At 50.8% G+C, this 280,928-nt stretch overlaps 7 protein-coding genes, 3 long non-coding RNA genes and 1 pseudogene across 28 annotated transcripts; 5 read left to right on the top strand and 6 right to left on the bottom strand.

Moving 5' to 3' along the window:
- Positions 1 to 4,907: 4,907 nt before the first annotated feature.
- LOC100357165 (olfactory receptor 4D1) lies at positions 4,908 to 5,843 on the bottom strand. Its single transcript, XM_070060032.1, has one exon. It carries the CDS (start codon positions 5,841 to 5,843, stop codon positions 4,908 to 4,910), a length of 936 nt encoding a protein of 311 aa, XP_069916133.1.
- Positions 5,844 to 31,608: 25,765 nt separating this feature from the next.
- Positions 31,609 to 33,628, bottom strand: LOC100341206 (large ribosomal subunit protein uL1). The gene is given in 3 exon segments (XM_070060902.1): positions 31,609 to 32,229; positions 32,232 to 32,285; positions 33,499 to 33,628. Coding segments are annotated over 3 exon segments (678 nt in total). The 3' UTR covers positions 31,609 to 31,735.
- Positions 33,629 to 54,533: 20,905 nt separating this feature from the next.
- DYNLL2 (dynein light chain LC8-type 2) lies at positions 54,534 to 64,949 on the bottom strand. Of its 2 annotated transcripts, XM_070060931.1 has the most exons (4): positions 64,056 to 64,949; positions 62,426 to 63,664; positions 58,334 to 58,472; positions 54,534 to 56,550 (listed from the first exon to the last, which is right to left on the bottom strand). In XM_070060931.1, exons 3-4 carry the CDS (start codon positions 58,463 to 58,465, stop codon positions 56,413 to 56,415), a joined length of 270 nt encoding a protein of 89 aa, XP_069917032.1. In that variant the 5' UTR covers positions 58,466 to 58,472; positions 62,426 to 63,664; positions 64,056 to 64,949; the 3' UTR covers positions 54,534 to 56,412. The 2 variants fall into 2 exon arrangements, with proteins under 2 accessions (XP_069917032.1, XP_008269469.1); XM_008271247.3 differs by lacking the exons at positions 62,426 to 63,664; positions 64,056 to 64,949 and adding an exon at positions 61,192 to 61,338.
- A 53,923-nt stretch (positions 64,950 to 118,872) lies between these two features.
- On the top strand, positions 118,873 to 119,606 carry LOC138846136 (ADP-ribosylation factor 4 pseudogene; annotated as a pseudogene).
- Positions 119,607 to 129,004: 9,398 nt separating this feature from the next.
- Positions 129,005 to 135,079, bottom strand: LOC127484384 (uncharacterized). Its single transcript, XR_007911301.2, has 2 exons — positions 134,942 to 135,079; positions 129,005 to 130,204 (listed from the first exon to the last, which is right to left on the bottom strand). It is a non-coding gene; the product is annotated as an uncharacterized lncRNA (long non-coding RNA).
- SRSF1 (serine and arginine rich splicing factor 1) lies at positions 133,032 to 152,857 on the top strand. 7 transcript variants are annotated; one of them, XR_011383534.1, is made up of 6 exons: positions 133,032 to 136,073; positions 136,485 to 136,669; positions 137,035 to 137,207; positions 137,973 to 138,091; positions 152,133 to 152,279; positions 152,619 to 152,857. XR_011383534.1 is itself a non-coding variant. In XM_070060930.1 (4 exons), exons 1-4 carry the CDS (start codon positions 135,319 to 135,321, stop codon positions 138,009 to 138,011), a joined length of 1,152 nt encoding a protein of 383 aa, XP_069917031.1. In that variant the 5' UTR covers positions 133,032 to 135,318; the 3' UTR covers positions 138,012 to 141,493. The 7 variants fall into 7 exon arrangements, 3 of the variants coding, with proteins under 3 accessions (XP_069917031.1, XP_008269470.3, XP_069917030.1); XR_011383533.1 differs by having other exon boundaries at positions 152,133 to 152,857; XR_011383532.1 differs by lacking the exons at positions 152,133 to 152,279; positions 152,619 to 152,857 and adding an exon at positions 139,003 to 141,493.
- Positions 152,858 to 153,517: 660 nt separating this feature from the next.
- VEZF1 (vascular endothelial zinc finger 1) lies at positions 153,518 to 171,343 on the top strand. Of its 6 annotated transcripts, none has more exons than XM_070060928.1 (7): positions 153,644 to 153,825; positions 158,404 to 159,098; positions 159,835 to 159,898; positions 160,964 to 161,147; positions 162,574 to 162,726; positions 166,635 to 166,690; positions 167,957 to 170,319. In XM_070060928.1, the coding sequence occupies exons 1-6, from the start codon at positions 153,793 to 153,795 to the stop codon at positions 166,679 to 166,681; spliced, it is 1,176 nt and encodes a 391-aa protein (XP_069917029.1). In that variant the 5' UTR covers positions 153,644 to 153,792; the 3' UTR covers positions 166,682 to 166,690; positions 167,957 to 170,319. The 6 variants fall into 6 exon arrangements, with proteins under 6 accessions (XP_051680778.1, XP_051680777.1, XP_069917029.1 ...); XM_070060927.1 differs by having other exon boundaries at positions 160,946 to 161,147; XM_070060926.1 differs by lacking the exon at positions 166,635 to 166,690 and adding an exon at positions 156,398 to 156,586 and having other exon boundaries at positions 153,649 to 153,825; positions 167,957 to 171,343.
- Positions 171,344 to 184,443: 13,100 nt separating this feature from the next.
- CUEDC1 (CUE domain containing 1) lies at positions 184,444 to 273,291 on the top strand. Of its 5 annotated transcripts, none has more exons than XM_070060924.1 (11): positions 184,444 to 184,594; positions 245,317 to 245,941; positions 250,875 to 251,002; positions 255,750 to 255,876; positions 256,452 to 256,644; positions 257,475 to 257,558; positions 259,002 to 259,073; positions 259,807 to 259,900; positions 260,788 to 260,846; positions 261,632 to 261,702; positions 273,155 to 273,291. In XM_070060924.1, exons 2-10 carry the CDS (start codon positions 245,603 to 245,605, stop codon positions 261,697 to 261,699), a joined length of 1,164 nt encoding a protein of 387 aa, XP_069917025.1. In that variant the 5' UTR covers positions 184,444 to 184,594; positions 245,317 to 245,602; the 3' UTR covers positions 261,700 to 261,702; positions 273,155 to 273,291. The 5 variants fall into 5 exon arrangements, with proteins under 5 accessions (XP_069917025.1, XP_051680785.1, XP_051680784.1 ...); XM_051824825.2 differs by lacking the exon at positions 273,155 to 273,291 and adding an exon at positions 264,149 to 265,479; XM_051824824.2 differs by lacking the exon at positions 273,155 to 273,291 and adding an exon at positions 264,146 to 265,479.
- Positions 212,623 to 216,472, bottom strand: LOC138846145 (uncharacterized). Its single transcript, XR_011383529.1, has 2 exons — positions 216,172 to 216,472; positions 212,623 to 212,960 (listed from the first exon to the last, which is right to left on the bottom strand). It is a non-coding gene; the product is annotated as an uncharacterized lncRNA (long non-coding RNA).
- On the bottom strand, positions 266,443 to 272,471 carry LOC138846144 (uncharacterized). 2 transcript variants are annotated; one of them, XR_011383528.1, is made up of 3 exons: positions 272,368 to 272,471; positions 267,647 to 267,879; positions 266,443 to 267,505 (listed from the first exon to the last, which is right to left on the bottom strand). It is a non-coding gene; the product is annotated as an uncharacterized lncRNA (long non-coding RNA). The 2 variants fall into 2 exon arrangements; XR_011383527.1 differs by lacking the exon at positions 272,368 to 272,471 and having other exon boundaries at positions 267,647 to 267,907.
- Positions 272,474 to 279,132, top strand: MRPS23 (mitochondrial ribosomal protein S23). 2 transcript variants are annotated; one of them, XM_051824847.2, is made up of 5 exons: positions 272,474 to 272,739; positions 273,155 to 273,325; positions 276,958 to 277,035; positions 277,250 to 277,376; positions 278,757 to 279,132. In XM_051824847.2, exons 1-5 carry the CDS (start codon positions 272,696 to 272,698, stop codon positions 278,901 to 278,903), a joined length of 567 nt encoding a protein of 188 aa, XP_051680807.2. In that variant the 5' UTR covers positions 272,474 to 272,695; the 3' UTR covers positions 278,904 to 279,132. The 2 variants fall into 2 exon arrangements, with proteins under 2 accessions (XP_051680807.2, XP_008269477.3); XM_008271255.4 differs by having other exon boundaries at positions 272,534 to 272,739; positions 278,751 to 279,132.
- Positions 279,133 to 280,928: the final 1,796 nt, after the last annotated feature.

Genomic DNA, 280,928 nt, shown 5'->3' with positions numbered 1-280,928 from the left:
AATTCTGGCCAATAGAATACAACAACACATCAGGAAAATCATCCACCCAGACCAAGTGGGATTCATCCCTGGTATGCAGGGATGGTTCAACATTCGCAAATCAATCAATGTGATTCACCACATTAACAGACTGCAGAAGAAAAACCATATGGTTATCTCAATTGATGCAGAGAAAGCATTTGATAAAATTCAACACCCTTTCATGATGAAAACTCTAAGCAAATTGGGTGTAGAAGGAACATTCCTCAATATAATCAAAGCAATTTATAAAAAACCCACAGCCAGCATCCTATTGAATGGGGAAAAGTTGGAATCATTTCCACTGAAATCTGGCACCAGGCAGGGATGCCCACTCTCACCACTGCTATTTAACATAGTTCTGGAAGTTTTAGCCAGAGCCATCAGACAAGAAAAAGAAATCAAAGGAATACAAATCAAGAAGGAAGAAGTCAAACTATCCCTCTTTGCAGACGATATGATTCTGTACTTAGAGGATCCAAAGAGCTCTACTAAGAGACTATTGGAACTCATAGAGGAGTTTGGCAAAGTGGCAGGATATAAAATCAATGCACAAAAATCAACAGCCTTTGTATACACAAGCAATGCCATGACTGAGAAAGAACTGCTAAGATCAATCCCATTCACAATAGCTACAAAAACAATCAAATACCTTGGAATAAACTTAACCAAGGACGTTAAAGATCTCTACGATGAAAATTACAAAACCTTAAAGAAAGAAATAGAAGAGGATACCAAAAAATGGAAAAATCTTCCATGCTCATGGATTGGAAGAATCAACATCATCAAAATGTCCATTCTCCCAAAAGCAATTTATAGATTCAATGCAATCCCAATCAAGATACCAAAGACATTCTTCGCAGATCTAGAAAAAATGATGCTGAAATTCATATGGAGGCACAAGAGACCTCGAATAGCTAAAGCAATCTTGTACAACAAAAACAAAGCCGGAGGCATCACAATACCAGACTTCGGGACATACTACAGGGCAGTTGTAATCAAAACAGCATGGTACTGGTACAGAAACAGATGGATAGACCAATGGAACAGAATTGAAACACCAGAAATCAATCCAAACATCTACAGCCAACTTATATTTGATCAAGGATCTAAAACTAATTCCTAGAGCAAGGACAGTCTATTCAATAAATGGTGCTGGGAAAACTGGATTTCCACGTGCAGAAGCATGAAGCAAGACCCCTACCTTACACCTTACACAAAAATCCACTCAACGTGGATTAAAGACCTAAATCTACGTCCTGACACCATTAAGTTATTAGAGAACATTGGAGAAACCCTTCAAGATATTGGCACAGGCAAAGAATTTCTGGAAAAGACCCGGGAGGCACAGACAGTCAAAGCCAAAATCAACTATTGGGATTGCATCAAATTGAGAAGTTTCTGTACTGCAAAAGAAACAGTCAGGAGAGTGAAGAGACAACCGACAGAATGGGAAAAAATATTTGCAAACTATGCAACAGATAAAGGGTTAATAACCAGAATCTACAAAGAGATCAAGAAACTCCACAAAAACAAAACCAACAACCCACTTAAGAGATGGGCCAAGGACCTCAATAGACATTTTTCAAAAGAGGAAATCCAAATGGCCAACAGGCACATGAAAAAATGTTCAAGGTCACTAGCAATCAGGGAAATGCAAATCAAAAGCACAATGAGGTTTCACCTCACCCCGGTTAGAATGGCTCACATACAGAAATCTACCAACAACAGATGCTGGCGAGGATGTGGAGAAAAAGGGACACTAACCCACTGTTGGTGGGAATGCAAACTGGTCAAGCCACTATGGAAATCAGTCTGGAGATTCCTCAGAAACCTGAATATAACCCTACCGTTCGACCCAGCCATCCCACTCCTTGGAATTTACCCAAAGGAGTTTAAATTGATAAAGAAAAAAGCGGTCTGCACCCTAATGTTTATTGCAGCACAATTCACAATAGCCAAGACCTGGAACCAACCTAAATGCCCATCAATGGTAGACTGGATAAAGAAATTATGGGATATGTATTCTTTAGAATACTATACTGCAGTAAGAAACAACGAAATCCAGTCATTTGCAACAAAATGGAGGAATCTGGAACACATCATGCTGAGTGAAGTAAGCCAGTCCCAAAGGGACAAATACCATATGTTCTCCCTGATCGGTGACAACTGACTGAACACCAAAAAGGAAACCTCCTGAAGTGAAATGGACACTATGGGAAATGGTGACTTGATCAGCATAGCCCTGACTGCTAATGGACAACTTAATATATTATCCCTCATAGTATTTTTTTTGTCTGTTCTACTTAATATGACTGGTTTAATTCTGTAATTATCACACAGTTATTCTTAAGTGTTGAAAATTAACTGAAATGTGATACCTGTTAAACATAAAAGTGGGAATAAGAGAGGGAAGAGATGTATAATTTGGGGCATGCTCGGGCTGACTTGCCCCAATTGGTAGAGTTGAAAACATACCAGGGGATTCCAATTCAATCCCATCAAGGTGGCATGTGCCAATGCCATCTCACTATTCCAAGTGATCAATTTCAGTTCACAATTGATCATAATGAAAGGACTAAGAGTCAAAGGGAGCACATAAACAAGTCTAGTATCTGCTAACACTAACCGATAGAATAAATAAAGGGGAGAGTGATCCAACATGGGAAGTGAGATACTCAGCAGACTCATAGAATGGCGGATGTCCTAAATAGCACTCTGGCCTCAGAATCAGCCCTAAAGGCACTCGGATCTGGCTGAAAAGCCCATGAGAGTATTTCAGGCATGGAAAGCCAAGGCACTCTGGCAAAAAGATCTCTGTGAGTGAGATCCCAGTGGAAAGAACAGGTCTTCAAAGAGGGAGGTGCCTTTCTCTGAAGGGAGGAGAGAACCTCCACTTTGACTATGACCTTGTCTAAACAAGATAAGAGTTGGAGAACTCAAGGGGCTTCCATAGCCTTGGAAACTCATGACTGGTGCATAGGGAGATTATTGATGCCATAAACAGGAGTGTCAATTTGTAAAGTCAACAACAGGAGTCACTGTGCACTTACTCCTCATGTAGGATCTCTGTCCTTAATGTGCTGTACACTGAGGCTTAATGCTATAACGAGTACTCAAACAGTATATTTCACTTTGTGTTTCTATGGGGGTGCAAACGATTGAAATCTTTACTTAATGTACACTAAACTGATCTTCTGTAAAAAAAAAAAAAAAGAAATTATCAATTCCCAACTTGACTCTCACTGGGATTAAACATGACAATAGGTCTGATCTGATTTCATCATGATTTAAAAAAAAATCATCTATTATTTTTCACTTTATGTTTCTGTGTGGGAACAAACTGTTGAAATCCTTACTTAAGGTATACTAAGCTGATCTTCTGTATATTAAGATAATCGAAAATGAATCTTGATGTGAATGGAAGGGGAGAGGGAGTGGGAAAGGGGAGGGTTGTGGGTGGGAGGGACGGTATGGGGGGGAAAGCCATTGTAACCCATGAGTCGTACTTTGGAAATTTATATTCATTAAATAAAAGATAAAAAAAAAAAAAGACCTCCCTGTTAGTACTAGCACAGTGGCATTGTCTTACACCATTTTACTGCCTTAACAGCATACTTGAAGACTGGAAAAATCATAATGTAAGTAAATGTATGTCTCATGTTTCTCAGAGCTGGGAAGCCCATATTGAAGGTGCCAGAACTGTCTGGCAGGAGACAGGAAGCTTGTCAGCTCAGATCTCCCGACCTGCTCTTCTAAAGCCGTTAATCCCATTATGACAGCCACAGCTCCATGATCTCTTCTTCTTTTTCAAGATTGATTGATTGATTTGAAAGAGTTACACAGAGAGGAGAGGCAGAGAGAGAGAGAGAGAGAGAGAGAGAGAGAGAGAGAGAGGTCTTCCATCTGCTGGTACACAATTGGCTGCAACGGCCAGAGCTGTGCTGATCTGAAGCCAGGAGCCAGGAGCCAGGAGCCAGGAGCTTCCTCCAGGTCTCTCACATGCGTACAGGGGCCTAAGGATTTGGGCCATCTTCTACTGCTTTCCCAGGCCATAGCAGAGAGCTGGATCGGAAGAGGGACTGCTGGGACTCCAACCAGCATACATATGGGATGCTCTCACTGCAGGAGGCAGAGACAGCTTTACCTGCTATACCACAGCTCTGGCCCCTAAACTATATACTTTTATAAAATTTATTTAATTAATTTTTTATTTGAAAAGCAGAACAGAATAAATTTTGGAGAGAGAGAGAGAGACAGAGAGAGAGAGAGAGAGAGAGAGAACTTCTTTCACTCCATAAATGGCTACAACAGCTGTGGATGGGCCAAGCCAAAGAAAGGAGCCTGGAATTCCATTTTGGTCTCCCATAAGGGGCCATGTTCTTGGGCCATCCTCTACTTCCTTCCCAGGCACATTAGCGGAAAGCTGTATTGGAAACAGTATATCTAAGACTCAACCCAGTGCTCCAATACAAATGCTGGAGTCACAAGTGGTAGCTATGTCCACTGACCACAACAATGGTCCCTAAAGCCAAATTATTTTTTAAAAATATTTATTTTATTCATTTGAAAGAGTTTAGAAAGAGGTAGAGACAAAAAGAGAAAGAGGTCTTCCATCCACTGGTTCACTCCCCAAATGGCCACAGTAGCTGGAACTGAGCCAATCCGAAGCCAGGAGCCAGGAGCTTCTTCCTTGTCTGCCATGTGGGTGCAGGGGCCCAAGGATTTGGACTACCCTCTGCTGCTTTCCCAGGCACACTAACAGGGAGCTGGATCAGAAGGAGAGCAGCTGGTACTCAAACTGGCACCTATATGGGATGTCGGCATTGCAGCCAGAGCTTTAACCTGATGTGCTACAACACTGGTCCCTAAATCAACTTATTAAAAGTTCACTCCTTGTGGCACATCACTAGGCTCTTTCCTAATCTCCTCATAGCTTCCTGCATCTCCTGGTTTCTCAGGGTGTAGATCATGGGGTTGAGCATGGGGGTCAATACCGTGTAGCTGACAGACACAGCCTTGTCCAAAGGGAAGGGCGTGAAGGGCCGTGAGTAGATATAGATACAGGGGATGAAGATCATAGACACCACGATGATGTGTGTGGTGCAGGTGGAAGCTGCCTTCCTCCGTGCTTGCCCCGAGTGGGAGCGCAGCATCACCAGGATGGCGGCGTAGGAGGTCAGGAGGAGGAGGAACCAGATGAGCACCAGCAACCCACTGTTGGAGATCATGAGGAACTCCAGGAGGGCAGTGTCCGTGCAGGCCAGTCTCAGCACTTGGGGGACGTCACAGTAGAAGTTGTCCAGGATGTTGGGGCCACAATAAGGCAAGGGGAGCATCAGAGACAGCTGGACAATGGAGTGGACAAAGCCCCCTACCCAGGCAGCCACCACCAGTGTCACACACAGGCGAGTGTTCATGATGGTGACATAGTGGAGGGGCCGGGAGATGGCTATGTAGCGGTCATAAGCCATCACTGAGAGAAAGAAGACAGTCCCGCCTCCCAAGAGGTGGAAGAAGAAGATTTGGGCCATGCAGCCCTGGTAGGAGATGGTCTTGGTCTCACAAAAGAAGTCTGCCAGCATCTTTGGGCAGGTGACTGTGGAATAGCAGAGGTCTATGACAGCCAGGTTGCGGAGAAGAAAATACATGGGCATGTTGAGTCGGGGGTCCAAAGTTACTGTGACCATGATAAGAAGATTTCCCACCACCGTGGTGACGTAAACCAATAAGAACAGCATGAACAGGAGTTTCTGGAGACCTTGATTATGTGTGAACCCTAAGAGGATAAACTCGGACACTCGTGTGAGGTTCTGGGTCTCCATGAGTTCTTCCCCTCATGCCTAGAGAGAAAACCATGCAAAACAAAGTCACAGAGATGCAATCATTTTCTCTTGGAGGATCAGGATTGAGTTGATCAATGTCACTTTTGGGTATTATTCAAAGAGGTAACTGCGGAGCCTCCAATGAGGATATATGTTTTCAAACTCCCATAGACTTACCTCCCTAACCACAGCCTATGTCACATTACTGACATTTATGGGTATGACTTCTCCCCCTTTGCACCATGCTGTCCTTGTCCACGGGTTTCATATTTCTTTTCACACCTGCTGTGCCCAATATGATGACTTGTGAACTAGAGGCTCCATAAATCTAGTCTATGAATCTAACAAATGAATGAATGAATGAATAAAAGGATATGTCAGCAAGTACCTCTGACCACAGACATAACCTACCTGGTGCATAAATTTTAGGAGGTGTAAAGGCAAGACTATCAGCAGAAGTTTGAGAGGCCACAAATGGCTCCCTGTTAAAAGAGAAGTGTGTGTAGAAAAACTGTTATCACAAAGTCAGAAGAAAAGCAAGCAGATGGTCTTGGCTGTAGCAAAGCTGGGTGGTTAGTTGTGTTCTCAAACTTTTCTGCGTAAATACTTCTGCAACATCATATGTTGTCATGGGCCATCTGCAGGGATAACTCAAAGAAGCTCAGGACAAATGCAGCATTTCCTAGAACTCTCCTCTTTAACATTTAAAATTTCATATGAATTTTCTATTATATCCCTAAATAATCTTTTTGAATATTTTTAAAATTTAAGTATTGTTGAGTAAGATTTTGGCTGGCAAGATGATGATCGTGTAGAAAGTAGAGGATGTGGAGAGATGTGAAGTCCACTATACCTCTCTCTCTACTTCGTGGGTGTGTGAATGTTTCCATGAGAAAACATAAAGAAGAAAAGTCTCAGATATACTCTAGTTTTGATCCTGATGTGTTTGTGTTATTTGTGTATTTTTCTTTGCATAAATTGTGATAAAAGGAAGGAATTTGAAAATAAAATAACACATGAAGGAATTATATCATGTAGAACACAGGCAAGTTATTTTTTAATTCTCATTGCTGTGTATAAAATTTGTTTGTAACATGCCAGATACAAAATCCTACAAAAAATTATTCAGAAATGAAAAAGCGTATGACCATGACCTAACACGCCACTCCCAGGTGCAGGCAGCACTCCCGCTGCTGTCAGTGATTTACCTGGAAGTCTCAGCCTTTCCTGAGAGCCAATTGTGACTGTGAGAAATTGAGAGGCACCAAGCCCTGGTGGAAGAGGATGCCACCGAACTTCTAGAATGTTGAATGATTCAAAATTTCTCCCCAAAAAGTGTTCATTGCTTTTTATTATCTGTGGAAAAAGTAATTCAAATTTATTTCTAGAATTCATCAATCATCTAATAAAATTAAAATATAATAAGGGTAAATTTGCTTTTTAAATGATCACATTGACAAACTTTTTTTTTTTTTTTTGACAGGCAGAGTGGACAGTGAGAGAGAGAAAGGTCTTCCTTTTGCCGTTGGTTCACCCTCCAATGGCCGCCGCGGCCGGCGCGCTGCGGCCGGCGCACCGCGCTGATCCGATGGCAGGAGCCAGGAGCCAGGCGCTTCTCCTGGTCTCCCATGGGGTGCAGGGCCCAAGCACCTGGGCCATCCTCCACTGCACTCCCTGGCCACAGCAGAGGGCTGGCCTGGAAGAGGGGCAACCGGGACAGAATCCGGCGCCCCGACCGGGACTAGAATCCGGTGTGCCGGCGCCGCTAGGCTGAGGATTAGCCTAGTGAGCCGCGGCGCCGGCCTGACAAACTTTTTTTAAAACTTATAATACTCAGCACTATTGAGAGTTTAGGAAAATAGGTAAATCTAAAAACTGATTTGAAAATACGAGCAAATCCTTGAATTATACTGTCTGACCCAACATCTTCTTTTAGGTATTTAAGGAAATAAAGACTAGTTTTTAAAATTTATGTTCAAGAGTATCCAACACAGCATTATCATAATATTGACAAACCAGAAGTGATATAGATATACAACTATAAGATATTACTTAAATAAAATATAGTACCTCCATGTAATGAAATACTAGTTAGTAATAAAATACTTATCCTAGTGATTAACTGTATTGTTTTTTTTTTTTTTTTTTTTGGACAGGCAGAGTGGACAGTGAGAGAGAGACAGAGAGAAAGGTTTTCCTTTGCCGTTGGTTCACCCTCCAATGGCTGCCGCGGCCGGCGTACTTCTCCTGGTCTCCCATGGGGTGCAGGGCCCAAGCACTTGGGCCATCCTCCACTGCCTTCCCGGGCCATAGCAGAGAGCTGGATTGGAAGAGGGGCAACCGGGACAGAATCCAGCACCCCGACCGGGACTAGAACCCGGTGTGCCGGCTCTGCAAGGCAGAGGATTAGCCTAGTGAGCTGCGGCACCGGCACTGTATTGGGTTTTGTCTTACCATGTAGTGTTATTGTTTCATAGAGTTAAAAAAATGTTTTTAAATATGTTATAAAGGCCAAGGAAAAAGATGGAAATGAAAGATCAAAGTGTCAAGACAGTTACTGGCAGTGGTTATAGCTGGTTGGTGAGATTGTTAGATATATTTTTCCTCCTTTACAAATTTTACTTCTCATATTTCACAAATAGTCAAAATTTTTAGTTTAAAAAAGCAAAAGAAATATTACAATGAGACCAACAAAGGAAAAAAGAGAAGACCTGGAAAACTCAGTGCTGCACAGCAGTGCCGTCAAGCGTTCGAGACGACATCAGGTGTGTTGAGGAAGACATCTGGGAAGGAGAAACCTCAGAACTCTGAGGAGGGGAGACATGCAAGTGTGGGAAGAGGGAGTGCTCCCTTGTGAACAAGAGGAGAGGAGATGTCCATTCCCAGGACCACTGCAGATCCACCTGCCTCCTCCCCTCCTTCACAGTGCCCAGCATCATTTACATGGTCAGTCAACAACCATGGGCTTCTCCACATCCCTGCTCTACCTGGCACCATAAGCTGTGGTCTATACTATTCCATAATCACTCTGGCACCTTCTTAACTCTGAACTGGCTCTCCAATTTCTGTTTATTGTCTCCTCACCTGGCTGGACTTCTCCTTCACAACATGGATTGTCACCAAGGCATATTCGTTCTTCCTTTGAAATTAACCAAATTGTTCCTCCTGGCTGAGTTATTACCATGGGTTTTCAAGAGGGTTTATGCCTCCAGGTTCTGCTGCATTTTATCCACCCTGCAACATAGCACACACCTTCACTTCCTAGAAGACATCATCTGCCTCTAGTTCAAAACATTTTCCGGGGCCGGCGCTATTGCGTAGCAGGTAAAGCCGCTGCCTGCAGTGCCGTCATCCCATATGGGTGCCAGTTCGAGTCCTGGATGCTCCACTTCCCATCTGGCTCTCTGCTATAGCCTGGGAAAGCAGTAGAAGATGGCCCAAGTCCTTGGGCCCCTGCACCCATGTGGGATACCCAGAAGAAGCTCTTGGCTCCTGGCTTTGGATGGGCACAACTCCAGCTGTTGTGTGGCCATCTGGGGAGTGAACCAGTGGATGGGAGACTTCTCTCTCTCTCTCTCTGTTTTCCTCTCTGTCTCTCTCTGCCTCTGCCTCTCTGTAACTCTGCCTTTCAAATAAATAAATAAATCCTTTAAAAAGCATTTTCCATGCTTCATTATTGGCAGAAAAGAATATACATTTAGATGGGCTTCCACACAAACTGGCTCCTACCTTTGCAGACCCATCTGCTACTTAGGAGTGATCATTTCGGATTTTAATAGTATTAAATATCACTATCCCATTAAATGTTTGCATTTTTACTAGGTGCTAGTCACTGTGCTAAACACTTTAATTCTCATGTTATTCACATGCTTCTAAAATACTGTACTATGAATTTTCCCCACCATGTAGCCAAGTAAAACAGACTTCACCTTAAAGAAGTGAAGTCATTTGCTTCAGATCACACAGAGAATGAGCAGCAGAGCTGGAATTCCACCAGGTCTGATTCCAGAATCTGATCTCTAAGAACTCTTGGCTTCAACCTTGCTTCCTCAGGTCTCAGTGCCTTTCTTCTGCTAACTGCCCCCACCTAGATTGCCCTTCTGTCCTGTTTAGAATTCTAACCATCCCTTTTTCAAGGTTCAGTAATAATTAGCTCTTGCCATGCATTGGTATTTTCCCACCATGACAGCCCGATACAATGAGTACTACACAGTCTTGCTCATAGATGCCTGGTTGCTTGATCATGGATGGAGGGCCGGAATGGGACAGACCACTGTGTGAGTAGCCATTGGATGAAGGAGCACAGTTTGAGGACCGTTGAAGAGAATCCAAGAATCCTAATTCCTAGAATCATCAGATGTACAAACTTAGAGGCATCATCTTAGTGTGGGCACCTTTCTTTCCACCAACCTTTCTTAGCATGGGCATCTTTCTTTCCAAACCTTGCTTGGAAGTGCTTCTTCTACCTACATGCATACAGAATAGATAGTAGGTAATCTAGACAGGAAAGAAAATAAAGAGATATAAGGAAGGGCATAAATATGTAGGGGGGAAATGGGTGGATTCCAGACCCCTTTCTGTTACTCAATCTTGTCTCCCATCTGTTTTTGCTCCTGGCAAATTAGTCCACACAGGATTAATACATACATATATGTATATGTATATATACATAGATAGATAGATAGATAGATAGATAGATAGATAGATAGATAGATAGATTTTGGCAAGGCCAAGGCAACTTTGGCTGGCTGACAAGGTCACAGCGAGGTGTGAGAAGGACAGCTGTGGTCCTCTTGGTGGTTTTAGGTTTGTTGGGAACTACACTCTGCATAAGAAAGCCAGAGCTTCCTGGTGGTCCCGCTGATGATTGCTGCATTCCTAATTTTAGGGAAGAACGCTTAGTCTCATAATCCCCAAAATGTCCATTGCCTTGTAGAATTTTAGTCAAGCAGAATGCTAGTGTAGGAGAAGGCGTGATGCTTTATGCAAGGTTGAGCTGTTTATGGAAAAGAATTAAAAGGCAACAGGCTCCCTGGTATATACTTCCCACTAGAATAAAGATAAATGTTATTAAAGCTTTAATTCGATATACACTACAAATACAATCCTAACAATGGTTAGGATATCAAAACTGTAGAATAGATCTAGTGAACATTTAAATAAGTACAATAAAGAAATTAGAATTACAGAAAGAACTGCAAAGAGGGGATACATTTTAAAAAGGGCCTGCTTTAAACATTGGGGCTTCTCATAAAGATTAGCTTAGGAAGGAAATATTCTAGCTTGTGTAGCCAATTTCTGCATAGCTCGACCACACTCCAGGCCTTGGCTTGTGTGGGAAGCCCGTGATCTAGCGCCTGTCTGTGATTGTAACCCATGCTCTGAATATGCCCTTGAAAATCAAAGAAATTGTAATTTAAAAAAATGGACAACAGACTTGTTATTGTGAGAAAAAAGAATCATTATCTGACTTATGATATGAAAATAAATTTTGGTGCTCGAGAACCAGAGCCATGCCATCAGCCTTGCTGTGAGTGTGTCTCTCATTTCTTCGAGTGCTGACACCTCTCACACCTTGGGGCCCCTGGACTGGCTGGAGCTGGTCTCCGGCAATATTTCTTATTTTGAATTGTGTCAAAAGTTGAAAGCTAAAAAAGAGGGGAGGAGAAAAGGAGTAAGTGGGTTCCAAAAAATTAGAGTGAATTTAATAGGTCATCCTGGGAGCAATAGAAGGTTTCTATTGAACACAGGATTAAGAAATGGAAGGATATGGAGGAGGGATAGCAACAGAGAGGGAATGGAGAGTTAGAGTCTGAGAAACAGTAGACAGGAGAGAGAAAGGCAGAGGAAGAGAAGGGGACTAAAAAGGAACACTGGAGGTGGGAAGTGTGAGAGTAAGACCTGGTTGTATTTTCTCCTAGGTATAGGACGAAGCTGCAGTATGTGTGTGGGAGGTAGGGGAGAGAACAGTGTGTGACTATATTCTGCTCTCCCTCCCACCTCTGTCCTAAATTCCACCCAACACAAAAGCCAGCACAGACAAAAGGCTTTGGTCTGGATGAAGCCAACTGCTCGCCAGATCCCATTCCTATAGCATGCTTGCCCTGCGACTTCCCTATACCTTTCCTCCACCCCATGCTTGTCTCACAATTGGCTTTGACAGGAACCTTCTCAGTGTTGACTGTGGGGGGACACGGAGGCCAACACATACCTCTAGGCCAAGGTGGTCAAGGAGACTTAGAGGCCCCCATCTTCCAGGCCACCTTTCTCTTGCAGCTCTACTTTTCTGCTGGCCTCTCTCAGACCAGGAATACATATAGGATTGGCCTTCAGAGAAAGGACATTCCCCCAGGGGATTAAACTTGTTTAATTTTTGAAATGAAGCTGGGCTCAGGCTGTTGAGGGCACAGGAGCAATGGGAGTTATTAAAAAGTCTGTGAACTGTTGCATCAGATCCACATAATCGTTGAGACTGTCCTGGGGCCAACACGTCAGGGGTATTGATCATAGGACCACAATGAAGTAAGATAAATCTCTGAAGGGAAGTGAATTTCCATGGAGGGTTACAGGAACCCAAACCCTTGATGTCAGCACCATGGACAGTGTACTGTCTCTGCACCCCCCCCCCCACTGTAGTTGGAAAAGTAAGCTATGCCCTCACAATCCAGGTTGCCCCTGCTATAATGTAAACTCTGAAGCCTTTTCCCATGGACAGTCACTAAGACACCTCTTGTTCCAACTTTTGATCAGCTCTCCTCACAACCAGTCTATCTCAATATAATTTGACTAAGTTTACCCTCCATATATAATTCACATACCATAAGAATCACCATTTTAAAATGTTCAGTTCAGTAAGTTTTGTAGTCACAAGCTTGTGTAATCATCAGCACTCCCCAACTAGCCCCAAAAGAAACCTTGTATCCTTAGCAGTCTCTACCCATTCTGCTCCTACCCCAGCCCCTGGCAAACACTAACTTGGTTTTTGTCTCTGTAAAAGTGTTTTGAACATTTTATGTAAATGGGATCAGACAATATGTGCCTTTTTGTGTCTTGCTTCTTTCACTTATGTTTTCACATTTTATCCACATATTAGTACTTTATTCCTTTTTTGACTAATATTTCATTGTATGGATAAAGCTATCAGAGTAATGCTGACCCCATAGAGTATGTTGGAAAGTGTGTCTTTTTTGGAAGAGTTTGAGTAGTATTAGTGTTAACTCTCTTTTAAATGTTTGGCAGAATTTACCAGTGAAGCCATCTGGTCTGGACTTTTCTTGGTTGGAAGTTTTTTAAATACTGATTAAATATTTACTTATTATAAGTCCATTAAGATTTTCTGTTTCTTCTAGAGTTATTTATAGTAATTTGTTTGTCTCTAGGATTTTCTTCATTTAATGAGGATTACCCAGTTTGTTAGCATATAATGTCCCAAGTACTCTTAATTTTTGTAAGGTTGGTAAAATGTCTGCTTTCATTTCTGGCTTATTCACCAGAATTCTTGTTTTTTCTTAATAAACTTAGCTAAAGGTTTGTAAATTTTGCTGAATTTCCTGATGAAGAAACTTTTGGTTATATGATTATTTCTATTATTTTTCTACTATTTCATTTGTCTCTGTTATAACCTTTAATATTTCTTTCTGCTTGCTTTGGTTTTAGTTTGCTCTTCTTTTTTAGTTCCTTCAATTGTAAAGTTAGATAGTTGATTTAACATCTTTCTTCTTTTTAATGTAGTCTCTTACAACTATACATGGTCCTCTAAATACAGCTTTCACTGCATCCTATAAATATTGGTGTGTTGACTTTTTGTCTGCATTCATCTCAAAGTATTTTCTAATTTCATCAGTGATTTCTTCTTTGACAAATTTGTTGTTGAAGAGTGTGTTGTTTAATTTTTACATGTTTGTGAAATTTCCAGCTTTCCATTTGCTATGGATTTCCAACTGTACTTCATTATGGTTGGAGAATATACTGTGTATGACTTCAATTTTTTACTATTTATTGAGAATAGATTTATGCCCTAACATGGGGTCTATCCTGAGATTGTCCCTGCACACTTGAAAATAATGCACATTATGCTGATATGACAAGTTCTGTGTGTGTCTTTTAGGTCTATTTGGTTTATAGTATTGTTCAAGTTCTCTATTGCTTTATTGATCTTACTACAGCTCTGTTTTGATTATTGTCTTCCTGAAATAACAATTTTTTTATTTGACAGGTAGAGTTAGACAGTGAGAAGGAGAGACAAAGAGAAAGGTCTTCCTTCTATTGGTTCACCCCCCAAAATGGCCGCTACGGCCGGCACACTGTGCTGATCCGAAGGCAGGAGCCAGGTGCCTCCTCCTGGTCTCCCATGCAGGTGCAGGGCCCAAAAACTTGGGCCATCCTCCACTGCCTTCCTGGGCCACAGCAGAGAGCTGGACTGGAAGAGGAGCCACTGGGACTCGAACCCAGCACCCATATGGGATGCCGGTGCCTCAGGCAGAGGATTAAACAAGTGAACCACTGTGCCAGCCCCAAAATAACATTTTCTATCCTATTCCTTTAAGCTCAGTTTTGTCTTTGGATTTAAAGTGAGTCTCCACTTAGTAGCATGTAGGGATTATATTATTTGATCTATTCTTCTAATTTCTGCCTTTTATTTGATAGGTTGAATGTACTAAATATTTAAAGTGATTGCTGACAGTAAAGGACTTCCTCCTGTCACTGTGCTATTCGATTTTGTATATCTTACATTATTTTCTCTCCATTCAGTACTTCTAATATAACCTCCTTTTGTGTTTGGTTGAGGTGTTTTCTTGTAAGTGTGCCATTTAGGTTTCCCCTTTATTTTCTTTTCCCTGTATGTTGAAGTTATTGTCTTAGTGGTTACCATGGGGATTATAATTAGCATCCTAAATTTAAAATAATCTCATTAGAATTAGTCCAAATCTGTCTAATAGAAACTTGGCTTCAATAATGCACATCCATGTGGTTTTTAGCCTGCTTCCTCCTTTCACCTTTATGTTATTTTCATAAATGACTCTTTACACCTATGTCTGTTAACAGATTTATAATGATTAATTTATGCATTTGTCCTTTAGCTATAGGAAACAAAAAGAAGGCTTAGCAGAACACAACATTAATTTCTATTTTACCTACTGTGATGGATTGAACAAGACTTGATTCCCCAAACTCACGCAAGGTATTTAGACCTCAAAGTCTTATATTAAGGGTTGATGGATAAAAGGTAAGAGACCTCATTGGCCGGCGCCACGGCTCAATAGGCTATTCCTCGGCCTGCGGCGCCGGCACACCGGGTTCTAGTCCTGGTCGGGGTGCCAGATTCTGTCCCGGTTGCCCCTCTTCCAGGCCAGTTCTCTGCTGTGGCCCGGGAGTGCAGTGGAGGATGGCCCAAGAGCTTGAGTCCTGCACCCCATGGGAGACCAGGAGAAGCACCTGGCTCCTGGCTTCGGATCAGTGTGGTGCACCGGCCACGGCAGCCATTGGAGGGTGAACCAACGGCAAAGGAAGACCTTTCTCTCTGTCTCTCTCTCTCTCTCACTGTCCACTCTGCCTGTCAAAAGAGAGAGAGAGAGAGAGAGAGAGAGAGAGAGAGACCTCATCTACTTATGGTGTCTGAGAGGTAGGACTGGTGGGAGGTCGGTAGGTCACTGGAGGTCGCCAGTGGCCAGTTCTCTGGAGAGGCTGGTTGTTTGAGCTGAGCGTGCTTCCTGTGTCTCTCTCTGCTTCCTGATCTCTCATGTGGCTACTCCTCCACACCTGCTCCACCATTGCCAGCCTCCACCAAATGCCAGACCAATGGGGCCCTGCAATCTTGGGCTGGGTGTGAGCCCCCAGACTGGATGCTGAGATCAATCTTTGCTTCCTGAGTTGCTCCTTTCAGGTGTTTGAGTGAAAGTAGTTCCTCCTTGTAGTTACCTTTATCACTGATCTTTATTTTGTTACATAACTTTGAGTCGCCACCTGGAGTCCTTATGTCTCCGTCTGAAGGGCTCGCTTCAGCATCTGTCATAGAGCAGCTTTACTGGCAGTGACCTCCCTTGGCTTTCGTCTATCTGAGCATGTCTCTGTTATGCTTTCATTTTGGAAAGATGGAATTCTTGGCTGACAGTTGTTTTTTTCAGTCCTGTAAACATATCATCCCACTGTGTTCTGGCCTCCATGATCTGTTATGAGAAACTGGATGTTAATTCTGCTGTGAATTTTTTAAATATGAGTCACTTCTCTCTTACTGCTTTCAAGATTTTCTCTTCATCTTTTGATGGTTTGGTTATAGTGAACTACAGTGTGGACCTCTTTGGGTTTACCTGCTCATTCATTGGTCTTCTTGGATATGTGGATTCATGTCTTTCATCAAACATGGGATGTTTCTCATCATTATTTCTTCAAGCATCTCTTCTCTCTTTTCCTTCTGAGACTCCCAGAATGCATAAGCTAATCTGTTGATGGGTTTTCATAGGTCACTTAAGGTCTTACCACTTTTATTCATTCTTTTTTCTTTCTGCTCCACAGACTGGATGATTTTGTTTGCCCTATCATCTTTTTAAAGATTTATTTGTTGGGACTAGCGTTTTGGTGCAGTGGGTTAAACCACTGCTTGCAGTGCTGACATCTCATATCAGAGCACCAGTTTGAGTTGAAACTTGGATTCAATTACTCAAGTCACTTGCTAGTCAAATAGTAGGTCTTAGACTCAAGTATTCTTAATTTTTTTTAAAAGATTATTTTACTTATTTGAAAGACAGAGTTACAGAGAGAGGTAGAGACAGAGAGAGAGGTCTTCCATTTGCTGGTTCACTCCCCAGATGGCCGCAACAGCCAGAGCTGTGCCTATCTGAAGCCAGGAGCCAGGAGCTTCTTCCGGGTCTCCCACATGGGTGCAGGGACCCAAGGACTTGGGCCATCCTCCACTGCCTTCCCAGGCCATAGCAGAGAGCTGGATTGCAAGAGGAGCAGCCAGGACTAGAACTGGCACCCATAAGGGATGCTGGTGCTTCAGGCCAGGGCTTTAACCCACTGCACCACAGCGCCAGCCCCAAGTAGTCTTGAATTTAATAAAATTAATCAATTACCTGACTCTCCATACTCTTAGCTCTGATGCACATTACAGATTTCATTCTAGAGTGGGATTTTTTTCCACTGTGGATATTTTCTGCTAGGCCTTCATTGTAGAGGGCTGTCCGGTGTGTTTTAGCATGTTCAGCCACAGCTGTGAGGCTGGCGGCTTCAACTACAGACAGCAGCACTTTTTTCTTCCCTCCCCCAGACTGCAAAAAAACAAACATGACTTTTGGTGGGCAGGTGCCCTGTTCCTACCTCTCTTGAGAATTACTTTGGTACATTAGGGGCCAGCGCTGTGGTGCAGTGGGATAAGCCCTGCCCTGCAGCACCTGCAGCCCATATGGGTGATGATTTGAGTCTCGGCTGCTCCACTTCCAATCCAGCTCCCTGCTAATTTGCCTGGGAAAGAAGTGGAGGATAGCCAAAGTCCTTGGGCCTCTGCGCCCACATGGAAGACCCAGAAGAAGCTCCTGGCTCCTGGCTCCTGGCTCCTGGTTCCTGGCTCTGGATCAGCTCAGCTCCATCCATTGCAGCCATTTGGGGAGTGAACCAGCAGATGGAAGACCTCTCTTTCTGTCTCGACCTCTCTCTGTAATTCTGTCATTCAAATAAATGAAATAAATCTTTTAAAAAGAAGTTTATGATCAATTGTGAACAGAAATGGATCACTTGGACTAGTGAGATGGCATTGGTACATGCAAACTTGATGGGATTGTATTGGAATCCCCTGGCACATTTCTAACTCCACCACTTGGGGCAAGTCAGCTTGAGCATGTCCCAAATTGTACATCACCTCCCTCTCTTATTCCCACTCTTATATTTAACGGAGATCACTTTTCAGTTAACTTTAAACACCTAAGAATAATTGTGTGTTAATTACATAGCTCAACCAATAGTATTAAGTAGAACAAAAAATACTAAAAGGGATAAAGTATTAAATTGTACATCAACAGTGATGACGGGGCTGATCAAGTCACTGTTTCTCATGGTGTCCATTTCACTTCACCAGGTTTCCTTTTTGATGCTCAGTTAGTTGTCACCGATCAGGGAGAACATATGATATTTGTCCCTCTGGGACTGGCTTATTTCACTCAGCATGGTGTTTTCCAGATTCCTCCATTTTATTGCAAATGACTGGATTTCATTGTTTTTTACTGCTGTATAGTATTCTATAGAGTACATGTCCCATAATTTCTTTATCCAGTCTACAGCTGATGGGCATTTGGGTTGATTCCAGGTCTTAGCTATTGTGAATTGAGCTGCAATAAACATTAAGGTGCAGACAGCTTCTCTGTCCTTAATGTGTAGTTCAGTGTGAATTAATGATATGACTAGTGCTCAAACAGTATTTTGCACTTTGTGTTCTGTGTGGGGGCAAACTGATGAAATCTTTACTTAATATATATTAAATTTATCTTCTGTTTATAAAGATAATTGAAAATGAATCTTGATGTGAATGGAATGGGAGAAGGAGCGGGAGATGGGAGGGTTGCAGGTGAGAGGGAAGTTATGGAGGGGAAAAAGCCACTGTAATCCATAACTGTATTTTGGAAATTTATATCTACTAAATAAAAGTTAAAAAAAAAAAAAGAAAACAACATGGTGGAGAATATCGGGGTATGGATAATGGAAAGTAAGTTAGGTTCATTTATTTAAAAATAAACTTTCCCGGCTGGTGCTGCGGCTCAATAGGCTAATCCTCCACCTTGTGGCGCCAGCACACCGGGTTCTAGTCCCGATCGGGGCGCCAGATTCTGTCCCGGTTGCCCCTCTTCCAGTCCAGCTCTCTGCTGTGGCCCAGGAGTGCAGTGGAGGATGGCCAAGTCCTTGGGCCCTGCACCTGCATGGGAGACCAGGAGAAGCACCTGGCTCCTGGCTTCGGATCAGCGCGATGTGCTAGCCGCAGCGCACCGGCCGCGGTGGCCATTGGAGGGTGAACCAATGGTAAAGGAAGACCTTTCTCTCTGTCTCTGTCTTTCTCTCTCTCACTGTCCATTCTGCCTGTCAAAAACTAATAAAAATAAAAATAAATTAAAAAAAATAAACTTTCCTAAAAGAAATTAAAAAAAAGTTTAACATTATATCAAATGCAGTGGCCAGAATTAAGTAATTGAAAAAACAATAAACAGTTCCAAATGAAAATGACATACAGAGAGAGAGAAGGAAACATAGAAACAAAAAGAGAGGGGCCTGTGCTGTGATATAGCAGGTAAAGCCACCACCTGCAATGCTGGCACCCCATATGGGCGCTGGTTTGAGTCCCAGCTGCTCCACTTCCAATCCAGCTCTGCTGTGGCCTGGGAAAGCAGTGGAGGATGACTCAAGTCCTTGGGCCCCTGCACCTGCATGGGAGATCAGGAAGAAGCACCTGCTCCTGGCTTCGGATTGGCGCAGTTCTGGCCGTGGCGGCCATTTGGGGGGTGAACCAACGGAAGGAAGATCTTTCTTTCTCTCTCTCTCTCTTGTTAAATTAAAAAAAAAAAAAGATTAAATGCAAAGGAACAAGACACAGTCCTTCCCTGCCAGAACTGCACCAAGTGACATGGCCACTTTTCTCCAAGATTTCCATCACTTACACCCTGAGTTCACTGCTTCCTGTGACTTAGGCTTACGTACAAAATGCTTCAAGAGTATCGTTTGCTTTCATCCAGTTTCCCATCTCACCCAGACATCACCCTATTCCTTCTCTCCAACCAAGTCTTTCTGTTCCAGCAAAGGTTAGGGAAAGAAGAGGTAGAAGCCACAGCGTCCACTCATCCTGGAGGAAAGAATTACCTTGGAGGAACTCACAGATTACTGGTGGGGTGGAGTTTGGCCAGGGGCCAAAACACCTGGGTTCTTCCCACAGTTCTGCCACAAACAAGCCATGCAACCTTGAATGGACATAAAATCATGATTTCTGGAAGCTCTATGGAGACTTCAGAGGTCATCTAATCCAATTTTCCACTTTTTATATGCAGAAATTGAGGCCTGAAGACGTGACATGCTACATGTCATGTGATTGGTTGGTTGCATAGCTGGATCTTACCCATAGGGTCATCATTTCCATTCTCTTTCAGTCAATGTGCTGGAAGTCTCCATTTCCTCATCTGCTCAGTGGGCACAGGAAAGATGATAGATGAGGTCAAGTGTGCTAATGTTGGTGGAAGAGTTTGGAAATCAGAAAACATTCAAATGAGAAGCTTTTTTAAAATTTTATTTGACAGACAGAGTTAGACAGTGAGAGAGAGACAGAGAGAAAGGTCTTCCTTCCATTGGTTCAGCCCCCAAATGGCCACCACGGCCAGTGTGCTGCACTGATCCGAAGCCAGGAGCCAGCTGCTTCCTCCTGGTCTCCCATGCAGGTGCAGGGCCCAAGCACTTGGGCCATCCTCCACTGCCCTCCCGGGCCACAGCAGAGAGCTGGACTGGAAGAGAAGCAATGGGACTAGAACCCGGCGCCCATATGGGATGCCAGCGCCACAGGTGGAGGATCAACCAAGTGAGCCATGGCACCGGCCCCCAAATGAGAAGCTATTAATTTCACTGAGAACACCCACTGGAAATTGACTCACTGCTATGCCCCATTGGAAGGTCAGAGCCCAAGGGAGAGCTGAGTTGGCTCGTCCGCCTCTCCTGGGGCCTGGGAACATTTAATGGTAACACTGAGTAGAAAGTCCCGGCCGCTGGAGCTAATAAGGCTCACTGGAACCACTTTAAAGTTGTTTTGCTCAAAAATACTGTGTATATGTACTCAGATCTCAACAAAAAGTGTGTTCAGAGATATGGGACTAGAGATTATCATCTCTACCCCCTCTCTTTTACAAATAGATTCCAGTGTGATTCATGGTTCCGACAAGTCACACCTGGCCTCTTAGGACGTTTAGGAAATGGTTGTTAAAGATGTAATGAGGCATTTGAAATAAAATTTCTTGAAGAGTAAGACAGCAGCAAGAGAGAGTGGTCCAGTTGTGGCCCAGTGGCTCAATGACATCAAGACCCTGGTACAGGAAATCTGTGATGCTCTTGACCTTTCCCTCATGAGACAAGGTGGTTTCCACTGCCTTTAATCATGTTTATCCTCACAGTCTCATTCAAAGGCTGGAAGTGAGGAAAGGGGGTGGGGGATTTCTTTTTCCTCCTACCTCTTTTATCTTTAACTGGAGGGAAAATCTTTCCCCAAAACCCTCTAGCAAACACCCCAATGTCCCATGGGTCATTGTTGAATTTATCACATGACAACTCTTGAATGATTTGGAACAGGAATAGTTGGCCTTTTGGTGGAAACTGGACAAGGGAGAAGAAATTGGGAGTGCTTGTTGGGGAGACAGCTTGCAGTGGTTCTCTTGTGAAGTCCTTGGCAACAGGAATGAATGTGATGAAACACAAGAATCTTGAGAATGTAGCATCAGGGGTCCCAGACCCAAATGCAAAAAAGACTGGGTCTCATGCCCCTCATCAATCCAGTCCAGAACTCCGGCAGTTGACTTAAAGGCAGGAAACCAAGGTTTTTCTTTGGATAAATAACAACCCCAGAAAAATAGGCCTCAACAAATTGGCACTGGGGAGCCTTTGGTGAATTACTTACTTCCCACCTGATCCATCAGTATGAAAGCCATGCCTACACAAAGAGGTTCTAATCAACTTTTTAGTGCCTTCCTCCTAAATGGACATAGACAACAAGGATCACCAGGCATTTAAGGAAGTCTCCAACATGAAAAAGCAAAAACAAAGAAGTTGAAAAGTGACTGGAGGGGCTGGCATTGTAGTGCAGTAGGTTAATCCTCCACCTGCAGCGCCGGCACCCCATATGAGCACTGGTTCTAGTCCCAGCTGCTCCACTTCCAATCCAGCTCTCTGCTATGGCCTGGGAAAGCAGTGGAGGATGGCCCAAGTGCTCGAGCCCCTGCACCCACATGGGAGACCAGGAAGAGGCACCTGACTCCTGGCTTCAGATCGGCACAGCTCCAGCAGTAGTGGCCATTTGGGGAGTGAACCAATGGAAGGAAGATCTCTCTCTCTGTCTCTCCCTCTCACTGTCTGTAACTCTACCTCTCAAATAAATAAATAAAATCTCTTTTTAAAAAAATGTGACTGGAAAGAAAACAAAAATGATGCAGGGATCATAAAAACCTTTTTAAAAAGAGAGAGAGAGGGAGAGAGAGAGAGGGGCACTGTGGCCCAGCAGGTTAAGCTACCACTTGGGTTGTCCGCATCCCATATCAGAGGGCCTGGGATGGAATACCAACTGTACCACTTATGATCCAGATTCCTGTTAATGCACGTAGGAGGCAGCAGGTGATGGCTTGAATACTTGGGTCCTTGCCACCCACATGGAGGACTCAGATAGAGTTTCTGGTTTCTGCCTTTGGCCTGGTCCAACCTCAACTGTTGCAGGCATCTGGGGAGTAAACCAATAGATAGAAGATACCTTTCTCTCTTTCTCTCTTTCTCCCTCCCTCCCTCTGTCTCTGCTTTTCAAATAAATAAAAATAATAAATGTTTTAAAAATCTTCTAGTGCCTATTAGAGGCAAGAGGATGTTAATATCTATAAAATAAAAATAGAGTTATATGAAAGACTAAGCAAAAATGAGTTCTTGGAAATCCAAATATGTTTACAGAAATCAAAATTTCAACATAGAGCTGGAAAGTAAAATATAAAATATAGAATAAAATTTTTAAAATTAAAAACAATTAGAAATAATACAAAAGAGGTTTAGAAATTATTTCAGTAGGAATTTACAGAAGAATGGCAAATACAAAGGTAATAAAAAGGGGCAGCATTGTGGCTTGATGGGTTTCATAATAATGGAAAAAGAACAGCCCCACTCTGTTTCTTTTCTGGTCCTTACTGATTTTTATCATGATTATTACTGAGAACAAAGTTGTCATTTAGAGTTGGGAACATGAAAAAACGAATGCAGTCCAGGAGTCGTACGCACTGGTATGGCTCTACACTGGACGTCGAGACAAGGAAGAATGGTGCTAACTCTACGTAGAGGAAGAGAGGCAGCTGAGTGTGTGTGTGTGTGTGTGTGTGTGTGTGTATGCTAGGGAGGCGACCAGTCAGTTATCCAGAGACTCAACTGCCGGAGCAGGAATGGCTGCTCCAGGGGTGTGAGTGTGACAGGAGATCACTGCAGGAGCCAGACTCCTCCTCACAGCCCTGAGGGGATGGAGCAGAGAAACATTATTTTTCATTTATAATGGTTATAATGGTAACTTGAATGTTTATGTGCAGTACAAGTGACTTCAAAAACAAATAATTACAAAGCCAAAAGAAGTTAGGAATGGGGAAGCCGGTGTGAGAGGCTGGGCAGTTTTAGACAACAGTTACATAATCTGAGGATCATGATTACAGAACAGAATGATAGTAGAATAAACCCTGGTAAAGGAAAATAAGCGTTAAGTTTCCAGATCGGAAGATGGATGAAGGAGGAAGAGTAATGTGCCAACTGCCTCAATTGCCATAGCAGGGAATCAATCAGTACTGTCTGAAGCTGACAAAACAGACTTTAGGCCAAAAGCTGCAAAAAAGAGAACAAAGCTCATTATATAGTATAAAGGGACCAATTCACCAAGAGGATCTAACATCTGGAAACAAACATGCCAACATAAGACCACATAAATGTTTACAGCAAATGAAGAGATCTGATCAGAGACACAGACTGTAAGACAATAATAATAGGGGACTTTAATACTTTGCTTGCAACAAAGGACAGATAATCCTGAAAGAAAAGCCAGCAAGGAAACATTCGACTTGGGTTGTACTTCAGACCAAATGGACCTGACGGACGACACACAGAACATTCCACCCGACAGCAACAGAATGCACATCTTCCCAAGTACACACAGAATATTCTCCACGATAGATCATATGTTAGGCCAACAGGGAAAGTTACAGCAATAAATGCCTACATCAGAAAAGAAAAAATATCTTAAACAACCTAGAAAAAGAAGAAAAAACTAAATTCAAATTTATTAGAAGGAAGAAAATAATAAAAATCAGAGCAGAAATAAATTAGAGATGAGAAAAAAGACTTAATATTATTAAAATACCAACTACCCAAAGCTATCTACAGATTCAGTGCAATCTCTAACAAAATTCAAATATCACTCTTCACAGAAATAGGAAAAAATCCAAAGTTTGTAAGACTCCAAATGGTCAAAGTAATCTTGATCAAAATTAACAAAGCTGGGAGCATCACAATAGTGGGTTGCGAATACATTACAGAGCTATAATAACCAAAACAGCATGGAATGGCTGTGAAAATAGACCCATCAACTAATGGAATATGATAGAGCCCAGAAATAAATACACACATTTATAATCAATTTATTTTCAACAAAGGTGTCAGTAATACACATAGGGGAAATGACAGCCTCTTCAATAGCTGGTGTTAGGAAAACTAGATATTCACATGCAGAAGAATTAAAATGGACCTTTATACCACTCTATACATATGTGAGTATATCTATGAATAAGGATATATATAGGTATCTATATATATATGAGTGTATCAATGATTATATGTATAATAAATATGTGTATATATGAGTATCTATACATGTATAGTCATAAAAAGCTACATATTTAAGTGTAATACTTGAAACTACAATTACTAAAAATTACTAGAAGAAAACAAATGGGAAAAGCTCCATGACATTGGTCTGGGCAGTGATTTGTTGGAAATTAACTCAAAAGCATAGACAAAAAAACCAAAAATAGACAAATGGGATTTCATCAAGCTAAAACTCTTCTTCATAGCAAAGAAAACAATAGAATGAACAGACAATCCACAGTCTGAAAGAAAATGTTTGCCAGTTCTAAGTCAAAAAGGGCGTTAATATCCAAAATACAGAAGGAACTCAAACTACGCAATAACAAAGAAGCAAATAACCCCATTTTTAAAATGGGCAAAGGACTTGAATAGACATTTCTCCAAAGAAGTAACCAACAGCTGTATGAAAAACACTCAACATCTCTAATCATAAGAGAAATGTAAATTAAAACCACAACGAGAAGGCAAACATTGCACTCTACCGAGGAGCATCAGTTCAGTGTCACTGCTTCCAAGGGTGTTTTGTGGAACCAAAGACTATTGGTGGCCCATGTCAAGTCATAGTTCACAAGTGGGCGGCTCATCTGCAACCACATTCAATAACCTCCTTAGTGAAATTCTTGCTGCCAGTGGATAGTTTGGGATCTACAATGGGGCTGAAACTGAATTCTGGACAGCTAATGTGTCAAGCTGAAATAATTTGCATTATTCTGAAAAACCTCCCTTCTCAATAACCAATGATTTTTTATTTTTATTTTATTTATTTGACAGAGTTATAGACAGAGAGAGAGAGATAGAGAGAAAGGTCTTCCTTCCACTGGTTCACTCCCCAAATGGCCACTATGGCCGGTGCTGCACTGATCCGAAGCCAGGAGCCAGGTGCTTCCTCCTGGTCTCCCATACGAGTGCAGGAGCCCTCCTGGGCCACAGCAGAGAGCTGGACTGGAAGAGGAGCAACCGGGACTAGAACCCGGCACCTATATGGGATGGCAGCGCCACAGATGGAGGATTAACCAAGTGAGCCACAGCACCGGCCCCACCAATGATTTTTTTTTTTTTTTTGACAGGCAGAGTGGACAGTGAGAGAGAGAGAGAGACAGAAAGAAAGGTCTTCCTTTGCCGTTGGTTCACCCTCCAATGGCCGCCGTGGCCAGCACGCTGCAGCCGGCGCACCGCGCTGATCCGATGACAGGAGCCAGGTACTTATCCTGGTCTCCCATGGGGTGCAGGGTCCAAGGACTTGGCCATCCTCCACTGCACTCCCTGGCCACAGCAGAGAGCTGGCCTGGAAGAGGGGCAACCGGGATAGAATCCGGCGCCCCGACCGGAACTAGAACCCGGTGTGCCGGCACCGCAAGGCGGAGGATTAGCCTAGTGAGCCATGGCGCTGGCCCCCACCAATGATTTTTAAAAACATAGATTTAGGGTAAAGTTGACACTAGAGGGTCTGGGAGAAGATAATGACAGGATATCTCCCACTGTTCTTCACACAATGTCCAATAGCCTGGAGAATTTTTTTTTTTTTTGAGAGGTAGAGTTATAGACAGTGAGAGGGAGAAACAGAGTAAAAGATTTTTTTTTTTTTTTGACAGGCAGAGTGGACAGTGAGAGAGAGAGACAGAGAGAAAGGTCCTCCCTTGCCGCTGGCTCACCCTCCAATGGCCACTCTGGCCGGCGCACTGCACTGATCCAAAGCCAGGAGCCAGGTGCTTATCCTGGTCTCCCATGGGGTACAGGGCCCAAGCACCTGGGCCATCCTCCACTGCACTCCCGGGCCACAGCAGAGAGCTGGACTGGAAGAGGGGCAACCGGGACAGAATCCCGTGCCCGGACGGGGACTAGAACCTGGTGTGCCGGCACCGCAGGTGGAGGATTAGCCTATTGAGCTGCGGCGCCGGCCGAGAGAAAGATCTTCCTTCCATTGGTTCACTCCCCAAGTGGCCACAATGGCTGGAGCTGCACCTATCCGAAACCAGGAGCCAGGTGCTTCCTCCCAGTCTCCCATGCAGGTGCAGGGGTCCAAGGACTTGGGCCATCTTCTACTGCTTTCCCAGGCCACAGCAGAGAGCTGGATTGGAAGAGCAGCAGCTGGGACTAGAACCTGGTGCCCATATGGGATGCCAGTGCTTCAGGCGGAAGATTAACCTACTGTACCACAGCGCTGGCCCCATGGAGATATTTTTAATAAGTGCCAAGGAGTTCAAGTGCAGACATTCACAGCTAAAACACGGCCTATGGCTTACAGCCAGGAGGTTAGAGTACAGCATACAGACCATGGAACCAGAAAACCTGGAAGAAATCTTGATTTTTTTGCGTGTGTGTGGAAGAAGGCCTCAATGGACACGTGGTTCAGGGTGATGCCCTTCCTGGGCATTTGGGTACAGCATGCCTCTCACCATACACACCATCCACCATTGATTGCCAAGAGTGGGGAAAGTGCTAGAATCCTTTCTCATCCCATCATGAGCAGAAATTTCAGGAAAACAATAGGCAAAGTGAGAGCTTTTTAAAAAAATTTTTTTTTAATTTTTTTTTTGACAGGCAGAGTGGACAGTGAGAGAGAGAGAGAGACAGAAAGAAAGGTCTTCCTTTTTGCCGTTGGTTCACCCTCCAATGGCCGCCGCGGCCAGCACGCTGCGGCCAGCGCACCACGCTGATCCGATGGCAGGAGCCAGGTGCTTCTCCTGGTCTCCCATGGGGTGCAGGGCCCAAGCACTTGGGTCATCCTCCACTGCACTCCCTGGCCACAGCAGAGAGCTGGCCTGGAAGAGGGGCAACCGGGATAGAATCCGGTGCCCCGACCGTGACTAGAACCCGGTGTGCCGGCGCCGCTAGGCGGAGGATTAGCCTAGTGAGCCGCGGTGCCGGCCGAGAGCTGACTTTAAAATTATTAAGCCATTATCAGGATGCAATTGTGACAGGAAATCTTCACTTTCTAAGTGTTGGCAGCCAAGATTACCATTGGATGTTGGGCATCTAGGTGCTGGGAACTCTACAGCAACTACCCAATTTTTTTTTTCTTTAAGCTTCATTTATTTATTTGAAAGGCAGAGTTACAGAAAGGCAGAGAAAGAGAGAGAAAGTCTTCCATCTGCTGGTTCGCTCCCCAGATGGCTGTAATGGCTGGAGCTGTTCTGATCCAAAGCCAGGAGCCAGGATCTTCTTCAGGTCTCCCATGCCGGTGCAGGGGCCCAAGGACTTGGGCCATCTTCTACTGCTTTCCCAGGCCATAGCAGAGAGCTGGATTGGAAGTAGAGTAGCCAGGACTCAAACCTGCGCCCATATGGGATGCTGGTGCTTCAGACTGGGGCTTTAACTCACTGCATCAAAGCGCCAGCCCCTGCCCAACTTGTTTTATGTCAAAAAAAAAAAAATACTATTGCTTCTTTAAGACATGTCGCTCGTCATATTGCAGGCTTCGCAGAATTTGAGATGCACCTTTCTAAGGACTTTGTGCCTGCAGTATATTTTGATCTCAGCTGTTGCTTGACTATGAAAAAAAAAATTTGATGCTGATCCTGTTGAATTGCTTGAAATTCCAGTAGTGGATTAACATTCGACCAACTGTAGTTACTAAAGCTTCCTCAGATAACTGCACCACAATCTAAAAATCAGAAAGAATCTGTGTTTGGAGAGGGAAATTCCTGCAATATCCTTCCGAGTTCAGGATCAATGGTAACGTCACCCCAGGAGAAGAATAGTCCCTTAGGTTTGCCTGCTGAATAGAGGGTGGTTCTTGAGCAGGTCTTCGGATGTGCATCCCTGTGCAAGGCTCAGGTTTCTGAAAATTGTCCATTTCCTTCTCTCAAAATGACTTTAGAGTCTTTGCCAGAAGGTATAGGTTTTAACAGAAATAAAATGGATCTGCCAACAAAGTGATGGAGTGTGGGATAGTACCTATGAATGTATTTTTTAAAGATTTATTTATTTATTTGAGGCTGGCGCCGCGGCTCAATAGGCTAATCCTCCACCTGCGGTGCCGGCACCCTGGGTTCTAGTCCCGGTCGGGGCGCTGGATTCTGTCCCGGTTGCTCCTCTTCCAGTCCAGCTCTCTGCTGTGGCCCGAGAGTGCAGTGGAGGATGGCCCAAGTCCTTGGGTCCTGCACCTGCATGGAAGACCAGGAGAAGCACCTGGCTCCTGGCTTTGGATCAGTGTGGTGTGCCGGCTGCAGCGGCCATTGGGGGAGTGAACCAACGGAAAAAGGAAGACCTTTCTCTCTGTCTCTCTCTCACTGTCCAATCTGCCTGTCAAAAAAATTTTATTTATTTATTTGAAAGTCAGAGCTACACAGAGAGAGAGAGAGGTCTTCCATCCAGTGGTTCATTCCCCAGTTGCCGAAATGGCTGGAGCTGCGCCAATCCAAAGCCAGGAGCCAGGAGCTTCCTCCAGGTCTCCCACGAAGGTGCAGGGGCCCAAGGACTCGGGCCATCTTCTACTGCTTTCCCAGGCCATAGCAGAGATGCTGGATTGAAAGTGGAGCAGCTAGGTCTTGAACCGGAGCCTATATGGGATGCTGGCGTTTCAGGCCAGGGCATTAACCTGCTGTGCCACAGCACCAGCCCCTGATCAACAAATTTTAATATGAAGTGTTTTTGAACATAATTTTTAAAACTATTTAGAAAACTCTGGGAAGAGGAAATAGCATTTTCTTCATTTGATAGATTTTTTTTTTTTTTGGACAGGCAGAGTGGACAGTGAGAGAGAGAGACAGAGAGAAATGTCTTCCTCTGCCGTTGGTTCACCCTCCAATGGCTGCCGCGGCCGGTGTGCTGCGGCCGGTGCACCGCACTGATCTGAAGCCAGGAGCCAGGTGCTTCTCCTGGTCTCCCATGGGGTGCAGGGCTCAAGGACTTGGGCCATCCTCCACTGCACTCCCTGGCCACAGCAGAGAGCTGGCCTGGAGGAAGGGCAACCGGGACAGAATCCAGCGCCCCAACCGGAACTAGAACCCGGTGTGCCGGCGCCACTAGGTAGAAGATTAGCCTAGTGAGCCACGGCGCCGACCCATTTGATAGATATTTGCACAATGACTTGGCAAAAGCAAAAGAAATACCCCCTAGCATTTTTGACTCAAGGAAAATCTGATATGGGCTGTATCTGTATGAATATCAGATCTCAGGCGACACACACTGCAATGATTTTGGCACAGTCTGAAATCTTCTAGGGATAAACATACACACTGAGGACCTCCAGGAAACCCACCCTCTACCAAGAGGCAAAGACTAAGGGACCAGTCACCCTGAACCGGCGTAATGTTACCAGTGGTCCTGAAAATAGAAGAAAATTGAAGGAATCTGAGCGGGTTCATGGTCTGATTTAAGATAGGTATCTGATGCTGGCGCTGCGGCTCACTAGGCTAATCCTCCGCCTTGCAGCGCCGGCACCCGGGGTTCTAGTCCCAGTCGGGGCGCCGGATTCTGTCCCGGTTGCCCCTCTTCCGGTCCAGCTCTCTGCTATGGCCCAGGAGTGCAGTGGAGGATGGCCCAAGTGCTTGGGCCCTGCACCCCATGGGAGACCAGGAGAAGCACCTGGCTCCTGGCTTCAGATCAGTGCGGTGCACCGGCCGCAGCACACCGGCCGCGGCAGCCATTGGAGGGTGAACCAACAGCAAAAAGGAAGACCTTTCTCTCTGTCTCTCTCTCTCACTGTCCACTCTGCCTGTCCAAAAATAAATAAATAAATAAATAAATAAATAAGATAGGTATTTGCTTTTCATGGAAAATTTCCATGGGATGTTAAAAAGTATAGTTTCCATATTATAAAATTATAAATAAGATTAAACTTAGTTAAGTTGATATCACCTCACACCTACTAGATTGACTACTATGAACAAGACAACAACAAGTGTTGGTGAGGACACGGAGAAGAGGAACCCTTAGGGACCACTGGTGGTATTATAGATTAGTGCAGCCTTTTTGGGAAAGCAATGTGGAGTTTCCTTGAAACTAAAATTAGAATTACCTTGTGATTCAGCAATCCCACTGGGATTCAAAGGAACTGAAATCAGTACATTGAAGAGATGTCTGTACTACTGTGTTCACTGCAGCATTATCCACAAAGCCACAATATGGAGGAAACCAACAAATGAATGGGTTTCTTAAATGTGAGATATATATATAATATGTATATATTTACACATATATGCATATACATACATACACATAACACAATGGAGTACTATCCACCCTTTAAAGAATACAGGAGATTATGTCATTTGTGACAACATGGGTGAACCTAGGGGAAGTTATGTTAAGAGAAACAAGTCAGGCATGGAGAGACACATGCCATATGACCTCATGGATATGTGGAATCTTAAAGAGTCTGGCAAAACTGGCAGAAGTAGAGAGTAGACTGGGACTCCCAAGCGCTTGGGGGTTGAGGAGCCAGGGTGGGTAGGGAAAGGGCCGTCAGCGGTCAGTGGGTACAGTTAAGCAGAAGTGAGTTCTGGTGTTCTGCACAGCATGACCACAAAGGTTAATAACGTATATTTCAAAACAGCTGTAGGCCAGGATGTTAAATGTTCTCACCACAAAGAAATGATAAGTAATCAAGGTGATAAGCCTGCGAATGTAGAGTAGGCATCAATTTTTACAAAATCAAGCCATTACTTTTTGTACATAACCAGAGAGAGATACTTGGAATAATGTTTGCTCAACTTCCTGTTTTCATCCATTCTAAAATGTTTTTTTCTTTTTCCCCCACAGATGAGCGATTCAAATCTTGTGGCAGACCACAGGGTGGCTGTTGGCCAGGTGCCAACTGTGAAGTAGTTGTCACTGCTGACACCTTCCGGTAAGATAAAGAAAGTGCCAGCATCTAAACGCAGGGCGTAGTACCTTGGGAGAACTGTCCAGAGACAATAACTGAACTCTGCTTCAAGATCAGCAGCATCAATGCTTTTGATGTGTAAAGGATATTTTATTCACACACACAAAATGAGTAAGTCAAACAGTGAATCAGAAGTGTTGAACTCTAAATGTTCAAAAATCTTTTAAAAGATTTATTTGAAAGGCAGAGTTACAGAGAGGCAGAGGCGGGGGGGGGGGGGTGGTCTTCTGCTGGTTCAGTCCCCAGATGGCTGAAACAACTGGAGCTGAGCTGATCCAAAGCCAGGAGCCAGGAGCTTCTTTCTGGTCTCCTATGCGAGTGCAGGAGCCAAGGACTTGGGTCATCTTCCACTGCTTTCCCAGGCTGTAGCAGAGAGCTGGATCATAAGTAGAACAGCCGGGACTTGAACCAGTGCCTATTTGGGATGCCGGCGCTGCAGGTGGAGGGTTAACCTGGTGCGTCACGGTGCCAGCCCCTGCCGATTCTTCTTGAGCAGTGACACCAGGAAGTTGACAGCCAGGTGGATGTTGTACACAAGCTCATTGTCTGTCATCTTCACGTGGCCGACTGCCACGGCCAGACACAGCGTCTTCCTCATCTGGAACTGGATTGTGGACTTCGCCTCATCGACTTTGGCCACCATGTCCTCCTTGTGTGTCAGCAGGAAGCGGAACTTGCCGGCTGGGCCCAGGATTCGTGGGGTCTGCTTAATCAGAGACTCTGAGGCCAAAAAGGCACCATACGTCTCAGCCAGCTTCTTGTTCTTGGTGAGCTTCTTCAGCACCTCGGTGTCCACGTGGGGGATGTCCGCAGCCTTGGCCTTGTGGCAGTGCTGCTGGCCGCCCAGGACACACACGGAGAACTTGGGGCAGGGAGTGGGCTTCAGCCTGACAGTGCGCGAGAAGCGTCTGTCTTTCTGGGGGTCATAACTCTTCAAGCTGCTCTGCAGCTCCACGTCTCCAGCAGCTCCCGGCGCTTGCGCTGGTTCCCGTGCCGGACTTCCCGCACACCTTGTGCAGACTTTGCTGCTCACGGCTCCCTGCACCACGGTAACCAGGAAAGTCAACTTACAATGGAACTCGGTGCTAACGAAATGTGGTATTTCTGAAAGATAAAGTAAAACTCGATAGTTTGTTGCTTTATTCCTTAAATGTTTGGACATGGTTTAATTCTATAATTAATATGTTATAAGGAATATTGTGTATATTTAATCTTCTATTATAGTTGTATAATATATGACATATAAAATATATACTATACATAGACATATAATGATTGTGTAAACTTTTCTAAATGAGTTAATGTATTATGGGCTTTTTAGTAAAACAAATGATTTCACTAGAACCATTGATACCAATCCACATTTGGTTAACTTGGTACACAAATTTTTTCATATTTTTCAGCTTTTCAGTATTTTTGCCATGGTCTAGGTCTACAGTGGTTTCTTTTATGGTAGACATGAACATTTAAAATCGGTGGGCACTGTCTTGGGAATGTACCTTCTAACAGCTTCTAGGTGTTCTTCCTCCTTCCCACCTCTCCCTTCTCTCCATCCCTTGCTCCTTCTAATTTCCTGTGCCTTCTTCCTTACCTGTTTCAGGATCTCTGGAAAACACTGGACATGAGTCACCAATGTCCCTGGGTTAAAAGGAACAGTCATTGGGGCCCAGCGCTGTGGTGCAGCGGGTTAAAGCCCTGGCCTGAAGCACCGGCATCCCATATGGGCGCTGGTTCTAGTCCTGGCTGCTCCCCTTCTTATCCAGCTCTCTGCTATGGCCTGGGAAAACAGTAGAAGATGGCCCAAGTCCTTGGGCCCCTGCACCCACAAGGGAGACTCAGAAGAAGCTTCTGGCTCCTGGCTTTGGATCAGAACAGCTCCGGCCGTTGCAGCCAGTTGGGGAGTGAACCAGCGGATGGAAAACTTCTCTCTCTGTCTATACCTCTCTCTGTAACTCTGCCTTTCAAATCAATAAAATAAATCTTTAAAAAAAAAAAAAAAAAGGAACAGTCGTGTCCTGGGGAATGGCGTTGGTAGTTCAGGACCACGGACAGTGACACCTGCCTGTGGATGCCCAAACAAGCTCTGGATTGGCACCCCTTAAGAGGCAACTTTTGGGTCAAATCTGTACTCTGCTTCCAAGTCAAGCGCAGAAGACCCTCCCCAACAAGATCTCACGTAGTAGGTACTCAGTAAATTCTTGTTGGGTGAAATAATAAATTGACCTCCGTGCTCGTTGACACACATGACACTTTCAGAGGGAGGACGTTTTGTGGCCGAGGCCGGCTCCCGGAGCGCGTCTTGTGTCTCGTGAGTAGCACGGTGGGCCTGCATGGGGCTGCTTCCTGCCTGCATGTCCAGTAGGAAGTGACGGTGAGGGCAGCTTTCCTGTCCTGTTCTGTTGCAATCCTGGACCTTGTTGGTGCACTGACAGTTTGTCCTCTTCCCTGATTCCCATCACTGCCCCTCAAGACCAAGACATGCAGACAAGTTCTTCAGCACAGCCCAGCACTTAGGTTTCGGGTTCTGTGCTATGCATATGGAACTTATCCCTGCCCCTACTCCTTCACCCCACTCCTTAAACAAGCACAGGTGTCTTGAGGGAGGAGAGTGGTTTCTGTCTTTGTCAGTTCTAGACACCCAGCGTAGTGCCGGGCTCATACCAGAGTCTCCCTACCTGCATGAACCAATGAGATGATAAGGTTCATAAGGGCAGGGATTTTTGATTGTTTTGTCACCAATCAGACACTCAAAAAATATACGAATGAATGAATTACTTAATAAATTAACCAGTGTATTATAGCAGCGTGGCCCAGTTGCACCCAGGGTGCCTGTCAACCACCAGCAAACATTGGGGAGGCAGAGCTGCCTCGGCTCACTACAGATGAGGGTGTGAGCCCAGCGTGGACAGCAGAACCGCTCCACCCAAACCACCACTCTCCAAGTCATGAGTGAGGAAATAGTTGTAGCTGAAATGGTTGGTGTGGTAAAGCCTAAGTGACAGGTGTAGGCTTCTGATGTAACAGAGCCTCCCCGATGTCCAGCAAGAATCGGGGCAGTGGGTGGTAGCAAGGACTACCATCCCGAGTGACAGGCAAGCAGCCCCGTGAACACTGCCTGCCCCAGCTGGCTGCCTGCAAGCTCCCGGCTGCCTTGAGGAGCTGCCGACTCCTGAGTCAGCACACAGGACCTGACAGGAGAGAGCAGCGCGAAGAGGGGCGTCCCCCTCCCCGCGGAATACAGGGGATCCCCTCAACTAGTCGGCAGAGGACCCAACAGTGCATGCATGGGAGGGAACCCCTTGATGAGAACCTGGTGCCCACTGCTCACACGGGGCCAGAGACAGTGCCCACCGCCACCACCCATACGGAAACACTCAGAACTCACAGGGCTGGAGCAGAATCTGGACGGGGCACTCCTCCTGACCAGCCTGACAAAAGTGAGGCTTAACAGAGCAGCCTGTACCCGAATGAGCTCAGCCCCGAAAACACAACTGACAGCGCTCACTTCCCGCAGCGACTCTCCGGCAGCAAGCATTTCACGTCTGCGCTGCCTTCCTGTCACACGTTGGGCGTCCCTAACTCCCCATCCAGAATGCTCCACACGCTGAAACGCTCGGAGCCTGGACATGCTGCCACCTGTGAACTCCACAAGCGACCTCATGGGAGAGGTCGCAATGAAAACGCAGGCACACTAAAAATACTGTGTAAAAAACACCTTCGCAGGTGAGGAAACTTACAAGCCTTTCACGTCTGGACTTCGGTCCCATCCCCGACATGTCTCATTGTGGATATGCAAATATTCCAAAGAAAAAAATCTTACATCCAAAACACTTCTGGTCCCAAGCAGATACGGGCTACCCAGCCTGTGCTTTATTAACAATGACCCTTTGAAAGTGCTGCTGTTTTGAGCTCCGCTGTGTAGAAGAATGTTTAAGACAACATCTAGCATGCCTAACACATTAGCATGCTCAGGAAATGATGTTTATCTCCACTCCCCACCCTTGCTGCTCACCTCCAACCATCAACAATGAAATGACTTTTCCCACTGCCAAGACATAATGGCTTTTTTTTTCCTTTTTTTTCCACCAAGAAAATGCTTATTGAACGTGATTAGTTTTTGTTGTCCCTTTTAAGTCCCTCCTGCGGGAAGGAACTGGGGAGCAATGTGATGCCACCTTTTAATCTTTTGTAAGAGTGAAAAGGCAGAAAAGGAACGCTCGAGCTAACTGAGCTGCACACGTGACCAAAACTTGCAGGAGAGGCTGCTGCTGCCTGGCGGAAGCACCGCTAGGCGTGAGTGTAAGAACAGAGAGGAGAGTCAATGGAATGTGACAACGTATGTGCATCAAAGGCAGGAGCAGGGACAGAACAATGAACAAGGGAAAGGCAGCGAGGAGAGAGGGAGAGATGGAGAGAGAGAGGGAGGGAGAGAGGGAGAGAGGGAGACAGAGAAGGAGAGGGAGAGAGGGAGACAGAGAAGGGAGAGAGAGAGGACAGAGGAAAGATCCAGATGATGGCTTTTAAAAGCCCCAAACTTGAGCCCGTGTCCTGGAGTCCGGTGTGCCTGGAGTCCATTGCCTTGCAGGCTGACCTGGAGCCTGCTTTCACCTCTCTGATTCACCCATCTGCAAAGTGGTGGGCATGAGGGAGTGATTCAGTTCAGAGTCCCCCAAAGCAGCCCCTCGCTCCAGAGCCCAGAGTGTTCCTGCTGGAGGATGGCAAAGTTGGAAAAGTAGAGTGAATTTGCCAACTTGGAATACACATGCATGAATGCGTGTACACACTCACACACACACACACACACACACACACACACACTGCTCTGGGGAGCCTCTAGCTGACATTCTTTGACCAGTGCACTTCTCACTTTGGCCAGAAGATGGTGCTGCTTCTCCGTGCGCCTTCAACTACAGCATTCACTCAATGTGTAACGGGAAGGATGCCCCGAACACCTACTGTGCCCAGAAGATCCTGTGAGGCTCAGAGCAAGCACAAAGGGACCACAACGTGCATCTAGCTCTTCAGCACCTTACACCTTAGTCACAAACAACCAAAAATGATAAGAGATTAGATGAGGGGCCGGCGCCGTGGCTCACGTGGTTAGTCCTCCGCCTGTGGCGCCCAGTTCTAGTCCTGTTGCTCCTCTTCCAGGCCAGCTCTCTGCTGTGGCCCGGGAGGGCAGTGGAGGATGGCCCAAGTGCTTGGGCCCTGCACCCGCATGGGAGATCAGGAGGAAGCACCTGGCTCCTGGCTTCGGATCAGCGCAGCGCCAGCCGTGGTGGCCATTTGGGGAGTGAACCAATGGAAGGAAGACCTTTCTCTCTCTCTCCCTCACTGTCTAACTCTATCTGTCAAGTAAATTTAAAAAAATAAAATAAAAAAAGAAATTAGATGAGAATTGGAGTTTGCTGGGAAGAAACAAACTACTGAAAAGTTCTAGGCACTATGCTGGTTGCTTTACCACCCTTCTTTTTAAAATCAGGGACTTCTGGGCCTGTGGCACCAGCGTTCCATATCGGAGTGCCAGTTCAAGTCCCGGCTGCTCCACTTCCAATCCAGCTCCCTGTTAATGTGCCTGGGGAAGCAGCAGAAGATGGCCCAAGTGCTTGAGCCCCTGCACCCCTGTGGGAGACCTGGATGGGGTTCCTGGATCCTGGCTTCCATCTGGCCCAGTCTGCCATTGTGACCATTTGAGGAATGAACCAGCAGACAGAAGAGAACTCTCGCTCTCTCTCTCTCCCTTTCAAATAAGTAATATAAACCTCAAAACAAAATTTTGATGAAAAATTAAAACTAGGGCTCCTGTTCATGATAATTTCATGTATCAAAGCATCACACTGTACACTGTAAGTCTGTACAATTTCATTTGTCAATTAAAAGAAGAAATATAAAAATACATACATACCCGGGCTGTGATGCTCAGAGATCATAAAAGTACATAGTTGGCAAATATCGATTTGCTTCTTGCTAGCCTGCACAGCACAGGGCACTAGGAGATGATCAATAAGTTTATGTAGATTGATTGATTGAATTGTGACTTCAGACAGAGACCTAAACGCTTGGTCAGAGATGGGGAGCAGATCTGCGTGCCTGGCCCACGGCAAGCAGCCCCAGTACTGCAAAACCGACAAATGTGCTTTTGCCTACATCAGCGCTTCCTCCTCGAGGTCATAGTTCTTACTCCCCCTTTACAGATGAGGAAAACCGAGGCTGCCACAAGGGGCCTGGCCAAGTAACCGCATGACTTGGAAGCGCCTTGATCCTGCCTTCAGGGACAGATGGGAAGGGGGGCCGCAGCTCTTCCCCACACCGGGGCAGCTTGAACTCCCGTTCTCGTGGGGGTACAAGAACCACTAAGAGAACTGTGTTGTGCTTTCAACTGAAAGCCTTTTTAATGAACTCAGGCTGGTGACCTTAGACCAGCAATTACAGCACCTCTGTGTGTGTTTACTGCTGGCTTTGACTGCTTTAATTATTCAGAGCTAGAGCAAGGGGAAACCGAGAGGCCGAGGCTTAAATGATGCATTCACACCGCGTGACAACCAAGTGACCCCAAGAGGCACTGTCGGAAGGGAAGACTTGTAGGGCTTCAGCTTGTGGGAAAGCAGAGTGAGGGAGAAGGGAGGGACCCTCTTGCTTCGGCCAGCACGGCACTGGGAAGGCGAGGAACCTGGGCCAGCTGCGCCAGGGCTGAGGCTGGTGGCCCACCTTTCCGGCTGGAGGTGGGGTTTCATTACAGAAAGGAGGGGGGAAAGCACCTTCGTGTGGCTCACTTGAATTGTACAGGTTTTGCAGTTCTGTTTGTGTTTAGTGTGTAGATTTGCTTTTAGTCTGATAGCTGTACGCATCTATTTGTACCTGGTTTTACCACATGCTTAAATAGTACTATAAGCAAATTGACTTAGCAACGCCAGGAGTCCCGAGCAATTTTCCTTCTTTGCACCAACAGACCAGAGAGGCACTGCTAGAATTTCCTTACCCCAGAAAGGGGCGGTGACCCCGGCCCTGGGAAATTTTCCCTCTGGGTGGGAAGGGGTGGGGCCCTCTCCCTGTGCAGCAGGGAGGGGGGTCCCTCCCGGGCCAGAAGCAGGGCAGGAGAAAGCTAATCCCTCTTTTTACACCCAGACCTTCCCTGCAGGCAGGGGTGCGGTCCGATGGCTTTGAGGGAAGGAGGGATTCCCTGCGGGAAGTGGACTGCGGCCACCTGGTTTACTCAAGAGGGCAGGAGGCTGGTGGGGGGTCCGCCTTCCCCTTCCCTGACTCACCCACAGAATATCCAGTGTGCGTGACCAGACAGCTACGGGTGGCAACAATTAGGCATAAGGTCCTACAGCTGGTTTCCTTGGGAATTTTACTCAACTCTTCCAAAACAATCACAAAGTCGCCTATGCTCATTGCATCCTGTATAGGAGACAACCCTATAGGAAGGATAGACGATGACTCTCCCCGCCCCTCCGTGCGCTCCCTTTGCCCTCACACAGTCACGGCCAGGCACCCACACTGGATTTAGAGGGCGCTTTGGTCATTCCCATGCACATGTCTCTGCCACTTGCTAATCTCAATCTTAACCTTTCAGGTCGGTGGGTAGGGACTTCCAGGTCATTCTTTTTGAGGAGCTGCACGCTATTCCAGGGTGTGACTCGTCCTCTCCTTGAGGACTGGCTCGAGAGGTGTGGCTCTCCCACGTCCTCCCTTCAGGTGGACTCCTAGAAGTGAGCTCTTTCCATATACGTGGGTCACTGATTTTGCATTTAATAGCTATTTCTCAGGTTCTCATTCATCCGTCCTTTTCACAGATGTGCACTGAGTACCTGCTGCGGGTAGAGGGCACTGTGTTAGAAGTATCGAAGTAATTAAGACAAGGCTTTCTGAACAGGTCTTCAAAGAAGGAGGTACCTTTCTCTGAAGGGAGGAGAGAACCTCCACTTTGACTATGACCTTGTCTAAACAAGATAAGAGTCGGAGAACTCAGAGGGCTTCCATAGCCTTGGAAACTCATGACTGGAGCATAGGGAGATTACTGATGCCATAGACAGGAGTGTCAATTTGTAAAGTCAACAACAGGAGTCACTGTGCACTTACTCCTCATGTAGGATCTCTGTCCTTAATGTGCTGTGCATTGAGACTTAATGCTATAACGAGTACTCAAACAGTATATTTCACTTTGTGTTTCTGTGTGGGAGCAAACTGTTGAAATCTTTACTTAATGTATACTAAACTGATCTTCTGTAAAAAAAAAAAAAAAAGAAGAAGAAGAAATTATCAATTCCCAACTTGACTCTCACTGGGATTAAACATGACAATAGGTCTGATCTGATTTCATCATCATTTAAAAAATCATCTATTATTTTTCACTTTATGTTTCTGTGTGGGAGCAAACTGTTAAAATCTTTACTTAATGTATACTAAACTGATCTTCTGTAGATAAAGAGAATCGAAAATGAATCTTGATGTGATTGGAAGGGGAGAGGGAGTGGGAAAGGGGAGGGTTGTGGGTGGGAGGCACGTTATGGGGGGGAAGCCATTGTAATCCATAAGCTGTACTTTGGAAATTTATATTCATTAAATAAAAGTTAAAAAAAAAAAGACAAGGCTTTCTAATAACTACCAGATGCTAGTTATAGAGTGACTAAATACTAGTTACAGAGTGTATTGCTAATATTTATATAACTCCACACAGTGGACAAAGTGGTAGTATCTTAAGGAAGATAGATGTAAATTAAAGGACAATGGAAAGTGTGTGTGTGGTATGGCATATGTGTGGTGGATGTGTGATGTGGTATATGTGTAGTGTGTGTGTGGTGTGGTGTGTGTAGTATGTGTGGTATATGTGTGGTGTGTGTGGTGTGTAGTGTATGTGTGGTGTGGATGTGTGACATGTGGTGTGTGTGTGTGATATGGAGTGTGTGTGATATGTGTGGTGTGCATGTGTGGTGTGGTATGTAGTGTGTGGTGTATGGTGTGTATGTGTGGTATAGTATATGTGTAGTGTGTGTGGCGTATAGTGTATGTGTGTGGTGTGTGTGGTGTGTGTGTGAGATGTGGTATGTGTGTGTGTGGTATATAGTGTATATGTGGTATGGTATATGTGTGGCATGGTGTGTATGGTTTGTGTGTGAGGTGTGGTGTGTGTATGTGGCGTGTGGTGTGGTGTGATGTGATGTGTGGTGTATGTGGTGTGTGATGTGTGGTGTGGTGTGGTGTGGTGTGGTGTGATGTGATACGGTGTGTAGTATGGTGTGTGGTATATGTGTGGTGTGATATGTGATGTGTGGTGTATGTGGTGTGTGATGTGATGTGATGTGATGTGATGTGATGTGATGTGATGCGTAGTGTGGTGTGTGGTGTATGTGTGGTGTGTGAGTGTGTGTATGTATCCTTTTCCTCCGGAGCACCTCTGTCTAGCTGGGGCAGGTGCTAGGGCTCTGCCCTGTTCCCCTCTCCTTGGCCCTTCTTTCCCTAAGAGTCTCTGTAACTGGAGCACGCTGTTCCCACTCAGACTAGCTGTTGTTTAATTTTTTTTCTTCATTTTATTTGAAAGGCAGAGAGAGAAAAACAAAGAGTCTGAGAGACAGACAGAGGTCTTGCATCCACTGGTTTGCTCCCTGACTGCATACGACAGCTAGGGCCGGGCCAAGTTGAAGCCAAGTTGAAGCAGCCTGGAACTCAGTCTGGTTCCCCATGTGGGTGGCAGGGACCCAAGTCCTTGAGCCGTCACCTGCTGCCCAGGGTTGGCACTGGCGGGAAGGGGGAGCCAGGACTTGAAGCAGGCACTGTGATGTGGGAAGCAGGGGTCCTGACAGCGTCCTCACCACTGTGCCAGCGCCTGTGCCCCTGCTACTATTGATCATGCTGTGCAGCTACGTGCCAGGCAGGCCACAAACGTTCCCTCAGTCACACAAATCCTTACAAACTGAGCGTGTTGTCTATTGCTGTGTGACAAGCTACCAACATTTAGTAGCTTAAGACAACAAGCATTCATTTCCTCGAAGGCCTTATAGGGCCTTTTCCGTCTGGCTTCTTCCGTTCAGCATGGTCTCGGTGCTCAGCCCCAGCACAAGCGTGAATCAGTCCTCCACTCCTCACGGCTGAACGATACCCATCGCAGGAAACACTGCTTCCGTTTCTCTGTACATTCAGTTGGGGGCATTCTCTTAACACTGGCGCAGCAGTGTTATTTTTCCATCCTTTTCCAAAACGTAGTGCTTCAGAGTGATAACAAGTACTTCCCACTTGACACCGTGTCTGGGTCAGGGATTCTACAGCGGTCTGGGTGGGTGGCCCTGGCTCAGGCTGTCTCTCAAGGTTGTAGTCAAGATGTGCGCAAGGGCTGCAGTCATTCGGCCAGTCGACTGGGACTTCCCCAGTATCTCACTCATGTGGGTGAGGAGTTGGAGCCAGCTGCGGGCAGGACTCACTTCTGTGTTTCTCAGGCTGCCATTCGGCCAGTCGACTGGGACTTCCCCAGTATCTCACTCATGTGGGTGAGGAGTTGGAGCCAGCTGCGGGCAGGACTCACTTCTGTGTTTCTCAGGCTGCCATGTTTAGCAAATACAAATACAGAATGCCTTGTTAGCTTTGCATTTCAGATAAACACCAAATAATCTGTTAGCGTAAGTATGACCCAAATGTTGCATGGGCATATTCTTTATCCTAAAGCAGTTACTCACTGCTTCTCTGAAATGCAAATTGAACTGGGTGTCTTGTGTTATCTGCTGCTTCTTTCTCTGGGAACTTCTCCATATGGCTGCTTGAGTGTACTCACAGTGCGGTAGCTGGCTTCTGCCAGAACAAGTGGTTCAAGAAAGCATGGCAGACGCCAGCGCGTTTTAGCTTTGGAAGTGAAGCGCGAGCATGTCTTCAATACGCCTTTGGTTCCACGGGTCAGCCCTAATTACTGTGAAAGAGAACTATACATACATGTGGTCCACCAACTTAGGGTGGTTCAGCATGGCATTATTTTCTTTTTAAAAATGTATTTATTAAAAAAAAAAAAAAGTATTTATTGCCGGCGCCGCGGCTCACTAGGCTAATCCTCTGCCTTGCGGCGCCGGCACACCGGGTTCTAGTCCCGGTCGGGGCGCCGGATTCTGTCCTGGTTGCCCCTCTTCCAGGCCAGCTCTCTGCTGTGGCCAGGGAGTGCAGTGGAGGATGGCCCAAGTGCTTGGGCCCTGCACCCCATGGGAGACCAGGAAAAACACCTGGCTCCTGGCTCCTGCCATCGGATCAGCGCGGTGCGCCGGCCGCAACGCGCTGGCTGCGGCGGCCATTGGAGGGTGAACCAACGGCAAAAGGAAGACCTTTCTCTCTGTCTCTCTCTCTCACTGTCCACTCTGCCTGTCAAAAAAAAATGTATTTATTGGAAAGGCAGAGCGGGGTGGCAGGAGAGAGCGAGCGAGTGAGCGAGCGAGAGGGAGGGAGGGAGGGAGAGAGAGAGCCCAATCTTCCATCTGTTAAGTCACTCCCCAAATGCCCACAACAACCAGGGCTGAGCCAGGCTGAAGCCAGAAGAGTCCCGCAAATGGATGGCAAAGGCCCCAGCGCTTGGGCCATTTCCCACTGCTGTGCCAGGTGCGTTAGCAGGAAGTTGGGTAGGAAGTGGAAGAGCCGGGACTAGAGCTGGCACTCTAATGTGGGATGCCGGCATAACAAACAGACGCTTAACTTGCTGCGCCACAACGCCAGCCCCTCAAGATAGGATTGTTCAGTCTTACAATGGTACCAACGTTACATGACTTCGATGGCAACAGACTTCCAGTTTGCTGTCCGGTCTTGTCTTAGGCTAGCAACATGCAGTACGACATCTCGGGTGCTGCTGAGCATCAGCGGGGACAAAGGTGGACGGCCACACTTCACAGCCTGCTGGTGGGAAGCAGGGTTTTGGTAGGTCGGGTGGACCAGGCGCATCTTGACGCACCATATTTTCAGCTTACATTGTGTTTGTCGGGACATTGCACAAAGGCATGAACACCAGGCTGTGCGTGTCACTGGGATTCATCAGAGCCCGTCCACCTCAGCGCCCGTGGACAGCGAAGTCCCTTGTTTTTTGCATGCATGCATTATGTTGTGTCTTTTAAAGTACCAGAATAATTCTGTATCTGTTCCGCAACATGTGTTCTCTTAGCAAACCTCTCAGAGCCCGGCTTTATCCCTTACACTTGCTGCATGTTGGCCTGCGAATCTACCAAAGGTAGCCCTTCCTCTACTGGTTGACTACATCTGATGCTGTACCAGTCGGCCGTCTGCACCACCTTCTCCCGCTGCACACTGGCAGGTGTCTTTAGAGCAGAGCCCAAGAGGTGAAATTGCTGGATGCCAAGGTACATACATTTATCATTTTAATCTATACTGTTACACAAACTTACCAGTTGTACCCTTACTAGCAGCATAGGAGAGAATCCGTTTCCCCACACTCACACATTTCAAACTTGGCAATATAACTTATTTTTGAACACATATCTCATCCACATATCTCATCTTTTTCTTAAAAGCATACTATATTACATTTGCCTGTCTTCTAGTGAGGATGAGTTTATAGTCTTGTGCATCAAATAGTAGCTAAAAGTGCAGGCTCTGTAGCCGGACTTGCTGGCTTCACATTCAGGCTTTGCCATTTACTAGCTGTGTGGCAATCTGTGGACAAATCGGTAATTGTTATGTGCCAGAGTTTCCTCGCCTACAGAATTAGTATAACAGGTTTTTTTTTTTTTTTACCTCCTTTGTTTAGGTGAGGATTCAATGAAATAATAGATGTGAAGTGCTTTGATTTGCCTGGCAGTGTATAAACTCTGAATATACAAGAGCTATCGTCGTCATCATCATCATTATTGCTGTTACTGTGTTTGCTTTTCTGTTCTAGGAATTGCCCGTTTATATCCTCTGCTTATGTTTTCATTGAGAAATTTGTCTTTTTCTAATATTCACACCAAGTGTTTACCAGCCAGCTCTACTTGCCTTTGAACTGTTCTTGTCTGTCCTGTGATCAGCTTTAAATGTTGATGAAATCAAATGTATCAATTGTTTCTTTCATGGTGGCTTTTCTTTTTCTGTGTTGTTTAAAGAATCCTTTGTTTAGGGCTGGTGTTGTGGCACAGCAGGCTAAGCTGCCACCTGCAATGCTGGCATCCCGTATCAGAGCACTGGTTCAAGTTCCAGCTTCCCCACTTCTTTTTTTTTTTTTTAAGATTTATTTTATTTATTTGAATGACAGAGTTACAGAGAGAGGTAGAGACAGAGAGAGAGGTCTTCCATCCGCTGGTTCACTCCCCAGATGGCCGCAATGGCCGGAGCTGCTCTGATCCAAAGCCAGGAGCCAGAAGCTTCTTCCGGGTCTCCCATGTGGGTGCAGGGGCTCAAGAACTTGGGTCATCTTCTACTGCTTTCCTAAGCCATAGCAGAGAGCCAGATCGGAAGAGGAGCAGCCAGGACTAGAATTGGTGCCCATATGGGATGCCGGTGCTTCAGGCCAGGGCTTTAACCTGCCGTGCCACAGTGCCTGCCCCTTGCCCCACTTCTGATCCAGTTTCCTGCTAATGTGCCTGGGAAGTGTTTTGGGACCCTGTCACCTATGTGGGAGACCTGGATGTATTGCTAGCCTCCTGGCTTCAGCATGGACCAGCCCCTGCCATTGCTGCCATCTGGGGTGGAACATTCTCTCTCTCTCTCTCTCTCTCTCTCTCTCTCTCTCTCTTCCTTCCAAATAAATAAATAAATATTTTTAAAAAGTCCTTTTTTAAACAAAAGTCATAAAATACTATATCATATAAAGTTCAAAAATATTTACAGGCAAGCAAAAAACATCCATTACCTAACCAGGTAAAATTCAAGATGTCTGCCATTTAGTCAAAAATTACCAAGCATATAAAGCAGAATGCAAACCACAATAATAAGAAACTCAATCAACTGAAACCAATCCTCAGAATGAAGGCAGTGGAAGAGTATCTTTTTTTAAAAGACTTATTCATTTATTTGAAAGTCAGAGTTAAACAGAGAGAGGAGAGGCAGAGAGAGAGAGAGAGAGAGAGAGAGAGAGAGAGAGGTCTTCCATCTGCTGGTACACAGTTGGCTGCAACAGCCGGAGCTGTGCTGATCTGAAGCCAGGAGCCAGGAGCCAGGAGCTTCCTCCGGGTCTCCCATGTGGGTGCAGGGGCCCAAGCACTTGGGCCATCTTCTACTGCTTTCCCAGGCCATAGCAGGGAGCTAGATCAGAAGAGGAGCAGCCAGGACTAGAACTGGCACCCATATGGGATGCCGGTGCTTCAGGCCAGGGCTTTAACCCACTGGGCCATGGCGCTGGCAAGGAAGAGTATCTTTAAAGCTGCCAACCTTTGTTTCTACACCCAGAAAATAAATCTTGCAAAATAGAAGGTGAAAGGAGCACTTTCCAGACATTCAGAACTTGGAATCAGTCATCAGTAGTTGACAGTCACTGTAAGAAATGTTGAATGACATCCTCTGGGTGAAAGGAAAATAGCGCCTGACTGACACGGGGATAGACACAGAAGAAACAGAAAACGGCAAATGGTAACCGCGTGGCTAAGTGAGTACAAGAGACTTTTTAACTATTACTTCAATACATTTAAAAGATAATTGGCCAGTAAAAACCAACAAAATAATCGTGCATGTATATGTATGTGGAGCTTATAATACATGTAGAACTAACGTGTGACATCAATGGCAGAAAGACTGGAAGGGTGTTATAGGCACACGGGGCAGTATATAACGGGGGCACAGTTAAGTAGAACTGTGATAAGTTAAAGTTGTTCTAAATCCTAAAGCAATCACTGAAATAAAAAAGGTTATAGGGATCGGTGTTGTGGCTCAGTGGATTAAAACTGCCACCTGCAGCACTGGCATCCCATACTGGAGTGCTGGTTCGAGTCCCAGCTACTTTGCTTCTGACCTAGCTCCCTGCTAGAAAGCAGGGAAGGAAAGCAGCAGAAGACGGCCCAAGTGCTTGGGTCCCTGCACCCCCACCGAAGACCAGGATGGCATTCCAGGCTCCTGGCTTCAGCTAGGCCTGGGGAGTGAACCAACAGATGGAAGATCTCCCTTTCTCTGTATCTTCCTCTTGGCCACTCTGCCTTTCAAATAAATAAAATCAATCTTTTTTTTTTTTTTTTTTTTTGACAGGCAGAGTGGACAGTGAGAGAGAGAGACAGAGAGAAAGGTCTTCCTTTGCCGTTGGTTCACCCTCCAATGGCCGACACGGCTGGCGCGCTGCGTCCGGCGCACCGCGCTGATCCAATGGCAGGAGCCAGGTACTTCTCCTGGTCTCCCATGGGGTGCAGGGCCCAAGCACTTGGGCCATCCTCCACTGCACTCCCTGGCCACAGCAGAGAGCTGGCCTGGAAGAGGGGCAACCGGGACAGAATCCGGCGCCCCGACCGGGACTAGAACCCGGTGTGCCGGCGCCGCAAGGCAGAGGATTAGCCTAGGGAGCCGTGGCGCCGGCTTTTTTTTTTTTAAAGTTACAGCTAATATGCCAACACAGTATATAAAATGGAATCATTAAAAAATTACTCATTAGGGGTGAGTGTTTAGCCTAATAATTAGGACATCTGCATCTCTCATCTAAGTGCATGGTTGGATTCCCTACTCCAGCTCCTGATTCCAGCTTCCTGCTAATGCAGATCTTGGGAGGCAGTGGTGATGGCTCAAGTAGTTGGATTCTTGCCACTCATGTGGGAGTCCTGGATTGAGTTTCTAGCTTCAGTCCAATACCAGCTATTGCAGGCATTTAGGGAATGAAACAGCAGATGGGATCTCTCTCTCTCTCTCTCTCATAAATAACTAAAAAATTCTTAAGATTCTAATTAATCCAAAATAAGGTAGAAAAGATGGAAAGAAGAATCAAAGACACAGAACAAATATAAAGCAAATAGGAAAATGGCAGATTTAATTGTACTCATCTCAATAATCGCATTGAATGGCAATGCTGTAAGCACGATTTAAAGGAAGATACTGTGGGGAGCAATTCGGACTAGACTAAGTTACTGGAATTAAGATTTATTCTGTGCATCTGCTCTCCCACAATATGGCGCTGGGAGAGAAGAAAACAGCTTTTACACAGCTGCCTCCAGTTCAACCAATAAACTGTAGGACTTGCTACTGATTGGAGGAGAGCAGCGTACTCGGCGTGTGGGCAGCCGAGTTGGGATTGGCAGAGGAGGACTATAAAGGAGGAGAGAGACGGCATGCACCAGGAACATTTAAGGGGAACATCTAAGGGAACACCTGTGCAGCCCCCGAGAGAACCGGCCGGCGGTGTGCCGCTCCCCTGCGGAAGTGGGGAAAGCGGCCAGGGGGAACCGCCCTTCCATGGAGGTGGAAGGGATAGTAGCCAACCCGGGAAGAACCAGCAGCAAACCCGGGGAGGGCCGAGCAGACGAAAGAACAGCGCAGGGTCCTGTGTCGTTCCTCCACGAAGAGGGGGAGCGACATAATGGTGCCGTGACTCGGATATGAAGCCTAGGCAGGGTTCAGTGTCGTTCCTCCGTGAAGAGGGGGAGCGACATAATGGTGCCGTGACTCGGATATGAAGCCTAGCCAGGGTTTAGTGTCGTTCCTCCGTGAAGAGGGGGAGCGACATAATGGTGCCGTGACTCGGATATGAAGCCTAGGCAGGGTTCTGTGTTGCTCCTCCACGAAGAGGGGGAGCGACATAATGGTGCCGTGACTCGGATAGGAAACCTAGGACGGATAGCAAACTTAGGAGGGAAGAAACGGGAAGAACTGGGAAAGTATCGGAGAGAGAGACTAGCAAACAGCCTAGGGAAAAGCCGGACGAAAAAGGTGCCGGAAAAAGCTATTGAAAGCCTAGGCATAGACTCAGATACAGACTACGGGGGGAAGCTGGGAGAAATCTCTAAGGTCGAAAGCGAAAGTGAAAGCTAGAACAAACAGACTCGGATGCGGACTGTGGGGAGAGGCCAGGAGAAATGAGGGAGGAGTATTGTTGGAGGAAAGCTTGGGGAAACATACCGGGTAGAGAAAAATGTTAGGGAAATTGAAGCCGCGGGGGGCAGGCCAAGGCAGAAACGAAAGCCACTTTGGGATTCTCAAGTTAGCCCGGGAATAGGGGGCGAAAAGTTAAAACCAGAAGCGGAAACGTAAGCTGGATTGGGATCCGTCTGATTAGCCCGGGGAGCAAAGGACGGGAAGCCAAACCGTGGGGCGGAGACGTAAGCTGGGTTGAATTCGCCAGGCTAGCCCGGGGAACTTGGATTGAATGCTAATGGCGGAAACGTAAGCTACGCCAGCTACAGAGCGCGCGGGGCTCAAGTAGATAGGGAACGCTGGGCTAAGTGCGAGACCGCGGAGTGTGCGCGCAAAGCCGAGCCACGCAGATGAGAGAGGCGCGGGCTGAAGCGGCTCAGAGCCAGAAAGCTGCCGAGAAGCAGCCTCGGGGCGGGCGCCGCCGGGAAGCCGCAGGGATAAGAGAAACAGAAGTTTAGAAGTAAAATGAGAGAAATAGGAATGCTGGAAGATAGAAGTAAAATGGGAGAAATAGGAATGCCCGGAGATAGAGAAATAGAGAAATAGAAAGGCCTCCCCTCAACATGGCAATGAGAAAGCTTGGATTCGGTCTGCCCGATTAGTGAGGCGATGAGCACCTGCGGCGGCTAGCAGCTTATGCGCCGCAGGTCACTGAAGACAGGCACGAATTAACATCAGAAAGGCCTCCCCACAATACTGCAATTAGAAGGCTTGGATTCGGTCTGCCTGATTAGGGAGGCGGTGAGCACCTGCGGGCGGCTAGCAGCTTATGCGCCGCAGGTCACCGAAAACAGGCACGTTATCAACACCAATAAGTCACCCCACAACATGGCAATGAGAGAGCTTGGATTCGGTCTGCCTGATTAGTAAGGCGGTAAGCGCCAGCAGGCGGCTCGACCAAAGTATGAGCCGCAGGTCACCGAACACAGGCACGCATCAGCGCCTAAAAACCTCCTCACAGCATGGCGAGGAGAGGACCCGGATTCGGTTTGCCTGATTGATAGGACTTGTAAGAACCTGTGGCAACTCTAGCAAGTAGAGCAGAGTGTGTGCCGCGGGACACCGAAGACAGGCGCGTATCAACGCCAAAAATAAAAAGAAAGGGGGATCTGTGGGGAGCAATTCGGACTAGACTAAGTTACTGGAATTAAGATTTATTCTGTGCATCTGCTCTCCCACAATATGGCGCTGGGAGAGGAGAAAACAGCTTTTACACAGCTGCCTCCAGTTCAACCAATAAACTGTAGGACTTGCTACTGATTGGAGAGCAGCGTACTCGGCGTGTGGGCAGCCGAGTTGGGATTGGCAGAGGAGGACTATAAAGGAGGAGAGAGACGGCATGCACCAGGAACATTTAAGGGGAACATCTAAGGGAACACCTGTGCAGCCCCCGAGAGAACCGGCTGGCGGTGTGCCGCTCCCCTGCGGAAGTGGGGAAAGCGGCCAGGGGGAACCGCCCTTCCACGGAGGTGGAAGGGATAGTAGCCAACCCGGGAAGAACCAGCAGCAAACCCGGGGAGGGCCGAGCAGACGAAAGAACAGCGCAGGGTCCTGTGTCGTTCCTCCACGAAGAGGGGGAGCGACATAATGGTGCCGTGACTCGGATATGAAGCCTAGCCAGGGTTTAGTGTCATTCCTCCGTGAAGAGGGGGAGCGACAGATACTGCTATGTGGGCCATTTCCACAGGTGTATTAGCAGGGAGCTGGATCTGAAGTGGAACATCTGGGAATCGAACCAGTGCTCTGATATGGGATGCCTGTGTTGCAGGCAGCAGCCACACCACCAGCCTGGTTATTCGGTCAAACACGAATCTAGGTGTTTCTGTGAAGATGTTCCGTAGATGAGGTTAACATTCACCGACAGTTGATTTTATGGAAAGGAGGTTATCCTGCAGAATAGGGGTGGGCTTGGTGTCATCAGGGGAAAGGGGTTCAGCGCAGAACTGAGGCGGAAGAAACTGCAGGATGTGCTGCACTGATCACATTTGCTGATGGGACTAGGGAGTGTGAAGTAGCTACCACTCTAGACACATCGGTAAGACATTTGCATGGAAGAGAGCAGCAAATAATATTTGCCAAAAATTCAGGAGTTTTCTGTGAGATTTTAGGGATGCAATGGTGCGGGGTATCTCATGAGTTCCTGTTTAAGGAAAGGATAAGTATGTTAATCTGACCCCTCCATGACTCACAGAGAAGCGTAACACCCAGCCAATAGGCCTCTGAAGTTTGGAGACATCACACTCACCACTTCAGGGTGCTGCTAAGTGTGCGGCACATTTGCCGGGCGGCCTGACAAGCTGTGGCTTTGAGGGTGGCCCAGAAGAGAAGGCTGTGCGACAGGTGCAGGCTGCTGTACACGCTGCTCTGCCACGTGGGTCAGGCTGTCCAGCAGCTCCCGCAGGGCTTGGAGCGTCGCTGTGCAGACCCAGAGGCTGTGGGACAAAACCCTCCCATCCTCTGTGGGTAACTCCTTTCTTTTTTTTTAAAGAATTATTTTACTTATTTGAAAGACAGAATTACAGAGAAGTAGAGCCAGAGAGAGAGGTCTTCCATTCCGGTGGTTCACTTCCCAAATGACTGCAATGGCCAGAGCTGAGCTGATCCGAAGCCAGGAGCTTCTTCCAGGTCTCCCATGCGGATGAAGGGCCCCAAGGACTTGGGCCAGTCTCCACTGCTTTCCCAGGCCATAATAGAGAACTGGATCAGAAGTGGGGCAGCATCGCTTCTCAGCCTTTTGGCTAAGATCAAGTGCAGAAGTGGGGCAGCTGGGACTCAAACCGGTGCCCATATGGGATGCTGGCGCTGCAGGCTGGGGCTTTAACCCGCTGTACCACAGCACCGGCCCCTACTCTGCTTTCACAAAAAGCTTTTGACTCGGCAGAGACTAAATGCTTAACCGGGGGCCCCAGATTACCATGGAACCTGGGCTGGTCATCGTGCCATTAGGCTGGGCATGCACTGTGTTATTAAATGAAAGACGACACCTGAGATCAGAGTCAGGCACGAGTAACTTACATGATGAAGTAGCCCAAGTGCCCAGGGTGCCTATTCCTGCCACATTAACCTCTCGTCCAGCCTGCACCTGTGACCTCATGGGCAGTTCTGTATGGCCAAAGGACTGAGGAAAACAAAACTTGTGCCTAGGGGTGGGCCTTTGACACAGCAGTCAAGGTGCCGCTGGAGACCCTGCATCCCTTATCAAAGTGCCTGCCTCAAGTCCCAGCCTCTCAGCTTCCTGCTACTGTGCCTGAAAGGCAACAGGTGGTGGTTCGAGGACTTTGATCCCTGCCACCCACATGAAGACTCAGGATGGGTTCCGGACTCCTGGTGCTGGCCATGACCAGCCTGGCTATTGTGAGCATTTGAAGTCAGCAGACAGAAGATCTGTGTGTGTGTGTGTGTGTTTCTGCCCTTACAATAAAGTGAATATACATTTTTTAAAAAGTGAAATAAAAACAGGAAAGGCATTGTGGTGCAGTGGGTTAAGATGCCACTGGGGGGACCGGCACTGTGGCGGAGTGGTCTTCCATCCGCTGGCCCACTCCCCAGTTGGCCGCAACGGCTGGAGATGCACCAATCTGAAGCCAGGAGCCTCGAGCCTCTTCCAGGTCTCCCATGTGGGTGCAGGGGCCCAAGGACTTGGGCCATCTTCCACTGCTATCCCAGGCCATAGCAGAGAGCTGGATGGGAAGAGGAGCAGCCGAGACAAGAACCAGTGCCTATTTGGGATGCCGGCACTTCAGGCCAGGGCGTTAAACCCACTGCACCACAGCGCCGGCCCCAATTGATTACATTTGACTACTTCCATCGTGAAAGGAGCAGAATTTTGTTTGCCCTGAAACAGACATTCATTCTAGATTTGGATTTGTTTTCTCTGCATATAATGCTTTTGCCAAAACTGCCATCTGCAGACATCCAGAATAGCTTATCCACCACCATGTTCTCACACAGCATTGCTCCTGATGAATGAACTCACCTTACAGCAAATAAAGCCGAGCAACGGCCCACACTCATGGGATTTACTGGTTTTACTATGTTCCCCCACCATCCTGAAGAAGCAGGCTAACGGAAAGCAGACTGCCCACTTAGAGAACCAGTGACAGCCCAGCGTGGTGGCAGTGCCGTGCAGGGCTGGGGCAGTGGCTTTCAGGAGGCTGCGTATGCCCTTGGTCAGCACCCCAGGGATGGTGCTCTGTCTCCCAGTGTGAGGACTCACTGTTCCAGGAAGTGGGGGAAATGGAACGGAAATGGAAACTGTTACCCTCAGTGATCCTTTGGCTTCCTGTCCCCGCGACTTTATGCTCTGCTGGCCTGGAAGTCTTCATTCCAAGGGGAAGCATGTTTTCACCAGGAGACAATGATTCCATCACACTGGAAGTTAAAGCTTCCACCTGTCATTTTTAGCTCCTTGTGCCCCTGACCCAACAGGCAAAGAAGGGAGTTACCCCACTGCCTGGGGTGACTAATCCTGGCTATCAAAGGGATTTTGGGCTGATACTACTCAAAGAAGGAAAGTTGTGTCCAGAATACAGGAGATCCCTTTGGGCATCTTTTAGTACAACCGTGTCCTGTAATTAAAGGGAAAACTAACAACCCAATGCACCTGACACTGTATGTCTGCACTACCCATTCAAATGCACATTAGCAGCACAGAACTTGCCAGTATCCTTTATGGTTAGGCCCAAGAACATAAAAACTTGCTTTTATTTATTTATTTATTTATTTATTTATTTATTTATTTTATTTTACAGGCAGAGTGGACAGTGAGAGAGAGAGAGAGACAGAGAGAAAGGTCTTCCTTTGCCATTGGTTCACCCCCTAATGGCCGCCGCGCTACGGCCGGCGCTCCGCGCTGATCCGAAGGCAGGAGCCAGGTGCTTCTCCTGGTCTCCCATGGGGTGCAGGGCCCAAGCACTTGGGCCACCCTCCACTGCACTCCCGGGCCACAGCAGAGAGCTGGCCTGGAAGAGGGGCAACCAGGACAGAATCCGGCGCCCCGACCGGGACTAGAACCTGGTGTGCCGGCGCCACTAGGCGGAGGATTATCCTATTAAGCCGCGGCGCTGGCAAACTTGCTAAATTTTTTTAACCTTTATTTTACTTATTTGAAAGGCAGAGTGACAAAAAGGTGGACACAGATCTCCTATGGGCTGGTTCTCCCCTCAAATGGCTGCAACACAGGAACTGGCTAGGCTGAACTATCTGGGTCTCCCACGTGGGTGGCAGGGGCCCCCATACTCGGGGCTGTCCTCTGCTGCCTTCCCAGTCATATTAGCAGGGAGCTGGATCAGAAGCTGAATAACTTGAACTCAAACCAGCACTGACATAGATGCCAGCATTACCACCTGCTATACAATGCTGGTCCCAGTGTCCTTAAGCAAATAAACTGGAGCAGAGAGATGAAAACCTAACACCGACAGCTTAGGGTTGGGGTGGACTGGCACTGCTGACTTCTCCAGTGTGTTGGGGCAGGAGTCAGAGAATCACTCTGATCCTAACTTTCTGAAGATCCTGCTTTTCCATTTCTGAGAAGTTAGAGCAGGGCTTAGCTAACAGCTTCCAGACTCAGGGAAGCCTAGAAAGGGGAACAGAAGAGCTCTCTTTGGCCAAGGTTCCAAGAAGCCAAGGCAGGTCCAGGATGGCTGCTGGGAAGGCAACCATCTCCTGTACCAATCTGAAAACATGTCTCCCCTCGCTGACCCTCTCCAAAGCAGAACCCAGGCATCACTGTGGGTGGGTGCTGCCACTTAGCTCTCCTCCTCTTAAGGGGCATAAGCCAGGGGCCTAGAATAAGACCTGATTCAGGCAATCGACTGCTCTTGCCTGTTTTTTTGTTTTTTTCCTTTTGACAGAGTGGACAGTGAGAGACAAAAGGTCTTCCTTTTGCCGTTGGTTTACCCTCCAATGGCCGGCGCGCTGCAGCCGGTGTACCACGCCAATCGGAAGGCAGGAGCCAGGTGCTTCTCCTGGTCTCCCATGGGGTGCAGGGCCCAAGCACTTGGGCCATCCTCCACTGCACTCCCTGGCCACAGCAGAGAGCTGGCCTGGAAGAGGGGCAACCGGGATAGAATCCGGTGCCCCGACCGCGACTAGAACCCGGTGTGCCGACGCCGCAAGGTGGAGGATTAGCCTACTGAGCCGCGGCGCCGGCCTTCTTGCCTGGTTTTATCTTTGGTCCCAACTCTTCTCCCCCCTAGACATCTTCCAGCCCCACCCACTGTGTGACACCATTGCCCAAAGAAACCCAAACAGCTCAGAGGTGCATCAATCGACCTTTAATGTCCAAAAGAGGCGTGGATGCAGAGCAGAGGAGATGTGGCAGGGTCTCAGCCCTGCTCCAGAAATGAGGGAGATGAACACAAACCAGACACTTCCAAACACAGATTTGGACATTCATAAAAAAATAAAACCTAAAATCAAGCACTCGATCTGTGCCCACTGAAGGGTTTCATACCAGCACTGAGTCGCCAGCCCAGGTCCTACCCTCCCCTGCCAGCATCAAAAGGAAAGCTCAGCATAAACTAAGTTAGGGGAGGGGCTGTTCTCCTCCTTTCCCTCCAGCCCCAAGAATGAACTTGGAAAAAAAAAAATGAGCTGGATCCCCCACCCCCCAATGTCAACCTGACACATGAGTTTTGAATATCTTTCATGAGAATCAGCAGCTCAATCAGCAATAACTACCCCCAACCCCACCCCATTCCTATGTCATCAACAGCCAGGATTTCTGCTGCATCCTGCTTGGAGTCTCCTCCCATGCATGGCCCTGTCCTACTGTCTGGCTTCACCACGGCAAGACTGACCTCCTCCAGAGTTCCCCGAAGCCCCCCTAAGCCCTTATGTGTATCAATTCCATCCTCCATCCCCACGTCCCCAGAGGCTGCAGCCACCCACTAAGTCATTTTCCCTCTCCACTGAGACCAGCTCCAGGGCAGATGGCAGCATGGCCACCTTCCTCTGGGTGGTCCCCAGAAGCCTCCCAGGAAGCAGACGCTCTCGGGGCTAAGTGTCTAGGCTGGATGACTGAGGGAGTGACACTTATTCACCCCCAGAGGTTCTAAACATAAAGGCCTATCAGAACTAACTGTGCCCCTCACCTTCCCATATGCCTTTGAGATTCCACACTGTCTGGCCCCCCCCTCCCCTCTACCCCAAACCCACGCACACATGTGCACACGTATACAATCACACACACAAACACATATACACAAAGGAGAATCAAGGGAATCACTGATTTGGTTTGACTGCTAAGAGCTAACTAAGAACTACAGTCACCAGAAATTCCCCAGGCAGCCAACTAACAACAAGGGCTGCTCCAGGAGAACTCCAGAGGAATGAAAAAACCGAGGGCTAAGCAGGGAGCAGACAGAAGGCGAGAAGAAAGAATGCAAAGAAAAACAAAACCAAGCTAATCAGACCCCCAGCAAGTTCCTAGCATGATCTCTGGCAGGAAGAATTACAGACAATCCACAAAGACACACAGCCCTTACTTAGAAATTCTGACAAAGACAGCAAGACAAGTCTGCTCCCCACTCCCACACGCCACAAACACATCTCGGGGCCCCTTAAAGAGTCCAACCCCCACCCTCCCCCACCCTCTGCCCCAAGCTGTAGAATCACAGTTCAGTGGAATATTCTCCCTGGTACTAGAGCACTCCCCCACCCCCCTCTAGTCCCTCTCCTCGCCAGTCCTAGCACTGTCCCCCTGCAGACTCCCCGGCCTCCAAAGCAGCCGCCGCCACCAGGAAGAGGCAGTGCACAGTTTTAGTTCCACCTCCAGAGACCTAGTTCCTTTCCTCAGTCCTCCTAGTCTTTCGGGCTTTGTTAAGGGCTTTTTGTTTTGTGTAGGGAGAGAGAGAAAAGGGAGGCAGGGAGAGATTTCCTAGTGCAACACAACCAAAAAAAAATTTTTTTAAAGTCTTGAAAAATGAACATAAAGCAGCCTTCTTCCCCAGGCAACTAAACAGAAAGAAGTTTGGTTTTGTTTACTGCGACATACACATGAAATCGAGTATACAGTCCATGCAGTAGCACAGCCATTGGAGAGGACATCCTGATGCTGGCCCCAGTGCAAAAACAGTCCCAGCAACGCCGCCTGCTTGCCATCGCTGCCGCCGCCACCGACACCTTCACCACAGCCACCTAGCCGGACTTGAAGAGGAGGATTGCAACTTGACCCAAGTAAAAATAGATGAAGTGCTTTGTCTCATGTGTGACGTAGCTGCCAAAATTTCGGCCCACGATACAATGCCAGGTAGGATTATATTTCTTGTCAAATTCCTAAAAAAATAAAAGGAGAGAAGAAAGGTGAGTAGGGTAACCGAGGATGAGAAATCAGTGGGAGCCTCCCTCAAGCCCAGCACGGCCGAGTTCCCCTGTCACCCCACCGCAGGCCCGCGGCCTTCAGAAGCTCAGGTTCTAGGCCTGGCGAGGCCACTCTTCCCCTCATCAATAATGGACACCACAGAGGCTCCTTATTCCTCTCTGCAGAGTCTCTCGCTCTACACCCTCATCAGCTCTCCTCCCTCTCGCTACCCCACCCCACAGCACCACCAGCCCAGTTACCATGATACAGACAGGGACCCACATGACTAACCCAGCATTTCCAAACGCTAAACACCACGACACTGTCCACACTGAGGACTAAGTGTCAGGAGTACCAGTAGCAGTAGGGGCTGCACGTACCAGGAAAAGAACCCAGCCGCGAGACCAAGGCCACTCCCTCACTTCTCTCAGGGGCACACATCCAGCACTGACACTCCCAGGAAACCTGTGTGAGCCTCTCTGGCAGCTCCCTGCCAGTCTGTGGCTCATCCTGCAGGCCCAGCAGTAGAGACAGCCTGCCATGACCATGAAAGGACAGCAGCCAACTGTAGGCCCACAATGCTGCCAGCCTTGGGGCTCTCTGGGCCCCCAGATGCTCCCATGCTACAGAGAGTAACTCCAAGAGGTGCGAAGAACAGTAGGAACCAAATTAAGCTTCAATTCTGGCCTGAGCCTGGTAATGTAGAACCCAGTCACCTCCTCGGGTCTCATCTTCTGTATCATCAAAACAAGAAAGCTGGACCAGATAATCTAAGGATTCTTCTGGCTCTCAGAGTCCATGATTCTGAATTCTCTACTCAGACAGCTAGGCCTTCACTCAGCAAGGAGGCAGCACCTCCAGCTGGCTCTGCATTCCTTGGCTACACACACACACACACACACACACACACACACACACACACAGTCTATCACGACTCCAGAGCTGCTTCTCATTCCATCTGGGTAGGGAACCACAACGGGACCCTAATACCACTTCCACAGATATTCTCTCTCTCTCTCTCTCTCTCTCTCTCTCTCTCTCACACACACACACACACACACACACTTCTAAGGGATCCTGGAGCTGAGAATATTAAAGGTTGAGATTCTGCTTCCAATGCACACGGGTCTTGAGTGGGAGTCAGGAGGCCCCAGCAATCCTCTCTCTTCTGGCTTAGCTGCTTTCTCACATCCACTTGGGAATTTTTCAGGGCCAGAACCTGAATATACTCATCTATTTGTGTGTGTATATATATATATATATTTCCCCCCTAGCCCATGCTTTTCTCCAGAATGTAGGGAGAGGGGATGATACAGTACCCGAGTCTGTGGATAACAGGAAATCCCTGCATGAGGAGGATTATAAGGCTACCCCATTTTAAATGCTAAGTTCCCTGAAACTGTTTATGTGATTTTTATCCCACTCATCCCATATCCTTGATCTTCATTGTTAATAGTTCTGATTTGGGCCAGTAATATTCAATTCTTAACCTTCTCTGCAGTCTTATCCTTCACCGATGCTTTATAGTCAAAACATTTTCTGTAAACATCAACAACCCCTCACCTCCCATAGCAGAGTTCCTATTAAGAACACCTAAAGTGAACACTTCAGCAATTCAAAATCGCTCCCTAATTTGCTTTCAACGTTACTAGGGTTCTGCTTGCTTTCTGATGTCCCTAGCTCTAGTCCTCACTGGAGCACGGTCAGCTGCCAATCCCCAGCCCTGGCCGTTAGCCACAGCTCTCCGGGTGCACGCACCTTCTTGATATAGGCAGCAATGTCCTTCTCTATGTTGTACTTCTCCATGGCCTGCGTGGCGCAGTCAACAGCATCCTGTTGCATGTCCTCGGACATGTCTGCGTTCTTGATCACTGCCTTTCGGTCTGACATCGTGACACTGCAGAAGAAGCAGAGAGGTGAGGCTGACAACTCCATGCTCTGGGCGATGAGGATCAGGTGCTGGCTGTGGGCCTCAGCAGGAGATGGACATACACACAGCGAGGGAACAGAAAATGGACATAAGGCATCAGGGTGGGGAGCACCTAAGCTTTTAGCAGATTTGGTCCCTACTCTGGGAAATAGGGGATAAAAGGGAGTAAGATGAAATAAGCCATCAGTTTCTATCATATATACAATCAGGTTTTCCCAATTCTAAAATTTATCTATTTCTGACATTCTAAAGAGCACAGGGAGCCAAGATGGCATCTCGTACTAGCTGTGTCCTTGGGCCAATTACTCAATCTTTGTCCTTTCACATGATCCTCTGTAAAATGGGGAATACCAGGTTGTCCTGAGAAAAAACCAGGCGGTGAACATCTGAACAGAATAAGCCCTTAATTTAATGACCATCGTTACTCTGAACACTGGTGGCTTTGGGCAAGTCTCTCGGCTTCTCTGTGTTAGCTTTCTTGCATTTCAGCAATGAGGACGGCTGCTGAAAGGATTCACTAGTTAAGAGATATGTACAAGAAGCTGTCCATAGGCAGGAATCAGCCCACTACCTGCTTTTATAAAACAAAGTTTTATGGGAACACGCTACAATGGCAGAGTAGAGTAGCTGCAGGAGACTACCTGGCCCTCCCAAGAAGAATGTACCAAGTTCATGTACCAAGTTCTGTTCCACGCAAAAAGGAGAAGCACCCAGTCCAGACCACTGAGGTACTAGTTAGGGGAGCAGAGATACTAGTTAGGGTAGCAACGCGGGACGGGGTGCTGCAGGGTGGTGGCATCGCACTTGGCCAGTCACGCACGCCATCACGTCTCAGTCCCGTCCTTCCCTCTGCCTCCCCACTCTCCCCACAGCATTCGTTCTTTGAAGCTCAATGTAACTTCTGAAAGCTCCAGATTTTAAACCCAGCTCCAACACTGTCATCTCCCTGGAACAGTACCAACCTACTAGGTGAAGTGAAAGATACTATGGTGGGGAGGAACACTTTATTTTCCTCAGGAATGCTGAAGCCTTTCCCCTAAATAGACATAGGAACGGGGGGAACATAGAGGGCTTTTTAAAAAGCGCCCAGGCACTGTAGCAGTCCTGTTTCACACCCCTGCTGTCTGGCCCAGGGCATTCATCCTTTAGCAACCAGCAGTTCCCATCATATGGGATGAGAGGATCCCCAAGAGGGCGGCCAGGCTCTGCACTGCCACCATGGCCCAGGAAACACTGTGGAGGAGCAGGGGTGAGCTGCAGAGATGTTCCTGGCCACAGGCCCATCACGTGGAGCAGTCACAATCCCCCTCCCGTCTCCTGAAGTGGCCAGCCCAGTGGCCAAACACAGAGGTTCCAGGGAGATCCCTTGTTGTTCCAGGCCACCTGATCTGAGTCCACATTAGCCTGCGGGCTGCATGGGCGGACAGGGCGTGTGCAGACGCGCACCCCCTGCCCCACGCCCTCAGGGGGTGTGTGAGCACGCTGGTGCTGAGCAAAGGTCAGGGAACGTTACTGTAGGCCAGCCTGCGCGTGACCTTGGGCAAATAACCACCTTCATTGTAAAACCAGTGCCTAGAACGAGATACATGTGCCAGCCTCCAAGGGTTTTGAACAAAGGTACAGAGCAACACAAGCAGCATGCTGTGAAATGACAAGGCTCTGTGTCACCTGGCGGCCTACTGCAGGTTACCTCTCGGAAGGGGGCACTGTTTACAAGCCCAGGGTGGGGGTGGGGCCTGGTCACAGCCAGCCAAGCACTGGCACCATTTTGCCAGCAAGCTCCCCAGCTCCAGTGCCTCAGCCTTAAAGTCCAAAGGAACAAGTTTGTCACGGCGATGAAAAGCCACCTTACCCCGCAGGAAAGAGCCCGCGGTTACATAATGTTGGTCTTGTGACTACAATGCCACGATTCTTCACCCCTGGCCCCCAGGCTTCTGAGAGGTGAGGCCCAGCCCCGATCACCCCTGTCCAAGGTGCCAGCGAGAACAGGATAGGGAGATGCCCAGCCCAGCCCCTCCCTCCCGGGGAAAAAGCAAGGGACCTGGGCCTCCAGAAAGAACGACGGCCAGAGGGCCCGGGGCCAGCCGCCCAGTCACGAGCCAGGGGCTCCTTTCCCCAGCGACAGGGGCACTGCGGGATAGCTCCCGTCCTCGACGCCCGGGTTTTTGCGACCAAAGAAAAAGAAAAGGCTAAACCTGGGAATGCCAGGGACCGCCCTCAACACACGCACAAATGCCGCCATGCCCTCCCCTCGGATCCCCGTGGGGGTCACATCCCACCCTCCGACAGCCGCGGACCCGAAGGGCAGCACCTGAGAAAGCATCCTGCCCCCACCTGGCGCCCTCGCCGCGCGGCCCGGCCGCCCTCCCCCGCCCGGCCTGGAGCCGCGCCGGAATGACTGGGCGTCCTCGCCGCAGGAGCCGCCGCGTCACGCCCGAGCCCTCTCCACCCCTCTGCCCCGGCCCCGCACCGAAAGCCTCCAAGCGGCAACTCGGCCGCCCGGGGCCTCCAGCCGCGCCGCGAGGGGCGCCGGGGGCCACCGACACTGAGGGTCCAGGCGTCGGGCGCCAGGCCCGGCGTGGGGCAAGAAGGCGACAGGAGCGCCAGGGCGAAGCCCGGGGCGCGCGGGGCCGCACGCGACCGACGCAGCCCCGGCGGCCCCCGGGCGTCCCCACCCACTGCTCACCTTCACCGAGGTCCGTCCGGGCCCCTGGGGAGCAGCGATGGCCTGAAGCAGAGCGCGGACAGGGGCGGTGTCCCCTGGGCTTTTCCAGCCGCAGCCGCCGCCGCCGCCGCGGTCTTCCGCTCCCGCAGCCCGGGCCGCGCGCTCGCCGCCGCCGTCCGCCCCTCGAGCTTCCCCGGCCGCCCGCGCTCCCCCTCGCGCCGTCGGCCCGCCCGCCTGCCTGCTCCGCGTCGGCGCCTCGCCGCTCCGCTCCGCTCTGCCGCTGAGCGCGGCCGACGCGCGGCCCCCGCTGAAATAGCGCCCCGCCCCCGCCCCCCCGCTGCGCGCGCCGCCGTCTGCTCTCCCCATTGGCTGCGCCCGCCCGGCCCCGCACTGCGGGCTTCTCCCCGCGCCGCTCTCGCCCCACATCTTGTTTCCTCCCACAATGCCTCGGGGCTGAGGGAGGGGGTGGGGAGCGGAGATCTGGAGGGGGTGGGGGAGGGAGCTGTGGTCTGAAGGGAGAAGGGAGGAATACAGACCCCTCGCCCAGGGCCGGAGGGGCCGAGCCTGAGAAGGAATAAAGAGGCCGGGCTCCAGAGGAGAGTAGGGAGGGGCGGGAGACCCCAATCCCAAAGAGAAAACTGCAGAAGGGGATGGAGAGTGCAGGCCCAAGGCGGAGCTGGGAAAGGCGCAGAGAGCCCAGCCTTAGGGCAAGGAGGGCGAGGAGACAGCAGCCTCAGAGGACCCAACCCCCGATTCCGTCCAAGTGCCACTCTATGACGGCATCCACAGCCCCAGGCCTCCCCTCCCCCTCCCGCCCGGCCTTTGTCCCAGTCTGAAGGCTGCAGGACCTTAACTCCCAGCTGGGGCCCCAGAGCAGGGGCGGCAGACCCTGAGCAAAACGGTGAGGGGGCAGGGCACACAGGCCTTCCGCTGCCCGGGAGGGAGCCCTGTCCCCTAAGTTGGTCTACCTGTCCAGGTAGGCCTAGAGGGGCCAATGGAAGCCCCAGAGATGGGAGCCAAAGCCTGTTAGAGCTTCAAGGAGCCTTAAACAATGCCCCGTGTCCAAGGCCCTCACTCTGTAGAGGAGAGAGCACGGCGGAGCAGCCCAGATCTGGCCTCTAGGCTGCAGAGGCGTGCACCCAGGCAGCAGACCCTCTGCAGGGCCGCGGTGTGTGCAGGCCCTCCGCTCCACCCCCACGCCTCCCAGGAAGTGGATGCTCGCCTTCCCAGACTGTGTCATACAGGAAGGGTCTACCTGAAGGACTGCCCAGGGTCTTTATTGGAAGCCAGGCATTTTGATGACACAGTGGGGCTTAGATGCTGCCAGGGTTAGCTCCTCTCCCGGCTTTTTCCCTTCACTGCTCCATACCATGGTCAGGAAGTCAGATTTGCTTTGGCCCTGGCCTGCTCTGGTTTAGAGCAAATTAATTAGCGTGCACCAGGTGTTGGGAGAAACCTGGAAAATCTTCCCTCCGGCTTCTGCTTTCCACAGCTCTGTCCTCTCCAGACCTCAACCCAGCATTCCGGAGACCCAGGCAAGGCCTGGGGTACCCCCTCATATCAAGGGTATTCTGATGTCAGCCTCTGGGTTCATGAATGGGGGGTGGGGCACATGTAGGGAGAGGAGGGACCAGATGAGGAGGACTGGCCTGTCTGCTTAGGGCTTTTGTGAAGTTCATCTCATGGGCTGCTAACAGACGATAGCTAGTACCTTCTTTCTCTCCAACAGTCATTAGCTTTCTACCCCTTGCAGGCTCTAAAGGAGGTAACTGCCATGTACGGTTGTGCAGGGTATTCACTGCACAAAGGTATCCAACTGAGGGAGGAAGTGAGGGCTACAGTACAGCCTGCGCTTGCTAATCTGGGTGCTCTGGCATCAGCCAGTGTCCAACCAGTGTGTACAAAGGTGACTGTAAGCTGGGGGGAGGCATGAACTCTTCCTTGGTTTGCTCTCCTTCCCTGAAATAGCTACTGGGGCACAAAGAACTTCAACTAACAGAAGCCAAGACTTTGGACTTCTAAGAAATGTGAGTATGAGCACATGTGTGTTGTGTGTGTGTGACAAGGACTAAACTCTATGGGATGGCAGGGAGACTTGTTAATAATAGTATGGTTTAATAATAACTCATCTTAGGGCAGACTATGGCACAGCGGGTTAAGCGGCTGCTTGGGATGCCCACATCCCATATCAAGAGTGCAGGTTCCAGTCCCAGCTATTCCTCTTCCAATCCAGCTTCCTGCTAGTGCCTCCTGGGAAGCAGCAGATGATGTCTCAAGTGCTTGTGCCCCTGCACACATGTAGAAGACCCAGCTGTAGTGTCCAGGCCCAGCCTTGGCTGTTGTGGGCATTTGGGGAGTGAATCAGTGAATAGACGATCTCTCTTTCTCCCTCTGTAGCTCTCCCTTTCAAGAAGATAAAAATAAACATTTAAATAATAATAATATAAGAAGTCATCTTTATGGAGGTCTCATACAAAACAAGGCTCTGTCCTACCTGTTTTATTTTTTTTTTTTTAAGGAAGATCTTTTTTTTTTTTTTTTATTTTATTTTTGACAGGCAGAGTGGACAGTGAGAGAGAGAGACAGAGAGAGAAAGGTCTTCCTTTGCCGTTGGTTCACCCTCCAATGGCCGCCGCTGCAGCCGGCGCACCGCACTGATCCGATGGCAGGAGCCAGGATCCAGGTGCTTTTCCTGGTCTCCCATGGGGTGCAGGGCCCAAGCACCTGGGCCATCCTCCACTGCACTCCCTGGCCATAGCAGAGAGCTGGCCTGGAAGAGGGGCAACCGGGACAGAATCCGGCGCCCCAACCGGGACTAGAACCCGGTGTGCCGGCGCCGCAAGGTGGAGGATTAGCCTATTGAGCCACGGCGCCGGCTATCCTACCTGTTTTAAATGAAATGCATTCCATTTAATCCTAGGAACTGTGTTTTGAAGTGAGTCTATATTATCTCCCTATAAAGGCCAGCTAACTCTTTTTTAGAGAAGTTCAGTATCCTGCCCGATTACCCAGCTTGTCAGTCGTAGGATTCAAGTGCGGGCTGATTCTGGTGCCTACAATGTCAGCAGTATGCCACGCTGCCTCCTAACAGAAAGAAAAAAGGTGTAAACAGGGGGTGTGGCTCTCTAATGATGCCAGCTTTCCTAAGTGTGTCTTGACTCCAAAGCACTTTTTTATCTAAACATTTATTAACATCTCCAGGGACTATTATTCCACAGGACGCAGTTTGGGAAGCATGCTATACTAATTACTCTATTTATGTAGAATGCTTACTGTTTGGAATAGTTATTATGCAGCATGGTAACTGTTATATTGAATGTGTTGGATTCACTTCTGGAAGTTTTGGGTACTGCTGCACTGTGATTGCCCGGGGAGCCAGGTTGGGTCTTCTGATTTAAAACTCAGAGGGAGCGATTGTTTCTGTCCCATCTGTTGTGGGCCCCTAACACTCTGGCTACTTTAATTTCAGGGTTCCCCAAGTCATTGTGATTTGGCCACTGCTCAACTTAGTAGTTTTATTCACATTCATGAGGCTTTTTGTTTTGTTTTTACCGTGATCTGCCCCTGGTGACCCCCACTCCTAGTGTCCTGACCTCTGCACTGTGCATGTCTCACATCTTCTTCTGACTCTTACGTACACAAAGCCTGGTGGTTAGGGGCATTGTCCCTGAAGCCGCAATGCCTCGGTCTAGCCTCATTCCCACCACTCCACTGCTGAGTGGATCTGGCCAAGCTATTCAAATCTCAGGGTTTCATTCTCTCATCTACAAACTGAAGATGCTATCTATTTCACAGAGTTAAAGGAAAATGCATGGCACAGTGCCTGGTCCATGTAAGTGACTAATAAAAGGTAGCAGCACCACCATTTCTCTCTCAGACTTGTTTCCCTTCCTTGGATTTCGTATCTCACTTCACGCCCGTCACCCACGCCCAAGTCCAAGCTCCAGGGGAGCCTCCCCTTACTTCCCACGGTGCTGTCATCCATCTCCTGGCTGCGTTAACAAACCGTGCCTTTCATTCTCACAGAGCCCTTGCAGGCTCTCATCATCTCTTCCAGTTGGATCCCGGTCTGTTCTTGGCTCTTCTAAATCTACACTACAGTGATATATTGTAAATGAGGTCTCCCCTAGCACTTCCCTTCATTTTGCTCAGAGCAGAGACTAGGCCCTTTGCTGTAACTTATCCACCCCTCCCCCACACACATATACCTCACTGCCCTTCCTTCCCATCTCACGCTTCCTACTCTAGGAACACCGTCGACTGCTGTTCCCCTGTACCCAGCTTCCACCCCTTTGCGCATGTGCTTCTCTTGCCTGTTGAGGCTTGTCGATTTCTTTCCTAACACCTTGGCTTGAGTGTCCCCTGCAAAGCCTTCCCTGAAGCCCAAGGGGATGCATATCCCTGTCCTGCGCCCTATGAGACCCGGGCTTATCACTGACCACTTCCTATTACATGCATCAGCCTTGTGTGAACGCAGCCAGGAGATGGATGACGACAGCACCGTGGGAAGTAAGGGGAGGCTCCCCTGGAGCTTGGACTTGGGCGTGGGTGACGGGCCGTGAAGTGAGATACGAAATCCAAGGAAGGGAAACAAGTCTGAGAGAGAAATGGTGGTGCTGCTACCTTTTATTAGTCACTTACATGGACCAGTCACTGTGCCAGGAGTTTTTCATGCATTTTCATTTAACTCTGTGTTTGCCTGCAGTTCCTTGCTGGCCAGGATCATGTGGGCTGCTGGGCCTAGCACTGTTACTGAAACATGAGCAGGTCTATGTATATTTTGGTTAAACTGGTTGTGCCCATTCATGGCTGAAATAGAGCTTGGTAGAACACTCCTTGTCTTCTTCCACCCACAAGAACAATGTCCAGGTCCCCCCGACACACACACACTCCCTGCAATGCCTGCTATTTACACTGGGCCCTTCCTGCCCCCAACAAGTTTCCAGCTAAAATAAATCATTGTCAGCCCTGGGGAAAGTCCAGCCCTGATTTCTGAACTGACTTCCTCCTCACGTTCCGCTTAGGGTATCTGACCGATATCCTTATAGGTGAAAACAATCTAACTCCAGCTGACTGGATTACCTGCGGGAAAGAGACCATAGAAGTGGCAGAGGTCATTTTGCCAAGCCCTTTAGCTACTGACCTGCTTCAAGGAATCCAAGAAATTGGAGAAGGCTGGGACATACACACACTGAATGCAAAATCTAGGAAAACCCAAGGTACAGAACAAGTGACTAAAACCACTGGAATCTGCCCCAATTCTTTGCTGATTTCTCAGGTGGCCTTGTAGGACATATTTCCCTAGGCAACTATTTACCAAGGCCCGACTATTGTCCCTCCTCCTCCCCATACTCCCTGAAACCTGGTGGGGCTAGCCTGGGGCAGCCATGTGACTACAAACTAGTGAAATGACTGAACTGGGAATGAGGAAGAAGCCTGGAGCCCAATTTGGCTGCTCATCAATTTTGGCTTTATCGCTCAGAATCTGAATTTCTTCATCAGCAAAGATAGGACTGGGTAATCTATTTTTTTTTTTTTTTTGACGGGCAGAGTGGACAGTGAGAGAGAGAGACAGAGAGAAAGGTCTTCCTTTGCCGTTGGTTCACCCTCCAATGGCCACCGCGGCCAGCATGCTGCAGCCGGCGCACCGCGCTGATCCGATGGCAGGAGCCAGGAGCCAGGTGCTTTTCCTGGTCTCCCATGGGGTGCAGGGCCCAAGCACTTGGGCCATCCTCCACTGCACTCCCTGGCCACAGCAGAGAGCTGGCCTGGAAGAGGGGCAACCGGGACAGAATACGGCGCCCCGACCGGGACTAGAACCCAGTGTGGCGGCGCCGCTAGGCGGAGGATTAGCCTAGTGAGCCGCGGCGCTGGCCTGGGTAATCTATTTCAATGCCTGTCACAAAGGATACATTCTGGGCCAGAGAAATTTCTCCAGCTGGGAGTCTCTACCTCTAGGCAGGTTTAAATGTCCTCTTTTGCTGCTCCTTTTCTCTGATCCACTCCAAGTTCACACCAAATGAGTTTCTTAGAATGGCGATATGAATTTTTTCATGTTTGTATTTCCCCAAGAAACTGTGTGCCTGGATTTAGTTGAGGTTCAATGGATCATTTAAAACAAATGATCACCAAGAAGGAACCAAAGAGATGCACCCATGGAAGTACTTTGTTCATGCCATGACCTGGTAAGTTAGGAGTCTCCTTCCTCCATGTTCTGAAAACCCTGAGGAAGCTTGTCTCTGCTGTGAGAGAATCAAGACAATGATACGGAATTGTTCAGCCCTTGTATATCTGAAAAGACCAAGTTAGGGTTCTTGGATAGAAGAAACAAAACGAAAACAAAACAACAAGACCAGAATGACTAACTCTCCTGATCCAGCTAACAGCAACCATGGAACAACTTCCTTGGGGCATCCCAAGAAGGCCAATCATCTGCCTTTTCCTTGAATCTTCCACTCTCAACTCAAATTCCTGGTGAAGGGGATCTGATTGCACAAACTGAGACATATGTCCATCCACCTTTCAGCCCTGGAAAGATCGACAGACCTGAGGGTGAGGGAGGAGCAGCTGACAGAAGGAGAACCCACAAGCAAACAAGGAGAATTGGCGCTGGGCAGGCAGGAGCTGCAAATAAATATATTCCAAAGCAGGAGACAAAAATCATGTAAGAGAAAGGTCCTGGTCCCCACTGTCACAAAATGTAGACCAGGTTCTCCCCCCTCGGTCTCTCAGAGGGAAGTGGGGAATGGTGGGGGAGCCTGAACATATGAAATCTGTACAATTTTGCCTCCCTTTGTGAGGATAATTTTGAAGGAAAACTTTATCAGGTAGAATGTGGTTTATTCATCATGCTAACAAGGAACTTTTTTGTTTGTTTGTTTTTTGGACAGCCAGAGTGGACAGTGAGAGAGAGAGAGACAGAGAGAAAGGTCTTCCTTTTGCCGTTGGTTCACCCTCCAATGGCCGCCGCGGCTGGTGCGCTGCGGCCGGCGCATCGCACTGATCCGATGGCAGGAGCCAGGTGCTTCTCCTGGTCTCCCATGGGGTGCAGGGCCCAAGCACTTGGGCCATCCTCCACTGCACTCCCGGGCCACAGCAGAGAGCTGGCCTGGAAGAGGGGCAACCGGGACAGAATCCGGCGCCCCGACCGGGACTAGAACCCGGTGTGCCGGCGCCGCTAGGCGGAGGATTAGCCTAGTGAGCCGCGGCGCCGGCCTACAAGGAACGTTTTGAATCTTCTCACTAGGAAAATGGACACCCATGTCGCATTTCAACGTAATAAAGTAGCTGTATTTTTATATTTACAACTTTACTGAGATATAGTTCACATATCATAAAATTCACCTTTTTGAAGTACACAATTCAGTGGGTTTTTGTATGTTTGCAGAGCTGTGAATATCTACTTTGAGAACACTTCATTGTCCTAGAGAGAAACCCCATACCCATTTGCAGTCACTCTCACTTCCATCCCTGATTCCCACTAATTTACTTTCTGTCTCTGTAGATTTTCCTATTCTGGATATTTCATAAAACTATATCATATAGGCCGGCGCTGCGGCTCACTAGGCTAATCCTCCGCCTAGCGGCGCCGGCACACCAGGTTCTAGTCCCGGTCGGGGCGCCGTATTCTGTCCCGGTTGCCCCTCTTCCAGGCCAGCTCTCTGCTGTGGCCCAGGAAGGCAGTGGAGGATGGCCCAAGTGCTTGGGCCCTGCACCCCATGGGAGACCAGGAGAAGCACCTGGCTCCTGCCTTCGGATCAGTGCAGTGCGCCGGCCGCAGCGCGCCAGTTGTGGCGGCCATTGGAGGGTGAGCCAATGGCAAAAAGGAAGACGTTTCTATCTGTCTCTCTCACTGTCCACTCTGCCTGTCAAAACAACAACAACAACAACAACAACAACAAAAACCAAAACCTATACCATACAATAAAATATATGGTATTTTATGATTGACTTATTTCACTTGGTATAATATTTTCAAGACTCATTCATGTAATAGCACGAATCAGGACTTCAGCCTGATCCTGACTTTTAACAGCCAATTGATATTCTATTGCATGAGTTTTACAACATTTTATTTATCCATCAGTTGATGGACACTGGGGTTGTTTCTACTTTTTAGCTATTATGAAAACTCCTGCTAGGAGCATGCATAAACAAGACTTTGTGGGGATATATGATTTCGTTTCTCTTGGGTATATACTTAGGTGTGGAACTGTTGGGTTTTATGGCAACTCTATGCCAACCTTTCATGAAATTGCCACACCATTTTATTAGGCTTACAATTTCCCCATATCCTTGCCAATGCTTATTATTGTTGGTCAGTTTCATTATACTTATCCTAAGCAGCTGTGAAGTGATATCTCATTGTGGTTTTCATTTGCATTTTCTTAATAATTTATGTTGAGCATCTTTTCTTATGCATTTATTGTCTGTTTGCAAGTCTTCTTTAGAAAACTGTCTATTCAGACCCTTTGCCTTTTTTAAATTGTTATTTGCCTTTTTATTAGTTGTGGGTTTTTTTTTTTAAAGGTTTTTATCCACTACCCCACAGCTCTGGCCCCTTAATATCTTAAAATTTTTGGTATGCATGTCTTGTCCGTCTTCTAATAAATATATTCCCAAGTATTTAATTCTTTTTGATACTATCATAGATTGAAATGTTTTAATTTCATGTTCAAATCTGAACATGATTCATTGCTAGGGCATAAAAATACATTTGATTTTTGTATAGTGTTTCATATTTTGTATCCAGTAACCTTGCTGAATTTGTTCATTAATTCCTAGCGGTGCACATGTATTCTTAGAATTTTCTCTATACAAGGTCATGTAATCCATGCAGAGAGTGGGTTTTACTTCTTCCTTCCCAATATGGGTACCTTTTATTCCTTTTTCTTTCCCGATTGTCCTAGCTAGAACTTCAGAATAGTGTTGAACAGCAGAAATGGGAGCAGTCATCTTTTTCTGATTCCTGATCTTAGGAGAAAGCTTTTAGTCTTCCACCAAAAATGTAGACTGTTAGATGTTGAGTTTTTATCAAGTTGAGGAAGTTCAATTCTATTGCTAGCTTACTGAGTGTTTTTAATCATTAATGTGTTGGATTTGTCAGTTGCTTGTTTTGCACCTGTTGAGATGGTCATGTGGTTTTTGTCCTTTATTAATATGGTATATTACATTGATTTTAAGCATTAAATCAATCTTGCATTCCTGAGATAAATCCTGCTTGGTTACGATGTATAATCCTTTTTGTATATTGCTCTGTTGATATTGCTAGTATTTTGTTGGGGTTTTTGCTTCTATACTCATAAACAATGTTGATGCATAGTTTTCTTGTGATGTTTTTGACTGATTTTGGTATCTGAGCTATTGAACTCAAGAAATTAATTTGAAAGTGTTTCTTCATATTCTTTTTTTTTTTTTGAAAGAGTGTAGAGGATTGGTTTTCATTTAATAATTTAGTAGAATTCACTAATAAAGGCATCTGGGCCTGGAACTAACTTTGTGGTAGTTTAAAAAAATACTAATACAACTACTTTACTTGTTGTAGGTCTGTTCATATTTTATGTTTCTTGAGGTAGTTCTAGTAGTTTGTGTCTTTCACAGAATTTGTTTTTATCTAGGTTACCTAATTCTTGGGCATTTAGTTATTTTTTTTTAAAGATTTACTTATTTACTTGAAAGTCAGAGTTACACAGAGAGAGAAGGAGAGGCAGAAAGAGAGAGCGGTCTTCTATCTGCTGGTTCACTCCTCAAATGGCCGCAACAGCTGGAGCTGTGCTCATCTGAAACCGGGAGCAAGGAGCTTCTTCCAGGTCTCCCACGCGGGTGCAGGGGCCCAAGGACTTGGGCCATCTTCTACTGCTATCCCAGGCCATAGCAGAGAGCTGGATCGGAAGTGGAGCAGCCAGGACTCGAACCGGTGCCCATATGGGATGCTGGCATTGCAGGCGGCGGTTTACCTGCTATGCCACAGTGCTGGCCCCGGGCATTTAGTTATTTATAGTATTATAATCATTTTTACTTCCTTAAAGTTTGTAGTAACATCCTCTCATTCCTGATTTTAGTAACTGGAGTCTTTTCTCTCTTTTTCTTGGTCAGTTTAGCTAAAGATTTGTCAATTTGTTCATCTCTTTAACAAACCAAGCTTCAGTTTCATTCCTTTTTTTCTGTTGCTTTTCCATTCATAAGGTGGTTCTTGGAGTGTTCGGATGATAAAACTTGCTTGGATCAGGGGAAACTCAGACTGGGGTTATTTCCTTGAGCATCTGGATTCAAATTCAATGCCTTATCTGTTTTCCTGTAAGCAAGATTCTCTATTTTGGTGGCATCCTCCATCACCTAAACAAAAAAAGGCAAAGACCACTATTACTTGGGGACTGTGGAGGGACAACAATTCCATGAATCCATAAGCATTTCATAACCTTCTGTAACAAGCTCGGTGGAAGGCACCGAGGGAGACAGGGATGTGTGGCCCGCAGCAGCCTCGGGCTTCTGCACACTACAGCGTACCTGGGGAGGCACACGTGTACACAGCCAGCTCTAACGAGGGCTGTGATCGAGACCGAACAGAACGCTCTGGGAGCTCAGGGTGAGGGCAATTAGTCTGTTGGGGAGAATCTGGGAGCAGAAGAGCTGGTGCATGACGTAGATCTTGAAGAGTGGGCTGGATTTTGAAAAACAAAAGCAAAAGGACAAAGGGGGAGGCTTCTTCAGTGAGAGAGCAGCACAGGAGCCAAGGCTGGGAAGGGTGGGAAGCCAGGGCTGGCAGGGACACCGCGTGCTGGGGAGGGACAGGCTGGACGGAAGAGCCAGGGCCAGGCGTTGGAGGAGCCCGAAGCATGGGCTAAGGAGCTAGGACTTTACCAAGAAATGATCCACTGAAGGGCTCCGAGTGGGAGGGTGGTCAGGAGAGCCTTTGCTGCGATTCAGGGCAGCAGTAGGACTCTAAGTTGGTTTTTCAGGCTCTAGGTGCCATCCATACGCACAGAGCAGGTGGAGATGGCTGTCCTCAACTGCTGAGCGCACCTCCTGGGGCTCTCACCTCCCGGGGCTCCCGTGCACAGCCCCTCCTGCTTCCTTTGCTGCTCTCTGACTGCTCGGCCTCCTTGCCTGGCTCCTCTTCCCCTGCTCCTGCTCTCAGTGTTGGTGTTCCCGAGAGTTCTTTTTTTTTTTTTTTTTTTTTTTTTTGACAGGCAGAGTGGACAGTGAGAGAGAGAGACAGAGAGAGAAAGGTCTTCCTTTGCCGTTGGTTCACCCTCCAATGGCCGCCGCTGCAGCCGGCGCACCGCGCTGATCCTGGCAGGAGCCAGGAGCCAGGTGCTTTTTCCTGGTCTCCCATGGGGTGCAGGGCCCAAGCACCTGGGCCATCCTCCACTGCACTCCCTGGCCACAGCAGAGAGCTGGCCTGGAAGAGGGGCAACCGGGACAGAATCCGGCGCCCCAACCGGGACTAGAACCCGGTGTGCCGGCGCCGCAAGGTGGAGGATTAGCCTATTGAGCCACGGCGCCGGCTTATGTTCCCGAGAGTTCTGTTCTAGATCCTTTTCTCTGCTCCCATAGTGATCTCGTCTGTTGCTATGGCTTCCGTGAGCAAGCATGGACTGGTAACTTCCAAATCCAAACACAGCTGGCCAGGCTCTCTCCCCTCCACTTTGGACGCATCAGATCTAACTGCCCAGTGGACGTCTCCATTCAGTTACTATGCTCACTAGAATTATTTCCAGCTAGGAGTAAAGGGAATCCTCAAGTAAAGTGGCTTAGAGAAGATGAAGTTTGTTTTAGACAACAGAGTCCAGAGGCATGAAGTGACGACCACTGTGTCAGGGGCTGGGGACCCTGTTATTCGCCACACCCCTCTTTCTCCTCGGGATCCAAGAGGGCTGCTTAGGCTGCTTAGGGCCATATGTGATGGTAAGAGAGACTGACTACTAAGGTCTTCCTTCTGAGTGGCCACGTGTCCAGTCAAAACACTGGAAGGGAGAACAAGGTGTTGAACTGCAGCTGTTGGCCGGCGCCGCGGCTCAATAGGCTAATCCTCCGCCTAGCGGCGCCGGCACACCGGGTTCTAGTCCCGGTCGGGGCGCCGGATTCTGTCCCGGTTGCCCCTCTTCCAGGCCAGCTCTCTGCTGTGGCCCGGGAGTGCAGTGGAGGATGGCCCAGGTGCTTGGGCCCTGCACCCCATGGGAGACCAGGAAAAGCACCTGGCTCCTGGCTCCTGCCATCGGATCAGCGCGGTGCGCCGGCCGCGGCGGCCATTGGAGGGTGAACCAACGGCAAAGGAAGACCTTTCTCTCTGACCTTTCTCTCTGTCTCTCTCTCTCACTGTCCACTCTGCCTGTAAAAAAAAAAAAAAAAAAAAAAAAAAAAAAAGAACTGCAGCTGTTCCCTGGATGCCTCGTGAGCACCCCAAATGCAGCATGTTCAAAACAACTCATTCCTGACCCTTCCAGGTCCACTCCAGGCTGCTTCTCTTCCTGACGCCGCCATCCGAAAGCGGCCCCAAGGTCCAGCTCTTTGCTTAAGGCAGAAGCCTGGCAGTCATGTCTCTGAAATGGGTCTGTCTTGTTTTGTTTTGTTTTTGACAGGCAGAGTTAGACAGTGAGAGAGAGACAGAGAGAAAGGTCTTCTTTCTGTTGGTTCACCCCCCAAATGGCCGCCACGGCTGGCACCCTGCACCGATCCGAAGCCAGGAGCCAGGTGCTTCCTTCTGATCTCCCATGCAGGTGCAGGGCCCAAGCACTTGGGCCATCCTCCACTGCACTCCCGGGCCACAGCAGAGAGCTGGACTGGAAGAGGAACAACCAGGACAGAATCCGGTGCCCCAACCGGGACTAGAACCCGGTGTGCCGGTGCCGCAGGCGGAGGATTAGCCTAGTGAGTTGCGGCGCCGGCCCATGGGTCTGTCTTTATCCCAAACCATCATCCTGCAGGTGACCTACAACAGCTCCACCACAGGTCCCCTAACCACCATTATTGCTCCCCTCAAATGCATTCTGTATCCCTGCATCAGCCAGCACATTAACCATGAGCCACATGTGGCTCATTTTTTTTTTTAAGGTTTTTATTTATTTTCACTTTGTTTGAAAGGGAGAGAGACAGACAGAGATCTTTCTTCTGCTGGTTTACTCTCCAAATGCCTACAACAGCCAGGACTATGCTAGACCATGGTCAGGAGCCCAGAACTCAGTCTGGGTCTCCCATGTGGATAGCAGGGACTCGAGTATTTGGGCCGCCATCTGCCACCTCTCAGGATGTGCATTAGCAAGAAGCTGGATCAGAAGCAAAATAACTGGGCCTCAAATCAGACACTCCGATATGGGATGCAGGTGTCCCCGATGGCAGTTTAACTGCTATGCCAAATGCCTGTCCCCACATGTGGCTATTGAGCACTTGAAAGATGTTGGATCTAATTGGAAATGTGTTGTAAGTATAAAAAAAGCACACCAGATTTTGAAGGCTTACTATTTTTTAAGTATCTTTTTTTTTTTTGTATTTAAAAGCAAGATTTATTTAAGTCAGAGACCTCCAGCCACATGGCCTGGAGGAGGCTCCAAGAGGCAAAACCCAAGGGGGCTGGTGATAGTGGGGTTGTTAAGCACAATTTTGGGGAAGAAACTGTCAATCAGTACAAACAGGGACAAACTCATCAAAAGACCTGATTCGTAATCTTTTTACCATTTCTTAAATATCTTAATGTTTATTGATCATATGTTGTGATATTTTAATATATTGGGTTAAATAAAATATATAATCAAAATGAATTTCAGGGGCCGGCACTGTGGCTCACTTGGTTAATCCTCTGCCTGCGGCGCTGGCATCCATATGGGCACTGGGTTCTAGTCCCTGTTGCTCCTCTTCCAGTCCAGCTTTCTGCTGTGGCCCGGGAAGGCAGTGGAGGATGGCCCAAGTGCTTGGTGCAGCACCGGCCGTGGCGGCCATTGGGGAGTGAACCAATGGAAGGAAGACCTTTCTCTCTGTCTCTCTCTCTCACTGTCTATAACTCTACCTGTCAAATAAATTTAGAAAATGAATTTCATTTGTTTATAAATTTTTAAATAAATTATATTTAATTTAGAGATAGGTAGATAGAGATAAAAGAAAAAACTCCCATCTTCTGGTTCACTCCTCAAATGTCCACAAAAATAGGGGCTAGGCTGGGCCAAAGCCAGAAGCCAGGAACTCAGTCCAGGGCTCCCACGTGGGTGGCAGGGACCCACGTACTTGAATGTCACTGCCACCTCCCAGGATGTGCATTAGGGGAAGCTGGAGTCAGCAGCAAGAGCCAGGTCTCAAACCCAAGAATCCCGATGTAGGACACGGGCATCTTAACTACTAGGCTAAAAGCCTGTGCCTCTTTTACATTTTTTATATGACTAATAGAAAATGGCTCCCATTTGTAGCTCTCCTTGTGTCCCTATTGCACGGTACCACTCCACACAAAGCAGAACATACCTTTCTCACACCCCGATCTGAGCGTGTCATGTGGCCTATCACTGTCTTTAGGACAAAATGCTCTCTACTCACCATGGTTCTCAAGCCTTCCATGACTCAGGGCAGCCTCATCCCTCGCCGCCTCCCACCTCCTCTGCCCCTTGCAGGCCGCACTCCAGCTGTGCACACTTCTTCAGTTCCTTCCTTGTGTCTCTAGCCCCCGGGCCTTCACACATGCTGTTCCCTGTGCCTGGAACACTCCTTCTCCTCTTGGCCTGCTTACTACTCTCTCATCTTTGCAGCCTCAACTTAGATGCGTCTCTTCTCTGGGAGGTCTTTCCAGCCACCCTCCTCCTCTGAGCTGCTGTTTCTTCTCTATCCTGCCGTACCCCACTGCACCCCAAAAACACTGCATGCTTTTCCAGACTGATTGAAAACTTGCCTGTCATGTTCCTCATGGTTTCTCTAGCACCTCAAGCAAAGGATACATAGTCATCCATCAACAGGTGTTTGTTCAATAAATGAATCAATGTCTGACACCTTCAAGCCAGATAGACAAAATTCCAGGTGGAGGGTAGGGCCAAACTAGATGCATGCAAGGAGAGGGCCACCCAGCACCATTAGGTTCCAGGCTGGGAGATGAGCAAAGGGAAACGTGTAACCTACTGCTCTGTTTTCAGCCCTACTCCCGGTCTGCACAGGCCACTTCCGGGGACCTTCCTGCTTCCTGGAGAGTGCAAATAGCACTGGCTGCCCTCCCAGGATTGCACCCATTTACCCCAACATTTCCAGAAAGAGCTGTCTTGAGGACTCTTGCTGGAAGTGAGCTTCTTCCTGGTGGTGGTGGTGGTGAGGAGGAGGAGGAGAGGAGGAGAGAGTAAGGAGAAGCTGATATGAGTTCTTGCTTGCCCAGCACCGGGAGCATCAGTGAGCCTGCTACTGGTGAAGTGTGAGCTTCTCTGTGGAGGTTTCCTTAGAGGAGATGGGGGTGGGGTGCACAGAGAAACCTGCAACTAGAGAAGGGAAAGAACTTGGGGTCAGAGGGCTAGAGCGGGGTCCTTAAGGCTCCATTGGTAAGGTGCTGTGTGACCCAAAACAACTCATACGGTCTCTCCGGGCTTCTGTTCCTCATCCCTGGTAACAGGACTCTGGGACTGGCAAGTGGTGCAGCAGTCAAGATGCTGCATAGATGCTTGCATCCCGCATTGGAGCGCCTGGGACGAGTCAGGGTGGCTGCTACCCACGTAGGTGACTAATCCAAGTTCCAGGTTTCTGGCTTTGGCCTGGCCCAGCCCTGGCAATTATGGGCATTAGGGGAGTAAACCAGCAGATGGAAGATCTCTCTCCCCCCACCTCTTCCTCTCTCTCTCTCTTTCTCTCTCCCTCTCTCTCTCCCCCATCTCTCCCTCTCTCTCTCTCTGTCTCCCTCTCCCTCTCTCTCTTATTCTCTCTTCTCCTCTCCCTCTCCCCCTCTCTCTTTCTGTCACTCTGCCTTTCAAATAAATGAAAATAAATTAACATTACTTTAAAAAGAATGGGAGAAAATGAGGTAACCAGTGTGAATGGCTTTGAATATGTAAGGGTCTGAGTAAAATACCATATAGTGGCAAACGTTCGGGCTGCTGCTCTGTTCGGGTAGGAGAGAAGATGCAGTTGTGGGCAGCAGTTAGTGGCTGGGTGGGAGTCGGCCTTCTCTCAGCAGAGCTGGGTCTGCATCAAGGCAGAGCTGCAGCCTCCTTCCCCGTCATGACCCCGGGAGCTGTGCTAAACTTGGACCAGAGAAACCGAATCTTGGACAGGACTGTGGATGCAGTGGGTTCACCAGGCATTTCAGGGCCCTGGAAGGAGCAGAGTCCCATTTAGGGCCCTCTCGCTGCTGCTGATACACTCAAGTGAGTGTGAATGTGGGCGCACATGCACACACACACACACACACACACCCCTCGCTGAGGAGGCCCCACTTCAGGTCCTCTGCTCGGTGCCTTCCACCTCAGGAGTCCTATTCCTCCTACTCCCTCCCAACTTGGAAAGGCTCCTGGTGGGTTCACACTGTCCTTAACCCACTCCGAGACCACCCTGCCACGGGCTGCTCTGTGTGTGTGTGGGGGGGGGTCTGCGCACACGCAGTGGCTGGATTCCCCTCTGCTCCTCTAAAGGTGTGCCTGTGTCTTGATGCTTAGATCCATGCTGGGGGCCCTGCTCTTGGGCCAGGCCCTGCACTGCTCAGAGGTTAATAACCCTCCTCTCTGTTTTCCTTTCACAAGCATGTCAGAGCATACAAAGTGCACAGTAATACCTGTAGCTCTCAACCTGGAGGGTTGAAAACACGGTCCCCAGCATGCAGCCGGCACGAAGAGACTCTGTAATTACTGACCCGGAGGGGCTTGCGTTCCCGTTCGCGCTCATCTGTGAACCACTTCCATTCACTGCGTCTCCCGGGGCGTGCTGACAAAGGAAATGGGAGGCTGCGGGCATTCAGAGAAGCAAGTTCCAACTCCCTGTCCCACTGTGGGCGGACTTCAGGCCTGCCACGATTCAAACCCATTCACTCGTGTGCTTATTCCTTCTTTCAAAACCCATTTGATGGATCCCTGCCTGTGCTGGCACTGGGCCTGGTGCTGGGGACAGAGTATGACCTGGCCCATACATTTGAAGAGCCCATAGTCTAGTAAGGAAGTTAAGGGGTTGGATTTAAGTAGTTACAGTAAAAATCACAAAGGATTCAAATCCTAGGGAAGACAGACGTCATGCTGGAAAAGGCAGCTGTTTGATGAGAAGCAATATAGTACAGTGGCTTGTGAGAGAGGTTCCAGGGACCACGCTTGGGTTCAAATCTGTCTTTGCAACTTACCAGTTGTGTAACCCTCAGGGGGAGAGTTCTGAGGTTACTTGGAAGAATAAGCAGAGTCTGGCATTTAGTAGGTGCTCAGCAAACATGAGCTTCTGTGACAGGGTCTTCAAAAAGTTCATGAAAATGCATATTCTGGAAAAGCATGGGCTTCAAACCTTTTTGCATCAAAACAAACTTGCCTTTTTACAAAAAAAAAAAAAACTATTTATTTGAAAAAGTTACACACAGAGACAGAGAGAGAGATCCATCCTCCATCTGCTGGTTTTCTCCCCAGATGGCCACAATGGCTGGGGCTGGGCCTGGCTTCTTCCAGGTCTCCCATGTGGGCGCAGGGGCCCAGGTAGTTGTGCCATCTTGCACTGCTTGTCCCAGGCCATTAGCAGGGAGCTGGATCTAAAGCGGAGCATCCGGGATACAAACTGGAGCCCATATGAGAGACTGGTGTCACAGGCAGTGGCTTTAACCACTATGCCACAACACTGGCCCCAAACTTGTATTTTTTTTTTAAAGATTTATTTATTTATTTGAAGGCAGAGTTACAGAAAGGCAAAGGGAGAGAGAGAGACAGGTCTTCCATCCACTGGTTCACTCCCCAGTTGGTTGCAATGGCCAGAGCTGTGCCAATCCAAAGCCAGGAGCCAGGAGCTTTTTCCGGATCTTACATGTGGGTGCAGGGACCCAAGGACTTGGGCCATCTTCTACTGCTTTTCCAAGTCATAGCAGAGAGCTGGATCGGAAATGGAGCAGCTGGAACTCGAACTGGCGTCCACATGGGATGCCGGCATTGCAGGCAGCAGCCTTACCCATTATGCCACAGTGCTGGCCCCGAAACTTGCCTTTTTTAAAAAACAAAAAGTTTAGTTATTTATTTTCATCCACTTGAAAGGCAGAGTGACAAAAAGAAAGAGAAGAAGAGAGAGATCTTCCATCCACTGTTTCATGCCCTAGATGCCTGCAACAGCCAACACTGATCCATGCTGAAGCCAGGAGCCAGGAACTCCCTCCAGGTCTCCCATGTGGGTGGCAGGGGTGCAAGTACTTGCTCAAACCAGGCAATCTGACATGGCACACGGACGTCCCAAAAAGCAGCTTAACCTACCGCACCACAACAAGAAGGACTCTTGTATGATCAGGGTGGGTAGCAAATAACAGGAATTTTCTACTTGTGTTGGGCAGGAAGGCAGGATGTTGTAGAACAACAGGGGCAAAGGGAGAAGATGCAGCACTTGTAGGGGATTCTCTTTGGCTGCAGCTTAGCCTGTGATAGAGAAGGAAAGAGGAGAGAAAGTTGGGGTTAAATCTCAGAGCACTGAATGTCCAAAGCACACAAGGAGAGGTAGAGTGACACAGGAAATCTGGATAGGGAAAAGGGCCTGCATAGCCCCAGGCGATGACCTCTGCCTTTAGAGCCACGTGCTGGTAGGCCACATTTCAGGGTCTCTGAAGTTGAGAAGCCAGTCCTTGGAGCTTGGTGCAGTGCTGGCCTGCATCCTAGCTCCTGCCCATCTGTTAAGGACTATTTCTGCTTCCTCCCGGAATTAGGGCCAAGGGAGAAGAGCCATTTCCTTTCACAAGGCCTCATGGACATGGCCTCTCTGCTCACCAGAAGGCTGGTGTTGGGGCACGACAGCTGGGAGAGGCCCCAGGAAAGGCGGCTGACGGGAGTGTTGGAGGAGAGAGGGGACGAAGGGCAAGGCTGATCGGGCTCATGGTCATGATCTCTCTTCCTATGGGGCAGATGGAACCTCTTCCATGTTCTTTGGGAGTGGGACACACTGAGAGCAAAGAATTCATCAGGCAAAAGACCAAACTGAGAAAGACCGTGCTGGGAGAACACAAACAGAGAGCAACGGTCCCCGGGGGTGACTCCTAGTTCAGGCGCACCCCAGGCCCGCGTGAGGAGGAGGAGTGGGCAGCACGGCACAGTGGCAAGGCTCACCTGTCACCTGGAGGAATCAGGAGCCCCCATTCTTGTCCAGGTGGGGCCTCGCACTGTGTGCGACTTGGCCTCCATTCCTCCTCAGAGAAACAAAAGAGCCTTGCTAGGAAAATCTGAGGGGCCCTTCCGGTTCAGAAACCTGTCGTCTGTGCTCAGGTTAGGCACCGCCTGGGCCCTCAGCATCTGGGTGTTAGAATGTGCCCTAAATACCAGAAGAAACCTGAAACAGCCAGACCTGAGAAAAGAGGAAACCAGGGGGGCTCCTGGAGTCCTGGAGCCCTGCACCCACACCGAGCACAGAAGGAAGGCCTGCAGAAGGGACAGGGAGAGGAGAGAATGGGCCGGGAGGCGGCCTCGCTGAGTGCCTGACGTCTCCAGGGCAAAACAAGTGAACTGGTAGGCGGCTTCTGCTCCCAGCTCGAGCCACCTCCGATCCTGTGGAAAAGCTGCATTATAATCGATAGCCTCATAAATAAATAAAGAGTCAATGCATCTGCCTCCAGCTCAGGGCTTCTTCAGGAAAATCGAACCTCGACCCACTTCTGCTGGCCCATTCTGGCTTCCTTCAGAGGCCTCCAGAGAGACGGAGCTCTTGCAGGTCATCTCGGGCACACCCCTGCCTCTGTGCTGGCCTGCCGTATGCCCTATCCAAGGAGGTCCAGGGCCGGGGAGCCTACCCTCTTCTGCCACCCCGCCCAGGCAGCCCTCCTGTCCTGGCAGCCCCCTTCCCCCTGGTGCCATGGGTTTCTCTCACAGGCAGACTGGTGCCTGCACCCTTCAACTGTTGCCCTTGCCTTTCCTCTCTCACCCTCTGAGGATGGGCCTGACCTCTGGCCCTTTGCTTGTCTCCTAAATGCGTGTCCTCCTGATGGTACTTGGCACCAAGCAGAATCAGCAGTGGGAGGAAGGCAGTTGTGTCCCATGCTTTGGGGTCTCCCCATTATCCCCACCCACCAGACACCTTCTCATCACTAAGTGGCCCCTCACAGTCTGGTAAATACCTTTGTGGGTGCAAGGAACGAGGACCCTCGTGCATTACCCTAAGGACAGACATGTGCCAGTAGGTCGACTGGAAGAGGACCTGGGTGGTGATGGCACCGCCTCTGGATGTGCCCTGCAACACCAAGGGAATTCTCCTTTGCTTTGCTGCCTCAGTTTCCCCTCCAGCTGCCTGAGCCAGGCGGAGAGTGCACCCATGCCTAAGAGGTCTCAAGTGCTGGTTGGGTAGTCAGCATGGGGCAAAGGAGTTGTTGGGTCTAGACAGGCCTCCCTGTTCATAACGACTGACCCCTGCTATGGCTGGGACATGATTCCAGTGTCCTCTAAGTCTTCATGCATCGAATTGTAACCCCCACTGTGAGGTATTCAGAAGGTAGAAAGTAAATTCAGCATGGTGTTTAGAAGTGAGGCCTTGGGGCCAGCGCTGTGGCATCATGGGTAAAGCCTTCACCTGCTGTGCCAGCATTCTGGCTTCGAATCGATACAGCTCTGACCATTGCAGCCAATTGAAGAGTGAACCAGCGGATAGAAGACCTCTCTCTCTCTCTCTCTCTCTCTTTCTGCCTCTCTTCTCTCTGTGAAACCCCGACTTTCAAATAAATAAATAAATCTTTTAAAAAAAAGTTGGGGCCGGCGCTGTGGCACAGCGGGTTAACACCCTGGCCTGAAGCACTGGCATCCCATATGGGCGCCAGTTCAAGACCTAGCTGCTCCACTTCCAATCCAGCTCTCTGCTGTGGCCTGGGAAAGCAGTAGAAGATGGCCCAAGTCCTTGGGCCCCTGCACCTGCATGGGAGACCTAGAAGAAGCTCCTGGCTCCTGGCTTTGGATCGGCGGAGCTCTGGCATTTGCAGCCAATTGAGGAGTGCACCATTGAATGGAAGACTTCTCTCTCTCTCTCTCTCTCTCTCTCTCTCTCTCTCTCTCTGCCTCTCCTCTCTCTGTGTAACTCTGACTTTCGAATAAATAAATAAATCTTTAAAAAAAAGTGAGGCCTTTCTAATTCAGACTGTTAGAGTATAGCTCCCATGATGGAATCCTGATGGCTTTATAGCAGAGGGAGAGACACACAGACACAGAAACACCTGTGCTGTGTCTTGTCATGTGATGTCCTGTGCTGCTTTGGGACATCACCAGATGAGGACCCTGGACCTTGCACCTCCAAAACCGTGAGGCAAAGTAAACCTCTTTTCTTTATAAAGTAACCTGCCTCCAGTAGTTTATCACAGCAATGAAAAAGCAGACTACTATGGCCACCATGTTCCAGCTAATGCCTGGGGACTGAATATTCCTTTGTGTTTTTAAAATATTTTTATTTATTCATTTCAAAGGCAGAATTACAGAGAGAGAGGGAGAGACAGAGATCTTCCATCTGCTGGTTCACTTTCCAAATGGCCACAACGGCCAGGGCTGAGCCAGGAGCCAGGAGCTTTCTCCAAGTGGGTACAGGAATCCAAGCCTTTGGACCATCTGCTGCTGCTTTTCACAGGTGCATTAGCAGGGAGCTGGATCAGAAGTGGAGCACCTGGAACTTGAACCGGCGTCCATATGGGATGCCGATATTGTAGGCCATTATGCCACAGTGCCAGCCCCTGAATATTACTTTATTTTTTTAAAAGATTTATTTTTATTTGAGAGGCAGAGTTACACACAGAAAGAGAGGCAGAAAGAGAAAGAGATCTTCCATCCTTTGGTTTACTCACCAAATGGCTGCAACGGTCAGAGCTGGGCTGATCTGAAGCCAGGAGCCAGGAGCTTCTTCTGGGGCTCCCACGTGGGTGCAGGGGTCCAAGCACTTGGGCCATCTCCTACTGCTTTCCCAGGCCTTTAGCGGAAAGTTAGACTGGAAGGGAGCAACCAGGACTTGAACCAGAACCCAAATGGGATGCCAGTGCCGCAGGCAGAGGCTTAGCCCATTATGCCACAGTGCTGAATATTACTTTAATTAAAAGTCTCTGGGGGCTGTCATTGTGCCACAGTGAGTTAAGATGCCACCTGCAATGCCAACATACCATATGATCTCTGACTGGAGTCCCAGCTGTTCTGCTTCCAATGCAGCTCCCTGCTAATGCTCCTGGGAAAGCAGAGGAAGATGGCCCCAATGCCTGGACCCCTGCCACCTACGTGAAGACCCAGCTGGAGTTCCAGGCTCCTGGCTTTGGTCTGAGCTCAGTCCCGGCCATTGTGATCATTTGGGGAGTGATCTAGTGGATGGAAGATCTCTCTCTGTGTTTCTCCCTCTTTCTCTGTAACTGTGCCTTTCAAATGAACACATTTGAAATATACATTTCTGATTAGGAGACATTGTATCCCTGCTTTCTGTGTCTCTAAGCATAGTATTTAGCATATTCCATTTCCTTCTGAGTTATCCACGCAGGGTTTCCATCCCAGCTCCCAACCCCACCTGATATGCCACACCACAATGCCTTTCCCCCAGCACTAAAGGATGATGCTGACCCATCCTGGGGAGGAACTCGGGCCTGGGAAGCAGTCAGAAATCCAGGTTCCTGGATTTGGCTTTCTCCTGGCTGACAGCAGGCAGCTCTGGCCACCCAAGAAGCGGCCTGGCACTGTGCAAGCGGCAAAGGTGGCCAGTAGCAGTTTAATGGGCTTATAAAGCTGGTTACTAACTTGCAAGCCTGTGTTAATGGAGCCCTTAAATATGGGAACATGTCAATACAATAGATTTTCCACCCTAGAAAGAGCCTACAAATGTGACAAACCAACCTTCAATTACAGTTCTTACAGCCAAAAGGGTCAAGAAACCAGCTGAGCTGGGCCTTGCACTTTGAGTGGCCCCAAGGCCTAGACTTGAGGTGGCTGGCCCAGGTCCTCCAACAGGGCACTGGGGTCCAGCCCAGGCTCCCAGCTCTACTCACAGTCCAGGCTGGGGCTGGCGCTAGGCAAATGGGTTGTGGCTGTCACCAGAGAGGAACTGGCAGCGACACAGCAGGCAATGTTTTCTTTGCAGGCTGAGGTTCACTGGAGGAAGCTGAGAATTCCTCGGCTCCACCCTGGGAAGGAGGGGCTGGAAGGAGCAAAGAAGCAGGGAAGGCCAAGCACGCCTGCTCTGAGGGGCGTTTCCCCAGCCACTGTGCTGGACCAAGTAGTGGAAGGGAAGACGTTGGGGCCCCACGCAGTCCCTGGGGTCCCTGTCAGGAGCCTAGGACGCCTGTCTCGAACTGCTCAGGGGACGTCTTGGCAGCAGCTAGCATTTGTTAAACATTTGTTCTAGGGGCAGGTGTCTGCAGCAGTTCACGCACACTGTGCAATGCCCACAGCCATCTCAGAGCACCTGCACTCAAGCCCCTGCTCCGCTTCAGATTCCAGCTTCCTGCTGATTCGCACTCTGGGGGGCAGCAGGTGATGGCTCAGGTGCTTGGGTCCCAGCCACCCGTGTGGGAGACCTGGGTTGAGTTCCTGGCTCCTGGCTTCAGCCTTACCCAGTCCCGGTTGCAGGATTTGGACTGAACCAGCAGACGGGAGATATTCCCTCTCTCTCCCTTTCAAATAAAAATAAGTTAATTAATTTACCCTTGAAGGCAGTTTGTGCCAGGGCTGAGAACAACGGCTTAGGCACGACATGACTGGATTCCAACCTGACCTTTGCTACTCACTAGCACTGTGACCTTGGGTAAGTGACTTAACCTCGCTATGCTTTAGTTATTTCATTTATAAAATGGGAATACTGAGGCCTGAACTCACAGGGGTAAGAAGCTCTGATCGCAGTGTCAGCCATGTGGGAAGCGCACGCAGTCGGCTGCGAGTTCCCTCTTGAATCCTCACACGAAGCTCGGAAGCAGGCCCACTGATGATCATCTGAAGCTCCAGGAAGTGGAAGCCTTGCCCGGGGGGCCCAGGTGCAGTCCACTGACATCTGGGCGCCCTCCCTGATGCCCCCGGAGGTCCCTTGCATTGAGAAGAAGCCGCTTCAGAACTCCAGAATGCCTTACTCCAGGTCCATTCTAGCGTGGAGACTCCCCTGCCATCTCATTAACAGCAGGCGCAAAAGAGACTCTCCAGCCTGCTCGGAGGCCACAGGAGCTGGTGGCTTCAGGCCCAACCAAAAGGTCCCCCGCACCAACCGGGTGCCTCCCAGGTGCCTCATCCTGCATCCCCTGCCCCAAGCATCCGAGTCCTCCACCCCCTAGCCCTATCCACGTCAAGATAACCAGACTGGGCCCAGCCCCCAGGCGGCTCACGGCGCCCCGCCCCCTCCGTGCGCAGTGCACAGGCGCTCGGCGCTCCTGCCAACTTGGCAGCGTCTCGCCGCTGTTACTATCAACACCTCCGAGGGAGCAGGGAGACTGTCGGCTGTGATCGGCCGCCCGGCGCACTGAGCAGCACACTCAGAGTCAGAGCCAGCCCTGGAATGTCTCCCGGGCTCGCGAGGCTCCCGGTGCGGAGAGAGGCGGGGCCCGGGCTGCCTAGGAGAGACGCGGGTGGGGAGCAGCGCTGGGCCCCGGGTTGCAGAGCCACAGTGGGAGCCTAAGCAAGCCCATAGGAACAGGCAGGGCTGATAGGAGGCGCTTCTGGGTGGATGTGCAGGATGAGGCTGTGGGGGCTCCGGCTCTTCCTACCTAATTCTTGCCTCGGCCCCGGGCAGAGGGGGCGCTGCATTTTCCGAGGTTGGCGGGGGTCTGTGGCCAGAGTCTTCCTGTATGCTCTGTGCTCCTGGAGGGTGTGCAGGATGCCCGCTTCCTGCTCCGTCGTTCTTGGACTCCTTGCGTGCAGGGCTCTTGTCGCCCCCCTCGGATTGGGTTGGGAGCCCCTCTGGGACTACACTTTCCCCACTGAAGGTAAATTTCTCCCTGACAGGACTTTAACATTTTCCGGTTCCTTACCTCCTTCCCCAGTCTCTTAGGCCCTAAAGCAGCTGATGCCGGCTCTGGCTCCTGCTGGGCCTCCTGCGCCCAGGTGGGAAGAAATGGAAAACCTGTACCTTCAAGGACCTGGTGCCCACCCTCCAGCAAGGCCCGCCTGCAGCCCAGGCTCTGCGGTGGGCTCAGCTCTCCCTCAGCAGGACCAAGGGCCGTGGCCACGCAGCCTGTCCTGGGGAGCCCCTCCCCAGCTTTCCCGGGGCTTGGCAGGCAAAGACCTGCGTTTCCTGCTCCTCTTCGCATCAGCAAAAGCAGTGGGGTCGGAGGAAGCATCCCCAAGCCTTACCCCACCTGCTACCTGGTCCACCTGGGCACCTGCTGCTAAGGGCCCACCCGGGCCACCAGCCTGTTCCTTCTCCCTGACAGAGAGGTAACCTTGGGCACTTCACTGGGTTCCAGCCTGTGGGGACCAAGACACGAAGATGATTCCTGGCATCCCTCGGGTTTGTCCGGCACTTGGAATCAACACGTTCCCCCTTCTCCCCTCCTTCCTTTCTGTTTTCTTGACCTCATTCCTCTCTCCACTCCCTCCAGGAGGTGAAACAGATCCTAAGACAAGCCCCCCCCCCCATTCCCCACTCCAGACATCTGGAAACTCTCCGCCAGGAGAGACACCGTCCCCTTCTTGGTAAGAACCCCAGGTCCCCAGAAGGCCAGCTGACTCTTCGGTAGCGGGGCAACTAGAAATAGCTCTCCCTCCACCGGCCAGGATGTAAATAAGCCGCTGGAGGCTGCACGGCTCTCAGCTGCACCTGCGAGCAGCCTTCGGCTGAAGCCCTGTCAGCGTTTCCATGACAAACTCAAATTTCTTGATTCTTTTATCCCAGCATGAAGAGCACGTCTCATTGCGAGACTTGACACTGAAAACGTTTGCATATGTTTTCCCTAAAAGGGTTGCATGCTCTCAAATTCCTCACATCCGATATGTGTGTTGGCTCTTCCTTCTGACACCTTAGTGTGTATCATATTTGTGCGGTCTACGGGCAGGCAGGTGGTGTGCACATGGGAAGTTCCATGGTGGAGAGGTATCACAGCAGGCGTGCGTCTATTTGCCTGTTTCAAAGTCTGAAATTCCACTAGTAAAGAGTCATTCATTACTTGTGAGCTGGATGACCCATCCCTAAGTGTGCGTCACGACAACGTACCAACCCCTAACAGCAGCTGAGTCCTTAAACCCATCAGCTCCCATCAGAAAGGGCTGGCTAAGAGAAGCACCCTGAGGCATCCGCTAGGATGTGCACTGAGTGCTCTTTATTTAGAGCGGTTGATCTGAAAGCCCAAGTGGTCTTACTGTTGCAGTGCTTCCGAAAATGCAGATACCCAGGCTCTGCTTCAGAAAGAGTCAGAGCGCCAAGGCCAGAGCTGAGCCCGGAACGCAGCATTTTCTTTGGTTTAATTTTTACATTTATCTTTAAAAATACTCATTTTAGGGGCCGGCGCCGTGGCACAATGGGTCAATCCTCCTCCCGCAGCACCAGCATCCCATATGGGTGCTGGTTCTAGTCCCGGCTGCTCCTCTCTCCCATGAGAACGATCCAGGACAGCAGCCAGCTCTCTCCTCAGAGTGAACAAAGGTGCGGCCGTGGTGGTTGCTGCTGGCAACCACATAGCAACCCTAGGGACTGAGTCTTCAGATGAGGTTGACACCACTGAGGGCAGAGTGGGGGACAGAAAGAGACCACTGCATGAAGCCCACCCCACCTGGAACTTGGTTTTGCACCGATGGATACATTCTTTTTATTGCTTAACCCGGTTTGAGTTGTGCTTTCTGTTGCAAAAGCAATCCATGCTAATTCCTTAGGACAGTGGTGACTGTCGGTTTTGCACCGACGGATACATTCTTTTTATTGCTTAACCCGGTTTGAGTTGTGCTTTCTGTTGCAAAAGCAATCCATGCTAATTCCTTAGGACAGTGGTGACTGTCCACGCTGCAGGCTCAGAACAGAAGGCCCAGTCTGGCCTGGGATTTCCTCCTGCTGCAGGCGATGCCTCGCTCTTTCTTGGACAGGCAGGGCGGGTCAGGCAAGCTCACCTTGTTGTAGGGAGAAGAATCAGTCATTGAGCAAAGGCTCAGGGCTGAAGGGATGTCTGGTGCATTGCACACAGTCCCCTGGGGGCTTAGATGGCTTGGGGTGCCAGATCCATGCCCGGGGCTGCTGGCCTCCCAGGGGAGCCACGGACAGCGATCAGGAAAGCCCCCTCTTTAAACCCACCTGCCATGGTTTCCCCTTCTTGTAAAACAGGAGTGGTTCTTCCTCTTCCTTTCTACTCTCCAGAAACGAAAGAGCATATGTCAGAGGCACGTATGCCCATTAGATTAAAAAAAAATCTTGATGGAATTATCAAGGGCTGTGCCAAGCTGTTGGGAGAGGACTCCAGGGGAGCACGCCCTGAAAACAAAGATGGCCGGGCGTGCAGGTGAAGAATGATGGAGGACGACCTCTGCTTGCTGCAGAAGTCCAGTGTGTGAGCACAGGTGCATGCCCCGTGTGTGCGCATGCCTGTGTGCATGGCATAACACTTAGCATGGTGCTGTCTGATGGTGTTCAGTGGGTGTTCCTGTAGCATGAGCCCTGGGAGCTGCAGCTCACCCCAGGTCCAAGGAGTGAAGTGCCCAGGGTTTCTTTATTTTCTTATATGAAAAAGGGGGGGGGGGCTGGCGCTGTGGCGCAACAGGTTAATGCCCTGGCCTGAAGCACTGGCATCCCATATGGGAGAGAGTGGGAGCTTCTTTCTAGAGCCCCTCAGTCAGCGTCTCCCAGTGGCCCCCGGTGGGAACATCCCCTCCCCCATCAGAGAGCGTTTCCGGCACAGGTGCCGCGTGGCTGGTAAACTCACAGCCGGACACCGCTGTGCCTTCTTGCTCGGGACTCCGGGGAAGAGGTCGTCCTAGGGCTTAGCCTCCTGCCGCTGCACAGTGTAAGCTTCTTTGGAGAAGGATGAAGACCGCAAAGAACAGCTTTGTCCACGCGCTGGTCTTGGCCCACGCAGGCCCTCGGTGAGCACTCTGGCCAAGCAGGCTTAGAGCCTTCTCTGGAGGAGAGGGGCGCGGGACTCTCCCTTCCCAGAAAGGAAAGGCAGCAGAGTCCGCCGCGGAGTGGAATTCAGGCAGCTCGGGGAGTCTGGGGACCTAGGCTAGGTCCCCTTTCTCCTTTAGGCACCTGGTTGAGTGACTGTGACCACTTTTTTTTTAAGTTGATTTTTTTTTTTTTAAGATTACTGAGAGACAGTGGCAGAAGCAAAAAGAGAGAGAATCCAAAGCCAGTAGCTAGGAGCTTCTTCCAAGTGTCCCCTGCCAGTGCAGGGGCCGAAAAAATTGTACCTTGTTCTGCTGCTTTCCTAGGCGCATTAGTAGGGAGCTGGATCGGAAGTGTAGTAGCCAAGACTTAAACTGGCACTCCCATATAGGATGTGGGTGTTGCAAGCCACAATCCTGGCCCCTAGCCTCCTTTATTTAAAAAAATATATTTTATTTATTTGAAAGTCAAGGTTACAGATAGAGGGGTCGGGGGAGATCCTCCATCTGCTGGTTCACTCCCCAAATGGCCACAATAGCCAGGGCTGGGCCAGGCTGAAGCCAGGAGCCCAGAACTCCATCTGGGTCTCCCATGTGGATGGCAGGGGTCCAGGCACCTGCGTAATCTGCTACTTTCTTAGCCACATTAGCAGGGAGCTGGATCAGAAGCAGAGCAGCTGAGATGGTATGCCAGCACTGCAGGCAGCAGCTTAACCCACTGCCCCACAACTCTGGCACCCCAGCCTCCTTTTTCCTTTTTTTTTTTTTAAAGAGTTATTTTTTAAAGATTTATTTATTTATTTGAAAGTCAGAGTTATACAAGGAGATGTAGGGGCAGAGAGAGAGAGAGAAAGATCTTCGTTCGACGGTTCACTTCCCAATTGGCCACAACGGCCGGAGCTGCGCCGATCCAAAGCCAGGAGCCAGGAGCTTCCTCCAGGTCTCCCACGTGGGTGCAGGGGCCCAAGGACTTGGGCCATCTTCCACTGCTTTCCCAGGCCACAGCCGAGAGCTGGATTGGAAGTGGAGCAGCGGGTCTCGAACCAGCACCCATATGGGATGCCAGCACTGCAGGCGGCAGCTTTACCTGCTCCGCCACAGCACGACCCCTGGATTCATTTTCTCTCTGGCAATGTTTTCATCCTATCAGGTGCCCTGGAGTGTGGACCTGGCTGTCAAGGGAGGAAAGAAAACCCACGAGAAGTGCGGAGAGACGTGCCAGAGAGCGAGGACGCTGAGAACAAAATGCATCTGTGTTCAAGCTGAGCCCGGGGAGGAGACCCTGGAGTGAAGTTACAAGAGGGAGTGTCCTGGCCCAGCAGATGTCCAAAGCCACAGGGCGGGAGGAAGGAGAGTGAGGAGAGGGGGAGGGGATCCAACAGAGGGGGACAGAAAAGGGGAGCAGAGGAAGTCAAGAACTGTGCCCGAGGGCATTCCAGGCTCAGAGGTTGTGCAAAAGGGAAGCGTGAGTGTGAAAGAGAAAATGGAAAAGGATCAGCCAGTGCAGAAGGAGGAAGAGGGGAGGACTGCGGAGGAGGCCCGGGAGCACCTGCAGCAGAACGGAGCAACCCAGTGACTGAAGATGCTGCCCAACAGCGATGGAGACTTGACCACTGAAGGAATCGGTGACTCTGGTAAGTGCGATCTTAGCATCGGAGCAGGGACAAAAGCCTGATTGGAATGCAGGAGGTGAGGAAATAGAACGGGATGGACAATTTGCTGTGCATGGTCAGGAGACAGACATGGAAGTCGCTGGAGGTGGGTGTGAGGCCAGGGTTCTTTATTCTTTGAAGATGAGCGTGATTCTGTCCCATTAGTATGCTGATGAGAATGGTTCCGTAGCACGGGAAAATTTGATGACGTGCATGAGAGAGCGGCTAGCTGCTGGAGCTGGCGTCTTTTAATCAGCAACAGGGGAAAGGATCCATTGTGCAAAGGGAGGGTCTAGCCTCAGACAGACGCAGGACGGCCCTGGTGACCCGTTCATCGCAAGAGGAGGGATGGGGGAAGGCCGGACCGTGGGCCTGACTGCTAGAGGTCGGTATTTTGGTGGTGGGAGGATGAGAAATTGTTTTTTTCTGATTTCTTCTTTTTTCTCAGTGGGAAAAAAATAATAATATCATCAGCTGGAAGTGAGAAGCCCAGAGACCTGAGACAGCAGCAGGTGTGAGGCCGGTAGCACAAGGAGAGTGGGGAAAAGGCAGGATCGCCGGGCAGCGGGATGATCCTCCCGGCTTTCCTGGCCATGAACTTCAAAGGAGCTCTTCGGTGTGTCTTCCTCCAGCTACATTCAGCAGCGGGAGTGCATGCAGGCCTGAAAGCCAGATGTGACCAGTGTTTAGGCTTTGCCAGGCCCGTAGGCTGGGGAGAAGGAAGGTCAGGATGGTCTTGTGTTTTATCTGTAGCTGAGAGACCAATTACCGCAACACTGTGGCTTAAAGCAATCAGCACTTGTTGCTTTCTTAGGTTCTGTGAGTCAGGGTTTGGAATTGGGAAGCGCATGGCTGGGCTCTAGCTCGCAGTCCATCACCAGACTGCGTCAGGTCCGATGAGGTCAGCAGCGCACAAGCGCGCGCGGGGTAGGGGGTGGGTGTTGCTGGCGAGATCCTGAGGCCAGGATCCATGCCCACCTAAGGCACGCCTCTCTGCCTTGGCTCCCTCGGTGCGCCATCAAATGCTTGAATGCTTGAGGAGTTTCTCTCCGGAGGCACCACTTGGATGTTGTTTTTTGTTGTTGTTGTTGTTGTTGTTGTTTTTTTGTTTGTTTGTTTGTTTGTTTTTACAGGCAGAGTGGACAGTGAGAGAGAGAGACAGAGAGAAAGGTCTTCCTTTGCCGTTGGTTCACCCTCCAATGGCCACCGCGGCTGGTGCACTGTGGCCAGCGCATCGCGTTGATCTGAAGCCAGGAGCCAGGTGCTTCTCTTGGTCTCCCATGGGGTGCAGGGCCCAGGCACTTGTGCCATCCTCCACTGCCTTCCCAGGCCACAGCAGAGAGCTGGCCTGGAAGAGGGGCAACCAGGACAGAATCCGGCGCCCCGACCGGGACTAGAACCCGGTGTGCCGGTGCCGCAAAGCGGAGGATTAGCCTAGTGAGCCGCGGTGCCAGCTGGATGTTGGTGTTTTATATGATCACGAGTCTTTCTGCTCGTTGTCACCACGGTTATTTAAAGGACCAAAAGTGTGTGTCGCATGAGAACATTATGCCCTTTTTCTTAGTTTAAAAACCGCCAAGGTAACCGGACTTCTAACACCTCTTTCTATTTGTCTGTTTTCTACTTGAGCAATAACTTTTTATAATCCTCTGTCTCAACAAAGTAAATAAAAGTATATTTTATTGCTGATTTTTTTAAAGATGTCAGGTGGGGCTGCAGCCATCCAGTTTGCCTGCGCTGCAGGGTCTGCTGCCAGGATGGTGCACTCGTATGGCGAGGCGACAGCCTCAGTTCCTCCCTCAGTGGCCCCTGCACAGGCTGCTGGAGTGCCCCGGCACCACAGCTCGCTTCTCCCCGGGCTAGCAAGCCGAGGGGGAGAGCCAGGCCGATACCACTCTTTCTGGTGCAGACCGAGAAGTCACTGGTTAGAAGCGAGTCCCTAAGGACAGCCCACATTCAAGGGGAGGGTTGACTGGACCCCACCTTTTGAAGGGAGGAGTGTTGCCGTGGGCTGAGAGCTTGTGTCACCCTCAGGTCCATGTACGGAGCCCTAACCCTAGTGTATCTGTATTTGGAGGTGGGGCCTCTAAGAAAGCACAGTTGTAAGTTGCTTAATAGCAGAGGCACATGCTGAGAAATGCGTTTTTAGGTGATTTTGTCATTTTGTGAACACCACAGAGTGTAGTTACACAAACAAAAATGGCTACAATGACACTAAGAAATGTAATCTTGCGGGACCACTGAGATGTCCTTGTGTAACTAAGGTTAGATGAGATCCTAAGGGTGAGGCTCTGATCCAATAGGATTAACATCTTCATAAGAAAAGACACGAGACAACTTGTTAACTCTGTGTGTGTGTATGTGTGTGCACCAAGGAAAAGCCATGAGAGGACACAAGAAGAGGTTGCGGTCTACAAGCCAGGAAGACAGTCCTCACCAGAAACCAAGTGGGCCTGAACCTTGATCTTACACTGTGATCTTACAACACAATGCATTTGTGTTGCTTAAGCCACTCAGCCTATGGTATTTTGTTGTGACAACAGAGTAGATCAATTCAAGTTTCAAAGAACTTGCAGGGGCTGGTGTTGTGGCGTAGCAGATAAAGCCACCATCTGCAGTGCTGGCATCCCATATGGGCACGATTTGAGTCCCGGCTGCTCCACTTCTGATCCAGCTCTCTGCTATGGCCTGGGAAAGCAGTGGAAGATGGCCCAAGCCCTTGGGTCCCTGAACCCACGTGGGAGACCTGGAAGAAGCTCCTGGCTCCTGGCTTTGGATTGGCACAGATCCAGCTGTTGCAGCCATTTGAGGAGTGAACCAACAGATGGAAGACTCTCTCTCTCTCTCTCTCTTTCTGCCTTACCTTCTCTCTGTGTGTAACTCTACCTTTCAAATAAATAAATAAATAAATACTAAAAACCACTTGCAGAAATAGTTGAACATCACTACAAGAGCCGAGAGTATATGTTAGGATACTGACTGGGATGGACCGTGTACTCCAAGCCAAGAAGCGAGGGAGCTGCTGGCATGGAGGAATGAATGAATGGCTGGATGATCAATGAATGGAAGGCAGCTCCCGGTGGGTGGAGAGTGCAGGAGTGGGAGCACCAGGGGAAGGGAGCTGAGCAGATAGGCAGTGGTGGTCAGAGAGCTGCTTGAGATGGAGGTTTTGGATATGGTGTCATTAACAGTGACAAGAGCCCAAATAAAATGATGGGAGTAGATGACTCCGAGGTGAGCGAGAAGGAAAAAATCACCAGTGGCAATAAAGTTAATTAGCTGAGAGGCGGAGTGTTGGAGGGGCCATCTAATAGACATTGAAGGGGCCAGAAACTGTGCCAAAGGTAGTGATGGAGAGAGAGCGAGCCAGGTGCTCAGGTCTCTAATGAATGAGGGAATGATGGGGGAAAGCAGATGACTGCCTTAGGGGGAGGACCGAGGGGGCACAGAGTGACAGCCCAGGTCCTAACGCGTGAGTTTGTGGGTCAGGGATCTCCACTGGAGTAACCTTTAAGGAGCCAGGAATGCGGCTCTGAGAAAGCCTGTTGGAGGTGGGAGCAGAGGACCGAGCACACGCACAGAAGTGGATGATGACGGCCTGCCTCTCATAGGCCTGGGCTAAAAGTTAGGGCTTGCTGGACTGAGACACATGGAGTGCTATCTGACACCTGAAGTTAGTGTCAGATCCCACAGCTTAAAGGACTCGGTCCCATAAGAATGCCTCCCTTTCCAATGCCATCTGCAGATGGGGTACCAGGCTCCCCACACTTCAGCCCAGATGACTGCAAAGTTAGGGGTTCCCCCTAAGGTTAGTAAGTTTCTAAAGTGACGTGTGTGGGGAGCAACTTGGACTAGACTAAGTTACTGGAATTAAGACTTATTCTATGCATCTGCTCTCCCACAATATGGCGCTGGGAGAGGAGGAAACAGCTTCTACACAGCTGCCTCCAGTTCGACCAATAAACAGCAGGACCTGCTCCTGATTGCAGGAGAGCAGCGTACTCGGCATGTGGGTAGCAGAGTTGGGATTGGTGGAAGAGGACTATAAAGGAGGAGAGAGCCAACATGCACCAGGAACATCTAAGGGGAACATCTATCTGAAGGAGCACCTGTGCAGCCCCCGAGAGAGCCGGCCGGCGGTATGCCGCTCCCCCGTGGAAGTGGGGAAAGTGGCTAGGGGGAACCGCCCTTCCACGGAGGTGGAAGGGTCGGTAGCCAACCCGGGAAGAACCAGCAGCAAACCCGGGGAGGGCTGAGCAGACAAAAGAACAGCGCAGGGTCCTGTGTCGTTCCTCCACGAAGACGGGGAGCGACAACGTGTTGGTTGGCCAATCAGAAAGGAAGCAAATAAACAGCCAGATGAAGAGGTACACAGGGCAAGAAAGGCACAGGCCCTGAATTGAAAGCATCTGCCCATGAAGGCTGGAGTGCTCCACCCTCCCACAGGCTAACGCAGAATCTCTTCAAATCTTTGTGTTCAACAGTTTTTGTGGGGGCCCAGCGCTGTGGCACAGTGGGTTAATCCTCCACCTGTGGCGCTGGCATCCCATATGGGCACCGGTTCTGATCCCGGCTGACCCTCTTTCAGTCCAGCTCTCTGCTATGGCCTGGGAAAGCAGTGGAGGATGGCCCAAGTCCTTGGGCCCCTGCACCCACGTGGGAGATTGGGAGGAAGCACCTGGCTCCTGGCTTCGGATCAGTGCAGCTCCAGCCGTTGCTGCCATTTGGAAAACGAACCAACGGAGGGAAGACCTTTCTCTCTGTCTCTCCCTCTCACTGTCTGTAACTCTAACTCTCAAATAAAATAAATAAAATTAAAAAAAAAAAGTTTTGTAGGGCCGACTCTGTTTCACAGCAGGTTAAAGCCCTGCCCTGCAGCACTGGCAGTCCATATGGGCGACAACTTGAGTCTCAGCTGCTCCACTTCTGATCCAGCTCCCTGCTAATGCGCCTGGGAAAGCAGCAGAGATGGCTCAAGTCCTTGGGGTCCTGCACCCATGTGAGAGACCTGGAAGAAGGTCCTGGCTCCTGGCTTCGGATCAGCTCAGCTCCAGCCATTGCGGCCATTTGGGGTGTGAACCAGCAGATGGAGGATCTCTCTCTCTCTCTCTCTCTGTAACTCTGTCTTTCAAATACATAAAATAAATCTTTAAAGAAGTTTTCGTGACTCAACCTCCAGCTCTCTGCTCTCCTTAGAGCAAGTCTGAAAGCCCCCACCCCTTTCTTCTAACAGAGGTCCCACCCTAAACTCTCTAGGGGCCTCACCCTGAGTCATCTCATTCCTGTAAACTCAGCTGTAGTTAAGAGAGGCTCTATTGGAACAACAGAGGATGGTCCTATCACTAAAAAACTCCATGGTTCTAGATATGTGTCAGGATCTAGCATAAGCATTGATTGATTGGTTGATTGATTTTAGCAGGCTTTGGCCCAGACCACACAATAGTTCTCTGAGTTCCTGCAGGACACTGGCAGACATAGGCCCGCTGCAGCCCTGTTGTAGAATCCCCTGACGTAGGTGCTCTCTCCTGATGCACAAGTCAAACACAGCCATCAGGTGGTGGAAGAAAGTAGACGCTAATTGAAAAGTGCGGATGGCCGGCGCAGCGGCTCACTAGGCTAATCCTCCGCCTGCGGCGCCAGCACTCCAGGTTCTAGTCCTGGTTGGGGCGTCGGATTCTGTCCCGGTTGCCCCTCTTCCAGGCCAGCTCTCTGCTGTGGCCCGAGAGTGCAGTGGAGGATGGCCCAAGTGCTTGGGCCCTGCACCCGCATGGGAGACCAGTAGGAAGCACCTGGCTCCTGGCTTCGGATCGGTACAGCGCACCAGCTGTAGCGGCCATTTGGGGCCATTCCAATGGAAGGAAGACCTTTCTCTCTGTCTCTCTATCTCACTGTCTAACTCTACCTGTCAAAAAAAATATTGAAAAGTGCAGTCAGGAACCAGGCAGGCATCACTCGATTCCTGGGCTCCTCAAGGGACTAGCAGGGGCTGGCGATGAAGCTGGGGCAGAGAGGCTCGTGTTCAGTGCCCGTGCAATCCCAGGCTGCTCACAGCGCTCTGGCCCTCCTTTGATTGTCAATGATCTCATGGGAAAGTTGACGATAGCAAGGTGGGCTTCAGCCAGTCAGATGGTAGACACTTCTTGCTTGTCACCTGTAATTCCTTGAGAAACACTCAAGACCAAACATCAAGATGTGATCTATAAGAGGTTGATGTTGGGGAGCAACTAATGAAGCCACCATTTGGGATGCAGACCATAGTGGAGTGCCTGGTTTGAGTTCCCCCACCCTGCACTTCTGATCCAGCTTCCCACTAATGTGTCTGGAAGGCAGAGGATGATGGCCCAAGTGCTTGGGTTCCTACCACCCATGGGGGAGACCCAGATGGAGTTCCTGTATCCTGGCTTTAGCCTAGATGTTGTGAGCATTTGGGAAGTGAACCAGGGGTGGAAGTGCTCTCTCTCTCTCCTCTCTCTCTCTCTCTTTCTCTCTCTCTTCTCTCCCTTCTCCCCCTCCCCCTTTTAGTAAACAAATAAATCTCTTTTTTTTTTTTTTTTTTTTTTTACAGGCAGAGTGGACAGTGAAAGAGAGAGACAGAGAGAAAGGTCTTCCTTTTCCATTGGTTCACACCCCAATGGCCACTGTGGCCAGCACGCTGCGGCAGGCACACCACGCTGATCCGAAGCCAGGAGCCAGGTGCTTTTCCTGGTCTCCCATGGGGTGCGGGGCCCAAGGACCTGGGCCATCCTCCACTGCCTTCCCAGGCCACAGCAGAGAGCTGTCCTGGAAGAGGGGCAACTGGGACAGAATCCGGCGCCCCGAGTGGGACTAGAACCCGGTGTGCCGGCACCGCAGGCAGAGGATTAGCCTATTGAGCCGTGGTGCTGGCCAACAAATAAATCTTTTTAAAAATAAAAAAGCTGGGGCCGGCGCTGTGACACAGTGGGTTAATGCCCTGGCCTGAAGCACCCGCATCCCATATGGGTGCCGGTTGAAGACTCGGCTGCTCCACTTCCAATCCAGCTCTGGCCGTTGCGGCCAGTTGAAGAGTGAACCATCAGATGGAAGACCTCTCTCTCTCTCTCTGCCTCTCCTCTCTCTGTGTAACTCTGACTTTCAAATGAATGAATAAATCTTTTATATATATATATATATATATATATATAAAGCTATTGGAGCAGGCATTGTGGTACAGCAGGTTAAGCCAACACTTAAGATGCCCACATCCTATATCAGAGTGCCAGTTCAAGTCCTGGCTTCTTTGCTTCAAATGCTGTTTCCTGATAATGCACCTATAAAGGCAGCAAATGATGACCCAAGTACCTGGATTCCTGACTCCTATGTGGGAGACCCAGATGGAGTTCCCGGCTCCCAGCTTCAGCCTGGCCCAGCCCAGGCTGTTGTGGGCATTTGGGAAGTGAACCAGCAAACGGAATATTTTTGTTTCTTCCTCTATCTCTGTTGCTCTGCCTTTCAAGTAAATAAATCTTTAAAATAAATAAATACTTTTCAAAAAGATGTTATCTATAGGGGAAATAAATGACATCATGAGCCTCATTTTATTTTTAAAGATTTACTTATTTATTTGAACAGCAAAGTGACAGGAAGAGAGAAGGAGAGACAGAGAGAGAAATCTTCCATCAGCTGCTTTGCTCCACAAATGGCCCCAATGGTGAAGGTTGAGCCAGGCCAAAGCCAGGAACCAGGAACTCCATCTGGGTCTCCCACCCCCGTGAGCGGCAGGGGCCCAAATACCGGGCCCACCATCTGCTGCTTTAGCAGGGACCTGGATTGGAAATGGAGCAGCTGGGACTTGGGCTGGCACCATAGGCGGCGGCTTAGCCTGCTGTGCCACCATGCCCCAGCCCTCTCAGGAGGCTTGTGGTCAGGGGCTGCCCCTACCCCCTCAATTCAGTGAGCTGATTTTGGTAAGAGGCCAGGTGGATTTGCAATCACAGAGGCAGGGCAGGGAGACTTCAGGTCAAGGGAGAGAGGCCAGGAGTCCACGGGAGACCAGGGCCTGAGAGATGCCGTCTGCACCCGAGGCACCAGTGGCTCAGCTGCAACCTCACCCGTGTTTTCAGTTGTGCCACAGCCTGCCACGGAGTGACTTCTATGTGACAAAAGCCAGGGGCATCCCTAGGTGCAGAAGAAGCCACTCAGGTAGAGAGAGTTTAAGAAACATTTCCGTGGGCACACAGCCAGTAAGGAAAAGAATTAGGAACTCAAACTCAGACTTGGATTAAAGAGAGAAAAAGAAGTTTATCCACTGAAGGGGTGGCTGACCCAGAGCTCTGAGCCCTCTCAGGCTGAACCTGGATCTCTCACGCCCAGCGATATCTGCCGCTGTTCTGTGTTGCTTCTCGGGTAGCCTGTGTCGGTTTGCGTTGTTTGCAGTGAGACGGCTCTGACCTGAGTCACTGCACCCAGGCGTGGAACAGCGCATGCCTCACGTGAGTGGTGCAGACTCAGAGGAACTAGAAAAACATTCTGAGAACCACTGGCAACACTGATGTTTGGGAGAAGATTCCTTGAATCTAAAATGTAGGCTGTGGGGCATAAACTGGAAGTTGAGGATGGAACCAAAGGAAAGTTGATTTGCTTTGTTTAAAAATGGAGAGAAATGCATTTTTTTTATTTGACCTCCCAAGAGTAAATTTTAGATTGCTTATACTTTGACTTTATTATGAAGCTGTCATGAACAAAAATGAGCATCATTACATAGTACCCAAAACTCTAATCTTATCTCAGATTATTCTCTGAAGGTCAAACTCTGAAGATGGGAATTATTTTGGTCAGAGTGCACAGCCATCTTAAAACAAACAAACAAAACTTGAAAGCAAATATCCTTTCAGAAAGATTAAATGGTTTCTATTTCTGCCAGCAAATGAATCAAAGTGCTTAGTTTCCTGGGTATATATTTTTACATCTTTGACAAAGAGCAAGCAAATTCCTTTAGTTTGTATTTGGATATCACCAGTGAATTTGCACTTTTTTCATTATTGTGTTCGTTACTGTATTTAAGAACTGCCTTCCCACAGGCCTCTGCTCTCTCCTGAATCCGGGGCTTCCTATTTTGCAGGTGGAAAAAAACCCTACGACTCCCCTTTGCCCTCTCAGCCCAGGTGGGTTTGCTCATGACAAACCCTCAGTAGGTGGCCCCTGGTCCAGTTTTTTTTTTTTTTTTTTTTTTTGACAGGCAGAGTTAGACAGTGAGAGAGAGAGACAGGGAGAAAGGTCCTCCTTCCGTTGGTTCACCCCACAAATGTCCGCTATGGCCAGCGCTGCGCCGATCCGAAGCCAGGAGCCAGGTGCTTCTCCTGGTCTCCCATGCAGGTGCAGGGCCTAAGGACTTGGGCCATCCTCCACTGCCCTCCTGGGCCACAGCAGAGAGCTGGACTGGAAGAGGGGCAACCGGGACAGAATCCGGTGCCCCAACCAGGACTAGAACCTGGGGTGCTGGCGCTGCAGGCAGAGGATTAGCCAAGTGAGGCGCGGCACCGGCCCCTGGTCCAGTTCTGAAACTGAAAGTCCCATGTCCTGGAGATGCCTCAGTCCTGGGCCAAGGCGCTGTTGGTCACTGTGCTCCTGGAACATGGGGGCCAGGCGCCCTGTCACACGGCTCCCAGCCCTCACTCAACCATCCCACAGAGGCACTCAAAAAGCCTGTGGAAAATGGAATTAAGAGATCAGATGCATTTCCTATGAGCTTTAAAAAAAGATGAAATTTATCTATTTTTATTTATTTTTTTAGGGGTAGAGTTACAGATAGAGGTGCAGAGAGAGAGAGTTCTTCCATTCGCTGGTTCACTCCCCAAATGGCCGTGACAGCCGGAGCTGCACCGATCTGAAGCCAGGAGCCAGGATCTTCTTCCCAGTCTCCCACGCAGGTGCAGGGGCCCAAGGATTTGGGCCATCCTCCACTGCTTTCCCAGGCTATAGAAGAGAGCTGGACTGGAAGAGGAGCAGCTGGGACTTGAACCTGCATTCATATGGGATGCCGGCACCACAGGCGGGGGCTTAGCCCACTGCTCCACAGCGCCGGCCTCCTATGGGCTTTTTGAAGACACCTCATGTGTGTCCTGCTCTGCTTCTCTGGGCAGGCCTTGTGCTGGGGAAGCTGTGGGGGTTCCTCAAGGAAAAGGACCCACCAGAGAGCGTCCACTCCAGCGAACCCCCGTGCCCCCGCACTGTTGATGACGGCCGATAAACAGGCAGAGACCACAGAGCGAAGGGACCAAGGACGCCCGCTGCTTAAAGCCTGGCTCCTGACCACCACGCTCCACCGGGCCTGGCGCTTCTGATTCCAATCGGGAGACTCCTGGGAAGACCAGGAACTCACTGAAGGCAAGAACAAAGACCTAGCGCAGAGCCTGCACACAGTAGGGGCTAAGTAACTACAACACTGGTTGCATCTGGCCGCCCAGGCATGAAGGAGAGGGGGTGCAAAGGGGTGGGGGCAGCTGAGCCCAGAGCTCCTGCCAGCGCCACCGCCTCCAGGCTGCTGGGAAGTCGGAATGAAAAGGCTGCCAGACCTCTAACGAGAGAGCTCACCCAGAGCTCAGCCACGGCGGCTGTGATTGCTCATTGTGTTTGGCTATAATTAGCAGCGCATTCTGCGATGGCAAAGCAGGCAGCAGGGCTGGGGAAGGGCTGCCGCCCTCACAGCCACCAGCCCCCGGCCCTGGGATGCAAGACCTGGGCTGCTGCCCGCCCTGCACCCACAGCAGGGCCTGCGGCCGGCGGATCTGGACCCCTGTCACTGGGTCAGCACCTTTTGCAGGCCAAAGGGAACCTGTCTTACTGTGACTGTGGTGAGCATGGGCTGGAGAATTAAGCAAACCTGAGTGTGAGACTAAGCTCTGTCTGCAAGGTACGAGCAGGGTGACGTCAGGCCCGTGAGCCTCTGTTGCCTCATCTATAAAATGGGGACAGCAGTACTTATTTCCTTTAACGGGTGTGGTGAGACCTGAAAGAGATAACGCATGTAAGACGCTTGGCAGAGGCCTGTGTGCTGTCGGCACTCAGTGTGAAGGGGACAGGAAGCGGGCTTCTGGCCACAGACAGGCTGCCTCCCTTTCTCCTCTCTGTCCTGGCTCCTCCCCAGCTGCCGCACAGAACTCTGCGACCCTGTTCTCCTTCCCTGAGGAACGGGCTTGCAAGGGGGCAGCTCTGAGAAGCAACTAGGAGAGGTGGTCTCAAACTTTTTAAACTGGGACCCCTAGGACAAAAGACATTTTACAGAGCGACAGAGGACGCATCTGCATATCAGGAGGGAAAACAGAAATGATAGTTTCCAAGCAATGCTCATCCCAAGCAGGTGCTGTGTTCCGTTCTCTTCCTTTCCTTCTTCTAGCATGTATGTTCTTCTATTTGCATCGTACATGTGATAATTTATAAACTACCTAGCAGCTTATATATAACATGCAGTACTTCTATATATTCTTGCATTCACATGGCATACATAATTATTTTGGGATTTTTCCAAAAGTCAGGACCCATTCAATTGATTCTATGATCTAACAGTGTGTTAGGGCCTCTCGTGTGTGGGGGTAGAGGATGGGGAGTGCCCTGGGAGGAAGAAGCCAGTGGCCTTCAACTCTCCTAATGGAATCAAAGGCTCAGTTGCCTGTTTAAGAGAATTTGTGGGGCCACCATTGTGGCACAGCTGATTGGGCTGCTGCTTGCAACTCCAGCATCCCATTTTTGAGCACCAGTTCAAGTCCCAGCTCCTCTGCTTCCATTCTGCTCTCTGCTAATGCTCCTGGGAAGGCAGCAGATGATGGCCCAGCTGCTTGGGCCCCTGCTACCAGGATGGTGTCCTGGGTTCTTAGCTTCTGCCTGGCGCTTGGTGAGTGAACCAGTGGATGAAAGATAACTCTCCCTCTTTCTCTCTCTGCCTTTCAAATAAATAAATAAATAAATATTTAAAAAGAGATAATTGTTATCAGGGACTAGTAGGAGAGGATTATGACAAATGAGAAGCAAGATTTCATTTGTTTATTTGAAAGGCAGTGTTACAAATAAAGATTTTCCACCTGCTGGTTCACTCTCCAGATGGCTCAACAACTGGAGCTGGGCCAGTCCAAAGCTAGGAACAAGGAACTTCTTCTGCGTCTCCCATGTGGGTGACAGGGGCCCAAGGACCTGGGCCATCTTCTGCTGTTTTCCCAGGTGCATTAGCAGGAAGCCTAATTGGAAGTAGAGCAGCTGGGACTCAAATCCTCACCCATATGGGATGCCAGTGGCTCAGGCATTGGCTTAACCAGCTATGTCACAGCCTTGGCCACTGGAAACTTTTCTCTCATGGCCACAGAGTGCCCTTGGAGGCATAAAGGTGGAAGCAATTCTTAGTCTTTGTTGTGAAGAGGGTAGGTTTTTGCATAAATTTTTTGGGGGCTTAAGAATCAAGTTATTCTCTGGCCTCAGAATCAGCCCTTAAAGTATTCAGATCCAGCTAAAAAGCCCAGGAGAATTTCTTAGGCATGGAAAGCCAAGACACTGTGGCAAAAAATGACCTAAATGAAAGATCTCTGAGTGAGATCCCAGTGGAAAGAAGGGGCCATCAAAGAAGGAGGTACCTTAATCTGAAGGGAGGAGAGAACTTCCACTTTGATTATGGCCTTGTCTAAATAAGGTCGGAGTTTGTGAATTCAAGAGGCTTCCATAGCTTTGGCAGCTCATTACAAGAGCCTCAGGTGATCACCGACATCATAAATAAGAGTGTCAATTGTGAAATCAACAACGGGAGGCACTGTGCACTTACTCCCCATGGAGGATCTCTGTCCTTAATGTGTTGTACTATGAGAATTAATGGTAAAACTAGTCTTCAAACAGTACTTTATTTTTTTATTATTTTTTGATAGGCAGAGTGGACAGTGAGAGAGAGAGAGAGAGAGAGAGGGAGAGAAAGGTCTTCCTTTTGCCGTTGGTTCACACCCCAACGACCGCCGCAGCAGGTGTGCTGCAGCCGGCGCATCGCACTGATCTGAAGGCAGGAGCCAGGTGCTTCTCCTGGTCTCCCATGGGGTGCAGGGCCCATGCACCTGGGCCATCCTCCACTGCACTTCCCTGGCCACAGCAGAGAGCTGGCCTGGAAGAGGGGCAACCGGGACAGAATCCGGCGCCCTGACCGGGACTAGAACCCGGTGTGCCAGCACCGCAGGCGGATTAGCCTATTGAGCCACAGTGCCAGCCCAAACCGTACTTTACACTTTGTGTGTCTGTGTGGGTGCAATCTGTTAAAATATTTACTTAGTATATACCAAGTTGATCTTCTGTATATAAAGATAATTAAAAATGAATTTTAATGAAGAATGGGATGGGAGAGGTAGAAGGAGATGGGATGGTTTGTGGGTGGGAGGGTGGTTATGGGAGGGAAACTGCTAAAACCCAGAAGTTGTACTTTCGAAATTTATATTTATTAAATAAATGTTTTCTTAAAAAATAAAAGAATCAAGCTACTCCAGAGGGAAGGTGTCTGGTGCAGCAGTTGAGATGCCCACCTAGGATGCCTGCATCCCTGGGGTGTGAATTCTGGCTCTGCCTCCGCTTCCAGTTCCAGCTTCCTGCTAATGCACCCTCTGGGAGGCAGCAGAAGATGGCTCAGGTACTTGGGTCCTCACACCCACATGGGAGATCAGTGCCCCTGGTTTGACTAGCCCAGCCTAGGCTATTGTAGACATCTGGGGAATGAACCAGCAGATGGAAGATCTCTGTCTCTGTCCCCGTCTCCATCTCCATCAGTATGTGTGCCTGTCTTTCAAATACCATGAAAATAAATTTTTTAAATTTATTTATTTTTTGACAGGCAGAGTGGACAGTGAGAGAGAGAGACAGAGAGAAAGGTCTTCCTTTTGCCGTTGGTTCACCCTCCAACGGCCGCCGCAGCCGGCGCACCGCGCTGATCCGATGGCAGGAGCCAGGTGCTTCTCCTGGTCTCCCATTGGGGTGCAGGGCCCAAGGACTTGGGCCATCCTCCACTGCACTCCCTGGCCACAGCAGAGAGCTGGCCTGGAAGAGGGGCAACCGGGACAGAATCCAGCGCCCTGACCGGGACTAGAACCCGGTGTGCTGGCGCCGCAAGGCAGAGGATTAGCCTAGTGAGCTGCGGCGCTGGTCGAAAATAAATTTTTAAGAATTTAAAGAATCAACCTATTGCAAAGAAAGCAGGGAGGTCACCATTTTTTCGCTTTTACACCTATCTGCAAGCTATCTCCCTTAGCTGAGAGTCCAGCAAATCACTCAAATGCCACTATATCGAGGTGCCAGGGAAGGGCAAGAATTATGTGGACTCAGCCGAACAGGAAGTGCTCTGAGCTAGGATTGTACTTACAGTTTTTTTCCATAATAAAATCAGAGCATGTGGCCTCACAAGTACTTATGAGGACAATAGGATAAAATATTTAAAGCTGCAACTGTCCTGGAAAGTCCCCAAGTTGGAAGATCACGTGACTACCATGAGAAATGGAGAATTTGAATGCCAAGAGAATCGGGAGGGGGAAAAAGTCCTCTCTCCCATTACCCTTCGATTTGGGGGAAGGAGCCTTGCGGTCCCAGAATATTCTGGAATGCCAGACCCTTCTCCTAATACCCTTCAGGCTGGTTGCTTATTTAATCCTTAGGTGCACCTATACAAGGACTGGATCCTAACTGGGAAGAGGAAAAGGAGAGAGGATGAAGAGAAATAGGAGGCCTCCGAAGCATTTACTAGTTTTGCTTCCAGCTGATTGGGCTCCCAGTTTCTTGCTCCCTCTGCCATGATCCTGCCCCATCCTCACCCCCGCTGCCCACATCCCCACAGTGCCCTCAGCCAACTCAGCCATTAACAACTTGACCGTGGCCAAAGGGAGCTGTCGTTTTTGCAAGATGAACTTTCAAGGTTGGCTCTTGTCTTCATGGATCAGTTCCACGTAGGGGAGCGACATAATCGTGTCCTTGTCATTTGGGGCCTCACATGCTTGGGCTCCGCCCTCCTTGCACTGAGTGCACTAAGGCTGAGCTTTGTGAAGCGTGGCTAGGAAAACAGCTCTGGGGAAGGTCTCAGGACACCCTTCTCCAATCTGCCCTACCCACCATCTCTCCTTCCAATTCTAGATACAAATCCCACCCTTGTCTGCTTTCCAGCCAATGAGAGTGCTCATCCCCAGGCCTGAGCTTTCTGTGGGAGTGGGGCCATAGAGAGGATGTTGAGCCGGCTTTGGGTCTTGGGGATGAAGCGGGATGAGACAAAGGAGAACCTCCTCTGAGAACCCTCTGGTGAGCCCTGCTCCCCAAAGGGCAGATGGAGTCACCTCTCATGACCTCTTTCAACCCCCATTGCTCTTGAACGAGTCCAGCCAGCTCACAAGATCAACACCAGGCAGACCCCAGCCTCGACGCTAGAGAATAAAACTCGAAGTTCTTTCAATCATTTGACGGCTTAGCTTGCTCCAAGCCCCCACCCTGCTCTTCCCCAGCCCTGCACCTTCTGGAAACAGAGCTGTTCATGAAAACCCCTGGCTGCAGTTGCTTTCTGTCATCTGCTTCCTTTGCCCACTTGTTTCCTCTGTCTGTGCGGCTGGGAGTCTGATTGTGACTAAATTACAGGCGAGGCTAATGGGGGCAGAGAACCCGGCTGATGGCTCACTGTTCCACTAGGCACAGTCGTAGTCATCACCAGGCTCGAGGCTCCTGTGCCTTGGCAGGAGGCTGCAGGAGCTTCCTGGCCTACACTTCCTCCACATCCCTGTCTGAGCAACTGAATGCAGTCCATAGGGCAAAGCTGTTGCAAACTCAGGGGCGAGCGAAGATGAAATGACATGACTGAAAGGGAACGGAGAAAGCGAGGAAACCCAGGAGTAAGGATTGAGTCACAGCAAAAGTAGAAGAAAAAGAATTAATTTGGTTCAATGTTCTAAAAAAAAAAAACTCAGAAACTGAAACTCTAGGAATAACAGACTATTTTTTTAAAAAAATTTTAATCCATGTAGGGTTTTTTTTTTTTTTACATATTTATTTAGTTATTTGAAAGGTAGGGTTACAGAGGCAGAGAGAGAGAGAGAATGAGAGAGAGAGAGAGAGATCTTCCATCCGCTGATTCACTCCCCAAATGGCTGCAATGGCTGGAGCTGGGACGATCCGAAGCCAGGAGACAGGACGTGCTTCTGGGTCTCCCACATGGGTGCAGGGGCCCAAGGACTTGGGCCATCCTCTGCTGCTTTCCCAGGCCATAGCAGAGAGCTGGAACAGAAGTAGAGCAGCCAGGACTTGAACTGGTGCCCATACGGGATGCCTGCACTGCAGGCAGGGGCTTTACCAACTATGCCACAGTGCCGCCACCCCCCCCCCCGCCCCCCACACACATAGACTATGAAAAGAGCTTTGACCTGGGTTTTGGCTCAGGTACTGCTGGTCCTTCCCTCACTTTGTCCAGATTCGGCCTGATGGGAGGGTAGGTGTGAGATGGATACATAGCCCTGCCGAACAAAGCCACACCCACAAACATCCCAAGCAGGCACCCACCTATAGCAGCACAAATCTATCTAATAAATTGTGCTCGCATTGGGAAGGAAGGAAAACAAGCTGGCATGGTGCGCGGCTTCGAGGATTCCCTCAGCCCAGGACTAAATGGAAGCTAACTAGCAGTGAGCGTCTGTGTCTCACACCTGCCCACCTCTCTGCCAAGCAGGAACTTCAGAGGCTCTCACTGCGAGGAAGAGACTATTATCTTCATTCTGCAGATAGAAAGGACTTAGTGACTTGCTCAAGGTCATGGACAGCGCAAGCTTCTGAATTCCTGTGGCTCTGGCCAGGAGGCAGGGGGTCCCCAACAATGTCTCAATCTGCTCCCAGAGAAGTTTGCCCTTGCCACTGCCGTAGCTGCCGTAGGGTCTCACACCGGCCCGTGGAGATGCCCTGAGACAGGAAGGAATCTCTCACCTCTCCCTGTTAGAGTGCCACACAGGCACACCCCAAGGCCCTGCAGAATGTGGCTGAACGGCTCTATTCCTTTCAAATTGGATCATCCCCGCCACCCCACATCCCCCCCGCCCCCCCCCCCCACACACCCTGAACCCAGACCCAGACTTGGACCCATGAGGGCCTGGCTGGGGAAATCAATCCAAGTGGTAGACAGTATCTAATGCTTGAAAAACTGAAGTAAATGTCATATTAATACTCGGGAACCAGAGAATAGGAGTGCTTCAGTTCAAGATGCATCATTAATCAAGTGTCATGAGACATTAAAATAGAAATTTTAGCTGCATCGCAAACAGATAACAAATTCCAAAGTGAGATGCTAGGCCGGCGCCGCGGCTCACTAGGCTAATCCTCCGCCTAGCGGCGCCGGCACACCGGGTTCTAGTCCCGGTCGGGGCGCCGGATTCTGTCCCGGTTGTCCCTCTTCCAAGCCAGCCCTCTGCTGTGGCCAGGGAGTGCAGTGGAGGATGGCCCAGGTGCTTGGGCCCTGCACCCCATGGGAGACCAGGAAAAGCACCTGGCTCCTGGCTCCTGCCATCGGATCAGCGCGGTGCGCCGGCCGCAGCGCGCCGGCCGCGGCGGCCATTGGAGGGTGAACCAACGGCAAAGGAAGACCTTTCTCTCTGTCTCTCTCTCTCACTGTCCATTCTGCCTGTCAAAAAATAAAAATAAAAAAAAAAAAAAAAACAAAGTGAGATGCTAGACCAAGATTTATCAAGGAAATGGCCAAGAATATTTAAGAAGATTTTTTTTAAAAAGACTTACTTATTTGAAAGCCACAGTTACAGAGAAGGGGAAAGATACATAGAGAGAGATCTTCCATCGACTGTTCACTCCCCAAATGGCCGCAATGGCCATGACTGGGACAAGCTGAAGCCAGGAGCCAGAAGCTTCCTCCAGGTCTCCCACATGGGTGCAGGGGCCCAAGGACTTGGCCCATCTTCCACTGCTTTCCCAAGCACATTAGCAGTTGGATGGGAAGTGGAGCAGCCAGGATTCGAACAGGCATCCATATGGGATGCCTGCATTGCAAGCGGTGGCTTAAGCTGCTACACTACAACACTTGCTTCCAAGGAAGGTTTTGAAAGCAAATTTAATTGGGGGACTGGCACTGTGGTGTGGCAAGTAAAGCTGCTGCCTGTGGTGCCAGGATCCCATATGAGTGCTGGTTCGAGTTCTGGTTGCTCCACTTCCAGTCCGGCTCTCTGCTATGGCCTGGGAAAGCAGTGGAAGATGGCCCAAGTCCTTGGGCCCCTGCACCCGTGTGGGAGACCTAGAAGAAGCTCCTGGCTCCTGGCTACAGATCAGCTCAGCTCTGGCTGCTGCTGTCATTTGGGGAGTGAAGCAGCAGAATGGAAGACCTCTCTCTGTGTCTACCTCTCTCTGTAACTCTGTCTTTCAAATAAATAAAATAATTCTTAAAAAAAAAAAAAAAGAAAGTAAATTTACTTGGAGAAAACTGTACTTGGGAGTCCCACCTTTCCCCCATCTCAATCAGAGCTGTCAAGCCCGAGAAGCCCTGTCTTTACGGATAAGCAGAGAAAGCCCAAGAGTAGCCCTAAGCCAACTGCAGGGTGAATTCAGGGAGACCATGCTAAATTGGAGACCCAAGGAAACAGGCCTAGTCATGCATGGGGAATTGTGAAGAAATTCATATTTGCTGTTTGGTTGAGCTAAGCTTTGACTGAAGTGTAGACCTGACCCCTAGACAGACAGAGCACCGGGTCATCGATCAAAGGAAGTGATGCTCTGGCTTGGACGAGAGAAAGGAAAGGAGGGGTCGGAGCCGCCCAAGGCTGCGGCATGAGCTGTGAGATGGCCCGAGAAGGAGGGACCACACACACCGCCCCTGCAGAGCCTGGCTAATGACTACAGCTGCCATGTAGCAAGCACCTGAGCGCTAGCCAAGGCTGCCCCATCCTGGGAAGTTCCTTTAAGAGTGACCAGTAGGTAGCAAGAGGGGATGGGAAAAGTCTAAAGGATATAGTATTGTGCAGTGAAACTCCTGAACCTTCACTAGTTAAGTAGTGAGAGGTAAAACTCTGACACAGGTGAAAATGTAGGAAGTCATTCAAGGCTGTTGTGGGTAGGCAAGGATGGGACAGAGGGAAGAGAGAAAGAAGTTTAAGTGGTACGCATTGGGCACGGAAGTTAAGCACCACTTGAGATGCCTGCTTGCAACATCACAGTGCCTGGTTCAAGTCCTGGCTCCTCCACTTCAGATCCAGTTTCCTACTAATGTGCACCCAGGGAGGCAGGAGGCGATGGCTCGAGTACTCGGGTCCCTGCCACCCATGTGGGAGACTCAGAAGGAGCTTGGGGCTCCTAGCTTTGGCTTGGCCCAGTCCCGGCTGTTGTGGGCATTTGGGGAGTGAACAAGCAGATAGAAGATCTCTTTGTATCTGTCACTCTGTCTGCCTCTGTCTTTCAAATTTGAGGGGAAAAAATGTAAATAAATGAAGTTTTTTAAAGGAATGAACTGGGGCCAGCACCGTGGCGCAGTGGGTTAACGCCTTGGCCTGAAGCACCGGCATCCCATATGGGCACCAGTTCAAGACCTGCCTGCTCCACTTCCAGTCCAGCTCTCTGCTGTGGCCTGTGAAAGCAGTAGAAGATGGCCTGTGCCGGCCTGTAGCACAATGAACCGGGTTTCCTGAAACAGAGAGTGGGAATGCCGGGCCAAGACAAGTCCTGATCAAGCTCATTTATTCAACAAATCCAGTGGTATTTAAACATGACCAGTTGCTTACAAGAAGGAGCACAAAAAATTTACATATCAAAAAGGCTTTTAAGGTTACAATAAAACACTTAGGTGATAAATGCAGGTTTCAGGTGTGACTGATTATCTGTATTATCTCTTGTGATAGGTTTAGCAGAAAGATAGGGTTCTTCCTGCCTCTTCCTGGAATCTCCTTAGTCTAATTGTCTCCATCCATATGTTTAAGTATAAACAAAGGGAGTGATTACCTGTGGCTGCCCACAATGGCCCAAGTCCTTGGGCCCCTGCACCCATGTGGGAGACCCGGAAGAAGCTCCTGGCTCCTGGCTTCAGACTGGCACAGCTCTGGCCGTTGTGACCAATTGGGGAGTGAACCATCGGATGGAAGACCTCTCTCTCTCTCTCTGCCTCTCCTCTCTCTGTGTAACTCTGAGATTCAAATAAATAAATAAATCTTTTAAAAAAATAAGGAATGAATTTTTATTCCAGCCTCTACCATATGTTAGGCACAGTGATAGATGGTGCATTTTTAGGATGGTTTTATTGAGATATAATTAACATGTCATGTAATTCACCCATTTAAAGTGTATGGTTTCAGAGTGGGTGTTTGCCCAAATAGTTAAGAGGACATTTAGTGTGCCCACATCCCATACCAGAGTGCCTGGACTCTCTGTCCCACTCCGGCAGCTCTGATCCCAGTTTCCTGCGAATAGGGATGCTGGGAAGATGGCGCTGGTGTTTGGGGCACGTGAGGAAGGCATACGCTGAGCACGTGGTGTTTAGGGAGAATCATCTCAGAAACAGAACCAAGAACCAGTGTCCCAGGGCAGAATACCTTACTGTGGCTCAAACCTACCCCTACACTGTGATCCTGAGCTCCAGACTAATTAAGCCTCGTTGGTTTGTTTCTCTTCAAGGAGAGATTCTGCCATCCCAAGAAGGTTTTCTAAAACATTTCAAACATCTGTTCCCTGATCCATTCCTTTTTGGGATGGCAGCAATCTCTCCTCTACGAGAAACAAACCAACCAGGCTTAGTTAGTCTGGAACCCAGGAACACAGCATAGCTACAGGTTTGAGCTAATATGATAATGCACAGGAAGGCCACAGCACAATATGTTGGAACTAGACAAGGGAACAGATGTTTGAAATGTTTTAGAAAATTCAACATATTAGAGAATTTAGAATATCAAATGGTAGTTTTCATTTGTAATGTTTAATGTCATTGGATATTTTAAACACCCCATGGTTAGAATTGTAAATGGTTTTAAAAGAGACACAAGGATTTAAGACTGATAGCAAGAAACCAGTAGTTCTCCATTAGTTCCAAGGAGCAAGCTCTTAGGTTTTTTAGCTCTGCTAGAAACTAACTCTCTATTTCCACAGTATATTGCTCTTTTTGGGCTCATCAATTGCAAATGGTATCTATGACTTCCTATTATGGTATCTGAGGGTGTTCAACTCTCTCACAGCCCCATCCAAATTGCAAACATAATTATATCACAATTTTGCTTTGATCTAGGCTTCATGTTTTAATTACCACGACTATGTAAATATTGTTCAAAGCTGAGCATATGTTTCATTTTTTTATAAACTGGTTAGTTTTCTTGGACTCAATAATTGCTTCATTTTAAAAATAAACCTTAAAATTTTGGAGCAACGTTAGCTCCCTGAATTATTGCGTAGATAAAACAGAGAGACTCCGTCTGGCTCACATGCACTCTCCATGATCACACACTAGTGGGGCATATCCGTCACAATTAATGAACCAGTAATACTAGATCATTAACTGCGGCAAATCCTTCATCCCAGCTCCCCCAGTTTTCCCTAATGTCCTTGCTACTTCATCACATTTGGGGGACCTGACTCCTTTGTCTCCCCTGGGATGTGACAGCTTCCCAGCCTTCCTTACTTTCTTTGACTGACAATTTTGGTGATTGCTGGCCAGGCAGCTTGTAGAACAACCTTCAGTTAAGATTTGTCAGATTCTTTCTCTCTCTCTCGCTATAAAGTTTTTATTTATTTGAAAGGGAGGGAGGGAGGGAGAGAGAGAGAAAGGGTGTACACTGGCAGGAAGCTGGAGTCTGGAGTGAAGCCAGGTCTTGAGCCCAGGCACTCTGATATGGGATGCAGGCACCCCAAATGACATCTAAACCATTATGCTGTGGTGGAATGAGAAGGCCATGCCAAGATGGCCGCTGGCAAGTGAGCGTCAGTTACTCAGGAATGGCTTTGGAAACCACCTGGGAAACCTCTTGGCAATGGAGCCTGCCTGGCAACAGGCTATGATTGGTTAAGGCATAAACTGCCCCTTGACCGATTGGCTGCCTTGGCTATATAAGCTGCTGTACCAACTCGTCTCAGGCCTGCTTTCACCTGACTCCTGGTGTCTGTGTGGTGATGCCACGCCTCTTGTCCCCACCGCGCTCCTCCTCTCAGAACAAATCCACAGCAACACTATGCCAAATGTCCACCCCTGCCTGACTCTTTTCTGTGTGGGGATTTTGCTCTATGTAAATTATTTAATGTTATTCCATAGGGGGCATTTGTATGTTCTCCTCATTTATTGATTCAACAATTCATTTGTGTTAGTATGGACTTATGGATACTCATTTTATACTTCAGGTTACAATGCAATGCTACCTTGTGTGGTTTTTTTTCTTTCACCTAGCTCAAATGGTTCCGGCTTTGGGGTGCCTGTATCCCATATCAGAGAGCTTGGGCTCTGTTAGTTGGCTCCTGTATTCCTTTGACATACCCTCACCATTGTGGAGGTTTCGTTTATTTTTTCCTTGATTTTTGTGTTGGGTATTTTAGTTAGCACTTTCATTCTTTATGGCTTTAGAAAATGCTCTAGGCTGATCATGTCTATTTCATTGTCCCAGTGTTAGAATCAGACACTTCTCCAAGGAACCCTGATTTCTTCTTATTAGAGAAAAGCATGAGAAACCAAGATTTGGTGCTAGGCATGCTCATTGCTACTTGGGTGTTCTGCCTGTAGGCCCTCTTGGCTTACAGAGTGAGGAGAAATACAGTGTGTCCTAAATTGTGAATGTGCCTGTGTTTATACAGAGAGAAGCTGTACCTTAAGCTAAACATTAGTTTACATTAGTGTCTCCACATCTACTCCATTGTCACACAGCTTGTTGTAGCCTCTTCCCCTTGCTCATCTGTAAGCCTCCAGGCCAACAAGGAGAACGTAGTTTCCACCATCAGCCATCCATTTACTTACTTGTTTGATTTCTGTATACATGTACAGCGACTTTAGAACTCTTTATCTGTATCCCTGGGGGGAGCAAGCAGCTTTTTATCAACTAGTGTACAGTGCTTATGGGCAATTCCTGTTGCATTTGGCCTTACAGACAGCACTTAATATTTTTCAGTTTACTTGAGAAGGGCTGGGGTGGGGAGAGGGGAGGAGGGGAAGGAGAGAGAGCGAGGGCAAGAGCAAGAGCGATGGAGAGAGAGAGATCCTGTCTACTGGTTCACTCCCCAAATGCCTGCAAGGACCAGGACTGGGCCAGCTTAAGACGGGAAGCTGGGAACTCAATCCAGGTCTCCCACATTGGTGGCAGGGACCCAACTATTTGAGCCATCGCCTGCTGCCTCCCAGGATGAGCATCAACAGAAAGCTGGAACTGTGAGCAGAGCCAGGACTTGAATCTAGGCACTCTGATACGGGATGCAGATGTCTTAACCAGCATTTAATTGTTCTTGTTTATCTGGTTTCTTGAGGTACAGTGATAAGTTGTTTACATGAGTTCTTTCGTTTGTTTTTGGCTTTTTGATGTAGGCATTGGTTGCTATAAACTTCCCTCGCAGTATTATTTTTGCTGTACCCAGTAGGTTTTGATGCATTGTTTCTTTTTCATTTGTATCAATACATTTTTTGAATTTCCACTTGTTGTTCAGGAACAAGATGTTAAATTTTCATGTATATGTATAGATGACAATATTTTTATTGTTGCTGATTTTTGTGTTTATAGTAGTGTGACCCAAAAATGCCTACAACAGTTGGTTCTGGGCCAGGCTAAAGCTGGGAGCAGGGATCTCAATGCAGGTCTTCCACGTGGGTGGCAAGGACCCAGATACTTGAGCCATCACCACTACTTCTCAGTTTGCACATTAGCAGGAAGCCAGAACTGGGAGCAGACCCAGCACTGAAATCCAGGGACTGTGATAGGAGATGGGGATCCCAGGCAGTATTTTACCACTACCTCAAATGTCCACCCCTAAGTAGAATTTTCTAATTATTGGATTGGCAGATCATGTTATATTAGGGAGTTTTTCTTTCTATTGAATCTGAATCACAGCCATGAGTGCTATGTATGGGTGCAATTTCCAACACACTGTGTGCCTAGGGTTCTGGGTATGAATTAAATTATACCAGTTAGATCTACTAGTGCTCTTGCATCTTTGGTTAAGACAACCACTACTAAACATCTATTGTCAGCAGCAAAATAGTTACATAGTAATGTCCACAATGGATGCCTCTGATTCCGATTTCTGGTAGAAGTGCCAATGGAGGTGACCAGTTATTCTGTCCAATTTCAATAGTAGTGCGTGTTTATTTGCTGATGTTTGGTGTACTGTAAATTGGGCTGAAGGGTATGGAAGATGAAGATCATCAAAATGAAGGCATCAAAATAACAGTAACAATACAGTGGATTCCCAAGCATCACATATTTACCAAATGACTTCCGTGTGCTGGAACCATGTGCTGAGAAATAGAAAGAAGTCATGACATCTCTCCTGGCAGAGGTTTCAGTTCACTGGGAAGAATCAGAATATTTACGTTAGTAACCAGCAACAGTGTGGCAAAGTCCATCCAGCTGTGCTTTGCAGCGGGTAGTGCTGGTAAGAGCTGGGGTTGCCGATGTCCGGCCTCCAGCTTCCTGGGATCTGAGAAGCAGTGCCAATGGGACAACACCGTCCCACAGCGAAGCAGTAGTGGTAGTGGCTAACTCAGCGTCCTACTTCTGGCTCTATGGCCTCTACGTCATTTTAGGCAGGGTGTCAAGAATTTTTTTATTTTAACTCAGTGGTTCGTTTCTGGCCTCCTGATGTCCACCTTTCTGACTGTGGCAGACGAAGCAATGTTCTTAACAGACCAGTTCTGCAGTGTTCGGGGAATCATGCTGGAGCGCCTCCATTTCTTCCAAAAATTTGGCAAGTGCTAATCTACTGTGTTTAAACCCTTTCTGCTCGAAAACACCTAATGTGTTTATGTTTCCTGTGCTGAACACTGACTAATGAGCCTTGTCAGGAATTTAAAATGTTTCGGGGAGTAAGATAAATTTAATTTGCAATTACTCAAAATGTTTAATCGGTTTTAATAAACTACTTATATAATATGCACAATATTTGAGGATTTATCCATTTAAGTACTAAATGAACACATAAAAATTATGAATCTTATTTTTAATGCAACATATGATTAGACTCTGAAATGTGTGATTAGGTTATAAATTGTTGGAGTGTTTTTTTTTTTAAATATTTATTTACTTGAAAGGCAGAGTTACAGCGAGGCAGAGGCAGAGAGAGAAAGAGAGAAGTCTTCTATCTGCTGGTTTACTCCCCAAATGGCCAAAACGGCTGGAGCTGAGCTGATCTTAAGCCAGGAGCCAGGAACTTCTTCTGGGTCTCCCACATGGGTGCAGGAGTCCAAGGACTTGGGCCATCTTCTACTGCTTTCCCAGGCCATAGCAGAGAGCTGGATCAGAAGTGGAACAGCCAAGACTTGAACTGGCACCCATTTGGAATGCTGGCTCTGCAGGCGGTGGCTTTACCCACTGTGCCATAGCACAGGTCTCTGAAGCTTTTGAGCTTTTAAAGGCATTTCAAAAACTAGATTGGTGGTCCATGTTGTGGTATAGCAAGTAAAGCTGCTGCCTTCAATGCCAGCATCCCAAATGAGCGCTGGTTTGAGTCCCGGCTACTCCACTTTCGATCTAGCTCCCTGCTAATGGCCTGGGAAAAGCAGCAGAAAGTGGCCCAAGTCCATGGACCCCTGTACCCATGTGGGAGACCCAGAAGAAACTCCTGGCTCCTGGCTTTAGTCTGGCCAAGCCTTGGCTGTTGTGGCCATTTGGGGAGTAAATCAGTGGGTAGAAGAGATATCTCTCTTTCTCTCTATGTAACTCTTTTAAATAAATAAATAAATCTTAAAAAAAAAACAACCTTTATTTTATGGGGCACCATGGCATAGTAGGTTAAGCCTCTGACTGTAGAGCTGGCATTCGATATGGATGCCAGTTCAAGTCCCAGCTGCTCCACTTCCAATCTAGCTCCCTGCTAATGCCTGGAAAAACAGTAGATGGCCCAGGTCCTTGGGCCACTGTACCCACATGGGAGACCTGGAAAAAGCTCTGGCTCCTGGCTTCGGATCAGCCCATCCCTGGCCATTGTAGCCATTTGAGGAATGAATCATGGATGGAAGACCTTTCTCTCTGTATTTCCCCTCTCTCTGTCTGTAACCCTACCTCTCAAATCAATCTTTTAAAAAAATAGATTTTAAAACTTAAGAGTTTTAATATATTGAATATGAATTAAACATAAGTACCTCTAAATAGTATCCTCCTCACAACAGAGTCTCCTCTTAGGGGTGGATGTCGTGGTGCACGGTAGGGACTCCTGGATCCCATGTTAGAGTTCAAGTCTTGGGTGTTCCACGATGTTTTTAGCAGTAAATATTTATTCAAGTATTTGATAGGCAGAGTGACAGAAAGTGAGAGTGAGAGTGAGAGAAGAAGAGAACCATTTCATTCACTCCCCAAATGGCTGCCAGTGAGGGCTGGGCCAGGCCAAAGCCGGGAGCCTGGAACTCCATCCTGGTCTGCCATGTGGGTGGCAGAGGCTCAAGAACTTGGGCCATCTTCCACTGCCTTCCCAGGCACATTAGCAGGGAGGTAGATTGGAAGCAAAGCAGCCAGGACTTGAACCAACACTCATATAGGATACTCATGTTGTAGGCAGTGGCTTAACCCTGCTGTGCCTCAAAACCAGCCTCTGCCCCTCGCTACTGATCCAGCACCTGCAAAGGCACTTGATGACCCAAGTACTTGAGTCTCTGCCATGGAAAACCAGAATTGAGTTCCTGGCTTCTGGCTTCAGCCTGCCCAACCCTGGCCATTGCAGCCATTTGGGGAATCAACCAGCAGATAGAAGCACTCTCTCTCTCTCTCCCCCCCTTTCCCTCTCACCATGCCTTTCAAATATATAAGTAAATAAATCTTTAAGTCTCCTCTTAGCCACTGAACTATGCAACTGTAAGCACTCAACTCTAGTCCTTTGTCAGTCTAATACTTGGGTGCTCAGTGAAATTTGTTAAGTGCATGAATGAATGATAACAGTGCTGCTTGCATGTCTGCGTCCCCTCCAACATTCATGTTGAAACTGAATTCCCAATTCAGTATTAAGAGGTGAGGCTCCTAGGAGGTGACGAGGCGATCTCTTTGCGAGGATTAGTGCTTTCGAAGGGGGCCCGTGGTGGCAGGGTTGCCACGCACCCCCCCACACACAAATCTTCCAGCAGGTATGGACACGATGTTCCTCCCATCCAGGTGCCACCCTGAAGCGCAGGCCTCACGGCACACCAAGCCTGCTGACACCTGGGTCTTGGGCTTTCCAGGCCACAATTATGAGAAATACGCTTCTCTCTCTCTACTTTGCACAGTCTGGGGTATCTTGAAAGGTGACACAAATCATGTAAGGCAAGTCCTGAGGGAAGGAGTTTATCATCACAGTCATAGTGACAAGGAAAGGGTAATCAGAAGAGCCTACCACCAGCTCAGTCATCTCGAAAACGGTGGCTGCGAGTGGCCGAGCAGGTCCTGGCCTGCTGGTTCCTGTCCCAGAGCTCCGGCCAGCGAGCCATCCCTGCGGCCCTCTTTCTTCCTTGTCCTTCTCCTTCAGTTTGCCAGGAGGGGCTTAGAAGGCCTGGTGGGCTGGCGCTGTGGCCTAGTAGGCTAAGCCTCTACCTCCAGCACCAGTGTCCCATATGGGCACTGGTTCAAGTCTTGGCTGTTCCACTTGTGATCCAGCTCCCTCCTAATGCACCTGGGAAAGCAGTGGAAGCTGGCCCAAGTCTTTGGGCCCCTGCACCCGCTTGGGAGACCCAGAAGAAGCTCCAGATTGCTACTTGGCTCAACTCTGACCACTGTGGCCAAATGGGGAGTGAACCAATAGGTGGAAGACCTTACTCTCTGTCTCTTCTTCTCTCTGTAACTCTACCTCTCAAATAAATAAATAAAATCTTTTTAAAAAAAGAAGCCCACGGACACCCCAAACCCCTTCTGCTTCTGCCCATCCCAAGTGCCACTACCGCCATAGGCCTCACCATCTCTTCTCTCTTCTCCCGCCTCTTGGGCAAGAAGCAGATGCACCGTTTGATGACTGGATGGGCTGCTGGGGGCAGGACAGCCATTCTGCATGAACCACAGTGAGGGGAGATCCTCGCCACCATAACTACCTCTGGCCTTAATGTGGCAACAGTAGGGTACAAGAACATTGATCTGCCGTGTGGGACGTCGGTGGTCAGGATAAAAGCAGGCATCTCCGGAGGCTCTGCTTCCGGAACACCCAGGGTCTTGTTTCTGTGGCAGACGGCAGTGATGGTGGAAGAATTCAGGAAGGAGCAGAGCTGTGGAAAGTCCTTCTGGAAGACAAGCTTCGCGATGCAGTGCTGCTGCTTTTTGCCAACAAACAAGCTTTGCCAAATTCTGTGGCCATCCGTGAAATGACAGGTAAATTAGGTCTGTGTCGCTGTGTAATGGAACATGGTCTGTTCGAGCGACTGGTGCTACACAAGGAACTGGTCACTTGACTGGCTGTCGAAGGCGCTCTCAAAACATTAAACTGGATAATCTAACCAAGGACATATTTGATACAATTGGCCTCAGCTTATTACAACAAAATGAGTTTGCATCTCGGTTATTACACAGTATCTGGGACTGGTCTGGACAGAATCATACAGCCTTCAACCTTATTTTGTTGCCAATTATTGCTTACCAAGTATAATATTGCTATTTAGCAAATATGCTTGGATTTAAAGAAATTCTCCTGGGGGGAGTGTCTTTTTTAAAAAATTATTTAATTAATTTATTTGAAAGGCAGAGTTACAGAAAGAGGTAGAGACAGAGACAGAGAGAGATGGTTCCATCCACTGGTTCACTCCCCAGATGGCCGCAATGGCTGGAGCTGTACCTATCTGAAGCCAGGAGCTTCCTCTGAGTCTCCTACGTGGGTGCAAAGGCCCAAGGACTTGGGTCATCTTCTACTGCTTTCCCAGGCCATAGCAGAGAGCTGGATGGGAAGAGGAGCAGCTGGGACTCGAAGTGACGTCCATATGGGATGCCGGCGCTGCAGGCCTGGGCTTTAACCCGCTGTGCCATAGCACCAGCCCGTGTCGTCTTTTAGTTTGCTTCCCTTAAGCCTAAATGCCTGCACGTAGCTATTGTGACACCTTTAAATAAATCCATTTTGAATGTTTTTTAAGCCCACAACAAATAATGCTTCAAAGTTATCCTCTTGTTAGTCTATTGATAGCTTTGTCATTCCTGGGACAATCTGCTGATTAAAAAAAATGTAGCATTCCATTTTTGTTTATTTCTATCTTTTGCCAAAAGGATTCCTAATACCACTTGTACCTGCCAGGGAAATGCTCCCAAAAGACTATTCAGCTCTCTTGCACTGAGGAACTTATTTTTTCCCCATTACTAACTGACTCCTGGCTTCCATGAGCCAAGCTGACCTTGGTGTGGTTTGGATCTGATAGCTAATTAGTTCTGTGCTGGTTGCAAACAGTTCATACTGAGATAGTTCATTTTAATACTCAGCAGAGGGGCCAGCGCTGTGGTGTAGCTGCTGCTTGCAGTGCCGGAATCCCATTTGGGTACCAGTTCAAGTCCTGGCTGCTCCAGGTCTCCCACGTGGGTGCAGGGGCCCAAGGACTTGGGCCATCTTCTACTGCTTTCCCAGGCCATAGCAGAGAGCTGGATCAGAAGTGGAGCAGCCAGGACTCAAACCAGCGCCCATATGGGATGCCAGCACTTCAGGCCAGGGCTCTAATCTGCTATGCCACAGTGCTGGCCCCAATACTGTGTTTCTTAAACAATAACTAACATATGTACACAATAGTAAGGAAGTACATGCATGTAGTGTACAAAAATGGACATAGATAGGGGTTTATGTTCAAAACTGTTTTAATGGCGGTGTGTTGAGCAGAGTTTGTAGGTCACTGTGGTTGACAAGTTGCCCTAAACAAGTGTCATGGTTCCTTTAACTTTGTACTTCTAAATCCAGTCTAGGCCTGGCATACAGAGAATGCCTGATAAATGTTCTGTTAGAATGAACATAAGACAGGATAAATCAAGGAATAAAAGGCCATTAATTTAGACATCAGAATAATAAAGGTAAGTGAAGGTGTCAGGATTCAAATTCAGATCTGCTGTTAAGTAGATTACCCCGTTATCCAATAGAGTTATCCCAAGTCTAGTCCAAGAACAGGGCTGGACAGCACACCAAACAGAAGCAAGGGGAACCCGCGTTGTTTTTCTGACTAGCTGGTTCGTTAAAACACTAGCTAAGCCCTGAGCAATAGAAGCATGGCGTTAGTCAGGAGGCTTTGCCTTCTCCTCGGTTCTTCCACAAGGGAGAGTCTTCAAGGGAGAATCTCAAGAATGCAAAGGAGCTGCACCCCACTCCTCAGTTACAGTAGCCCTCCTGTTCATGGGGATACATTTCACCCCTCCAGGGAAAGCCTGAAACCATAAATAGTACTGAGACCTATGTACACTGTATTTTTGCTTATGCATACATGCCTACAATACAGTTTAATTTATAAACTAGCCATAGGAAGAGATAAACAATAACTAATAATAAAACAGTTATAATCAAATACTCTTAGGAAAGTTATCTAAAACCTGGGTGTTAGTTCTGCAATTTTCGATCTAGTATTTTCAGGTTGTGGCAGACCAACGGGAACTGGAACCGTGGAATGTGAAATGGTGGGTGAGGGCAGACCACCGTCTACCCTGGCTATCATTAGAGGCTGTGCCCTCCGCGGCCAGGACCACTTCTCTTTCTCTGTGATTCACGAAAGTGATTTCACTTCTTTTTTTCTCCAACAAAACGAAAACCTTAATTCAGGCAGGAACTTCGACTTCCTTTCCACTGAGCTATCTATCCACAGTATCAAATGAGTCACAATACAGACCGACTTGAGTTTTGTGTCTTATTCCTTCCTCAAAGAAGGGTAAAGCTCCAAACCACAGATGTCAAGAAGCCAAGGGCATGGGTTTTGAGAGGCTGAGTAAGAATCACTGTTAATTATTCAGAACCTCTCTGCTCAGGGCACTCTGCGTGTTTAAACATTTAACCTTCATGACAGGGCTAGAAGTGCTATTATTATCCCTGGTTTGTAGATAAACAGAGGATTACCCAGGTTAAAGAAGTTATACAAGCTCACACAGCTAGTAAGTGGTACAGGAGATTTAAACCCAAATCCATCTTGTCTGAAGCTCAGCTTTTCACTGCACCACTGTGGGGAGCAACTCAGACTAGACTAAGTTACTGGAATTAAGACTTATTCTATGCATCTGCTCTCCCACAATATGGCGCTGGGAGATGAGGAAACAGCTTCTACACAGCTGCCTCTCACCTACTTGACAAGCTGCAGGACCTGCTCCTGATTGGAGGAGAGCAGCGTACTCGGCGTGTGGGTAGCAGAGTTGGGATTGGTGGAAGAGGACTATAAAGGAGGAGAGAGACAACATGCACCAGGAACATCTAAGGGGAACACCTGAGGAACACCTGAGCAGCTCCCGAGAGAGCCGGCCGGCGGTGTGCCGCTCCCCCGCGGAAGTGGGGAAAGTGGCAGGGGGGCCCGCCCCTCCACGGAGGTGGAGGGACGGCAGCCAACCTGGGAAGGACCAGCAGCAAACCCGGGAAGGGCCGAGCAGACAAAAGAACAGTGCAGGGTCTAGTGTCGTTTCTCCGTGAAGAGGGGGAGCGACACACCACGATGCCTTTTAGTGATAGATATGTAGGACTGGGGCTGGCACTGTGGCGTAGTGGGTAAAGCTGCTGCCGGCAGTGCCAGTATCCCATGTGGGCGCCGGTTTGAGTCCTGGCTGCTCCACTTCCTACCTGGCTCTCTGCTGTGGTCTGGGAAAGCAGTAGAAGATGGACTAAGTGCTTAGGCCCCTGAACCCATGTGGGAGATCCTGGAAGAAGCTCCTGGCTCCTGGCTTCGGATCAGCCCAGCTCTGGTCACTGCAGCCATTTGAGGAGTGAACCAGCGGATAGCAAACTCTCTCCTCACTTGCTCGCTTGCTCTCTCTGCCTCTGCCTCTCAAATAAACAAACAAATCTTTATTTTAAAAAAAGAGAGAGAGAGATGTAGAACCATGCCTGTGCCACCCCATGTGTAACATTAAGCCAAAAGTGAAATTTGGTTATTTGTTACTTGCCTAACAGAAGCTAGCTTATAAAAGGTATTTAGCACATGGCAGGTGGACCTGGAAAATGGCTTTAATAACTTGGTACAATGCCAATCCTGCTTGGTGAGAACCTCTACTGATTTACATTCTCCCCAAACAAGTGCTTACTTTAACCTTGACAAAGGCTCAAACATGACTGAAGCTCTGCAGGAACACAGTGAATCTGTCAGAGCATGGCTTTGACATTCAGATAGTTGAATACAAATCCTGCATAACTCTCTACAGAAATACATATTTTAGGAGCAGTTAGATACTTTGAAGACTACATTGTCAGATGGGAAATGTAACTAGAGCCCCAGGTATTCTTATGTGTACTTCCAAAGCAATTAAGAATTTATACTACACTTTTTTAAGAAAGATGTTTTATTTATTTGTTTTGAATGACAGAATTACAGAGAAAGCAGAGACAGAGAGGTCTTTCATCTACTGGTCACTCCCCAAATGGCCATAGCTGTGCCAATCCGAAGCCAGGAGCCAGGAGCTTCTTCTGGGTCTACTTGGGCCATCTTCTACTGCTTTCCCAGGCCATAGCAGAGAGCTGGATCGGAAGTGGAGCAGCTGGGACTTGAACTGGCATTGAGCCATCTTGTACTGCATTTCCCAGGCACATTAGCAGGGAGCTGGATCAGAAGTGGTGCAGCTTTATCCACTATGTCACAACGCCGGCCCCCAAAATTTATAATACACTTTCTAAAATTGTGACATCACAAAATGCTGTTAACAAATGCACAGGCAGAAATCTGATTTTTTCTAAGTTGGATTTAATTGAAGCTAGGAAAACACATTTAAAGATGGTAAGCACTCATTCTATCTATATGGGTGGAAGACCTGAATAATCCTTTAGAACAGACTGCTTCCTTTGTGTTAGGGAGTCTACCTAAGGCACTCTTTAGTTGCACAAATTTAAAGCAACACCCACTCATCTTGGGGAAAGGTATGAAAAAAAAAACAGATATTATCATGGAATTTTTTTCTGAATGTAGATATTTTAGATTGAAAAGTTCAGTCTTTACTTGGGCATGTAAACTCTTTTGAACACAAGTTTTGCTATTGCAGTTATTGTGGGAAATTAGAACTGCATAAGTACAAATTTTTTTGTTTCTGTTTCTAAGATCTATGTATTTATTTGAAAAGCAGAGTTAGAGAGAGAGAGAGAGGAGACACACAGAGAAAGTGAATCTTCCACCTGCTGGTTCACTCCCCAAATAGCCACAATGACCAGGGCTGGGCCAGGCCAAAGCCAGGAGCTTTCTCTGAGTTTCCTATGTGGGTGCAGGGGCCCAAACGCTTGGGCCATCGTCCACTGTCTTCTCAGGACAAAAGCAGAGAGCTGGATCAGAAGAGGAGCAGCTATGGCCTGCAAAACCAGTAGAAGATGGCCCAAGTCCTTGGGCCCCTGCACCCACTTGGGAGACACGGAAGAAACTCCTGGCTTCAGAACGGCTCAGCTCTGGCTGTTGTGGCCAACTGGGGAGTGAATCAGCAGATGGAATTCCCCTCTCTTTCTCTCTCTGCCTCTCCTTCTCTCTCTATGTAACTCCAACTTTCAAATAAATAAATAAATCTTTAAAAAAAAAAAAAAAAAGAGGAGCAGCCGGGACTCTGTACCCTTCAAATTACTGAGCAAGCTTCAAGAATATTTTTTTTTTTATCATCTTATTTGAGAGGCAGGGAAACAGAGTAAGATCCTCCATCTGCTAGTTCACTCTCCAGATGCTCTCAAAAGGCCAAAGCCAGTGACTGGAAATCAATCTGGGTCTCCTACATGGGTGACAGGGTCTAGGTATTTGAGCCACCATGGCTGCCTCTCGGGGTGCACATTAGCAGGAAACTGGAGCCAGAGCCTTCAAACTCAGGCACTCCAATATGGATGTGGGTGTCCCATGCAATGTCTTAATCACCATGCCAAATGTTGAGCAATTATGAATTAACTGAACTATACTAACCTGCAGTAATGGCTAATAAAGTGCTTGAAAACTGTATTATTTATGTTTGTAACTAATAACATTGTTAAGATACTGCCCATGAGGAAAAAAAAAAAATCTGCAACAGGGACAGGATATGATAAAACTATCTGAATCAGGTTAATCAAAAATGACAATCACAGGTTCTTATTTCCTCTTAGTCATGGTTTAGCAAGCTTTTCCTGTAAACGGCCAGACAGTAAATATTTCTGGTTTGTGGACCTTGTCCATATTGTAACCACTCAGCTCTGCCTTTGTTGCTGAAACCAGCCTTAGACAACATGTAAATGAGTAGGCGTGGCTGTGTTCCAAGATGTATGGATAGTGAAAATGGACTTTTTTCTTTTTTTTGAAAGTGGACTTTTTCAAAAGCTTTACTTTTTTTTTTTTTAAGATTTATTTATTTATTAGAAAGTCAGAGTTACACAGAGAGAAGAGAGGCAGAGAGAGAGAGAGAGGTCTTCCATCCGATGGTTCACTCCCCAATTGGCCACAACAGCCAGAGCTGTGCAGACCCGAAGCCAGGAGCCAGGAGCTTCCTCCAGCTCTTCCCATGTGGGTGCAGGGGCCCAAGGACTTGGGCCATCTTCTACTGCTTTCCCAGGCCATAGCAGAGAGCTGGATCGGAAATGGAGCAGCCGGGTCTCAAACCAGCACCCTTATGGGATGCTGGCACTGCAGGCGGCAGCTTTACGGGCTATGCCACAGCACCAGCCCCAAGCTTTATTTAATTTTTTGAAGGGCAAAGTGGGGCCGGCGCTGTGGTGCAGTGGGTTAAAGCCCTGGCATGACTCACGGGGGGCATTACAAGAAGAGGCCACTGGCTAGACCTGGCCACAGGGGTCTGTAGTTTGTTGATCCCAGGCTCTAGGTGGCATGAGCTCTGGAGTCTTGACAAGTCAAGTCAGAGAAGAATTCTGAGGGGCAGGCATTTGGCACAGAGGTCATGCAGCTGCTTGAGATGCCCACAAACTGTATCAAAGAGCCTTGGTCAAGTCCTCGCTCCTCTGCGTCAGATCCAGCCTCCTTGTAATGTGCGTCTTCAGAGGCAGCAGATGATGGGCTTCTGCCACTCATCTGAGACATCCAGACTGAGTTCCAGTCTCCTGGCTTTCGCCTGGTCCAGCCCTGTGAGCAACATTTGAGAAGTGAACCAGTGGATGGAAGCTCTCTGTCTCTGCCTTTAAAATAGATTTTTAAAATGTAATTTAAATAAAACAAAGAAAAGTAGTTCTGAGAGTTTTTAGCTCACTTATTCTGAGATTTTTAAATTTTTAATCTAAGATTTATTTATTTGCAATTAAGAGTTACACACAGAAAGAGAGAGAGGTCTACCATCTGATGGTTCACTCTCCAGATAGCCGCAACGGCCAGAGCTGTGCCGATCCGAAGCCAGGAGGCAGGAGCTTCTTCCAGGTCTCCCACATGGGTGCAGGGACCCAAGGGCTTGGGCCATCTTCTACTGCTATCCCAGGCCATAGCAGAGAGCTGGATTGCAAGTGGAGCAGCCGGGTCTCGAACCAGTAACCATATGGGATGCGGGTGCTTCAGGCCAGGGCTTTAACCCACTGTGTCACAGCGCCGGCCCCTAATTTTTTATTTTTTAAGATTTATTTATTTATTTGAAAGTCAGAGTTGTACAGAGAGAGAAGGAGGTAGAGAGAGGCCTTCCATCTGCTGGTTCACTCCCCAACTGGCTACAACGGCCAGAGCTGTGCTAATCTGAAGCCAGGACCCAGGACCCAGGATCCAGGAACTTCTTTCAGATCTCTCACGTGGGTGCAGGGACCCAAGCACTTGGGCCATATTCTATTGCTTACCCAGGCCATAGCAGAGAGCTGGATTGGAAGTGGAGCAGCTGGGTCTTGAACCAGTACCCATATGGGATGCCTGGTGCTTCAGGCCAGGGTGTTAACCCACTGCGCCACAACGCCGGCCCCTAATTTTTTATTTTTTAAGATTTATTTATTTATTTGAAAGTCAGAGTTGTACAGAGAGAGGAGAGGTGGAGAGACAGAGAGGTCTTCCATCCGCTAGTTCACTCCCCAATTGGCTGCAACGGCCAGAGCTGTGCTGATCTGAAGCCAGGAGCCAGGAGCCAGGAGCCAGGATCCAGGAGCTTCTTCCAGGTTTCCCATGTCGGGGCAGGGGTCCAACGACTTTAGTCATCTTGTACTTCCTTCCCAGGCCATACATAACAGAGCTGGATCAGAAGTGGGGCAACTGGGACTTGAACCGGCACCTATATGGGACACTGGCACTGTTTAGCCACTATGCCACAAAACCAGCCCCTGCTTTGATTTTTTTTTAAAAGATATTTTGTTTAGTATTTTAAGGTAATATTTGTAATTTATATTAAAGTCAAAAGCTTATGGGCTTGGTTTTTTTTTAAAAGGTTATATTTACTTATTTGAGAAGTACAATTAGAGAGAGGGAGAGACAGAGAGAAAGGTCTTCCATCACTCCCCAAATGGCCACAATAGCCACAGCTGAGCTGATCCGAAGCCAGGAGGCAGGAGCCAGGAGGGTTCAGGGGCCCAAGCACTTGGACCATCTTCTACTGCTTTCCCAGGCCATAAGCAGAGAGCTGGATCAGAAGAGGAGCAGTTGGGATATGAATTGCAGAGGTTTAGCCCACTATGCCACAGCATGGGCCTTGGCTCAGTGTTATTTTTAAGAGAAAGAACTAAGCAAGATGAGTAGTAGTAAGAGTGAAAGGGAGGGTCTGGCATTGTGGCATAGTGGGTAAAAACCCTGCCTGTGACGCTGGCAGCCCATGAGTGCCAGTTTGAGTCCTGGCTGCTCCACTTCCTATCCAGCTCCCTGCTAATGAGCCTGGGAAAGCAGTGTCTTTCCCTCTCTTTCAAATAAATAAATAAATCTTTATTTTTTGAAAGCTTTTTTATTTATTTGAAAGAGTCACAGAGAGGAGAGACAGAGAAAAACACAGATCTTACATCTGCTGGTTCACTCCCCAAACAGCCAAAATGGCCAGGGGTGGGCCAGGCCAAAGCCTGGAGCCAGGCGCTTCTTCTGGATCTCCCACATAGGTGCAGGGGCCCATGCACTTGGGCCATCTTCCACTGTTTTTCCAAGTGTATTAGCAAGGAGCTGATGAGAACTGGAGGAGCTGGGCCTTGAACTGGCATCCATATGGGATGCCAGAGTTGCAGATGGCAGCTTAATCCACTACGCCAAAACACTGGTCCTGATAAATAAATAATTTTTTTTAAAAGATTTATTTATTAACTTGAGAGGCAGAGTTAGAGAGAGGGAGAGACAGAGAGAGAGAGGTCTTCCATCTGCTGGTTCACTCCCAAAATGGCTGCAACAGTCGAGCTGAGCCGATCCAAAGCAGTAGATGGCCCTCTGGGTCTCCCACGTGGGTGCAGGGGCCCAAGCACTTGGGCATTGCTTTCTCAGGCCATCAGCAAGGAGCTGGATCAGAAGTGCAGCAACCGGGACTAGAACTGGTGCCCATATGGGATGCCAGTGCCGCAGGCAGCTGCTTAACCTACTACACCACAGCGCGGGTCCCTCCAATAAATAAACCTTAAAAAAAAAAAGGGAAAGGGAGAGGGAACCATATATCTTTGTAACACATAATTTTAAGAGCTGTTTTCTGGCAAAATTTTATCTATTGTTTTCAATAATGAAAGAAAGAGACAATAATGAAAGGAAGAATTAGCCAAAAATAAATCAAGAATCAAAGAGTGAGGGAGGCCAGACATAAGATTTCCAAAACTGCATTTCTAGATGATTTATTTGGGATTAAAAAGTGGTGATCTTTTACTACACTGCAAAATGAAAAACAAGCATTGTACCCATTGTGTCTAGCAACTGACAGCAAGATGAAGTTTCCATAGAAACAACATTCTGCTCATCTAACACCCTGTCTTTTTCAAAGAGCAGTCAGTAAATAGTCAATGATATTCATCTGAACAGAATTTATTGGTAATAAAGGGAGTTACAGCAGTAATCAGTCCTCAACCTAATTTACTAGGGAAGATGAGACATACAAGGGTCTTCGAAAAGTTCATGGAAAATGTGTATTAGGAGAAAACTAAGCATGGATTTCATAATATTTCTGCATCAAAATAAAATTTTTTAAAAGATTTATTTATTTATTTGCAAGTCAAAGTTACAAAGAGAGAGGAGAGGCAGAGAGAGAGAGGTCTTCCATCCGATGGTTCACTCTCCAGATAGCCGTAACGGCTAGAGCTGCGCCGATCCAAAGCCAGGAGCCAGGAGCTTCTTCCAGGTCTCCCACATGGGTGCAGGGGCCCAAGGACTTGGGCCATCTTCTACTGCTTTCCCAGGCCATAGCAGAGAGCTGGACAGGAAGCGGAGCAGCCGGGTCTTGAACCGGCGCCCATATGGGATGCTGGTGCTTCAGGCCAGGGTGTTAACCTGCTGCGCCACAGCGCCAGCCCCTCAAAATAAAATTTTAAAAAATGCTTACTTATTTATTTCTTTTCAAGCACTTGAAAGACAAATCAACTGACAGAGAGGGAGAGACAGAGATCAATCTTCCATCTACTGGATCACTCCCCAGATGGCTGCAATAGCCGGGCTGGGCTAGGCCAGATTGAAGGCAGGAGCCCAGAGCTCCATCAGGGTCTCCCACGTGGGTGGCAGGGGCAGCACTTGAGCCACAAGCACTGGCTCTGAGGATGCATTAGCAGGAGGTTAGATGACAAGCAGAGCAGCAGGGACTTGACTCAGCACTCAGAAACGGGACGCAGTTGTCCCAAACAGGGCTTAAACTGCTGTGCCACAACGTCCACCTCTAAATTATTCTTTAAAAACAAAACAGAAAAATATTTATTTATTTGAAAGGCAGAATGGCAGAGAAAAAGAGATCCACTATGCGCTGGTTCACTTTCCAACAGGCTGCAGAAGCCAGATCTGGGCCAGGAGCCAGAAACTCCACTCAGGTTTCCTACATGGGTGATAATGACAGAGAGACTTGGCTGTCCTTTGCCGCCTTCCCGGTGCATTACCAGGAAGCTGGAGTAGAAGCAGAGCAGCAGGGACTCGAATCAGTACTCCAATATGGGACTGGGTATCCCAAGTGGTGTCTTACTCACTGAGCCACAATTCCATTTTTTTCACAAACTTTTTGAGATATCCTATATATGAAATGAAAAGATATATATTATTTCCTTCCTTTTCAGAGAATATTTGTCACTAAAACAACTAACTGGAGTTAGGACTGGCATTGAAGAACAGTGGGTCAAGCTTCCACCTGCAATGCCAGCATCCCATATGGGCACCGGTCCGTGTTCTGGTTGTTCCACTTCAATCCAGCTCCCTGTGGATGTGCCTGGGAAAGCAGCAGTAGATGGCCCAAATGTTTGTGCTCCTGCTACCTATGTGGAAGACCCAGATGGAGTTCCAGGCTCCAGGCTTTGGCCTGGTCTGGCCACTGGCTGTTAAGGGCAGTTGGGAAGTGAATCAGTTGATGGAAGATCTCTCTGTGTCTCTCCTTTTTCTCTAACTCTGCCTTTCAAATACATAAATAAATCTTTTTAAAAAATTTTTTTAAAGATTCATTTATGTATTTGAAAGGGAGAGTTACAGAGAAGCAGAGGCAGAGAGAGAGAGTGAGAGGAAGTCTTTCATTCACTGGTTCACTTCCCAGATGGCTGCAATGATTGGAGCTGCGCAGATCTGAAGCCAGGATCCAGGAGCTTCTTCTGTGTCTCCTACGTGGGTGCAGGGGCCCAAGGACTTGGCCATCTTCTACTGCTTTCCCAGGCCACAGCAGAGAGCTGGATCAGAATTGGAGCAGCCGGGACTTGAACCAGCTCCCATTTGGGATGGCAACACTGCAGGCAGTGGCTTTACCTGCTACGCCACAGTGCTGGCCCCTTAAATAAATCTTTAAAAGAAAAAAAAAGTGGAGCAAGGGAACAGAGAACCCTGAAAGTAGCCAACTGTTCCAGAGACCAACACCTATACATGGTAGAGTCCAGTATTCCTATTCTGTAAATATCTGCCTCATAGTAAAAGTTACAGAATTATCCTCAGGGAGGACAGTAAGGACTAGCACAACAAATGCTGAAAACCGTTTCTAGATTAGGAAAGCTGAATTTCAGTGCAAGTTACTCTCAGACACCTCCCCTTTCCCTCAATATCTCCAACACATACCTTTGGAGGAATAGCAATTTTGCTAATTGTCGAGACACAGACGTTTCTTCCAGTCATTTCTTGAGTTATAACTTACATACCACATAATTACCTGCTTTAGGTATATAATTCCGTGATTTTTAGTATACTCACAGAGTTGTGAGCCTATTACCATGAGTAGAGTTTTAAGTGCTAGGGAAGTCACTACAAAACAGGGTCTTGTGATTTCAACTCTTACAACAATCAGCAATCAACTCTTTGTATTTCTTTCTTCCCTCTCCAAGTGATCAATTCCAGGGCAAAGTATGGTACTAGACTGAATTGGAAGCATTTAAAAAGTTTCTTTGGGAGAAAGCAGCTTTTCATCAACAGCAATCATGTTGAAAATAAGGTGGCTTCTGAGAAGGACCCTGGTGAGGTCCACATTGAAGACACTGGCTGCTTGTGGGAGCTATCCATAAAACTGCCCGTGAATGTCTGAGGAGCTCACATACCCCCCAATGTCATCTCAGGAGGAGAAACTGGAAGTGGGTGTAATTCCATCAGCAGAAATTGAATTGATCGCCTACTACCTGGCTAGACAAAGTCTGCGTGAAGATCAGCCTACACAGACAGAATGGCCAATCTTTATCCAGCTCACTCCAGGGAACAAAAACATAAAATCCATAATAAAATCTGTCTTGGAGAGATACACTCTGTGGGGGCAGGGATCAATGATAAGGCTCACCATGATTTGAAAAAAATTATCCCTCGAAATTCTTCACCTTGGTTCATTCTCATTCCAAAATGATTTTTTTTCCCCCTTCTGTGAAATAAAATATGATAATGCTAGGGCACTGGTAACATCACAACTTGAACTGTAATGATCACCAAGCTAATGCCATCCTGGGAGACCTAGATACAAACAGCCATTAGGCTTTTCCTCAACCCAGAAACTCATTTGGTTACATTCAAATACAAAAACAGGAGTCAGCAGAGAAACAAGAATGTACTGGTCACACGATATATTATGTTCTACCTTGTATTCCCGGGGAGGAAAAAAATCAGACATGATTGTACTAAATTAAACAAACAAGAATAAACTAAGACAATTCACAGTTTTCTTATTTTTTTCTGGAATGAAAATGTCTTGAAATGAAAAGCACCCATGTTCAAATAACTTTTGTTATCACGCACAATATTAATCAACAGAAGACGAGCCTGAATAAATCTAAATTGATGGATAAAAGAATAGAAAGAGAAGTACACGGTAAACAACTGTTGAATAAACATGATTTCAGCTTGATATGGCTGATATCTTTAGAAATTCATCTTTTTTTGTCACTGAATCGAACAGAGCTACAAAATGAAGAAAACTTGTTTAAACAGTGTCTTCTTGGTCAGTTTCTTCTCATTTTAAGTTTGTTTATTTATTTATTTATTTTAGAGGCAGAGGGACATTGAGATATCGTTCATCCACTGGTTCACTGCCCAAATGCCCCAAGAGCTGGAGCTGGGCTGGCCTAAGCAAGGTGCCTCCAACGAGACGCCGTCACTGGAACTGAAGCCAGGTCTCCCACTCACGCCATCACTCACTGCTTTCCAGGGCACGCACACTTCAAATTAAAAAAACAGGTCCTTCTCTTTCTTATAAAAAAAGTATATGCATACAAACATATAATTTTGGAAACCATTACAGAGAGCTCAAGGGATAGCGGAAGTTCTCAAGATTCGGCATCTCTGCTCAGTTCACACTGAACTCTTATCCTGGGTCACTGACATTGTAAAATACATTTAATCAGTGTTTAGAATTTTAAAAAAATCCTCCTCCTGAATAAGCTATTTTTTTTTTTTAATTTTAAAGCCACTTTGTTTTGAATATATACTTCTGATCCTATCTGCTCATAAGTCAAATTTGCTGGTCTTCTCTAGGAACTAAACAGGATCTCACTGCAGTTATTTCTTTTTTAAAGATTTGTTTATCTGAAAGGCAGAGTGACAGAGAAAAAGAGAGAGACAGAGATTTCTTCCATCTGCTGGTTCACTTCCCAAATGGCCTCAACGGCTGGGGCTGGTCTGGACCTAAGCCCGGAGCAGGAGCTCCATCAGGATGTCCTATGTGGCTGGCAGGACCTCAAGGACGTGGGCCTCATGTGCTGCTTTCTCAGGCACATTAACAAGGAGCTGGATCAGAAGTGCAGCAGCCGGAACTGGAACCAGCACTCTGATACAGGATGCATGCACCCCAGGAAGGGTTTCCACCTGCTGCACCACAATGCCAGCCCCTGCAGGAATCTGGAGTACCAAGTCCTGTACATGACTTCATCTTGGTCCCACACCATCATTTCCCTTTCTCCCTGGATTTCTTCATCCAGGTTTAATGATGTTTAGGGCATCTCTGTAGCTGCCTCCTATACTTAGGGAAAGGGGCTGCTGCAAATAAATATGTACCATGAACAAAATCACTGTTAAACTCAGGGCGGATATCTGTCTTACTTACGACTACTTTTTTTTTTTTTTTTCATTATTACTGACATTTAAATATCCCAGGATTTCACACAGAAATCTAGGTTTTATTGGTGGGTGCTTTAGGCATCGCTTGGGACACGTGTATCCCCTAGCAGAGTGCCTGGTTAGAATCCGAGCTACTGCTTCCCATCCCAGCTTCCTGCTAATGTGCCTCCTGGGAGGCAGCAGAGAACTTTGGTCCCTGTTAACCATGTGGGAGACCTGGAATGAGTTCCAGGTTCCTGGCTTTGGCCAGGCCCGGACCCAGCTGTTGCAGACATTTGAGGAGTGAACAGTGTATGGAAGGTCTCTGTCTTTGATTTTTAAATAAAATGAACACCCTACTTTTTTTTTAAATCCAGGTTTCAGGGGCTGGCGCTGTGGCACACTAGGCTAATCCTCCACCTGCGGCGCTGGCATCCCATATGGGCGCAGGGTTCTAGTCCCGGTTGCTCCTCTTCCAGTCCAGCTCTCTGCTGTGGCCTGCGATAGCAGTGGAGGATGGCCCAAGTGCTTGGGCCCCTGCACCCACGTGGGAGACTAGGAGGAAACTCCTGGCTCCTGGCTTCGGATCAGCGTAGCTCCAGCCATGGCAGCCATTTGGAGAGTGAACCAACAGAAGGAGGACCTTTCTCTCTATCTGTAAAACTCTACCTGTCAAATTAAAAAAAAAAAAAAAAATCCAGGTTTCAAATGTGTATGAAAAAAATGCAGGAAGTTCTTATCTCCCCACATTGGGGGGGGGGGGCACTGTCCTGCACACCAGCGGTGGTCTCCAGTGCTTAGGGTTCTCACACCAACTGAGCAAAACAGCCCTGTAATGAGTCAATCCCTGCATGTACACACCTTCTAGGGAAATAGGATGAATTTCAAGATTCTGCACACAGGGGGTGGCACCGTAGCTCAGAGGGTTAAGTCGCTGCGGCATGCAATGCCGGCATCTCACATGGGCGCCAGTTCCTGTCGCGGCTGCTCCTCTTCCCATCCAGCCCTCTGCTGTGGCCCGGGAAAGCAGTAGAAGCAGTCCAAGCGGTTGGGCCCCTGCACCCACGTGGGAGACCCGGAAGAGACTCCTGGCTCCTGGCTTCCAATCGGCACAGCTCTGGCCATTGCAGCCATCTGGGGAATGAACCAGTAGATGGAAGACCTTTCTCTCTGTATCTCTCCCTCTCTCTGCCTGTAACTCTGCCTTTCAAATAAATAAATAAAAAAATTTAAAAAAAAATCCACTGTTGTTAAAAAAAAAATACCTTCTGCACACAAACACGTTCCGTTGGCTTCACGTTCCTTGAAAGCCGGAGGATCAGGCACAGTGCATTCTGCAAGCACTCACTGAGCATCTCCCCAGGGCGAACCGTGCAATCAGGTCTCTCCTGGCTGACCAGTACCAGCAGCGATCAGAGGACGGCCGGCTGCCACCAGCGCAAGGAGTTATTTTAAGTTCTAAACCGAAGGTGGAACCGCCTTTAGTGTCCAATATGTATAAAGGAACACGCGTCGGGTTCTTCTCAGGCACTGTTTCAGCAGTCACGGACTGTTCGCAGAGCCGGCAGGAAGCCACAGCCTAAACCGGCTCGCAGCTGGATTACCTGCTACTCGGCCCGGGAGCCCGACGCACTCTCCAAGGATGCCCGGGTTTCCGCAGCAACCAGCCGGCCCCTCCCCTGCGGCCCCGCCCCTGGGAGCTTTCCCGCCAAAGGCCGTTAGCGCCGCGGAGCATGACGGGACAGGTTCCAGGCTAGGTTTCACCAAATCCTTTCAGTGCTCTCCAAGAGGCTTATTCCTGGAGAAAGGGACTATCGTGGAAGACCTCACAGAGGTTAACAACCCCTTCCACTGGGGTTCCGGATTTAACTTTCGCCAGACGGCCGCTGACTCCACAAGTCCCCTACTCCACAAATCGGAAACGCGAAGGACTTTTTTTTTTCCTTTCGTGCGGAGGGTGACGTCGCGCGTGCGTGAGCGCGTCCCACCAGCACCCGTTACGCTCCTGCGCGTGCGCAGTGAGTGCGCAGAGCCGCTTCCTCCCGCTTCTCTTCCTCCCTCCCCCCCATATCCGTGCGCCGAGCTGATAAAGGCGCCATTTTGGAGGGGCCGCGGGAGACGTGGTGCCGCTGCGGGCTCGCTCTGCTTTTCGCTAGGCTTGGTGGGAAGGCCCTTTCTCGAGTCCGCGCTTTTCGTCGCCGCCATGTCGGGAGGTGGTGTGATTCGTGGTCCGGCGGGGAACAACGACTGTCGTATCTACGTGGGTAACTTACCTCCAGACATCAGAACCAAGGACATTGAGGACGTGTTTTACAAATACGGCGCTATCCGCGACATCGACCTCAAGAATCGCCGCGGGGGACCGCCCTTCGCCTTCGTTGAGTTCGAGGACCCGCGGTGAGGCGGCATGGGGCTCGCGGCCTTGAAGAAATAGGTTGGAGTAGTTGGGGAAGGCTCCGCGGCCTTAACACAGAGAATGGGGTAGGGGGGCCTTTATGGGAGGCTGTGGGCCAGCCGGCGTCGGCCTGCAGGAGTCGAGCGAGGAGCCGAGCCGGCGTGGCTTCTCCGGTGTCGCGGCCGTCCCCGGAGACACCCTCGCAGGCCCGGAGCGGGAAACTGAGGCGCTGAGGGCTGGTGGAGTGGTCCGGAGCCCGGCGTGTGTCTGGGTGGGGGAGGGGCTCCTATTATGCAGCGCATGTGGGCTCCTCCGCCTTGGGTGCGCATGTGCGGGGTCCTCTCGTTCCCGGCGGAGTTCGCGTCTCCTCGCGGCGGCCCTTCTCATTCCCCTTGCTTCCTGTGATCCTGCAGAGACGCGGAAGACGCGGTGTACGGTCGCGACGGCTATGATTACGATGGATATCGTCTGCGGGTGGAGTTTCCCCGAAGCGGCCGTGGTACCGGTCGAGGCGGCGGCGGGGGTGGAGGAGGTGGAGCTCCCCGGGGCCGCTATGGCCCCCCATCCAGGCGGTCTGAAAACAGAGTGGTTGTCTCCGGTGAGTTTAAACCGTCCCTGTGGGTTGGTTGAGAAGGACAGAAACCACTTTAAAGATCCCCTGGGCTTGAGCGACTTGAAAGGCAGATTTTTCATCCTGAATCTGCACGTGCTTTAGTTCGGGGGTTTATGTAGTAAGGAAGGATGACTCTGATGGTGAGACACCAAAATAGGTTGTGGTATTAGAATAGGAAGGTCCTCTAAGTCATTTTGGACTCCAGGTTCCAGCATCTTTCCAGCTCCCTAACTGGAACCTATTAAGTGTAATCATTAAGTACATTTTAAGCTGTTGCTCTAATACACAACGCTGTGTGATGTATAATTTAGAATAACCGGTATTGAGGGCAAAAAAACCCACTTTTCCAGGACTGCCTCCAAGTGGAAGCTGGCAGGATTTAAAGGATCACATGCGTGAAGCAGGTGATGTATGTTATGCTGATGTTTACCGAGATGGCACTGGTGTCGTGGAATTTGTTCGGAAAGAAGATATGACCTATGCAGTTCGAAAACTGGATAACACTAAGTTTAGATCTCATGAGGTAGGTCATACACTTATTCTTTTCTTTGGCCAGAATTGGATACAGTGGTCTTAACAGTGGAACTTGAAGGTAAGGATTCAGGCAAGGGTGTCCAAGTAAATTGCCAGATTTCTGGTTTTAGTTACATTGTATTCATTCAGCATGCCTGAAACAGGTGAAAGCTTAGATCTTTCAATGGAAAGTTCTGTCTATCCAATAGGGAGAAACTGCCTACATCCGGGTTAAAGTTGATGGGCCCAGAAGTCCAAGTTATGGAAGATCTCGATCTCGAAGCCGTAGTCGTAGCAGAAGCCGTAGCAGAAGCAACAGCAGGAGTCGCAGTTACTCCCCAAGGAGAAGCAGAGGATCACCACGCTATTCTCCCCGTCATAGCAGATCTCGCTCTCGTACATAAGATGATTGGTGACACTTTTTGTAGAACCCATGTTGTATACAGTTTTCCTTTACTCAGTACAATCTTTTCATTTTTTAATTCAAACTGTTTTGTTCAGAGTGGGCTAAAGTGTTGAATCGCATTTTTGTGTAATATCCCTTTGCTCCTAACATCTACATTCCCCTCATGTCTTTGATAAATTGTATTTTAAGTGATGTCATAGACAGGATTGTTTAAATTTAGTTAATTCTCCATGCTCTTCAGACTGTGATATTGTGTATATGTCTATTCTGCTCTGGTTTGTGTGAACTGGGATGTTGGGGGGGTGTTTGTGGTTATCTTACCTGGGGAAGTTCTTATGTTTATCTTGCTTTTCATGTGTCTTTCTGTAGACATATCTGAAGAGATGGATTAAGAATGCTTTGGATTAAGGATTGTGGAGCACATTTCAATCATTTTAGGATTGTCAAAAGGAGGATTGAGGAGGATCAGATCAATAATGGAGGCAATGGTATGACTCCAAGTGCTATTGTCACAGATAAATTGGCAGTATTGACCTTATACTAAAAGACAAGGGTTGAAAATGAGTATATCTACCTTAAAATACTTTTAAACTGCTTCTTATGCAGTAATCTTTAGCTACAATTGCTTTCCTCTTTAAACCTTGGCAATTGTGGCAAAATTACCTTGCCCATTTGTAACAATTTGCTCCCTTCCCCCTTTTTTATTTTAGTAGGGACTAATGTGGGAAGAACTGGCTAATGTGTCACAGTGCTTAGTTAACAACTGTTATTTGTGACCTGCTGTTGATACACATGTGGGTACAGGGTGTCTTTAATTCCAATGAGATAGAGTATAATATCAATACTGCTAAATCTGCATGTCCTCTGTGTGACTGATAGAGCATTGCTATTTCATTTTTTAAAGACAAAATGAAAGCAGAATATAGAATTCAACATATTGGTGTAGATAATCTAGTTGGGAGTACTTTTAAGTCTCACCTTCCCCTTTAAACTAATATTCATAATTGACTCATGTTTGAAACACTTTAATTTACAAATTAAATTGCAGATGGGAGCATTAGATTTAGTTTAGACTTAGATGGGTAGCAATACCAGTAAACTTTCAACTACATAACTCTTTTTGCAACCACAAAACCTGTAATGCGCTGTAAAGTAACAAGTGTTGGCATTATCAGTTGAACTGTAAATATAAAATGCTTCTTCCAATTAGTCTCTATGATGGTTAAGTTTCTAAAATTTATCTGAACACCATTCAGAAACTTGTTTTGGGGAATTTGATAGTTATTGATGTACATCTGTTAAACTGATGACAGACATAACTCATCATTCCCCAGAAACCTTTTTTGATTACAGTATCTAACATTTTGCCTCCTCTTTTTTGGTTTTGCTGGTTATAAAGGTTTGGATTGGAGAGGGCTCACTGGATCCCAATCCTTGGAGCTGGATCATTGGATTCAAATCATAATGTGGATAGGATAGGGAGGATGAATTACAAGGATTCATGGAGCGGGATCAGATTACCAGGAACATAGGAGTGGATTCCTGCCCCAACCAAACCGCATTCGTGTGGATTTTTTTATTCAACTTAATTGGCTATTCCAAAGAATTTTTTTTTCCTATTTTTGACGATTGGAGCCCTTAAGATGCACGATGGAATTGTGTTTTGCATTTTTTGGTAAAAGGAGCAAAGCGAGGACCTGGAGATAATACGCTGGAGCAATCTCCTTGGAAGGATTCAGCACGAGTAGATGGTAAACATTTAAAGGGGAAAAGGGGGGGTTTGTTTAAAATAGTAATCAGTAAGTCACTTCTAAATTTAAAGAAAACAAAATTGGAGTTGAAGAATAAGTAGGTTTCCAATTGGCTATTGCCGTTTTTCTTTGAAAAAATAAACATTTTTTAAAAAACTATGCATGGTTGTCCTTTTTCCTCTTCATGTAAGAATTTAACTGGGTTGACTAGTCTATCAGTGCTTTGAATTGATAAGACTCTGACTCTTGTGTTAGTAAATTAAAGTTTCTTGAAAGGCAATCTAATAAATGGTTTTAACTGTCTCTTATTGTTGATTGTAAAAATCTTCAGGGGAAGACAAAAGGTGAGATAAAGGCAGTTATAAATGTGTCTGTAACCAGTAAGTGGGGGTGATTTAGCCAGTCTGAAGGATGAACTTCATTCTTTGCTTAAAAGTGACTAAGAACTTGATGGGCATATAGTGTAAGATAGGTTGATGTTAGTAAATTAATGTCAGCTTAGAAGTAACCTTTGAGATTCTGAGACTCAAAAATTGATAAACAAGTAACATTGCATTTCCTTTTCAAAATGTGAATAGGGCACTGAAAGAAACTGAGCGACTAATAAAAAGCTAGAATTCTTTAGCCTTGTAAAAAGATTTCTCAGCTGTGTCATTTTCTGTGCCCAGAATTTTAGTTCTCTACCAAAGCAGTGATTATAGCTTGAAGTTGACTAGTTCTTATCTTTACAACCCCTTGATGCAAAGTTTTCAAATTAAAACTCCATAGTCTTATTTTCATAGCTAAAGCTTTCAAGCCAATCATTTCTGTGCTCAGCAGAAATAACTAGATCTTAACATTTCTTTTGGGTGCTAATCCTAGTGGGAAGCTGAATTTAAGATGATGATTCAGGTGAGATAATTTTAAGCCTAGAGGAAACCATTTTGTTATTGGAAGAAGTGAACTCCAGTAGGGATGCCCATAAGGTCATTCAGCCGGTCTGTTTTAATGAAGCTTGTGCAATTTCAGGAGGAAGAGAGGGAATGTTAAATTCAGAACTAGGGTTTTATTTTTAAATGTGTGGTATAGATCACTAAGTATTTGTTTAGAATTAAAATACAATGGCCAAGGAGCAGAGTTTCATGTGGCATGCTTGAAATTTTAAATTCCATTTCATGTGTATTTTAGGTTATTAAAGGGAAACATAGAGTGACTAACATGATTTTGAAAGGTGAATGCACGCTAGATTTAAGCAAGCATGGGTTCATTTATGTTCATTGAATGTTTTTGGAACAGGACCAAAATGGTCTTGATTCAAGGCTGAATTTGATTGAGCTAAGTTCTAACCCTAGATTGAAATAGAAGTTACTCATTATTGTCTGTAGATTCAAGTTTAAGATAGGACTTGAGGTGCATACTTTTATGATTAATGTGACCAGACAACATAAAGGCAGATAAGGTAGATGGTTGCTGCTTTTTTTAGTCTTAGAAAAATGAACCTCTACCTGTATTGGCAACTATTGTTAGAAGAAAGTCATGCCCTTTTAAAAAGGAACTATAAAAGCTGCCTTGGCTTTTTTTTTCCCTTTTTTATTTATGTCCTACTAGAATATTGTAGGGAAACTAATTTATTTTCTAACCAGGGAAAATTTTAAAGTCTTTAAGAAGCAATTACTTTACATAACATCAGATTGAATAACTCACCTTGCTGTTCAGCCCACATTCTACAGGAGATAAAAGGTAAGACCCGTTTTCTGACTCCTAATTGTTCGGGATCTGAATTTTATTTTAAAAATTAATATTTTTAAGGATATTGTTTGGAATATTGAATAGTTTCTCCTCACAAAAAATGCTTTTTCCTCCACCCCAAAGTTTTATACTTTTAATAAATTTTGAGTGTTCATGTAGCCACCCATCCATAGTGTTTGGATTTAATGTGATTGATTCTAGAATTTGAATTTTTTAAATCAGTTTTGTCTTTGAAACATGTTTTGGTCTTTAGGGCTGGTGTTTATTTTTAGGTTTGTGGTCAAGATGAATTTCTTATGTGTGCCTTTTTGCTTCCTTTGTATATGAAATTTGTAATGAAATTACAAATGAAATAAGTTGTATGTATGTATTTGCCATAAATAGTATTAAAACAAAAACTATTAGACTGAAGTTCTGTTGTAACGTAATCACTCTTGGCTTATCATCACAGCGTGAAAGTGTGAAGGCAAAAAACAGCTTCGCAATCTCTTATCCATAGTTCTGAAATCAGAAAGCTCTTTGTTGTGGAACTAATTGAATGTAAAACCCATCTAGAATTAGTTTTACACTGTGATTAAGCTGTTTTCCTACTGAAATACACTTCATTATGAAGTACAAATGACTGAGTCCCAAATACATCTGCCCCCAAGAGTTTGGATAAGGGATTGTAGAACTGTGCTAGAATACCCAGGTCTAACACTTGTGTGTATAATTTTGGGTGTGTGAATGAAAACAAACCTGTTAACATTGGATCCTTTATTGAGTGAAGTTGCCCACCCTTTTTAGGCTGAAGCAGCCCACAAGCAAAAAGGTATGACCCACATTTCTTTGTATTTCTGTTGCTGTAGTGGACTCCACTACTGTACTTCATTGAAGGAAACAATCAGCCTTCCTAGAGTATACAGCAAAATGCTCTGTACTCTTTTTAAGCAATTGTTTCTGTGTCAGTGTACTTAAAGGAACAGTGACCAACCTGATTTTGAGGAAAAATGTTCATTGTATCTTGTGATTGTCTATTGAATAAATAGTGATCTTGATGAAATGTAGTCCCAAGAAATTAGAGTATACTTAAACCAGCACTAATTTCTAAAGCTATGCCTTACAGGTTTTTTTTTTTGTTTGGTTTGGTTTTTGGTTAATTCCTAAAAAAAATATTGAAAAGGGAGCCACTGGTTTACTCTCCAAATGGCCACAATGGCCAGGGGTGGGCCAGGCTGAAGCCAGGAGCCCAGAGCTCCATCTGGGTCCCCCATGTGGGTAGCGAGGGCCCAAGTACTTGAGCCATTTTCCACTGCTTTCCCAGGCATGTTAGCGGGGAACTGGATCGGAAAACTGACACTCTGATGTGGGAGATTGTAGTGTTGCTGGTGATAGCTTATAGTGCTGCACCATGATATCACGCCCCATGTGCCTGACAATTCTGAGGGTGTTTGGGAGTTCATGGGGATTAAGAGAGAAGAGTATTTTCTATTAGAAGAATCACTTGATGCTTCAGTAATACATGAAATGAATGAATCTTTGTCACATAGAAGTCAATTTCTGCAGAAAAAACATCAACATTTACATTTAAATGGATGCCAGGTTTGGTTATCAAGGAGAGAGAAGTCATACATAACCTTTATTTATACAGATTATTGTTGCACACCACTTAGATGAGCAAAATGCAGATGAAACTGGGTGCATTGTCTTCATCTCTTAAAGTACAAAGGAGATAGTGACTACTGTTGCCATACAACTTAGAAGTGTCTGTCAACTATTAGTAGAACTATCTACATGAAGATCCTGGGAATTGAGACCCTCTAAGGATGCCAAACTTAACTGCCAACAATTTATAGAGATGCTGTTGTGTCAATTTTTATAATGCTACCTATTGGATTACATGAGTACCAGGGAAAACCATATAACCACTAGAGGGAGCTGTGACACAACCAGGAAATTAGCCCTAGTGTAAAGAATCCATGCAGCAAGGTGGAGACCAGATACCTAAAGTTAGATGGTTTGGGTAAGTTTTCTTCCTGTAACATCCCTGTCTTCCCATCTGTTGAGTGGTGTCCTTTCCCTATTTGGCATCTGATCTTTTTAGGCTTTGAGGAGACCTTAGTTTACAGATAACTGAAGCTGTCTGTAAGAGCATGTTGAGGTTCTGGAGTTAAGGAGGGAAAGCTAAAGACATGAATTTCTTTTTCTGATTGTCTTGTACAGCTCCAGGTATGGAATGGGAAGGCCAGGACTATGAAAATTGGGTGCAGGAATAAGGTGTGCTGCAAGACAGAATAAAGCATAAAATTGGCCATACACCAGAGAAGATGAATATGCTTTCAGAGCTCTTGGTAGTGTTTGCAGTGTAATAGCAGCTTTGGGGGTAGTAATCAATCATTAAGTTTCTCAATGTTAACTTTTTTTTAATCGCCTTAAAACCATAATTGTCAGGTTAGCTGTTACTTTCTTGGCCTTCAGTAGATAAAAGTACCTTGTGGTCAAAATTCAGTGTTCGTTTCTTAATATTTGAGAGATAAGGTGGACATTGAGGACTAAGACACAAAGTGGACAAATTTTTTGCAGTAGAGAAAAAGGAATAGGTCCAGTTGACACAGGGACTTCCCTACCAGTTACAATAACACTTAACGGAGCAAGAGAGGCTACTGAAAGGTATTGACTAACAGCCTTCCTGCAAATTTGGTTCAGAGTGCTGAAAGTACTCCGAGTTGATTATTAAGCCTGTCTGTAATCCTGAAAACATTTAGCTTTGATGGCCCTTCAGTTAATAAAAAGGCCATAAATGGTACACATGAAAATACAGAATTACCTTGGAAGAGGAGGACTAAACTTGGATTGTTAAAAGTGCTGGAAGGGATAGCAAAATTTGTTTATATCAGGGAGCTTTGTGCATAAATTTGTGATAAGCTATCAGGTTATAATTATTGATGCTTAATACACAGGAATTGACTAGCATTAACCCAACAAAAGGGGAGCCTACAGCTTTTAAATAGGACTGGGCAGTCCTGAGCTGCATGACCATTAACAGCATACTTAGAGACTTGGTTTACAAAATATTAAACCAAAAATAACACCCGCATTCTAAGACTGGAAATGTGAAACATTAGCAGTACAAGCACATACACTACAAAGAAAAAATGGTTCCCTTGTCCTCTATCACTAAGTAGAAATTGCAGCAAGGATAGATTACTGTGTTAGCCACAGTGCATCTATGACTTGAGCTAAGCCAGAGATCACTTTTCTTGCCAAGTAGTTTTTCATAATTACTGGATTTGTCTCCCAGCTTAATTTACCACACCAGCATCCTTGCCTATGGACTCATTAACTGAAGTGTTCTAGTTGATTTCCATGACTCTAGTTCATACTGATTATCAAATCTGATCTTCCTAAAACTGTCACTCTTCTAATATGAGTCAGTGATGGGTTACATTCACTTTTTCATTACCTCCCTGTTTCAAATCCTGATTTTCAAAGGTGTAGCTCAAGTCACACTTCATTCTTGAGACCATTTCAAAAAAAAGCTACTGGAAAGAACTTAGAACTCCCTAAAAGTAAAGCACTATAGAACTCTGTTTCATAAAGCATTGGTTAGCTGTGGGTAGATTATTGGACAAAGTGCTATTTAGACGTCAGATTTTTCATTGGGGTTGGGTCATTTTTCAGTAGTAAAGGGATACAATGAAGAGTGGAGATTATATTATTTTTCTTGGGTTGGGAAAGAATCAAAAGTTACTGCAGGACACATATCCTGGTCATCAGTGAACAAAGGAGCAGCCAGCCCAATGCAGTTTTCTCAGCCAAGAGAACATACATAAGAAGAGTAATTCAAAAAGCTTGAGGAAAATGCACTGTCTTAACTTGATTTTCCATGAACCTTTTGAAATACCCATATACATTACTGTCCTATGACCCGGATCCCACAAGGAGTTCTGTTAACAGTTCGTTTTGATCAGCAAAATTTTTGTGACCTAATTGGAATTTTTACTGTGTCACATATGCATGCTGCTTACATGGCCACTTGAAGTTGTTTCATAGGTATTTTTAAATTTAATAAGTGAGTAAATAAATGTTTATAAAATTGTAAGCAGATATTCAGCATAAAACTTAGATCTGAGGTGCAATATGCTCTTCTAATCAGTTTTGGGCTTATTCCAGGGTAGCCGCATGCCACCCTTTTAAATAGAAAGTAGTCAAACTTTTTTTTGTCTTTTTGTTTGTTTTTGCAGTTTGAGGAAATGTATGCAGCCCCAGAACTTGGATCTAGGTGTTTGATAAATTCTTTACTACCAAATTGTGTGAGGTTTTTTTTTTTAGGATTGATTGATTATTTGAAAGAGTTAGAGGAGGGGGAGACAGGGAGCAAGCTTGCTTCCATCTGCTGATTCACTTCCCAGATGGCCACAAGGGCCAGGGCTAGGCCAGGCCAAAGACAGAAATTAGGAGCTTCTTCCATATCTCTCATACCACAGTTTTTAAGCCAGCCTGTCTTTTCCAGTCGGGAGGCCCTTAGCCTGGAAGAAGTCTTCAGTGAACTCTTCCACTTAAGTGAACACCACTTGCAGTATCTACCTGCTGCCACCAGGGTGTCCCATGGTACTGTCTTTGATCCATGTTCTTAGTCTGGGAGCTGGGTGGGGGCTGTTCCAGAGCAGAAGTTTGTGTAGTCACAGTTGCCGTGATCCAGAGCCCAGCAGCAAGAAGATGAGATACTTAGCTCCCGGAGTTTCCAATGTTTTGTGAACAGCCAACTCTGAGGGAAGCTCTTGCCCTGTTTGAACGGACCCCTGCTAGTCGGACTGGCCTGTGGGTGGACAGCAGGTCACACAGTGGCCAGAGTCTGGCTTACCACCCATAAAAGCATAGAAAAGAACCTGTGAGTGGGTAAATGTCTACAAACATTTGTATTTTGATGGCTGAGTCCACACTTAAACAAAGTCAGACTGTTTTACCACTCTTAGATGAGTTTTTAAAGCCCATATGTGGCAAATCCCCCCACTTTGCAGTTTGTGTTGCTCTCTGCATTGTATTTAGCCTGGCTATAGTCTATATTCACCCTTAGGTAATAATAGACCTATCACATATTTGAGAGCCATTGAAATGTAGCCTCAAATTCATTATTACTTGAGCAAATAGCCCCTTTAAAAATTTGATTCTTCTAGTGTTCCTTAAGTACTTCATCTGTAATGGGTTTATTTATAAGTCTTGACTTTTCCACAGAAGATCTTCAAAAGTATTTCAGGTGGCTAATGGCACTTGGTATTTAGTTAAGTGCTCAGTAGATATTCATTCACCTAAATAGTGGTGCTCCTATAATTGGGCTGGCTGTATATATGAGGTCTTCAAAAAGTTCATGGGAAATGTATGAGTTTCAGAAAGTGTACCTAAACTTTTCATTTTATGCAAACTTTTTGAAGTACTGGTTTGTGCCAGTTTTCTAATGAGACCTCTGTCAAAGACCTTTGTCTTTGAGCTGATTGAAATTCATTATGAACTGGGAAATTGGTCTTTGGGATATCCTGGCTGGTCCCATGATGGCCTGAAATTGAGGCTGTGTCTGGACTATGTCTCTAGGTGTTATCTATGTGATATGTCCAGGACTCTTAAAGCCAACAGGAAAGTGGCTGATTTGAGATGGTGGTGTTGCTCTCTCTCCTCCCTGGTTTCCTAGGTGAGTTTCCATCCTAAAACTTTGAAGCCATAGTTGTAAGGTCACTGGAATAAATCCCAAACCTACTCTTAATGGTCAAGTTTACCTTTGACTTCTCAGTTCTCTGGTGAGAACTAAGCATGGACTGTGTTACTAATTTGGACCCTTTCTCTGTGTTCTTAATTTTTGTACACAGCAAATACGGGGCTTCCTCAGACTTCATCAGTTTTGCTAGATGTACTATGTAGGAAACCATGGTGGAATTATTGTAGGAGTAAGTTACTGGTTCTGATGCAAACAGTCTGCCTATCCTAAGAAGCATTACTAAAACATCATTCATCCTGTAGTACATATCTAGCTTTAGAGATGGTTAGAAAATGTTTTCATATGTAAGGAATAACTACTACCTTGTGCCTCTCCCATCTATAGTGCAAACTAGTAAAAGGCAGAAATAATGTGCAATCCAGCCCCCACAGTGTGGTTCTAGGCTTACTGTGTACCTGATGCTTAGGAAGTGTTCTCACTGGCTTGGATTGACTACTTGCCATCTGTTCCCTGCTCAGGGAAGATTTTGATGCTGAATGAAAGGGGAAAGAAAGTGAAAGCAGAGTGGGAAAGAGGAAGCTGGAGAAATAAAAGGAAACAGCTGGATGCTGAAGGGGTGGGACTTATGTAAGGTCAGTAAAACAAAAAGCAGAGGGCAGGGTCAGGCCCTGGGGGTAGATGGCTAATTAACTTCTGTTTGCTAGTTGAGTAGAGCCTTGTGTGCTTAGAGACCAAGATACTTCAAAGGAGACTAGATTCTTCTCTGTGTACCTTACCTTACTAAGTTCATCAGGTCAAAATCTATCCTGCCCTCTAGGAATTCTGATCTTGTTCCTTCAGGCCTAGCAGAGAGCTTGCTGCCAATGGTCAGGCAACTGAGGGTGGAGTGGTTCGGGCAGTTGTGAACAGCAGCAAATGAGCTTGATGTATTATTCACAAAGCAAGTGCTGACTGCAGTGTTTGTCCTAATGTGGAACTTTTAACAGCAAGCTCACCAGACCCCTTCACCTGCTCTTATGCATACACAATGCCTGGATATAGAACTAGGCAGCTTCTTGTTCAGAAACTTCTCAAGGTCAACAAACATTTTTAAAAGCTAATTCCACCTTTCTGTCTCTCTCACTGTCCACTCTGCCTGTCAAAAAAAAAAAAAAAAAAAAAAAAAAAAAAAAAAAAAGCTAATTCCATCTCAGAGCGTTAGCCAGATCTTAAAGCTGTCATGGCTTTGTTTTCCTTCTGTTGGCATTGCTTTCTAGAATGAACAAGCCTTTCCAAAGCTTACTCTGGCTAGCCTTGTGACATCACATCTCTGTCTTAGGTTACTGCTGCTCACTTTCCTCATCTGGGGGACATATACTGTGTAGGTTCCTCAACACCTGTCTCATTCCCTGTTCCTCTGCCAAGAATGGGGGAACCCTCAGTTGAAAATTAAATTGGCCCAGTGAAGAAACTGAAGAGATATTTCTGTTGGAATTTAGGTAAAGAGTTATTTCATATTGTGTTTATATAGCCTTCCTGTTCTTCACAAGGACATTTGGATAAGCATTATAACAATCAGTAAATTTTGTTTTTTGTACAGAAATAGCATTTTTAGTTTTAGTGTCTTTACAGCCTTCTTAACCAGTGGAATGTATTTGGACTGGAAACTAGCCACCAAATTCACTTCTGTACCAGAGTAGTGTGGATGTATGTTTTTGACTATGTGTGTGATGTAACTGAGGCTCAACCTCAGCTTGGTCCCACCAAGTTTGTGACCTGTTAAGTATCAACTGTTTAAGCTCAGCCATTCCTGGGGCATCTGAGGGCAATGAGGAACAGGTGTCCAAAGGAGAAATGCTAGTGCCAGAGGGTATGTTTTCTAGTTGTATTGGATTTCTTACTTGGTGTATTTTTGACCTTAGTTGCTTTCCTGCTTCTACTCTGTTATTTTCCTTGCTATTTGTTGGATATTATTCTTTGTCAATCACTCAAGAGTGTTGTTTTGTTTTGTTTTGTTTGTTTGTTTGTTTGTTTTTAACAGGCAGAATAGATAGAGACAGAGAGAAAGGTCTTCCTTTTGCCGTTGGTTCACCCTCCAGTGGCCACCATGGCTGGCGCGCTGCGGCCGGCGCACCACGCTGATCCGAAGGCAGGAGCCAGGTGCTTCTCCTGGTCTCCCATGGGGTGCAGGGCCCAAGCACTTGGGCCATCCTCCACTGCACTTCCTGGGCCACAGCAGAGAGCTGGCCTGGAAGAGGGGCAACCAGGACAGAATCCGGCGCCCAACTGGGACTAGAACCCGGTGTGCTGGCGCCGCTAGGTGGAGGATTAGCCTATTGAGCCGCGGCGCCGGCCACTCAAGTTATAAAATGAAAATATTTCTACATACTTTATAGATGAAACTGGTAGGTCTCGCATTGATTTGTGCTAGCTTCTTTCAAAAAGAGTTGAGATGATAATGTGACTATGGACTTCTTTTTGGAGTGAACCTTCAACTGCCAGTTGAGCTCAATGTCTACTAGGAAAATAGGTAGATTTATTCCCTGTCCCTTTGTTCCCTATGGCTTTGTTCTAGCTGTTAACGAACTTAAATAGGTACTCAAGAAAAAAGATATCTGTTTTCCCTTCCTTACCTTGCCAGTTCAAAACAGAAGTAACTTGTGATGACACTTCAGGTAGCAAAACTGAAGTGCAAACCCAACTTTTGACCTCATGAACCACAGATAAGTGGCTTTAAGCCTGTAGTGTGGTTATTCAGCTCCTGGTAGGTAGGGTAGGGTGGGGGATGGGGGGTGATAGGGAAGAGGTAGAAAGGGAGGCAATTACTTCTGCTTTCCTGCCACAGAAGCTGGTGTTTTGATTGGGGGGGGGGGGGTGGAGAATGTGGTGGTGACTTTGGTCTGATAAGAGTATGCTTCCTTCTCTTCCCCAGTGTTTTGAGGCTGCTGTTGAAGAGTAACTTTTCTGGTCAGTGCTTTTTAGTAATTTTAAATACTGCAGTCTTGGCTTTTACTAAATCTGTGAATGGTCACTTCTGGCTTTTCTGCATGAAGAACTAGTATATCAGCTTGCTGATTTCAAGTTTCTTCTAGATATTCTCTACTGAAAGTTTTGAAGTTGGTGATCTTTTGTTTGTTGAGAAGTCTTACCTGGGGACAGGTATTTAACCGCAGCAGAGATACTTTCCATTCCTAGGTTCCTAAATCTATAAATCCAAATCCTTAAATGTATTCACAGTACTTTAAAAGCCTCTCCAAGGATGGCCCGTGTGCTTGGGCCCTGCACCCCATGGGAGACCAGGAGGAAGCACCAGGCTCCTGGCTTCGCATTGGCACAGCGGCCAGCTGTGGCGGCCACTTGGGGGGTGAACCAATGGAAGGAAGACCTTTCTGTCTCTAAGTAAAGAAAAAAAAAAGCCTCTCCAAACCAAGAAGGGAATAATACAGTTGCTTTCTAACATTTGCAAAAAATTATCTTTAACATATATGTCGTTATTAAAGTGCCTTTTTTTTTTTTTTTAAAGATTTATGTATTTATTTGAAAGAGTTACAAAAGAAGAGAGACAAAGGTCTTCCATCCACTGGTTCACTCCCCACACCCACATGGCCACAAAGGCTGGAGCTGGGCTGATCAGAAGCCAGGAGCCTAGAGCTTCTTCCAGTTCTCCCTTATGGGTGCAGGTGCCCAAGGACGTGGGCCATCTCCTACTGCTTTACCAGGCCGTGGCAGAGAGCTGGATCAGAAGTGGGGCAGCTGGGACTTGAACCAGCGTACATATGGGATGCCAGCACAGCAGTGGCCCCTAGAAAAACAACTCTTAATAAGTGTCTTCCTTTGCCATGTCATTAGCCCTTTGGCTATTTACCTGAGGGCTCTTTAATAAGGATGAGAGAAAACCTTTCACTTTGAGAAGTGAAGGATGTTAACTGACTCAGAGCTGGTATGCTAGTTCTCAGCTCTAAAGTTAATTTAGAGCCACTCAAAATCAATAATAAAAGTATTTACTTAGCCCCTGTTATATTTAGGAAATGCTCTAAGCATTTTACATACATTTCTCATTTAATCCAGAGGTCACTCCAGTGAGGTTTTACTCTTTATTTTCCAGATAAGGAAATTAAGGTCCTGAAAGGTGACAAGTCATATAATTTGAGGTAGAGCAGGAAGAGAGAGAAATTTGAGCAGGGTGAGTTGGGGATCTGACTTGTTTGGATGGATGTGGGTCCACCATATTTTTTGTTTATCATGCCTGACGGTAGCACTATTGATTGACTGGAAATTGCTTACAGTGACCAAGATGAACTTACTGTCCAGACATTTGTAGTCTTTTGACTGGATACCAGAGTATGGTCTGTGTGTAGAAGCTGGCCTGAGGAGGAGCTTGTTCAGTTTGTGGCTAAAGATATTCATTGTTGTCCTAAAGGTAGAGATGATGCTGTTTCTAGGGATGGAATCTTTGATCTTACTTCATTGTATTCCTGGGACAGACCTGATTGTTTCTGAGTACTTGTTCCAAACTTTTTTGATGTTTCCCTTCTAGATGTTTGAAGTTTCATCTGCGTTTAAAAGATTGTCAATTTTTTTTCTTTTTAAAAGAGAGTTTGGAGAACAGTCAGAATTGTGGTTTTGTCTTATTAGTAGAGATAAAATTAGCCATTTTCCTCAAGAAAGGTGATGCTTCTGAATCCCAGTTCTTCAGTAATGAGAACTAGACTGCTTTTCCTTGACCTCTGTTTCCTGTTAGCAGGGAAACCTCTTCCCAGAAGTGCTATGAGAAAGCTTGAGGAACATATTACTAGGTCTCAGGGTAAGAAGTTCAAGAGAGTCCAGCAGTAATGGTATTCATTATGTACTAGTTTTTGTACTCCTAAAGTTTATTTTTTCACTATAGTTTGGAAGATAGCAGCTAATGGGAGGATGCAAAGGGAGGAAGAAACCTGAGGGAGTGCATCACAGAGACCCTGGAGCGAATATGTTAAGGCAGGGGAGCAGCAGAGACAGTGCTACCAATGAGAATAAAAAGACATGCAGTATCCAAAGTCAGCAAGAGCAAAGATTATGCCTTAGATTTGCATTTTGTTTCCCTCTTCAGTGTGCATGTGTATATAAAGGTACTTCCAAAAGTTCCTAGAAGATGCACGTTATCAAAAGCTGTATGTGGTTTCAAATTTTTGTGCCCCAATAAGCATCTTTTAATTCCATTTTCCATGAACTTTTTGAAGTATGAAGCACCCTCGTACACACTTCAGCTTCCCGAGCCATTTTGTTTTTGTTTCTAAAATAAACTAATGGACATTTAGAGGAGACATGGGGGCCTCCATAGTAGTTTAGCTGAAGAATGTGCATCAGAAAGTCTTCATCATTTTCTGTCCCCTCCTGTCTTAGGCTGACCGGTTCCCTGGTGTTACCTGCTTCTGCTACTGATCCAAACCGCAGAGCTTCTCATTGATCCCCAAGGTCTCCGGGCAGTATCCAATGGGGCATCGGCTCTCTAAAAGGAACCAGATCAACGATTCCAGCCCCTTCATTCTGGTGACTGAGGGAAGGAAAGGGGGAGGTGGGGGGAACATTGTGTAGGGGACAGAAAAGAAGCACAGACTGTCCAAGCACTGTACCTCTTCAGATTTTACTGTGTATCGCTGAAGGAAGTTGGAGGTGGTGACCTGTGTGGAGGGGAATGAATGGAGGGGATGATAAGAGTTGGTTTTGAAAGATGTTGGAAGTCTTGAAATAATGCAGCCATCTGAGGAATTTTTTTAAGCTAAAGTTCATAAGACTATAACTGATATAGCCTGCCCCCTCATTTCCCCACCACAGATTTCTTGGACTGGAGACACTTGTTTAATAATAGCTTGTCTCTGATATTCCCAGTAGCTACTTCTGTGTGAGGAAAGGATAGAAAACGTTCAGGACATCATCACACAGGCTCTTCTACAAAGTTCCAGTAGCAGTGACGCCTACATGGAAGACTTGGAACTGCAGACAGAGGCTGGGGTCACCTCAGTGACATCTCCTGACGCTGTCCAACCAGAAGTTCCATTTTTTATTGGCGGGAGGGGGCTGAAGGAGGAAGCAGACTGTACTCAAGGACTAAAATAATTTCATGGCTATATTTTCTCACTTGTTTTTATTTTGTTGGTGGGAGAGGAGGGGTTTGGGGTAGAATTTCACATCATATCTGGAGTGAAGGGGAGGGTGGGGAAGCCCAGCCCTTCACCCAAGAATAACCCAGTAATGACATGTCTGTGCGTGGGAAGTGCTTCCCTCCACCCTGGGAGGATCTGAGGCGGCACCCCAGTGGGATTCCCTGCCGGCGATGGAAAGGCTACTCAGAGGGAGATGACCTCGCTCAGCGAGAGTTCCCAGGGCTTGGCGGACCAGAAAAGAAACGCCTAAGGGGCGAAACACCGCAAGTCCGCGGGGCTTCCCCCAATTTCGAGGTGGGGGCTATGCTGTACATGCGGGACTGAAGAATTGGGTGACCGCCATGGCTTGTGCCCTCCGCTGAGGGGCTGCTAGGGACGCGGCACTGCTGGGCACCGTGTCTGAGTCACGGGAGACGGCCCAGCTGTGCCCAGAGGGCCAGCGCCAGACCCTGGCGTCCTCCATCTTCTCTCCTGAGCTCCCCCTGCTCCAGCTGCCTGAGCCACGGACCGCAGCACCACACACCCCCGCGGGGGGGGACGCCGCGCCCCATCCCCGCCCCCGGCCCCACCCCAGCCCCCCCGCGGGGGCCCTGACCCCACCGCCGGCGGGCACTGGCTGAGCTCTGAGGCGGCGGGCCGGCGGCGGGGACGCGCACCGGGGGTCCGGGCAGCTGGGGGCGGCGGCGGCCGGGCCGGGGCTCCCCCCCCGCCCGCGCTCGCCGCCGCGGTGGTGCGTCCCGGAGGTTACCGGAAGTGGCCGCGCTCGGCGCTGCCATGTTGAGGAGCCGCCGCTGCCGCTGCCGCCGCCGCCGCCGCCGCCGCTTTGTTGTCGCCTCCTCCGGCTGAGGAGGCTCCCCGAGCGGGGGGAGTGGGGAGGAGGGGGGTCGGCCGCCGCAGCCATGGAGGCCAACTGGACCGCGTTCCTGTTCCAGGTACTGGGGGCCCCCCCGGGGGGGCACGGGGGGGACAGGGGGGCCGGGCCCCGGGCTGGCGGGCGGGCGGGCGGGCGCTCCTCCTCCCCTCCCTCCCGGCTCCGCTCTCCGGCCCGGCCTTAATCCCCCTTTGTTTTTCCGCCCGCCCGCCCCGGCGGAGCCGGGCTGCTGAGGTGATAGGAGGCGGCCTCGCGGGGTGCGGGGGAGCGAGCAGGCCTCGGGGTGAACCCCGGAGCCCCCCCAGCACACAGTAACACACGCATACACACCCTTCCCTCCCGCCCCGAAGGGGAAGGGAGGAGGCCGATCGCTGTCACCAGCCCGCAGCCCAGAGAAAGGAGAGCGCCGGGCTGCTGGATAGCGCGGCTGCTCGGCCACTGCGCGCCGGGCCCGGGCCCGCGCGGTGGGGTGAGGGGGTCCCCAGGTCCTGCCGAGGGCCCCCCGACATGCACTTGGTCCGTCTTTGGCTCGCTCTCCCGCCCTTTCCCCTCGGTCCCCTCTCTTTTTGTGCGTGTGCGTGTGTGTGTTGACTTTCTAACCCCCTGGCACATCCAGGCGAATAGCGGGACTCCCCGGGCTGCCCGCCACTCCCCCTGCCCGCCGCCCCCCTCGTGTCTGTGCTCTTGAGGCAGGGGTGTCGTGAGCGTACATCCCCTCCCCAAACTTTCTCGCCGGGGCCCCAGTGTTCCTCTCGCGAGCCGCAGCCGAGCCTTGGCAGCTGACACCTCTCGCTCTGTCCAGCTCTCCCGCCGGCCCATTCAGCCCGGGGAATCCCCGGGCCGCCGCGCCGGGCCGGGCGGGGGGCGGCGCTCCGGGCGGACGCTGCCTGCGGCCGGCCGAGCGGGGCGACGCGAAGTGGAGAGCGCAAACAAAGTCCGCTTACAAAGCCCCCAGATGAGTCACTCGCCGGGGTGTTGGAGTGCGCTTTTTTGCAAGAAACTTAAAAGCGGCCGCGGTTGATAACGCCGGCGGCGATCCTCTTGCCAACTCACTTTCGTTGGGGGACCCCCTCTTGGAAAGACTCGGCTGGGACCTACTTTCTCCTGCTTCGTTTCTGTTTGCAGACGAAGCATTTAGTGGGCAGCAGCGATGAGCTCACAGGGAAACTTGGGAACCCGAGGAGGTTAGGAAGCTCGTCACTTCTAAGAGCGTTCTTCCCGCCTCTGAGTTATTTTCCTTCTTGGAATACTTCGCCAAATCCCAAACGCGTAGACGGGCGCTTGAGACCTTTCGGAACTATCCAGGAACGGATGCAGAATTTTCAGAAGAATGTCCTCCCGGCCCCTGGACCCATCCCGGTGGACTTAGTGTAGGGAATAGAAGGTTTCAAACGATGCCTATCGTGTACATCTGCTTTATTGTGTTAAGACATAAGTTCTTTCAAATATGGGCAACTTGATTCTTCTTAGTAGTTGTGGAAGTATTCAAGCTTCTTAAAATTGAAAATACTCAAAATTATGGAACTCATTCCCCTTTTGTCATTCTGAACTAGTATTGTTTCATTGTGCTTTGGTGAGCTTGATAACAGTGTGATAATCAATTTAAGAATTCATTGGAAAAAAATGATAACAAAATTATCTACCATCCAGTTAGTGTAAAGGTGGCAAATGCCTTTTCTGGAAAAAAAAAAACACAAAACTTTAAAATGGCCCGTTGTAGATTCAGGAGTGATAAAAAACATTTTAAACCTGGTATCTATAAACTTAATGGAGACTGAAGAAAGCAAGTGTTCTTTCTGTAAAGGAAAAACCTGTAATTCATCTTTGGAAAGCTACTTGGAAAATCTTTTGGAATTTTTGTTATTGCTATTAATTCTTTTCTTGGATAAAACAAATGCCAAGCATTTACTGATTCAGATTTTAATTAGATTTTATATTATTTAATTTTTTCAGCTAATTAAAGTCCTTTATTCATCTGGTGGAAAAGTGTTAAAGCTAATATTTTTCCATGGGCTTTGGCAATGTGTGCACTGAAAATTGTTGGAAAACTTGTAACTTAGAGCCAAGGAGAGGGTGAGTGGGGAAAGAGGATATTTTGGTCTTTTCTGTAGAAAGGTATGAATAGGCTTAGTTCCAGTTTTAAGAAACTTTCATCAGGGAAATGGAGTGTTAAACACTTGTATTTGTTTCCTGGAGCATCCTGTTGAATTTATATTTTAAAGCAATTTAGTACTGCTTGCTTTCCAGATAACCTGGTGGAAAGTGAAAGCCATAGCTGTTAAAATATTTGATGGATGATTCTCCTAACAGGACATTCAAGATATGACTCACCGATGCTAATTTGTTTCAGTACAAAATCTTTTACCCTCTGGCGCTGGAGATTTCATGGTGCCACATCCTACCACCCTGGGTGATGAAATAACATTTCTGTTTTGGTTTTTTTGCCAGCCCTAGAAAAAGAAAAGTTTGAGCAAGGTTAAAATGTCTTGCAGTTGAAAGAGATGGGAGATAAAATTAAAACTTTGATTTGATGGTGCTAGTCATATAAAAGTCTACTCAGAAGTTACATTTTTAAAATAAACCATTTAACTAAAGGGAGGTTGTGGTTGTTATTTTATTGTCTCTCCCCCCAGAGAATAAGTTGGGAAAATCCAGTCCCCCTCTTAGAAGGCTTCATGTAGAAGTGTGGGGACCCTAGGAGTCCTTGGAGAGTGATTTCAATAGTGGTTCTCCAGCATTTCACCCCCTCGTGTGAGAGTGAGCTTCAGCAATGCTGTGGAAATACTTATATTGCCACAGACATCAGAATTGGTAAAATGGCAGTAAGTGCTTTTAAGTACTTCGTTGCACTAATGGTTGTTTGGAATTGGAAAATGCCTCAAAACGTTATAAGTTTGAACTTTGTCCAGAAGACTTGCATTCCCTATTATCTGATCTGTTAGCCTTTGAAATCGTATATTGAGATACCTTCAATTATTAACTCTTTGTATACTGTATAGAAACTAGGGGATTCTACTGCCAGCCTGGACAAGGGGTGAGATTAGAGTCCAAATCCTATAAAGTTTATGCTGTTGTCACCTGGGTAGATAGAAGCCAACAGTTACAAGAGCTCCACAAATGAAATTAAAAGTGGACTGTAATTCATATGAGCTTTAAATCCAGAAAAGATACTCGTCACACCATTTCTGAGTGCTTCTGAGACTCAGATGGTGATTAAATCAAAGTTTTTGAATTGAATGGAGCTGCTAACTCTGTGTATCGCACCTGCTAATCACTTGGGGCATACGAGTTCCAGGCTTAGCTTTTGTGCTGCCCTCAAGTAAACTTGAAGCAATGTGTGGAAGATGTTCTGACCCATCAAAGGAGAGCTGTGTGTGAGTTTCCTTTTTTCCTTAATCAGTGAGCTGGAGGACCTGTGATTATAGCATGCATGAGAAGGATAACTAACTGTCTGAAGTATCTAAGATGATGGGATGGGCCCTTTCTAGGACATTGTATGCTTAAAATACTTGAAGCCTTTACCTCTGAGTGCACATATCCTTTTAAGATTATAAAACTCAAGCCGAGGGGCCTGGGCTCATGTCAAGTTTCAAACATCTTGGTAAAGAGCAACATATTAGGAAGAACCATTTCAGGAATTTTTCCCTCTGCCATTTCCTAAATGGTTATCAGTTTGGAGGTATAGAGAATTTTTAAAGAATCAAAATCAAAAGAGTATCTACTCATAAATACAAGAACCTGATGGTGAATTTTGGTTTTCAGTCCAGCCCCCAGTTTTGGAGGGGAGAAGCACATTGTAACAGCAACTGCTGGTAGAAGATGAGCATGAATAGAATTTAACTGCTTACAATTTGTTTTTCTCTTATGAGCCTATCTTTGAGAGTTTAGGGCTTATGCAGCTGGTGTTGCACAGGGATGCAGGCTTTAGTGGAAGGAAATGACCTGAGAAGCAATAGACAGGTGTTTTGCTATTGGCTACCTCCACAGATGCTTTCAAGGTTGAATTAATAGCAGGTTTTGTTTCAGCCGATTCTTTTAGTAGAGTTATGTGAAAACTTTAAAAGTAAACTTAACTACTAGCATATGTATTCAGAGAACTAGACTCCTTTCATCACTTAGCAACAGCCCCCTTTCTCAATCACTAAGATTTTTCTGATGGAAAAGGAGAGACATGGTATTTCTCCCTTCCTCAGAAATAGATAAGTGAATGCCTCTGTGTGTGTGTGTGTGTGTGTGTGTGTGTGTGTGTGTTGCTGCAGTAAGGTACTGTTAAATACTTAAGTCTGGAGTGTAATTTTTTTGACAGGTTATTTAAACTTGGTTTCAGCACTGACAGACTAATGCAAGCTGATGTCATCAGCTAGTATGTCCCTTATGAACAAAGATACTATGTAGTTTAGTGAGCTGTCTGAAAGCAAGATACTGTCAGCAACTCAGTCCCAAGTTTTGTATCTGTGCAGTGCTTTTTCAGTGCTTTGTATTAGGAGCTCTAAGAGTAGCTAGGTGGCTGCTGGGTCTCTGCTGCAGAGAATAGCTTACAGGCTCTTTGTTTCTTCTGGTCTCTGTTGCCTGGACTGTGTTGAATTTTAAAGGTCATTGTGAGAGGCTGCATTTCTGAAGTGTCAATGTTTGGTTTTAGGCCCATGAAGCCTCCCATCACCAACAGCAGGCAGCACAGAACAGCTTGCTGCCTCTCCTGAGCTCTGCTGTGGAGCCCCCTGATCAGAAACCATTGCTTCCGATACCAATAACTCAGAAACCTCAGGCTGCACCAGAAACATTAAAAGATGCCATTGGGATTAAAAAAGAAAAACCCAAAACTTCATTTGTGTGCACTTACTGCAGTAAAGCTTTCAGGGACAGCTATCACCTGAGGCGCCACGAGTCCTGCCACACAGGGATCAAGTTGGTGTCCCGGCCAAAGAAAACCCCCACCACGGTGGTTCCCCTGATCTCCACCATCGCTGGGGACAGCAGCCGAACTTCGCTGGTCTCAACCATTGCAGGCATCTTATCGACAGTCACTACATCTTCCTCGGGCACCAACCCCAGTAGCAGTGCCAGCACCACAGCTATGCCTGTGACCCAGTCTGTCAAGAAACCCAGTAAGCCCGTCAAGAAGAACCATGCTTGTGAGATGTGTGGAAAGGCCTTCCGAGATGTGTACCACCTCAATCGGCACAAGCTCTCCCACTCGGACGAAAAGCCCTTTGAGTGTCCTACTTGTAATCAGCGCTTCAAGAGGAAGGACCGGATGACTTACCATGTGAGGTCTCACGAAGGAGGCATCACCAAACCCTACACTTGCAGTGTTTGTGGGAAAGGCTTCTCAAGGTATTGTATCTTGCTTTTCTTTTTCTGTTTATAGTATCCGTGAATTTCAGTTTCGGCTGTGTGTGATGGAGAAGGTTTATGAGATTGTAGGCAGGCCTGTATTAGTAGAGGAGATCAGTGATAAAGAAATATGCCTCCAGGTCTAACTCCAGTTGGTGTGATTGACAAGTAGTGACATAGTGACTACCCTGTTATTTAAGAAGCGCTTTGGTGGACTCAGGCCTTCATTTGGCACTACATCTTATCACTGCAAAACCACCAGTTTCCAGTTCATTTGCACACAAGACATGGGGTTTGCTGTGCAAATCAAAGAAGTGTATTTCCTGAAAGTTGGATGACCTTGGATATTCTTAATAAAACTTTTAGGAGAATGTTTTTGCATTTTTATGTAAGCACTAATATTTCACTAGTTTTCATTTTTAAAAGTTTTTAGAGTTAATGTAGCTGTTTCTGGCAAGTATTAGTTCTAAAACTTTGGGTATTTTCTGATTGTAAAGAATCAAGATCTAATATGATTTGATGTTAACTAGGAGAGAAAATTAACAGGTAAAGGACTAAGACTTTTGTTGATGCTGAGAGGTAAGGAGGCTTGCACTGGGGGGAGGGGGAGTTGCTAATTTGCTAGCTTTCTTTAAAATGCCCCCTCCCTAATCTGCCAAGCATGTAAACATCAAATAAGTAGCATTTCTCTATGTGTGTGTTCCATTACATCTTCTCTTGAAACTCTCTTTCACAGGCCTGACCACTTAAGCTGTCACGTAAAACATGTCCATTCAACAGAAAGACCCTTCAAATGCCAAGTAAGAGTTAAAATGACTTATCCTTAGTGTAGCAGTTAATGCACATTATCCAGAAGGTCTAAGCCAGTCAGATCTCACTGTTGTTGAATAGCTTTAAAATCACCAACTTGAGTAAATGTGGTCCACTTGAATTCTAGTTTTCTAAAATATAAATGACAGCTTCTGTTTCTGTAAGGCAAGATCATTTAAAAGTAGATGTTGTTTTTGTTAAACTACGCTTCCCTTTCCTTGGGCAACAGCACTTTTTGTTATAAGAAGAAAAAAAAATGTAGTCTTGTTATATATTTGAAATGAATAAAGGAATGAAGGGCATTAAATTCATTTGTGGGTTGATGGTTAAGGTTGTTTGAACTGTAATAGGAGAAACTATGAGTTTTTCTCCCAGATGTTATCATTTACTAGATTTTTGTCTGCTAGTAACCAAATTGGATCCTTTTCCTACTTGTTTGAAACTCTGTTCAGGTTAATGATTTTATTTGACATAACTGTGATAATGAAAAAGTTAAAAATTTAGTAAATCAAATGACTATTTGTAGTTGTAGTTTGTTGCTGGAAGTCTTTTAGTGCTCCTTTCAGTTGTTTGTTAATGACTGATTTTATTAAGGAAATGATTTGAATTCTAAGAAAAATCCAATTGGAGGAAGGGAGCTAGTGTCATTAAATGAGTGTGTGCTATGTGTGCCAGGCCATTAGTCCACCAATAATTTTTTGATAGATGTTATCTCTATTTTACAAATGAAGAATCAAATTCAGATAGGTTAGGTAACTTGCTTAACATTACACTGTTTGATAAATTCTGAAACATAGTTAAAATTCAGGTTTAACTGTCTCTAAAGCTCACATGGTTTCACAACTCTGTGTTGATGTATTTTCTTCCCCCAAAATGGAAGGATCTGAAATTTATCAAGTGTTTTATGATAACTACAATTCTAGGTAACACATGCAATTAAAATTAGTGCAGTCAACTTGCTGATGTGGATAGGATAATGCATAGAATATAACGTACTTTAAAATGAGTAGAACAGGATAGTCTATATTAAAAAAAAGTTTTCCTCCCTCATGCAGACGTGCACTGCTGCCTTTGCCACCAAAGACAGACTGCGGACACACATGGTGCGCCATGAAGGCAAGGTATCATGTAACATCTGTGGGAAGCTCCTGAGTGCAGCATACATCACCAGCCACTTAAAGACACATGGGCAGAGCCAAAGTATCAACTGCAATACATGCAAACAAGGCATCAGTAAAGGTAGGTGATGCTTCAGATTTCATAGTTTCAGAAGTACTTTCACTGTTCTCTCAAGACTATATTAATGTCCATCTTCTATGTTTCCTCCTGTTACCAGAATGTACAAGCAGGCATCAATGGAGAGAGCATATGAATGTTGGAGCTGTGCTTTCCATGCATGTTTACAGTGTTGATAAGCTCTCCACTGATTTTGTCTTCTGTCCTGAGCTTGTCAACTGATAATGCCCATATTAAAAGAGCAGAGTTTCCCCACAGCTGTCTTTCAGTGTGTCTCTTCCTGCATAGGGTTTGAATAAAAAGCTCTAGTGTGTTAGAATTGAAGCAGTAGAAAACACACTAGGAAGTTGCATCTTATACTAGGCAATCTCATTGTTTTTATTTAAAGTTAGGAAGATTCTCAGGTGTCTCCTAACTGTTGATTGTATTAGTAACATGTAAAGGTTAATATAAGTTTGCTTTTTAAACTCAAATCTGTGGAGGAATGGGTGAGCATATCCAATTGAAGGTTTAAATGCATTGCTTGAAGATAGAGTGATTTCAGAGATTTGTGGATAAAATTTGATACTTGGATTTACCTAGGTTTTATCTTTTAAGATTACCCTAACTGCTAGAACAAAATGTTTTCCCAATTCTGTATTCTATTGTACATGTACTTTATGTAGCAGAAACATAAAATTATCAAAAAAGTGTGGCCAAAAGTGAATGAGAAAGAAAACTTAATATGTTTTAATCTCATCCATTTTCATTTCTTTGTAAGTACACTATGTGTATTATCTGCCATATTGTACTTTATAAAAAATATTTTTCATGTATGTCATTGTGCTAAAGTAAGCAAATTATATTTTGATGAACACTGATTAGTCCATACTACTATTACTCAACTTCCATATTTAAAAACAATTGCTTGTCAAGATGGCAAATAATTCTTTTCTATTTTGTATTGGTTTTCCCTAGTTTTCTAGACTTTTTAACTTACTTAGTTACTTTGATCAATATAGCCACAAGCTACAAAAACAATGCACTATAGTGAGAGCTCTCTTGGTGTAGCGGGTTAAGCTGCTGCTTGGGATACCCATATGCCACAGCAGAGTGCCTAGGTTTGAGTGCCAGCTCTGTTTCCAATCCAGCTTCCTGCTAATACTCACCATAGGAAGCAACAAGTGATGATCAAGTACTTGGGTCCTTGCCACCCATGTGGGAGACCCATGGCTTCAACCTGGCCCAGTCCTGGCTGTTGCAGGCATTTGGAGAGTGAACCTGTGGATCCAAGTGTGGTCTCTCATTCTTGCTCTACCTTTCAAATAAGTAAACTTAGAAAAAAAATTAGATGATTAAAAATTACAGAGGCATGAAGAATCTTAAGTTTTTAAAAATGGCCACATTTTTTCAAGGTAAATGTAGTGTTTCTGGTTTGTCTTTGGACTAGCATGCATGAGTGAAGAGACCAGCAGCCAGAAGCAGCAGCAGCAGCAGCAGCAACAGCAGCAACAGCAGCAGCAGCAACATGTGACGAGCTGGCCAGGGAAGCAGGTGGAGACACTGAGGCTGTGGGAAGAAGCTGTCAAAGCAAGGAAAAAAGGTAAGATGGGGCTTCCAGTGTTCAAAATACAGCTTCAACAGCGTTTTCATTTGGTATGCCAAGTGATCAAAGTAGAGAAACCGTAGTTAAGGGAGTCTAGCTGTATGGAAGCATGTCAGTACTGTATGCTGGGAAAGTTATTGTCAACAGAACTTCCAGATATGTTTTTATTACTAGCAAATGAAAATTATCAGTTCTTCTCATCATTCTTTCTTTGGATTTACTTTTTGTTACAAATTTGGAGTCAAATATGGTCCTTTGCTGTTCTCAGTTTCATTTTTATGTTCATTTTGATGTCAACCTTCATGCATTATTAGCTCTTTTTTCTTTTTAAAGTATTTCCACATTTAGAGATGATGAAATAACCTTGAGTATCCATGAGTTCATTTTCTTACAGCTGTGCTATTTTCTGTTCTTTCTGCAGCGTACTGTGTATTATATGTTTCAGAATTTAGTTCTGATGTCTTTTCTCTTAGTCTCTTCCTTAATCCCCTTCAGTCATATCACTGAGAACTGGCTTTAGCTTAACATGTCTGTACTTCTGCTCTTAGAGACTGTACTGGAATTGTTACAACAGTTAAGGGTTGTTTGCTTTTTGTATGTGTATCTTACAAAGAATTGTGTCGGTTCAATTTACTTTTCAATTTATTAGTTGCGGCTTTGGCTTCTGGACTTTATTGTTTATTTGTTTTTATTTGAAAGTCGAGTTACAGAGAGAGGAGAGAAAGACAAAGATTTTCCATCATCCACTGATTCACTCCCCAGACAGCCAGGGCTGGGCCAGGGCTGGGCCAGGAGCCAGGAGTTTCTTCCAGGTCTCCCACATGTGTGACAGAGGCCCAAACATTTGGGCCATCTTCCGCTGCTTTCCCAGGCCATTAGCAGAGAGCTGGATTGGAAGTGGAGCAGCCAGTACACGAACAAGTGCCCATATATGGTGCCAGCATTGCAGACGGCAGCTTTAGCCACTATGCCATAATGCAGGCCCTGGTTTCTGTACTATTGTACAGCCATTTCAAGTAAATAAGCTTGTCACTGTACCACCAGCTACAGGACAGGACAAATTCCTGGATTCTTTCTTGCCTCCTTTACCTCTGCCATGTCTTACTGTTTCATTTTAAATTCTAAAGACTGCTCTACAGATAGGCTCCTCTGTGTATAATTACTGGGCTGTGTAGTTTCTTCCATCCTTTGCTTTCGTGTAAAGTGGTGTGGCTATTCCCTTCCTCAGATTTCCTTCCAAGAATCCTGTGCTTGGTATGAGAAACAAGGACTAACCTCCTTTTTCATATATCTTCTGGCATTGGAGGGAGAGTCCAGATAGGCTCTCCGTCCCTTCCTCAGGTGCTGCTTGTCCCTATCTTGCACAAGAAGATGTGTCATTATCTTGATAACATGTTTTGTGGTGGGAGAAGGAGTGGAGAATGGGGAAAGATGGTGGCTCGAAATAGGAACCAAAAAAATAAAATATTATGATAATTTTATAGTGGGTTTAAAGTATGTTTTGAAGGATATTTAACTTAGAGTAAAATTGTTCAAGTTGTAGTAAAGCACGTAGTAAAAGGGTGAAAGATGGGAAGAGAATGAAAGCTGGGGGAGAATAAGAAGATATCCTAAAGGTGCGCTGGCTCTCTTTCTCTCTGTGCGCTTCTATTCTGTATTGTGTTTCAGTTTGCTTGCACAATAAGACTTGATTGTTCAGCTCATCTTCTGACCTCAATGAGACAGAATGCTATTGTATTCCCATTTGTAGCATGAATCTCTCTGGAAACGACCACTGATGTTAGAAAACTCTGTATTCATGTTAGTAAATGTCACATTTGGGGGAATTGGAGACCGCTGACGTAAAAACCTAAACCGGAAGCAGCAGTGTCCCTTTAAGTGTGAGGCCTAAATAAAGCCATATTTTTAAGTCCCCAAATCTGGATGTCAATCAGGTCATTATTGAAGGAGCTTTTTAAAAATACAGATTTTCAGGTTCCATCTAAATTGCAATAGTGAATTTCCTGGGAATCCATTTTTTAGCAAAATTCCTGGGGCTGGGACTGTGACATAGCAGGTAAAGCCACCCCCTACAAAGTTGGCAACCCATATGGGCACCAGTTAGAGGCCTGGTTACTGCTGCTCTTCCTGGCTGCTTCACTTCCAAGCTAGCTCCCTGCTAATGCTCCTGGGGAAACAGCAGAGGATAGCCCAAGTGCTTGGGCCCCTGCACCCACGTGAGAGACCCAGAACAGCCTCCTGGCCCCTGGCTTCAGATCGCCCCAGCTCTGACCATTATAGCCATTTGGGGAGTGAACCTGTAAGTGAAAGATTCTCTCTCTCTCTTTCTGTCTCTCTCTCTCTCTCTCCCACCCTTTCTCTCTCTAACTATACCACTCAAATAAATCTTTTTTTAAAAGATTTATTTATTTATTTATTTGAAAGGCAGAGTTTTAGAGATGCAGAGACAGAGAGAAAGAGGTCTTCCATCCACTGGTTCACTCCCCAAACAGCCACAACGGCTGGAGCTGGGCTGACCTGTAGCCAGGAGCCAGGAGCTTCTTTGGGGTCTCCCACGTAGGTACAGGAGCCCAAGGGCTTAGGCCATCCTCACTGCTTTCCCAGGCCATAGCAGAAAGCTGGGTCGGAAGTGGGGCAGCCAAGACTTGAACTGGCGCCCATATGGGATTCTGACACTGCAGGTGGTGGCCTTACCTGCTATGCCACAGTGCTGGCCCCTAAGTAAATCTTTTTTTAAAAAAAATTCCCTAGATAGATGATTTTGGTTATCAGCCAGGTTTGGGAATCCACAGTGCAGAGTATGACAAAATTACATCATATTGATCAAGAAAGAGCTACTAATGACTCAAGTGTTGGGGATTTGACTTCTTGTGGAGCAGGTGCAGACCTTCAGCTTTAGTTTCAAATGCATTTCTGTGTTTTGACAGCCAAGTCACAGCCAGCCCAACTGCTCCATCTCTTTGCTGTCATTTTCTGGCACACCAGCAGATGGTGCTGAATTTTGTTGAGGGTAGATTGGTAGGGGAGTAGGGGAGAGGTGTCATCTTTGAGGGAGTTTGTTTTTTTTTTTTTTTTTTTTCTTAATTTATTTGAGAGAGAGAAGAGTTCAGAAGGGAGGGAGGGAGAGTGGGAGAGAGGAAAATGGACAGAATGCTCCTATTCACTGTTTTACTCTCCAAATGCCCACAGAGGCTGCAACCCAGCCTGGCCAAAGCTAGGAACTTAAGCCAGGTCTCCCATGTGAGTGGTAGGGGTTCAATCATTTGAGCCATCACTACTGACACCCAAGATCTGTATTAGTGGAAACCTGGAGTCAAGAGCCAGAGCTGAGGGGCTGGCGCTGTGGTGTAGCAGGTAAAGCCTCCACCTGAGGGACCAGCATCCCTTATGGGCACCAGTTTGAGTCCTGGCTGCTCCACTTCCAATCCAGCTCCCTGCTAATGTGCCTGGGAAGCAGCAGAAGATGCCCCAGGTACTACTTGGGCACCTACACCCATGTGGGAGACCCCAAGGAAGCTCCTGGCTCCTGGCTTCTGATTGGCTCAGTTCTAGCCATTGTGGCCATTTGTGGAGTGAACCAGCGGATGGAAGATCTCTCTCTCTCTCTCTCTCTCCTTCCCTCTCTCTGTAACTCTACTCTTTAAATACATAAATAAATCTTAAAAAAAAAAAAAAAAAAAAAAAAAGAAGCCAGAGCTGAATATTGAACCTGGGTATTCCAAGATATGGGATACAGACATCTTTTTTTTTTTTTTTTTTTAAGATATTTGTTTATGTATTTGAAAGGCAGAATTACAAAGAGAGGAGGGAGGGGAGGGAGGAGAGAGATCTACGGAGTTTCATCTGGGTCTCCCATGTGGATGCAGGGGCCCAACCACTTCAGCCGTCTTCCATTGCTTTCCCAGGTGCATTAGCAGGGAGCTGGATTGGAAGTGGAGCAGCCAGGACTTGAACCATGCCGGTACATGATCCCAGCATTGCAGGTTGCAGCTTAACCCACTAAACCAAAAACCAAAAACTCCATCTGGGTCCCTCACGTGGGTAGCAGAGGCCCAAACACTTGAACCATAATCTGTTACCTCTCAGGATGCATTAGCAGGAAATTGGATGAGAATAGCAGAATAGCTAGAACTCAAACTAGCATTTAGATATGGGATGTGGGCATCCCAAGCAGCAGCTTAACCACTGCACCAAGATGTCCACCCACAACTCCACTTCTGATCCATTCCTGCTAGCACATATTCTGGGAGGCAGCAGTGTGGGTCACAGAGTTGGGTCCCTGCCACATATGTGGGAGACCAGATTGAGTTCCAGTGTCCTGGCTTTAGCCAGCCCCAGCTGCTGTTGTGGACCTTTGGGCCGTGAACCAACAGACAGAAACTTTTCTTTTTTTCTCTTTCACCCTTTCAAATAAATAATTTTTAAACAATGAAAAGTAGGTGATTATGTCAATATTAGAAAAGTGGATATTGGAGTGAGTTAGAGAATGTAAATCTACTTAGTAATATTTTCTAAATATAATTAGAAACATAAATGGAAAAAAAAAAGATTATTTAACTAGAACTATAGTACTGAGATTAAAATAAACAGTTGATACTAAAAGAACTTGTTTGTCATTCCCTAATTATATATTTTTAAAACCTTAACAGAATGTGGCTTCACCTCTAAGAAGGCTTGACTATACATATTACTGAGTGCACACCTCCTCTCTGCTAGTTACAGTGTGCCTTGTGAGAAGACTTTTCTGATGATCTGTTACTGTGTAACTGCTGGCCCAGCTCTGTGTAAGCAAGCTCTTTTTGCCTGGCCAGCTGGTAGTTGACTCTTCCTAGGAAAGTCTTTAGAACTCACAGGAACTGTATGAAGTGGTAATGAGAACACTTAGCCCTACTTGGTATCTCTGCCCCCAGAGTGCCTTGCAGAAGCTAACTGATCTTCCAACATCGCTGTGAGGTAGGTAAATAAATCTGAACTTGAAACCAAAAGTGTAAGGTTAAACAAGTCACCTTGCAGGAGACACAGCATTAGAAAGGAGATTCATCCACTGGGATCCCTGGTACCCAGACTTGTGCTGAGATGACTACTTTCTGTTGACTGCTTAGAGAAAACTGTAATTTGATTTGTTAAATGTTTGTCTGCTTTAATTAAAAGAAGGAGATTCAGAAACTGTTTGTGAATTTTGTTCACTTTTTTAGAGTCTAAAGGCTCTTTTATCTTCTCATTTTAGAAGCTGCTAACCTGTGCCAAACCTCCACGGCTGCTACGACACCTGTGACCCTCACTACTCCATTCAATATAACATCCTCTGTGTCATCTGGGACTATGTCAAACCCAGTCACAGTAGCAGCTGCAATGAGCATGAGAAGTCCAGTAAATGTTTCAAGTGCAGTTAACATAACCAGCCCAATGAACATCGGGCATCCTGTAACTATAACCAGTCCATTATCCATGACCTCTCCTTTAACGCTCACCACCCCAGTCAACCTCCCCACCCCCGTCACTGCCCCAGTGAATATAGCACATCCTGTCACAATCACATCTCCAATGAACCTGCCCACACCTATGACCTTAGCTGCCCCTCTCAATATAGCAATGAGGCCTGTAGAGAGCATGCCTTTCTTGCCCCAAGCTTTGCCTACATCACCGCCTTGGTAAACAGTATTATAAAGTCAAAACATGGGTTAAAGTAAATATTTACCAGCAACCTGCTCTTAGTTGATTAAAGCAAAAAGTAAACCATGAAATTGGAAGGTTTTATTCCATTAGTTAATAAGAGTGTAGTAGCATTATTTTCCAATTTGGCTGGGATTGTTCAAAGTAGGGTGTATATGTAACTTATCACTGGACCACTTTAGTTTCATCAGAAATTCCTTTTAGCTGACAGCATTGCTTAAACAGATAATTAGTTGGCAAGATGAAATGCCAGAATTAAAACCAGTCATAAAAAGGCAAAACCCACTTTAAAATAAAACAGCATTACTGTTTCTAATCCCAAGAAATCATTTTATTCTAAACACTAGCAGAGCTCTTCTCCCTATACAAAGTGGATGGCTGATTTTAACCTGAAATTCTAAATCCACAGATCGAGAGCTAGTGTAGAATTGTCTTTGTCTATTGTTTTTATAAGTAAATACATGCATTGTCATAATAAAATGCATTTCAGAGAATATGCATTTTACCTTTGGGAATATGTTAATTTCAGGCAGCATTCCCTATGGGAAAGGTGATACCAGCTCTGATATGCAAAGCATATGATAATTTATCATTCTAACTTCAACATATAATAGGGATTGTGACCTGATATTTGGAGATGTAAATATTACTCAGCATATTAATCCTGATGGAATATAGCACTGTAGTTGACTTTTTTAAAAAATTTAAAAAACAAAAAATAAAATATACAAATTGTGTTTTGGTAAAAAAAAAAAAAGAAAAAGAAAAAAAAAAGCCGCAGCTGACAAAGGAGAAGTCAAGTTTGCGGACAGGCAGGCTCCTAAAAATTGGAGGCCAGTGAGATTCCTGTTGAGGAGCCAAGGAGTACTTCGGAACAGTTCAAATATACTGCTTTAAATTGGAAGACGCTGGAGGCACTGGGATGTGATGCCCCTCTCTCTCCCAATCAGAACCTGTTGTTACAACAGGAACAGAGGTGTTAGTTGCTCATTAGAGTTGATGTCTTATATTAAATTGTATACAGTTTTTATTCTAACCACTAACTAGGTAGTATGCCCCTTCAGAACAAGCAGAGTGTATCGTTTTTTAAAAAAATTCTCCTTCCATTTATTAATCACGTATTGTGCAGATTGGTTCAACTTTGTAAATATGGACATCACTTTTTTTTTTTCTTTGAGAAAACACTTGTATCAGCTTTGTGGTGTTTTCAGGGAGACAGCTGTCTGCACTCCCTGTAGAAACCCAGCAATGATTGTGCATGTTGAGACATGTGCTTTTTATTTCTTAGCAGGATGTTTTATCTCTGTACATAAAGTAGAAACCAAAAGCTAGGGAAACAGATACTCTACACCATCATGCCACACTTAATATTTTTTTAAAGCATTGTGCTTGGGAAAAAAAAGTTAACTAAAACCAAGATGCTATGATTTTTTTAAGTTGCAATATATTTTTGGTTTTTATTCATCTTTTAATCTTGCAGTTAAGAGAAGTGGAAATTAGTTGTGTTAATCTTGCAGAATGTTTGCAGGACTATCAAACTGGATGACTTCCGTTTATACCCCGCTGTGTCAGTTCAAGCATCAAAATACCTTGCATCTGAGACAGACTTTCTACATCAGGGACAGGTATCTGTGTGTCATTATACAAAACAGTTCTAGGGGGTTGAACTACATAGTAAATAAATAAATAAATAAATAGTACTTAGTGTAAAATAATTTTATAAATGATCTTTTGTACTTTAGGACATTAAATTGTACAACTTTTGTATATATAAAAGCTTAGGAACTTTCTGTTTAGCAGGAAGGCAACACATTCCTACACTTTTAATGTATATGTTTGTTATAATGTCCATGTAAACATGCCCTATGTTTGTGCCTTTTAATTAGTTTGTCTCAATAAACAAAATGTAGAGAAAAATATGTAGCTATGACTTTGTTACAACTGTTCTTATCCACAGTACAAAATGGTTTGTTTTTAATATGTAGAACATTGTGTGTGGACTACTGGAAGGACCCATGTAGAGAAGGCCCAAGAATGGCCTGCTGAGGCCTGGATTGGGAGGGCAGTGGCCATGTTGCAAGGAGGCCCACGTTTCCTAGCATGCAGACCTTGGAGTAGGTTCTGACTCTGCCTGCTGGGACCTGTCTTTCTCTGTGGGCTGACAGCCACCGTCTGCCATGAGTTGAACAGCCTGGGCTTCCTCCACAGTGGTCCAAAGAGCAGTCCTCAGTGGGGGCAGGTATGGGCCCTAACTCCAGGCTGGAGTGTGGTCGTCAGAACCCTGAAAGTATTAGTAATTAAATCAAGGAAAAAAAAAGATATATACTAGAAATGATTGTTTTATCAATTCATTGTATAATAAACAGGAGTGAGACTTCATTGTATGACTTCAGTTAAAATGCTGTTTTGTATGCATTCTTTATTCACTCAAGAAGCTTGTCTGCAATAATAAAGCCACATTGTGTCTTCTTTTAGGAGGGAGAGAGTTGCTGGCAGGATGGGGTGAGGGCGGGTCACTGAAAAGGGGGCAGATCGGCTGTGGTGAAATTCTCCATGTCTGGGAACTGGAATTGAGTTTTGATGCTGATGAACTGATTCAACCAGGTGTTGAAGGCACGACGGCCACCACTGTTCGAAAAGGCAGAGTCTGTTGTTCCCTCCTGGTTGTCACCTGGTTGAGAGCTTCCCCTTTATCAGAGTGGCAGCTGAACAGTTGTATTAGATAATCCTAAATCTGACATCCAGCCTGCTGTGCTCCAGGGCTTGCTGCTCGGCCTGCGTTTGCCTTTCATTGTGTACCCATTTCCCTCCTAAGGTGTGCTCCTAAATGAAGGTTTCTATGTAAGCAGATGATTTTACTGTCAATACCAGCACTGTATTACTAACATGCAAAATACTGCAGATTTATTTTGACAAATTAAAGTTAACCGGTCACAAATGCTATGATGGATTGCTTAATACCTCTGGAGCTTCATCAGTTCCCTGTGATGATGGTTTTTAAAGCACTGCTTCTCCAGATGTGCACCTCGGAATTGGGCTGGCTGGAGAGGGAGGGGAAGGGTGGATGTTGGTGTGGTCGGTGTCGCAGTGCCGTGGAGAAGGGAGGCTGGACAGGCACCAGACTGACTGCAGGATGGAAACAGCCCCTGAAAGCATCTTGGGTAAGGCTCGGGAAGCCAGGCCAAAGGCAGTGGCCACAGATTTGGGTCCCTGTGCTACCCAAAAGAAAAGAGAGGTTTAGAACGTTTCTTCTCATGCTCTAAGACCCACTTCTTTATGTGGAAAAGGCTTTATGCTGGGGTCCCTTGCCCTTTTGTGTTCAACTAGATTTATCAAGAGACCACTGAGGATCAACAGTGTGCCAGGCACTGGTGGGCACTTAAGGGCAGGCAAGGGCAATTAAAACAGCCCTGCTGCCTCCTAGGAAGCTGCTCAGGGAGATGATGGTGAGTACCCAAGTGGATGGCATCATGAGACAGCAAACCGAGATGGAGCTGACACTTCATGTAATCACAGTTTGGAACACTTACATCTGTTTTATATAGGATTGAGGCTTTCCAAACTTCCTGTGATAATAGCTTTAGTCTTTTTATTGACTCATTGAACACAGCTGGAGGAAGAGTGTTCCTTGTGCTGTTTTGTCTTGGGAACCAAGGGAAGTGTTATTTCACTGAGTTGCTAGTTAAATCTTTCCACTCATAGCTGTCCAGGTGCCTTTTCTCAAGGATCCCTGCGGTTTGGTCCTCTCTGGAGAATCCTTGGCTTGGGATGTAGAGGGAATAATGGAAATTTTCACTTTAGTATCCTCAAGAATCACTGGGCAAAAAGTCCAGTCTGTTCATGGAACAACACTCGCTTTTCCCTCCCTGTCCTAGAGAACTTGGCCCTCAGTCCTGCACCCTCTCCATTTCCTCCTTAAAAGTCTTATAAGCTGAAGAATGCCATTTGTGCCCTGTGGGGCCTATAAATCTCCACCACAGCTGGCCCGACCTTGGCAGATTACTGGGTAATCTCCTGATTTGTTAAAGTAGGGGCAGGCAGGTCAGTGTGTAATGATCCAGTGCTGGATACTGACTCGGTCTGCAGGGGCCTGGACTCCAGCTTTTTTTTTTTTTTTTTGGCCACCTACCTTTGGGCAGTGAAGGCCCATGTAGTTCCCAAGAAATGGAAAGTCAAGGGTTTCCTCTGGATCTGTGGGATGTAGCACATTGTCTAGGCCTACCCAGAGAACTGACTAGTCTCTTCGCAAGATAGGCACTTGACACAGATCTTGGCTTTAGACCAGCAGGGTCAAGTAAACATGACTGCAGAAATTGTCCTATCATGTAAGGGAATGCACCTTCATACTTCACATTCTGTATCGCCACTGACTTGCACCATAATTTCAGGAATTGTCTTTCATCCTGAGTAGCTTGATTTCCCATCTCCCTCCCAGGCCCTAAAATAAGAACTTAAAATCACTACTGTTCTTGGAGTGAATCCTTTCTAGTGTAAGTAACTGTTAATCATGCAGGAAGAATTCCAGAGTGCTTTTGTAAATCCTATTCTCTACGGAGTTTACTCAAAGTGAGGTGTACCTGAAATTTGGCTTTGTCAGCCCAGGCTAAAGATGGCCACCTGAGGTAAGCGTTCTGTTCTGCCAGTGAGCTGTTCTTTCAGCATGACAGCCAGAGAAGAGAACGAGGAGACCAAGGAGGAGTGGAAGGAACAAGCCCTTCCAGCAACTGGTCCAGCAGCTCTGGCAGTCAGTGTTCAGGCCCAAGGCTAAGGGAGATGTGCCAGTTCTCTACAGGCTGCTAACGGAGAGCCAGCCTCAGAGACTGGGATGGGAATCCAAGTCTTTGTCAGTCTTGGGGGCAATCGGGAGCCACCAGAGCCTTTCCTGGTGGTCCCTCAGAGTCAGCCAGGTTCAGAAATCTGACCTGAAGGAGTCTGGATCCCCAGACCCCCTGCTTCTGAACTAATTTCTACCTCTGCTAATGTTGGGGAAAGAGCCAGAGAGAAATCAGTCCTGCTTAAGTGCAAAAGGGGCGGGGAGGGGAAAGGGGCATGTCGGAGTTAATGGAGCTAAGGAAGAGGAGGGAGCGGGAGCGAGACTTTGGGGAAACTGTCCTTGTGCTATGGTGTCGTCACCCCCAAGGCAACCCCCCCCCTCCTCTCCATGCACCTGCCCTGAGCTGCATATGATTACTGCAGGACTCAGACGTAGGCCAGCTGTGATCATGTCAGCTTCCGTCAATAGGCATTAAAGAAGATGTGCATTTCTCTGCTAGATGGAGGAGAAAAGTAGTAGCTGGAGAAACAGGCAGACGATAAGAAGGGAACCATTCTGCAGTGGGGATCTGTGAAGCTTCCTATGGGAGAGTTGGAGGCCCACACCTTCCTGGAACCCCACAGTCTATCCCAGCATTCCAGGGCAGTCCCGTTAAATACAGGGAGTCCTGATGCTTTGCCAATACCACAGGTACTCAGGGATCTCTGAAGAAGAACAGGGGTGGGGGAGGAGGCACAGAGAATGAGAGTGGTCTTTCGGAAGAGAAGACAGAGACAGGGTTGAGGAACGTCCACCCCCGGGGACTGTGTAAGGCCCTTGAAATAATTTGGCCTGGCCCTGCCAAGGCAAATGCAGGTGGGACTTGAAACTCAACAAATCTTTAGCAGATTAATTTTTAAGTTGATCATTTTGTACAGCCTGTGAATGATGTTATAAATATCCAAATGGCCCTTGGCAGAAAAAAGGTTCCCCACGCCTGCTTTCCTAGGTCTTGAATGCTTTCCTCACAGCCAATCTGCAGACATTTTCTCCACTGCGAGCCCCTAGACATTGAGCAAAGTCCAATTTCAGTGCCGCTGCCTCTGAAAACTGTCCCTGTGACTTCAGGTAGGCAGTTCGTTCCCCCTGGGTACAACAGCAAGAGTTGGGAGACACCAAAGCAAAGGTAGAGGTAGTGCACCGCCTGAAGGGAGACCACCTCCTAAATTGGACTGGACTGTAGGTTTCAGAGGTTTTGCCACATCCCTAAATCGTCCAAGTTAGTAGGGCCATGAAAACCTGTGCATTTTGCTGATTTTCCCCTGCACCCAAGAGTCTCAGTATTCTGGAAGCCTGATGCACAAAGAACTAATCACCAGGGTAGGTGGGAGGTGCCCCGGAGCAGAAGGAGATTCGGCTTGAAGCACAGTTGGGAGGCGCTGCACCGCAGGTGATGCTGAGCAGAGACTCGGAACCTCACAGGCATGGTATAAATCCCAGCTGTGCCACCTGCAGCTACGCGACCTTGGCCAAGTTACACGGCCTCCCTGGCCTCAGTTTCCTCAACCGTAAAGTAAGGAGAGTAACAGCTCCAGTCTAGTAACGTTCTGATCTAACGCATGCAAAGTGCCTTGCAGGGAGCCAGGCATGGAGTAGGCAGCCTCCGAGGCTACGAGCTGTCCACGTGGCCTTGCCATTTCCTCCCTCTGGCACGGCATCCTGCATTTGCTCAAGGGCCCGCAGAGGAGCTGAATGCCATCCCGCACTGCTTCCTCGCCACAGTCTCGCAGATCTGGGGGCTTGGCATCCACCCTTAAGAACCGGAGCTTCATCCCAGGAGTGAACGAGAAAGATGGAAGCCGAGCTCTTGAGCAGCAACTAATTGGAGGCTAGCCCGAGACGTGGCACGGGGGTTCAGGACAGACTCAGGGAGCCACCAGGCTGGGAGGCCCGGCATGTGCCCGCCGCAGGCTGACGCATCCCCGCACACCCTGTACAGCTACAGCTTCCCTCTGCAACCTCGCCCGCCTGACAACCGCGTCGGGCCTCCTGAGCAGCTAGCTTCAAGGCTGGCACAGGCCTGACTGCCTCCTTCCTTCCCGAGGAGAAAAGGGGCGCCGCCACCGACCCGGGCGGGATGGGGGGTAGGGTGGGGTGGAAGGAGTGGGCTGGCATCCTTGTAGCCCTCAGCGCTCCGCCTGGAGTGCCTTGGACTCAGGGATCTGAGAGAGGAGCCCCGCAGAGCGCAAGGCAAACGTGGGTATGGCTATGGCAGGATCAGCCCATGCCTGCAGTCGACGCCTTCCCTCCTTTCGGGCCTAATCGGGCCTAATCTGCTTTGCCCAGGGTACCCCGGAGCCGGAGCCCTGGCAAACAACTCCTGGGCGGGTCAGCCCCGCCCCGAACAGAGCATCGCCGAGATGAGATTGGCTGCGCCCGCTGTGTTCTGATTGGTCGGACGTCCCTTCGCGGAGCACCGCCCCTCCCCAGCGAGCGAAGCTCCCCTTGGCCTCACTCCCCGCGAGTCGCGCTGTCCTCGTGCCCAGTGTCTGGACAGGCGTGGCCGAGGCTGGCAAGGGCTCGTATTACAAGAGTAACTCCGAATCCCGCGCGTGGGAGCAGGTGAAGCCGGGAAGGGTGCCTCCTCACACCCACGCGAGTCCACAGTTTGTCCCTGCTGCCGCAGCCTTTAGCCATTGTGCCTGCCCTGGTCCTCTCTGCCCTCCGCACTTAATCTCGTTGACCATGCTGTTCCACGTGCTAGAAATGCTTTTCCTTGTCATTCACTTTTTTTGGGGGGAGGGGGGGACAGGCAGAGTTAGACAGTGAGAGAGAGAGAGAGAGAAAGGTCTTCCTTTCCGTTAGTTCACCCCCCAAATGGCCGCTATGGCCAGCGCGCCGCCCCGATCCGAAGCCAGGAGCCAGGTGCTTCTCTTGGTCTCCCATGGGGTGCGGGGCTCAAGCACTTGGGCCATCCTTCACTGCACTCCCGGGCCATAGCAGAGAGCTGGACTGGAAGAGGAGCAACTGGGACAGAATCTGGCGCCCCAAATGGGACTAGAACCCGGTGTGCCGGTGCCACAGGTGGAGGATTAGCCTAGTGAGCCATGGCGCCAGCCCATTCACCTACTTTTAAAATGTGTTTAAATGCGCCTGCTCACGAGGGAGGACCCCCTCTGGAGATGCAGCTGATTGCAGGGCCTGGGCAGGAAAAACACAAAATGAATCTGGGACATTAAATAAACCAACAACAACAAAAAACACCAGTTTTTAAAAATGTAGGGATAGCCGGCGCCGCGGTTCACTAGGCTAATCCTCCGCCTAGCGGCGCCGGCACACCGGGTTCTAGTCCCGGTCGGGGCGCCGGATTCTGTCCCGGTTGCCCCTCTTCCAGGCCAGCCCTCTGCTGTGGCCAGGGAGTGCAGTGGAGGATGGCCCAGGTGCTTGGGCCCTGCACCCCATGGGAGACCAGGATAAGCACCTGGCTCCTGGCTCCTGCCATCGGATCAGCGCGGTGCGTCGGCCGAGGCGGCCATTGGAGGGTGAAGCAACGGCAAAGGAAGACCTTTCTCTCTGTCTCTCTCTCTCTCACTGTCCACTCTGCCTGTCAAAAAAAAAAAAAAAAAAGTAGGGATAATTTCAAACTTACAGAAAGTCACAAAAATGAAAATGGCACATGAAGCACTTGCGTATGCTTTTCCAAATTCACCAATAATGAACAGGGATCCCTTGCTTGATCACTTGTGGGTTTTATTTACCCAGATTTTTTCTGATCCATTCCAGGTTTCCTAGCCCATAGCCACTTACTACACAAACTTCATAGCTTTCTTTTATATAATACTTCTGTGTAATCTGCCATCTCCATCCCAGCCTTCTCGGTGCGTCTGTGGCTTCTCTCCCCTCCAGTGAGAGACCAGGTCCACAGTCAGACATCCCATTTGGTTGTCACATCTCTTCAGCTTCCTCAAGTCTGCAATGTCTACAATGTTTACAGAGCTGGTCTTTTTCAAAAAACACAGCCTAGGCCTTTTTTTTTTTTTTTTTTTTTACAGGCAGAGTGGACAGTGAGAGAGAGAGAGAGAAAGGTCTTCCTTTACTGTTGGTTCATCATCCAATGGCCACTGCGCTGACCCGAAGCCAGGAGCCAGGTGCTTCTCCTGGTCTCCCATGCGGGTGCAGGGCCCAAGCACTTGGGCCATCCTCCACTGCCTTCCCGGGCCACAGCAGAGAGCTGGCCTGGAAGAGGGGCAACTGGGACAGAATCCGGCGCCCTGACCGGGACTAGAACCCGGTGTGCCGGTGCCGCAGGCAGAGGATTAGCCTATTGAGCCGCGGTGCCGGCCTTTTTTCTTTTTTTTAAACACAGCATTCCTCGTTATGTTTTGTCGGATATTTCCTTATGAGTAAACTGAGATGAGGCGTTCTCACCTGGAATACTGCACAGTTCAGGTATCGCATCCGGGGGCACACGGTGTCCCTGTGCCCCTCACACGTGACCTTGGTTTTGATCATCCAGGCAGGGGGTTACCCCATTTCTCCCCTCGCAACTAATGAGCATTGCTTGAGGAGACACGTTAGCCCCGTCCTCGTCAGAAGCTCCCCCTCTGCGATTCAGCACACACCGGGGGGGTCTGATGGGATCTTTACCACGAGGAGTACAAGAGAGAGAGGAAGTGCTTGAGGAGGTGGGAATGTATCAGGAGGGCGGCCAAATCCGGAACCATGTAAGCGTCGTAATAAGGAATGATACATTATAAGCCACTGAGGAAAAATAATAATCCATGAGTCCGTGAACCAATCAGTGAGCAAGTCCAGCTCTGTGAACCAATCAGTGAGCAAGTCCAGCTGATCCTTTAAATCCCAGTTCAGGGGCTGGCCATCGTTGTGGTGCCACAGGTGAACCTGCAGCTTGCCGTGTCGTCGCCAGCACCCCACGTCAGAGTTCCACAACTCTGCTTCACGATCCAGCTTCCTGCCATGTGCTGGGGAAGACAGGGGAACATGGCCCAAGTGCTTGGAGCCCTGCACCCAAGTGGGAGACTCAGAGGAAGCCCCTGGCTCCTGGCTTCAGCCTGGCCCAGCCCCCGCAGTTGCAACCATTTGGGGAATGAACCAGTAGATAGAAGATGGATCTCTGTGTCTCCTCCAAAAGCCATCACCCAGCCCTCTGGAAGGGCTCCTGGAACTGGCTGTTGTGCACCCCCAGGTGAGACTCTTCTGTAGAAGAATAAAGCCTTTTTGCCATTTCTACGTTTTTCCATTGCCCTGGAGTCCTAATCGGGGAGGGGAGGGCCAATGAGGCGGTGCCAGCTTCCTCTCCTTCCCTCCATGCCCGTCCGGTGGCCCAGCACAGGAATCTCCCCCCACACAGGGATGACCCCTCCCCACCCCAGGACACCAAGACACCTGTGGGCTGGTACTCAGGAATGCTCACCCTGCCCCACTGCCCGGCCTCCTCTGCAAACTTCCTTGCTGGGCGAGCATGCGCTGGTGGTTTGATTGGATCTTTACCATGGCCAACATAAGAAAGCAAGGAAGTGCTCCAAGAAAACTAGGAGAACCATATGAACATCTGAACTAAACGGACCTCGGCTCTGCCTCCTCGGAGGTACAAGAATGAGGATAAGGAAAGCGGCTCCATTCGTTGGGCGTTGGAAGGATGTGGAATAGTCTGCAGCCAGACCACATGAGTTCCTGTCCAGGCTCTGTGAGCTGACAGGTGAGTTCCTTCTTTGTGCCTCCCCGATCCGTGGGGCTGGGTCACACCTCCCTCAGGGCCATCGAGAAGGAAATGAGCTAACACACGTGTTACCTGGGATGCATCATGACCATTTCATCCTTGTGCTTATTATTGTCACTGTCATCTCCAGATATGTAGTCAAGTGCTGGGCTCTGGTGTCATGGGCTGGGTTTGTATGTGTTTTTTTGTTTGTTTGTTTGTTTTCAGATTTATTATTTGAAAGGCAGAGTTAGAGAGAGAGGGAGAGACAAAGAGAGAAGCCTTCCATCCGCTGGTTTACTCCCCAAATGGCCACAAGGGCTGGAGCTGGGCTGATCTGAAGCCCAGGAGCCAGGAATTTCTTCCTGGTCTCTCAGTGGGTGCAGGGGCCCAAGGACCTGGACCATCTTCTACTGCTTTCCCAGGCCACAAGCAAGGAGCTGGATCAGAAGAGGAGCAGCCAGGACTGGAACTGGCACCCATATGGGATGCCCGCATCGTAGGTGGAGGCTTAACCTGCTATGTCACAGTGCCGGCCCCTGCATTTATATCTTGGTTTGGCAACTTACTGTGGAACATCAGCAATCTATTTGACCTCCCTCTGTCTCAGTTTCCATGCCTCCTTCTTAGGGTTTTTCTGAAGATTGAGATAAGACATGGAAAAGCACTAAATCAGGGGGAGACATATTGCCCAGAAAACTCGATCATTTACCATTACTCCCTTCATTCTAGTGAGGAGGAAGGTGATGTTCTCTGTGCGATTTCAGAGATAGGGAAAAGGAGGGACCAAGTAATTAGCCCCAGGTCTCCCCCCCTCCCCATAAGTAACGTGGCACAGCAGGGGCTCATTGGTACCCTGGTCAGTCTGGCATTGAGGCCTGTGCTACACTTGTGGGGTTAGAGAGAGTTTACGGGGGAAAAAGGGATCCTCCCAACCCACCGGCCCAGCGAGCTGTGCCCGGACCTGTGCATTTCAGAGTATCAACTCGTGAATGGGACAGCACGGAGTGTACTCACAGAGACCCAGCTGGGACAGGCCAGGCACTGTGGATGCAAACCAGAGATACAGGAAACATGAGACCCGGGAGGCTGCTGCCAATGGGACTCAGATTTGTGCAAAGTAATGATGAAAAGTATAGCACAGCACACAGGAACTTCAGCAAGTTCACGGCAAATGGAATCAAAAGCTAAGTCTCTTTTGATGCAGATTTTGAAAATCGGACATAGTGGTTTTTTTCCCCCATAATATGCTTTTCCACAAACTTTTTAAAGATTCCTCATAGGCATGGATTTCAAAAATCTGTTTGCACCAAAATAAACTTATCTTCTAATTCCACTTTACATCTTTTATTTCCACTTTCCATGAGCCTTGTTTTTTATAAGAACTTATTTATTTACTTGAAAGGCAGAGTTAGAGAGACAGACAGAGATCTTCCATCTGCTGCTTCACTCCCCAAATGACTACAAGAGCTGGGCCTGGGCCAGGAGCTTCTTCGGGTCTCCCTCGTGGGTGATAGGCCCTCACTGACATCCAAACATGTCTCAAATGTCCACCTCCGTGCCTTAGCTTATGCTGCGCCCCAGATGGAAACGCCTTTACCCCCGTTAAAACCATTCCCACCTCTCCAGGCACAGCTCAGAGCCAGCTCTTCTCAGGTGCCTTCCTGGACCTCTCCTGGCTCAGAATCAACTGCTTCTGACCCGTGTAGCCCTGGAAGCCTCTGCTTGGTTTCAGCAAGTGTCACTCTCTACCTCGTGTTACTTGCTGAGTGCTGCAGACCAGCCTTCCCCTTACACTTGGGTGGGGAAAGGAGGAGGGGCTCGAGAGTCTTCATCTTTGGGGGCCCAGTCTAGGCATATGGGAGGTGAATAAAAATGGCTGTGAGGGGCCAGCACTGTAGCATAGCAGGCAAAGGCACTGCCTGCAGTGTGGGCATTCCATATGGATGCCGGTTTGAGCCCCGGCTGCTCCACTTCCCATTCAGCTCTCTGCCATGGGAAAGCAGTAGAAGATGGTCCAGTCCTTAGGCCCCTGCACCTGCGTGGGAGACCCGGAAGAAGCTCCTGGTTCCTGGCTTTGGATCAGCACAGCTCTGGCCATTGCGGTCACCTGGGGAGTGAACCAGCAGATGGAAGACCTCTCTCTCTCTCTCTCTCTCTCTCTGCCTCTCCTCTCTCTCTCTGCCTCTCCTCTCTCTCTCTCTCTCTCTGTCTGCCTCTCTGTAAATCTGCCTTTCAAATAAATAAATAAATCTTATAAAAAATGGCTATGAAGCTGAATTGAAATAGCTTAAGGTAAACAAAGTATGGACGAAAATTATTACTGTTTAAACTTCCTCTTTTTTTTTTTTTTTATTTCACCGATAGAGTTAGACAGTGAGAGAGAGACACAGAGAAAAAGGTCTTCCTTCTGCTGGTTCACCCCCCAAATGGCCACCACGGCCGGAGCTACGCCGATCTGAAGCCAGGAGCCAGGTACTTCTTCCTGGTCTCCAATGCAGGTGCATCCTCCTGTGTGGGGAGCAACTGGGAGCAACTCGGACTAGACTAAGTTACTGGAATTAAGACTTATTCTATGCATCTGCTTTCCCACAATATGGCGCTGAGAAGGGAAACAGCTTCTACACAGCTGCCTCCAGTTCAACCAATAAACTGTGGGACCTGCTCCTGATTGGAGGAGAGCAGCGTACTCGGCGTGTGGGTAGCAGAGTTGGGATTGGTGGAAGAGGACTATAAAGGAGGAGAGAGACGGCATGCACCAGGAACAGCTAAGGGGAACATCTGAGGGAACACCTGTGCAGCCCCCGAGAGAGCCGGCCGGCGGTGTGCCGCTCCCCTGCGGAAGTGGGGAAAGTGGCCAGGGGGAACCGCCCTTCCACGGAGGTGGAAGGGACGGTAGCCAACCCGGGAAGAACCAGCAGCAAACCCGGGAAGGGCCGAGCAGACGAAAGAACAGCGCAGGGTCCTGTGTCGTTCCTCCATGAAGAGGGGGAGCGACATAATGGTGCCGTGACTCGGATATGAAGCCTAGGCAGGGCTTGGTGTCGTTCCTCCACGAAGAGGGGGAGCGACACTCCTGGTCTCTCATGTGGGTGCAGAGCCCAAGCACTTGGGCCATCCTCCACTGCCTTCCTGGGCCACAGCAGAGAGCTGGACTGGAAGAGGAGCAACCGGAACTAGAACCTGGCGCCCATATGGGATGCCGGCACCGCAGGTGGAGGATTAACCAAGTGAGCCACAGCGCTGGCCCCTAAACTTCCTCTTTCTAATCACAATGATTATATATATGTATATTGTTTTCAATGTAGGAAACTTAGAAAATCTAGAAAAATATCAACAAAAGTTATCTATAAAGCACTCATTCAACAAGTGCTAACATTCTTCTTGACATATTTTGCTCTATAAGTCCTATACTATTTTGTAGCCTGCCTCTTCTATAACATTGTATCATGAACCTTTGTACAGGCCTTCAATATTCTTAAAGACAATTTAAATGGTTCCATGGGATTCCACTGATCTCTAACTAATCTCCTCTGCCTTGCTGAGGATAAACTGCCTCTGGGGGGAGGGCAGGACCCCTGGAGCCCTACAAACTGTAACCAGTGAAGAGGAAGACACAGATTTCCCTGTGGGCAAAGCGGGCATGCCTCACCCACCTGCTGGAAGTGGTTCCTCTGGCCAAGTCCTCACTCACGCGGGGGCCGGCCAGGCTCCTCCTGCGCAGCCCAGCTGCAGTGCCACGTGCTCTTTAGAGGTTGGCAGGATGCACACAGGGGTGAGCAGTTGTACACAGAGCCTTGACACCAGGGCCGACATGCACTCTGAGGGAGGGCTGGGGATCCCTCTCAGAAAGGCCTGAGACGGGCAGTCCCACAGGCATCTGGGTGTTTATCCTCCCACAAGGCGGACTGAGGCTTCCAGCCCCAGTGCGAGAGGTGGCATTCGGAAGAAGAGGACAGTCGGTGGATACCTCGGGAGGCAGTGGTGTGAGGGGCTGGGCGCAGGAGGGACATCTGGCCTGGAACCCTGCGGGCTCTGAGGCAGAGGTGGGAACGAGAGAGAGGGAAGGGATCTGCGGAAAAGCTCCCAGGAGGACAGACCCCAAACGGGGAGCATGTTAGCAAGGCCTAAGGGGGAAGACTGCACGCTACAACGACGTTTAATGAGAGACACAGGGGTGACTATGAACAGGGAAGCCGAGCTTGCAGGCACCAATGTCACGATGACAGGGAGGAAGCACAGCGGAAGAGTGGCCCATGCAAATGCACGGGGCCGGTGGAGGGTTGCACACTGCACAACATAATCCGAACTCTCGGGCCATGGCTCACCTAAGGAGCCCGAGTCCGCACCGAAGGCACGAGGCAGTCCCCCCACACAGAAATGCAGCCCCGAGTGGAGGAACTTAGGGAGAGACCAGCAAGAAGGGGGAAGTCCTCAGAGGTTAGGGACCCCAGTCCAGGCCTCCCTAAGGAGGGGTGGTTCCGAGCTTCCTGCCCCTCCCAGGTTCCTAACCTGCTGAAGGCATTTCCCTCATGCAAATGAGGGAAGCACAGAGGGGCGGGCCTCCGCCGCTGAGCCTGCAGAGCCTCGGCAGGTCCCCAGAAAATGAGAGAGGGGGCTGTTCCCTGTCCCGGCCCCAGATGCCAAAGTGGGGCTCTCGGGCAACCTTTTCCAGACCCTGTGCTGTTGTCGGGCTGGGAGCTGGGGCTGCGGCCGGTCTTCACCCTTCTCAGACCCCCTAAGTAGATCCGCTCCATCCTACCCACCCCCAAACTGGAGTCTGAAATCGAACAACGCGGGAAAAAACCCAGCCGAGGTGGAGTTCTCATTTATTCAACAAGTTTCTCGGGAAGACCTTCCTGGAGCTCTGAAGTCCCTGCAGTGAGCAGGCGAGATGTCAGTTGGCACCTGATGGGGTCAGGGACCGACAGCTGGGATTTCCTGCCCCCTCCCCACCGTCCCCTCTGACCTCAGCACTCGATTCTTCCTAGCCTGCCTGAGTCCGGGCTCCCAGGGAGCCGCCCCTCCCCCACGCTTGGGCCGCCTCGCTGCGTCCGCACCCTCACCCAGGGTCCCTGCCACTCGTACGCGGCCTCTCAGGCCAGCCCTGCTGCTACATCTCCCCCTCCCCACCCCGCAGGTCTCCCAGGCCTCCGGACTCTGTGCCCCACCCTCTCCAGGCGGTGCCCACCCCCCCAGCCAGGAGGAGCAGGACTGCCAGCACCCCGCTCTGCCCCGGAGCCGGGGCTCCCGGCGCACGCTCTCCTCCCGCTCGCAAACCGGGCAGCCCCGGTGGCTGGGGCTGGGGGCGCACGCGAGGGCCGTCCTCATCTGCACCCGGTGTCCCCTCTCCGGCCCCCGCCCCGCCACGGGGCTGGTTTCCGAACCCCGGTTCTCGCTTCCCTGCTCTCCGGGAAGGGGTCGGCCCTCCGAGAGGGTCTGGGGGCGCCGCCGCCCGGGCCGCGCCCCGCCCGCAGTCCCGCTCCTCCCCGCGCGTCCCCACTTGCGGCCTCGCCGACAGCCGCGCAGGCAGGACAGCTGCATTTCTCGCCGCCCGCCGCTAGGAAGCCGGCCTCGCCTCGCTCGCTTTCCCCGCCTCCCCGCGCCCGCCGCGCCGCCGAGCCGGGCCCGCCGCCGCCGCCGCCGCGGGATCGCGGCCCCTCCCCCGCGCGGCCCGGCCCCACCGGCGGCGGGGAGCGGACGCGCGCGGCGGCTGCTCGGTAAGACCCTCGCTGGCGCCCGGCCCCGGCGCCCGGCCCGGCCCTGCCCGCGGCCCCACCTCTCCGGCCCTGGCCGAGGCGTCGCCGCGAGTTTGATTCCCGGGACTGTCGCCGCGGCTCCCCGACCCTGCGCCGCTCCGGCCGCGTGTGGCGGGTCCCACCCGCCCTTCCCTCCCGAGCCCCCTCCTCATGCCGGGCCCTGGGCGCGCGCGGGGTGTGGGGCGTGCGGGCACCTGGGGGCTGCGAGCGGGGCGCGCCAGGACAGGGGTGGGCGCGGACCGGTGCTGCGGGGAGGGGGCGCGAGGCCTCCCGAAGCCCGCGCTGCCCGAGCCCCTCTCCCGCCGCTCCCCCTTTTGTGTGGGCTCCTCCCCGCCGAGGCTGAGTCTGGGGGCGCAAGCTGGGCGGCGGCGGCGGCGGGCGGGGGCGCCCGATGGGAGCGCACTCCCTTTAGGGGGGAGGGGAGGCTCCCTTCCTTCCCCCCGCCGAGGCCACAGGTCGACTCAGCCTTTTCTGGTCCCACCCCGTCCCCGGGGAGCTGCGTCTCCCGGCGGCAGGGCTAGGAAAGTTCAGAGCGCGCAGTCCCCGCCCCTGCGGCCCCAGCCCGCCCCTCGGGCTCCGAGTGCCCGGGGCGCGGAGCTCCGGGGGGCGAGCGTCGGCTTCGGTCCCCCCGGAGCTAGGCGCTCCGTCCTTTGCATTGTTGCTTTGCACTGTCACTGGCTTCTCCATTTCGTTTCCCTCTTGAAAAAGTTTTAGCTCCAAGAAATTGACGCTGGTATTAAATTCCTAGGAAGGAATTCATTTAAAGGGAGGGAAGTTTCTGATTTTTCTTTTGTTGTTATTGTTGTTTTTGTTTTCCGTTCTGGTGAGAGTGGGGGTGCCGGGACTGACTGGGAGTTTAGAAATGAGGTGTGCCAAGGATACAGAAGACCACCCATCACCCGTCTGCTGCCCTAGGGTGGGGGCAGAGTGGCCCCCTGAGCCGCCTGGCCCAGGAGAAAGGGCTGCGGAGCTAGCCAGCCGTGCCTGAAGGAGGGAGGGAGGGAGACTGGGGTTAGTCGTGGCGCCCAGCGCTTTGGGCCCCCGCTGGATCCTCTGTGCCGCTGAGCCCTCTGTTGTTGGGGGTTGTGCCTCTGGGACCTGGATTTGAATGGAGGGTGGGGTCTCTGAGAGGGAGAGGGGATGCTGGGAGAAACCTGGCCCAGACCACCAGGGGGCTGGAGGCTGTGTGCAGGAGGCTTGAGTGTGAACCCCTCTGTTTTTCTGTGCCTGGGGAACAGGGTGGGGCTGCGACCTGGGACATCCTCGAATAGAAGAGTGACCCTGGACAGCTAGGATGGCCCAGGCATGGGACTCAGGCCAGGGGCAAACCTGGGGCCAGAGATGGAGTTGTGGGTCCTTCTGAGACTCTGCTCAGAGTTCTCCTTCCCCAAACATGCGTGTGTGCGGGGACACGTGTGTACTCCGCGGCGGATATTAAGACACCCCCTTAGAACTGGGGCTCCCCTGAGGGACCCTGCTCTGGAGTTTGTGGTCTAGCCTGGGCTTTTCAGGAGGCTGTATCCCTGTGGCTGGCCAGTGCCTAATGCCAGGGTACAGAGAGCACACCTCGGTGTGGTCTTTCTCAAGACTTTCCTGGGCAGCTGTGAGCTGTGGCCGTGGAAATCTGGACACTCCAGCTGGCTCCCGGCTCCCATCTCCCTGCAGCCGGCTGGGGTATGGGGTCGGCAAGGGGGTCCTTCTCCAGGGTCTGGTTTTGCTATTTATGTGATGGGCCCTGGGCTGGGGGCCACAGGGCCATTGGCTTGGAAGTGAATGAAGGCATGAGGATGTAGGTGGATACTCTGGGGTTTTAGCTGGGTGTTGGGGTCGGGCCTTTAAGAGCCCCAGCTCATTTTTGGGGAAAGGGAGTTGCATTGTTCAAGGCTAGGATCTGAGCATTGGCGGTCCTTTAGATCCACCTGGACTTTTTAAATGTTTACTTATTTATTTTTTTATTTGAAAGGAAAGAGAGAGGGAGGAAGGGAGGGAGCGGGAGCGAGCCCAAGACCTTTCATCCACTGGTTCACTCCCCAAATTAGGGAGCCAGCAACTCAATCCAGGTTTCCCATGGAGGTGGCAGGGACCTAGTTGCTCAAGCCATCACTGTTGCCTCCCAAAGTGCATGTTAGCAGGAAGCTGGGGTTGGAAGCAGAGGTGGGACTTGAACCCAGGCACTCTGATATGGGAGGTGGCGTCCCAAGCAGTGGCTTTACCACCGTGCCAAGCGTCCTCCCCCCTTGGACTTTAGAAGGCAGGTGTGGGCCGAGGGGGCTGCTGTCAACCCCCAGTGCAGCCCCCAAATGCCTGGCCTGCCTTTCTCTCTTAGCCGCGCCTCACTGGGCCTGGGCTGCTGGGCTGCTGGGCTGCTGGGCTGCTGGGCAGGCGTTTGTGGCGTCTGCACTCTGGGGATCTGGAAGAGCCTTTCGGGGTGCCTGCCATGTGCCACTGACCAACAACTGTGGTTTCCCAGTGAGCTGAGCGCTGGTGTGTGGCAGCCCTCACACCTGTCTCTTCCTTCAGAACTCCGTGCTTTTACTCAGCTTTGGCCCTAAGGAACAGAGGCAGGAATATTCTAGAACTTTGGGCACAGGAAGCTGAGCATGAGATAGGGCCCTCCTCTGACTATATAAGGTGACCAAGAGGAGGTGGCACCTCTGCCTTGCTGGCTGTTAAACTCACGAGAGACAAGATCCCCGAAGAGCCTTAGAGCCACTAACGGGCTGTGGCCCAGCAGTCCCTGACTTGGGACTTGGAGGAGGTCTCAGTGGTATGCAAGGGTCCTGTGCCAGTGGCCGAGGATTCGCCTCCACAGGGGCCAGTACTGGGCTCTGGGCTGCAGCCGTGGCTGACATGGGCTGAGGGGTTCTGGATGCAGGTTGTGTTGGCTACTCAGTGCCTCTGTGACACCCCTGCATCCAGGCTCCCAGGAGCGACCTGCGATGTGTCAGAGCGATAGAGGGGACTCCCAATACTGTGGCTGCAAGTCGTGACCGCGACGCCCATGCTTGCCACCATACACTCCCATCTCACAAAGTGTGACCGTCCCTTTGCTATTGTGGCAGCACCAGGACTCTTCAAGGAAGAAAGCAGTGGGATAAAAACGTTCCAAGTCCCCCTAGGAATCCGTCCAGCTGTTTTGCACCCGTTACGATGGTGCCTCTGTAGTTTAGAGGATAGGATGTGGAGGGGCATCCCCAGCCCCATCTCCGCCTGCTGGAGTTTTTAAGCACCTCCATCCCCCAGACCTGTTGCTGTTTAGAGAGAATTAAGAGATCTAGTCCTTGCCAGGCAGGGAGTGTTTACAGATAGAAGCGCTTACTGTTGTTTCTGCTCGTGGGTGCTGTCATTCCAAGGTTCCTTTATTTCGAAGGGAAATCTTTGGAGAGGACTGTAGAGGCTGAGGCTGACTTTTGGAGGACCAAACAGGTCGGGTGGGCAAGTGTCAGGGGTGACAGCTGAGCATACTTGGGGACAGCTGAACACAGCTGCTGCTGCCTTCATGTGGAACCAACTCTGCTCCCCATTCTTTGGGGAACTGGCCCTATAACCCGGGGGCATAATCACTAGGGAGGGTTGAATGGCTTTTTCCTCCTTGTTTTTACTTATTTGAAATGCAGTCAGAGAGACAAACAAACATTGTCCATCAGATGGTTCATCCCTCAGAAGCCCACAACAGCCAGGAGTGAGCCAGGCCAAAGCCAGGAGTCCAGGGCTGCATCCGTGTCTCCCAGGTGCCTGGCAGGGACCTAGCTACGTGAGCCGTCACCTGCTTAGCAGGAGCCGGAATAGGAAGCAGAGCTGAGACAGTGATGTGGGATGTGGGCATTGCGAGCAGCATCTTAACCACTGCACCTGCTGTCAAGTTTTTTTTTTTTTTTTAAATGTTAGCACTGATGTGGTCCAGAGGAACAGGGCAGAGTGGGGCATGGAGGAAGGGGGCCCAGTGGCGGGGTGGAGGACAGGCCCGATAGGGGCCAGGAGAGGACGCTTTGCAGACAAGGGGTTCCTGGGAATGAGTAGGCATGGGCAGCCACGATGCCAGCAGTCACCGAGCCGTCAGACCTGTTGCTGTGGGTCCGTCCTGTTCTGGTGCTCCTATGGGTCAGCTTTCACTCCCCACGAGCATTTCTCAGGCAGAGAGAGAGAGACACAGGAGACGTCAGGAGGTTAAGGACTTGCCCAAGATCCAGTAGCTAGAAAGTGGCAGAGCCAGGATTTGCATTCAAGAGGCTGCAGGCCACTTTGAGAGAACTTCTCAGGGAGGCCCCTGCTGAGCTGGGGGGGGGGGGGGCGGTGATGGTTCATGCTCTGCCCCAGTGGCTGCCAATGCAAGGCCCAGGCCCCACTGGGGACAGGCCTGGTGAGAGCCACTGGCAAAGTGTCAGTCACTCTGCTGGGGCTTGACCTGGGCACAAAGACCACCCAGGTGAATTCCCTGCCTACAGTCCAGTAGGGGTGACAGCTGTGAGCCTAGAATTCCAGTTGTTGTGGCAAGCACTGTGATAAGATAAAGCACTGGGCAGCCAGAAGAGGAGTTGGGACAGGGAAGACTTCCTGGAGGAGGGGGCACTTGAGCTGAGTGAGGTTAAAGGTGCCTGTGGTTCACGTGCACTTGTGAGCTGTGAATAGAGCCGAGAGGCCTGGGCATGGGCGTCAGCGGAGAGTCAGGAGCAGGGCAGGGCGGCTGGCTTCCCCGATGCCTTTGTGGTTTCTCATGGCTGAGAAGCACAGTGGCCTCCTGCCACACTGGCAGGGCGTGTGCCTGCTGGGAAGCAGAGGCAAAGGCATCCAGAGTGGGGAGGAAGGGCTCCAGGGAGGTGTGGGGAAGACATTCCAGATGGGAGTGAGGTGTGACAGAAGTGACTCACCGGGCAAGGACCGGCCTCCCTGCAGGTGTCTGGATGGGAACAGGTTTCCTTTGTCCTGGGTGTAGGAGGTTTCCTCGGAGACAGGAAGTTGAAGTCTGGAGGCCTCAGTGGCTCTTGTCAGCTCAGGGTCAGGGATTTCTAAGAAGCTGGGATTTCTGAGCTGCAAGCATCGCTCCGCGCTGGCTCAAGCCCGCCTTTGCCTGTTGAAGAATTTGGTCCAGGGGTGCTGGGTGCTCAGCTGTTGGCTGGTGAGCCCAGGTCTAGCTCGCACCTGGCTCCCTGCTGACACTGGCCCTGCGCTGCCCGGGGCCAGCAGGACGGGCCATGCCCGAGAAGAACTGCAGGAGGCCTGGAAGCAGTGGAATGTGCGGGGCCTCAGCTCCCACCCAGGAGATGCTTCTGAGGATGGCTGCCCTGCCAGAGCCAGCAGGCCCTGCGCACCTGCCGGCCTAGCACCTAGCAGAGTCAGGTGCGCAGGCGAGGCCCTCAGTGAGCCAGCAGATTATCCTAGTTCATTCTTTCTTCTTCTGCTTTTTTTAAAAAACATGTATTTATTTATTGAAAGGTAGAGTTAGAGGGAGACAGAGAGAGAGAGGGAGGGAGAGAAAGAGAGAGGGAGGGAGGGAGAGAGAGAGAGAGAGGGAGGGAGATATCTCTTCCATTCATTGGCTCATTCCCCCAAATGGCCACCATGCTGGGGTCGGGCCAGGCTGAAGCCAGGAGCCTAGAACTCCATCTGAGTCTCCCACACAGGTGTAGGAGCCCAAGCACTTGGACCATCTTCCACTGCTTTCTCAAGCGCATTAGCAGAGAGCTGGATCAGAAGTGGGGCAGCCAGGACTCAAACCAGCACCAATATGGGATGCCAGCATTGCACACAACGTCTGTCTCTCTAGTTGTTTCTTTGGTGATACTCTCGTTGGGTCACTCGCATTTGCTCTTCCAATTCTGTTTGCTTCTAGGGGTGGAGGCCATTTGGCCCATGGGCCATGTAAGGCCAGTGAAATCATTTGGTGTGTCCCTGCCAAGGCCACTGCAGGCAGGACTCAAAATTCAATAAATCTATAGCAGGCTGATTTTTAAGTTGATAATTTTGTATGGCCTGTGAATGGTGTTATCAATATCCACATGACCCTTGGCAGACAAGAGGTTCCCCAGCCCTGGGTAATCCAACAACGGAATAACTTCATGATTCCTGGTCTCTACCAGCAACAGAGAAAAGTGCCCTCAAGTGTGTGAGGGACAGTAGGGTAAACGAGCAGAACACGGTTTAGGAGCTTCCTCAAAATGTGTAATTCGTTGAAAGATCGTCGAGGGTTATCATGGTGTCCATTTGCCATGATCTTTTCTTTTTCGTTGTCCCAAGCACATAAGAGGCTTCATTTTTCAAATTTAGAAAAACCATGCCATGGAGCAATCTCAAGTGCATTCAGCAAGGTGGCTGCAGGGGTGTCAGACGGTGACTAAGAATGGGCCAGATCTGAACGGATGCTGGACAATGAGTTTAAAATCCTGGCCGGTGAACTTCAGTTCCTGGGGTGAATGTAAATGGACTCGGGCAAGTTAGAGAGAAGCAGCTAACACCAGGGCAGGAGCTCTCCTTCCCTCCCCCGACACCCTGACTGCCTGTTCATCAAGCAAGTGTTGGGTTCTGGGAGGGCACCCGCAAAGCCCTGTTTGTGTCCAGAGACCGGCACGCTGGATCTGGCGCTCTCTTGAGAAGATGCTCTGCCATCATGGAGTAGGAAATGATTTCATTGTGTTCAGGTCTGAGATTAGTTTCGGTTTCAGGCTGTACTGGGCGCTGAGAGAGAGCCAGGGAGAGCAACAGGAGAGGTGCACCCGGAGACAGGGGCACCCTTGGCCGAGTCTGTGTGTGGTGAGGTGGGTCTGAGCAGGGGGAGGAGGAGGACGACTCAGAGGCGGACTTGTGGAAGTCCATCTGGCGGGGTGTTTGTGTCCAGAGACAGGACTGAGAGACTGGGGAGCATTCAGAGAGATCAGACAGGTGTAGGGCGCTACAGGACAGCAGGGCCCTGGGCAGGGTCACAGGGAAGCCTTTGCAGATTACATGGGCCAAGTGCACTTCCCACGAGGGGAAAGCCAGGTGTGAGCATTTGACTTTCCTTAAAAAAAAAAAAAAAAAAAAAAAAGTCCAAGGAGCGGGATCTGCAGCCCTGCAGACCTGCGCAGGTCGGGTGGGTGCCTCCTCTAAGAGCTTCCAGCTGCTGCCCCCAGCTTGGGCCAGTCTGGCCGTTCTGAGGGCATCATTAGCCTAGAAAATCAGCAGTTCTCCTCCCCCACTGATTCTGGGGAGGCGCTCACAGATGCTGCACGCTCTTAGCAAGTACCAGAGCATCACGGCCTGTTGTTTCTCGAAGTCATAAATTCCTTTTATTTCTAAGAGGGAAGAATCTCTGAACTTTAAAGCCAGAAAGGATTTTTAAAGATTACTCAGTCAGCTCCTGGAGGAATTTGTGGTCCTGGGTCGTGTGTGGTACCAAGTCAGGCTGCCTGTGTTGGAAGCCAGCTTCTGCTGCTCACTGGTGCTGAGACGTGGTCTCCTAATCTGTATGGTGGGAGTAATAATATCTAATGGAGCTGTTGAGAACCAGATATTTCATAAGCCCTCGGCATAATACTTAGTGTATTGCAAGTTCTTGATAACCGTCAGCTGCTGCTGTTGCTGTTATTATTATTTTCATTGCATGAAATCAGTTACAGACAGTGAGGGGAAGAGACAGAAAGAAGGGTCTTCCTTCCTCTGGTTCACTGCCATGGCTGGAGCTGCGCCCATCCGAAGGCAGGAGCCAGGAGCTTCTTCCGGGTCTCCCACGTGGGTGCAGGGGCCCAAGGACTTGGGCCATCTTCTACTGCTTTCCCAGGCCACAGCAGAGAGCTGGATCGGAAGTGGAGCAGCTGGGATTAGAACCAGTGTTCATATGGGATGCTGGTGCCTCAGGTGGAGAGTTAACCTTCTATGCCACAGTGCCCAGCCTCTCGCATTGCAGTCTTGAAATACCTAAGAGCTTTATGAAAGTCTGGGTGCAGAAGTCTTCTAATGAATATTCATGACATAGCTGGGAGCAATGCACTTATGCCCTTTATTAGATTTGGGTGGACTTTGGACACCAAATACTTTGTTTCCACAAATATGGCTTCCCAGTATTTAGCGGTTTCCTAAATGCCAGGAGGGTGGCTTGGCTGGCGCGGTTGGGGCGTCTTCAGATGTGTGAGCGGCTCTTCTCCACTTGGCAGCATCCATTGCAGTGGGTTGTGGCAGCAGTGTAGGCTTTTGGGTGCAGTGGAGAGGCTTGGCTGCTATTTATCAAGGGTGAAGACAGTGCAGATGTTTGGAAAAAAAAAATACACAGGCTTGGCGGAAGTCCATGTGTCCGAAGCCATGCCCACACAAATGTGTTCCCAAATGGCGTGCCCTGACCTCTGGTCGGTCGCTGACAGCCTAACAGCCTCCCAGGGGAGACCTCTCAGCCGGAAGCATGGTCCAGGCCATGGTGACCCTGGCCTTGAGTGGTCTCTGACACCTCGTTGGCTGGGGCAGCACGCGCTCCCCCAGGCTACTTTGGTGCGCTTTCTTGGAAGATGCCGGAACCGAATGGAAATCAGCCACCCCGCCTGGAGATGCAGCCCTGCAGCCGCTCTCCTGGGGCTGCAGAGCTGAAGTCTGCATTTGCTGCTGGACCCTGGGACTTCTCAAATCTCCATGCCTGAAGGAGGGAGCGTGCTAAAGTGTGAAATTTGTTGAGTGCGTGGGTTGGAGTCTGTGGCTGGAGTTTGGGTTTCAGCTCGGCTGTGTGTGGGCTGCGTCATTCTGCACAGGTCACTTCCCGGTTTCATTTGTGCTTTCCTCCAAGCTAATCTGTGTTTTATCTCACAACAGCAAATGGCTTTTGGCCACATCTGTTCAGTGGAGCTGGCGTAATCATCCTAGGGCCCAGGGTTTACATATATACATATGGCATCTATATGTTCTCATAATAATAGTGAGCATTTATTACTTGCTTACTGTATGCAGTCAGCTTTCTAAGCATTTAGGAGTATTCAGGTATTTCATAAACTTGACACGGGGGAGACAGGCACGAGAGGTTCCCTTGCCCAAGGTCATGCTGCTGGTTAGCCGAGGCTGAGTCTGAACCGCCAAGGCCAGGGAGCGAAGCCGTGGTCCAGGACGCGCTGAGACTCTCGCTCTCCGTCGCTCTGTGCATCGGACAAGCCCGAGAGGGATCAGCTGAGCTGGAGGTAGATTAAGTGTACGGATCACAGCGCTGGCAGGCACGAGAGACGCAGCAGAGGAGGGCTTTTTTTGGAGTTGGAGGGGAACAGCTGTGTCTAAGTTTGGGCTGGAGCTGCGGGACCCGGCAGGGCCAGAGCAGGACATTGTCTGGAGGACCTGTGCTCTCTGCGCCGAGGGCTGGCCGGGCTGCGGATTTAGCAGCCACGTGTCTCTCTCCCTGCCTATCACATTTCACTTGGAAACCCATCTTGAAACCACAAGGCAGCCCTCAGTCGTGGCGGCTGGGGCGTAGACACTTAGAATGCTGCCTGCCCAGCGTTAGCGACTCCTTGAGCCCCAGCAGGAAGGTGCAGGGTGCGGCTGTAGGGGGCATTCCTACCGCGTGCAAGGGGGCAGAGCCCTGGCGTGGCTTGTACTCCATGGAGAGAGGGCTGGGAAGCGGGTGACTTCTCTTTTACCCGTGAAGCGGTTTAATCAGAGTGAATCATCCATTAGCTTTCCTCCCGGAAAAGAAAAAAGGAAGGAGAGGGTGAGTGGAGACGGCCCGAAGCCAGAAGCCCTCTGCAAGGGTTTCCAGGGCCCTGCTGGTTCTTGCCGGGGCTGAGCTCCCTCCAGGGCCTCCTGTCCCTGCCGCCCTAGCCCTGCTCTGTTGGTCAGGCTCTGGGACCTGCAGCCTTGAAGGGAACCGAATGGGCGCATTCGCGTCGTTAGCACCAGACTGCAGGTGGAGTCCACACAGGCAGCTGTCGCTCTGACGACACTGGCAGATTCGTTCCACAGAACCAGATGTTGGAAAAGCAGTGTCTGCCCTCTGGGGTGTGAAGGGCCACCCACTTTCCCACCCAGGCGGCAGTGTCCCCTCTGCGTGCTGGACCCCCTGGGACACTTCTGGCGACATCCAGTTCCCTGCTAGAGCACCCCCTCTGAGGATCCTCTCTCCAAATCTGAGGGTTTTGGGGTCCCTTGGGGAGCGTGAAGGCTGTTGGAGGGGGAGAGGTTGCATGAGAGCTCCCACAGCCCCACCCAGGCCCTGTGCAGGCTACTAGGGTGCTCCTGTGCCCAGGCTCCAGCTTCTCCTGAGGCCCCTCTGCCTCGTTTTCCTTACTGCCCTGGCCAGCAGCAGTGGCTGCTGCTAGGAGACCCCCTGTCTAAGAGGAGGTCCTTGGCGCCAGCCCTCTGTTATCATTCATTTGGCCCTTTTTCGTACCACCCCTGTGGGCTTTGATGTGGGGGCTGAGCCTGAAGGTAAAGTGATTTCTCCAACCAACACACCCACTTACTGGCTATGTTTTTTTTGTTTTTGTTTTGTTTTAACCTTTTATTGTGAAAAATCTCAAATGTGTTTAGTTCACGAGTTCCCACCACCAGGCATTTTCACCCCTTGTGGGGAAGCCCTGGCTGACAGCTTTGGGTCAAGCAGATTAAGGGGCCCCTCCTCCAGAGCACACGCTGCTTGGTAAGCAGAGCCTCTCCGGATGGCACCTGGTGCAGTGAACAGCCCACCTAACCATCTGTGGCGACCCTGCCTCCCTCAGTTTTCCTCCTCTTGTCTAGCATTTGGCTTAGAGAAGGGTGACTATGGCCAGTTCCTGATGGGGTGGTGGTTTCTGTGGTCAGTCTGTGGGATGGAGAGAAGCACCCAGCTGTTGGAGGACTTTTCCAGTTATTCAGTGAAGCAGGGAGCTGATTCCGTCGCAGGGGAGGATGGGGCAGAAGAGCTGTGTGTCTGGCTGCTCTCTGGATGAGTTGGCCTTCTCGCCTCCATCCTGGGCCCGAGACTGGCAGGAAAGGAGCTGTGGAGCCCAGGGAGGGAAAGCCCAGCTGGGCCTGCCTCCTGGTAACTGTCTTCCCTGCTCCCTGCTAGCCTGGGGTCCGTGACAGCTTTGCTTTTGAACTTGTAGAACTATTCTGGGCCTGTGGATCCCAAGAGAGGGAGCTGCTTGAGGGTAGCTGTTGGGTGACTGTGCCCCTGGCTGCACCCAGTAAAACACCTGGCGTTTGGCACTTCAGAAACACGAATGTGGCATCCTGCAGGCCAGGGGAATGTGTGACTCCCCCTGCGCCGCCCTCACAGGGACGGGACACCACCCGGGGCTGTCCTGTGCTCAGGGGAAGTCAGATGTGGTTTAGCAGTCTTCCGCTGTCTGTAGCCACAGCATGTGGAATATGGGGTTACAACAGGAGGGGAAGAGAAGGAGGGCCCCAGCACCCTGGCTTCTCAGTGGCCTCGGCAGGGAACCGATACCTGCGAGCTTTGCCATTCGCGTTTCCTGGACCGGCACTTGTCACACGGGGCTGGCCTCGCTGCAAGGGAGGCTGGGAAATTTGGAGGTGCGAAGAGCCGGCTCCAGGGTTCCAGAGGACAGAGCTGTGCGGGTCTGGTACCTGGCCTTACTCCATGGCAGCACATCTGGCCCTGTCCCTCCTGCTGTCACGGGTTTTCTTGCATGGACAGGAAGGAAGCTCCGCTATTTCCTTTAGTCCAGGGACAGAGGATGAGCCTGCACTAAGGAACATCACGTGGCGGGGTTTGGAGCTGTACTCTTTTTTTTTTTTTTTTTTTTTTTTTTTTTTTTTTTTTTGACAGGCAGAGTTAGAGAGTGAGAGAGAGAAACAGAGAGAAAGGTTTTCCTTCCGTTGGTTCACCCCCCAAAAGCCAGGAGCCAGGTGCTTCCTCCTGGTCCCCCATGTGGGTGCAGGGCCCAAGTACTTGGGCCATCCTCCACTGCCTTCCCGGACCATAGCAGAGAGCTGGACTGGAAGAGGAGCAACCGGGACAGAACTGGTACCCAAATCGGGACTAGAACCTGGGGTGCCAGCCCCGCAGGCGGAAGATTAGCCTATTGAGCCGTGGCGCTGGCTGGAGCTGCGCTCTTATGTGTCGGTCATGTGGCATTCGTCAGGCACTTGGCCTCTGAGGCCTCTTTCCTCGTCTGTACCAGGAGGATCCTGTTACCAGCCTATCATAGTTCAGACTCTGCTGATGGCGAGGGGCAGAAAACAGCTTGCACTACTTGTATTATTTTAAATTTATTTGAGAGGTGGAGAGACAGAGCTCTCATCCACTGGTGCACTCCCCAAATGCCTGCAACCAGGCCAAAGCTAAGAGCTGGGAATTCAATCTGGGTCTCCCACATGGGTGGCAGGGACCCAGTCACTTAGGCATCACTGCTGCCTTCCAGGGTGTGCTTCAGCAGGAAGTTGGTACCAGCAGTGGGGCTGAGTAGCCCAGGAAGGCACTCTGATATGGCCTGCACGTGTCTTTTTCTTTTTAAAGATTTTTTAAAAATTTTGTTTGAAAGGCAGAGTGATGGAGAGAGGGCGAGACACAGGGAGCGAGCAGATACAGGGAGAGGGATCTTGCATCCACTGGTTCACTCCCCAAGTGACTGCAATGGTTAGGTGTGGGCCAGGCTGAATCCAGGAGCCAGGAATTCCACCTCGGTCTCCCACTGTGTGGCAGGGGCCCAAAGACTTGACCATCTTTTGCCGCCTTTGCAAGAGCATCATCAGAGAGCTGGTTCAGAAACAGAGCAGTCAGGACTGGTACTTGAACCAGAGCTCTGCTATGGGATGCTGGTGTCATGGGCAGTGGCTTAACCCATAGCACCACAGAGCCAGCCCCACTGCAGATGCTTAACCACTAGTCAAAACGCCCATCCCACGCTCCTTGTATTTGAAGTGACTGGGGAATTCCAGAATCCAGTGCAGAAAGTACTTCTGGTCTCCCACGTCCCAGAACAAGGGCAGCTGCCCTCAGCGCCTCTGTTTAGTGCACCTGCAGGGTGCTGCTGTGTCTGGGTGTGTGTCAGATGTCCCAGCCCCTCCTCTCCCAGATACACCCGTTCTCGTTCTAGTAACCATCAGAGACCACATTGTGTCTGAACTTTAATTCCGGTTGCTGGAGGGGATCTGATTGGCTCCTTTGGGTCAGCAGTCTATTGCAGGTCCAGTCAGTGGTGGCCAGGAGGATATGGGCAAGTAATGGTCTTGGGGGCCTTTCCCTGTCCAGACAGTCCTCACAGAAGAGATGGGATCTGGGCAGATAACCTTCAAAAGGTGTCCACACTGACCTGGCTCAAGGGTTGCCATGTGGATTGGATGAAGTCAGTATGGAAGACCTGAGAACTGGAAGGTGCTGCTTCCAAGTGAGTCGGCTGGTGGTGTGGGGCTTCCTCCTGGGAGTCCTGGACACTGCACCGCCCTACAGGGGCAGGGAGCGATTCCAGCGCTGTGAGAGGGAATCGAAAACTCTGGCTGGAGGCAGGGGGCTGACTGTTGGGAGGGCTGGGAGCAGGCATGGGAGAGAGAGAGGTCACGGCGGACAGGGCCATCGCCCAGGGTGAGGCTCTGATCATGGAGGGTAAACGTGTCTCTCTCCTGCGTGAATACACATGCTTCTGCAGATGGCTCTGATGCGCACAGATGAGGGCCCGGATACGGCACGCTGGCCCTGGCCCTGGCCCTGCCCCTCGCTCCGACCTACCTGACTGCTGCTCCTGGGAGGTTCTGCACGTGCAGCCGGCGTGCCTGCACCTCAGAACTGGGCCAGCTGGGTCTGAATCTCATTCTCCCCTGCCCTGCTGGGCCACCTGGGCCGATCTTCACCCTCAGCTTCCTCACTGTGAAGTAAGGATGTTTGAGGACCTACCTCATAGGGCTGCGCTGAGTGTGCCACACAGTGTCAGTGCATGGTTCATAGTGGTCAGGGCTGGCCAGCTCCAGGGACCGCAGCCAAGGCCTTTAAGGGTGAGCGTGAACTTGTAGGGCTGCACGGTGGGGAAAGGTGTGTGCAGAGGGCCGGAGAGACCCCGCGGACAGGGCAGGTGCAGCCTGGCCACGCACGCACAGGGCCCTGCCAGCTGCCTCTCCCCTGCTGCCGCCCCGTCCGCTTCCCAGCCACTGCCGCTCCACAGCGTGGCCTTCAGGATGACGCTGCAGATTTCTGGAAGTTTCGTGGCTCCTTCCCGGCAGTCCCGGGCCAGGGGCCTGGGGGTGTTGGGTCGAAAGCCAGGGCTCAGTGCTTCCTTCTGTGAAACCGCAGAGCCCAGAGCTTTCCAGAGGAAGAGGCCTGGTGCTCACGGGCGCAAGCCGAGGGCTGAATTATTCAGCGACCCCGCTGGCTGGTGCTTCTCCTGGGGGAGGACCAAGCGAGGGCGGGGCCGCCTTTGTGTTCTTGGGAGCCCCCCTCCCCCAGGGGCCCATGCTGTCAGCCGCTCCCACTGCCTTTGTCCTGGGGCAGCCCGCAGCCTGCCAGGTTCAGGTTGAGGCCGGGAGGGGGCCCCTCCCTTTCCGCCCTGGCAGCTGAGGTCAGGCCTCTGCCTGATCAGGCTCCGCGGGGACACAGCCGTAATGAATTACGTAAAGAAGTCATTCCCATCAGCAGGCAGGGCAGCTCCTGGGGAGGTGCCTGGGGACCTGGCTGCCCTGGGCTTGGGCTCCCTGTCCCCTTCTCTCTCTCTCTGAAGCCCCAGAGGAAGGAGCGGTCACCTTCGTTCATGCCCTCTGAGGTTATGTTTTCCACCCTGGGGGCTGGACAGAAGTCAGTGCTTCAAGCAGAAGCCCAGGAGATGGGGCTCTGGAGGCCGGTAGGGGCCCGAGAAGAGGGTGGAGTGGGGTGTCCAGACACTGAGGCAGCTCCGGCCAGTCCCGCCCAGGCCCGGCCTGCCAAGGGGACGTGGCCATGGCAACCTCTGGCCATGGCTGGGGTAAACACGGGCTTTCAAAGGGGGCCTTGTTCCCCGGGGGAGCCCTGGTGGGGAGGCGCAGGGGCGGGTGTCTGTGAGGAAATGTCACTCCTGCTTCCCCCTGCCCGGCCCCAGGCCAGTTTCCTGGAGGCTCCTGGAGAATGAAGAGGAAGCACCAGGAATGCGTCCTGTCTCCAGGCAACAGGGTGAGGGGAGGGAGGCTTGGGAAGAAGTGGCTGTCCCGCTGGCCCCCTCGGGGTGCAAGGCCTCCCTGCCTTGGACTGAACTCAACAAGCCAGCGGGGGCCACCCGAGGCAGATCTGTAAGGAGCCAGCTCCCTGCTGGCACCAAATGTCGGAGAAGCGAAATCTCAGGGAAGGCGCCTTACATTTCATGCTTGTAGAAATGCCTGGGGTGTGCTCTGATGAGGAGCCGTTGGTGGGCGCTTGGATGGCCTTGTGGGGAGCTGGGCCCCCGGATTGCCCTCCCGTGAGCAGACTCAGGCCTGCACAGCAGGGAGGACGGCAGGTCTGCTCTGGGAGCACCTAGGTCGCTGAGAGTGTTCCCCACCTCCCCGCCAGGGGACAGGGACTGGGGGCTGCATTCCGCCTCTTAGGAGAGCCTCTGGTCCCAGAGGGCCGGGTAGGCAGGACGGCAGGCTGGTCTCTCAGCAGGTGCCCCCTGGCTCCTGGGGACCTTTGAGGGAAGCTGGGGATGGGGAGGGAGATCTTAACTCAGAAGCGAGGCTCAGCGAGGCGCTGATCTGCGTCTGTGTCCCTTCCCAAGTCACTTGGGCTTGCACAAGTTAACAACTCATCTGGTAGCCTGGAGTTCCCTGACCTGAGCCCCGTGTCCCCTGCCCTTCCGGGGTGGGACCCAGAAACCAAAGTTAGGTGCTGGGTGTTCCTGGGCCCCCTTCTCCCTTTGTGTGCTCCCCGTGCTGTATGCTGGGTGAGATGGGGCTGGCGTGGTCCAGGCACTTTTTTGATGAGCATGAAATCACAGGTCCCCGTGTGCAGCTTTGTGGAGAGAGGGAACAGCAGAGTTCCTGCTTCTGCAGCGGTCTGGCGGAAGAGAGGACCCAGCGGCACGTTAAAGGGACATGAGGGCTTAGGAAGTGACAGCCGAGGGCAGCTCCAGGCAGTGCCTGGCCGCCCAGTCAAGGGGCGGGGCCCCGGGCAGGGCAGTTTCCAAGCCCCCGCTCCCCCCCCCCCCCCCCGCCGGCTGCTTTCTCCAGTGTGGGGCCAGAGCTGAGAAGCCTCCCGCAGCTCAGTGGCTCAACACCTGGGGTTGTTGCAGCGGGTGGGGTGCTGCTGGCGTCTGTGGGCAGAGGCCAGGGAATGTGGCTGAATAGCTTTGTGGGTCCAGGCAGCACCCCGCCACAGAGAATTATTCCACCCCAAATGTCAGTGCCCCCGGAGGTTGAAACCCCTGCCCTCCTGCCCCGACCAGACCTGGGATGTGTTTTCAGAATTCAGACTGAGGGAAGGCCGCAGGTGCGGGGAGAGGAACGCGGTGGGGCTGTGGTGAGGGGAGGCTTGCAGTTAGGAGACTGGGGTCTGAGACGCTTTGCAGCCCCACGATCCTGGAGTCTGTCCTGGGTCTTGTCCAGACCCCTTTGGTTGGGCCTCAAGCTCCTGTGTGTTTGCTTTAAAAAAAAAAAAAGTTTATTTTGTTTTACTTATCAAAAGGCAGAGTGACTGAAAGAGAGAGAGAGCTCCCACTTCTGTCTTATGGTTCACTCTCAACTGCCCAGCAGCCTGGGCTGCGCCAGGCTAAAATCAGTAACCCAGAGCTCCAGTCCAGTCTCCCACATGGGTGACAGGAACCCAAGGACACGAGCATCACCTGCTGCCTGCCAGGGTGCGCGTCAGCAGGAAGCTGGATCAGAAGTGCAGTAGCTGGGACGTCAGCCAGGCGCTCCAACGCGGGATGTGGGTGTCCCAGGTTGTGGCTTATGTGGCATCTCAGTGCATGCCTCTCTGTCTGCTTCACGTATCAGAGACCCTCAGGCCTTTCCTTACCCAGTGGAGGAAACCATAAGCTTCCCAGTCCCTCCCTTGGGCTGACTTTCACTCAGTCCACCCAGATGCAATTCGAGAGCCACTGTCCAGGCCTCTCTCCCCCTCCTCCTCTGCTCCAGGAACAGGTAGCGCCTGTGCGCCAAGTTCCCAGCTTCATCTACTCCCTGCTTCTTCTTCTTCTTCATTTTTTTTTTAAAGATTTATTTATTTATTTGAAAAGCAGAATTACAGAGAGGTGGCACAGAGAGAGAGAGGTCTTCCATCTGCTGGTTCACTCCCCAAATGGCCGCAATGGCTGGAGCTGCGCTGATCCGAAGCCAGGAGCCAGGAGCCTCCTCCGGGTCTCCCACGTGGGTGTAGGGCCCAAGGACTCGGGCCATCTTCTACTGCTTTCCCAGGCCACAGCAGAGAGCTGGATTGGAAGAGGAGCAGCCGGGACTCGAACCGGCGCCCATCCCTTGCTTTTTCAGGAGGCAGGCCCAGGCTGTGTGTGTCTGCCTGCCTGGTAGGGCGAGGCATCTGGCAGTTGTTCCATCAGTTTATGAATGAGTGAGTGAATCCCCTACCCTGGGAGGAAGTGGGGCGACCTGGGCTCTTCCTATGAACCCCCAATTAATAAGGCATCTTTCCTGTGCTGTAAGGAGATACTGGGGTGAGTCACAGGGAGAGGGTCTTTGTCAGGGATTTCCAGGGAGGGAGCAGGGACCACAGAGGTCAGCTGAGAGAAGTGGGGTCCGGTCCCCTTCACAGCTGGGCGGCCCATGGCTCTTTCTGTAGGAGTGCCTCCCACCAGGGATCATTTCTGCCCTGCTGGGTGGACCACAGCCCACCACTTTCTCCCAGGCTCCCAGCTCATATTTGGACTTGGTCACTCTTGCGTAGATGTGAGTGTTCTTTCTGTGAGAACTAAAAAGCACTGCCCAGACGCGCAGGTGTTGTCATCCTTCCAGGCTTTCACTGGTGTGGGCAGAGCCCAGGTCACAGGTGCGGTTTTCTCCGGAAGCCTGCACCTCCTGGGTCAGTGGCCAGCAGTACTCTGTTTGCAAATGCTCTCAGCTGCTTTTCTCAGGCTCTGTCAAGCCTTTGGGATGGGAAGCACTGCTGTTCCTGCAGATCAGGAACAGCAAGGGGCCCTGGGCATCCCAGGCTTGGCCTGGAGTCGGGCCAGGGGGAAGTGGTCCTGTGTACCAAGCCTGAGCCACGGGCCTCCTGCGCCCTCACAGCCAGTGAGTGGTGAGCCTCGTCCCTTTGCTGGACACTGAGCCGCTTGCCAGGTGGAGTCCTAGCACCAGCACCATCTGCCCTGAAGTGTGCATGTGCACAGTTAAGGCCCGGCTCCTTGAAGATCAGTCCCTAGGCGAGCAGCCTGCTGACAGTGCCTGGTTAGAGGTGCAGAGTCCCAGGCCCACCATGGACTTCCTGAGTCATTTGCAATTGACCCAAATCCCCTGTGGTTTGTGTGTACGCAAAATTCTGCCAAGGACTAGATGCTGAGGGGACCCCCCAGGGGATGGCCAGAGGGCTTGTTGGAGCAGCTAATGTGCCCTGGCCTTTGTGGATGGCTCTCACACGGTGCTGCTTGGGCTAAGCTGAAGAGGCAGGTGCGTGGGATCGGTCTGCTCATGGCCAGTGACACCAGAACTCAGCTCTACCCTGTTCAGAGGGGCAAGTGCATTGGTCAAGTGCTTGGCCAACGTGGCAATGCCAAATTGCTAGAGATATTTCTAAATGCTCCCTTACTTTCCCCCTGTAATTGTCGAGGATCCCTAACTAACCGTTTTTAAAGATTATTTATTTATTTATTAAGGCAGAGTGACAGAGAGGGACAGAGAAGTCTCTTATCTACTGCTTCAATCCTCAAATAGCCACAACAGCCAGGGCTGGACCAGGCCAAAGCCAGGACCTACGAACTTCACTCTGGTCTCCCACGTGGGTGGCAAGGGCTCAGGTACTTGGGCCATCTTTTGCTGCCTTCCCAGCTACATTGGCCGGAAGCTGGACTGGAAGTGGAGCAGCCAGGACTCAAACTGGGACTTCGATGTGGGCTGCCAGTGGTGCCATAACGCCAGCCCCATAGCTAAGCATTTGTGGATGGTCTGTGGGTTCACTTTCAGTGGCTGTGGTCTAGAGCCCTGTCTTTGGGGTCAGATGGAACAAGATTTGAATCTTGGCATGGGCACTTTCTTGCTGTGTGCTCTCGGGCAGCTGTTTAACCTTTCTGAGCCTTAATGGTGCCCTGACTCACAGGGCTGGGGTGAGGATGAAATGAGATAAGGTTGGGGGAACCTGGAGAACTTGCACTTGATGATACGGGTGTCAAATGTTGACACTGGCATCCTTGCTGGAACACCTGGAAATGAGGACAATGGCCTCAGGTAAAGGCCGCCTTTGGTTTTGGCCAGTGTTTTTTTTTTTAAACTGGAACAGAAACTTCTTCCCTCTGCTAATTTCTGGTAGTTTGGGTGGCTGGTAATGAGTTTTTCTCTATGTGGATCCAAGCAAAACCAGGATCAGAATGGAGACAATGCCTTGACTTGTTTTGAAGTGATGGAAAGAAGCAATAAACACGGTGTAGGAAATCCTTTAATCCGCAGACCTGGCTGTTAACCCTTTCCCGCCCCCTCACCCCTGTGCTTACCCTGGAAACCAGCTCCCAGGCAGACAGGCTGCTCAGAACCCTCGAATTGCCAGGCCACCCTCGCTTTCTGGAGAAGTCCAGGCTGCCTGAGAGTAAGAGGGACGTGGGAGCGTAAGAGCCTGAGGTGGAAGACCTATGCGCTGGAATCAACTTAGCCCTTGGCCCCCCCCCCCCCCCCGACAATCTGTCCCCATCCTGGAAAGTCCATGCCCACGGAAGCACATGAAGTTGTGCCTTTGGTTTCTCAGGGAGACATCTCAGAGGCGCTTGACTGAGAGGCTGGACCAGGGAACAAGAATTTCTGCTTGCAGCCAATATCTGCACGGCCCTCAGGGTGGAACAGGGGTTAGATGCATGGGCCGTGGGGCCAGGGTGGCCGGGTTTCAATGCCGCCTTTGCTGCTTACAGGTTGGTTGACTTTGAGTATAGTTATCAATCTTCTCTAAGCCTCAGTCTATCCATCTATATAGTGGAGCTACAGCCAGTGTCTCCTTCTTTGGGTAGTTGATAGGCTGGGTGAGGCAATGTTTGTAAAATGCTTCCGTTGCTGGGATTACTGGTATTTGGCCTACAGAATGCTCCTGTGCCCCCTAGAGGAATCCCACCGTGGTAGCAGGGACTTGCAGTGCAGTAAGTCGCTAGACCGGGCGAACCTGCCAACCTTCGGCTGCTTTAGGTGGGTGGGGGGCAGGCCTTTTGGCACTCTTCTGGGAAATCCGGGGGATCGAGGGGCCTCGCAGCTCCTGCTGTGCTGTTGTTGGTTCGGCCCTGGCTTGGAGATCCTAGCCCAGCACCCCTGCCCCAACCCAGAGGCTGTGGGGAGGAGGGAGACCTCAACCAAGAGCCGGGAAGAGAGCTTTTCTCTTCTTAATCCCTAATGAACGCTGGCTTTTTTGCTCCTTGGGCTCCTGGGCTCTCGGCAGCCCCCGCAATTAGCAGGCGTGTTAACCCGGGTCACAAGGGTGGCGGGGCTTGGGAGTGGGGGGCTCCTGGGGACAGGAAGTGCCCGGGAGTGGGGCCTCCCGCTGCGCCCCGCAGCGGAGCCGTCAGCGGCGCTGTGAGAACGGCCGCCGGGAGGTGCAGGCTTCCAAACACTGGTCCGGCCAGGCCCGTAATTACATTAACGCACAAAGCGAGTGCCCCGGCGGCGGCTCCCCGCGAACAATCGCAGGTCTGTTCTCCGGGCCGATCCCCCAGCTGCGCCTCCCTTTCATCTCGGCCCCTTTCCCAGGGGCCGGGGTGCCAGCCTCCTTCCTTCTCCTCTGATCTCCTCGGTCGTGTTTCTTGCTTGCCCTCGCTGGGGCGCTCCTCACCCCGCCTGCTCCGGGGGCTCCGGCTGGCACCCGCCTCTGAGCCCCATTTTGTACGCCCCGGAGCAGCCCCCTCCAGCCCCGCCGTTTTGGCAGTGCGTGCGTGAGCCATCTGGGGAAACAACGAACAGCCTTCTCATTTGCAGTTTTTCCTGGAAGGGAAGCAAAATCTCCCACTCTGGAGTGACACCCCAAGAATGATATGGACACCTTCCATTTGTGTATTCTATCTGTAAAAAAGATTTTATTTATTTGAAAGAGAGAGAGAGATCGAGAGATCTTCCATCCACTGGTTCAGTCCTAAATGGCTCCAATGGCTGGGACTGGGCCAGGCCAGAGCCAAGAGCCTGAATCCATCCTGTTCTCCCACGTGGGTGGCAGGAACCACTTGGGCCACATTCCGCTGCGTTCCCAGGCATTAGCAGGGATCTGGGCAGGAAGCGGAGCAGCTGGCACTAGAACCAGGGCTCCCGGCAGCTTAACTCCCTCCGTTTGATTAGAATGTTTGATTAGAATGTGATAGTCGTAGAAGTGCGAGCACTCTTCCAGAACCTGTTTCAGGGGGCGTGAAGGGGCTTGAGAGGACAATTCCCCCCTCCCTCCACCCGCCCCACCCCCCACCCCCAGGTCTGCCTCCCAGGCCAGAGCTTTCCCTACCTCCTGGGCTTGGCGCATGTGGCCTCTTCTCAGCCCTTCCCAGTCCAGTAGGAAGGCCACCCAGGAGGGACCCCTAGGGAACTGGCACTTCTCATCCCTCTGCTTGACTGCCCCTTCCCGGCGAGCATTCCAGCCTTGAGCCTGCCAGAAAAGGCCCTCCCCCAGCCCTCCGCACATTCCAGGGGCTCCCAGCCCTGGCCCCTCCATAGGCCCCCTCACCCTGCCGTGAGGCCAGGAAGCTGGACTTGGCGCTTCCTCGCCCTGCGGGGCAGCCCAGCCAGCCACAGGCAGGCAGGCAGGGTGAACGCTGAGCCCCGGGGCCTCTTTGCTGGCAGTACAGGTCTCCTTCAGTGGCACAACCCCTGTAATTAGTGTTTGTGGGAGGCAGCTGCTGCAACTCCCTGGCTTTAAAGATTCCTTCCTCACATTTGCACAGGGCTTAGGGACCTGCCATTCGCCCCGAGGGGATGAGGGCCTCCCCCGCCCCCCCAGGCTCCTGAGCCCCATGCGGTGAAGCTTGTCTCTTTCAAATCCTCCTGCTGGGAGGCAGCTGGAGGGGGCGGGGCAGGAATCCTCTCTGCTGGGGGACTCCAGGGACCCTGCAGGGCAGCTGTCTTCTGCCTCCTTGCCTAGGGCAGAGCTCCTGACCACACTGGGTTTTTTGGCTTCCTATCTTTGCCAAACTCCTTTAGAGCACTTTGAAGGCTAATAGGATTTTCATTTGTTCCCTGGGGAGTTTCAACCCCTTGGGAAGGGAACCCCTGTGGCTTGCTGGTCCAGGTGTTCCGGCACAGCAGCCCGCGGGGCCTGTGGGTTGCAGCTGGGCCCTGTCATTGGTGAGCTCTGCCTGTGGTGCTCACACCATCCCAGCAGGTCTTTATCCTGACTTGTAGATTCCTCTTGCCTCTGAGGGGGTCACATAATCACCAAACAAAAGCTAAAAAATGCTGAGTTTCTGATTTAAAAAAAAGCAGGGAGCTGGATGGGAAATGGAACAGCCAGGACTCGATCTGCCACCCAAATGGGATGCTGGCACCGCAGGTGGAGACTTAACCTACTGTGCCGTGGTGGCGCCAGCCTCTGTGCATAGATTTACCAGTAGTTGTGATCTTTGGATGTAGCGTTTTCATGTACCACGACTTATGAGCATTCCCAGTGCATTAGTGTGGTTCGGAAACATGATTGCAAGTGCCTGCATTTTCATCCTGTCACCATACCATTACTTACTGTTGCGGACACCTCCCACCCCCAACTCAGCTTTTACTTTGTGCCTCAGACTTTAGGGAGCATGAAAACCAGGAGCCATTTGTTTGGGTTCTGTTGATATGACATTAACCCAGAGCTGAGGCCTTGCCAAAGCCCCTTCTTGCCAAGGTGCTAGAAGGGGGGACCTGGCTAGGGTCCAGGTCTGTGCCCTGGATAGGAGTCTCCTGCCATGGCCTCTCCAAGCCTCAGCTCCACAGTCCTTGGAGTGGGACACTCACGTGTGTCCCCTTTGACAGCTGCACAGAGCTGTTTGTAGGTTAGGCAGGGTGGGGTGCTGAGACACGGGATCCACTTGGCCCCTGGGGCCCATCAGCTCACTGGTTGAGTCTCCTTGGGTCTGGCTCAGTGGCCTCAGTACCAGGAATGTGCTGCTCTGACCACCTCGGTCTTCTTCCTTGAGCTACCGGGGACTCAGTCTTCCCACAAAGGCTCTTAATAGTCCCCTGGGGTTACTCGCTCTGTTCCAGGACTGGGGTCCACAGTGGTGAGGCTACTGGAAACTGCCCTAAACATAGGGTAAACACCAGTATTGTCTCTCAGCATCTCTTAATTACACTTGATGATGCTGTTGCTTAATAAAAATTATAATAAGCATTATCCTGTGTTCTCAGGGACCCACAGTTATTTCCCTTTCTTCTCTGCTCTAGAAGAAGGGTAAACTGAGTCACTGAGCGATGTAAGCATTTTGAGCAGCAGTATAAAGAAGTGGGAAGAAATCAGCAGGCTTGGGTTCCAGTCCTGGCACTGTCCTGCGTCAGTTCTGTTGTCACTTAACCACTGAGGTCCGGTCTCTCTGTGTGTACAATGAAAACAGCAACATCTGACTTGCAAAGTTTATGTGAGCATCAGATGAAAGTATTTCTGTAGAATTGCTTGGCACATGGTAAGTGCCTAGTTAGTGTTTTGTTCAGAGTCACGCGAGTTCGTGTTTTGTTCAGAGGCACAGGGGCCAGCTCCCACCCTGCACATGTCCCCCAGGATCCCCTTCGGCTGTGCCTTTACCTAGCCAGTTCCAGGCAGGAAGCTTTCTGCCTGGCTAATCAGAGGAACCTGGCTGGCCAGAGTGGCTGTTATTCTAGCTCCTTCTGGCTGGGATGTCCTGCCAAATTGGGCCATGCTATCCTAGACCTTACTCATCTAAGTGAAGTAATGAGGGTCCTTTCCTTCTAACTTCTCCCTTGGGTGGTCCTGAGAAGTCAGCTTTACAGGAATGAAAGGTGTGGTGTTGTGGTTCATTTGCTAGCAAAGCTTTGTGGCCTCATAAGTGGCCACAAATCCAAAAAGAAACCACAGTGACAGTCATCTGGGGACATGCTTTGGTTCTGGGTCTTTGAGTCCCCATCTGAGGTCACAGAGTTGACTGTTTCTGAGAGACAGTGCAGTCTGGCCTGCTGGACAGTGTTGGCCTGAGATCATCCAGGGAAGAAGTATCCCACAACCTTTCCAGCCCACTGCGCAAGACCTGCAGTGCTGGGGGCCATTCTTCCTGAGGCAAGGGACCTGTGGCATCAGCATCACCTTGACACTAGGTGGAAATGCAGAATCTGGGTTTACTGAGAGCAAGCTCATGCTTTAGGAGTTTTCCCTGGGAAATTTGTGTGCACATTAAAAGTTCAGAAGCCCTGATCTACATCTGTTCTCAACACAAGCGCCCATGAGAATCACCTGGAGAATTTTTGTTAAATGTACAGATTCCCTAGGTCCTACCCACACCAGTGAGTAGGAATCACTGAGGATAGGGGCTGGACATCAGTTTTTTTTTTTTTTTTTTTTTGACAGGCAGAGTTAGACAGTAAGAGAGAGACAGAAAGAAAGGTCTTCCTTCCGTTGGTTCACCCCCCCAAAATGGCCGCTACGGCCGACGTGCTGCGCCGATCCAAAGCCAGGAGCCAGGAGCCAGGAGCTTCCTACTGGTCTCCCATGCGGGTGCAGGGCCCAAGGACGTGGGCCATCCTCCACTGCCTTCCCGGGCCACAGCAGAGAGCTGGACTGGAAGAGGAGCAACTGGGACAGAATCCTGCGCCCTGACCAGGACTAGAACCCGGAGTGCTGGCGCCGCAAGGCGGAGGATTAGCCTAGTGAGCTGTGGTGCCGGCCTGGACATCAGTATTTAAAAAAAAAATAAAATTGCTCGGTGATTCCAATGCACACTGGACCGGAGGACTGGTAGACTCTTGGCTTTGGAGTGCGTGGTCTGGGTGAGGATGATCCTGACGGTCGCTGCTGCTGTTGCTGCTGCTTATTGAGCTCCTACTTTGCACAGAGATCTTTATCCTTATCTGTAATCCACATTCCAAACCTAAAAGCTGCTGGTGCTCTACAGGTCTCACAAATGAGATAATTGGGACTTAGAGAGGTGACTCTTCCTGCCCATGGCTACCTAGGTCAGGGCTGGGACTGGCTGCCCTGAGGCTTCTTTGGCCATTACCTGCTATAACCCGAAGTTCCTGTGGTTTGAGGGCTGTGATTCTCCCAGGAAAACCTGGCTGGGGATTCTCTTCTGGCTCAATTATAATGTCAGATTTTGTAGTCTTAGAAGTGTTCAGTTTGAGGACAGATACAGTGGCTTTTATTTTTTATGTATTTTAACAATGTATTTATTTATTTGAGAGGGATCCCAGTGCCTTTTATTTTTTATGTATTTTAACAATGTATTTATTTATTTGAGAGGGATCCCAAGTGGCTTTTTTTTTTTTTTTTTTTTTTTTTTTTACAGGCAGAGTGGACAGTGAGAGAGAGAGACAGAGAGAAAGGTCTTCCTTTGCCGTTGGTTCACCCTCCAATGGCTGCTGCGGCCAGCACGCCGTGGCCGGTGCACCGCGCCGATCTGAAGGATCTGAAGACAGGAGACAGGTGCTTATCCTGGTCTCCCATGGGGTGCAGGGCCCAAGCACTTGGGTCATCCTCCACTGCACTCCCAGGCCATAGCAGAGAGCTGGCCTGGAAGAGGGGCAACCGGGACAGAATCTGGCGCCCCGACCGGGACTAGAACCCAGTGTACCGGTGCCGCTAGGTGGAGGATTAGCCTAGTGAGCCGCGGCACCGCCAAAGTGGCTTCTTAACCACCACACCAGATGCCCATCTCTTTTTTTTTTTTTTTTTTTTTTTGACAGGCAGAGTGGACAGTGGGAGAGAGAGACAGAGAGAAAGGTCTTCCTTTGCCGTTGGTTCACCCTCCAATGGCCGCCGTGGCTGGTGCGCTGCGGCCGGCGCACCACGCTGATCTGATGGCAGGAACCAGGAGCCAGGTGCTTTTCCTGGTCTCCCATGGGGTACAGGGCCCAAGCACCTGGGCCATCCTCCACTGCACTCCCTGGCCACAGCAGAGGGCTGGCCTGGAAGAGGGGCAACCGGGACAGAATCCGGCGCCCGGACCGGGACTAGAACCCGGTGTGCCGGCGCCGCTAGGCGGAGGATTAGCCTAGTGAGCTGCGGCGCCAGCCCAGATGCCCATCTCTTGCAGCGTCTCAGAGTCCCACCTCCTAGAATGAAGGGTCAGAGGGGCGAGGTCAGTGGCAGAAAAGTTGCAAGCAATGACAGGGAAGTCTTAAGGAAGTTCCTATGGATAAGGAGCCTGGGCTTGGGGACAGAGAGCTTAGCTTTCTTTGCTTTAAGCTGACTGCATGGATGTGAGCAAGCCTCATCCCTCTGTACCCAACTCCATCCCCAAACCCCACCCAGAGGTCAAGGGGTAACACTTGCTGCCCTTTCCAGTTCTGCAAACACGAGTTCTAGAGAAGAGGTGGGAAACTGAGGCATTGGCCAGAAGTGAGCTGAACCACAGACCCCCAGCCTTTTGCTCTCAGAGCATCTGGAAGGCAGGGCTGGAGATGGCTACCAGGAGAGAGGCATGGACAGCAGAGAGTAGCCACCGTCTCCAAACAGGAAGCACACAGAGCGCTGAGGCAGAAGCTGCCGAGGATCCAGGCTGGAGAAAGGGCCAGATGTTGAGAAATAGCCTTTTATTTTGTGTTTGGTCTGTAGCCAAACCTAGCTTCTAAGTTCGAATAAGGATTTGAAAATCAGCCTGAGCTCCCCTGGAATCTAAATCCAGGTTACACTGTATATCTTCCTTATAAAGTCATGGACGGTCGGTGTGTGGGGAATGGAATGAGTGAGGGTGAACGTTTCACTGCCCTTTTTTTCCCCCATCTTTTTTCAAGGAAGCACTCAGCCCTTGCATTGTATAGCGTCTTGCAGTTCACACAGACCTTTTATGCCTCTCACCACACTGCTGATCCCTGCCCCAACTTGGGGGGGAGGTGAAAGGGGTGTGGGGTACCGTGTTTCACAGCAGGAGGGACACAGGCCCATGCATGAGAGTCGTGAGGGCCCACAGTAGTTGGGGCAGAACCTGGACTTGAATCCAGGCCTTACAGCCCTAAGCACAGCACTCCCTTTGTTCTGCCAACACCTCACTGTTGACTCAGGTCTGAGCTGGAAGCTGTCGATAGCCTTGGATGCACGGAGCTCATAAAATACAATTTCCAGTGATTTATACTTGTGGTTTTTGTTCAAGATTTAAAAATATTATTTGAAGGGTAGAGTGACAGAGAGCAGGAAAGACATAGAGAGAAAGAGAGAGAGAAAGAGAGAGATCTTCCATCCACTGGGTCACTCCCCAAATGGCCTCAATGGCTAGGGCTGGGTTAGGCTGAAGCCGGGAGCTCCTTTCATGTCTCCTACATGGGTGGCAGGAGTCCAAGCACTTGGGCCATCTGCTGCTGCTTTCCCAGGTGCATTAGCGGGAGCTGGTCAGAAGCAGAGCAGCCAGGACTCAACAAGTGCTCTGATATGGCATGCTAGTGCTGCAAGCAGTGGCTTAACCTGCTGTGCCACAACACCAGCCCCAATACTTGCGTTTTAAAACATGCTTCCGGCAGGCGCCATGGCTCAATAGGCTAATCCTCTGCCTTGCGGCACTGGCACACCTGGTTCTAGTCCTGGTCGGGTCGCCGGATTCTGTCCCGGTTGCCCCTCTTCCAGGCCAGCTCTCTGCTGTGGCCTGGGAAGGCAGTGGAGGATGGCCCAGGTGCTTGGGCCCTGCACCCACATGGGAGACCAGGAAAAGTGCCTGGCTCCCAGCTTCGGATTGGCACAGTGCGCCAGCTGTGGCGGCCATTGGAGGGTGAACCAACGGCAAAGGAAGACCTTTCTCTCACTGTCCACTCTGCCTGTCAGAAATTAAAAAAAAAAAATGCTTTCCCATTTAATTATACAACCAATACGCAACTATGTCCTTTTTTATTAAAATTATTTTATTCAAATAATATAAAGCCCCCTTGGCCCTCTACCCTGTCATCTCATACTGCTCCTCAGAGGTGACCACTGGTGACAGATCGATGTGAATGTTCCTACTAGCGCCTTTTTAAAAATGCACTTTGTGGGGGTGTCCCAAGATAGTGCTACAGCAACAGGACGATCCAAGGCACGTGGGACAAAATAGATAGTTCAAAAGGAGAGGGGATACATACTGGAGATAGAGCTGTGGGAAATTCATGACGGGAAGCCCAGGAGACCAACAGAGACTGGGCAGGTCCACGCTGAAAGACCAAATAAGAAAGGGAAGCGGCAGAGGTGCAGACCAGGGAGGCTGGCCCTAGCCCCCAACGGACCAGGTTTCTAAAAAAAAAAAAAAAAGAAAGAAAGAAAGAAAAGAAAAAAATGCGCTTTGATGCACTTTGCATGTGTTACTGATGGATTAGTATAATCCCTAAGCATCTTGCTTGCTGTAATTGTTAGCTGTGCATGCGTGCATGGAGACAATGAATGTACCCACAGCAAGATGAAAACCGGACAGTAAAGTCAGCTGGGCCGGCGGGGCAGAGTGGTGATTCTCAGTACACATGAATCTGCAGACTTAAAATGTAGGCTATGATTCACTGGGTTTCGGGTAGGTCCTGGACCCCGCCTCGCTAGTGTGGTACCAGTTGGTGTGGCTGCTGCTGGCCAGCCGCACTTGGAGTAGGGAATGTTTTTAGAGCTTAGACTAGAATTGGACAGACCCAGTGGGCCCTGGACTGCTAGTTAGCGTGTGAGCTTCCCTTGCCTGTGAATGTGCCTGGGACCTCACCCAGAAGGCTGCTCTGAAAACAAAATGATCTGGGGCCCATGAATCATCGAGTCCTGTGCCCGGCACATGGTGAGCATGCGATAAATAGCAGTCATTATAGAATTCCACAAGGGGTCCATGCCAGGAAGGGAATGCTTGCTGCCTCGCTAGTATTTGGGGCTGCTTGTGGTGACGTCTTCTCCAGTATTCACTTAATGTCCTCATCAGCAGGATTTTAAACTTTTTATTTATTTCAGAGGTGGTGGTGGGGAGGATTCCCATTTGCTAGTTCACTCCCAGATGCCCATAAAAGCTAGGACTGGAGCCTGGAACTCAATCCGGGTCTCCTGCAGGGGTGGCAGGGACTCAAGTACTTGAGCTCTCACCTGCTGCCTCTCAGTGTGTATACATTATTAGCAGGAGGCTGGAATGTGGAGTGGAGCTGGGACTTGAACCCAGGCACTTCAGTGTGGGATGCAGGTGTCCCAGGTAGCGTCATCAGGCCAAACACCCACCTCAAGCATCAGGATGTTGAATGTGCTTTGGAAGGGGCTATCCCCTTGTTTGGGGGGGGGATCAGGGGGGTCGGGTGACTAAGCCAGAGCCACACCTCCAAGAGGGAGCAGAATCCCACACCCAGGTTCCAGGTCTGGTGCCTGCTGTGCACACTGCAGCTGTCTTTCTCTCGAGAGCTTACTGCGCACACGGCCCGAGTCTACTGCGCACACGGCCCGTGGGTCTGTTGATGTGGGAACTTGGGTCTTGGTCCTGGCTCCGGGGAAGGGAAGCAGCAGGATTCAAACTTCACTCACGCCCCCAAAATCTGACAAAAGGGATTTTGAAAACCTATCCCTTTAAACATGCTTAAGTTGAAGTATATATATATTTTTAAATCATAACTGAGTGTATTTCCAGGCTTATTGTATGCTATATACTTGGTTCAAGTATATTTTTTTCAAAGCCTTAGAACAGCAAACTCAGCCTAGGCAGTCATGATTCCTAATTGGCAAAACTTGATGTCACTGTTAGACCCGTCAGCCAAATCACAGTTAGGGACAGAAAAAGCCTGACTCCATTTCTTTTCTTCTTCAAATAAATGTATTCAGCAGGTGTCAGTGTGTCAGCTTCCTTGCTTCCTAATCCTAATCCTCAAACCAGCAGATGGGTAGGTTAGAGAGATGAAGCCCGGTAAAAAAAGACCAGCCCCTTCTCCGTCTTAGGGAAGCACTTTCTCCACTTGTCTGTTTGTCTTGTGGCTTCTCTACCCCAGAACAAGGAACCAGGCTCAGGCTGGAGTGGCCGGGGTGGGCCTTTCTTTGGGAAATGGTTAGGAGGCCATTGTGAAGAGAGACCTGGAAGCCCAGAGGTTTTAGGGAGAAGGACAGGTACAAGCGGAGGTTTTGGGAATCGAGTCCCTGAAAGCTGTCCACGTCTGAGCACCCCTGGGAAATCCCCGGGTCCCCAAAAACTACCCTGGTGAGAAGACCATTGAGCTAACGGCCTGCACATGTGCTCCGGGTGTCCTCACTCCGGAACTCAGGGATCTCCGGGAATCTCTGCTGGAGCTGGCCTGGGCCTGCTTCTCCCGGGGGCGCGCCCTGGTGATCCCTTGGCTGCACAGCCCTCTCTTCTTCCTGGCTCCTGTCTCTCCGGGGCTTGGCAGGGGCTCACTGTCACAACAGCTCTTGCACACAGGGGTCACTGAGGCCCGGGAGAGTGACTTCATGTCTGCAGAGCAGGGCTCACCAAGAAAGCCAGAAGGCCTTCCCAGGGGAGGCAATCACAAGGTAAAAAAGTGCCCTGGGGTAGGTTAAGGGAGCTGGTGCATTTGGGGCTGGTGCAGCAGGCATGTTGCCTCCTGGGCTCTGGAGCCAGACTTGTGCTTGAGTCCAGGTTTTACCACTTCCTGGCTGTGTGACCTTGGCTAAGTTACTTACCTCTCTGTGCTTTTTTTTTTTTTTTTCCAGATGGGTCAGTTGGGAATAATAATAGTGGTCTCTCTGGGAGCCAGGGAGAGGCTCAGCGGGACAGGTGGTTTATTGTCTGGCCCACATATGCTTGATAAATATTATTGTTGCTGTTGGCCTTGTTCTGTTCCCTGCAGGCATGATGGTCAGGAAAAGCCTCTGGTGTGAGGGCCTGGGGAGACTCTCCAAGGGCAGGGCTGCACGGCCTTGTCCCCTTCCCAGAATGACGACGCGCGCCAGGAGGCGCCTCATCCACGTCACCCGTGGAACCACCAGCGCGGGCGCGGGCTCCCGTGACCGCCGCGAGCCCCTGCCATCTGCTGGGCCCGCGCTGGCCTCCCTCCTGGGGCACGTTCTGAGCCTCCTGCCCCAGGGGAGCAGCGGGCTGCCAGGCTTTTGCCCCTCACCCCAACTGCCCCCCACACCCCCGCGGCCAACTGCCCCCCGCGGAGAGCCAGGGTGGCCTTGGGCGCTGCCTGGACGCCTGCTGCCGCCCGCCGGTTCCGCGCGTCCCAGCGGCCGCCGCCCCGCTGCCCCTCAGGGCTTCGCCGCCATCCTCCCGGCTCCCCCCACCCCCACCCCGGCTCCGCCGCAGCCGAGCCCGGAGCGAGCGTGCATAATGAGCCGGGCCTGGGGTTTGCCCTTTCAAGGAATCCCTTTGTCAAGCCAGGAATCCTTTTGTGAGGTGAATAATCGCTCACTTTGGATTTCTGGGCAGGATTTTTTGTTCAGGATCTTTCTCAGGAGTGGGGCCCAGGGCTGGAGGCCTCCTGCCCCCGCGGCTGCCCGCTGACAGCGCTCCCGGCGCGGGTACCTTTAATCCTTCCGCCGTCTTCCTGTCAGGGCCTCGGCCCGCCACCATCGATCACGCCGGCCCGGAAGGTGGTGACGGGTTTGTGTTTCTTGCTCTGTTTTGTTCCTTTGCTTCGCCAATCACATCTCCATGGAAACAGGTGCAGCCTTTGTGTTGCCTTTGCTTTGGGCAAATCGATGCGAGTGGGGATTTTTCTTGGCTCCCCGCCCCCTCCTCTCTTTGGGATCAAAGCGGGAGGAGGAGGAGGGGGCAGCGCCCTGGACTGACAGGCGGCCTTGTGGTGGCCTGGGGCGTGGGGGCCGGCGCGGGGGAGGCCTGGCCAGTGGTTCCGCTGGGACCCTAGGGCGGGGCTGCTGCCCTGGCCTGCCTCAGGAGGCCACGGGGACAGGGCCCTGGGTAGGAGTCGCTGAGCTGCCACCGGCTGGCCTTCTTTGGCCGGGCCTTGAGAGCAAGGCCCCTGACCTTTCCGGGTCGTGGCTTCTCTTGAGAGGTGGCAGAGGGTTTTGAACCCACGAGGGGACAGGGCTCTGTGACCCGTTTTACCTCGAGGAAAGGCAGGGTCTGGGTGAACGGGGCCAGGCCCTTGTCGTGTGACTCTTCTGTGAGAGACTGCGAATTCCGGGTCTGATTTGGGGTGCAGCCTCCAGAGCTGGGGCTCCTTACCCAGAGCATCTTGCTTATGACACAGCCCCACTTCCTCTCTCCCACTCAGGGTGTTACACCTCCCTGGCCACTTAGCAGCCTAAGAGGGAGTCCTGTGGTCCAGGCCGGAGCAGCTGGGGCAGCCTAGGTAGGTCAGGGTCCCGAGGCCCAGGGCAGCAGTTTTCTGCCCACGCTGCTGGCCTGCTCCCTTCCTTCCTCTCTGTCCCTGCGGCTTGCTGAGCTCCATTACCCAACAGGTGAAGGAGCCGGCTTGAAGCAATGGCACGGCGTGTGCTAACTTTAATGCTGTCCCACAAACCCCGTCGATTAAGTTGGCAAACTCCAAACCCTGCCTGTTCATGAGAAAAATGACCTCATTGCAAAATCCGACCTGCTTGGTTCATCTGCTTGGTCAATTTAACAAAGGACAGGTTTGACCTCGCATTTTGCATTGTCCAAAAACCTGACTTGAAGCTGGAGCTAAAGTCACCTTGCCTGCAGAGATCTCTGAGTGGCTACAGCGGTGCCCATGGAGTGGTCAAGGTCAAGTGGGCAAGTCTCTGGCCGCAGAGTGGACACCTGATGTGGTTGCAACCTCTGACCTGAAAAGTGAACCATCTGATGCCACTTCACAGTCAAGAAGTCTTTTCTGGAAGCGAACCTCAATCCCATTTATTTTGTTTTGTTTCTAAGAAAGGTAGGGAATCACACTGTTAATCTCTACCGGGCTTTAGTGAAACCCTCCCAGTGTTTGAAGGCTGTCTCCCCACCTTCTCTGCAGAACAATACCTTGTTGGGTAAACAAGGAAACTAGTAGCTGCTGTTGTTTGAAAATGAAAGGCAGTAGGGATGCACCTTGCCAAGTGGCTGGCATATGGTTCCTGTTCAGTGACTCTGAATACATTTGATTTCCCTCCCACTTTTATGCCACACAGGGCTCCTGCTTTTCCTCACAGCCTCTCCTGAGTGAAGAACCCTGGGCTAGTGAGACGCCTCCTCACCTGGCCTGGGCCCAGAGAGGCTAGGTGGGGGCAGGTGCAGGCCACACCCCTCGGCTGCCCCCAGACCAGCGGGCTAGGAGGGCGGGAACTTATGCCAAGGCCCTGGAGTGTCATCCCTGTCCTTCTTCCTAAACTGACCTCCAGGAGTTTCCAGTTGGGATCTCTGATTCCCAGGCCCTCCCAAATGGATGCAACAGCGTCCCTGCTACTGGTCAAGAGAGGCCTGCAGCAGAGACAAATTCAGCCTGGATGTGTGCTTAGTCTAAAAGGTAAAGCTATGGAGTCGCTGTGACCCCTGCTGTGGGAAGCAAGGACTTCAGAGGTTGCTGGTTTTTTTTTTTTTTTTTTAAGATTTATTTTATTTATTTGAAAGACAGAGTTATAGAGTGAGGTAGAGCCAGAGAGAGAGAGAGAGAGAGAGAGAGAGAGAGATAGAGAGAGATAGGTCTTCCATCCGCTGGTTCACTCCCCAAATGACCGCAATGGCCGGAGCTAAGCTGAACCGAAACCAGGAGCCAGGAGCTTCTTCCGGGTCTCCCACGCGGGTGCAGGGGTCCAAGGACTTGGGCCATCTTCCACTGTTTTCCCAGGCCGTAACAGAGAACCAGATTGGAAGTGGAGCAGCCAGGTCTTGAACCAGCACCCATATGGGATGCCGGCACTGCAGGCCAAGGCTTTAACCCACTGTACCACAGTGCTGGCCCCCGAGGTAGCTGTTTTTTTCCCTCCGCCCCTGAGTTTTACTCTTTTTCCTTTTGATAGCAAGTGGGCACATTTACCTCTTGTGTCTCAGGTCTCTCTGGCACATAGAAGTGCTAATAAGAGTGTTTGCTAGGATTTCCCTAGAGTTTTGGAAAATGTGCCTGATGGAGCTACTTGATGAAAACTCCTCTTCTGATGAGCCTTACTGCACATGCAAAGGTGCTGATGGGCTAAGGCCCTGTGACAGCCAACCTTGAGATGCAGGTGGGAGAACTTCCTGGAGGAGGAGGAGGTCTGTAATCTGAACTCTGAAATAGAGTTGTGATTGGTCAGGTAAGGCTTCCAGGGCTGAGGAATTAGGGAAATGCACTGGACCCGGTGGTGGACAGGAGGAGTGGCATAGGCGCTGGCTGTGCACTGGCCAAAGCACAGGTCCCCGTAGGCTGGGTAGCTCAGATGAGGCAGATGCCACTGCCTGTCTGGGCCCAGACCTCTGGGGTGGGTGGGCAGAAATGATGGTACCTGCATGGTGACGTCCCCTCCCCAGCTGGTCTCCGAGCTCCCTCAATGCTTGCCAGCCCCTCTTAGAACTTGCTACTAATAGATGCCACTCTGGGGTCACTGCGCTTGGCAAGCAGTGGCCTGGAACACCCCAGAGTCCCCTTGACCTGTTTGGGACTTGGTGGGGATGAGGATTGGGTGCACTTCAGGAGATTTTGATTCAGGAGGGGACCCTGGGCCTCAGCCTTTGGAAAGTCCCCTGGAGACCCTGGTGCAGCCCTCTAGCTAGGAACCACCGCCCAGGGCCTCTGTGCAGGCGGGGTCCCCTCTGCACACGGACGGAGCTGGCCCTCCCGGTCTCTTCACAGCATCCTTTTCCGCAGCTGCCTTACTCTTGTTTGCTTTTCAGTCTCGCCTTTGACCCTCCCAAGGGAGAGCTTTCTCGTCTCACTTTTGGGCTTTACTGTATGGTTTTTTTTTTTTTTTTTTTTTTTTTTTTTTTTTTTTTTTAAGTGGTAACTATTAGTAAGTAGTGAAACTGAAGGACGGAGTCCAGTCACAGCCTGTTCACGGTGTCCTCCTGGGCAGAGCGTCCAAGTGTCTGGACCTGCCGATGTCTGTGGAGATGGGGCAGGATCTGAAGTGGGAGGCAGTGTGGACTTGCCTCCCTGGGGGCTCTGGCCAGCGCAGTCACACTGCTGTTCCCAGTTCCCTGCCTGCCTGCCTGCCTGGACATCTGCTCCCCTCACAGTGTCTGCCCATAAATCCTGTCCCTATATTCAGGATGGCTTAACCAGGGAACAATGGAGCCTACACCCCTCACCATGGATACCCCGGGTGTGACCGTGCCTGTGTGTGCGTGTTGGCATGCCCCGCACCTGCAGCTGGGGTGCAGTTTGTGTGGGTAGCAGGCTTGGGGCTGGCAGCAGGGCCATTTGGCTGCGGCTGGAAGGACTTCTCACAAAGCTCTTTTTGGAGGCTCCTGCTGTAACTTAAGCTCTTAGAATTCTTTGTTTATTTATTTGACAGGCAGAATGACAGAGAGAAAGAGGGAGAGATGTAGAGTGAGAGTGAGATCTTCCGTCCACTGGTTCACTCCCCAAATGGCCACAGCAGCCAGGGCTGGGCTAGGTTGAAGCCAGGAGCCAGAAATACCATCTCTTGCATGGGTGGAAGGGGCTGAGCCTTCACCAGCTACCTCCCAGGTGCATTAGCAGGGAGCTGGATGGGAAGTGGAGCAGCTGGGACAGGAACTGGCTCTCCAGTACGGGATGTCAGCATCTCAAACTGTGGCTTTACCACGGTGCCATGGTGCCAGGTCTGCTGTTGTAAGTCTTAGTGACTGTGAAGAAGAGAGATTTTGAACTTACTCATCTCGGTGTACAACAAGTGCTCAGGAAATGAGTGTTGACTGGCAGTGAATGAGTGAGTGAGGGCCACTGACTGCTCTCTCACTCCACCCCTAAGTGCTAGGGATGGTCTGGAAGGGTAGAGATCGATATGCACTGGAATCTTCAGAGATGGCCTCCTGGAAAAGGGAAACCTGAACATGGTCTCGAAGGATGGGCAGGGCTTGATGGAGAAGAGACAGGAGGCACAGGTGCTGTGGCATAATGGGTTCAGCCCCTGTTTGAGTCCTTGCTGTTCTGTGTCTGGTCCATAATGCTCCTGGGAGGCGGTAGGTAACGGCTCAAGTACTTGAGTCCCTTCCACCCGCATGGGCGACCTGGAGGGAATTCCAGGCTCCTGGCTTTAACCAGGCCCAGCCCTGGCTGTTGAAGCCATTTGAAAGTGAATCAGCACTGCTGGTGCCGCAGCTCAATAGGCCAATCCTCCGCCTGTCCTGGCCTCACGGTCAGGCCCCACAAACGCAGGAGGCTGCTGGGACGACCTTGGGCAAGGCTGAGTGAGGTCAGCTTGCCCACCGACCCGGCCAGGCTGGGAGTGACTCAGGTCTTGGCCCTGCACTTATGCTGGGGTGGTTCTAGTCCCGGGTGCCGGATGGTGCGTTGCTCCTCTTCCAGTCCAACTCTCTGCTGTGGCCCGGGAGTGCAGTGGAGGATGGCCCAAGTGCTTGGGTCCCTGCACCCACATGGGAGACCAGGAGAAGCACCTGGCTCCTGGCTTTGGATCAGCATGGTGCACTGGCCGCAGCACACCTGCCACAGTGGCCATTGGTGGGGGTGAACCAACGGAAGGAAGACCTTTCTCTCTGTCTCTCTCTCACTGTCCACTCTGCCTGTCAAAAAAAAAAAAAATGAATCAGCAGATGCAAGATCGCTCTTTCTCTCTCTGTCTCCCGCTGTCTGTCACTCTGCCTTTCAAATAAGTAAATACATATTTAAAAAAAATGACAGAGGAGAGGTGCTGCAAATCAAACGTTCTCAAAATACAGACCCAGCATCAGTAGCCTCACAGAGAAGTCATTAGACATGCAAATTCTTGGGCCTCTGCCTAAGACCCAGGGTGTGGGGAGCTGGGGGTGGCCATGCTTAACAAGCCTTGCAGGTGCCAGATGCTCACCCAGTGTGATGCAGAGGAAGGGGTGGGCTCTGCATAGGAGACACTCAGCTGCTAGGAGGTGACTTGGTGTTGGGAGAAGGGAGCAGGTGTGGGGGAAGCAGGCTGGGGCAGCGGGGGTCTTGGCTGGGTCTATGGTGGCCACAGGAACTGACAGCAAAGTCAGGGGGTGCTGTAGGGGAGAAGGGACAAGCCTGGTGACACATTCAGCCTTGTGCCGCTCTCCACTCCAGGAGCGCTCTTTCTTTAAAGTGTTTAAAAGCAGTTTGCCCCTCGTGATTGTGTGGTCATGTGCCTATTGTGGAAAGCGTAAGAGCAGTAATAAAAGAGGAGCCCAAAGGGGTCACTGTCAGGACTGTCTGGATAGGAATTCTGTGTTTCCACTGCTCCTTCTTTCTATGCATTTTCCTTAGTGTAGTTGAAAGCAGACCATGTGTAGCAATTTGCATCCCACATTCTTTGCATAGCAAATATCATAAGCATTTCCCTGCGTGCTTTTCAGGCTCACTGTCTCTTTCTGTTGTCACGGGAGCCCTGTGAATTGGGCAGGGAGGTTACCGAGGTTCAGAGGGAAAAGGAAAATTGCGTCACCAACTTCGGACTGTGGGGAAGGCTGCAGTTGAGGGGCCTGTTCTCCGTCACTAAATTGTCAGGAAGAGAAAGGGATGGAAGAGGCTAGCGTTTGGACTGGTGTTGAGACATCAGTTAGGAAGCCCAGTTCCATAGCAGGGTGTCTGGGTTCGATCCCTGGCTCCAGCTCTGGGCTCCAGCTTCCTGCTAATGTGCTCCCTGGGAGGCAGCAGTGATGGCTCAAGCAGTTGCATTCCTACTACCCATGGCAGAGACCTGGATTGAGTTCCCGGCTCCCCATGGTGGGCATTGGGGGAGTGAATGAGAGGTTAGGAACTCTCTGTCTCTGTCTTTGCCTTTCAAGTAAGTTAATTTTTTAGAAAAAAAAAAGAAGAGGGGAAGCTGTAGATTAAAATAGACTTAAAAGGCAAAGATGGGGAAGACCAGCGTCCAGCATCTACGGATGCACATCCAAGGGATGAAGACATGGAAGGAAGTAGTTGCTATGAAAATCAGCGTAGGGGGCACTGTTGTGGCCCAGTGGGTTAGGCCACCACTTGGGATGCCCAAATCCCATATCTGAGTGCTGGTTCAAGTCCAAATTCCAGTCCAGCTTCCTGCTAGTGCTTCCTGGGAGGCAGCAGATGATGGCTGTAGTGCAAATGGAAGACCTAGATGGAGTTCCAGGCTCCTGGCGCTGGCCTGGCCCTGTCCTGACCATTGCAAGCTATTTGGGGGAGTGAACCAGTGGACCAAATATCTCTCTCTCCCTCCCTCTCTCTGTCGTTCTGCCTTTTAAATAAATATAAAAGAAATTCATTAAAAATAAAGTGATCTCGTGGCACATGGAAAGGGTATTAGAATTGTGTCTCGACGTGGGTAGTTACAAGATGTTTTCTTTGATAATTATAATGTTAAGCTTGAATGTACTGTATACAGCTTTCTACTTTATTTTTTAAAGAGTTGAAAGAAAGGAGGAAGTTGCTGCAGGGTCCGTGTGTAGAACCAGGCCCAGAAGCGAGGCTCACGGGGTCTCTGCTTGGGGTTTGTGTTCAACTGTGAGTTGTGCTTGCCCCCATCCCCAGCCCGCAGCTTGCTGGAGGAAGAACAGCTGCACAGCTCACTGCACTTGACCTTGAACCAACTTGAGGGAGAATGGTGATGCCGCCCTGACTCTAATGGGGAAATGTTCACGGGATCGGTTAGGCGAGGAGTGAAGGTGTCTCCAGCATGTGTCGTCATGTGTGGGATGTGTTGCACAGGTGGAAGGGGCCTCAGTCTATTTCTCTCCCTGGGTTGCTCAAAGATACAGGACTAGGGGCATTGTGGCTCACTGGGTTAGGCTGTTGCTTGGGGCTCTGCAGCTGGTCACAGTCCTAGCTCCTCCACTTCCAATCCAACTTCCTGCTAATGCACCTTGGAAGGCAGTAGAAGTCCACGTCCCTGGGTCCCTGCCACCCATGTGGGAGTTCCTGGCTCCTGGCTTTGGCCTGGCCTAGGCCTGGCTGTTGTGGCGTTTTGAGAAGTGAACCAGCAGATAGAAGATCTCTGTGTGTGTGTGTGTGTGTCTACCTTTCAAATAAATAGATCTTTAAAAACAAACAAACAAGGAAAGGTACAAGACCAAGCACCCAGTCATCTTCAGTGTTGTGAGAACCCTTTCAGTCCATCTCTCTTGCCTGGTCATTGGTTCCCTGAAACAGTGTTTGTATCTTTGGTAAGCGCTTGTCCCCGCCTCTGCCCTGCCTCAGCGCCCCTCTTCTCTGAATCCTTGTGAGCAAGGACCCCATGGACGCACTCAGGAGCACAGCGATGGAGGAGCCACAAGGATGACAAAGATGCCCTTCCTCCTGGCAAAGCAAACCAGGAGGGCCTGTTCCCAATCTGGCCCTTGGAGACCGGTGTTGAAATCAGACTTGGACTCCCAGCTGGACTCCTGATTGCTTCTGGCCTGGGTGTCAAGTTTCACAGGAAAGGGGCCAAAGCTTTGATGTTGGATGAGGCCCAGGACTAGGTGGTGAGAAGGCACAGAGCTCAGGCTGGCTCTGCCTGCCCAGGGGTCTCCTGGGAGGGGGCCCGCCGTCCACAGCCTCTGTGATAGCCGTGTAACCCAGATAAGGGCAGTGAAGTCCTGACTAGTACAGCGAAGCAGGGCTGCGGAGCACTGGGCAGGAGGCCCCCTAGGCCTAGGGTGGTGCTGGCTGCTGGAATGCGGTGCCAGTTGGGGGGGTTCTAACATGAATCCTGCTCAACATGTGGCCCTCAGCCGCCGGGTCCTGGTGAGCACATGAAATGCAGTAGTTGGCCGGCACTGTGGCTCTATAGGCTAATCCTCCGCCTTGCAGCGTCGGCACACCGGGTTCTAGTCCCGGTTGGGGCGCTGGATTCTGTCCCAGTTGCCCCTCTTCCAGGCCAGCTCTCTGCTGTGGCCAGGGAGTGCAGTGGAGGATGGCCCAAGTACTTGGGCCCTGCACCCCATGGGAGACCAGGAGAAGTACCTGGCTCCTGCCATCGGATCAGTACAGTGCGCCGGCCACAGCGCGCCGGCCGCGGTGGCCATTGGAGGGTGAACCAACAGCAAAGGAAGACCTTTCTCTCTGTCTTTCTCTCTCTCTCACTGTCCACTCTGCCTGTCAAAAAAAAAAATGCAGTAGTGAAATGAGGAACTGCATTTTTTACTTTCATTGAATTTTAATTAATTAAGGTTAAAATTTGTGTTGCCACATGTGACTAATGGCTACCTTAGTTGGCCAGTGCAAATCTAGAGGAAGTGAGTCTCTGAGAAGGCTTTGGTGTCCTGTCCAGATCTTTCAGAAAGGCCTGCTTCCTATTTCTCATGCACACATGCGTGCACACATATGCACAGGCACACACATGCATAGGCACACATGTGCACACACACAAAACATACATGTGCACACACACGATACCTGGCTGGTGTGTCTCAGGAAGCCCCTGGATGCAATGTCCTTTTATAAAAAGCACTCTATTTAGCTACTTTTTAAATTATTTATTTATTTGAAAGGCAGAATTACAGAGAGGCAGAGACAGAGAGAGATCTACCATTTGTTGCTTCACTCCCCAAATGGCTGCATCAGCTGGAACTGGGCTGATCCAAAACCAGGAACCAGGAACTTCTGGTTCTCCCATGTAGGTGCAGGGGCCCAAGCACCTGGGCCATCTTCTGCTGCTTTCCCAGGCACATTAGTAGGGAACCAGATTGGAAGTGGAGCAGCCTGAACTCGAACCAGCACCCATATGGGATGCTGACACTGTAGGTGGCGGCTTTACCCCATACACCAGAGTGCCAGCCCCTGTTTAGCTATTCTTATCTCAAGGGAGACAGAGCTGCCAGTGACCACAAACATGCCACCAGGCTCAGTGTCTCTTTGTCCTTGCACAACAGAGATAAGTGAGGGAAAAAAACCTCAGGAAGCCGTGCCCCCAAGAAGTCTGTCCCCGGCAGTCACAGGCCTCGAGGTCTGTCCTCCCACGCCTCTGGTTTTCCCTTGACGAAGGAGGACTCTGGGGTCAGTCGAGGCCTGGAACCCGGATGGTGGGCACACTCATGTGAGTGGGGCAGGGCCACAGGGGTGCCAGCGTTGTTGGCAGACTGATCTTTTTTCTGGTACTGGACCCGAAGGCTTGGCCTTCTGTGAGTGTGGGGTGGGAGAGCAGCTGGCTCTTTCCTGTTTTGTAGACGTCTGTATTTTGAGCAAGGTGGTGGGGGGAGGCTCGTGGGTGCACTGAGGTCCAGATGGCCCCAGCTTGCAATGTTTGATTTGCAATTTTTCCACTTTACACGGTGCAGAAGTGTCTTTCAGTACAGTATTCAATAAAATTGCACGAGGTAGCCAACATTTCGTTATAAAGTAGGCTTTGTGTCAGATGATTTGCCCGACCGTAGGCTACATGCATGTTCTGAACGTGTACAGGCAGGCTCAGCCAGGCACTGGTGTTCCGTAGGGCAGGTGTGTGAGATGCATTTCAATTTACGATGGATTTATCGGGACGTAACCCCCTCGTGCAAGTCGAGGAGCGTCTGTGTTTACTGGGCAGTGGATCCTCTTATACCTCCACTCCCACTGCCTGGCGCCTGGCCACACTCTGCCATGTCTGTTGAATGAATGATTTCTGTCTGGCAGAGTGCCCTGCAGGACAGCTCTGCTTATCCTCTGTAGGCTCCTGCCCCAGCCACACACACACACACACACACACACACACACACACAATCTCTCCTTCTTCCCTTCTGTCCAAGGCTCTCAAATGCATGCTTCGTTTCCCAGCACACTCACCATTTTAAATAGCTACTTCCTACTGCATCATGACCCAGCTATTCCAAACGTCCAGAAAGTACCCCTGCACTGCCATCTGCCCCCAGCCCTGGGACTCTGTGGCCATCTGCACACTTCTCATCAACAGGGGTGTCATTGTGTCCCGGCCCACTCCACGCAGATGGGGACAGAGCCCCTCTGTGCACACCAGGATTTCCTGTCCTCTCTTAACAGCCCAAGGGGTGCCCCCTGGTGTCAGCGAGCCATAGCGCCCACCACAACCCTCAGCCTCATTCTGCCTTAATTAGGGCTCTCACTCCTTTCTTTATTTTTAAGATTTATTTTATTTATTTGAAAGGCAAAGTTAGGGAGAGAGAAACAGAGAGAGACAGAGGCAGAGAGATAGATAAATCTTTAATCCACTGCTTCATTCCCCCAAGTGGCCGCAATGGCTAGGGCTGGGCTAGGTGGAATCCAGGAGCCTAGAGCCAGGAAATTTATCAGGGTCTCCCATGTGGGTGCAGGCGACCAAGCACTTGGGCCATCTTCCACTGTTTTCCCAGGCATATTAGCAGGGAGTTGGATCAAAAGTGGAGCAGCCAGGATTTGAACTGATGCCCATATGAGATGCTGGCACTGCAGGCAGAGGCATAACCTTTAATCCACAGTGCCAGCCCTCTCTTTCCTTTTCTTCCCCTTCCCTTCTCTTCCTTCTCTTTCCCATCCAATTCTACCTAGAATAAAATTTACCATTCTAACCATTTTAAATGGACAAGTCAGTGGCGTTCAATTTATCCACATTGCTATGGCCATCACCATCAGCATCCCTAGCTCTATTTTTTTATCATCCCATACTGAACCTCTGTTCCCATGAAACAGCAACTCCCTATGTGCCCCCCTTGGCCTCAGGATACCTCTAGTCAACTTTTTTTAAAGAAGATTTATTTATTTATTTGAAGGAGAGAGGGAGAGAGAGAGAGAGAGAGAGAGAGAGAGAAGTCTTCCATCTGCTGGTTCACTCCCCAAATGGCTGCAATGGCCAGAGCTGAGCCAATCCAAAGCCAGGAACCAGGAGCTTCTTTCAGGTCTCCCACATGGGCGTAGGGGCCCATGGACTTGGACCATTTTCTGCTGCTTTCCCAGGTGCATGAGCAGGGAGCTGGACTGGAAGTGAAGCAGCCAGGACTTGAACCAGTGCTTGTGTGGGATGCCAGCACCAATGGCAGTGGCTTTACCCACTGCGCCACAGGGCTGGCTCCTACTTTCTGTCTTGATGAATGTGCCTCTTCTAGATACTTCTAATAGATGGAACTGTGTAATATTTGTCCTTTTGTGGCTGGCTGCTTTAATGTGGCATAATGTTTTCAGGGGTTACCACGCCATCACACATACCAGAATTTCATTCTGTTTTGAGGCTTAGTAATATTCTGTCGTTCCAAATCTGTACGGTAGGCTTTGTTTGTTCCTGCATCTGCTGATGGGCACCTGGGTTGTTGCTGCCTGTGGACTGCCCTGAAGCATGCTGCCCAGAACACTGACACACAGTTGTCTGTTGAGACCCTGTTTCAGTTCCTTTGAGGAGGTACTCATGAATGCATTTACTGGACCCTGTGCTGCTCCTATGTTTAACTTTTCTTTAAATCATTTTTTTTAAAAATTGGTTTTATTTATTTGAAAGGCAGGGTTACAGAGAGAGGTAGAGACACAGAGAGAGGTCTTCCATCTGCTGGTTCACTCCCCAGATGGCCGCAACGGCTGAAGCTAAGCTGATCCGAAGCCAGAAGCCTGGAGCTTCCTCCAGGTCTTCCATGCAGGTGTAGGGGCCCAAGGCCTTGGGCCATTTTCTACTGCTTTCCTGGGCCACAGCAGAGAGCTGGATCGGAAGTGGAGCAGCCGGGACTCGAACCGGCACCCATATGGGATGCTGGTACTTCAGGCCAGGGCTTTAACCCACTGCACCACAGCACTGGCCCCAATGCTGTGTTTAACTTTGTGAAGAACCACCAAACTGTGTTCCACAGGGGCTGTACCTTTTTGCCCTTTTATAAATCCCCAGTGTCAGCTGCAGCGTAGTGCGTGTTTGTGGTCAGAACATCCAAGGACACAGAGGTGCATGCAGGAAACAGCAGCGGCCCCTCATACAACCCTGCCTCCCAGGATACTTCTGCTCCCATTTTGGTGCATACTCATTCTGATTTCTTCTTGTGTGTATCCAAATATGCGCCTTTACACTCAGGCATTTTAACAAACACCGTATGGTGTACACATGGCCCTGCCACTTGGTGTTTTCCTGTGATCCCCTGGTGGCACCCGAGGGTCTTGGCTGCATGTTCTTCCGTTTTGTGGCTGTCCCCTGTGGTATTTATAGCTTACGAGGCACTGGGAGACACGTGGCTGGTTTCCCCTTTTTTGCTCTTGCAAACCACTCTTTATTTATGGCCTGAACAGGTGGGAGCGTTGCCCAGGAGGCCACCCAGCTCCAGCCACCTTCCCCACCTGTCCTGGCTTTTCCCAAGTTGCTCTCTGCCCACAGTGCAGCTGAACTAAGCAGAGTTGTGAGGTTCCTTTGGAAGGAGGGCCACCCTCCTGGCCACCCCCTCAGCAAAAAGGCAGCCACAGCCAGGCATGCCTTCCCCTCTGGGGATACCAGGAGTCTGCCTCCACCCAAGCAGCTCAGAGCAGGGTGGAGAAGTGAAGCTGTGTGTGTGTGTGTGTGTGTGTGAGAGAGAGAGAGAGAGAGAGAGAGAGAGAGAGAAGCTGTAGTCGCTAGCAGGCTGGACTCCAGCAGCTGGCCATGGGGTGAAGGAGTGGTGTCTTCCTTAGTGGCTGGGGGACTCTCAAGGTGTACAGTCCCGGCACACACCCAGGAAGACCTGGTTCAGCCTGGCAGAAGGCCGCCCGTGAAGCCAGGACCAGCCCAGCCATGGCCAGTATCTTCTACAGAGCCCGGGGCAGCTGGCGGGAGAGAACACAGAGGCCTGGAAAATCCATCAGCTGCATAATCAGCCCTGCGTCTTGGCCGCCTGACTCTGTTTATTGCTTCCTGTCCCTGAAAGCCCTTTACAAACAGAGCAGCTTTGAGGGGGGTGAGCTGGACCTGGTGGGTGGCCTGCCCCTGCCAGGCGTCCCAGGGCACAGACGGACGGAACAGGCAGCTTCCATGAACAAGCCGTGCCTTGCCGCCCAGCAGAGCCAGAGAGGGTGGGAGCAAGGCGGAGGGTCAGCTGAGAGCACAAGGACCCCCTCCCAAAAGGAGGGCGAGCCCCTGGAGAGCCGTTTACTTTGTAATTGGCAAAGGACAAGGGCCCCCTTCTCCTAATTGCCTTGAAGCCCTTGAGGTTAAGCTCTAATGAGGTGCAGGAGGGAAGCCAAATGAAGTCGCAGCCTCCTGCCGACCCCTGCAAGGTGCACAGGGAAGGGGTGGCCATGCCCAGAGACCTGGGGACCGTGCAAGGGCTTCTGGGCCTGCCCAAAGCCCGTGTTGTTGTCATTTGCATTCCATTTTTAGAAACAGATTTTTCCTCCTTGTTGGCAGTTCACCGACCTTTCTCCCCTGGTGACCCCCCCCCCCCCCCCCCGGAAACTCGTCCACTTCATTGCCTTTCCTGCCACTACTGGGAGCTGTGTGACCCCAGCACCAGCCGCTGCTGGGAACAGCAGCTGGAGACCAGTATTTCAGGCTGTGGGGCACCAGGGAGGATTGGCGGAGGGTGTTTTCTTGTGGGACAGGGCTGGACGCCTGCCTGGTGGGGCATCTCAGACATCTCTCCTGTCTCAGACACAGAGCTCAGCTGGCCCGAGTCCCTTCCCTCCCTTCCTGCCTCGATGCTGCTTTGTTTGGCTTGGTCTTCCTGATGTGGGAGACTTTGGACCACAAAGCCTCCGTGCGATCCCTACTTAGAAACCCTCTCTGATTTTAGAAGCGGTGGAGATGGCTTGGCCTGTACTCGCCCTGTCTCCCTGTGGCCCTGCCATGCAGGTGGCCTGTCTAAGCAGACTCCACATGGGACCTGTGTGTGTCTGAGCCTGTGCTTGGTATTGTGCAATTCCAAACCTGCCCCTTCCTCCCCAGCTCCTTCCTGAAAGTGAAATGCTACAGTCCTTGCTCAAGAACAAAGCCCCAAGCTCAGCCGTGCATGTTAATGATTTTCGAGTGTGGCCACTTCCTCCTGCCTGGCCTGACTCACCCTGGCTGCTGCCCGGTGTGGCTGCCATGGAACTACAACTTAAAGAGGGCCCAGGCCAGGACAGGGAGGCCCTGCCAGGTCCCCTCCAGGCAGAGGGGGTGTGTGGCCGGACTGGCCTGCTCACTTCTGAGCTGGGATGTCCCCATTTATTCCCCTTTGGCTTGCTTCCTGGCCCACTCACTGCAGCCGCTTCTCTCCTCTCTGGGACGGCTGGAGGTGGTACCACCGCCAGGCTGAGTGAACCTCTACACCTGTAGAGGTCTAGAGGTCCATTAGTTTATTTCCTTTTTAAAAGGCCGGTGCGCGGCTCAATAGACTAATCCTCCACCTAGCAGCGCCGGCACACCGGGTTCTAGTCACGGTCGGGGCGCCGGATTCTGTCCCGGTTGCCCCTCTTCCAGGCCAGCTCTCTGCTGTGGCCTGGGAAGGCAGTGGAGGATGGCCCGAGTGCTTGGGCCCTGCACCCCATGGGAGACCAGGAGAAGCACCTGGTTCCTGCCTTCGGATCAGCGCGGTGCGCCGGCCGCAGTGCGCCAGCCGCAGTGCGCCAGCCGTGGCGGCCATTGGAGGGTGAACCAACAGCAAATAGGAAGACCTTTCTCTCTGTCTTTCTCTCTCTCTCACTATCCACTCTGCCTGTAAAAGAAAAAAAAAGATTTATTTTATTTATTTGAAAGGCAGAGTGATAGAGGTAGGGAGACAGAGAGAGAGAGCTCTTCCATTTGCTAGTTCACTCCGCAAATGGTCATGATGGTCATGGTTGGGTCAGGCTGAAGCCAGGAGCCAGGAGCTTCATCTGGGTCTCCCACACGAGTGGATAGACCCCAAGCACTTGAGCGTCTTCCTCTTTCTTCCCAGGCACATTAGCAGGGGGCTGGGTTGGAAGCAGAGCAGCCGGAATTGGAACTGGGGCTTCAATATGGGATGCTGGTGTTGCAGGAGGTGGCTTAACCTGCTGCACCGTGACGCTGGCCCCGAGTTTCAGCACTGTAAGTGGATGACAGCATGGTGAGTGGTGGGAGAGTGGCCTTTGGGTATCCCAGAGAATCCTGAGCTGGCCATTCCCCCACTGTGAGACTTCCTGCAAGTTATGTAACTTCTCTGGCCTCAGTTTCCGCTTCTGTTTCCCGTGTAGGCAGAGTGCCCAGTGTGGTGCCAGGGTCAGTGGTCAGCTGCAGAGGGCAGGCCCAGCCTGCAGCCTGGCTGAATGGAATGGGCCCATGGATTTCCCCTGGCACTGGGCACTGCTGAGTGCTGTGCATATGTGGAGCACCCTTGTGGGCAGTCAGTGTGGTCACAGTGAGACACTGATCTGCCTGGGGGTTTCAAATGGCAGGGTCAGCAGATCCTGCACAGTTCACAGCCGTTTCCCGCCGCTCAGCTGTGTTTCCATTGGGCCTTTCCTGTTTGCTGTTCCCCTTAGTTATTTGTTGCTCAGCCTCACCTTGCGCAAAGGGAGCCTGAGTCTGACTTTGCCGTGTCGTGTCCAGGCTGTGGACACCCTGAGACATGACTATCAAGGATTCAGAAACTTCTTTTAAAATTATTGATTTGAATGACGCAAGTGAGGCATCCACTGGTTCAGGCCCCAAATGCCCACGACAACTGGGACTGGCTGAAGCCAGGAGCCAGGAACCCCATCCAGGTCTCCCATGTGGGTGGCAGAAACCCAAACACTTGGGCCATTTTCTGCTGCCTTCCCAGGCACCTTGGCAGGAGGCTGGATTGGAACTTGGAAGCACAGAATAGCCAGGACTCAAACCAGGTACTCCTTTAAGGGACCCAGGTGTGCCACAAGACCCACCTCCAGAGATTCAGAGTTTGAAGGACAAGCTTCATACATTTACCACCCACAAACATGTTTTAACAATGACCCCAGGAACTAAGGACTGAGATGTGTCTGGCTGCTCTGTAAGCTCCTCGTGCTGCCCTCACACCCCTGAACTCTGGACACCCTGCTGCCCAATTGTCCGCAGGGGTCACTCTGGTTATGCTGTCTACAGGCCCAGTCCCCTGTGCCCATTTAGCTCTGCCCCACCCACACTCCCCAGGCTGGTGGCACAGAGCAGGCCCAAGTTTGGGCTTGTGAAGTGATTGGCAGTGCCTTTGTTTGATGGCTGTTGACTAAGCCCAGGTGTGCAGGCCCAGTGTTTACAGACTCCTGGTTGGCTGGGCTGGGCTGGGACTGGAATGATGGAAATAGCTGTTCAGGGGAGGGGGCGGTGGCATGGATCATCCAGAAGCCGCTTGTTGACGGCCTGGAGCCAGAGGTGAGGAATTTTTCCAGATTTCCCTGAATCCACCAGACAGCAGCTCTTTGTGCCTGCCGTGCGTATTGGCTGCCACAGAGATGGAACAGGCTGTGGAACTTGGTGCCTACACTGCGGGCCAGCTGGGGCCTCGGAGCACACACACAGGGAACCTTGGACATCGTTTAGTCCTCCCTGCCCATTTTCTACATGGGAACCTGGAGGTCCAGGGGGTAAAATGACCTGAAATGGTCCCCTCAGTAGTTACTAAGGAAGCTAAAACCAGCTGCATCATTTTTTAGGGTAGTGGGCTTTCTGTGGGGAGCTTGTCAAAATGCAGATTCCCAGGCCACACCCCAGAGACTCTGATTGAATAGTGAGATGCTGTTGGTGCACGTTAGAGTGTGTGTGTGTGTGTGTGTGTGTGCAGGACAGCGTGACTGTAATTTATGAAACACAACTTCAGAGTTGGGTGCAGACAGGAGTAGACTGAATACTTAGCCTAGGTGGGAAGGTTCAAGAAGGATCCCCAAAAGGGCGTCTGTGTCCTGTGGCTGTGAGGTCTCAGATGAGTGAATGGGTTTGGCGAGCTGGTGCTGGAGCCTGTTGGCACATGCAGGTGCACAAGCTGGGTGTTGGAAGAGGCCTGTGTGTGTGCCACCCAGGGAGAAAGCCCTGGCCCGGCACTGGGAGCAGATCTGAGTTCAGATCCCAACTCTGGCCTCCGAGCACTGAGGCCCCTGGCCACATGCACAGCCTGGAAGTGAGAACAGGAGGCTTCTCCTGCCCCCTGACCCCCAGCGTGTGTGTGTGGGCAGGTGGGGACGGGGTGGAGTGAGGGCAGCAGGTGGGGAGGGGACACCTGGCAGCTGGCCCCGCTGCTTCTGGCAGAGGAAGGGGAGCTCTGCCACTGCAGGGGGGAGGGGGCGGATGGCCTGGTGGAAAGTGGCTCTAAACAATCCCATCTGCTGTCTGGGCTGGGGTGGAATTTCTGATGGTGTCCCAGCTCCCTGAGGGGGGTGGCCCTCCTCGCTGCAGCAGCTGCTGCCTGCTCTTTGGAAGCTCAGCCTCCTGGGCTCCCCAGGCTTGGGCCTGCATTCCTCAGCTGCCTTTCTGAGAGGGGCCTGGTGCTCCCGCTGCCTGCTCCCGCAGCCCAGGGCCCCGAGCCCCCTCCTCCCCCAGTGGGAGTGAGGCCAGCCGGTCTAGGCCTGAGCGATATTCCCATCACTTCTCTGCTTGACAGCTTAGCCGGTGGAGGGAGCGGGCAGGAAAGAAGAGAGGGGCTGTGGGCCCAGCTCCCTGCTCCTCCCTCAAGAGCCCCAGCCTGAGAGCTGGAGGCCCTCAGGCTGCGCGCTCGCCCCTGCAGGGTGGACTATCCCCGGATCCTCACATCCCCAGGCTGACTCCTGGGCCCGCTCCCGAATGGCCATGGTGGGGTGGGGGTGCCCCACCAACATGCCGCTCACAGTGTTTCCTGAGAGGTGTGGGCCGTGGGGTCCCCATGTTACATGTGAAGAAGCCCTTTGGCTGCAGGATCAGGATGTCCCTGAGATCTGCCTGACCTAACACCCTTTCTTTTTCTTTCTTCCTTTCTTCCTTTTTTTTTTTTTTTTTTTTTTTTAAGATTTATTTGAAAGAGATACAGAGAGGGAGATCTTCCATCTGCTGGTTCACTCCCCAAATGGTCACAGCAGTCAGGACTGGGCCAGGCTGAAGTCAGGAGCCAGGAGCCTCATCCAGGTCACCCACACTGGTGGCGGGGGCCTAAGCACTTGGCCATCCTCTGCTGCTTTCTCAGGCCATCATTAGGGAGCTGGATCAGAAGTAGGGCAGCTAGGACTCGAACAGGCGCCCATATGGGATATGGTGGCTTCACCTGCTGTGCCACAAGGCTGTCTTCCAAGGCCCTGCACTTAACCTCTGGGCTCTGTGGTCTCTTGGCCCAGACTCAGTGCCAGTAAACTCCAGCTTGTGGTTCCTCTCTCAAAGAGCTTCCTGGCCGGACCCAGCCCTGCTGTGCACGGGGTAGGGGGCCCTTCGGGCCATGGTCCTACCTCCAGACAGCTGCGGCCTGGGCCATCCCTGTGCCCAGGGCCCTTCATCTCTTCACCAGGAGGCAGGCAGGGCCCCGACAGGGCAGGGCACAGCGCGTGGTTCCCATGGAGGCAGCACGGCAGAGGGAAACCTGTGGAGGGATTGCAGCAGGCCTGGGATTCTAAGGACTGCGAAGGTTTCCAAGCGCTGGAGGCTCTGGGGTTTGCTTTCTTCTTAAAATGTTTTTCCATTGTCATTTGGCTTTTTAACTTTTCTGCTTTGTTTTAATTAGAGAAATAGTATAAGGTGGAGGTTAGGAAGAGCGTGGGTTCTTGGGCCAGACTGTTTGGATTCAAATTTTGGCTCTGCCATTGATTCTGTGACCTTATGTGTGTTATTTAACCTCTCTTAGCCTTAGTTTCCTTACATGGAAAATGGGTATAATAAATGCGTGCTTGCTGGTTTGATTTGATGAGATAAAGCATGCTGAATGCTTGGAAAGTGCTGAAGCATGGCAGGTGCTCATAGATATGGCTACATCATCAGAAAGTAGCTCAGGGAGCCTGCACTGTGGCGCAGTGGATTAAGCCACCATCTGCAGTGCCAGCATCTCATATGGACGCTGGTTCAAGTCCCAGCTGTTCCATTTCCAATCCAGCTCCCTCCTGCTACACCTGGGAAAGCAGGGGAAGATGGCCCAAGGGGAAGATGAAGCTCCTGGCTCCTGGCTCCAGCCTGGCCCGGCTCCGGCCATTGTGCCCATTTGGGCCGTGAACCAGCAAGTGGAAGATTTCAGTCTTGCCCTCTCTCTCTGTAACTCTGCCTTTCAAATAAATAAATACATCTTAAAAAAATGGGTCCAGCCCTGTGGCACAGCAGGTTAATGCCCTGGCCTGAAGTGCTGCTGGCATCCCATATGGGCACCAGTTTAAGACCTGGCTGCTCTGCTTCCGATCCAGCTCTGTTGTGGCCTGGGATAGCAGTAGAAGATGGCCCAAGTCCTTGGGCCCCTGCACCCATGTGGGAGACCCAGAAGAAGCTCCTGGCTCCTGGCTTTGGATTGGTGCAGTTCTGACCGTTGTGGCCAATTGGGGAGTGAACCATCGTGTGGAAGACCTCTCTCTCTCTCTGCCTCTCCTCTCTCTGTGTAACTCTGACTTGCAAAAAAAAAAAAAAAAAAAAAAAAAAAAGTAACTCAGGTCTGTCATAGATTAGGTACATATGCAAGGGTCCGGTGTTGTGGGGGCAGTGAGTTAAGCCAGGGCTCTGGATGCCTGCATCCCAAATGGGAGTGCTTGGGTTTGAGTCCTATGTCTGCATTCCAGCCTCCTGCTGATGTGCATGTTAGGAGGAAGGGGATGATAGCTCCAGTAGTGGAGTCTCTGCTACCCATGTGGGAGACCCAAATGGAGTTCTTGGCTCCTGGTTTTGGCTTGGGCCAACCCTGTCTGCTGTGGCCTTCTGAGGAGCAAGCCAGAAGATGGAAGATCTCTCTCTCTCTCTTTCTCTCTCTCTCTGTCGCACTGCTTTTCAAATAAATAAAAATGACTAATAATGAAGAAACAAATGCAAAAGGAACATATAAATCACTGACAATGCTATTGCTCTGATGATCACTATAGATGATTTGCATATTTTATTTTTAAATTACTGTTAACACAAGTAAAAATTTCAAAAGTATAGAAGAATTTACAGAGATGTTTCCTTCATCCATTTCTTTATATTTTTTTCGATTTTAGTTAAAAGGCACAGTAACAGAGAATGAGAGACAGAGCTCTTCCATCCTCTGGTTCACTCCTCAAATGGCTGCAACAGCTGGGGCTGGGCCAGTCTGAAGCCAGGAGCCAGGAGCTTCTTCCAGGTCTCCCACATGGGTGCAGGGGCCCCAGGACTTGGGCCACCTTCCGTTGCTTTTCCAGGTGCATTAGCAAGGAGCTGGATGGGAAATGAAGCATCTGGAAGTCAAACCAGTACCCGTATGGGATGCTGGTGCCAACAGGCAGTGGCTTAACCCACTGAGGCACAACACCTGTCCCTTTACCATGATTTTACCACCCTCCCGTCAGTAGACACTTAGAGTGTTTCTAATCTTCTGCTGTTAAGTTATTGCAAGGAACATCTTTAGGTCTACACTGGGCACAGGTGCAAATGTATCTGCAGGTTAATTCCACAGAAGTGAGGTTCATGAATTGGTGCATAGTGCGCAGCATGTTAGTGGGGTGGGCAGGGGGGCAAGGGTTGGGACTTCTGTTCCCAGGACCTTCCTCTGCCTACCCTGAGCACCCCTCCCTGATCTTGGGTCTGTAGTCTGGTTTTCCTGGGCCTGCTCTTATGGGGCGTTGGTTACCCACCTGGCCCAGGGGCCCAACACAGTCTCCCACTGCTGTCAGAGCTCAGCCCCACATCCTGCAAGCCCAGCCTGTGAAGGGGCCCTCACCCTGAGTGCCTGCGGGAGTGGTACAGGGAGGGGCAGCTGGCCCCTCTTTCCAAAGGAGCTGGGCCTGGGCCAGCGTGAGCTCATGCCTGGAGCCAGCCCAGCTGCTCAGCCTGCACCTGAGCTGCCAGTGGCCCCCTTCTCTCAGTCTGGGCCATTTCACTGGGTCCCAGGTATGCGCACATCCCTGGGCTGCCCCAAGCTGTGGCAGGCACCTGGGTGGGGAGGGACAACGGGGAGCGGCAGCCCCTCTGTCTGCTGAGGTTTGATCTCTCGCAGGTGGCTGGATTGAGTGTCTTGGCTGAGCTGCTGGTATTTGTTGATGGAGAGAGGGATTGTTGTGGAAATAGTCCCCGGCCAGCTCAGGTGGTGGTGAAAACAGTTGGTTGCTCAGGCAACTTGACAACTTGGGTGGGGTGGGGAAGAGGGTTTTGTAAGGAAACTGCTGTGGGGCTGTTTTTTCTTCTGGATGGGGCTTTTCCTACAGACTCCTCCGCCCTTGCTTCCTGGACACCATCTCTTATAATCCAGAAGCACCCAGGCATCCCAGCCTCCCCAGAGGCACCTCTGCCCCTTTGAGGATTCAGTTCAGTTCAGTTTTTGTGTTCATGCTGAGTGCCCAGCTCTGCACTTGGCCCCAGGAAAGAGTGCAGGCCAAGCCTGGTGGATGTTGAGTGTTTAATCTAGAATCAGACCTCCTGGGTTCGAATGTCAGCATGCTCACTTCGCTGTGTGACCTTGAGTAAGTTACTTGACTTTTCTGTTCCTTATTTATTTAAAAGAACTATCTATTAATTTTCATTTTATTTGCAAGGCAGAGAGACTGATGCAGAGATCGAGAATTTCCATGGTTCGTCATCCAAATTCCTGTAACACCCAGGGCTGTGCCAGGCTGGAGCCAGGAACTCCAGCTGAGTCTCCTACGTGGCTGGTGGGGATCCAGTCCCTGCTGCCTCCTGGGGCGCATGCACATTAGCAGGAAGCTGGAATCAGGAGCAGAACCTGGACTCAAACCCAGGCACCCTGATGAAGGGTGTGGGCATCCCAAGCAGGCTCTGACCCACTGCGCCAAATGCCCTGTGCCTCATTTTCCTGTCTGGGATGTGGAGCTAGCAGCAGTAACACGCACCTCGGGACTTAGAGAAGGCAGAGAAGAGCTAACACATGTCAGGCGCTTGGGGCAGCGGCTGGCACAAGGAGGCTGTGTGGTGATCACCAGGATCTCCCCCGCTGTCGCTGGCTGCACAGGCAGCCCCACTGGCCCCACTGGCCTCCCCTGCACCTTGGATCTTTGCAGCTGGAACGGGCAGTCGGCTTCCTGATGGCAGCCCAGCCTGATACATGGGGCTGGGAATACAGATGAAGACGGGGCCAATTCACCCACAGGGAAGCGACCTTATTAATTTCCTTTGCAACCTCTCCTCTGGTCTCTGTCCTACATCTCCCATTGGTTACACACCTGGCCACCAGTGTTGAGGCAGGAAGGTGAAACATTAGAGAAGTTCTTTTATGAAAAGGTTTGAAAGATTCTTTTTCTTTTAGGAATGCCCTAGCCTTACAGATCAGACTAAATGACGGGGTGGGGGTGGTCACGGAGTCATGCAGTGCACGGCCCGCTCAGCTGCACGGGGCCGCCCTGGGAAGACAGGTACTGCCCCGCAGCCTCTCATCCCAGCCGCAGTCCTGCGAGGTGGGCGTGGGAGCCATGCGCCTGCTTCTCTGTAGCACAGAGCTTTGGGAGCCCTTTTATCAAACCCTCACACTTTACAGATGAAGGGTTTGAGAGGCCCTGAGAGGTAAGGAGCCAACGTGAGGTCGTGTGCTGCACGTGGCTGAGTGGTCTGTCTCTCCCCGATTGCCCCCTTCCTCACAGGGCCAGCCTCGCCTCTCTCCTCCAATGGCTGTGCCTGGGTCCTCTGTGCCCTCCCCTGCGGCCCCCAGGGGGTGGGGGGCAGCCCCTGGGAAGGGGCTGGCTTTGTTGTAGCCCAGCAGCTAGGGCCCTTTGGGCTGTTTCCCTCTAGCCGGCTCGGTATCTTGGGCAGGAGCAGGAGGCGTGGCATTTAAAGGTCAGCCGGCTTTTGAAGCCGCAGCGACATTAATAGCTTGGGAAGAAAACAAGGCCGCGCAGGGGCTGGAGGACAAGGCGCCTCTGTCAGGGCTCCCTGCTCGCGCCGGGCGCAGGCGGACACGCGGGCCCCGGGAGCCTCTCTCTGCCTCCTGCTCTCCCCCTCTTGTGGCCTCTGCGGCTCAGAAGCGTGGGCAGACTTCCCTGCACCGCACCCCTGTCGTGTCCCAGCAGCCTCCCCATTAACGCCGCCGTGCCCCCACCCCCACACCGGTCCCTGGGACTTAGCTCTGGCTATACGGTCTCAGGGTTGGAGGCCCTCATTCTGGCTGTCTGATGAGACCAAGGAGCCAGCCGCAGCTTCCCACAGGGGACAGCAGGACGGGCCCGCGGGTGGCACAGTGCAAGCCAGTCCTCAGCTCTTGTCCTGGGGTTGCCCAGAGCACCCTATTGCCAAGGGTTCTATAGTTCAGTACTACCTGGATGGATTAGTGATGTCTGCCAAGGCCGAGGGTAGGTGGTGGTGCCACCCTTTCTGGCCTGGGGCTGCTTCTCCCTTTGGGTAGGCCTGAGGGTGGGGGTGGGGCGCACTCTTGGACTGGAGAGAAGCCGCTGTGTGTGACCTTTTTCTGGGAGCAGCCACTGCCTGAGCCCTGGGACACCACCTAGTGGCCTGGCCTGGTGGTGCCACTGGACTGGGCCCAGAGCTCAGGCAAGAAGTGATCCTCACAGGCGAGGACCACAGCACTCCCAGAGGGGTCCCCAGGTCCCGGATGATTTTCAGAGCAGGGAGGACTGGAGTGTGCAGGGACAGAGTTGTTCTGGGGCACTTCTACCCCCCTTACAGTTGGTCTGGGGAGCAGGAACGTACTGGTGAATGGGACTTCTGACCACCATAGCCCCCACATCTTCCTGAGGCCTCTTGTGCTAACCCCACTTGTCAGAGTGGAGCCCTGATCCTCCTAGGACAGATCAGAACTTAAAGTCAGGTCAGCCCGGAGAGGGGGTCGGCCTCCTACCCACCGAGGGAACTGATGCTGGCTGAGCAAGGGGACCAGCCTGCCATCTGCCTGTTTGCCAGCAGTCACAGGCTCTGAGCCATGTTCCTGGACTGCCACAGGCTCCGTGGTAAGTGGAACATTGCTTCAGCCTCTGTACCTTGCAGGTCTGCTGTGAGCAGAGTGTAGGGAAGAGGGGGCTGGCCTGCCACCACCTAGATGAGCCAGAACCAAGGAGAGAACATGGTCCATGCTCGCCCCCTACCCCCTCCCCGTCGCTCCTCCTCTCACCAGGGATCTGCTGACATTGCCAGGCACTGTGTAAGGTCCTGGAGACTCCACAGTGAATATGGCAAAGACCCTGTCCTCAGGAGCCTATGTCCACATGCGGGAGATGGGCAATGGCAATTAAAGACATCGTCTCTCAGTGGCCCTAGCAGCATGGTTAGGGAGCGCTAGGCGATGGAGTAAGGTGGGGCTTGGTAGCAACCAGGAGGAAGGGGACAAGGGAGCCACGTGCATGGAGTGTTGGTGGGGGAACGAGGTGGGGGGAAGCTGTGGCAGGAGGTGGAGGGTTGAGTTTGGAGGCCCAGGATGGGAGCATGCTGGACTTGTTGGTGGATCAGTGAGGATCTGGGATGGCAGAAGAGTGAGGTGCTGTCTGCATGCGTGTGTGTGTGTGTGTTTGTGTGTGCTCATGGGTGCATAATGGACTGGACGGCAGAGCTGTGCAGGGCCACGTACAGCTGTGGGTTGTGTTCGGAGGACACTGGGGGGCTCAGGGGCCAGGAGTGGCATGGGCACCGTGGTGAGTCAGGAGATAAGCAGGGGATGTGGCCTTGGAGGTGGTGGGGAGTGGAAGATGGGGAGAAGGATCGGAAGGAGGCTGTAAGAGAGAACCTGAGAAGGAGAAAGCAGTTGCTGGATGGCCCCAGGCTGTGGGCTGCCAGTGCCAGAGCAGGGGTGAGGGGAGCGATCACAGGCAAGGTCAGAGCACGCGGGAGAGATCTGGGAGCCAGCGCTCAGCCTGCAGACGGTGTTTACAGCCCGGGACTGGACAAGGTCGCCCAGGCACAGGAACCTGCCTCACTGGGCACTTACTGTGCTCAAAGCACCCAGCTCTCCTTCCAAGGAGGTGCTCTTCCTGCTTTTATAAATGAGGAAGGGGGTTCAGAGACGTGAACCCTGTCCTGGCCTCACGGTCAGGCCCCACAAACGCAGGAGGCTGCTGGGACGACCTTGGGCAAGGCTGAGTGAGGTCAGCTTGCCCACCGACCCGGCCAGGCTGGGAGTGACTCAGGTCTTGGCCCTGCACTTATGCTGGGGTGGAGTTTGGCCTCTTGCCCTCACCACCCCCCCCGCCCCCCGGCCAGGCCTGGATTCCTTTCCCAGGGAGGTGGAGGCCTGGCTTTGGGCCTGGCTCCCTGGGACCTGGTGGAGGACAGGTGTGGGGTTTCTGCTTGCTGGTCCCCAGATGACCCTCAGCACTGGCTGGGGGAGTGCCTTGAGAGAGGGCTGACAGGCTCGGCGGGTTTGCTTGCTTCCCCTGTCAGAAGTAGTGGGCCAGGGGTTGTCTGGCAGAGCTCAGAGAGTGGCGTGCCTTGCCCAGGGCCCCAGAGCCAGCTCAGGGACGAAGCCAGCAGCCTCCCCCTGTGCTGTCTGGGGCACGCTTCCTCTGCAGAAGCGTCCTCTGGCTGGGCCCAGGCTCCCGAGCCTGGAGCACACGTGGCCATGCTTCTCGGGCTCTTGACTCAGCCCCACAAGCCTTACTTGTTTTTTTTTTGGCTCTTAGGAAGTAGATTCTTCTTTTTATTTTGAAAGAGTTGTTTATTTATTTTGGAAGTCAGAGTTACAGAGAGAGGGAGAGACGGAAAGAGAGACAGAGACCTTCCATCCACTGGTTTACTCTCCCAGATGCCTGCAATGGCCAGTTCTGGGCCAGGCTGAAGCCAGGAGTGACAACTGGGTAGCCCATGTGGGTGCAGGGGCCCAAACACTTGGGCAATCTTCCTCTGCTTTTCCCAGGCATGTTAGCAAGGAGCTAGATTGGAAGTGGAGCATCTGGGACACAAACTGGTGCCCATATGGGATGCTGGTGTTGCAGGTGGCAGCTTTACCTGCTATGCCACAATGCTGGCCCCTTGCCTTAATTCTTCCCTTCAGCATAGTACCAGTGGCAAAAGGCAGCCTCGCATGGGTGGCTCTGACCCTGAGGACAGTCCTTCTGCCCCCAGGCACTTGCCACACCTTGGCCCTGGCCTCAGACTCTGCCCTTGAGCTTAGCAAGGGGAGGGGGCAGCCCTCTGAGAACTGGGGCCCTCACGGCCCCCCACCTGGTGCTAGTTGTTGCCAGCTTGGCTTTGGGGGAGTCCTGTGGAAGGGATATTTCTGTAACTGCAATCCTGCGTCCCCAGGTCACCATCTCTGACCGCCATCTCCTCATCCCCAAAACCACCCCCAATGGAGAAGTCGGCATTGCTGTGTCCTGGGCACTGCTCTGCTCGTCTCGGGTCTCAGGCTGCCCATCTGCAATGTGGAGCAGCCTGCGGAGCTGGGGTCACATTCCGTCGCTCCCACATCACGGTGCACACACAAGGTGATGTCTTCCAGGTCTCAGCACCTGGGATCCGTGGAAGAGGTGTCCTGGGCTGCAGTGCCTCTGGCTGTTGCGACCTTCTGAGGTGTCTGGGTTGGGGGTCACACTCTGCCACCTCCCCATTTCCCTTCTCATGACAGACAGCGTGGGCCGATCATTGGAGGTCACCCCACTGTGTCTCCTTGTGAAATGGCTTTGGCCTCTCTGCACTGTGACCTGCTCGTCTGGGAGGAGATAGGGTAGTGGGAGCTGGGTAACAGACCCTCTTCCCCCTAGTTGGCAGAATACTACTCAGGCCGTGAAAAGGGTGTCGTGGATCTGAGCGTTCTAACGGGTGAAGATGGCCACGGTGCTGTTGAGTGGGAGCCCAGGCTGCAGAGGCGGGCTGACGGGTGAAGATGGCCACGGTGCTGTTGAATGGGAGCCCAGGCTGCAGAGGCGGGTGTTTGGTTTGATCATTCCTCAGTGTGTGTGGAGAAGAAGCATCCGGGTGTAGACACACTAGTGTGTTAGGTTTTGCTCAGGGGCAGCAGGGACTTTGTTTTTGGAACCTCGGTATCCAGCAGGTGTCTATAGGGAGCCCACATGCGTGTAGTTTCCTATTCTCAGACACATCCATGTCTCCGGGCAGGCACCCGGCAGACCCCAGAACAGGAGCCCTTGACAGTGTGTCTCCCTCAGGAAGTGCAGCTTGGTGGTGCTTGAAGCCCCTTGGGGGAGTCTGAGGCCCTGGGTAATGTTGAGGGGCCGAGGGAACCACTGGCGGCAGTGGGGAGATGGAGGCCCCAGGGTCCCCTCTGGGAGGTCATGCTGATGCATTCACACCAGTGTTTGTCAGTTGTTGAGATGGTGACCCCAAGTGCTAGGTGACCCCAAGTGTTTGCACTTATTTTGTCAAACTGAAGAGTGTCCTTTGCTATGACTGTCTCTTAAAATACAGCTGCCACTCTCCTACCAGTCACAAAATTAACTGTAAATTTGGTAGTGAGCATGAGAAAGTCAGAACTTGATGTTCTTTAGATACATTCCAGCCTCAATTGTTTGCACTAACAGAAATGCAACCTTTTTTAAAGAAAGATTTATTTTTATTTATATGAAAGGCAGAGAGAAAGGCAAAGAGAAAGAGAGAGATCTACCCACTGGCTCATTCCTTAAGTGGCCACAACTGGTGGGGCTGGGCCAGGCTGAAGTCAGGAGCCTGGAACTCCACCCTTGATCATGTACTTGGGCCATCTCCCTCCAGTCTCTCAGGAGCATTAGCAAGGAGCTAGATTGGAAGCAGAGCAGCCAGGACTTGAACTAGAAAGCCACCAGCAGCGGCTTAACCTGCTGCTGCACAGTGCTGGCCCCAGATAAATGCTTGACAGTGACTTACTGCCTGGTTCTGAGTGGGCTGCGTGGTTTGGTTTTCTGGGGGCAGATTAAGGGCCCTAATTGTAGCTGACTTTCCAGGGACACTTGGTGCTGGCGGCTGGGGCTGGGTTGCTTGGGGCAGGGGAACTGGTGTCGGTGGGAATGAGAACAAGACTTAAGCTATATGTGATTTCTCAGGACAGCTTTGAGAAGAAACTTGTAGTTTTTTTTTTTTTTTAATATGGAAGGATGCTCAGTGTTTTATAAAAACAACTATGTGTCTGTTATAAATAAAATACGTCAGCCCGATGCTGGGTGAGCCTCGAGTCACTCTGCCTCCCTATTGGTTGCTGCTTCTCAGCTCTGGGGACTGAGTTTTAGGGCAGGCAACATGCTTTGGGGGTGGGAACAGGGACTCCCCAAGAAGCCTGGGGCTCTTTGTGGATAGACACGGTTTGCTCTCTCCAGCTGGAAGATTCTGGAGATGCTGGGGGAGCCCTTTTACTCAGCACAGCCACCTCAGTGGTGCTCTGGGACCGTGATGTGGGGGCAGTGATGTGGGAAGATGAGGAAAGCCAGGACTGGATGGTGCCGGTGACCAGAGAGCTGGGACATCTGTCCAGATCCCCTCCTGGCCAATCAGGCCCTCAGGGGTCCTTGGCAGCATGCCCGGTGGGCTCAGGGGCCACAGGTCCTGAGTTCAGATCCCAGCTCCTCTACTTCGCGTGTGGCTGTGCCTTGGTTTCTCCCATCTGCAAAATGGGGCTGCTAACACTGACCTCAGTGGGTTGCCACGGAGTGCTGGGATGGTCCCCGCCAGAGGAAGCCCTGGCTTGTGGGAGCGCCGAGGTGCAAGTAAGGGACTGGCCTGCTCGGCCTTGTCGCAGCAGAGGGCGGTGGGTCGGCCTTCCCTAGGCGCAGCGGGGGTCGCCCCTTCCTACCACATTCCTGGCGACCCCGCCGCTCTGCCGCACTCCTGTCTTGGCCTCCGCCCCTGACTCTGTCTCCCTTGGTTTCAGGTGGGACGGTCTCTGCAGCCTCGCACGATGGGCCCGCGGTGCGGATGACCAGCCCGGCGCAGGCCCGCATGCTGCCGCCCCGCCAGGACTGCACTGCGAGGGCCGCTCGGGGCCCCGCGCCCGTAACCTCCTGACCCGCAGCCCCGGTCGTATCCAAGCTTGGCAAGCGAGGCGCAAGAGTGAACCACCGGAGCCCGCGGGGCACACAAGCGGCCGCGGGCCCAGGGGCCCCGGGGGAAGGGGCCGCGCGGCCGCTGGAAACATTCTCCCCAAGCGGCTCGGCAAGATGACCAGCCTGTTCCGCCGGAGCAGCAGCGGCGGCGGCGGCGGCGGCGGGGGTGGCGCGCGCGGCGGCGGGGGAGGCTCCGCAGCGGCCGCGGCCCCGCAGGAGCTCAACAACAGCCGGCCGGCCCGCCAGGTGCGCCGCCTCGAGTTCAACCAGGCCATGGACGACTTCAAGACCATGTTCCCCAACATGGACTACGACATCATCGAGTGCGTGCTGCGCGCTAACAGCGGCGCCGTGGATGCCACCATCGACCAGCTGCTGCAGATGAACCTGGAGGGCTGTGGCGGCGGCACCTGCGAAGACAGTTCCGACTCGGAGGACAGCATCCCCCCGGAGGTAGGCCACGGCCGAGAGCTCCCCGGGGCTGGGTCACTCCCTCGGCTAAGTCCTCGCTCCCAGCAGCGCTCCTTGCCTTTGGAAAACATCTCATGAGTCCGGGGTTGTATTTATGAGCAGAAATCTCGCAGTCTCTACCAGCTGCTGAGCATCCACTCAGGGGACATCAGAATCAAGGAGCTTGTTAAAAGTGCAGGGGCCGGGGCCCCACCCCAACAGCCTGCAGCCCAGTTCCAGGCCCAGAGGTCTTTGGTGTGCATTTTTCAAGAGTAGGCTCCTGAACCATTGGAAGTGCACCTTGGCTGAAGGGCACAGTGCTCACTGTCCTCAGAGCCAGGCAGTGAGTGTCCAGAGCGTGGTGTCCTGGAGTGTGTGTGTTGGGGGGGGGGGGGCTGCAGGCCAAGGGCCAGCTCCCCTGGAGCCTGGAAGGAAGAGAGAAGAGCCACAGGGCAGCCACAGCTCATAGGAGGGAGGGCTCAGAGCAGAGGCAGTGATCCGCGGGTTAGGGAGGTGGCCCGGTGTCATTTGCCAGGATCCGGCCAGGCTGCCAAGGCCCCACCGTAGAGAAAAGGGCAGTGTCCCTACAGGACGGGGAGAACCCTGGAATCTGCCAGCTACATCCAGCCGACCGCCGCGTAGCAAGCTGTGTCCGCGCGGTCCTGCTCCTGTGGTACCAGGGAAGTGGCTGCGGGAAAGGAGGCCAGCCCACTGGTGGCAGTGCTCAGTCCTCCTCCACCCCTTCCCAGAGGGCAGTGCGCACCTGGCGCCCCAGTCCCCACAGGCTCTGGGGCGCGTGGTACAGAGCCTGTGGGGCACACACAGTCTGCCAGTGAGAGGTTGATGCTGCCAGGGCCACCTGGACCAGGACCCTGCGGTGGGATTCTCTCCACTCCACTGTCCTGACCTGTCGCACCAGGCGCCATCTTGAGTGACATCATGTGAAATGGATTCTCTCTCTCTTTAAAGCTATTTATCTGTGTTATTTATTTGGAAGGCAGACACAGAGAAAGGCACACACACACACACACACACACAGATCTTCCATCCACTGGTTCACTCCCCGGATATCTGCAACAGCCGGGGCTGGGCCTGACTGATGGGCGGGGCTGGGTCTAGGTTTCTCAGTCAATGAGGATGATTAAAGCCTCCACCTGAAGTTTGTGAGGATTAGAAGAGATGATGGGGCAGGCACTGGCTAGTGGTGAAGATTTCTGCATCCTAAATCTGAGTGCCTGGGGTCGAGTCTCAGCTCTGCTCTGGCTTCCAGCTTCCTGTTAAGGCGTACCCTGGGAGGCAGCAGGTGATGGGTCCCTGCCACCCATGTGGAAGACCTGGATTCAGCTCTCGATTCCTAGCTTTGGCCTAGCCCAAGCCTGGCTGTTGCAGTCATCTGGGGAATGAACCAGAGCTTTCTCTCAGTGTCTTTCCCTAGGAGACCACTCCTGGGATCCGCCTTGATTAGCCTGAAGGGGGTGGGGGCGGGGAGGGTTGGCAGATTGAGCCAGAGGGAGAGTTGTCTGCAGCTCTGACCCCTCCTGCAGTGGGGTCTGTGCCCCCAGCCTGGCAGGGAGGACATTTCTGCCTTTGTCTGCAGCCCCCAGCCCCCACAGCCCTGCGGACCCCTACAGGGGCGCTCGGTGCACACTTCTTTTCTGCGTCCAGATGGAGCGCCTGCCCAGCGCCCTGCACCTCCCCCGGCTGTCTCCCCAGCCCCCACCTTGGAGCGCCGCCTGGGCCCAGAGGCAGGCAGTCCTGAGCCAGCGGAAAGTGCTTCAGAAAATTTATGAGCAGCAGCTGGAATGACAATAACTGCTGACTAGAAAAAGCCCCCTCCCCGGGGCTGATGGATGGCAGGCTGGCCTGAGGGGTATCCTTGCCGCAGAGAAATAGCTCCTGTCAGATCCATGGCCCAGACCCTGCCCCCGGAGCACCTGGCAGGCATCCATCACCCACAGCGAGTTAAGCCAGGAGGCCACAGCCTCAAAAACTTCAGCACCTTTAGAGCCAGAAGAACCACCTCCCTGCTGGTGGGGGCGGGGGACAGAGGCAGGGGAGGCGGGACTGGGGGGGGGCACTCTCTGTGGGACTCGGGATCTGCCTTCCTGGTACTTGCCTGACCAGCCGCCTGCCTCCTTAGCCCTTCCTCACTCCTCTCCCTGAGCCTCAGAAGGGCTGGTCTTGCAGCCCCAGGAGCTGCCCTGCCTCCTCCTGTGGCCCTGGGGGCCGACTGCACAGCAGTGCTGGGAGGAAAACCTCCTTCTGGGGACAGCCCCAAGGGAGCGCTCCTCTGCCTGTCACCATCTCACGCAGACCAGCCTCCGTGTGAACAGGGTGGCCACCGTGGCCCCGAGGCCTCAGCTTGGCACCATGCACCTCAGAGCAGAGGGCTGCAGAATGGGGCATGCATGGGGGCTAGGGCAGCAGCCACAAGTTCTCCACGCACCAGGGGTGCTGGGCCACTGTCCCGTTGCAGGCACCCGATTCCGCAGTGAACAGGAGCCAAGCCCAGTGCCCTCTCTTTTATTTCTTTACTTTTTAGAAAAGATCTGTTTACTTATTTGAAAGGCAGAGTGTGACAGAGAGAGGGAGAGATCTTTCATCTGCTGGTTCACTCCCTAGATGGCTGCAACAGCCAGGGCTGGGCCAGGCCACAGCCAGGAGCCTCCAGCTGGGTCTTCCACTGGGGCTCAAGCACCTGTACCATCACCCAGTGCCTCCCAGGGTGTGCATTAGCAGGAAGCTGGATGGGAAGTGGAGTAGCCAGGACTTGAACCCAGGCATTCTCATATGGGATGGAGGCATCCCAAGCCGGACTTATCTCTGAGCCAAACTCCCGCCCCACTTTTTTCCCCCTTCTTGTGGAAATTCAGGGTAGGCAGAGCAGAGCAGTGGCCTGCAAAGCACTACATTCTTCTTTTCCTGCAGAAGCATCTGTTTAAATACTTTCTGCCTCAAAAGAAAACGTTGATGCATTCCAGGGCGGGAGGCCTCCTCGGGTCGGGCTGGCTGTGTGTATACACAGCACCACTGTGGCTGTGTGTGTGTGTGTGTGTGTGCCTGTGCACGCATGCTTGCATGTGCATGCTCACCCGCCCTCCCACCATGGTGTCCCCACAAGGCGCCGTGTGCCAGGGCATGGCTGATCTCAGAGCAGACTTGGGCCAGCCAGTGCAGCCTGGCCCAGCCCATACTTGCACAGCCAGAAGCAGAGAGAGGCAGCTTCAGTGGTGACTTCTACAAACTCACTTGGGATGGAACGTGGGACCTGGGGACCCTGGGCCAATTCACAGCCTCTGAGCCCCTCCCGTGCTCTTTGGCCTGGTCAGAGAAGAGAGGGGAGCAGGCGGCTAAGCTGTGGGCTGGCTGGGCTACGGCATGAGGGGTCTCCCAGTCAGTGGCCGCCTCTGGGGGAGGGTCCCGGTCAGGCTGGGTAGCAGGAACCGCAGCCTTGACCCCTCCTTGCCCCTCCTTCTGGCTCCTGGATGAACGAGGACTCCAGGAGGGTCAGCAGGCCCCTGGGGACGCCCTAGCCCCCCTTCACCCTGAGGATGCAGCCTGGGTGTGCAGGCTCCATGCCTGCAGGGGAGGCCTTTGCTGCAGAGACTGAGGTTCAAGGTGAAGACTCAGTTCTAAAGACAGTGTGGCTCCTGCATATTACTTAGCCTGGGTCAGCTTCCTCATGTGTGAAATGGAAGTAATGATCCATGCCCTTCCTCGCCAGGTTGTTTGAGGTTAAGATGAGATCATAGGCATGGAAGTGCTTTGAGAGGGGATGAGCGATGTTCCCACCACAGAGTTGGCCAGGGACGGCAGAGAGCCCAGACCCCTAAGCATGTGGCTTGGTGAAGTTCCCGAGTGACTCTGCCGCCGTACCAGAACCCAAGTCCAGAAGCAGCACTGGGGCCCGTGTCGAGGTGCAGCCGGCTAAGCCACCGCCTGCCACACCAGCATCTCATATGAGTGCTGCTTCGAGTCCTGGCTGCTCTGCTTCCCATCAGCTCCCTGCTGATGCACCTGGGAAAGCAGCAGAGGATGGCCCAAGTGCTCGGGACCTCTGCTCCCATGTGGGAGTCCCAGGCTCCTGGTTTCCTCCTGGCTCGGCTCCAAATGATGCAGTCATCTGGGGAGTGAACCAATGGATGGAAGACCTCTCTCTCTTCCTCTCTCATCCTCCCTCTCTCTCTCTCTCACTGCCTTTCAAATAAATAAACAAATATTTAAAAAAAGAAAGGTAAGAAACAACATCAACAGACCCTAGAGCCCCGGGGCCCCTGGTCGTCCTCACGCACCCCACAGAGTTCACACCATGCTGACTTCTAGTGTTAGTAAAATGGCACAGTCCTGACACCATCCTAGGCTCTATCCCCCACTGCCATTGCTGGAAGCCAGGTGGCCACATGGCCCAACCACCGGTGTCACCCCCACCCCCATCCTAATGGGATTCGATGCTCCTACTTCCCTGCCCGCCCCTGGCAAAGTTTTAAAAGGACCTGTTCCTGAACACACGGTTCTCTTTCTCTCTGTCTCCTGATCTCTCTCTCTCTCTCTCTTTCTCTTACACTCTCCTTCTCCCTCTTTTCCTTCTTTGCCCCTTCCTTCCGGCCTGTCGGGTTTCCCCAGTAAACCCTTTCCCTTGCTCCAGTGTTTGGTGTGTTTTGTGGCGGCCTTACGTCTAGCCCTGCGAGTTTGTCCTGCCTGTGTCAAGCTCTCTTCGATGGACAATGCTGCTGGGAGCTTTGTTTTGGGGCCGTGTGAGTTCCCGTTTGTTGAGTGTGCTGGGGCTCCAGGGTCAGCAGCGGCGAATCCACCTCCACTCCCTCAGCCCTGCGCAGCTCCCTCGGCACGCAGCCTCACCCACGCTCGGTTTTGTCTGAACGCTACTGAAATTCGAGGAGGGGTTATTAATCTCTCTCTCCCATTGTCTCTGCTTTAGGTCTTGGAAAGAACGCTGGAACCCGATAGCTCGGATGAAGAACCCCCGCCTGTGTACTCTCCGCCGGCCTACCACATGCACATGTTCGACCCACCATACCCTCTGGCTCCCCCCACCCCGCCTCCCCGGTGAGAATCCCCCTATCTAGGAGCCCAGGGCCTGGATTGTGTGCAGACACACCGGGAACCTTCCTGGACTCCGCCTAGGACAGCTTCCACCGCAGCAAAAGATGTTTCAGCGGGATAGCAGGGATGACCTGCAAAATGTAAGGCTTGGAAGAGCAAACATTAGCTAAACGCCTACGTCAGGCCTGTGTCACGGGGCACACAGTTAGGGCTCATCCTCTGCTTTCGGGAAGCTTATGATCGGTGGAGGTGTCAGACTGGGCATGACAAATGAATGGAAAGGGTACTGACACGTCCCTTCCCAGGTCCATGGCAAACCTTACTAACGACTCACCATGCTCTGAGCTAAGAAGTTCCTTCAGGATCCTCCTCAACACAGCACTCCCAGACAGTCATCAACAACTGATGGAGGGTGGTTTGCCATCTCTGGTATAGGGATGTTGTGGGATTTTTTTTTTTTTTTTTAATTTAAGGAGAAGAGAGCAAGAATACTCACATCCACTGGTTCATTCCTCAAATGTCTACAATGGCTAAGGCTAAGCCTGGGCCAAAGCTGGGAGCTCAGAACTCAGTCCAGGTCTCCCATGTAGGTGGTGGGGACCCAACCACTTGAGCCATCCCCTGCTTCCTCCCAAGGTCTGCATTAGCAGAAAGCTGGAATTGGGAGCCGGCCCCAGGCACTGTGATGTGGGACAGGGGCGTCTTAACTGCTAGGCCCGGCACTCCTTCCCCGTGACGGGTATTTTTAAGCCCTGGGAGCACGACTGTTTGAGGAAGTCTGCTAGCTGGAGGCAGGACTGCCAGGTCCCTGGAGACTTGTTCCAGCTTAGGAACTCTTCATTTGGAAGCTTAAGATGCAGTTGGTTGCCAGTGGGGTCCCACGGGTCTCTGGGGTTCTTCTGGGCTCCGTGTGTGTGGGGGGGGGTCCCTGCTGGAGCCCAGGCGTTGCCTTTTTCTCTAGAGCTGCCGTTTCTTAGACTCGGGCCTGAGCGGCTGGGAGTGGGGGGTAGGGAGCCCCTCCTGGGGATCCTGGGAGCCTCAGAATGAGCTGAAAATACCAGCTCCCGTTTCCTAAGAACCCTTCCAATGCCGGCAACCGCTGGCGTCTTTCCCTGTGCCGCGACACTGGCCGCATCTCAGCTTTAGGGGGAGGCACTGCTGGGATCGTCCCCATATTACAGATGGGCAGCCGAGCCTTTGAGAGGCTGGATGGCTTCCCCGGCACTGAGAGCTGGGGTTCAAATCCAGGCCGTTCTGACTTCAAGGCTAATTACTCTCGGCTGCGTGTCCCTTCTACTTCCCCGGTGAGGGAAGTCTCTGTGGTTACAGCTGCAGGAGCTGAGAGCCCTAGAAAACCATGGGATGGGGCCAGCGCTTTGAGTCAGAGGCAGGAGCAGAGTGAGGGTTGCTATCACAGGGACACAGGAGCCAGGCTGTCTTGGGGTGGGGGGTCAGCCTGCGACATGGGTGGGACCTGCAGCCTTGGGCAGGTCCCAGAGTCCAGGACTAAATGGTTTTCCTTTGACTTTTTTTTTTTTTTTTAATTTATTTGAAAGGCATAGAGACACAGAGAGATACTTCTTCCATCTACTGGTTTACTCCCCAAATGCCTGCCACAGCAGAGGCTGGGCTGGACCAAAGCAGGAGCTGGGAACCCAGTCCAGGTCTCTCACAGGGGTGGCAGGGACCCAACTACTTGAGCCATCATCTGTTCCTCCCAGGGTGCACAGTAGCAGGAAGCTGGATTGGAAGTGGAATTGCAGCCTTCTTCTCCCCCTCCTCCCTCTTCTGCCCCTCGCCACTCCCTTCGGCTGTCCAACTGCTGATTTGTTAGGTACTTCTGCTGTGTGTCCTTTGGCTCATTCCTTAACCTTTCTGAGCTTGGTCTGCCTCATCTGTGAAACAGGAATCCTCAGCACTGTTCTGGAGACTGACCGAGATGTTGAGTGTGGAGCGTTCACCGCTCCTTCCTGCCCTCCCTCCTGAAGCCGCACTGGCTGGCCTCTGGGTTCAGTTCAGACTCCCTGGAGGCCAGAGCTCAGGAGAGGCACAGGGCCCATGCCCAGACGCGGCCTCTGGGCCCAGCTCTAACCCCTGGGTCACCTCTAGGCCTCCTTCAGTCTCTCCACCCAAGACACCCATTTCCATATTTATTGAGACCCCTGCGATGAGCAGGTGCAGACAGAATACAGCACTGCCTTGTGCCTACAGCCCTCAAGGAGATCAGGGTCTTGGGGAGCCACAGACCCCTGTGACTTGAGGCCGAGGCGTGAGTTAATCTTGTCTGAGTCAGCTTTTCGAGACTTTAACTGTGACTCCCGAGAGACGAAGACAAAGGTCACACTCCAGAGACTCCCCCCGTTCAAGATCAGCCTGGCAGATGGACAGATGGCCCACACCACGGATGGACGAGGAAGCAGGGAGGGAAGCTGGGCGGGATTCAGCTTAAGTAACCAACCCTGTTCAGAGAGCCACCTTCCAGGGCAAGCTCTGGGACCCAAGACCTCCCACTGGGCCCCCTGGTAACCGCCATAATTAAATCAAGTCTCCACGGTAATCGGTAATCCACCGCCCATTAGCATTAATCCATTGCCTGTTAATGTGAAGAATTGGGGATTTATCGCTGTGCGTGATTTTGGGGAGCCAAGTCCTGTTCAGTTCACAGCAGGTCTGGTAAAACAGGAATAATGACAGGAGGGCCTCATGGGCAACGGAAACAGCAGGTGCCAAGGCCCCGGGGCAGGAAACGAGGCAGGAGTGGGAGCTCCTGGGGAGGCGGGCAGATCACCCATCGAGGGGGCTGGGCACCCTCTGAGGAGCTTCCTTCTTAGACACCCCGCAGCCCCAGGGGGATTAGCAGGAGGGTGATGCCCCCTCCAGCCACTGCCAGTCACTGGGGGGTGGTGCCTGAAGGCCTGTAGAGGGGGCAGAGCTGGGGAGCTGGGTATCTCCCTGGGGGCACAGAGAGGGAAGGTCCTGCCCCCGCGGTCAGACACCCTGGGACACGGCCTCTCCCTGTTTGGGCTGCAGTGTCCAGTCTCCACTGGCATTCCTGCCTGGTGGGCCTGTCTTGGAGGTCTACCCTGGCCAGGTCTCACCCCAGTGGGACTTCTCGGCAGCCTCTGGCCCCATCCTCAGCCGGCCCTCCCCGCCACTGCCTGCAAGACAGAGGCAACCCGTGGACCCCTGGGCACAGCCGCCTGCTGTTTTTCCATTGAAATTACAGCCTTGGAAGTGTTTTATTTGCCTCTCAGCTCATTTCTGACATTCCTTCCCTACCACAATGGAGTTGCCTGGGCTGCCTGGGCTTGGGGCCCCCTGGCTTGCGCAGCTGTGGGCTGACCTCATCTCTGCCAGTGCCAGGGCAAAGGGCCCGCTCCCCCAACCCCCCTCCCCCCAGGACCACAGGCCCAGCAGCGAGGGAAACTCAGCTGACACGGGCCTCCTCCACCTCAGCCCCTCCCCTCTCTCAGTAGCAGAGTGGCTGGGGAGCTCCAAGTGCAATGCTGGGGTTCCTGTCGCTGTCATCCTGGGTGAGCTGAGCATGACAGTGCCCCCCCCACACACAGGAGGTGGCAGGGCCCTCTAGAAAGATCTAGCCCAGGACAGGCATCCCAGGTTACTCTGCACGCTCTGCTCTCACTCTGCCCTCAGCTGTCAGCGGGACAGGCTGCAGGGGTCACCTTGGCCCTAGCCTGCAGGGCCGAGCTTCCCCCGTGCACTTCGCAGCTGCTTGTGCTCTGCTGCCGCCCCCACCCTCTCTCGCGCCCCCATCCCCCCAGCCACCACCGGCCCAAAATAGAAAAGGAAAGGAAGTTATTTCCATAGGCAGCAGCAGCAGCAGCAGCCCGGAAAAGCTCCCCTCCAGTGAGGGGGCGGGCGGGATTCCTGGAGCTGGAGACCAAATCAAAGCCAGGCCTGAGGCGAGCCAGTGAGCTCGAGGGAGCGAGAGTGGCCCACAGCGCCCAGCCCCGGCTGCCTTCTTACTGTGTCACTTCCCTGATTCAGCAGAACACGTGTCCTGCGGTTGCCACGCCACAGGCTGCCGAGGAGCCGCAGGGAGCTCCTGGCAGGGCTCCAGGCTGCTTCCAGGCCCCGGCCGGCCGGAAGGGCAGGCCCCCCGGGGGTCAGGAGCCGGTGTGCCTCTCCTCTCCGCCTCTCCTGCCCCCTGCCTACCTGCTGGCCTTGGCCTAGGTGCGGGCCTCCCACCACTCCCTTGCCTGGGTGCCCCTTGCAACGAGACCCCTTCCCCACACCTCTTGGTTTGCCTTCTCTGAACACAGGCTCCCGGGCACCTGAGCAGGGGGGCGGCAGTTTCTGGGGTGAGGATGCTGAGTCTGGGGTCCCACTCAAGACCACCCTGCTGGCTATGGCTCAGCCAGAACTGGAGCCTGGCTCTGCTTTACCGTCTCTGGAGGGGTCCTGGCCTCCCCCACGGCAAGCCCACGTGCAGGCAGCCTAGGGGCAACTGCTCGTTCATCTGAGCCTGGCACTCAGCAGCTGGGAGCTCGCGCTGGGCCGGGTGGGAGGCGCGCGAGCGGCTCAGCGATGCGCGTGAACAGTGCGTGTGATTCCGCAGCGCCATCAGCGCCGCGAGCAGGGAGTCGGTTCTCTAGGGCCCTGGTCCTGGAGGCAGTGGGGGCCACAGGGCTCTCCGGGCCGGATCCAGCCTGTCTGAGGACCTGATGTGATGCGCCCGAGACCCGTGGTTGGGCCTGACGGCTCCCTCCTCGCTGCACCCCCACCCTAGGACCGACGTGCTGGGCTCTGGGCCCCCTTCGAGCCAGAGGCGCTATCGGAACTGGAACCCCCCGCTGCTGGGCAGCCTCCCGGATGACTTCCTCCGCATCCTGCCCCAGCAGCTGGACAGCGGGCAGGTACTGGGCTGCCCCGCCGTCCTCTCCCACCTGCCTGTCCAGCATCTCTTTTGCCCACGCAGTTCGAGCCGGCCAAGCTTACTTCCTGATGTTTAAGCCCAGGCTGCTGCCTCACTTCCTGTCCAGGCCTGAAGGTGTCCTGTTCTACCCAAGGAAGGTGACAGCTGGAGGAGATTTGGGCCACAGCCAGGCAGCCAGTGACAGAGAGCCTTCCCCCCAGCTAACTGGCACAGGCCAAGGCTTCCCCCGCGGGAGGGGGGCTCACTGTGAGGCGGCTGCTGCCGGGAGAGTTTGGGGGTCCACGTGGAGGCTGGTGAGCAGTTTGCAGGTCTCTTCAGGACCATTCTGGCTGTAACGAAGGCAAGCAGTGATCTAGGGTGGAGAGAGAGAGAGAGGCATCGCTGCTCAGCCCCTGGCCCTTCCCCAGCAGAGAGGGCTCTGACCTGATACAGTGGGGCTGTTAGGAGGGGTGGGCTGGGGGTGGGCTGGGGGATCCCAGGCAGGGCATGCATGCAGCGAGGGGTGCAGCACCTGCTCTCGTGAGGAGGCTCCCCCACGCTCACTCCTCTCCTCAGGGTAACCCCGCCGGCCCCAAGCCTGTGAGTGGAGAGGGAGGCCCGGCTCCTGCGCCTGGGCCCGACCCCAGGGACCAGGAGAGCCGCTGGAAGCAGTACCTGGAGGACGAGAGGATCGCACTCTTCCTGCAGAACGAGGAGTTCATGAAGGAGCTGCAGCGCAACCGCGACTTCCTCCTCGCCCTGGAGAGAGGTGGGCACCGCGTGGGGGCGCTCCAGCTGCCTCTCCTTGCCCGGGGCTGAGAGGGGGACACGATGCTGGCTCCCGAGAGCACTGAGCAGCAGGCTGGGTGCCAGGTGTTGTCTGTCCTGCTCGGCATGGCCCCGCCAGGTTGTCTTTGGGGCAGCCCCAGAATCCTGCCAGCGGGAAGCTGGGGCACCTGCAGCCACCGCTTCTCCCTCCCCTGCAGGGTTTGCCCTCTTAGGTCCTCTCCTCCCCCTGCACACCTGCTCCATGCCTGGCTTTGTGGGGGGGGGGCGACAGGGGTGAGGGGGCTCAGTCGTTCCTCACAAACCAGAGCCCCGGGAAGAGGGCGGGGGGCCTGTGGGTGCTGGGCTTCTGAGACCGCCTGTGTGGACATCGGGGCAGGACACTGGTCTTGTGCTTGCGTGGGAGATGCTGAGGCTCGGCCACCTCTTCCCTTCAGGGCAGGAGTGTTGTGTGTGTGTGTGTGTGTGTGTGTCTGTGTGTCTGATGTATGTCAGTGCAGGAAGAAGGCTGGGCTGAGAGCGAGGAGGCCCCGGGCTGGCCCCAGCTCTGCAGCACAGTGCTGGAGGTCTCAGGTGCTGCACTTGAGGGTTGGACGCTGCAGCCTCCCAGGCCCTTCTCGTGCTGACCTTTAACCTCCCGGAGCGCTGTCCCTGGCAGGCCAAAGTTTCCGTGCTGTCGCCCGGTCTTTGAGAGCTGGTAGACCTGAGTGCACCGTGTGTGAGGCCTACCCCCACCCTCCTGCATCTCAGCCCCTGTGTGCCCTTGCTGGCCCGGGAGCCCCCTCCACTGACAGGAATGTGGTCCTTTTCCAGATCGATTGAAATACGAGTCCCAGAGATCCAAATCTAGCAGTGTGGCTGCGGGAGGCGACTTTGGCTTTCCCTCTTCTGTCCCAGGTAAACTTGCCTACCTTCAGAGGACCTGGGGACACAGGGGCTCACACCCCATTCTTCTTCACACAGTCGCGGTTTATGGGGTAGGGTGAGGACACAAATGAGGCTGGGGTCCTGGGCCCCTAAGCAGGGGAGTCTGGGGGGTCCACTGAGCAGCCGGGGTTCTCACCAGCGCAGGAGCGGCGGGGACTTGGGCGCCCACAGTACAATCCACAGGCTGTGCCCAGAGCATGGCTGCAAGGGGACACGCTGCACCGCGTGCTGGGGCTTGGGGATGGGAAGCACTCAGAGACTTACGGGGCTCGCTTTCTGCCCTGGGGGAGCTTACACTGGAGCACGGGGAGGGGAGGGCAGGGTTAGTCTGGGCAGGGCTCATTTGTTCATTCATTTACTTATCAAAGAGCTGGGGAGCAGCTGTGAGGTGCCGGTCCTGCCCTAGGTGTCAGGGGAAGGGGCATTTCAAGCTTCGTGCACAAAGGTAGTGAGAATCAAGAATTGCCTGAAGAGGGCCGGGCTCCTTCGCTCAGGGGCCCTCACTGTGGGAGGAAGGGGTGGGCCGTGCTGCCATTGGGGTGCACGGACTGGAGGGGCATGGGGTACACTCGGCAGGTGGCACAGGGCAGCTGGTCAGTCAGTGCCCACCTCAGAGAGAGGCTCAGCAGCTTTTGCCTGGGACAGTCCTTACGTGCTATGGTGAGTGGGGAGACAGAAGGGTGGGGACCTCGGTGGATCCTAGCTCCGAGAAAGAAAACACTGGGGGAGCTGATTTAAGCAGCAGACTGGAGGCTTAGGCCCAGCAGAGGCGCATCTGGGAGTTTTAATGGGAGCCTCTTGTCCTTGATCCCGAATTAACTCGGGGCGTTGGGCTGCTGAGATGGATCCCAGTGACTCAGCGGGGACTTAGCAGGCAAGGTGACTTGGGCTTAGCCAGGCTGCAGGGGCAGAGCAGTGAGTTAGGAGGGCAGAGACAAACCCCAGCAGGCGAGGGACAGAGAAACCCTGAGCCAGCCAGGGCGACCCTGGCTGGAGCTGGGCCCTGACTCTTGGCCAGGCCCCTTCTGGTTCCTACTCCTCGTCTGTGTGTGGAGGGAGTGATGTAGGGGCTGGCCCTGGAGGGAGGAGCCAGTCACCCTGACCCACTCTCCCCTGCTGCCCTCCAGGATGCTCAGGTGTAGGGAAGCCCCGGGCGTAGCTCCTGTTGACCTCCACGGCATAAATGCTCGCCTCATGGCCAACGTGAGCCCCCAGCCTGACTATGCCGGCGGCCACGGCAGGCCTTTGTGTGCTGCATGCCTGGCACCAGAGCCCGCAGGGAACCCGGAGCTCTCCTTGCTGTGGACTCCCAGCCAGGGAAGGGCCTTCCCGGATGGAAGGATGGGGCCGGGACAGCCCCGACCCTCCTCCCCTCCGAAGACCCCAGCCCTTAGTCGGTGTCTCCGCCTTCAGGAAACAGTGATGCCAACCCTGCCGTGTCCGAAGATGCCTTATTCAGGGACAAGTTGAAACACATGGGAAAATGTGAGTCCAGCCCGTGGCCCCTGCCTGTTCCAGCGTTGCCCCGAATTTTTAACACAAACGGCCCGAAAGGAGAGAGGGAGCCACCCCCAATTTTTAACATGGCTGACTCCTGATGAACCCAAATGACATTTTAATCACAGGCTGGCTCCCTCGGCCTTCCTGCCTCACTTCTGTGTTCAGCTGAGTCTGGATACAAATTAAGTTTTAAATCCTCTCCAGCCAGCTGTCCGCAAGGAAATCACACTCCATGCATCCTCTGGCCCCAGGGTCAGCGTTCTTGCTCGCTGTGGCCTGGCCGGGCCTGCCCAAGCTCTTCTATGGGGCCCCAGGGACCTCTTGCTACCAAGCCCTGCCAGCCCGGAGCACCCCCTCCTGGCCATGGCAGACCGGGGGCGGGGGGGGGGGGGACAGGGCTGTCACTCGCCCCTTCCCTCTGCTTCAGGGAAAATCTCGGATTAGTCCTGGAAATCCCAGCACCAGCTCGGGAGGCAGCTGGGGGAGGGGCCACGGCCTGCGGCAGCTGGGGAAGGAATACCCGGATCCTGGGCTGCCGGCTGGCCTCGGCCCGGGCTCGCCCTGGCCTCTGCTGCCCCTGCAGGCCGACCTAGCCAGCAGCTGTACTCCAGAGGCTGCCCCCTCCTCTGCCATCCTTGTCACCTCCCCCTCCCTCCCAGGGAGGCCATCTGGCGCTCCGGCTGCCCAGCGAGGGGCTCACAGGTCTCTCTGTCCCCAGCCACCCGCAGGAAGCTGTTTGAGCTTGCCCGGGCCTTCTCCGAGAAGACCAAGATGAGGAAGTCGAAGAGGAAACACTTGTTGAAGCATCAGTCGTATCCTTTCCTCCTGGCACCGGCCTGGGGCAGGGCACGTCCGGCTGCACTCCTGAGGCTGGGCCTCCCACAGTGGGGGGACCCGGCTCCGTGGCCTCCCCATCCCCTGAGCCAGGCTGCCAGCTCGTGCCTGTCTCCCAGTGCCAGTCTGCAGCTCCAGCGGCTCCTGTCTTCCTTCTGCAAGAAAAATGGTTTCTTCGCCATCCGCAAACCTTCTCCTGATTTCTTTTTTTTTTTTTTTTTACAGATTTATTTATTTATTTGAAAGTCAGAGTTACACAGAGAAGGAGGGGCAGAGAGAGAGGGAGAGAGAGGTCTTTCATCTGCTGGTTCATTCCCCAGATGGCTGCAACAGCTGGAGCTGAGCTGATCCAAAGCCAGGGGCCAAAAGCTTCTTCCGGGTCTCTCATGTGAATGCAGGGGCCCAAGGACCTGGGCCATCTTCCACTGCTTTCCCAGGCCATAGCAGAGAGCTGGATCGGAAGTGGAGCAGCCGGGACTTGAACCGGCGCCCCTTTACCCGCTACGCCACAGCGCCGACCCCTCCTGATTTCTGCATCTGTGCTGCCCCACGATGCTCCTGCCTCCCCACTCTCCGCAAGCAGCAAGAAGGGCTGCCACACTTTCACTCAGATGCCCAGCCCACGTGTCCGACAGGGCCCAGGGTGGTGGGAGCCCGCAGGCAAAGGGGAACAGGGAGAAAGGTGCTTCTCAGTCCCCAGAGGTGGGGCACGGTGACCCCAAGGGAGGGCACCCGGGGCCTGGTATTGGGGGCAGGTGGGTGCGGTGGGAGCCTCCTGGGCTTGCAGGGGTGGGACTGAGTGGACCACAGCAGTGGGCCCCCAACCCCCCTACTCCCGGGACAATTTTCCTGAGCGGCTCTGCAGGCTGGGGGCTGCGGCGTCAACGGCCAACCTCCTGGACGACGTGGAGGGCCACTGCTGCGGTGAGGCTGGCCAGGAATCTTCAGCCCCGGTTTGCCTGTGATTGGGGCGCCTCCGAGAGGGGGTGCTGGGTGTTGCGTGGGTGGACCCACCCTGACCGGAAGGGAGCACCCGGCCCAGGGGTTGGTGCAAGGACCCGTGTGGACTCCCCCTTCCTATTGGCCCTGGAATGGCGCCCCGGCCCCACCTCCACCTCAGTCACTGCCTGCAGCACACGGTGCGAGGGTGTTTCTGGCGAATGGTCTCTCCAGCGTGAGGGCAGACAGGGCTGCCCGTGCAGAGGGGCCTCAATTTGAGAACCTAGCACTGGGCAGCTCCAGTCTGTGGGCCCAGAGGCCTCTCAGTGTCCACCCATCCCCCTCCGAAGGGCATGCAGGCCAGAAGACCCTGCCTCAGGCCCTACCAGGTGAGCCCTGACCCTCATGCCACAGAGCAATAGGGTGCTTTGATGTCCAGAAGCAAAGATCGGAAGGGCCTGGGATGTCATCTGGAGAGTCCGATCTCCCCATCCCATTTTACAGAGGAAACTGAGGCCCACAGAGGAGGGAAGCACTCGTCTATAGTCTCAGAGCTCAGGAGCTGGGCCAGCACCTAGGAGTCCTGCCCTGTCCCCACCCCCCACCACCGCCTCCGCCCCTGCCATGTCCTGCTGCCTCTCACCAGACCCCGACACCGCCCATTTGGGGATCAGCAGGAGCCCCATCAAACAGAGCAGGTGGAAAGAGTCGGGCCAGCCCTCCAGGCTGGTCTGGGGACATGCCCGGGTGACCACCCCTCTGCTTTTCAGACGAAGACTTCCGGGGGAGGAGGCAGGAGGCGCCCAAGGTGGAGGAGCTCTTAAGAGAAGCACAGTAAGAGGTAAGGCCTGGAGCTGGGGCTGCCATACCCAGACCCGCACCCTGGCTGTCTTCCCCAGGGGGCCAGAGGTGCTGGGCTCAGGCGGCAGGGCTGCGCAGGCCCCAGGCCTCTGCACTGGTGTTTATGGCCCAGAACATGGGAACTACTCGTTTGCATCTCTCTAATTTGGTTATTTATTCAGTTGACACCCGTCCATGCCAAACGCTGGGAACAGGGAAACAATGAGCTTTTGACCTTGGAGAGTTTACAGCCCAGCTGAGAAGGCAGCCCGGGACACAGGCAGCACACAGGGAGAGGAAAGCAGAGGTGGTGTCAGCCCAGCTGTGCACACACAGGGCTCTTGCCAGCCCCTGTGGGGGGCGGGTGGTCTGGGGTCTGCCAAACCCAGAAGGAAAAGGCCTCCAGGAGGCAGCTGTGTATCTGGCAGGGGCCCTGCCCGCCACCAGGCTGCTCTTTCCCCTGCAGCCCAGGGCAAGCCCTGGGGCAGAGACAGTGAGTGCCCGTATCTCCTCCAGGCCCTCCCGCTGCCCACCTCCTCATACCCCTGCTGTCCTGGTCCCAGAAGGCAGCATCACCAAGGCTTGCCTTCCTTTCTTTTATGGAAGCGTCCCATATTTATTTGCTTGATTTATTTGAGAGGCAGATTGAGAGAAGGATCTCCCATTTGCTTGTTCACTCCCCAAATGCCCACAGTAGCCGGGATTGAGTCAGGCCAAAACCAGGAACCACGAACTCAAGCTGGGACTCCCACACGGGTGGCAGGGACCCAAGTCCTTGAGCTGTCACCGGCTGCCTTCCAGCGTGCACATTAGCAGGCAGCTGGAACTGGGACCCGAGCCAGAACTCGGACCCGGGCATTCCAACGTGGGATGTGGGTTTCCCACACAGCATTAGGCTGCACAAGCAGGAACGGCCCTGCTTGAGACTGAGGAAGTACCGGCCACGGTCTACACCGCTGTGGTAGAGGCGACACAGAGCAGGGGGTGAGCACACAGGGGCACCCTGCCTCTGCTTGGGCAGCTGGCGTTGCATCCCCTCTGGCTGACTCCCTACCTCTCCCTCCCTGGGGCTCCCAGCCCTTCCCATGGTCCCCAGGCTTTCTGCAGCCCTGCCTCCCACATCTCCTGAGTGTACAAGGCCAGCTGGCAACCCTTGCTTCCCCCTGTGCTCCAGGGAAGATGGGTCGTGTCCACAGGCACCCCCAAATTGGAGCCTTGCTTACCTCTTCTCTCCTAAGACTCGCACCTTTTCCCTTTCCAGCTCCCCCCACCCCGTCTTAAAAAGCCAGGTGTCCTCCACACCTGCAAGGCGCGGCATCCAACCGCTGGCTGTCTTCCCCACACAGTGCCCCCGCACTCTCCTGAAACGCCCTCCCTCGCTGGAACCCTGCTTCTCCTTCCTCCCGCTCCCTGTTGCTCTGCCCTTGACCCCCCCCCCCAAGTCCTTTCACTCCCCACTCCCTGGCAGCACCCTCACCCTCTTTCACAGCCTCGGCACTGCTTCTGTGCAGCTGGCTCCGGGATCGGAATCTCCAGTGCAGTCAGTCCTCCAGGGCCGTCCCTGAACCCTGGCTGGCAGTGCCCCGAGAGCCAGTCATTCCTCATGACTCCGCGGGTCATTCCCACTGCACCCGGATAGATTCCTCACCTAGGTCACAGCCCTGGTCTCTCACCCGTCCCTCCTCTGTTCACCCCATCACCAAACCACAGATCTCCACTTTAGCTAAAGCTACAAAATGTGTTGTCACTTTATTAGAAAGAGAGAGATGTTCCATCCACTGGGTTACTCCCCAAATGGCCTGCAACAGCTAGGGCTGGGCCAGGCTGAAGCCAGGAGCCTGAAACTCAATCCAGGTCTCCCACACGAGTGGCAGGTACCTAAGTACTTGAGCCATTACCTGCTGCTTCCCTGGGTGTGCATTAGCAGGATGCTGGATCAGAAGCGGAGGAGCTGGTGCTCAAACCAGGTGCTCCAATATCAGGTTGCGGGTGACCCAAGCAGTGTCTTAACCCCTGAGCCTGTCCTGCCCTTTGAATGGGTCATCTGAGTCAAGTCTTAGGACTTGACTTGAACTTCAGCCTGGTGTCTGGAGTTCACAGAGTTCTGGCCCCAGTTTACCCCTCTACCCTTTCAGGTCCCCTTGGGCCAGCTCATCAGAGCTGTGAGCACATCACAGAACAGGCCAGGCTCTTCCAGCTCTGATCTCTGCCCACACAGATGCTCAGCACCACCCAGCTCACCCCCTCGCCCCATCTTCAGCTGCCAGAGTCCCTAGAGGTGTAGCGGGTGGGAAGTTTCCAGAAGTGGGGAGATGGGGGAGATGACCCCAGGCTGATCCAGGGAAAGGAGCGCTCCTGGTCTTGACAGCTTCTGCCCCAGGAAAGACCAGTGGGCTCCTTGGAAAAAACGCTCCCCCCATCTCATTTTCCCTATCACATGCCAGCAGCTCCTCCTCGCCAGAGGTGATCTGACCCTGTCGGGGCACCCAGCTGAAGGGCCCAGCTGCAGCCGGACAGATGGTGCTCGCCTCCTGAGGCCCTCCGGCACAGTTCAGCCCAGCCACTGCCACTTCCCACTGGACTCGGACACCGGAGTTGCCATCCTGTGATTGGAGGAAGGACCTGAGGCCCCTGGGGGCAGCAGCCATTCACAGCCCCTTTTGTAGCCAGGCTTTTCTATGGGAGATGAGTGAAAATGCAGGAACCACCCCTTCTTAAGGGGGAAAAAAAAAGGCCCAGGAAGCAGACCGGGGTTGGAGTATGGGCAAGAGCAGGATGGCTCTCTGGCCGGAAGCTGGAGCTCCTGCAGCCCTCCCTTGCCCACCTCTCTTGGGGTTCAGCCTCTGCTGGGCCTCCTGCCCACGCTCCCAACTACTTTCCAGGGCCTCCTGCAGCTCGGGCTGCCCGGCACCGGCCACGCAGAGAGGTGAGGTGCCCGCTGCCTGCCCTGCCCAGTTAATCGTGCAGCGCCCCTGGCCCAGCAGGGATGGGGAGGGTGTGGCCCCCCTCCTCCCCGGAGCTGGAAGACTCTGGCTAGGCGGGGTTTTTGGGCTGGCAGGAGACAGAGACAGTTCTGGAGCCACCCTGCTGTGGGTGTTCACAGGGTCAGACGTCCTGGCTACCCGGTGGCAGGTTCTGGAGTGACCCCGTCGAAAGGCGCAGGGCTGCAGAGCAAGGGGAAGGGGCCGCTGGGTGGGAGACCCTAGGGCAGCAGGGCCTGCCTGGGGCTCATGACGAAGAGCAAGGTCGGCTTAGAAGAAGTCCGACTCCAGGAACGGGCACCAGCAGAGAGGCCGCCGCTGCGTCCCCTGCCCCTCCCTCGACCTGGGAACACGCTGACCTTTCCCGCGAGCCGGGACGCCGGGGCAAGCGTGGGACGCTGGGCTTGGAATCCGAATGTTGGAGGGACCCGGGTGGCCGCAGGTGGCCCCGAGATGAGCGGGCGTGGTGGTGGTTGGAGGACGACCGCGCCAGTTCCGCGTTCCGCCCGCCCCCGCCCCCGCCCGGGCACCTCGCTCCCCGAGCCCGGCGCGGCGCGTGACCAAGTTTGGAAGCGAGGGGCCCCTGCGATGGCGAGGACCGGGCCGCCCGCCCTCCGCGGTCCCCGCAGCCGCGCCTTTGGGCCTGGCTCCCCAGGAGCAGGAGGGGGGCTCCAGGCGCCCCGCGGGGAAGCCCCAGCCCCGAGTCTGTGTGTGTTGCTTTGTTTTTTCTCTGATGTGTGGTTTTTTCTTGGAGCTGTTTCCTAGGAATCCCTGTAATAAAGACTTGGTGTTCTCTCCGGCGCTGTGATGTGGCCGGCGGCGTGGGCGAGAGCCGGGAGCCCTCCCTCCCTCCTCCTTCCCGCCTGGGGCACGGTTTGGGCCCTGGAGGCCGGTGCAGCGTCCCGGGGCCACCTGCTCGATCGCCCGCGTTACCCCGCCCGGCTTTCTCCCGCTGCACTGCCGAGGTGACACCTGCTGTCCGCGCTGCAACCTTGCGGTCGCGGACCTGCGGGCTTTGTGTGGCGCTGTCGCCTTCCTGTGAGCCAGCGGCTTGCTTTTCCCGGGCAAATGGGCGTAGGAGCCACCGCCGGGGAAGAGAGCTTGTTGCGAAAGCTCCCTGGGACTCCACTGAATAAGCAGAAAGCACCAGGATTAGCGGCCGGTGTGCGGTGTGGGCCTCGGGTCCCTGTCTCCACCCCGCAAGCTCCCCAGCTGGGCTAGACAACCTGCAGCTACAGGGACAGCACACTGGCCACCAAAACAGGAAGCTAATGCTCTTCTCGGAAGGGCAGCTCTCAAGGTTACTAAGTTTTTCTTGGTGTTGAGCCAAAGACCTCCTTGTGGCTTCCAAGCACGCATCTTGTTGCTGAGCTCCTGGTCACCCAGCCAAGGCTGCTCCCTGTCGCTGGAGGCTTGGAGCCCAGCCCTCTCCTTTCCCAGGTACCCGCTGGTCCCCCTGCCCTCCCTTGCAAAGAGGTTCCTGAGCCCATCAGACCCAGGTGGGCTCCTCAGGTGGCGCACCTGTACCAGGTGTTGATGGGGCACTGAAGGCACACCAGGGCTGTTCCCACACCCCTGTGGCTCTGCCCTGCTCCACTGATTCCTGGCGCATCGTGCCAGCACCGCCGGGAGCCTTTTCAAAATGCCAGGTTTCAACTGAGTCAGACTGGGGTGCAGCCCAGCAAACTGTGGAGCTGGGGAGCCATGGAACCAGGCCACGCCTAGCACTGAGGATTACCCAGGCCAATTAAATCAACAACTGGGGGGCTTTCACAATTTTATTTGAAATGGAAGAGAAAGAGACCTCTCCCTACCTGCTGGCTCATTCCCCAGGTGCCCTCAACAGCTGGACTGGGCCAGGCCCAAGCTAGGGACCAGGAACTCCATCTGGGTGTCCCATTTGAGTGGTAGGGACTCAAGTATTTGGGCATCACTGCTGCCTCCCAGGGTTTGCATCAGCAGGAAACAGGAATCAGGAGTGGAGCTGGGACTCGAATACTGGCACTCTGATATGATGTCAGGGGAGTCTGAAGCAGTATGTTTATTGCACCAAACGTTCATCCTGTGTGTGTGTGTGTGTGTGTGAGAGAGAGAGAGAGAGAGAGAGAGAGAGAGAGAGAGAGAGAGAGACTCCCCAGGTAATTAAATTGCCATCAGTTCCAAGGACCGCACGGTGTACAATCTGTTAGGTGTGTCATATTCACCCAGTTGATTTATATAGGTGATGAATTGACAGTTCAGAGAGGCTAGGCAGCTTATCCAAGATCACAGAGCCAGCATCTCAGGGGGCCCAGGGCTGCCTGATCCCACTGTTTCATCCCCTTCACCCTTGCTGCCCAAAGCACACACCAGGTACTGACAGCGTTGGCATCACTGGAGAGCTTGCTAGGAGTGCGTGTTGTCGGGTCCTTTCCACGTCCACAGAATCTGAAGCTGGGGTGCATTTTAATAAGCCCTGCAGATGCTTCTGGGACAGGCTCAAGTTTGAGAGCCACAGCTCCACAAGCCTGCTGTCAGCAGCGGGATCATCAGGGGCCTTGTTGAGAATCCCAGAATCGCAGGCTCTGCCCGAGCTGCTGAACCTGTGTGCGTTTTCACTCTTCTGGTGCCTTGTCTGCAGCCTGAGGCTCGAGGCACACTTCTCAACAGCACCGGCTCTCAAACTTGCTGTGCATGGCAGTCATTAATGTGTGGGCTCTGTCCCTGAGATTCTGATTGGTTTGAGGTCAGCAAGGAATCAGATTGTAAAGCCTCAGGGGACTCCAATATGCAGCGAAGTTGGAGAAGCCAGGCACCTTTTTGCCTGCTAGTGTGATGATGAGACTGAGGGTGATGGAGAGAGAGAACCAGCTCTAACAAGGAGTACAAAAGCCTCCCAGTTGAAACGTGTGTACGGGACCCCTGAGCTGGGACAGGCTGCAGCAGGTGACTGCCCCAGCCACCTGCCCACCACCCCATGCTCACCTGAGAACACTGGGCTCCAAGTAGCCGCAAGGTGATGCTGGCAGGGTTGTCTTCTGTGCAAATGCTGACCTGAGCCATCTGGAGCCTGACGCAGACAGTGCCCCCTGCCCCTCGTACAAACGTGGTGTCTGAGGCTCGGTCCCAGCATGAAAGATCTTGAGAACTGCCGTGCCCAGAACTGTCCTGGTGTTTCCTGCCAGAGACTCAGCTCTCCCTCTGATCCCTTCAGTCACCTGGTTGGCGAGAGGGGACCGATAGGGGCTGGGGTGGGGGGGCAGGAAGACAGGAGCACTTGGTGTGAAGAATGCAGAAGGCAAGACAGGGTGCGGGATGGTGCCAGCCATTCTGTACGCCTGTTACTCCGGGGGGCATTTTGCACTGTTTTACCCAGTCAGTCCCTGAAGTGGCTATATGAAACCAGAGTTACTCTCATTTCACAGACGGGCTGAGATCCTTATTCAACATCCACCCTCAGTATGGGGTTGTGGCAGGATTTGAACTCCAGGGCCACTGCCTAACCACTAAGCTGTGTTATGGAGGGGACAGCAGGTGAAACCTGGTCCCCACCCCTGACAGATGCAGGGTGTGTGCACAGAAAGGGCTGCTGCCCTGAAACACCTGCGCAGTGACCGTGACGGCCAACACCAGCCCTGGAACTCCCCCATGAGCACTCGTCATCTGATTTTTAAAAATAGTCTCTTAGCATTTCCATTAAACAGCAAATATGCTATTGAGAGAAAACTCCTTATGCCCATTATCACAGCACAGATTAATTCGTGGATTAGCCGGCTGGACCAGCTGGAGGAAGAGTTCGAAATTTCTGGAGCTGGGGGTGGGGGAGGGGGAGAGGGAGGTTGTGTAAATCTACTGCCCCCTGGTGGCCATCTTGCCAAACTCGCGGTCACTGGCCACTAGCATCATTTTTCCCAGATGTGAGCACCTGTTTGGCAGAAGGGAATGTACTTTGTCCATATGGCCATGTGCTTTGTAAAATTTGCAAAGCAAAGGCTTTTTTGTTTTTTGCTTTTGGGCCACTATGACTATATAAGCATCCGCCCTGCCTGGAGCGTGAAGCCTGGAGTTGGGTGTTACTTCCAGATTATTCCAGGGACTCTGGAGTGAGGAATTGTGAGCATGTCTTGCTACAACCTTGATATTCAAGTGTGGTCTGTGGATACAGGGACCCACTGTCCTGGTTTCCCTGGTCACAAGGCTTTCAGTGCTCAAACTTGGAAAGTCCTGGGCAGATTTGGGTGAGTTGGTTACCCTGCCTGGGCAGCATGGACATCAACCTGGTGACTGGCGAGAAACATGGAAGCTCAGGCCTTACCCTAGACCTATGGAATCAGAACGTGCATTGCCCAAGACCCCCAGGATGTTCATGTGCTTGAGAGAGAGCAAGTTGCTCCCAGAGTCCACAGCAACCCTGAATCACCAGCCTTCTAGTGACCTCATCCGTGGTAGGCAGCAAAACACCGGAGTGATCCTAACAATGGAAGGCCAGGTGCTGCCCTCCGTGGCGGCAAGGAGCCTGCGGCAGGTGTGGGCAGAAAGTGCCGGTCTCTACCTGAATTCTCCTTGGGGTGAAGGAAAGACTGGGAAGCTAAGTGAAAATGACTTGCAGGTCGCCGGGTGGGATTTCCCTGTGGGGCACGGGGAGAAGTCAGAAGTGATCGCCCCGCGCGTGCTGACTGAGGAGCTGCTGCAGGCCAGGCCCGTGTGCAGCACTTGGCAGGCACTCGCTCGCTCACTCTCTTCACACGGCGCTGGGCCGGCTCCTGTCAATGTCCCCATTTCCCAGCGGCTGAGCTGAGGCTCAGAGGAACGTAAAAATCTATCTCGAAATGGAACTGAGCAGCACGCCTGGTGCACGGAGCGGTGGAGGATCTGCATGGTCAGCCACAGCTTTCTCCCGCTCCGCGTATCTAGGGCGTGGGGTGGGGGCGTGCTCAGCCAGGAGGGGAGGAGCCTCCACCGCCTTTGCGGTGAGCCCTCCCTCCTTGCCCTTCTTCCTCCTGGTCCTGGGACTCAGCACCTCGTACTGAATACTGACTATTGTTTCCCCTCTTATTTATTTATTTAGAGAGGCAGAGGAACAGAGAGAGAGAGAGAGGAGGGAGAGAGGGGGAGTGATCTCCCATTTGCTGACCCATTTGCCTAATACCCACAACAGCTGGGGCTGGGCCAAGCTGGAGCCAGGAGCCCACCTGGGCAGAACGGACCCAACTACTTGAGCCATCACCTACTGAGGGTGCACGTTAGCAGGAAGCAGAGCTGGGACTCGAACCCAGGCGCTCCAGTACAGGATGCAGGTGTTCTGGGCAATGTCTTAACCACTGGGCCAAATACCTGTTCCTACCACTCTCCATACCTCCTTTATAAAAGGATTTATTTTGAGGCCAGCACTGTGGCATAGTAGGCTGGGCCTCCACCTGCAGCACCAGCATCCCATATGGGTGCAGATTCCTGTCCCAGCCACTCCTCTTCCCATCCAGCTCTCTGCTATGGCCTGGGAAAGCAGTAGAAGGTGGCCCAAGTCCTTGGGGCCATGCACCCACATGGGAGACCCGGAGGAAGCTCCTGGCTCCTGACTTCAGATGGGCCCAACTCCAATTGTTGTGGCCATTTGGGAAGTGAATCAGCAGATGGAGGACCTTTCTCTGTCTCTCCCTCTGTCTGTAAATCTACCTCTCAAATGAATACATAAAATCTTTTTAAAAAAATTATTTCATTTATTTGAAAGGCAGAGTTATATAGAGAGAAGGAAAGACAGAAATCTTCCATCCACTGCTTCACTCCCCAAATGCTTGCAATGGCTGGGGCTGGGTCAAGCTGAAGCCAGAACCCTGGAACTTATCCAGGGCTCCCCTGTGGGTGCAGGGGCCCAAGCACTGGAGCCATTTTGTTCTGCTCTTCCAGGCATAGTAGCAGGGAGCAGGACCAGAAGTGGAGCAGATGGATGGGACTCGAGCCAGTGCCCATATGGGATTCTGGTGTCACAGGCAGTGGCCTAACCTCTGCACCACCATGGTGGCTCCCCCACACCCAGTTTGAAAGCAACAAGTGCCCTGCCCCCTGATCCTGGCTCTCCGCCATAGGTGTGTGCAGCGTTAAGGACATGATCGACGTCCTGGGCTTTTCTCAGAGCTGTTCCACTATCGGGAAAAGTCTTCCTCTGTTTGCCGGACAAACTCCCAGGCACCGTTTCTATAAGGGCACTGCTTACAAAGACATGGGCCACAATGTTGGGAGTATCATCCAAACGCCACAGTGCCAGGTGGCAGTTGGCAGCTCACACAACAGCAACCGTGAGCTACGAGGGCCCTCAGACCTATAGCCCCGCCCCACCCCCCCAGCATGCACTGGGTGCCAGCTTTACAAGGTGGCCACTTTCCCCTTGCAAAAAGCTACAAAGGTAACTGATGCTACCGTCCACATTGTAATGGCTGAAGAAGCAGAGGCTTGAACAGTCACACAACTTAGCCGTGGGCACATCTCCATGATGGTAGGGCCAAAATGGGGCCAAGTAGTCAAGTGGGAGGAACACAGCCTTCCAGAAAGTTCCCAAGCTCCCTCTCCTTATCTGTAGTACACTACCTCCTGCAGCAGGTGGCTGAACGACTGGATGACATGGCCCAGCCCCTTGTGGAGGCTGCGGTCTCCACCCAAGAAGGCAGAAAGCCCCACACGTCCAATCTGCTCCACCCCAGCTGCCCAGCCGCTTCCTCCCGGGTTAGGAATGAAGGCTTCTGGGGTGCGCACTTCCTACTGCAGGCTCTCACAGCCCCCAAGGCTCCCCTCGACGCTGCTCACCACCACTCTGCCATCTCAGCTACAGAGAGGAAGGGAGCACCCGACGACCTGGAAGAGTCCCACCTCACAATCCCTCCGAGGCTGAGGGCTTGAGTCTTGGCTCCCCTCCTTGAACTTGGAAGAAACCCATCTAATTCTGTGACTGCACATGCCCAGGCCGGGTGGGAGAAGGGTAGTACGCCTGCCCTCCGGGCTGGCGGCTGGCTCCGGCTTGGACAGAATTAGAAAGTGTCAGGAGGCCCGAGCAGACTATATTTAGCTGGGAGCACGTCTGCTCTCCCGGGCCAAGTCCTCCAGGCCTCCCAGGGCCGGGAGACCCCCCCTTCACCCTCAGCTCAGGGCTGACCCTCGCTGCTCCAGAGGGTCCCGAGGCAGCAGAGACCCACTTCTCAGCGGAGCCCGGGCCTCACATCACTGCCTCCGCCTCCTGCTTTAGTCTCGGGAGGCAGTGCTGGGTCCTGGGGGCCCAGGCGGGGTGGTGGGCTGCAGGGCTGGCTGTGGCCGTAGCCTATCCGGTCAGTTAGCCTCCTGTGGCCCTGCCTTCTCACTTGTGGGCAGGAGTGGACTCGCTGGGCTAACACAAACAAGAAGTGACTGCTGTCAAGCAGCCCCCAGACCCTGGGAGCCTCTCCCAGGTGATTTGGGGCTCTCTCCTGCTGACCCAGACAATGGCCCCCAACCCGGGGGGGAACTGTGTATGAGATTCACTGGATTAAAAAGCCCAGCTATGACCACAAACTGGATTATCTAAAAACAAACAAACAAACAAAACCAAAAAACTCCCCCTCTCCCGCCTTCCACACAGTCACGGGCAGGACTACAAGTGTTCTCCCCCACCCCCCAGGCCAGGATCCCACTACAGGCGCTGCCCTGCAATTGTCTTTTTCCTTAACCCCGCGCACTCCCACCTTCTCGAAGAGACTCGGCTCAAAAAGGTCAGAAAAGGCGAAGCGCCGTCACAGCTAGTCCCTCCCCCGCGTCAGTCAGTCTTCCCGGCTCGGGATAGCGCCCCTCCCCTTGGCTCGGCTATCGAGTGCTCCTGTCTGAATGCGGGACGGCCCCTCGGAGCGCCCCGGATCGGCTTATCATTTGCTTCTGCCTGGGTCGCTCTGCCGATAGAGGATTTGGCGTTCGCGCCGCGATCCTCGCTCGGCCAGCAACTTCCGTCCCCTTTATTGGCCGCCGCAGCTTCCGGTTCCGGGAGCGGCTGGTCGCGCTCCGTCCCCGGCGCCGAGGATGGCTGGCAGCCGCCTGGAGACTGTGGGCAGCATCTTCTCGCGGTGTGTGCTCGGAGCTGGGGCGGCAGAAGGGACCTGCCCGGGGCTGGGGTCCTGCTCTTGCCGGCGCGGGCCACAGCGGGGCCGGCATCGCATCCCGCAGGGTGTGAGCGCGGGAGCCGTGCTGTCCCCTGGCTGTCAGCAGTTGTGCTTGGCGACGACTTCTGGGTCCCGGGTGGAGGTGTCTCGGACGAGGCCGATGGGCGATCATTGGGACGGCGCCGGGGAGGGACGCGCGGAAGGGGAGTCGGGTCGGCTTGGCGACGTGGAAAGGCGCGTGTCCTCCCTGGAGGTGGGCAGCAGCCCTGCCCCGCGCCCGCCCGGTTCTGAATTGCGGACCGCGTGATCCCTGGGTTGGACGGAGTCGGGGGCTTGGCAGGCTGTTGTCCCCTGACCCTTGCTCTGTTCCCTGCCCCAGGACTCGGGACCTGATTCGGGCCGGGGTGTTGAAGGAGAAGCCGCTCTGGTATGACATCTATGCCGCCTTCCCCCCGCTGAGGGAGCCGGTCTTCCGCAGGCCCCGCTTGAGATACGGCAAGGCCAAAGCGCTCGTCCAGGACATCCTGTACCACGAGGATCGCATTAGGGCGTAAGTGTGCAGCCCCCGCTGTCAGGCCGGGGACGCGAGGCCACGGGCTTCGGAAGGTGGCAGCCTGGTAGCTTACCTAAGGAGGCTTGTCCTGGGGCGCAGGCTTGGGCATCTAGGCAGATTGGGAAGTGAGCACCCGAGGTGGGAGAAACAAGAAGCTCTGGGCCAGGGAATGCAGAGCCCAGCGGCGTGTTTCCGGGCATGATCGCGGCACCTTAACGCGTTCAAATCTACCAGTTTCTTCTTTGTGTTAGTGTACTTGCCTTTAGGTGTAGAGGGTTTAGGAAGGTTTTTCCAGTAAAGGCAGCTCTCTTCCTGACACTGTTCCGAATTGCGGATCAGGTGTTGAAAGCAGCAGATACCCGTTCTCCAATCTCTTCTCCTTCCCCGTGCCTTCTCCTCAAACCTAAACAGCCACAGAAGACGTGCTTCTAATGGCGGTGTTTTTTCCTAAGATTTTATTTTATTTTGTTTGAGAGGTAAGAGTTACAGACAGAGGCAGAGAGAGAGAGAGAGAGGTCTTCCATATGCTGGTTCACTCCCCAAATGGCTGCAATGGCTGGAGCTGCACCGATCTGAAGCCAGGAGCCAGGAGCTTCCTCCAGGTCTCTCACGTGGGTACAGGGGCCCAACGACTTGGGCCATCCTCTACTGCTATCCCAGGCTGTTTGTTAGCAGGGAGCTGGATTGGAAGAGGAGCAGCCGGGACTAGAACCAGCGCCCTTGTGGGATGCCGGCCCTGCAGGTGGAGGCTTACCCTACTGTGCCACAGGGCCGGCCCCCCGGCAGTGTTCCTAAAGATGTCCTCAGTGCCTGTCCTGGTGTGTGGCATGTAAGCTGCTCCGACACTGTCTCCCGAGTGAAGCCACTACTGGCCGCGCTGTGGCCGGCTGAGGAGGAAGGACGGAGGGTCACATGGGGGCTGTTTGGAGAGTGGCCATCAGCGTTTTATTAGCTCCTTGGAGCGATGCTGGGTCAGTGGATTAGAATCCACTTGTGTGGCCACGTTTAGCATCCCCGTCTGCCTGTCAGAGCTCTAACTAAGCAGTAAAGCCCTCACTGGAAACCTGCTGACACAGGCTGCCCCTCAGATACTGACCTGATCTAGCACCACAGCGTGGATGCTTCCTGTGCTCCTCAGTGTCGAGACTGCTGATTGACCTGAGTGCACATCTATTCCTGCCGCCGAAATTAAACGCTGCCCTGCGGTCCAGGCACCTCTCATTGAAGGACCCCCCTCAGCCCCCAGACTTTTTTAAGGTAGCAGAACAAGTATGTTTTTATTGTACCTGGAAATTCTCAGGGGAGAATGTGAGCTCTTTCGGGGGAATTAAATGCCTTTTTAGCACTCTCTGTTGGATCCATTACATATTGGTGAGGGTGCGTTTATGTTTCATTTACACACTAAAATGATTTGTGCCTCTACTTTGGGTAGCGTTACAGAATTTGGAACATTTTATTGCTTCCTTTTTCTGGTTGAATGTGATTAACTTGTATTTATGTAATTCATTGGACCTTTATCTCTGTGGCTTTTTTTTTTTTTGGTAGGGGGATATTTTTAAGAACTTATAACAAATTCCAGATGTATCAGAACGTAAATGTAAAAGTGAAGTCATAACTGTACTGGAAGAAAACCTGGGAGAAGTTAAAAACCATCTGAGTGATAAAGGCCTTTCTGAGCCTGCCGTAAAACCCAGAAACCATAAAGAAAACATTCAGATTTCCTCCATAGCAAAATGCCATAATTAGAATCAAGGGGTGGCCAACTGGGAAAGGTTTTCTGCAACATGTCTAACAAAAGATTAATTTCCTACTGATGTGCTACAAAGTTTGCTCATAAATCAGTAAGAGAAAGACCATTGTCTTAGTTTGGGCTGCTTAGTGAATCACCAGGCTTCTGAACACCGGCAAGGTGCTCCTCATCATTCTGGAGGCTATTATTTGAGAGGTAGTTACAGACAGTGAGAGGGAGAGACAGAGAGAAAGGTCTTCCATCCATTGGTTCACTCCCGAAATGGCCGCAATGGCTGGAGCTGCACCAATCCAAAGCCAGGAGCTAGGTGTTTTGTTTGGGTCTCGCACGTGGGTGCAGGGGCCCAAGGACTTGGACCCTTCTTCTACTGTTTTCCCAGGCCATAGCAGAGAGCTGGATCAGAAGAAGAGCAGCCGGGACCAGAACCGGTGCCCCTTATGGGCTGCTGGCGCCACAGGCGGAGGATTAGCATATAGCACCACAGCTCAGGCTCCTCCGCCTTATTCCTTGTGTCCTTACAAGGGGGAACCAGAGAGGAAGCAAATGCTCTGCTCTCGCCCTCTTACAAGGCCTCTGATACCCGCCTGAGGGCTCCGCTCATGATCTAGTCCCGGTCCAGAGGCCCCACCCCACACTCCGGCACACCGGGAATCAGAGTTGTAACAGGAATTTTGGGGCCGACACAAGCATTCAGTCTATAACGGCCACCAAACAGGAAAATGGGCAAGAACATGGCCAGGTCACAGAAAAGGAAGTTCTGTTTGCTGTTAAGCTTGAGACCACGTCCAGTCTCTTTCATAAGAGAAGCCAGTTAAAACGACAATGAGCTATCCTTTCTCAGCTTACCCAGCTGGCAAAGATCAAAAGATGAAGGGTCATGTGGCAGTCAGACATTACTGGAAGTTGTGCAGTGTCTTTGGAAAGCATTTTGGAGGTTGGGATGCTTAATTACGAATGCACACGTCCTGATCAGTGGTACCACATGTGTGAGGAAGGGTAGGGAAGGCAGCGGTGAAGGGCCGGAGTCCGTCTGCATACACTGATTTAAAGTGAGTTCTGGGAACTTTCAGGTGAAACAAGGCAAGCTGTGGGGGAAGCGGGGACTGCCTCCCTGGTGGACACAGGGCCTCCTTTGTGGGTGATGAAAATGATTTGGAGCAGACAGAAGTGAGAGTTGTACAAATCTGTGAATGTACGAAATATCAGTGAATTGTACACTTAACAATGGTGAATTTGGGGGTGGGCATTTGGGGCAGTGGTTAAGACTCTACGGGATACCCACATCCCAGAGTGGAGTGCTTGATTCAAGGCCCAGCGACTCTGCTTCTCCTCCAGCGTCTTGCTAGTGTGCCCCTTGGAAGGCAGTAGGTGATGTTCAGCTCTTGGGTTCCTGCTACCCATATGGAGGACCTGGATGGAGTTCCTGGCTCTTGGCTTCAGTCTGGCCCAGCCCTGGCTGGTGTGGGAGTTTGAGGAGTGAACCAGCTGATAGAAAAGCACTCTCTGTCTTGTCTGTCTTTCAAATGACTTATTTTATGAAGTGGAAATTTTAACTCAGTTTTAAAAAAGGCAAGATGTAGAACATTCTTTTTTAAAGATTTATTTATTTCTGTTTGAAAGAGTTACAGAGTGGGAGAGGCAGAGAGGCCTTCCATCTGCTGGTATACTCCCCAAATGGCCACAACAGCCAGGGCTGGGCCAGGCTGAAGCTGGGAGCCAGGAGCTTCATTGCTCTCTCCCACGTGGGTACAGCCCAGGCTGTGTAGGTCATGCTGTCCTGACACCCCTGGGGCCCTGCACTTACTCTGCATTACCCTTACTGTGTTCCTGGGCACCATCTGTAGTTGGAGGTTTATATTGTAACGTTTGTATTTTCTAGGAAGTTTTATTCAGCCTATGGATCTGGTCCAAAAGCTTTTGATCTGTCCAATCCAAACTTCAAGTCAACCTGTCAACGGTAAGTCACTGAGCGAGCCCTGGATTTCTGCCCTCCCACCCCGCACCCCTTTTATTTTGGTTTAGTTACCAGTCTGAAGAATTTTGTTGAATTCCACTTGTGGAAAAAGATGTTCCTTCTAGAAGGTCCGTTAAGGGAGGGCTTGGTTCTGTGTAGAAGCACAACTTCACAGCCCTGACATACAGACCTGAGATGTGACTGCTTGCAATTCCAGGTTTGTGGAGAAATACATTGAGCTACAGAAACTTGGAGAGACAGACGAAGAAAAGTTATTTGTAGAAACAGGGAAGGCTTTATTGGCAGAAGGTATCATTTTAAGACGAATAGGAGAAACAAGAACTGTGAGTATTTTTTCTGTTTTTAAAGATTTATTGGGGCCGGTACTGTGGCATAGAGGGTAAAGCCTCATCCTGCAGAGCTGGCATCCCATATGGTTGTCAGTTTGAGTCCCAGCTGCTCCACTTTCGATCCAGCTCTCTGCTATGGCCTGGGAAAACAGCAGAAGACGGCCCAAGTCCTTGGTCACCTGTGCCCGCATGGAAGACCTGGAAGAAACTCCAGGCTCCTGGTTTCGGATTGGCACAGCTCTGGCCGTTGTAGCCAATTGGGCAGTGAACCATTGAATGGAAGACCTCGCTCTCTCTGCCTCTCTTCCTCTCTCTATGTAACTCTGACTTTTAAATAAATAAATCTTTTGTTTTGTTTTGTTGACCGGCAGAGTTAGACAGTGAGAGACAGAGAAAAAGGTCTTCCTTCTGTTGGTTCACCCCCAAAATGGCCACCAAGGCCGGTGTACTGCGCCAATCCAAAGCCAGGAGCCAGGTGCTTCCTCCTGGTCTCCCATGTGGGTGCAGGGCCCAAGCACTTGGGCCATCCTCCACTGCCTTCTTGGGCCACAGCAGAGAGCTGGACTGGAAAAGGAGTGACCGGGACAGAATCCAGCGCCCCGACCAGACTAGAACCCGTGGTGCTGGTGCCGCAGTCGGAGGATTAGCCAAGTGAGCCGTGGTGCCGGCTGAATAAATCTTTTTTTTTTTTTTTTTTTTTTAAGATTTATTTATTTATTTGAAAGTCAGAGTTACACAGAGAGAAGGAGAGAGATCTTCCATCTGCTGGTTCACTCCCTAGGTGGCCTCAATAGCCAAGGCTGGGCCAGGTGGAAGCCAGGTGTCAGGAGCTTCTTCTGGATCTCCCATGTGGGGTGCAGGGGCTCAAGTACTTGGGCCATCTTCTGCTGCTTTCCCAGGCCATTTGCAGGGAGCTGGATCGAAAGTAGAGCAGCCAGGACATGAACTGGCACCCATATGGCATCATGGGCCGTGGCTTTATACCACAACACCCATCCCAAGAGCTCTGAGTATTTTATTGTTAAAATGTTTTTGTTGTCTTTCTGTCACAAGTTGAAGAGAAGTTTGATTTTCTTTCCCGATCCTTGGCTTGTGTTCTTAAACTCTAGCTCTGATACTGTTAAATTCAATGTACTGGAATGTTGTGGTAATGACTGCTTCTTGGAACAAGCAGTTCATTATTAGGAGTTTTGCAGCTGTGGTTCTATGGACATTTTTGTCATGTTTCCCTTTGTCATAGTAGGATTTGGCCCGAGAGGCCAGTGCTCAGCTGCTCGCTCAGTGACAGAATGCGCCTCGTGTGGCTGCAGGCAGCTAACAGGGGAAATGATAATGTGTGTGTGACTCACCTCTGTCCGCTCTTCTAAGCAACAGGAAGGTGGTCCTGTTTCCAGGAAGTCTGAACGTGAGAGTGCCAGACCCCAGGCTGGGGTGGAAGAAAACCAGCCTCAGAGAGAGGATCCACAGGCCCCACGCTTGGAGGCGTCTGCAGACGAGTGGAAAGGCCTGCCGCCTGCCTGAGGGCCAGGGCCGCGGCCGCGGTGCTGCCAGCCACGCTCTGCTCCCCAGCTGAAGCCCGAGCTGTTTGGAACAGCAGAACTGTGTAAATGTTTCTTGATCTCCAAGGCATCATGTTTGCCTTTTCTTAGTTCCTGTCTCTGGGCCGTCCTAAGCTCAGCATCATGGTTTGAAAGAGCTTCAGTTTTAGGACATTACAAATAAAGACTCCCCCTGTTGCATACAAAGTAAATTGACTTTGAAATTGTAAATAACACGGCGAGACCTCCAGAAAGATTGTAGGAGTGGGAGTTGCTCGGAGTCGGTTTGCTCCAATGTTTGTGTTTGCGAGTGGGCTGGCTGCATTTGATTCCCTGGTGTGTATCTGCATCCATCTGACTTTGACCTCCACGTATGGTGTGGTCTCTTCATCAGCTACCTCTGTCTGTAGATCATCTTTGTACATTTTGCAAGAGAACTACTGACTATTTTTTTTTTTTTAAGATCTATTTATTTGCTTGGAAGAGTTAGAGAGAGCCAGGGCGGGGGGGTCTTCCATCCGCTGGTTCACTCCCCAATTGGCCACAATGGCTGGAGCCGTGCCAATTAGGATCCAGGAGCCAGGAGCTTCTTTTGGGTCTCCCATGTGGGAGCAGGGGCCCAAGGATTTGGGCTATCCTCTACTGCTTTCCCAGGCCATAGCAGAGAGCTGGATTGGATGTGGAACAGCCAGGACTTTTAACCGGTGTCCATATGGGATGCCGGCACCACACTGGCCCAACTTTCAGTTTGAGGCCAAGCTGATTATGCTTTCAGTAAGAGTGAGGACCTAACACTGATGATGGACGAACACCAAAACTGTACCTAGAATGTCACAGATCGAGTGTGTGGCAGGCAATTAGGACAGGTATAGGTTGCTCAGTACTTATTTATTGGGTGAATGAATGAGTGATCACACCCGCTGAAGACTGACTTCTGATGACATCTCAGTAGGTAACTGGGTTGCCCGGTGCAGGGTCACCTGATTCAGATGACACTCTCCACCGGTAGCCTGCCTCCCTTACCCACTGTCTTGCCTTCCTCGTTTCTCTTGTGTTTTACTAAGTAAAGGAAATAGACCTCTGAGATTGTAGCCTTCGTATTTGTGATGAGGCCAGTAGTTTTCGGTTCCTAGGAATGTGTGGGTTTTCCACCTGGTTCTCCTTTGTGCAGGGTTTCTTCCGCCTCCTGGTACACGGTAGGCAGGGTCCTCAGCCAGCCTACACATCCTCGCACACGACGCAGGGAGCAGGTGCGGCAGAAGCAGTTCTGAGCCGTGCTGTTTCCCATGGCCTTATCACTGCTTAGGCATTTCGTTACTTTTAGATGAGGAAGAAAATTTACTCCATGGGAACACATGTGGTAGGCAAACCGTGTGTACTAAGTGTCACACCAGGCCTTGGGAAAGGACCTGGGTCCGTTTTCAGTGGAATAGTGGAGAAAGGGGCATCCCTGAGCTCCAGACCTTACGTTGCCAGGTTTTTAAAGGCAGTTTCTTTGCCACAATAATGAAGCCTCTTTTTAAAAAAGTTTTTTATTGCATAATTCTTCAAAAATTATACATGGTTCAGAATTTAAAAGTAAATAGTCTCCCATTTCTGTCCCTTGCTACCCACATTCCCTTCCCTGAGGGCACACTACCACCATTTCTTTGTGTGGCTTTCTAGAAATATTCCGATTGTGTCTACAGAGCTGCTGTACGTATGAGCCTGTACCTTGTTTTTCCGGCTAATACTCATTTGTCATAGAGATCTTCCAACGGATGCATCACAGTTTGATCCCTGCCCAGCTGGTGAAAACATACCTTGTTTCTGTGTACTGTGCTGCGATGGCCTGGTGCACCTGTGGGTGCTGGCTCAGGGGACAGCTCACCTGTGGTTTCTGTCATCTCCACAGAAATCGTGCTGAGTTATATACTTACTGGCAGTGTGTGAGTGCCTGTTGTCCCACACATGTTTTTCCTTTAAATTGGAAGAGAGCGTCCTCCAGTGTGCTGGTTCATTCTCCAAA

This window comes from Oryctolagus cuniculus, chromosome 17, assembly GCF_964237555.1.
Source record: "Oryctolagus cuniculus chromosome 17, mOryCun1.1, whole genome shotgun sequence".
In the NCBI taxonomy this organism is placed as follows: Eukaryota; Metazoa; Chordata; class Mammalia; order Lagomorpha; family Leporidae; genus Oryctolagus; species Oryctolagus cuniculus.
This window is presented reverse-complemented; position numbering and strand designations above follow the sequence as displayed.

Excerpts from the sequence above, each read along its gene's own strand:
- SRSF1 (XM_008271248.4), top strand. The coding sequence starts at position 135,319 with ATGCCCGGGTTTCCGCAGCAACCAGCCGGCCCCTCCCCTGCGGCCCCG. Across the intron at positions 136,670-137,034 it reads AAACAGAGTGGTTGTCTCCG|GACTGCCTCCAAGTGGAAGC; the intron begins GTGAGTTTAAAC and ends CCACTTTTCCAG. Across the intron at positions 137,208-137,406 it reads CTAAGTTTAGATCTCATGAG|GGAGAAACTGCCTACATCCG; the intron begins GTAGGTCATACA and ends TCTATCCAATAG.
- VEZF1 (XM_051824817.2), top strand. The coding sequence starts at position 153,793 with ATGGAGGCCAACTGGACCGCGTTCCTGTTCCAG. Across the intron at positions 159,099-159,834 it reads TGTGGGAAAGGCTTCTCAAG|GCCTGACCACTTAAGCTGTC; the intron begins GTATTGTATCTT and ends TCTCTTTCACAG. Across the intron at positions 159,899-160,945 it reads AAAGACCCTTCAAATGCCAA|TTTTCCTCCCTCATGCAGAC; the intron begins GTAAGAGTTAAA and ends ATTAAAAAAAAG.
- CUEDC1 (XM_070060924.1), top strand. The coding sequence starts at position 245,603 with ATGACCAGCCTGTTCCGCCGGAGCAGCAGCGGCGGCGGCGGCGGCGGC. Across the intron at positions 245,942-250,874 it reads AGGACAGCATCCCCCCGGAG|GTCTTGGAAAGAACGCTGGA; the intron begins GTAGGCCACGGC and ends TCTCTGCTTTAG. Across the intron at positions 257,559-259,001 it reads CTTTCCCTCTTCTGTCCCAG|GAAACAGTGATGCCAACCCT; the intron begins GTAAACTTGCCT and ends CTCCGCCTTCAG.
- LOC100357165 (XM_070060032.1), bottom strand. The coding sequence starts at position 5,843 with ATGGAGACCCAGAACCTCACACGAGTGTCCGAGTTTATCCTCTTAGGG.
- MRPS23 (XM_008271255.4), top strand. The coding sequence starts at position 272,696 with ATGGCTGGCAGCCGCCTGGAGACTGTGGGCAGCATCTTCTCGCG. Across the intron at positions 272,740-273,154 it reads GTGGGCAGCATCTTCTCGCG|GACTCGGGACCTGATTCGGG; the intron begins GTGTGTGCTCGG and ends TCCCTGCCCCAG. Across the intron at positions 277,377-278,750 it reads GAATAGGAGAAACAAGAACT|CAACAGGAAGGTGGTCCTGT; the intron begins GTGAGTATTTTT and ends CGCTCTTCTAAG.
- DYNLL2 (XM_070060931.1), bottom strand. The coding sequence starts at position 58,465 with ATGTCAGACCGAAAGGCAGTGATCAAGAACGCAGACATGTCCGAGGAC. Across the intron at positions 56,551-58,333 it reads TTGCTGCCTATATCAAGAAG|GAATTTGACAAGAAATATAA; the intron begins GTGCGTGCACCC and ends TTATTTTTTTAG.